Source organism: Stenella coeruleoalba (assembly GCF_951394435.1).
Source record: "Stenella coeruleoalba genome assembly, chromosome: 8".
NCBI classification, from domain to species: Eukaryota; Metazoa; Chordata; class Mammalia; order Artiodactyla; family Delphinidae; genus Stenella; species Stenella coeruleoalba.
Genome location: NC_137154.1, coordinates 51,039,244 through 51,326,190, shown reverse-complemented (window position 1 = coordinate 51,326,190; position 286,947 = coordinate 51,039,244). Strand labels below are relative to the sequence as shown.

At 44.3% G+C, this 286,947-nt stretch overlaps 4 protein-coding genes across 12 annotated transcripts in view; 1 reads left to right on the top strand and 3 right to left on the bottom strand.

The window, feature by feature from the left end:
* Nucleotides 1-1,568: 1,568 nt before the first annotated feature.
* PLEKHB1 (pleckstrin homology domain containing B1) lies at nt 1,569-15,766 on the bottom strand. Of its 2 annotated transcripts, none has more exons than XM_079928741.1 (7): nt 14,323-14,398; nt 12,790-12,942; nt 12,075-12,177; nt 10,921-10,960; nt 8,174-8,278; nt 4,147-4,243; nt 1,569-3,544 (listed from the first exon to the last, which is right to left on the bottom strand). In XM_079928741.1, exons 1-7 carry the CDS (start codon nt 14,357-14,359, stop codon nt 3,408-3,410), a joined length of 672 nt encoding a protein of 223 aa, XP_079784867.1. In that variant the 5' UTR covers nt 14,360-14,398; the 3' UTR covers nt 1,569-3,407. The 2 variants fall into 2 exon arrangements, with proteins under 2 accessions (XP_079784867.1, XP_079784866.1); XM_079928740.1 differs by lacking the exon at nt 8,174-8,278 and adding an exon at nt 15,614-15,766 and having other exon boundaries at nt 1,577-3,544.
* Nucleotides 15,767-46,542: 30,776 nt separating this feature from the next.
* FAM168A (family with sequence similarity 168 member A) lies at nt 46,543-242,009 on the top strand. Of its 5 annotated transcripts, XM_079928534.1 has the most exons (10): nt 133,976-134,584; nt 135,354-135,458; nt 197,479-197,566; nt 221,844-221,924; nt 226,206-226,232; nt 231,361-231,486; nt 238,025-238,167; nt 239,008-239,182; nt 240,494-240,624; nt 241,349-242,009. In XM_079928534.1, exons 3-9 carry the CDS (start codon nt 197,497-197,499, stop codon nt 240,604-240,606), a joined length of 735 nt encoding a protein of 244 aa, XP_079784660.1. In that variant the 5' UTR covers nt 133,976-134,584; nt 135,354-135,458; nt 197,479-197,496; the 3' UTR covers nt 240,607-240,624; nt 241,349-242,009. The 5 variants fall into 5 exon arrangements, with proteins under 5 accessions (XP_079784658.1, XP_079784662.1, XP_079784660.1 ...); XM_079928532.1 differs by lacking the exons at nt 133,976-134,584; nt 135,354-135,458 and adding an exon at nt 46,543-47,204; XM_079928533.1 differs by having other exon boundaries at nt 133,976-135,458.
* An 8,983-nt stretch (nt 242,010-250,992) lies between these two features.
* Nucleotides 250,993-270,356, bottom strand: RELT (RELT TNF receptor). Of its 3 annotated transcripts, XM_079929200.1 has the most exons (11): nt 270,220-270,356; nt 258,333-258,484; nt 257,029-257,103; nt 256,755-256,921; nt 256,466-256,545; nt 255,495-255,752; nt 254,138-254,218; nt 253,782-253,863; nt 253,351-253,605; nt 252,721-252,919; nt 251,219-252,410 (listed from the first exon to the last, which is right to left on the bottom strand). In XM_079929200.1, exons 2-11 carry the CDS (start codon nt 258,375-258,377, stop codon nt 252,363-252,365), a joined length of 1,290 nt encoding a protein of 429 aa, XP_079785326.1. In that variant the 5' UTR covers nt 258,378-258,484; nt 270,220-270,356; the 3' UTR covers nt 251,219-252,362. The 3 variants fall into 3 exon arrangements, 2 of the variants coding, with proteins under 2 accessions (XP_079785326.1, XP_079785325.1); XR_013829433.1 differs by lacking the exons at nt 258,333-258,484; nt 270,220-270,356 and adding an exon at nt 250,993-251,182 and having other exon boundaries at nt 252,154-252,410; nt 257,029-257,548; XM_079929199.1 differs by lacking the exons at nt 258,333-258,484; nt 270,220-270,356 and having other exon boundaries at nt 257,029-257,548.
* Nucleotides 270,357-276,160: 5,804 nt separating this feature from the next.
* ARHGEF17 (Rho guanine nucleotide exchange factor 17) overlaps nt 276,161-286,947 on the bottom strand; it is a 56,351-nt gene continuing 45,564 nt past the window's right edge. For both annotated transcript variants that reach the window (XM_079928091.1, XM_079928092.1), the window contains 15 exons: nt 286,694-286,744; nt 286,336-286,445; nt 286,145-286,230; nt 284,383-284,501; nt 283,806-284,019; nt 283,195-283,268; nt 282,439-282,638; nt 281,962-282,260; nt 281,215-281,464; nt 280,837-280,923; nt 280,447-280,514; nt 280,053-280,201; nt 279,014-279,188; nt 278,632-278,901; nt 276,161-277,933 (listed from right to left, as the gene is read on the bottom strand). In XM_079928091.1, coding sequence (XP_079784217.1) covers nt 277,737-277,933; nt 278,632-278,901; nt 279,014-279,188; nt 280,053-280,201; nt 280,447-280,514; nt 280,837-280,923; nt 281,215-281,464; nt 281,962-282,260; nt 282,439-282,638; nt 283,195-283,268; nt 283,806-284,019; nt 284,383-284,501; nt 286,145-286,230; nt 286,336-286,445; nt 286,694-286,744 — 2,349 coding nt within the window. In that variant the 3' untranslated portion in view covers nt 276,161-277,736. The remainder of the gene's footprint in view (nt 277,934-278,631; nt 278,902-279,013; nt 279,189-280,052; nt 280,202-280,446; nt 280,515-280,836; nt 280,924-281,214; nt 281,465-281,961; nt 282,261-282,438; nt 282,639-283,194; nt 283,269-283,805; nt 284,020-284,382; nt 284,502-286,144; nt 286,231-286,335; nt 286,446-286,693; nt 286,745-286,947) is intronic.

Genomic DNA, 286,947 nt, shown 5'->3' with positions numbered 1-286,947 from the left:
GGAGTCTTACACACTGGACCGCTAGGAAAGTCCCTCCTTTACTGGCTTTTTTAGCTTAACCTCTTTATATTTTCATTGGTTGCTCTAGGAATTCTAATGTGCATCTTTGACTTATCAGCATATACTTAATATTGTACACTTCACATAAGGAAAAGGAAACTTGTCATAGTTTAACTCTGTTTTCCCACTTCCCCCCACTCCCCTTGTCCTCTCAGCAATTTTTTGATTCACTCATAATTTTGCGTATACTTAATGGATAATTAATTCTCACTGAATAGTATTCCATCTTGTGAATGGAATATATCAATGGATCCACCTAGTCTAGAGTTTGAGCTTTTGCTTTTATTACATTCTTGTACCTATTATTTTTGGGGTGAACATATGTACCCATTTTTGTTGAGGGTACCTAGGAGTAGAATTGATGGGTTAAGAGGTATGCATATGTGTGAGTTAACTGATCAGTTTCCAAAGCAGTTGTACCAGTTTACCCTTAAACAAGATTTCTAATTGTTTCACATCAGTACTTAATGTTATCTACTTTATCTTTAGCCATTTAGTTGGGTGTGTAGTGATATCACATTTTAATTAAAAACTTTTAAAAACCACTGTGCTGACCAGACAAAACAATATGTGGGCCAGATGTGGTCCATAGGCCACCTCCAGATTAAACTGTGTTGTCTGTGAGAATTAATGTTTGTCTTAATATGTGTGTGAATAATTTAATAATTGTCTAGTGAACAGCTGGAAGATAAAAAATTCATGCTGCAACCATCAGTGGAGAGATCTTGAAGCAAACTGCACCTGGAGCATCGATTTGCATCTTTCTTGCCCTGTTTGGTGGGGTGAGTGGAAATAACCATGGTATCATCAGGACCATGATAAATGTAGCCCTAAGACCATAGATGCCCAGAGAAAAGAGCCCTTAACCCAGCTGTGGGAGGTTCTCTATAAACTGGTCCATCCACTACCACTCCTCACCATGCAACTTGCTGTGACATGAGACTGTTTCCTGAACTTCACAGTGCTCTCAAGACCAAAATGTTTTTAGGCCTTTGTTCATGCCATTTCTTCCATCTGTTCTTTCTCCTTTCTCTGTTTGACAGACTCCTACTCATCCTTCAAGGCTCACCCTAAATTTTCACTTCCTGTCCCAAAGCTTTCCTCAGCCCCCTTGGCACAGTTGGATACCTCTTCCTCAGAGCTCCCACTGTACCATGTTCCTATCGAACTTCACTGAATCATTGCTTTTTGTTTATGTATCCCTCTAAGTTGGTGTCTGGGAATGTGGCTGAGGTGGATACCTGATATTTTTGCCACCCAGCTCTCACCTAGTCATCCTACTTCTGGGAACAGTGCCCTTAATTTCTTTTGGGACACTACCCCAACCCTGCTCTAAGCTCTGTTATTTTAGACCATCTTTTCCAGATCACAGTAGATTCAGAGATGGCCACAAGACCCAATTCAGGCTAATGTGCAACAGTTTGAATAAAAGTTCATGCCAGGACTTTTATTCATACTGTTGGAGGAAGAGAGGCTCTCTTGGCTAGACTTGAACCAAGGAGGGCATTAGTCTAGAGCTGCGGAATATCACTGCAACCTCTGAGCCAGCCCAGTGGCTGTAAAGATGGAAACAAAGCAAAGTCTAAGTGATAATATTTGAGTCCCTGGACCAAGCAGTTTCTGGACTTCTCAGGTATGTGGCCCAATATTTTCCCTTCTTGGGATTAAATCAGTTTGAGCATGGGGGTTCCTGTTACTTGCAGCCTCAAAAGGCCTGAAGTAAGATGGTTGTTTCCTTCCCTGGCCACCTTTGTCTCTATGAGTCTAACTCATTGATTCAACTCTAGAAGGATGGGAACCTACTGGGAAAGACCTCATCCAACACCACAGGGCTCTCAGAAAGCAGGCAGGGCATAACCTGGATCATCCATCAGCTCAGATGACAGAGATTCTGATGCAGCCTCTCCTCTCAAGCCCTCAGGAACAGCCAACTTCAACCTGCCAGCTTATGGGTGGGGAAAGCAAGATACAGAAATGTTAAGTGACTTGCCCTAAATTGCTCAGCTAACATGCTGCCACCAATTCTACCTGACCTCAGAATCCACACTTTTCTCACTATACCAGAGAAGGCGCTAGTAGGTGCTGAGTCATAGAGGTGTTCCAGGGAAACAGGGCCCCCCTGGGGGAACAAACAAAGCCAGAGTCAGGGCTAGAGCCAACCACACCTTTATTAGTCTCTGCAATAGGGCAACTGGAGCCCCTATCTACAAGGGAACTTTAGCAGGCTACTCTGGCTACTGGGCAGGGATGTTAGCATTTCTACTAGTGATTGGGACAGGATGGGGGAGGAGACTAGAAGGGGACCAAATGGGGAGACTGCGGGGCCACCTGCAGGGAGGCACATGTGGGGCCTTCAGGACTGAGACAAAGGTGGACCAGGTCCCAGAGGTGAGCACTGCCATCTCCCCAAGAGTGAAGGAAGAGATAAAGCCTGAGATGCTGATAGCTACAGCTATGGATAGGGGGCCAAGCTTTTGGGGAACAGAAATGCATTTCTTGATGGAGGCACCAACCTAGGGCGAGTCACAAAGAGAGCTCACCTGCCCCCCAGGAAGAGGACCCCAGGTTCAGCTCAGTTGCTGCCCCAGGCACCTTGACATGGAAAACAGGTGCTTTCCGAACACTGAAGGAACAAAGGATCCAGAAATCTGGTAGCTGGGAAGGATGAGGCTAAACTCAGGGAGTGTTTTGGGTTTGGGAATTAAAACAGGCAATATATTCATTATGGTGCAATCATGAAACTTCACTCCAAAAAGCTCACACCTCCCCCTTAGCCAGCAACCTCCTTAGCCTGAAGGGCCATCATGATCTGACCCCTGCCCACACCCCAGCCCAAATGAACTCCCATTCAATTCTTTGGATGTGCCGTTATGTTCACGGCTCTGCACTCTTGCCAACAACTTTACTCCTAGCCTACCTTCCTCACTTTTTGCCATCATACTGTCAAAAGACTGATAACTCCACCTTGTAAAGTGTTTGTTTACTCCAGTCTGCCGCACCAAGCTTGGAGCTGCCAGGGGAAAGAACCTGATTCCTGTGTCTCCAGTGCCTGGGCAACTTGAAGACCCATGAGTTGCATTTTCTGTGTCCTGGCGTGTTTGGGGGAAACATATGTGTCTATAACGGATTTCTGGGGTGTCTAGCAGTAGATAAAAGAAATTTGAGCTATGTTTGTGCCTGGGATGATAGCTTCTGATGTGCAGGGTGAGGGTGGGGAGTGGGAGGAACGATCCGAGCCCAGAAGGGGCTAATGGAAACTAAGGGGCCAAGTGGGACAGGGTTTGGATGGTGGAGGGTGGGACCAAGCAGGAAAGGGGTCTTTCTGGTCTACGCGCAGGGTCCAGGGCTCAGAACCAGCAGGGCGACCACACGAGCGAGCCGAGTGCTGCACCTGTGGCGGCTCCCGCAAGCATGCTCATGGCCAGGGGGGCGCCCGCGCTGTAGCAAGGATCCTCCCGGACCACTACGTGCGTCACGCCGGGGCCTGCGGAGAGAGAGCCCGTGAGGACCAGGGACTTAAGAGGAGGGAGCAAAGAGATCATCCGCCTCCTTCTGCTAGACTCCAGCCCAAACCAAGATAAGGCGCTGAGCCCACTCTCCTGCTCCCCAGTTGGAGAAACTGAGGGCTTGATGCGGGAAGGACGCGCGCTCTGTTCCCACGGCTTCTATGCCCTGGATCTGCTACGGACGTTCTGGGACCGTGGGGCTAGGATGGACTGGCGAGGAAACCCCGGGGTCTCTAAGAAACTCCAGACTGCACCTGATGATGGATGGGCCTTCCTAACCGCCAGACCCTGGAGTGAGAGGAGGTAGCCTTTCCCGAATTAGCCACCAGGGGTCGCTACCAGCTCAAGAATGGGTATTGCTGAGCAGCCAGCGAATAGGGGCCGGCCTAGAGAAGAGGTCAGCTCTGGAGTGGGGAGGGGCTCTGGTTCAAGAACCGTTCTGAGTCATGGGATGGGGAGGGGGCCTTGCGGAGGGTCCCACCTGGGAAAATCCATGGTCACTAAAAGGGTGGGGCCTGGCCCCTACTGATAGACCAGGGGCGGGAATTGAGGCAGGGGGAGGGGTGGGCCGGAGACTCACCATAGGTCGGTCCATAGTAGCTGCGGACATATGTGGCGTCGTGACCGTTGGGGGGCACCACCCCATAGTAGTTCTGGTATGGGCTGTAGATGCGCACCTGGGGAGCCCTGCCTGGTCAGCTGCCGGAGAGCTGGGCCCGGCTTTTGTCCCCTCCCCCCCACACCTGGTTCAGGCCCTTCTGGGCCCACAGAGCCACCACACCAAGTTTACAAATGGGTCCCCAGATACCAGCAAGCTCCTGAAGAAAGACCCTACCTCCCCACAAGGCCCTTGTCCTCTAATACTTCAGCCCCTCCATCCAGCTCCCAGCGATGCCATTTTCCTGCCCTGGCTTCCTACCTAGCACTCCCCTGATCAAAACTTCTCCATGGCTCCCTACTTCCTTTGATAGATAGTCTAATATTTGGTAGCAGCTCTCCAGTGATGACACTTGGAGAAACCCCATGGACTTCTCTACTCTCCTGGTTATGGAGAGGGGGGCCTGGGCTTTGGCCAGGAAATAAAAGGGGGTTGTGGAGGAAGGAAGGGAAAGGAAAGGTAGAGGTGGGAAGTAACTAAAGTATTATTAAGCATCCACCATGTTCCAGGTCCGAAGGGAGATGCTGACATGTGTTATTTCCTCTCATCCTTACAGCAGGCATTATTCACTCTACCACACAGCTGGGGATGGAGGCTCAGAGAAGAATGGTCAGTGTTCTCTCTGGGAGGGAGGAATAGACTGTCCGCCCTCTCCCCTCCCCCATTAGATTTTTACCAACCCCTCAAAGCCTAATTCAAAAGTCACCCACTCCAGGAAGCCCTTCTGGCCTCAGAAAGAATCCTTTCTTCCTGAGTTCTCTGTGGACTATGCTTGGGCCTCTTGTTCCTAGCCTTCCTCCTGGCCTTTCCTGCCTGCACCCTGAATGTGAGCTGCCTATTGGCAAGGGCTTTGATTCATTTGTGTTGCCAGCAGGGCCTAGGGAATAGCAAGGACTAATAAATATATGCTGAATTAAATGGAAGCTCTTAATCCAAGACCCTCATTTTATCCATGGGGAACAGACTTGGAACAGACTTCTTAGCCCCCTTGCACCTTATATCTCTAACTGAGCTTAACACCTAAATGGTCCAGGTGGTCCCTTAAAAGTCCAGGTGTCCAAACTTAAACCATCTCAAAGTAATTTCATCATCCTTCGATCCCCCCAAACCTGCTCTTCTGTGAATGCTTTCCTCTAAACACCAGCACCATGCACTCAAACCAAGACATCAGGTTGGCACCGCTGTCTTCACACACATCTTCCACATCATATTAGCCACCAGATCTCATGATTTTATCTTCTGAATATGCTCTTCTGTCCATCCTCTTGCCCAGTGCCAAGAGAATAAGCCATTGGTTTATTGGAAATTGTGGGCAACCTTGAAAACACTTTTCAGAGGAGTGGTTGGAGGAAGAAGCCAGACTATGGAGGACTGAAGAATGGTTGAGAGAGGAGGGATGGAATCAGCATGTCATGACATCTCTTTTAAGAAGTCTGGCTGTAAAGGGGAGTCCTCCAACCACACCTGTGATTTCAAGTATCCATGCCATTTCCCTTTGAAAGGGATTCCTTTCTCATCTTTTTAAATTCAACTACCTAACCTGTCTTTTAGACTCAACTCACATATCACTCTCCCTGAACCTCAGGTTCTGTTAGGGTCCCATCTGGGCACCCACGGCCCTTAGACTTCCATCATCACAGCACCAACCACACTCTATGGTGTCATTGTTGTATCCCTGTGAGGTGTCTCCTCCATCAGACTTGAAGAAAACACCTCCTGCCCCCAACAAGGGCAGGGACTGGGTCTAATCAGGCCTGACTGGAACATGGTAGGTGCCTAATGTATTGAATTTATCTCAAGTGAGTCAAATACAGGGTCAGACTGGAACTAAGGTCACCCAACTCTAAGTCCAGTTTCAAGTTAGGTACAATGACCAGACCCAGAGCAATGCAAGAGGCTCAGACAAACAATGCTCAGTCTCAAGTGACTTCCCTTACTGTGCTCCTTCCCCAAGGGTGATCCAATAGGGCTTTCTGGTAGGGGTGACCAAGATCTGAGCTCTAAGCCTGGAGGGGCTAGACAGATCTAAGCACTCAGAGCCCCAGTTTTACTGGTAGGGAAGTTGAGGTCCAGAGCCTACATCTGCCCTGCACTGTAAGCCGGTGGGCCTGTCCAGGCCCTGGAGAAAGTAGAGAGCACCATCTCATGTCTCTGTGGGGCACCTGTTTCTACCCTCCAGGCCTAAGAAGCCCAGAGGCAAGCTCATGTGGGTCACCTGGCAACGGGGCAGGGGATTCCCCAGAGACCTCACAGAATCTAAGGGTTTGATCCAGATCCTCTCCCTCTCCAGGCCCAGCCCCTTTTGTAGGTGGGGACAGGGTCAATCAGGAGGTCACATGCAAATGGACCCCTCACCTCAGAAAAGCTCAAGTTTATAGCTTTTAAATTCAATTTTTAGGCATCCCCACTTTAAACAAACTTTTATCCTAGTTTGGGTATGGGGGATGCCTCAATGCTGGGCTGGGAATCCCAGCCCTGCGACTGATGAATTAAGTGACCCCGGTCATGTTATGTAACCTCTCAGAGCTTTAGTTTTCTCATCTGTAAATGAGGACAGTCTTTCCTACACTGCCCACTCCCAGGGCACAGTGAGAATCCAGCAGAACCATGTCTATGCATCTAGGTGGTCCTAGCACTTCTGAGCTCAGTGGTTCTGCACATCAGAATCATCAGGAGAAATTTTTTAAACCATAGATTTCCAAGGCCCCACCCAGAACTACAAAATTAGAGCATCCAGAAGTAGGATCTGAACATCTGAATTGTTCTTAAGTCCATAAGCGATTCTAATGCACAGCCACATTGAGCACCACTGTGCTAGCTGACCACAGGTACTCTAACCCAAGCCCCCTACTGTGCCCACCCCAGGTCAGGCTGAGTGCTGGAGACAGAGAGGGGATTCATCCCCAAATCCTGCTTTCCAGAAACACTGGGGAGAGGGGTGTGTGGCAGGGAGACAGACACGGACTAAATTATAATGCGCAGTAGTGAGGCCATAACAAGAGGTTTTTTTACTCCTTCCTTCCTCTCTTTATTCATTCACTCATTTGCCCATTCAGTGACTACTGCTTGAGGCCTACTTGTACCCCACCCTCATGCACCAGGAATAGGAGGGTCAAAATAGACTGTCCCCGGGCTTCCCTGGTGGCACAGTGGTTGAGAGTCCGCCTGCCAATGCAGGGGACACGGGTTCGTGCCCCAGTCCGGGAAGATCCCACATGCCGGGGAGCGGCTGGGCCCGTGAGCCATGGCTGCTGAGCCTGTGCGTCCGGAGCCTGTGCTCCGCAATGGGAGACGCCACAACAGTGAGAGGCCCGCGTACCGCAAAAAAAAAAAAAAAAAAAAAAAGACTGTTCCCATCACTGAGCACTCATTGTGCACCAGCTGTATACCCAGCACTGTGCCAGGTTCCACAGGGGCAGAGCTGACCTAACCTGATCCTTGCCTTGAAGGAAGTTCCAGGTCTCCTGGGAGAATAGAGACAAAAATATAGGAACTAGAAATCAGGCAGAATGAAGACAGGACTAAGCACTAACGCAGTGGGTTGTGGGAGGGAGCAACAATGTGTGGAGGTCTGGGAAGTCCTCCCTGAGGAGGTGGCAGCCTTTGAGGTGCATCTTAGAGGATAAGCATCATTTTGTCAGGAAATTAAGGGTCTTTGCAGCAGATAGAGCAGCACATGCAAAGGCTGGAGAGACAGAAAAGGTTGGGCATAGCTGGGAGCAGGGGGTTGAGCAGAGCAGTTGGAGCACAGGGGATGAGGGGGATGAGGTGGGCAAGTCTGGCCCAGGCCAGATTCCGAAGGCCTTGAAAGCAGAGCTGTGGTTGGTGTCCTATGAATGATGGGGAGCCATGGAATGTTTGTGAGCAGGGAAGGGATGTGACTGGGCCCACTGCTGGAGGCACATCCTGGTGCCAGAATGGAGGCCGGGAGGGCTGAGCCAGCACTTACCCAGATCCGCCTCTCAACATTACAGGGGCTCCACGAGCAGGTCACACACCTGACCTTGGGGCAAACCCGGCGGCTCCTGGGAGGGACGGTGGCTCCAGCTGGGGCCTGCTTAAGCCACAGAAACCCAAGAAGGGGAGGGAGGCGGGTGTCAGAGGCCCTCTACATCTGGAGAGACTCAGAGCTCTTCACAGGCCCTAGCAGAGCCCTCTGCCAGCTGGGCAAGGGAAGGGGGTATCCTCTTCTTCCCCAGCCCATGGTAATGGTGGGAAGCTCAGAAGGGGTGGTGATTTTGCTGAAGTTACACAGAGAAGACGGATCAGTAGTGTCTCTCCAGAATAGCCCACCTTCGCCTGTTTCAGGCTGCTGAGGCCCCCAGTCTCCAGGGAGGACAGTACAGCTCTGATCTGCCTGCCCACCCACCTGCACCCAGCACTGGCCCCACAGCCTTGCCCCTGACTGTGCCCCCGGCCCTGTGTCAGGGGCTCCTCCTGGAGCCTCCACCCAGAGTGGGGTATAAACCTGCAGGATATGGAGGGACAAAGCACAGGTCACTACAGGACAGACAGACACAGGCATGAACACTAAGAGATGGGCAGACACTAGTACAAAGACACAGAGGTACAAACACACCCAGTTCGAGCAAGCCTAGGGACCAGAGGGATGCGCGCGTGTGTGTGCACGTGTGTGCGTGTGTGCATATGTGTGTGTAGAGCGGGGGGAGGTGGAGTGGAGGGTCAGAGTAGAGAGATTTAGGAAGCAGAGCAGCAGGAAGGTGGATAGGCAGAGAAGACACAAGGCAGCTTCATAGAGTCACAGAGTACAGAACGGTCAGCCCTCACCTCCTTCCTCCTGCCCCTCTTGGGTGGGACTGGTCTGCCCTGCGTAAGTGGGTTTGGAGCTCAGAGCCAGGTCCCTCCACCCTGATGACCACTGCCCCAGCCTCCACCCAGAAGCCTGAGTCTGCTCCAAAGCCTGACCACAGCCCCCCTGCTTAATGCCCTTTATTGCTCCCCACAACCCTCAGGATAAAGTTCAGTTCCTTCCCCCGGACTTCAAGGCCGTTTGTGACATGGCTCCTCAGAGGTCATGTCTCCTATTTCTTTCCCTCCACACCTTACCCTCCAGCCAGGCCAGACTCCTGGCCTTTAGACACACATGTGTGCATATACACACTTGCACGTACCACTTCCCCACCTCTGCTCATGTAGCTCCTACTGCAGTTAGTGCCCTTCCCTCAGAGTCTCACTGACCTAGGTTCCAGTGCAGGCTCTTCCACTGACTTAAGACGACGAGACTTCAGACGAGTCAATTCCCCTCTGAACCTCAGCTCCCCAGCTATAAAATGGGACTAAAAATACCAACCCCTACCCCTTCTTATTGAAGAATAATGATACAACCAATGCCGGGTGGTCAAGCACAACGCCTGGCCCTCAGCAGGTGAACGCCTGAGGGAGTTTCTAAATGCATCCCAGTCTTCCCTGCTACTTCCCAGCGGACTTTTTTTTTCTAGATGAGAAGGAGCTCCACCGTGCCACAGGTAGAAGGAGCAAGCACAGAATCTGGGGTCAGGCAGATGGGGGTTGAGGCCAAGCTTGGCCACCCGAGCTCCTCAAAACCACGCCTTTGGGCAGCTCCTCAAAACCATACCTCCATCAATCACTAAGTTCTGTTGATTCTACCTCTTAAGTGTGTCTTATCCTCATCAGCTTGTCTCTGCCAGCAAGGCCTTAGTCCAGACCCACAGGCAGTCACCTGCACACTGTCCCAGCCTTCTAACAGGTCTCCGGGCATCCACTCTTACCCTCTACAATCCAGTCCCTACCTACCAGCCAGACTATCTTTTTAAAACTACAAGTCTGGTCTGATCTGCTCATGCCGTTCCTCTGCTTAAAAACTTTCAGTGACTTCCCAGTATTCTTAGCGGAAACCACTATCCTTAACAGAGCTTTTAATGCCTGGCTTTGCTAACCCTCCTTCCCCCACGGCTCTCTCTCTCCCTGAGATCCAGCCACCTCAGCCTTCCTTCTGTTCTTCAACTTGCCAGCATCATAACCCCTCTCAGGGCCTTTGCACCTGCAGTTCCCTCTGCCTGGAAAGCTCTTCCCTTCACCCCACCCCAGCCCTTTCACCCAGTTGATTTCTGTTATCCTTCAGGTCTCATCTTAAGCCTTGTCTGGACTCCCACCTGGATCAGGCCATCAAGGTGGATGCACATTGAATGCACTGCAATGGAATCACTAACTCTGTAATTTGTGACTTCACGTCTAGCTCCCCATTAGGCTGAGTCCAGGAAGGCAGGGCCCACATCTCCTTAGCTACCCTCTGATCCCTGGTCCTTGGCACAGTGCCTGGCACACAGTAGGAATTCAGTAAATATTTGTTGTGTGGATGAATAAAACTCAATCTTATCATCTGCAGAGAGAGAACAATAATCCCAACCTCACAGGACGGTTGAGGGGAGTAGCTGGTACTGTAACTATATCACACCTGACACATAATACTTGCTGGACAAAAGATAGTTCCTTTCCCCCTGCTCACATGCCACCCCCTTCAACAAGCCTTCTTGGAGGCCTCTCTCTCCCTCTTCCAAGCACCAGTTGGATGTCTTCTGTCCTTTTCCACTCGGGACTCAGTCACTCACATATATGGAAATTGAGAACTTCTGGCTGGCAGAGACCGAATCTGAGTCACCCATGATTCCATGGCAGGTAGGGGTGGGGAGGAGACAGGGAGGGAAGGGGGCTCACCGGGGTGGAGTTCGCCTCCAGCAGTGCCGTCTTCCATGCTCTGCAATGCAAACCCACCAGACCATGAGGAGAGAGTTCAGGAGAAAGGAGATTGGGCCCCACATTTTAGACTTTCCTCCCCAACCCAGCCTCTAGCCCTAGTCTCTTGTGAAGGGGGAGATCCTCTTGACTCCCTTGGGTAGACAAAGGTGACCCCCTCTGCTGCTCCAGTCACATAGACAAGCCCTCAGTTGAGCTGCAGCCTCCTAATGCATTCTTAGTCCATCGTCTCTTTCCCTCTAGAAATTCCGGTTTCCCCATCTGGACAAAAGACAGCTGGGCTTGGGTGGTCCCTTAGGAGTTCAGATTCTGACATGCCTAGGCTGGTTCTCTGGCTGCAACCCACCTCCACATCCCAAACCTACAAACTCAGTTCCCCAATGCTCTGACCCCAGAGCCCCGGGAACACCCAGTGGACACCGGACAATTGAGCCTTTGTTGGTTGCCATGGCACCTGGCTGGGGCGGACAAGGCGGCTCTGTGCTTTGTCTACCCCGAGCTCAGCCTCCCCTGCTCCCACACATCCCATCTCTTTCACTCTCCTGTAGCACAAAGGCCAACTGACCCTCCGCCAGAGAGTGGGAAGGGCAAGAATGTGAGTGAGGAAGACACGCCCCGTCTCTCAGTGTGGATCTGCATCTCACATGGGGGGCCCCCCCGCGGGCTGCCTCTGTTAGGCAGGTTAGGGTCTATCCCTCAGATCAGAGTACCCCCTGCCCCAGGCCATCTTCTAGGAAGGGAGTGAGAAGGAGGGCCTCTGAGGATGCCATGGGGTTGTCTGTTCCTTTGTATCACCCCCAAGCGAGGGCTCACCTCAGAGGCTGCTAGATGCCCAACTCTGAGTGACCAGGGACCACACACCTGAGGTAGGTATGCACACCCCTCCCCCAACAATCCTGAATTCATCCCTAACCATATCAGTTTCCTGGATACCATACCCATCACCATGAGCCTTTCAAATCCACTCTGCCCAGACTCCACTGAGACTACCATGCTTTGTAGTAGTCCCCTTTGTCCCCTTTTCCTACCTTTAGGGAACTAGAGGCCCAATGAGGAGGAGGCGTCTGGTCATATTCCCCAAGATCCCACCCCATCCTCTCCTGGGAACCACTCACATGGCATCATCCTGGGTCTCTGCACACAGGTACAGGCGGCCACCCTCTCGTAGGTTCACGATCAGCAGGCCATCTCGGCTTCTGCCCTCTGGGGGCTGCACATCTAAAGGCAGACACACATATATGGGGTTTCCACAGGGCACAGGCCCCAGGTTTCCGCAGTAAACCAGAAACAAGAATAGGAATTGACTTCTCTGAGTCCTTTTTATTGGCCACTGCCAACATCATCTGATCCCACACACTTTCCTTGGGATTCTGCTCAACTCTTTAGACCCTTCCACCTTTCCACATTGCCTGCTTCTCTAGTTAGGTATATCTATCTCCCAGTTTCCCTGTATAATTATGGCCTGAGCCTTGATCAAGGAGATTTGCTGTGTGACTTTGGGCCAGTCACTTAATTTCTCTGAGCCTCCTTATTTCATTTCATCTTTTTCCATTCCTAGCACGGGAGAGGGCAAGAACTGTGTCTGACTCACCTCTGTGAACCCAGCATAGGGCCCAGGTCCAGCACAGAGTAGGAACTCAATAAAGAACTGATTTCTTAATTCACACCCACATGAATTGGGGGTGATAGAGGCCCAGAAGCAATGTCTATGGAAGGCCTCTGAAAGCCGCAAAGAGCCTTCCACCTGAGAAGAGCAGGTGTTCTCAGGCAGACACAGTGTGGGGGCCGTGGCCATAGTCACAGTGCCAGAGAGAAAGGGGCTCTGCTTACCGTGGCACTCTTGGCCTATCTTTATGTCTCGGACGTTGAAGCGGATGGGCACGCGATCCTCCTCATCCTGTGCAGTCTCATCTTGGTAGTAGCCCAGGGTTCCATCCAGCCACAGGGCAAACCAATTCCGCTTCCAGCGGCGGAGGATGGAGCCTGTGCGATATTCCAGACCCACCAGGCAGGCTGATCACAGAGCCTGCTGGGGGGCAGGAGCCCTGGGTGGGTTCCCAGAGTCCCCTTACCCCCGGCCCCCAGTGTTATAACCACCCCGTCCTTGCCCGTCTACTCCCTGAAATGATGGCAGGGCCTCTGTCTTGCTCACCCATTGCCTCCCACTGGGCCTAACACATAGTCAGGGCTCCATAAATGTGCTGAATTGTAAATGAATGATCAGATTCTTTCCTTGGGGGAAGCTGGAAATCTTTTTTTTTTTTTTTAAGTGTCACAAGACATGGAGCACCTCCACAAATTTAAATTCATGTCCAACTGAACATTTGTTTCTATATGTACAGTTTGTCAGAGAAAAAGTGTTAAGTTGTTTTTGTATGAATGCAGAATATGATTTATGCAAGAATTAACAAAACAACTAGTCATCAAGTGCTTGCCTTAAGGAAACCCTTAGTTTCCATTGCATCCATTCTGCTGAGGGGTGTACAATTATTGCTTATAATTGTGAGCATACTTGAAAAAAAAGGCCAAGCCCCAGGTGACAGTCATTTGTGTAGTGTCTGCCTCTTCCACCAAATGGGGAGCAGAGGGATTGGCCATAGCTCACCTCACCTGTCCCGGCACCCAGCAGGACCTGGACTCAGTGTTTGCTGAACTGAATGAAGTGAGTACGGGTCATAGGGTGTGGGGAGCTCCTGGCCCGGGACAGCTCTGATTCAGATCATGACTCTGGTCAGAGGTGGGTCTGAGCCCTAGCTTTAGACATTCTGTGACTGGAAAACTTTACAGAAAAGGGTAAAGACATAAGAGATCTTCCTAGAGCTTTACAAATTCCAAAGCACAGAGGCATTTTTCATTTTGTTCTGCACCTTGTTCTGTGGCCAGCCCTGGGTATGCATGCTGTGGACACACAGAGAATTAAACCCAGTCCCTGCAGTTGAGGTGCTCACAGTCTGGAGCCAGTATGAGGTGGGGGAGTGGTGAGGCCCACAGGTAAAGACGGTTATATATTTATCAGGGCTATAACAGGGGCATGTATGAGGCACTGGGAACGAAGAAGGGGGCCACGAACCCAGCTTGGTGCTACAGCAGGGGCTGGGGTGGTGAGGAGAGAAAAGGCAGAGAAGGCTCCTCACAGAAGGGGACATCTGAGCTGGGTTTTGAAGAATAAGTAGTTTACCAAGCAGTCAGGAATGTGAAGGACATTCCGGGCAGAGACAAGAGTATGGACAAAGGAGGGGAGGATAAAAAGGGCATGATTTCTTGGGAGAAGGGTTCACTGTGCAGGTCCAACAGGCCACTTTCCTCATCCCTGCCCCTGGACAAGGTGCAGGACAGATGAGGGCTTGGCCCAGGGTCACTCACTCTGTCTCCACAGCCAGCCGCCCCTCACCAGGGCCATTTCCTCAAAAGGACTTTCCAGGGCAGAGTCAGGCGGAACCTGTCAGAGGAGCCAAAGGACACACGGGCCTCATCAGCTGCTCCACAGCAGCTCCTCAGAGAAAAGCCCCCACCCCTGTCGTCCCTGGGGGAGCCACCGAGGAAACGTTTAAAGGAGTGTGAGTAAACAAAGAGGGCAAGCCTGTCTGTCTCCTTCCCATTCTCTGCTCCAGGCACATAATCGGAGCACTGTGCTTGTAGGGTCAGCAGGGCAGCCACCCACTGCGCTGGGGTGGGGCTGGGGGTCAGAAGCCTGGATTCCAATCTCAGCCCCATAACCTTGACCAAGTCCCTTCTCCCTGGCCTCCACTTCCAGATCTGTAAAAGCATGTCCATCGGGCAGGTAGAGACTGAAGTGACGAACTCGTAAAATGTTAGAAACCCTGGAATTTTGAAACGCTGGCAGCAGAGAATATTAGAATCATGGCAATGAATGAGGGACTTTCATGATAAGAGAAGCCTCCCTCACATTTGAACCCCACCAGAGCCATTTACAAAGTGCATAAAATAATAGTTCAACAGCAACTATGATTGATCGAGCACTATGTGCCAGGTATACTTCTCAAGTGCTTTCATCTAGTATCTCGTTGAAGCCCCACAATAATCCTTGTTATTCCCAGGAAACTGGGGCCTGGAGAGGTCCAGGCACTTTCGCAGATTTGCTTGGTTATTAAGCAGTGGAGCCAGGATTCACACCCAGCAGTCCTGGCTTCTAACCATTATTCTGGTAGGAGCTTTTAAAACTCCTGATACACAGGTCATACCCAGTAATAATTAAATCAGAATATCTGGGGGCAGGAGGTAAGCACTGATAGTCTTCCAAGATACCCAGGTGATTCAGTGTACAGCAAAGTTTGGGCCCCACTGCAACTCTATTGAGTACTTTACTAGATGGGTAGGATCTTTCCTCCTATTTTACAGATGGACAAACTAAGCTATAGCATGTGACTTGTCCATGTGTGTGACGGAGCTTGGATTGGAATCCAGGTGCCCTCTGTTCTTGAGCGCGGCTTACTTTTGAGCTGGTGCCTTCGCCCCTCCCCCCACTAGCTCACACCTGTTGCTGCGCAGCAAGGGCTGGCTGGAACACCTGGGTTGGAAGGCCCGGGCTTGTCCCTGCTTCTCTTGCTGCTCCCTCCCATCTTCAGGCTCAGACACAGGTCAGATAAGACGGCCAGGTGCAAACTCCCTCTCCAACCCCCCTTGATGCACCCACCTGTCTACACCTGTTGCGACGCTGCTGCCAAAACGGCCGCTACTTGGTGCTGCGGCCTCCCAACCCGCTGCGCCTGCGCTTTGTGCGCCCCAGAGCGCCCGGGGCTGTTCACTCCCCAGGCTGCGCCCGGGGTCTAGCTGCCTCGGGGCCCCGCCCTCCGGTCCCGCCCCGCCACCGGGGAGGGGGCGGGGCGTGTAGAGATGTGCGACAGGAGGCCTTCTGGGACTTGTAGTCTGCAGGCCTAGATATGGGTAATCAATATACAGCCTCTCGTGGGTGGTAGCCCTGTGCCCAACCGGAGCACAGGTGACAGGCCGCACCTGCGATTTTATTTTGCTATTAAGTCATTATTTTGTTCATTCATTTATCATGAAATACTTTTTTCCCAAGAATCTTGACCTCTAATTTTCTAGAAAAATGTAAATTACGAGGAGAAACCAGGCTCCTAGCTTTGCCATGTTTTCTTGATACTTAGTTTGTGCCTGGCACCGGGCGTTAGTGGAGGGCATAAAAAAGCATCCGACAAGGCCCTTCCTCCTCTTTTCCCAGCTTCCCGTCTGGTGGAGGAGACAACATAAACACACAATTAAAGCACAGGGTATGGTTTGACAATGGGAAAGAAGACTGACTTTGACCAAGAGGTTCAGGAAGGCTTCCCAGAGGAGGCTGAAAGAGGTCTTGAAGGATGAGTATGAGTGTCCAGTATTTCAGCGTGTTTGGAAGGTAGAGTGCAGGGGTGGGAGTGGGGGGGGCATGGGGATCAGCAGGTGATGAAGCTGCAGGGGTTGCAAGGATATAACATGAAAGTCTTGGATGACAGGCTCAGGAGCTTGGGCATTATGACATAGTGACTGGAGCTTGGGCTTGCGGGTTTCAAGGTGAGGAGTTAGATGATTCAATTTATGGGTTGGAAAGGTATTTCTAGGACAGTCAAAAATGGATTGAAAGGGGCCCAACTAGAGAAAGAAGACTGTTTCTCTATCTACCACCACAGTCTGTTCCTCCAGGATCATTTCCTTGAATAGCTCAGCCCTACAAACCCCCACCTAGGAGCAGACCCAGGATGTCATTCAGAGGATAGAGCTTGTCAGGGCCTGAAAGATCCCTTGAGAATGGAACCCACCCTGCCCTGGGCCCTTTCTCCTGTCCCAGAGATCTCTTTCTTACCGGAGTTGCAGGGCTCATGGTTCCAGGGCGGCCAGAGCAGCATGTCTCAGAAGGCTCCTGCAGGGGGCCATTTCCCTAAGCGCCTTGGAGATAAGGGGATCAGGAAGGTGCTACCAAGTGGAAACCGGAAGGGGGTGTCAAAGAGAGGGGGCACATAGATCCTAGAGAAAGTCGTCCTTTCTCTCCAGTTCCAGGCCCACCTAGTGATCCCCTATTTGACCTTCAGTTCACTGGATAACAAGTCATCTGTGATTCTGAGGTGGTCTTGGACTAGCATGCACAGATTCCCGGTAGGGGGCGAAGCCAGCCCTCCTCCCTCGGTTGGGGGCGGGGCTCAATCCTCCTCCAGCCGGGCTTGACCTGCCATCACCCCAGTCCTGGATGCACAGCTTGGCTCTTTAAGCTTCCCTGTCTTGCTCCTGGTTTTCTGTAATCCTGACCTCAGGCTAACCCGGTACCTCGGACCTCCATGCAGTGCGTGCCTTGCTGGGGGATCCGCCAGGGCTGATCCTGTCTGCCTCTGAGCTCATCCCCTCCATGCAGCCCCAGGAATCAGTTCTCCTAAACCACGCTGTCTTCCATCCTTGTGTCTGTCTGGAATGTCCCACCCCTACCTTCTCCAGACTACAGTTGTCGCTGCTACTGCAGAAAGATGGAAAGGAGGGAGGGTAGGGTGGAGCTGGCCTCAGGGAATCTGGGTGCTGCCCCTCTTCCCTGCTCTCCCTGCTCCCCTTGGTGGCTCCTTCAAAGAGGGATGGGTCAGGGGAACAGTGCAGAGAGCTCCCAGATGACATTCTCTGGATTTAGTAACAGATGGAAAGAGAAGATTTTCCAGCATCAGTGTGGAATTCAGGGAAAGGTCTCCCCACTCCCCAACCAAAGATGGGGGCGCTATGACGAGAAAAAAGGGAAAGGGGAAAGGATGCTTGGCAAACTAAAACCACAGATGCCACTACAGAATCTAAACGCAGCATGACCTGACATAAATCTCTGAAATGTTGGTCAATGACCCTCTTTGAGAAGCTGATAAATGTTGTAGACGCTGCCCAGGAAAAAATACACACACATCACATTTTGCATATAATTCCTGGGGCTTCATAGACCCCTGAAGCTATGATGATTACTACTGAGATTGTTTTTAATCTTCGCAGCTGTGCAGATGGGTGGGAAGAGTGTGGATTGACAAGTGAGAAGTGCTGAGAGCATAGTAGGAAACAGCTTCAGCAGTACTGGCTTTGAGAGGCTGTTTAATTAACTACAATGTATTGAGACCAACAAGCCAACAAGTTAACTTTTACATTTCTGTTGTAACTGTAGTACATAGAGCCATTAGCAGAGAGAAGAGTATTTTGCTATTTCAAATGTCTCTGGTGGATGAACAGCTCATGGATAATATATTGGTTAGAGAATAGTGGACTGGCTTATCAAATTAAAATTTACTGCTTACATTTTCTAGAGAGTATAATATAATGAGAATAACTTATATTATCTCCATTTATCAAAAAATTCTGAAATTTATATCAAAATGCAACTGGAGCAAAACCTCTTATGTAAAAGTTTAAAAATAATTTTAGTGAGATATAATTTACATACTACGAAATTCACTCTTTTAAAGTATACAATTCACTGTTCTGATATATTCACAAAGTTGTGCAACCATCACCACTATCTAGTTTCAGATCATTTTCATCACCCCAAAAAGAAACTGGTATGGCCAGGCCACTCAAGATGGCTGTTCTCTTACTCTGTGAATCCCCTGCAGGACCGGTGCCTGCTTCACCTAAACCCTACGCAAATGACTGACCTTCCTACATACTTGCCCCAGGCCCCAGCTGGTAATTGTTCTTATCAAAGAGGCAGTGATACTGGTTTCCCTGGTAACTAATGAGCCCACCTGACACCAATTCCCCTATAACTGGTAATCTTCCCTTACCTTGGGAATGAAGACTGCCACCATATCCTGCCCGCCATCTGCCGTGCATAGTGGGGTGTCACTCCAGGACCTTGCTTCGGACGTGTAAGCCCCCCCATCCATTAAACCATCGATGTCTCTGTTGATGACTTCGGGCTCTCTGTTCAGTCTTGAAGCTGGGCAAGCACAGGCCTTGTAGGCCTGTGGGGCGCAGCCCAACAAAACTCTGTATCCTGGGACTTACCTGGCAGTGCAGTGGTTAAGACTCTGCGCTTCCACTGCAGGGGGTGCGGGTTCGATCCCTGGTTGGGGAAATAAGATCTCACATGCCATGTAGCCCAGCAAAAAAACACAACAAAACAAAACTATATCCTCTAGCAGTCACTCTCAATCCCCTTTCTCCCCAGCCCCTGCCGACCACTACTTTGTATGAATTTGCCTATTCTGAACATTTCATATGTAACCTTTCATGATTTGCTTCTTTCACTTAATGTTTTCTAGTTTCATCCATGTTGTAGCAGGTATCAGTACAGCTGACCCTCTGTATCTGCAGGGAATTGGTTCCAGGACTCCCCAAAACACACACACCAAAATCCTTGGGTGCTCAAGTCCCTTATATAAAATGGCATAATATTTGCATATAACCTACACACATCCACATCCTATACTTTATTTTATTTTTTTTAATTTATTTCATTTTATTATTATTATTTTTTGGCTGTGTTGGGTCTTTGTTGCTCCGCGCGGGCTTTCTCTACCTGCGGTGCGGGGGCTACTCTTCGTTGAGGTGAGCGAGCTTCTCATTGTGGTGACTTCTCTTCTTGTGGAGCACGGGCTCTAGATGCGTGGGCTTCATTAGTTGCAGCACGGGGGCTCGCTAGTTGTGGCTCACGGGCTCTAGAGCGCAGGCTCAGTAGTTGTGGCGCACGGGCTTAGTTGCTCTGTGGCATGTGGGATCTTCCCAGACCAGGGCTTGAACCCGTGTCCCCTGCATTGGCAGGCGGATTCTTAACCACTGTGCCACCAGGGAAGCCCCACACATCCTATACTTTAAAATATCTCTAGATTACTTATAATACCTAAAACAATATAAATGCTGTGTAAATAGTTGCAAATACAATGTGTTTTTACAACTACGTAAATTTGCCTTCCCTAGGCAAATTCAAATTTTGCTTTTTGGCACTTACTGGAATTTTTTTTTTTTTTTTGGCGGTACCCGGGCCTCTCACTGTTGTGGCCTCTCCCGTTGCGGAGCACAGGCTCCGGATGCGCAGGCTTAGTGGCCATGGCTCACGGGCCCAGCCACTCTGCAGCCGGTGGGATCTTCCCAGACTGGGGCACGAACCCGTATCCGCTGCATTGGCAGGCGGACTCTCAACCACTGCGCCACCAGGGAAGCCCTGGAATTTTTTAAAATATATTTTTGATCTGTAGTTGATTGAATTCACAGGTGCAGAACCTGCTGGTATGGAGGGTTGACTGTACTTCATTTCTTTTTATTGATGAATAACATTCTATACCATGTTTTATTTATCCATTCATTAGTTAATAGACATTTTCGGTTTCTACCTTTTAGCTATTATCAACAATACTGCTATGAATATTTGTGTACAAGTATTTGGGTGGACATATGTTTTTATTCCTCTTGGGTATGATATTGCTGCATCATATGGTAACTGTTTCACATTTTGAGGAACTGTCAAACTATTTTCCAAAGTGGCTGCACCATTTTACAATCCCACCAGCAACCCATGAGCATTCCAGTTTTTCTCATCCTCATCAACCCTTGTTATTGTCTCTCTTTTTGATTACAGCCATCCTAGCAGGTGAAAAGTATTGTCTTGTGGTTTTGATTTGCATTTCCCTAGTGATCAGTGATGTTGAGCATCTTTTCATTTGTTTATTACCATTTGCATATTTTCTTTGGAGAAATGTTTCTTCTCCATTTTTCAGTTGGATTGTTCTTTATTGTTGTAAAAAATTTTTTTAACTTAAAAAATGTAGAAAATTTTCATATAACTTTGAAGAAAAAAATGAAATGGTCTTGCAGTGTTTCAGAGGTTTGAGTAGAAAGAAGGGTTACTTTCAGGCTCAAAGAACCTGGAAGGTAAAGTACTTCCATTTCATGGACAGGAATGTCCAGAGAAAAACCCAGCCCATGAGGGAAGATAAGAAGGACAGCAATCTCTTAGTGGAAAGCCATCCCTGAGGGCTTCATCCAGGCTTGTGGCTTGGGAGGCAGTTAGCTTTGTTTTATGTCTAGGCTATAATACCCATTATTCAATCAAAATGCTAATCTAGGCGTTACTGTGAAGGTATTTTGTAGATGTGGTTAATCTCTACAATCAGTTGACTTTAAGTAAAGGAGATTATCCTTGATGATCACCCAATTAGTCAAAGGGCCTTAAGAGCAAAATGGAGATTTCCCTGAGGAAGAAAACTATATAGTCTGTGGACTATAGTCTCAGCCCCTGACTGAGAGTTTCCAGTCTGCTGGCCTGCACTACAGGTTTCAGGTTTGCCAGCCCTCACAACTGCATAAGCCAATTCCTTGAGATAAATCTCTTTATATATGTATGTATAGCCTACTGGTTCTGTTTCTCTAGAGATCCCTGACTAATACAGGGAGGAAGATGTCTTCTTGTCAGGAACTTCCTGTTTGAATGTATTGGAAACACCAGATTTGGGAATGGAGGAAGAAAGCCTGGCAGCCAAGGAGAGGGTCTGAGGGGAAGGGTGTTGAGACCCTCCTATCTCAGAAGAAACAGCACCCCATGCCCAGAGATGAGGGCTTGCAAACGCTCCCTGGAAAATTCTCCATCTGGATCATCAGATGCATGAGGAACCACTTCTAGAAGCTCACTGTTTCCACTGTTGTTTGTCTCATATCTGCAATGTTTTGTCTTGAGATGAAGAGGTTTCTTTCAGCCTCCTGTGCTCTTGTCCAGTGATCAGGACCTTTTGGTTCCAGGGAGATAATTTGGTTTTGAGAACAAATGATGCTTTCCAGCTTTTCGTAAAGGTCTTTGATTTGCTCTCTGAAGGTCTTCAGCTCTTAATTTGCATGCTCATCTTGTCATTTGCTTCAGAACTTTCCTCTTCTTGTTCCCAGTAATGATCTTCCTGCACAGATAATTTCTCAAGAGACTCCATTTCTTTCTCTTGACAATGGTCAGTCACTTCATTTCCTCTTCCCTGAAGACTTTGATATGCACTTTTTCAAAAGTCAAGATTTGCTCAGCCTGAATACTTCTAAGATGATTAGTCATGTCGGCTTTTTTGTTTCTTTCTTTAGCAATGTTGATGTAGAATTGATTTCTCCCTCCATCTTGGATGTTTAAATGCACACTCGACTTTTCAACATCAGTCAGTTTCCTCCCGGCTCCTCTGGTCTGGTCATAAATACTGTCTCCACTTCCCAAGTCCAAGTCATTATCTGTGTTCTCTTCTCCAAGGGGAGCTGTCAGGTCTTTCATCTTTAGCCAACATTCCTCCAGAGACTTGACCTAACTCTTCACACATGCCCTGGAATTCTGTATGAAGGTCCTGAGTCTTTCTTTTGTTGCCCACATAGCATCAAGTTTGCTTTTTCCACTTGTATTTTTGATGGATTTGGTTTCTGCTTCCAGAGACAGGATCTTTCTCATGTTATAAGAGATTGGCTTATCTTGATATGAATATTGAAGTTTTTCTTTTCCTAGCTGGTTTGCTATTAAGCATAAGATGGACTAAATCCCGTGGTTAGGCATTTCCAGGGTGTCAGGCACTTCTTTCATTGCAGTGTGAAACTGACAAGGCCTTTTAGTTTATTACAGCTATTGCTGAATTGTTAATAGTGTGTTCCTTGACTCTTTGTACAAAAAAATTCTGCCTAAAACCAAGAGAACTGTTAACACATATACTGTCATGGCACATGGAACCAACTCCCATTGATGCCCAGGAGAGTGAGACGTGGTCTCACATTGTCAGGTACTCCTGCATAGAACTCTGCAGCGGCTCCCAAGTTTGCCAACAGTGCAGCTCCGTGTCAGGACAAAGCCCCTCCACAATATCTAGGCTACACAGAGCCCCCTCTGCTGTTACCAAGTCCCTCTGGGAGTGGAGAACACTGAGCAAGTTTCTGCCCAGAACCAAGCCTGCATCTGGCAACTGGGCAGACTGTGAATGAGAGGGTCAAGGCGGGACAGGAAGAATACAACAGCCCTGTGTCAGATACCCTGATACCCTCAACCTTGTCCAGGGCTCCTTCTTTTCTCTACTTAAACCTCTCCTTCTGTGGCCCTGGAGGCCTCATCCTATTCCCTCTGCCCAGAAAATGCTGCCCAGCTGTGGGCAAGGCCCATCCTGTGGTTACTTGGCCTCACCACTGTCTCTGTGTCCCCTGTGCCCAAGGCAGAGCTTGGCACAGAATAGGTGCTCAGTGCTCCATGAATATTCTTGGAGAGAATGAATGAATGAGTGAACAGATGAAGGAGGGACAAAGCCATCATTTGCCATCCCTGCAGATTCACACGTAACACTAGCTCTGTTGCCTCAGGAGATGGTTCCCTTAGGAGAGCTTAAAACTCCTTTCCAATCCAGTGTAAGATGGTGGAGAGAAAGGGGCAGTGGGAACTCTGCCCTGGACTCCTCATTCCTGGGCCACTCCCACCCTGCCATCATGTGTAAATTGGGACAACAATGTTGTGAGGAGTAACATAAGTTGTGAGGAGTAACACAAGAGTAGACATAGAGCCTGGCAGGTAATGGGTTCAAAAGAGTTTAGTAAAATTCCGTCATCCAAGGCATTAGCAACTCCTTCCATTAATCAAGTATTCTGTTATTCCACCCAGGTTTAGCAAGAGCATTGAGATAAGAGAACAAAATAGCAGTTATAAACTTAAGAAAAAAAGAGATAAAACTCTTTTTACTGTTAACAGTATATGCCTGGTAAACATTAAGAGACTCTAGTAAAAACTGCTAGAATTAATAAAAGAATTGGGCAAGGTGACTATATAAAATAAACAAAAAGTGCAAATACTTTTTTTTTTTTGAGAAAACTTCGTATCGAGGTATAAAAAGCAACTGTAGACTGTTATCTCCTCTCTCCTTCCATTCCCTCCTCTGGAACCTGGCGTCCCCAGGCCTGGTTGGATCCGCAGCTCGCCAATGCTGAACATATTTCTGGGGGCAGAGCGGTGGGTAGGGAGAACTATTTTATCTGGCTTTTGTAGTTGTTCTCAGCAGAAGCACTCACTGCCAAAAGCTGCTCTATCGCACTTGGAAGCAAAAGTGTCAATCTGTTTTTTTAGCTCTTAGAATGAATACTTACAATGAAAATTGGAGGGAAAAGTACATTTGTAGCAACCAAAACTATGGAATACTTCAGAAAACACTTAACAAGAGAAGTATAGAACCTATAAAGAGAAACCACCAAATCTTATTAAAGGTATAAAACTAGACTTGAATGAGTGAAAAGACATGCTGCATTTTTTTTTTTTTTTGCGGTACGCGGGCCTCTCACTGTTGTGGCCTCTCCTGTTGCGGAGCACAGGCTCCAGACGTGCAGGCTGAGTGGCCATGGCTCACGGGCCCAGCTGCTCTGCGGCACGTGGGATCTTCCTGGACCGGGGCACAAACCTGTGTCCCCTGAATCGGCAGGTGGACTCTCAACTACTGCGCCACCAGGGAAGCCCTATGCTGCGTTCTTGAATGGAAAGATATAAATTCATAGAAGTGTTAATTCTCCAAAATTACTATATACATTCAATTAATTCCAGTTAGAATACTAACAAATTTACTTCATCTTTTTTTTTTAGGAATTGACAAAAGAAAGTATGAAGAATAAAAGCAGAGGAGATATTGCCTAAACTTGACCTCTGTTCACTGGTGTCGAGTAGAAACAAGGAGACAGAGTTTTGGGTGAAGTAGAAAAGAATAGATTTATTGCTTTGCCAGGCAAAGGGGGCCACAGTGGGCTAATGCCCTCAAAATTGTGTGTCCCACCCTGGAGGGGGTAGTGACGAGTCTTATAGTGTTCAAGGAGCAGTGCATGGGCAGCTCATGGGCATTCTTCTGATTGGTTGGTGGTGAGGTAATTGGGAGTCAACATCATCAACCTTCTGGTTCTAACCTGCCTGGGAGTCTACGAGCTTGTGGGCAGCATACAGATATCTTCCACCTGGTGGGGGTTTCAGTATCTGCAAAACAGCTCAAAGGACATGGCTCAGAATATTATCTGTAGCCCTTGAGGAAGAACTAAATGTCCTTGACTTTGTTTAATGGCTAAACTATTATTATTTTGTCCTGCTTGACTGCTTTCCTTTCTTTCTGCATCTTCTCATTTCTCTGATTAAATTTATTCTTCTTTTTTTTTTTTTTTTTCCCAGTACTTGGGCCTCTCACTGTTGTGGCCTCTCCCGTTGCGGAGCACAGGCTCCTGACGCGCAGGCTCAGCGGCCATGGCTCACGGCCCCAGCTGCTCCGCGGCATGTGGGATCTTCCCGGACTGGGGCATGAACCCGTGTCCCCTGCATTGGCAGGCGGACTCTCAACCACTGCGCCACCAGGGAAGCCCTATTAACTTTTCTTGAAACATAACATACCTACAGAAAAGTACACAAATCATAATGGTGCAGCTTGATGAAGTTTCACAAAGTAAACATGCCTGTGTAACTAGCACCCAGATCAAGAAACAACACCAGCCTCCTTCACGCCCCCTCCTAGCTGCTGACCACAAGGAATATATTTATATTTACACATATATGTATTTGTAGTTATTTTTATTTACATATATTGTATTTATTAACAGAAAAGTAGTTTGTTTTCCTCCCCACTAAATGCATTTAAACACGTATTTAAAGAAAGTCATTTTAAAGGCACATCAAGTTATTTGCCTTCACCAGGGCACCCACAAATCTCCATCTGGCTCTTCTGCTGCAGCGGGGTAAAAGCATCTTGAGGTGTTCCTGGTTGTAGCCAAACCGCTGCAGTTGGGAAGGTGTGCTACTGCCCCCTTGGGGCCATACTTGGTTTCTGCATCCAAGCTGGGCACCCAGATCAGTGTAGGACTTTACGATGCTTTAGCCAAGGTGAAGAATTAGATAAACTGGGCTCCATTCTGGACTGGCATTTTATTTATTATTATTATTATGTTTTGGCTGCACCATACAGCTTGCAGGATCTTAGTTCCCTGACCAGGGATTGAAACTGGGCCCCACCAGTGAAAGTGCCGAGTCCTAACCACTGGAGCATCAGGGATTGCATTTTAGAGCAACCCTTCTAGTCGACAGTCCCCCGCTTGAGTAGCACCTGTAAAGGTACTCCAGGGGCTAGTAGATGATTGCCACCAGCAGTGGTGATTGTCCTTCATGGGGAGAAGATGGGTTAAGATGGGGAGTAGGGAAGGGCAGCTGAAGGTTCCTCCTGAAAGAGCAGCCAGCTTCGACTAGAGACTGGCTTTGACATTCTCAGAACATGGTATTTGGGAGGACCCTGCGTGGGCCCAAATGGCTGAAGCCCTGAAGCCCCACTTCTCTGGAGCTTCTCCCTGACTCAGGTCCTGTGGGAGAGGTGTGGGAAGCTTCAGTAAAAACCGGGGGGCATGGCCACGGAAGCCCTGGACTTCACAGGCTAGGACCCACCAGTGTGAGCAGGCACAGAGAGGAAGATAGGGGCGAACACACAGTGCGATGGAAAGCAGTGGAGGGTTTTCGACAAAGAAATGACATCACGAGGGCTTCCCTGGTGGCACAGTGGTTGAGAATATGCCTGCTAATGCAGGGGACATGGGTTTGAGCCCTGGTCTGGGAAGATCCCACATGCTGCGGAGCAACTAGGCCCATGAGCCACAACTACTGAGCCTGTGCATCTGGAGCCTGTGCTCCGCAACAAGAGAGGCCGCGATAGTGAGAGGCCCGTGCACCGGCGATGAAGAGTGGCCCCCGCGTGCCACAACTAGAGAAAGCCCTCGCACAGAAACGAAGACCCAACACAGCCCAAAATAAATAAATAAACAAATGTGGGTTTTAAAAAAAAACACAAAACCACTTCTCTAATAATAAAAAAAAGAGAAATGACATCACGTGATTTATGTTTTTAAAAGCTCACTCTTTTTTTATTCTTTTTAAAATATTTATTTATTTGGTTGCGCCAGGTCTTAGTTGCGGCTCACAGGATCTTCATTGCCACACGTGGGCTCTTTGTTGCAGCATGTGGGATCTAGGATCGAACCTGGGCCCCCTGCTTTGGGAGTGCAGCGTCTTAACTACTGGACCACCAGGGAAGTCCCTAAAAGCTCACACTTGGGAGGTGAAAGGAACTGGTGATTTCTTGAGGTGAGACCTGGTAGACGAAGGGCCACGGAAAGTGGATCCGCTGGGGGGGTCTCTATGAATAGATAGTGCTGCTGGAGGCCTTGTCTCCTGCCTCTCACAGCTGGGGCTTTACCCTGCAGCTTGAGGAGCGGGTCTGGTTGAGAGGACAGAGCTAGTTGCAATCAGTTGATGTTGACAGTGGTCAGTTCTAGTTTATGGCTACTTTACTGTCCCTATCTTACAGTTTCCTCTTTGCCTGTCATGCAAACAAGTTATGGGACACACACCACTAGCCCTACTCAGCAGGGCAGTTATAAAAGAGGGTAAAATAGGGGAAGCTAACAAGCAGAGAAGTCAGGCACAGGCAATCCTTGGAATTCTCATTACCCACTGCACTGTGGCCCAGTAGAAAGGGACTGTTCCAGCAATGCTGAAATGGAGAAGGAACATATTTTGCTGACATGAATGATTTTTACTTGTTTTTTGACTTTTTTTTTTTTTTTTGGCCACACCCCGCGGCTTGTGGGATCTTAGTTCCCCGACCAGGGGTTGAATCCGCACCCTCAGCAGTGAAAGTACAGAGTCCTAACCACTGGACCACCAGGGAACCCCAGGAATGATTTTTAAAAAGTAACTTAAATAGAGTGGATATGGGGAAGAGAACAGCTATGTGTCTATGTCACATTGGAAGCTCCCCTGTCGAGGAAGTAAACTTGTTAGAAAGGGGGCGCTCCTAGAACCCAACAGCTGACACCACTGGGCTCATAGAGACATGCTGAGCTGACTGTCTGGGGGGTGAAATGAGCCTCCATTTAAGGCCATCCAGATATATCTCTTTGTAGACTTAAAAAGATATTTCGTATCAATTACGATGTTTTTGGCTGTAATTAATTCTTCCCAACAGAAAGTGACTAAAGCCATAGAAGTTTTATAATCTTGTTTCACAGGAAGTCAGCTGCACAGCCCCTGGTTTGACTCAGTGGCTCAATCTGTCACTCAGGACCTTGCTGTCTCTCCCCTCAGCCACCCTCCCTGGCAACATCTTCCTTCAGGGTTGTAAGACGGCTGCTGCAGATGCAAATATCACAGCATTACACAACAACCTACAAAATCCCCCCACCCCACCCTGCCCTTGTCTCTCTCTCTTTACTCTTCTTTTTTATCAGGAAGTGAAATCTTTCTTAAAATTCTGCTTCCAACCTCCCACCAGGAGACCTCCCCTTTCATCTCACTGGTCAGAAGAGGGGCACACAGACTCCACTAAACCAACTGCAGGGGACAGAGGCTGGTTTGGACAAGTCATGATTCATCCTATCAATGGGGAGAAAGAGAGAAAGCCTGTTGGGAAGTGACTGCCTGTGTCGGCCATTATGTTTTTTGTTCTCGTCTCTCATTACAAAAGTCGTATATAATCATTGCAGAAAATTTGGGAAATCCAGAGAAGGATAAGAAGAAAATCTCCTAATATTCTACCACCCAAATCCAACCACTGCCTTATCCATTTTGCACTGGTTTTATCCTTCTCTGCACTCCACTCCTCCCAGCTGCCTCCATCCTCATTTTGCACCAGCCCAGAAATCTGCCCGCCCACTCTCAGGCACACAAAATGTTGTTGGAAGCCATGGCCCTGAACTTGTTGCTCACTTTTTTTTTTTTTTAACTTAAAAAAAAAAACCGAGGGCTTCCCTGGTGGCACAGTGGTTGAGAGTCCGCCTGCCGATGCAGGGGACATGGGTTCGTGCCCCGGTCCAGGGAGATCCCACATGCCGCGGAGCGGCTGGGCCCGTGAGCCATGGCTGCTAAGCCTGCACGTCTGGAGCCTGTGCTCCGCAACGGGAGAGGCCACAACAGTGAGAGGCCCACGTATTGCAAAAAAAAAACAACAAAAGAAACCCCCAGGTTATGTATAATGGATGTGTATGGTTTAAAGAATAATGATGTAATGAACACTTGTGAACCCACCACTTGGCTTGAAAACTAAAGCATCACTAATACCTTAAAGTTCTGATCATCCCCTCCTCTCCCTTCCTGAATTTACCTATATTGGTCGACTATTGCCACAAAATGCCAAGTATTGCCTCAAAATTCAATGAGCATTTGTCTCACTCTCATGGTCCACAGGTTAACTGCTTTGCACTAATCTAGGCTGGGTGGTTCTGCTTCAGGTTGTGGGTCAGCTGGATTTGGATCCAGTCTGCTCTACGTGGCTCATCTTACTTGGATCAGAGTCTACCTGGGGCCTATACTTCTTTCGGCAGCTCACTGAAGCATGAGAGCCATGTCCAACGGCACAAGCACAAGGCACTGCTCATGTTTATATCTACTAACAGCCCACTGGCCAAAGCAAGTCACATGGCTAAGCCCAACCTCAGTGGGGCGGGGAAGTGCAGTCCTTCACAGCAGAGGGAGGTACAGTGAACATTTGCTAAACCATAATCCAGACTGTCACAAGCATGCCTTTTGTTTTTTTCAAGGCTTTACCAAATAGGGATGTATCTCTAAATTATATTATTTATAATACAATATATATAATATTACAAAATACATAATACATTTATATCAGTTGTTTTCTTCTGGTTTTGAACTTTGTACAAGTGGATTCAGGGTGGATATGTTTTTTCTGAGCTACTTTTCTCCTGCTTCCTCCTAACTTGCTCTCTCCCTGTTTTATCTGTGAGGATGTTGGTTATGAACACAGACACCATTCCCAGCTCACTTAAAGGAAGGGAATTTATTGGAAGGGTGTTAGGTAGTTCATAGAATTGATGGGAAAGCTGGAGAACCAGGCTCAGGAAGCAGACAGGATGCAGATCAGGTAGTGGCCTGAGGCTGGAGATGGAGGAGGAATTCCTTGTAAAGGGGTGCAAGGAAACTTTGGGCAGTGATGGAAATATTTTGTATCTTGATTATGGCAATGGTTACACAGGATATATGCATTTGTCAAAGTTCATCAAACTACATGTTTTATTTTAATTTATTTTTTTAAATATATTTATTTTTGCCTGTGTTGGGTCTTTGTTGCTGAGTGCAGGCTTTCGTGGCGAGCGGGGACTGCTCTTCGTTGCGGTGCATGGGCTTCTTATTGCGGTGGCTTCTCTTGTTGTGGAGCATGGGCTCTAGGCGCGTGGGCTTCAGTAGTTGCAGCACGTGGGCTCAGTAGTTGTGGCTCGCAGGCTCTAGAGCGCAGGCTCAGTAGTTGTGGTGCACGGGCTTAGCCACTCTGCAGCATGTGGGATCTTCCCGGACGAGGGCTCGAACCCATGTCCTCTGCATTGGCAGGCAGATTCTTAACCACTGCACCACCAGGGAAGCCCAAACTATGTCTTTTAAATGGGTGTAGTTTATTGTATGTGAATTAGACATTAAGTTGATATTTTAAAAAAAAGGACCTGCTTAATTTAATAATCATTTAAAAAAGTCTGTAGTGGCTAGGGTTTGAGAAAGCAACTGTGGGGTTCTCCCCAGACCAGTGTTATATGATTTGGGGTGATATTTCTGTCTCCATACCTGGTTCTGTAGGCCTCTTGTTGATTCTGTGAGATCCCTGATAGCATTTTTTGTTTTTTGAATATAACAGGTTTATTGAGATATGTCTCAATAAACAATTCAGGCCTTTTCAGTATATTCACAGAGTTGTTCAGCCACCACCACAATCAATTTTAGAACTGTCACCACCCCAAAAAGAAAGCCTGGATTCTTTAGCAGTCCCTCATCATTTCCCTCTAGTCCCCTGTATTAGTTTGCTAAGGCTGCCATAACAAAGTACCATAAACTGGGTGGCTTAAAGCACCAGAAATTTATTCTCTTGCAGTTCTGGAGGCTAGGAGTCCAAAATCAAGGTACTGGCAGCACCACGTGCTCTCTGCAGGCTCTAGGTGAGCGTCTGTTTCATGCTTTTCTCATAGTTTCTCATGTTGTCGGCAATCCTTGGTGTTCCTTGGCTTGTAGGTGCATGGCTCCAACTGCTGCCTCCACTGTCACATGACATTCTCCCTGTGTCTTGTGTTTTCACATGGCATTCTTTCTCTGTGTGTCTCTTTGTGTGTCTATTCTCTTCTTATAAAGACATCAGTCATAATAGATTAAGAACCCACCCTACTCTAGTGTGACCTTATCTTAATTTACATCTTAATTACATCTGCAAAGACCCTGTTTCCAAATAAGGTCACATTCACAGGTACAGTAAGTCCCCTACATACATAGTTCCGTTCGAGAGTGCATTCCTAAGTCCAATATGTTCATAAGTCCGACAAAGTTAGACTAGGTACCCAGCTAACACAATCGGCTATATAGTACTGTACTGTAATAGGTTTATAATACTTTCCACACAAATAATACATAAAAAACAAACAAACACAAAAAGTAAAACATTTTTAATCTTACAGTACAGTACCTTGAAAAGTACAGTAGTACAGTACACAGCTGGCATACAGGGGCACGTTTGCATCTTTGAAAGTTCGCAACTTGAAGGTTCATAGGTAGGGGACTTCCTGTACTAGGGGTTAAAACTTTAACATATCTCTGTGGGGGACAATTCAACTACAACCTCTCATTCCTAGGCAACCACTAATCCACTGTCTGTATTTATGGATTTACTTACTCTGGACATTTCATATTGATCTTGGGTGGCCTCAACCTGCAGTGGCTTGAAGCAGGATCTGAGTTCCCTGACAAGAGACTGAAGCCAGGCCAGGGCAGAGCAAGTGCTGAATCCTAACCACTAGACCACAAGGGCCAGTGGCTAGTGACAAGGCCCTGGCTTGTCTGCTTTGGAGAAATGAATTTCAACAAAGAGATGGAAAGTAGTGAAACAAGTAAAGTGTTTATTAGAAGGAAAAAAAGGTACATGTGGATAGACACACATGGATGGGCTCAGAGAGAGAGAATCACATCTTTGTGGTAGTTTAAATCATTTATATGGGGCAGTTCTTCTGGGTTTCCTCTGGCCAATCATCTTACTTTGCGTGGCTCTGAGTCCACATTTGGTTTAACTCAGGGTCCTCCCCTGTGCATGTGCACATCTCTTAGCCAAGATGGATTTCAGTGCAGAGACCTATGGGAAGGTTGATACCACCTATTATGGGGTTGTGCCCCCTCCCTTTTTGACCCCTAAGGAGGCTTTCTGAACATGTGTAGTCAAGGAGGTCTCCTTGACCTCAAGAATGAGAAATACATGGTCTCTTTATCTCTTATCTGAGCAGGACTCAGCTCCTCCTTGCTCCTGCCATTATCTTTATCTTGGAGTATCTGTCCACAGGGGACAGATTCCAGCTGCTCAGCCTGGGGCCCATCTATCTTCTGCCTCAATATAGGTGTTATTATACAATGTATAGTCTTTTGTGACTAGTTTCTCTCACATAGCATAATATTTTCAAGGTACATCCATGTTGTGGCATGTTGGATCACTACTCCATTACTTTTTATTCCAAATAACATTCCACTGTATGGATAGATCACATTTTGTTTATTCATTCATTAATTGATGGACATTTGGGTTGTTTCTACTCTTTGGCTATTATGAATAGCACTCTCTGAATATTCATGTACATATTTTTGCGTGGACATATGTTTTAATTTCTCTTGGGTATATACCTAGGAGTGAAATTGTTGGGTCATATGGTAACTATGTTTAATCTACGAAGACCTGCCTGATTGTTTTCCAAAGCAGCTACACCATTTTCATTCCTACCAACAATGTATGGGGTTTCCAATTTCTTCACATCCTTGCCAACACTTGTTGTTATCTGTCTTTTTACTTATTAGCCATTCTAGTGAGTTTAATGAATATCTCATTGTGGTTTTGACTTGCATTTCTCTAATGACTAATGATGTTGAGCATCTTTTCATGTGCTTATTCCCATATTTTTAGATAAATCTCCTCTCTTAAGGGCCAGAAATTTTTGTCGTGTTTTTGTTGCTTACAATTGTGAATCCCAGAAATGTTCCTGAAGCTCTCCTTGAGAGGTGTCTGTCTTCTGAGTTGGTTGTGGGCCTAAAAAAGGGGTTCTCTAAGGGTCTTTTGAGTCCTCACTAAGGTCCCTGAAGATCCCATGGGTACAGAAGTTTCATTCCATGGAGACACTCCAAATTCACCAAGGCCTTCAGGGATGAGAAGCTGTTTCCTAACTCATTCAATCATTCAGTAAACACTCACTGACACTCCCTACCTGTCCCTTGTCTGGCTCTGTGCCTGGGGTTCCGCCTTCAAGGAGATCATCATCTGCTACAGAAGGCAGATGTGGACATAGCTGGTCACTGCTCAGAGTGACCAGTGCTACTGCAGAGGAAAACGCAGGGGCTCTCTGTCCCTGGGAACAGGAGGCTTCTTAGAGATGGAGACAGCTGAGGTAAGACCTAGAGGATGAATGGGAGATAGCCAGGTGACAGGGCAGGGAGTGTGGTGGTGATCAAGGAAGGACTCAGTCAGAGGGACAGCTTTGTATTAGTGGTGATATACGTTCAACTGCTGTAACAGTGATCCTAAGGGACATAAACAGATCATCTTTAACAGTTCAAGGTAAGCAGTCCAAGTAGGAGTGTAAGTTACCTATTTCTTCATAAGAAATTACCCCAAAACTTAGTGGCTTAAAACAGTAGAGATTTGTTGTCTCATGTATTTTCTGTGGTCAAGAATTTGGAAGTGGCTTAACTAGGTGATTCTGGCTCAAGGTTCTCATGAGGTTGCAGTCAAGACATCAGACAGGGCTGTAGCATCTGAAGCTTAACAAGAAGCTTGGGTGTTGGTGGGAGGTCTCAGTTCCTCATAATGTGTATCTGCTCTCATGATACAGCAGCTGGCTTCTGCCAGAGCAAGTGATCCAAGAAAAAGTGAGACAGAAGCCACAAAGCTTTTTTTTTAGTCTCAGAAGTCATACTCTGCAGGGATGTGAATACCTGGAGGTAAGGATTATTGGAGGCCGTCTTGGAGGCTGGTTTATGTAATCTGCCTTCTTAACTCCAGTGATTTATTTATTTATTTATTTGTTTATTTTTGGCCATACCATGCAGTTTGTGGGCTCTTAGGTCCCCAGCCAGGGATTGAACCCGGGCCCTCGGCAGTGAAAGCGCAGAGTCCTAACCACTGGACCGCCTGGGAATTCCCCTTAACCCCAGTGATTTATAGCTCTCCTACATGTAACACACTCTCACCCTCCTCCAGCTCCCTCAAAAGACTCATCCCATTACAGCGTCAACGTGGAATCCAGAATTTTGTTATTTTAGTCCAGTTCAGCTGCAAATGAGGCTCCTTGGGAGTAATTCCTTAAGTATTCTTATCAAGTACGGTTCTGCTTTATTCGAACACTAGCAAGAGAGAGACAAGTTATCTGCTCTCTACCCACCCAACATACAATGATGGGACAGGCCTAGGACAACTGCTATGGACTCTCCTACTCGAAAAGGGAGGAAATAGGAGGCACAAAGGAGCCACTGCTCCATAGCAATTCTGAAATCAAGCAAGGCACATTGATTCTGAAATCAAGAAGTTCCATGATTCAGACCCAACCTGAGAATACACTGTGGGTCTCTGAGTCATCTTTTTTTTTTTTTTCCCATGAACGTTAGCCTGTTTTTGTAGCTAAGTAGTTTTTTCAGCCAATTTCTTATTTGTACAAGTTTAGGAGTCTAAAGCCTTCTTTTCATCTTATATCATCTCTGTCTCTTTCAAATGTAGGCATTTGAATTTGTGACACATGGTATAGACAAAGGTCTTATATGAAAAAATAAAATCTGCATTCAGGAAACTAGGAGTTCAGCGTGGCCCAAACATTTGGTGTTCCCTGGGTTTCTTTCTGCTAGAATGTCTAAATATACTCACAATTATTGTCTAGTTATACATCAGCCCTCACACCCAACTGTGAGAGCCTCTAGGACAGGGCCTCTTTCTCAAAAAGAAATTACAAATCCATAAATATGGTAGATTTTCACACAACTCTCTCAGCAACTGTTAGAATATGCAAATTGAAAAATCAATAAGGATAAACAAGATTTGAATAAGATGTTTAAAAATTTTGACCTAATTGACATATATAGAGAACACTGGATCCAATAACTATAGAATACAAATTCCTTTCAAGTATATATGGAATATTTATTGATATGCTAGGCCATTACATAAGTTTAACCAAATTTCAAAGAACTGAAATCATGTAGAGTATGCTCCATGATCAGTGTTGGATTACGGTAGTAATAAATTTTTTTTTTAATTAAAAAAAAAGGAAAAGAAAAATGTTGGGAAATTGAACAGTATACTACCAAATAATCTATAGGTCAGCAAATAAACCACAATAGAAATTACAAAATATTTAAAAACTTGTGGAATGCAGCCAAAGCAGTACTTAAAGTGAAATTTATGTTTTAAATGTATGTAGTGGAAAGAAAAAAAATTGCTGAAAATTAATTATCTATATATCTACCTCAAATAGGTAGGAAAAGCACCCAGAAATTAAATCCAAATAAAGTAGGAAGAAAATAATAAAGATGAGGGAAGAGTTAATAAAATAGAAAACATGAAAGAGAGCATCAAAAGAACCAAATGTTAATTCTCTGATAAGACTCCTAAAACTGATACATTTCTGGCAAGACTGATGAATGAAAAATAGAGGATACCCAACTATCACTTTAGAAATGAAAAGAGTGTGTCATCATTACCAATTCTACATTCATCAAAAAGATAACAAGAGGGGAATTCCCTAGTGGTCCAGTGGTTAGTACTCAGCGCTTTCATTGCCGAGTGCCCGGGTTCAATCCCTGGTCGGAGAAGTAAGATCCCACAAGCCGTGCAGCGAAGGTATTATGAATAACTATATCCCAACAAACTTGAAAATTCAGATGAAATGGACAAATTCCTAGAAAAACAAAGCCTATTAAAATTGACACAAGAAGAAATAGGAGGGCTTCCCTGGTGGCGCAGTGGTTGAGAGTCTGCCTGCTAATGCAGGGCACACGGGTTCGAGCCCTGGTCTGGGAGGATCCAACATGCCGCGGAGCATCTAGGCCCGTGAGCCACAACTACTGAGCCTGCGCGTCTGGAGCCTGTGCTCCACAACAAGAGAGTCCGCGATAGTGAGAGGCCCGCGCACCGCAATGAAGAGTGGCCCCCGCTTGCCACAACTAGAGAAAGCCCTCACACAGAAACGAAGACCCAATACAGCAAAAATAAAATTAATTAATTAATAAACTCCTACCCCCAACATCTTCTTTAAAAAAAAAAAAAAAGAAATAGGAAAACTGAGCAGTCCTGTTTCTAATAAAGAAATTGAATTAAAAAAAAAATCTTCCCACAAAGAAAACTCCAGGTCCAGATATTTCCAGAGAATAGAAAAAGTGGAAGTACTTTTTGACATATTTTATGTGATCAGCATTACCTAGGTACAAAAACCTAACAAGAACATTGTGAGGAAGGAAAATTACAGGTCAAACAGAGATGCAAAAATTCTAAACAAAATATCAGCAAAACTAAACCAAGATCTATAAATAAGACAATATGGGACTTCCCTGGTGGCACAGTGGTTAAGAATCTGCCTGCCAATGCAGAGAACACGGATTTAGTCCCTGGTCTGGGAAGATCCCACATGCGAGGAGCAACTAAGCCCAAGAGCCACAACTACTGAGCCCGCATGCCACAACTACTGAAGCCCGCTAGCCTAGAGCCTGTGCTCCGCAATGAGAAGCCCCTGCTTGCCTCAACTAGAGAAAGCCCGAGTGAAGCAAAGAAGACCCAATGCAGCCAAAAATAAATAAATAAATAAATTTATATATTTTAAAAAAGATAATATTACACAACGAAATTTTGTTTATTCCAGGAATACAAAGTTGGTTTGACATTTGAAAATTAATATAGTTCACCCCATTAACAGAATAAAGTTTTAAAAAATCGCAGATCATCTCAAGAGATGTAGAAAAATAACATTTGATAAAAGTCACTGCCCATTTATGGTAAAATCCTTTTCAAACTACGCATGGAAGGGAACTTCCTTTATCTGATAAAGAGTAGGCACAAACAACCTACAGCAAACATCATGCTTTTTGGGAATATATAAAAATCTTTCCCCCTGAGATGGGGATGAGAACAGAGTGCCCACTATCACAATTTCTATGCAACATTGTAGTAGAGGTTCTCCCAATAAAATAAAAAGAAAACTTAAAAGATTAGGGGCAATAAAAGGTAAAACTGTCATCATTTGAGGGCTTGGTCTGATTCTTCTGCCAGGGCCTGGCACAGAGTAGGTGTTTGGTGAATAACTGCTGCGTGGACAGATGGAGCAATAGATGGACCATGAGAATGTTAAGTAATGGGCCCCAAGGCAGGGGCCTTCACTATGGACACTGGCCACTACACAATCAGTAGAAAAAAAAAAACAACAGTGAAATCCCATACAGTGAGAATTTTTATTGATGAAAAGTTGTTGGAAGAATCACAGAAATCTTGATAAAATGCAGACCAGCCAAGTCCTGTCTCCATTTCTATTTTCTCTCTAGGAGCTTCAGCAGAGAGGTCAGGAATTTGGCCCACTGTTTTGACCCTAAGGATGTTTTTGTCTTGTGTTTATAAATGCAGATTTTTAGATGGAATTATATCATATTGATTACTTTTGTGTGAGATAATATTCCCCAGAACAAATGCCATTAGGTCAGTTCAATACTTCTGATTTTTCTACACAGCCTATTAAATCTATTTCCAACCTATCCATATTCACTTAAACTGAGCTACAATTATCTTCATCTGAAAAACAGTTTTTTATATAAATTTTATAATGATGATATGAGTTAGTCAATTAAAAAGATCCATATCACAGTTTAATAATTATAGCTTCTGCCATCGTAAGGTATCTTCTGTGGTCATTATTTCTATGTTTTATCAGGTCTACTTTTCCTGGGACAAATTTGCCAATCTACATTTTGTCAAGAAGATTTATTTGATTTTTCCATCAAGTTTTAGTCAATACGTAATTTCTCTGTGTGCAATTTACTACAGTCAGTGTTATTTTTTTTCTCTTGATTACGTAGTAGGGTACAAATCTTACTCCACAAACTTAGGGGAGTAAGAAATGACATTATTTTATTCAATTTAAATCAGATTAAGTCCTGGTCATTATTTGGGTTCCTTCCCTTCCAAAGATCTGGGGTGTTAGGCAAGAAAAATATTTGAGGCGTCTCCTTCCCATGCTTAGTGGATACCAATAGACTTCTGTCTACCATGCCACCTCCAGAGAACAGGCCACACACATGTCCAAGCCCCAGACCTTCCTGGTTCTAGGAATCTCCTCTCTTTCACTGCCTTCAAAGGCACTGGCCTTCTTTCCTCCACCCCTTAACACCCCCCGCCCCCAGCATAATCATTTCATGGCCTTTCCAGAAAACAGCCTCCCAGACTGTCTTGGGTGAGAAACAGACAAATTTCTCTTCCCCTTAATTTATCTATTTAAGGATTGGAGTATTTCAAGGAAAGTTTAGGAGAAAGCAAAATGCCTAGAAGAAAATATGAGAGCTGGAAAGGATCGAGTTGGTCTGGGAGCACAGATTTCTCATTCTCTTTGAAATCAGTCTTGATGGACAAAGGAGGTCATCCACAATATATAAAGACTTTCTAAAATTAGAGAAAAAAAGAACCGCCTCCCCCTTAAGACCACAATGAGAGCAGACTGGTGGGTACACAGGTGGTTGCTATTCTGTCCTCAGACCTTTTCCATCTCTTGGACTTCATTAATGTAGCAGGCCCTACATATCTGGGCCAAGCCCCAGCCTTTGAGGGGTATCCTGGTTTCCAGGCTTTTCCCTCCTGGAGGTTGTCCTGTCTCCATCCTGCTCTCTCTGCACTGTTTTGTTTAGCTAAAGTGTATTCTCTGAGAAGTGCTAAGATTGCTCCATCCTGAGACAACTTCTCCTTGCCTGAACTTGCCACTCTGCTCCATGCATCCGGTCATCCACAAGTGCCTTTTGTGAATCTTTCTGGAGCTTTCCTCCTTCATAAAGAACAAAAAAAATACAGTTGTACGCAAACAAAACAGAAGGCAAAATACTTGTCTCTGTACAGAGCTTAAGGGTTAAAGAGAAATTTACATTAGACTCTCAGAACAGCCTTGTGAGGTGTATGTGAGTAAACTTTCCCAAGGGACCTCAATCCAGAATGGAATTTGATGACTAGAGTGCCAGTGACCCCTGTCTTGCCCCCTTCCCATTCCCATCCTTGCGCAGCCATTGCAGGAGTGTCTGTGCAGGGCAGCCTATTTCTCTGGCAATGCAAGGAGCTTGCTTTGCTGGTGATCTTTGATGGAATAGGTTAGCAAGGCCAAGTCAGAAGCTGGAAGGAGGCCTGCTGAAGCTCCAGGTACAAGAGCCCTGACTGCCTTGGGGCCCAGGTGACTGCACAGCACAGAGCTGGGGAGAGGACCCATCTCTCCTCTTCTGAATGGAATCTGGTGCTCTCCTGAACCTGAGGCTGAGCTAAGGGGATGTCAGCACAGGGTACAGGGGAGCTGGGCCAGGGTTGAAGGAGCATGGGATTTACACAGGGAATTTTTTGTTTCCCTAGACCTTGAAGTTCATGAAATCTTGTTTGTTTTGGCTCACAACTCAGAACCCAGAATCCAATATGGTATCTGGCAAATGGTAGATATTCAGGAAAAGCTTGATGAATGAATAAATGCATGGACATTATACCTGTGGGAGTGGGGGTTGGAGGGGCTTTGTAGGGGCACAAAGTCCTGTGCAATGTGACTTAGTTTATATTCATTCACTTGACAAATATTACTAAGTGATTAATACAGGCCTGGCACTGTTACTGTGTTGGGGATACAGTAGTAAACAAAATAGACAAACATCCTGGCCCTCATGAAACTTATAGTGTCTTGAAAAGAATCTGCAGGTGGCAACACTATCCTTATACTTGACCTCTTGGCCTGGGTTAGGTGTTCCCTCTGGGCTCCCACAGTCCCTCACTTTCTTCCACCATGACACTGATCACATTGGGATATAACTGTCTGTCAGCAGATTCCCCTAGACTGTGAGCTCCTTGGGGACAAGGCCATGTTCAATTAACCCTGGGGCCCTAGCACCAGCAAAGGATCTGAGGTCAGTACCTTAAGCTGAATGAATGATGAATAAATATCGAACATGGTCCATCTTCTTCCACAGGGGTCCACAGACCCCAGCTGGAGGAACCTCAGCTCTTCTGGGAATAGAAGCCCTTTGTTCTTACCCTTTTTATGGAAGGCTTACCCACCTTCTAGTTGAAATGAAAATTGGTGGCTCCCTCCCTCCCCCTTCCCCATCATCCATACATAACTCAGAAAAAAAAAAGGAAAAAGGAACAAGGAAGGAAAAGGAAGGAAGGAACAAGGGGAAAGAAAAAAGAAAGGAAGAAAGAATTAAAGGACGGAAGGAAGAAAGAAGGAAGAGAGGGAGGAAGGATCTCTCCTGCTCTCTGGACAAAGCAAAGTTATGAAACTCCTAGGGGTCAGGCACTGAGTTTTCCGTGAATTAACTCATTTCACCCTATAGGGAGATAATTTTAGCCACATCTTACAAGTGAGGACTTGGAGGTCCCGTAAGGAGAAATGATTTTCCCAATGTCATAGCCTCTAAGTGACTGAGCTGGGTTATGAACCCAGGTCTGGCCTCCTCATATCTGTACATTTTGTATGACACCAGAGTTCTTCACACTGATTTGAAGTATGAGCCATCCCAGGAGGCAGGGAAAGAACTAAGAGTGCAAGAAGGATTAAGAACAGAAAAGGCACAGATTCAAAGACAATGGATGTTAACACCAGTTTTCCATAGCTGCTGTTAGAGATGACAGATTAAGTGAAACTGAGAAACATTTCCCAAAATAGGTTCCTCTGAATCTATTTGGGGGACTTAAGATATTTGCTAATTACTTGATTATGTGGGTTTCCAGTTTAATTGGTGTATTAGTTTCCTCCCTGCTGTCTTAGCAAATTGCTACAAACTGGGTGGCTTAAAACAACAGAAATTTAGGGCTTCCCTGGTGGCGCAGTGGTTGAGCGTCCGCCTGCCAATGCAGGGACCAAGGGTTCGTGCCCCGGTCTGGGAAGATCCCACATGCCGGGGAGCGGGTGGGCACGTGAGCCATGGCCGCTGAGCCTGCGCGTCCGGAGCCTGTGCCCCGCAACGGGAGAGGCCACAACAGTGAGAGGCCCGCGTACTGCAAAAAAAAACAACAGAAATTTATTCTCTTACAGTTGTGGAGGCCAGAAGTCTGAAATCAAGGTGTTGGCAGCGCTGGTTCCATCTGGAGGCTCTGAAGGAGAATCCCTCCATGCCTTTCTCCTAGCCTCTGGTGGCTGCCAGCAAGCCTCGGTGTGCCTTGCTTGGGGCCACATGCCTAATCTCTGCCTCTGTCCTCACATAGCCTTCCCCTTGGTGTTTCTGTGTTTCGGATCTCTCCTTTCTCTTATAAAGACATCATGCATTGGGTTTAGGGTCCACCTAAATCCAGAACTGATTTCATCCTGCCTTCTTTACTGCCAAGACCTTCCTACCAAATGAGGCCACATTCACAAGTCTGCAGGTATGGGGGTTAGGACTTGGACATATCTTTTTTGGGAGATGCAATTCACGACTCAACGCACTATAATTGGTATGCTTTTTGGGGGGTTAAGTTTATCAACATGAGCAGCTTTATGTAAAAGATTCTCCTAAGTGTAAACTTTCCTCCAAATTCTCTTCTAACCTTTATCACTAACAACCCTCACCTTGGTCAGCTCTTCATAGCTTGTAAAGCATCTGGTGCCTTAATTAACTATTTTATCTACCCTGGGAGTTCTGCAAGGTCAGCCATTTTCCAGATAGGGAAATAGGTGCAGGAGGGGAGGGAATGTGAGGACACCCAATCCTGGCTGAAGCGGCATTTGAACCCAGGATGTCAAGGCTCTTTCTTCACTGCTGCTGCTGCGCTGGAGCTTTGGTAGCTGTAATCAGTTTTTGCCGATTCATTTGTAATTTACTTGTGCCCTAAATTTTATTTAATGTGCTCTTTTCCATTGTCAGTAATTTTTTTCAGCTTTATCGAGATATTTCCCTTGTCATTTTAATTGATTATCTATAGCGTCTATATACATCATGTTAATTGATTGATTCATTCATTAATTCAACCACCATTTACAGAAGCCTTACCCTGTGAGAAGCTTCAGGCTGAACTGAGCTCTATGCCACAGAGATGAATGGGACCACCTTGGTCCTTGTCCTTGAGGGCAGTAAATTGACAATGAACATCCAGTGTGAGCTGGCTGTGGGAGCTGAGTGGCTCCTAACCTAACTGGGGGGTCAGAAGAGGCTTCCTGATGTCTGAATTAGGTCTTAAAGGATAGGCAGGATGCAATGTTATTCCTTTACTATTGGCTATTAGAATTAAATATTAGGGTGGGCATTTGACATTCATCTACTGAATGTCAGGAGTGTGCTATTAGTTTTCTAGCACTCTTCCAAGCTGGCATAACAGGTTTATATATCAGCCTTCATCACAAATGGCAGAAACATCCATTTGCCCAATGTTGGGTCATTTACAAAACATTTTCACACTCCTGGTCTCATTTGCTGTCACAAAAAGCTCTTTGAGAATGCTTTGTTTATACCCACATATTCCTCTTGCTTTGTATCCTAGTCAAACTCAAAAATTTTAATTTTCCAACAAGATAAAGTGCAGGGACTTCCCAGGCGGTCCAGGGGTTAAGACTGTACTCCCAATGCAAGGGGCACAGATTTGATCCCTAGTTGGGGAACTAAGATCCCAAATGCCATGTGGCTCAGCCAGAAAACAAACAACAGGATGAAGTGCAAAAGTTTTAAAATTAAATCAGATAATTTTGGAAATTATAATCATTCAAATTGCACTGAGAATTAAACCGGGGCCTGGTTTCTGTTCCTAACATGGCCAATATCTCCTTCTCTGGGTCTTAATTTCCTCTACTATAAAATGGCCATGTGAAGGAAATTTAGGCTGTAGGATTAAATGAGATAATGGATCTTAGACCCCAGCACAGCCCCTGGCTCATTAAAGATTGGTTCTCCTAACATGGTCTCTAACATCCATTTTCCTGCAATTCTGAGGCATTCTTAAAGTAATACTCCAGCCCACACTTGTGTGCCAAGGCTCCTTCCTAAAGAGGTGCTTTGAGAGAGAGAGCTCAAAGCCGGCTCATTAACATAGCTGGGACAAAACCATTTCACAGTCTGAGTCAATCAGATAGTAACAGGCAAAGGATAATGTTTGACACTGTCATTTTGTCCCTGAGTTTGTTTTTGTTGGGTTGCAGAAAAAAAATTGGACGGGTAGAAATAACACAAAATAAAAATGACAATGGCTAAAACTACACGTGGTAAAAATTTCTTATGGATGGAAAAGCAAACTGAATGATCCCATCTTTGTTGGTAACATTGAACATTGCAAAGTTGACCCCTGGGAAAATTCCACTTGGTAGAAATAATCAACACAAAATAAAACTGCCAATGGCTCAAATTGCTTCCAAGAAAAGGTGGACTTTGTGGAAATAATGACTAGAAATTTCATGACAGCTGAAGCAATAATCAGTAAAAATCGATAAAGATAAAAGATAACAGATGAATCAAATCTTATAAAACTGATAGAGAAAAGGATATATCTTATGAAATTCCAATTTAGAAAAAAGTCTAGGAAAGTCAGAAATTGTTTAACTGTGCTATATAGAAAATTTATCAAGAAATTAAATTGGCTTAATAGAGCAAATTCCTTAAATACTTTAATAAATTCATTAATAATAATATAATTCTGAGTAAAAAGTTTACATGCCAAGGATTAGATGCAGGGATTTGGAGAGAGAGTTCTCAAATTAGATGAAGGGTTGGATTGTAAGTGGCAATTTACAGTCTTCAAAGCACTTTCATACCCACTGTTTTATTGGACTCTCCTAATAACGTTATGAGGTGACACGCCAGGAATCATCTTTTCATTTTACAGATGTAAACATGAGGTTCAGAAAAAAAAAAATTAAGGGACTTACTAAAGGTCACCCAGCATGCTCACGGCAAGGTCTAATTTAGGATCTGATTACCAGATTCCTAGTCTGGTAAGCTTCCTCATACCTATTCCCGTAGCTCAGATACGCTTTCCTCGCTGGACAGATCCGTCCCTTTTAATTTTGATTGCCCATCTCCCACTGTCTGCCAGTTGGAGAAGTGGAGAAGAGGAGAAGGAATGAAGTGGGTTTAGAAGATGGGATGGTCAGTGCAACACTCAGAGAGGGGAAGGGACTTAGCCCACACTTCATAGGCACATTTCTTATTATTCTCAGAGAAGGGAGCAGAGGATATAGGAATTTTGGGGGGGAGGGGACCTGGAATTTTAAGGCTGGGAGAATAGGATGAAAAATGAGGTAGTTTGAAAAAGACAGTGCCTGACGTATTTGGGGAAAATGAGTCATAAGGCATAGGAGTGTAATTAGATTTAGGTGGGGTGAGGCTGCTGAAGAGATTGCAGCAGGACTATGGACTAAATTAACCTTTGATTCAGGCAACCTGGGCTTTCTCTGATAGGCCTGTGCTTCTCCAGCGGGCTGGCTAGCGGAGCTCGAATGTTCTGGTGTTTTCTTGCAGAACGGTGAGGAATAATTACACAAAATCTAAAATACTGTAATTGAATACTGGATTTATGTTAAGTCACAGATCATCTGATACTATATTCCATATTCTAGAAGAGCTGGACACAGAAGGAAACAATTTTTTTTTTTTTTCACGTGCCATGTGGGATTTTAGTTCCCCCACCAGGGATGGAACCCGTGCCTTGTGCAGTGGAAGTGCGGCGTCTTAACCACTGGACCTCCAGGGAAGTCCCAGAAGGAAACAATTTTTAAGTGTAAGACTTATTTCTTCAGTCTATAGACAATGCTTTGTTTAAATATTGCTTTGTAGGCCCTTTACAATAACTTTATTTCTCTCTCTTCATTCCTCTTCCCCACAGTGATCTCTGGCTCACAGATTAGAAACCATCGCTAGAAGAATTCAGACACAAGGAAAATCAGTATGCCTAAAATATATGTTCTAGGGAAGGTAGGACTTTGGCTTTAGTTTCAAGAATGAGTAGGAGAAAAGGAGGAAATTGGTGTGGAAAGACCAGAAGAAGGAAAAATTTGAGAAGAGACAATGAAAATTGAGAAAATCCTCCCTACTAACTTAATGTTCTTTTGTGAATTGTAAGTGACCACCATTATTTGTTTTACTTATTTTTATTTATTTATTTATTTATTTATTTGCGGTACGCGGGCCTCTCACCGTCGCAGCCCCTCCCGCTGCGGAGCACAGGCTCCGGACGCGCTGGCTCAGCGGCCATGGCTCACGGGCCCAGCCGCTCCGCGGCATGTGGGATCTTCCCGGACAAGGGCACGAACCTGTGTCCCCTGCATCGGCAGGCGGACTCGCAACCACTGCGCCACCAGGGAAGCCCTACTTATTTATTTTTAAAATATTTGGCTGCACTGGGTCTTAGCTGTGGCATGTGGGATCTTTGTTGCTGAGCGCAGGACTTTTAGTTGCAGCATGCAGGATCTTTTAGTTTCACCATGCGGGCTCTAGTTCCCTGACCAGAGATTGAACCCAGGCACCCTGCATTGGGAGCTTGGAGTCTTGGCCACTGGACCACCCGGGAAGTCCCCACCATTATTTGTTTTAATTAGTGGAAATGTTGAGCTCCCAGAAAAACCAGACAGACCTCGTTTTGGAGCACCACTGAGGGCAATAGAAAGCCATGAAAAGCTTTTAGGTAGCAAAGACAGGTTGTTGTTGGATTTGAAAATTATATTTTTTGAAAATAGTTTTATAGCTTAAAAAGTTATGTGCTCTTTTTAAACAATTCAGGCAATATGAAAATGAAAATTACTTGAAATCTGACACTCTTTACTCCAAGATAATCACAGATGTTATTCTGGGGAACCTCTTTCCTGAAATCTTTCTATGCTTATAGAACATTGTCTCAAGCTTCATATAAATTAGATCATTCTAAACTTGCTATTCTCTTATCATTTTTTTTCTCTCGAGAATAAATTGTGAATAGCTTTTGATGTCAAGAAAAAGATCCATATCATTATTTTAAACAGCTGCTTAGTAATGCATTGTTTGTATATATAATTTAACCAGCTCCTGTTGAAGGACATTTACGTTTACCTCACTGTAATCAACAATCTCAGATAACAACCCTATCCATTCTTTTCCAAATTGTTTGATTATCTTTCTAAGGTAAATTCTTAAAAGTAGCGGAGCTGGGTCAAGAAGTACGCTCTTTTTATATTTGGGTTCAAGCTGCCAAATCGTCTACAGTTTTGCAGGGAGAGCAGAAGGAGGCTGCTGCATTAGCTCTTGTGCGAGACAGTGGCAACGGGTATTGCGAAGAAAGTACAGACTTCCAAGTGATCTAGCCAATGTAGGCCTGTTCTCGGTGGGTTGACATATTTCCTTCCTTTTTTCCTCTCTTTCACTTCTTTTTCTTAACATGGAGGAAGAACTGAGAACTGCATCTCCCAGCATTTCGCAAGGACCACACTCCCTGGGAACTGTAGTACCGGGTCTGAGAAGGGTCCGGAAGGAGGGCGAGAGTCTGTGGGCATGCTGGGAAATGTAGTCCAGCGGGAGGTGGTGGTGGGGCTCCGTGTGGTGAGGTGTGCGCGCGCGTAAAGAAGGCGGAGACGCCGCTAAAAGCGTCCCTTGGGGGATGGGGCCGCTGTGGTGCCTAACTTGCCTCCTTTGTGGTCTTTGAGTCTACAAAAGCCACCCGCGGATGGTTGGCTTTATTCCACTGTCCGAGACCAAGGAGGGACTAGTCCCTCCGCATCGGGCGCGCGCCGGGAGGCGCCGGCTGCGCGCGGACCGGAGTGGGTCATGCCGGGAGTTGTGGTCCCGGCGGGCTGAGGCTGTGGGACGTGTCGCGGCGCTGCGCTGGCTCCTCCTTCCCAGCCCTTCTCAGCGGTCCCCCGCCCCTTCCCTCAGCCTCCTCCTCCCTAGCCCGCAGCCCAGCGTCCCCTCCCCCCACCCGTCGGGCTCCTCGGCGGCTACTGCAGAGGATTCAGAGCCGAGTCGCTGAGAAGGAGGAGGCTCCCAGTCCCTGCGCGCCATCCGCCACCTTACTGGACACGGGCGAGGGAGCGAGAGCGTCGCCTCTGTAGCCTTCAGAGAAGACAAGGGCATCGCCGCTTCAGCTGCCGCCGCCGCCGTTTTCGCCTGCAGCAGCTCGCCGGTGAGGAGATCACCCCCCCACCCTACCCCGGTCCGCTCTCCCTGAGCCTGGGCCGGTGGTACTGGGGAGAATGAGAGTGGGGACTGCGGAGCCCCTTCGCGGGTTGGGGGAAGGGGGTTGAGGTCGCGATGGAACGGCGGGCTGGCTGGGGAGACTTGTCCAGGCGCGGGCTGGGGGTGGGGTGAGGGTGGGACACAAGCAGGTTGGGGGGGAGAGACAAGGGAAGGGGACTTTTAATGGGAACGATCTGGGGCAGGAGCGTGGGGTTGTAGGGTTGGGGTGGAATTTGGATGGTTTTGGGCGAAATGGATGTTGAGACTGGAGTGGGATGGCTTTTAATGGGGGAGGGGACTGACTGAGGGTGGTGGATTTGGGGTTGGCCTGGAGCAATTGACAGCTTGGGATCTGGGCCGGGTTGCGGGGTAAGGGGTTGATTGTAATAGAGAGTGCGACTGCAGAGTTGGATAGGACCCTGGGGGGTGACTAATTCAGGAGGGTGGAATTTGGGGTGGACCTAGGGCAGGCTGATAGAGGTGGTAGGAGCCGGGGGTGAGGAGGGGCTTGGCATGGGCTGAGACCTGAGCTTGAAGTGGGCGCTTGCCATCTGGGGGTGGTGGAATTTGTTGAGATTTTATGGAATAGCGTGGGTTAGGAGAGCAGAGGAGGTAGAATTCGGGGTTTTCCTGGGGAGTGCTTATGGAGGTTGGAATAGGAGCTGGTGGGGGGTGGGACTTTGAATGAGGGGAGTGTGAGGGTGAGCTGGCAGGAGGGGGTAAAGTAGAAGTTAGGCCCAAAATGGGCGAACAAGGATTGGAATTGGGCGGGGAGGGGAAGGGGGGGAGCACAGTGGGATGGGATTTAGAGTGATCTTAGAACCACTGGTGGCTTCCTGGGTACAGGGTGAAGGCAGAGGGCACAGAAGATGCTTCTGGGCTGGACTTACTGAAAGAATAGTGGCAGGTGGTGAGCAAGGTTGGGGGATGGTATCTTGAAGAAAATGTCCCTTGGCCAAGGTGGCAGAGGGAGTTTTGGAGCAAGAATGTCTGAGATGAACTGGTAGGACTGGAGAGGTGGTTGCTGATAGTGAGGTAGCAGATGTGGCTAATTAAGGAGTGGGAAACCTGGGGTTGTTCATATGGAGGGGGCAGGGAGGATGGAGAGGGGCAGTGAGCAGTGCTGGGAAGAGGTGGATTGGATGATTCTGAAGAAGGATTGAGATGGCCTCCAAGAGACACAAGAGGGTTGGGGGTTGGACTTAAATGGACAGCTTTGGAGGCTGTGGTTGGGGAGAGAGAAGGTACATAAAAGACTTTTCTAGAGGACTTCTTAAGCTGTTAGTTTTTGTTTGTTTCACTTGTATTAGTATCATATTTGGAAGTAAACCAACACAAAGGGTAAAGTTGAGAGGGGCTTCAGTTAAGGTAGAATTGAGGAGGGGAAAGTATCTTCTTTCTTTTTTTTTGAGGAGGGAAAAGTATCTTCTATTATTCATGTATTATAAAAAGAAAGTTGGGGGAGAAAACCCCACTCCAGTAACTAAAGATGAAGAAGATGAAACTGGAATGTGATAGATGTCTTTCTATTTGACGTCTCTGCCTTCTCCTTTCCTCTCTCCTCCAGGTGCATTTAAAAATTAGTCCTGGAATTTGGTATTAAATAGATTTGATGAGCTTGAGGTGGTTAAGGGAGCATTGCTTGCTTGAGAACTGATGAATGAGACTGAAAAATACAAGGCTGAATTTATTTCCCAGTCAGGCAACGTGCATGTATTCAGAAAGAGCTTAGGCCTTTTTTTTCGCCTCCTCTTAAAATTGATTGCTTGAAGACTCCATTTATTGGTGTCCTGGTTTGCAAGGCAATTAGGCCCATCATTGTATTGCAGGCTAATAATCCAGAGATGAATCTTGGTACCACCGTTTTATGTAAACAGAGAGAAGACAGAAAATATGGAAATGTCATAAATATTCATTGGTGAGATAGTTTGGTATTTTCATTTGATTCTCTTTTGACATTACCTGATAAGATTTAAAATAATTGGACTATATTTCTGTAGATTGAATTTTCTTCTAAAGGAATTCAGGTGGTTAGAATTCTGTCAGATGTAGATAAAAACATAAAGAATCATTTTTATTTTATTTTATTTAGGAGATGTAAGCGTATTCCATTAACTACAAAAACAATACTTCCATCTATTCATCAGAAATTTTATTTAAAGCTTAATGATATGCTCATTCTCATGGCAGAAGAGTGATGCTGGAAAGTAGAGAAGGGTGTTAATGGAGGAAACATCTTTAGGAAAATAGTTTTCTGGACTTAATTGCATTAACTGTGATATGTTAAACCTGAAATGGCTGTTGATTAGAGCTTAGATTGGGGAAAAATGGGGAGGGATGTAAGGCACCAACGGGATCAAAATAATTCTTTTTTTGTTCAAGCTTCAGGGTTCAGCTTGTAAACAAACCATTTTCCTTGGCCTTCACAATTGAACACATGAAAATACCCAATATTAAGAATCTTTTTTTCTTTTTCGGTACGCGGGCCTCTTACTGTTGTGGCCTCTCCCGTTACGGAGCACAGGCTCTGGACACGCAAGCCCAGCGGCCATGGCTCACGGGCCCAGCCGCTCCGCGGCATGTGGGATCTTCCCGGACCGGGGCACGAACCCGTGTCCCCTGCATCGGCAGGCGGACTCTCAACCACTGCGCCACCAGGGAAGTCCCAAGAATCTTTTTTTTTTTATTGTAGCTCCAAAATGGGCAGAATGATTGAAGGTTGGACTTATCCTTGGAATTGAAAGTGTTTTGTTATGAGGAAGCTTTCCGTATTGCAATAAAAATCAGGTTTGAGCAGTTACCCATAATTTGATGAGAGAGTAATCTAACCAATGCAAGCATTTCTCCTCATAACTTTACTCTGGGGTCCAGACGTTGCTTTTGTGGATCTGCAGGCTTGATCTAGAGGTGGGATATTTATATGAAAGCCCTAGCTTTTGAGAGCTCAAAATGGAAAGTAATCGCTTGGGAGAATTGTCTTGGTGGATTTTCTTTTTCCCCCTCACAGCTGTGTTCACCTGTGCAGTAGAAATGTATATAAAGTGTTTTAGTAACTTCACCTCATTTGATTCTTCCAGTATTCTGGTGAGAAGGGGAGAGCAGTGGAGGTATTGGTAGACAGGTACCTTGGTAGAATGAATAGCTTGTTAATTTAGAGGTTGAGAGTCCTGAGTTCAAATCCCTTTTCTACCACTTGATAACCTAGTGATTTTAGTAGTCATTAAAAACCTTTCATACTTAGTGGTAATGGTTGCATAACATTGTGAATGTACTTACTTCCACTAAATTGTACAATTAAATACAGTTAAAACTGTTAAAAAGTGAACAAAAAACAGTTGTCAAGGAACTTTCAGTGTCATGGGAGAGATAGATGATTTAAATGTCGTGAGAAAAGTGAGGCAAAACTAACGTAGTGGTCAAGAGTGTGGGTTCTGAAGTTTGTCCACCATTTACTACTACCTATGTGACCTTGGGCACAGTGGTCTCATCTGTAAAATGGGCATAAGAGAACTAATCTCATAGGGTTGTTTTGAGGATTAAACAAAAGAATCCATGGTAAGCATTTAATACAATGTGTTACATTGTACACATTAAAAATATTAGATGTTATTATTATTAGATAGAAGAGACTAGAATGTGAATAGCCTTGTGTGTCCTACCGTTGAGTTCTTAGTATTATGATCTATTATTTAGTAAGGAGGTATTACTTTGTATTATTATCTCACAGTTTATCTGCATATTAGTATGTTGGTACTATAGTCTAGGAACTTAAAAAAATATATATTTATTTATTTGGTTCCGCCGGGTCTTTGTTGCAGCTCGCAACTAAGCCCATGAGCCTTTATTGAGGCATGCGAACTCTTAGTTTTGGCATGCATGTGGGATCTAGTTCCCTGACCAGGGACCAACCCAGGCCCCCTGCATTGGGAACGCAGAGTCTTAACCACTGTGCCACCAGGGAAGTCCCTAGTCTAGGAACTTTAAACAGTAAAGTACTAAACATATATTAGTTGTTAGTTTCCTCATCTATCAAATAAGAAGAAAAACTGCTGAGAGGTAAAATGACTTGCTTAAGATTACGCAGTGAGTGGAAGAGTTTGGGTTACAGCCCTGAAATTCTGATTCTTCAACCCTGTTTATATCTTCTTTTTAAATTGTGAGATAAACCATATGTATAAAAGTGCATATAGTATAAATCTTTAATTTAAAGAATGATAGCAAATTGAAGACCTATGTTTTTGCTACCCAGTTTAACAAAAAGGAGATTTTTAGTACCTTTAAAGCTTCTTGTGATTCCCTGCCTGATTGAATCTCTGTCCTTCTCCCTCAGAAGTAACCACTTTCCTGAATTTTGTGTGAATCATTCCCTTGCTTTTAAAAATAGTTTTACCAAACAAGTATGTATCCTAAACAATATATTTTGTACCTTTATAACTTTATATAAATAGAATCATAGTGTTAAGTATTTTTCTGTGACTTGCTTTTTTCTTATTTATTATCCTTATTTTTTAATTTTAAAAGAGCTTTATTTCTTCCACCATTAATTAAAATAACATGCTCATAGCAGAAATTGAAAATTACAGAAAAAGTAAAAGAAGCAGTATTATTGTCTATAGTCCCATTACTCAGCAGCACTTCTTATTTGTATGTATATTATATATACACATATAAAAATATATTCTTTATTATATGTCTGTAAGTATGCGTGTACATACATATATGGGTAGTCTAGATGGCAAGAGGAAGCCAGTTTGCATTTATGGATGATCAGATTATCCAGATGTGTATCAATCATACTTGGAAGTAGGAATGGGAGAGGGTAGTAGCAGCCTTTGTGAGCTGTGAAAGAACAGCATCTTAAGAGTTTTTTCTTATTGGCGGATTTTTTATTTACTAGATACTGATTCTTTTAATACCAGCTTAGAGCTTCATGTCATGTTTTGGCAAGTCACGTAACTCTTCTGATCAGAATTTCTGTGCCTGTTTCTTTTTGCAGAAAGGCAGCCTGGTACATTGGTCCTCACCTGATTGTACAGGAGGGTCTGTCCTCTGATGTACAGAGTGGACCATGAATAGGAAGTCGTTAGTTATGCATATCAGAAGCTTAGCAACCTAAACCCCAAGAATTTTTTGTCTAAGAGATGTGAAATCCAAATGCATTAATAATCTGTTAGAGTTTCAGTTTACTCTCCTGTAAAGTGGGGCTCAAATGAGGTAATAAATGTGAAAATACTCTTTAAACTGTAAAGCACTATATAAATGTTAGTTGGGTTTTTTTTTTTTCCCCCTCTCTAGTTTACAAAAATGAAATCAGGGCACCCCACACAGAGGTGAAAAGCTTGTCATATTTGGTTTATTGCCTTTCCAAAGGGTTCTTCTCCCAGTGGAGGAGGAATACGTGAAGATCAGTTCACAGTTTCTCCCTTAAAACTTGAAGATTGTTGGATATAGTGGGACAGAGAGGGTGCTAGAGGACTTTCTCCTAGTGAATTTATGGGACCTGGTTCTACATTAACTGTGCTGGCTTGCTCAAAATGAAACAATTGATGCTTTTTGAAGTGGAGAATGCAGTATACAACGTTTGCTCTTCACTATCCTGACAAATACAGTCATTTCCCTCTTAGTTTTCTACCTGTAACTTATTACAAGGTAGAGTAGTACAGTGAGATGGATTATTTATGCATATGTAAAAGAGAGATAATATTCAGTTATTGGGTTGTTAATGGATTATATGAGATAAGAAGGGCAAAGAACCCAGAACACTGAATGGCACATAAGTAGTTGATGCTTAATATGGTAAATACTACTGTTGTTATTTTTATTTTACTTATGAATTGTTTACAGCTAACTTTTCCTCCAGGCTATTATTTTATTATTCAGTGTTTTCCTGCTGCTATATCTCCCCTTACTCATTTTACATTTGGGATATAAATTTATTTTAAAATTATCATAAGTAAAGCAAAACAAAGAATGTAAATCCTCAACGCATTCCAAGACCAAGGAGCTAGTAGTCGGTGTGTGACAGATATGTTTAAGACATCTGTTCAACAAGTATCTATTGAGTGGTTATTAGATGACAGTCAGGGAGTGCTGGGAGTATGGGATACAAAAATTAAAATTCCCTACTCTTAAGGAGCTTATAGTTAATCTAGTGTGGAGTCAGACATGTCACACATAACTGTAGCATAATGGAATAATTGCTATGGTGGGGACCTGGGCAAGGGCCATGGGGAGGATGGAGGTTGACATGGCCTGACCTGCCTGAGAGAGCAAGGAAGAGAGAGATGCTTGGGGGAGTTAATGCTTGAGCTGAGACCTGAAGGATATGTGGATGTACTGGGGAAGTAGAGGTTACGAATGTTTCATGACGTCAACAGCACAATCTTCCTTGATTTTTCCCTCCCAGTGTTCTTGTAGGCCTTACTTTGTACCTCTTTTTAAGGGCTTTCTAGCATATATGCCTACTGTAAAACCAAATAAACCAGGGCTTAACCACTGATGGCGCAGTGGTTAAGAATCCACCTGCCAATGCAGGGGACACGGGTTCGAGTCCTGGTCTGGGAAGATCCCACATGTTGCGGAGCAGCTAAGCCTGTGCGCCACAACTACTGAGCCTGCGCTCTAGAGCCCGCGAGCCACAACTACTGAGCTGTGTGCCACAACTACTGAAGCCCGCACGCCTAGAGCCCGTGCTCTGCAACAAAGAGAAGCCACTGCGATGAGAAGCCCGTGCACCACAACAAAGAGTAGTCCCCTGTTCGCCTCAACTAGAGAAAGCCCACGCATAGCAACAAAGACCCAAAACAGCCAAAAATAAATAAAATAAATGAATTAAAAAGAAAAAAATAAGGGGAGAGATTCTCCCCTCCCTTTTAAAAAAAGACATGCTGTACTATTATGCCCTTATTCTTTCCATATGTTGTGCCTTCCACCTGGAAAGCCCTCCGCCTACTGAGTTCCTTAATCTTTACTTTGTCCATTAGATGAGCTGTACTAGTGAATGTATTTCATGGTTGTTCTTTCCAGTCTGTTGTTTAGCAGGAAGAGATTTTTGAAGCTTTTGAAACTACCTGATATTTAAGAAGAGATCTTTATTGTTTCTGCTTTCTCAGTAAATGTTGATATTCCTTAGTGTTGGCTCTTTGACTCACTGGACTTTTTAAGTTTCTTTCTTTGAGTAGTGTTGCCCACTCTATTGGCTTTAACTGCTGCTGTGTGGTGATGACTCTCAAAATCCCTATCTCCAGCTCAGACCTCTTTCCTGAGCTCTAGACTTGTATATCTCACTGTCTACTGGCAACCTGCATACATCCATTTTGATGGTCCTTAAATTCAGTAGGTCCAGAACAACTCATTTTCCCCATCTCCTTCTTCTGGCCTCTCCCCTTTTGTATCTCCCTCAAAAGCTAAAGTCATCTCTTCCTGTAGTTTTGTCCTAACTTAAAGGCACTGCTGTTCATCCAGTCATTCAAGATATGAATCTGTGCTATTAGTCTTTTCTTCTCCCTTATCTCTATAGCCAAAAATAAATCCTTCTAAATATTTCTGAAACTCATCTCCCCTTTCCTACGGTTATCCCCTTAGTTCAGGCCCTAATCTTACCTGGACAAGGGCAGTAGCCTCCTAAGTAGTTTGTATATCACCCATGTAGTAAACCTGTCTTCCACCCAGCAGCCGGAACATCTACCCAGTGGTGTATATGTCCACATCACTCCCTTGCTTAAATCCCTTCATTGGCTATACAGTCTTAAGCTCCTTAGCATGACATATTAGGCCTTCTATGACCTGTCGTTATGTACTCCTTCTGCCTGATCTCCCATCACTGGTAATACTGAGTAGCATGTAGTTTCTACAGATATTTTACAGTTTCACACCTTTGCTCATGCTGTTTCTCCTTTTATTCATCCCTCTGGGTTAAGCGCATCTCCCCTAAGGAACCTTACGGAATCCTTAAGGTTGTCATAAGTGCCCCCATTTTGTTCACAGGGAGTATCCAGTGTGTGCCTCTGTCATAATATTGATATTGCCCTGTTTTAGGAAAATTGACTGTTTCTGTCTGCTCCTTCACTTAACTGTAAGTTTCTTGGGGGCAGGGGCTGTGTTCTAGTCATCTTATACAGTCCTAGGTCCTGGAGGGTGCCTTGCAGGTAGTGAATGATTAATTTTTGAAGTGAACATAGTAAGGAGAGATGACAAAGTATGTCATGTTCTAACAAGGAGTAAGGTGATAGGTGTTTTTCCAGATGTAGGTTTTTATTTATTTAGAATGGAATTTAGAATTTAATTGAATTGATAAAGGCTTTGATGATGATGGTGTATAGCACAAGGCTCAAAAGTAGAAGACAGCAAGATGGTGTGCTCAGGGATTGGCAAATGCTTTCTGTAGAAAAATATTTTAGGCTTTGTGGGTCACATACAGTCTCTATTATTTTTTTTTGCTTCTCTTTCCCCTCCCCATCTTCTCCCTTCCCCCCCTCCTATGTTTTATTCTTAGCTCACAAGCCATACAGAAACAGGCCATGGGTGTGCCATAGCTTGACAATCCCTGGTACGTTATCAGAAATCAGACTTAAAGTTGTAGACTCCCCACCCCCAACCCCGCCACCGCGAGGCTTGCGGGGTTCCCCGAACCGAGCCCCCTGCAGTGGAAGCACGGCATCTTAACCATTGAACTGCCAGGGCAGTCCCTTAAAGTTGTAGCCTAGTGAAGAGCAAAGAGACTAAAGCAAGTTCATTTTTCTTGTTTTATTTATTATGAAATTAATTCCTTAGGAAATTATGCATATCTTTAGTACTGAAAATAATTGTACAGAATCTTTTTTGTCAAACTACTGTTTATCTAAAAGTTTATTTTGTTAAATAGGCCATTGATTTTTTTTAAAAAAATTTATTTATTTATTTATTTGCTTGTGCTGGGTCTTAGTTGCAGCAGGCAGGCTCCTCAGTTGTGGCTCGTTGAGTCCTCTGTTGTGGCATGCGTGTGGGATCTAGTTCCTTGACTAGGGATCGAACCCGGGTCCCCTGCATTGGGAGCGTGGAGTCTTAACCACTGCACCACCAGGGAAGTCCCTAGGCCATCGATTTCTGTATAAAGATGCTATGAAAACATCTTGGTTTATAAAGCTCCAATACAGCTCCCCCACCTTCTTCCTTTTAGGCAGGTGTCTGGGTACTTTCAGAATATGCCTATTTTTATGATATTATAGATTGTGCTTTCTCTTAGATACAGACATTTTGAAGGAACCCTGGGCTGATATATTTTTCACAGTAAGCTTCAATCCCTGGCTGACTAGAGATTATAATCTCAATTTGGCTTCTGATCATGTCCTTCAGGCTTGATAGTTTCTGCTGATGCTCATATTTTCTAGCTTCTGTTTTATAGCCTTATATACATATCCTAGTTCTCTTTTCTTTTTTTTTTTTTAAGTATTGTGTTTTTGTTTTAGTTTTTTTTGGCTGCACCACGAGGTTTGTGGGATCTCAGCTCCCTGACCAGGGATTGAACCCAGACCATGGGAGTGAAAGCCCGGAATCCTAACCACTAGGCCACGAGGGAACTCCCTATCTTAGTTTTCTAATGTGTTGTCCTCTCTCTTTTATTTTGAGTTGGTAGCAGAAATCCCTGTCTGTAAATATAGTTACACTATTTATACTTCTGCAAATATAATTATACTGTTTTATTTGATCTACAGTGTATAGGTTGGTCATGTAGCATTATTTTCATTTTAAGGATGAAGAAATCAAGAGTCAAGAGGGTAATTTATTTTTGGCCTTAGGAGTAGTAGGAGATGAAGGTGGAAAGACAGAAAGGACTTAATATTTGAATATCTGTGGTAGGCAATATGCTGGCTGCTTTCTTTCCCTTATATAATTTAATCCTCACATTTACCCTGTTTAGAGTATTGTGCCCATTTTACAGAAGAGGAAGCTGAAGCAACTGAGGCCTATAGGGATTAAGTAGCTTGCTTGCATTTGGTTACATAGTAAAAGAAGAGAAGCTTGTATTAAAAACCTGATCTGCCTTGCTCCAAAGTCCTTGTTCTTTTTACTGTGTTGTATATAAAAGTTCCCTGGTTTTAAATTCTTAGATCAGTATTTTTCAACCTACTTAGGTGAGCAGTAGCTTGGCTACACATTAGAATCACCTGAAAATCTGTCTTAAAAAAAAAAATGCCCTACTTCTACCCTGACCAGTGTTAACAAAATTTCTTCACGTGAGCCTAAAGCAGGTGTGTGTATGGGTGTATTTTTTTTTTAGAAAATATAGATTAAAAAGAAATTGTATTGAGGTATATATACAAGAAAAAGTGCACAAAAAGTGTAACCAGCACTCAGATCAAGAAAGGGAACGTTGGGAATTCCCTGGCAGTCCAGTGGTTGGGACTCGATGCTTTCACTGCTGTGGCCCGGATTCAGTCCCTGGTTGGGTAACGAATATGCTGACTTCCAATACCATAGATTATTTTTGCCTACTTATGAACTTTTATAAGGTATGACTGACTTTTGCACTCAGCTTTGTTTGTGAGGTTCATTTATGTTCTTGTATGTAGCAATAGTTTATCCTTCTCATTGCTATATAGCAATAGTTCTCAAAAATTTTGGTGTCTTCACTCTTCCTATTAAAGACCCCAAAGAGCTTTTGTTTGTGGGTTGTGTGTACCAGTATTTACTGTGTTAAAAATTAAAACTGTGCATTTAAAAATAATAAACTTATTAAATGTTAGCATATTTTAATGAAAATAACTATATTCCACAAAATAGAAGAATATTTAAAATTTTTCCAAATCTCTTCACTGTCTGACTGGATACATATCTGCTTCTACATTCAGTCTGCTGCAACTGGTTGTTTTGTTGGTGGTATATTAAAAAAATCCAGTCCCACATATATGTGGCTAGAAAAGGGAGGAATTTTTTTTTTAAATAAATAAATCTATTTATCTATTTATTTATTTATTTATGGCTGTGTTGGGTCTTCGTTACTGTGCGCAGGCTTTCTCTAGTTGCGGCGAGCAGAGGTTACTCTTTGTTGCTCTTCTCATTGCGGTGGCTTCTCTGCTGCAGAGCACCGGCTCTAGGCACGCAGGCTTTAGTATTTGTGGCACGAGGGCTCTAGAGCGCAGGCTCAGTAGTTGTGGCACACGAGCTTAGTTGCTCCGCAGCATGTGGGATCTTCCCGGATCAGGGCTCGAACCCGTGTCCCTTACATTGGCAGGCGGATTCTTAACCACTGTGCCACCAGGGAAGCCCTGACAGGCGGATTCTTAACCACTTCGCCACCAGGAAAGTCCCAGGAGGAATGTTTTAATTGACTTCTTTTTTTTTGGCTGCACCGAGAGGCTTGTGGGATCCTAGTTCCCCTACCAGGGATTGAACCCAGGTCCCCGGCAGTGGAAGCGCAGAGTCCTAACCACTGGGCTGCCAGGGAATTCCCTTGATTGACTTTTTAGATAACTATGGATATTCTTTTTTTATATACTACACCAAAACTTGTCAGTTGGTAGTTTCTTTAGAGGTCCATTATTTTGTGGAATCTGAAACCATATCAGTGAGCCTTTCATACTCTGTTACACTAAAGTCCATTGGTCTGTTTTGTACATTGAATGGATTTTCTACTCATGCATAATTTTGTGTCATCATGCTTTGGTCATTTTGAAAACATTGGTTCATTGAGTTACGCAGATCTTCTAAAATGTTGACATATTTTATTATACCGTATCAAAAAGTCACATTTGTTAATATCTCTACCCATTTCATCAGACAAGTCTTCTCTAGTTTTTGCTTGAAAGCCCAAATTCTATCATTGGCAACAAATACTGACAGTTGTTTTCCTTGAAGTGACAGTCTCACATTGTTCATTTTTGAAAGAATGTCTGCCAAACATCCAAGTCTGAATAATCAGTTTGTCTGGCAGTTGTTCTTTCAAGTAAAAATGGTGTTTCATGAAAAAAAGCAGGTAGTTCAGCTTGCAACTTAATTGCACAAGTGCCTAAGTGCTTTTCCTTGAGATAACTCTTGTACTTTGCTATGCAGAAAGATGTGTAGTTAAGGACTGAGACTTTTGTGGCTTCAGCAAGACCTCAGAATAGTTCTTTTTTTTTTTTTCTGGCATGGCTATGTAGAATTCAATGACACTATTACAGTTTGATGTCACTGCCTTAATTCAATACAATATGATATAGTTTTATTTATTAGTATAATTATGTTTCCAGGCTTTACTGATTGCTTATTGAAGGAATAGGTGGATTTGTTAAACCTTTACTAAAAATACTGCTTTGAAAGCTAGCATGAATGCAGTTGGTCTTTCACTTAGTAGAACTTTAGAGTTGAGCAGTTTTACAGCTTTGTCAGGATGTTAGAAAATCATTGGGCTTGGGACTTCCCTGGCGGTCCAGTGGTTAAGACTTCGCCTTCCAGTGCAGGGTGTGCGGTTTCGATTCTTGGTTGGGGAACTAAGATCCCACATGCCTTGTGGCCGAAAAACCAAAACATAAAACAGAAGCAGTGTTGTAACAAATTCAATAAAGACTTTAAAAATGGTCCACATCAAAAAAAAAAAAGAAAAACATTGGGTTTGATGCTTATTCTTTATCACTTGTGCACGTGTGTGTGCACGCGCGCGCGTGTGTGTGTTTTAATATTTATTTATTTATTTTGGCTGTGCTGGGTCTTAGTTGCAGCATGTGGGATCCTTTGTTATGGCGTGAGGAATCTTTAGTTGCGGCATGCATGCAGGATCTAGTGCCCCTACCAGGGATCGAATCCGGGCCCCCTGCCTTGGGAGCGTGGAGTCTTACCCACTGGACCACCAGGGAAGTCCCACCACTTGTGTGGAAAGAAAGGCATGAAGTAGTCTTTAGAGAACTGTGCATAGCTATGTATAAAAGTGATTCTGTGTCTTCCTACCCTTAACCTGGAGCATTTGCCGCAGAAAAAGAAAAAGATGCAGATGAAGCCACAGCCAAGTGATCTTGTTGTGTAATGACTTTGGTTTTTCACTATGATTGGGCAGAGGGGGATGGAGGAGGTTGGCTAAATAAGTCATAATAATGAGCATTGTTTTACCTTTCAGCCAACACCCCTATACAGCCTGGATCCTTAGTTATGGGGGGAGGAGAATTAACATTCATTGTGTGCCTGCATTGTGCTAGGCCCTTTATGTGTGGTAACTTATTTATACTCACAATTAGACTGTAGGGTGGCCATAATTATTTTATTTTACACATGAGAAAGCTTAGGCTCAGAGATGTAGTGCCTACTCAGGCCCATCAGCCAGTAAGTGACTAGGGTGGGATTTATTCTCAGACTTTGCTACCTCCATAGCCTATGAATGGTCTTTGCTATATTCTGTGCTATCTTCCAAGGACAGTGTGTCACTGATTATTTCTGTATCCTTGATACCTGGAACCTAGTAGGGTTTAGTACTTTTTTTTTTTTTTTTGCGGTACGCGGGCCTCTCACTGTTGTGGTCTCTCCCGTTGCAGAGCACAGGCTCCGGACGCGCAGGCTCAGTGGCCATGGCTCACGGGCCCAGCTGCTCTGCGGCATGTGGGATCTTCCCGGACTGGGGCACAAACCCGTGTCCCCTGCATCGGCAGGCGGACTCTCAACCACTGCGCCACCAGGGAAGCCTGGTTTAGTACATTTTTGTTGAATAATTGAGTTGGTGCTAAATGAGTGAACCAGTTTTTACAGAGTAGGATACAACCTAACACCCCTGGGCTACTGTGTAGATTGGTGCATGGTAGGGTCTGGTCACCATTTGTTGTTGTGGGGAAAGGGTCAATCTTCTTAATGATAGACTCTTTGAAACTATTTAAATAATTTGGATATTTAGGAATTGAAGAGATCTAATAGGATGAATTTTCCTTAGATTGTCAATAATCTCTTCAGAAATAGGTAATATATCTATGCTGCCCTTGTTTTCCCCCATACTAGCTGTGAGACGTTGGGCAAGTTACTTTACTTTACTGTACCTCATTTTTTTAATCTTTAAAAAGGGAAGGACAGCAATAATAGTACATAATTCCTAGGTAGTTGTGAGGATTGAATGAGATAATTCATATAAAGAACTTAGCACAGTGCTTGGCATATATTACTATCAATGAATGGGAGCTGTTATTCATATTATCCTTCTAGAATGAAGCATGGATTTAATGTGACTTTTAGCATGTGAAGAAGGAACAGTATTTTGGCTTTTAAAGCATTTTTATTAGAGAAATAAAGCACTGAATTTATTGGGGTTTTCTTTTTTTTGAATTTGTTTTCTGAGTGTACTTTACTTGGTCTTCCTGGCAGGGAAGGTCTATAATTTTGGCTGTTTGCCTGGGTTTGTTGGTGAACCAATGCAGGTATAGTATGGCTTTTGGCTCTCCATCAACTTTTTAAACTTTTTAGTCTAGTTGAAACAGTTTGAATTGTTCTGGAGAGTTCACTGATGTTGATAGTTCTTTCTAGATGAAAAATGTCAGTGAATGTGAGAAATGCCCCTTTCTAAATTTTTTTTCTAACTATACCACTCATTACTGAGGGGATCAAATATTTCTCCATAGTACTCTGCCCCAGAACCAAAGGAGGAGGGTGTTTGAATTTTTCTGCATTTATTTTTGTTGGTGGTAATTTTATCCATACTTTTTAGGTTTATGGCTTTGACAGAACTTTTTTTTTTTTTTTGAAGTATAGTTGACAGTACATTTTGATCAGGCTGTGGAGTTACGGAGGAGAAAACCAACTATCCATTCTAAATGAGCATATCTGAAAGCCTGCCTGCCCTTCAGTCAAGTGTCAGTGTAGGTACACTGTCTCCTAGATGGGGTTCCCTAGTATGTTTTTTTTTTCTTTTTTCGGTACGTGGGCCTCTCACTGTTGTGGCCTCTCCCGTTGCTGAGCACAGGCTCCAGACGTGCAGGCTCAGCAGCCATGGCTCACGGGCCCAGCCGCTCCGCGGCATGTGGGATCCCCCCAGACCGGGGCACGAACCCGTGTCCCCTGCATCGGCAGGTGGGCTCTCAACCACTGCGCCACCAGGGAAGCCCCCCTAGTATGGTTTTTAGTAAGAGAGTTAGCTCAGTGTTCTCTCCCTAACTCTCTCCAGTGTCATTCATTGTTCGCCTCTCCTCCCAGCTTACATGTTTTACCTTTAGTACTAATGATGTGTATATTGTTTGGTGTTTGCAGTTCTCCAGACTTGCCAAGCTTCTTGCTTTAATGTCTTTGCACATGCTCCTCTCTGGGCCTGGACATCTCCTTTTAACTTTTAACTTGTCTAACTCCTACTCAGCCTTTAAGACTCAGCCTAGGAGTTAACCTTTTCCAGAAAGCTTTCCTTGACTTTTCCGGGTTGGGATCGGGTGCCCTGTCTCTGGGTTGCCCTATCTCTGGGTTGTAATTATCCATTTATTATTTATTGGTCTCCTCTACTTGCAGTGAGCAGGGATTGCATCTAATCATCCTTTTATTCTCAAGAGCTCATTTTTGGACCTTACACGGAATAGGCACCAGTAAGGTCTTGTTGAGTGAATCCATAGTTTCAGCCTGGTCTGTTAGCAGTGTAACTTACCAACCATGTTGTTCTAGGCTGAGTTTTAGTAGAATGACTTTTCTTTTGTGGCCATTGCACCTTCCCCTGCCTCCCCTTGTGTTGTGTCCACTATACTTCAGCTCACACTCATCCTCTATTCTTTGCCCATAGCTGGGTCAGTGGAATGGTATACACACTAGACATGTATATCTTCATAAAGAACTTGATTTGTGACAGATCCTGGAATCTCACTTGGAATGAATGAAGTCACATTGGTAAATGGAGAAGTTGGGACCTTATGATTGCTTTTCTAACTCTTAGCTCTTTTCTCCGCTTCCAAGTTTCCTCTTTATTAATTTTTTTGTCAATTTTAACTTTTAGGTAACATAAAATGAATGCTACAAAACCAAACCACGAGTACTCTGCTTATGCATTTGATTTTTTTGAGCCTAAGTATAGGATTTGACCTCTCTGTTATGGTGGTGGGATGACTGAGACTTCAAGAAATGTAGGGTTTTTAAGGCTTATTAAGCCCTTCATAGTTCCAGACACGTGATTTAAATTATGGCTTCCAAAAAAAATTTTATTGATTAGAGTCTTAGTAGCAGGCAAAAATAATCATTTATGCTTGCATTCATTTAGTTAACATGGATATCAGGTTCTTTGCTAGGTAGGTTCTGATGATACACAGAGGTGAGTGAGATGTGGTCTCTGTCTCCAAGGAACTCCCAGGTGCAAGGGAGATGCTATAAATAAATACATTACAGTTCAGTGTTTGGTACATGCTGTAGAATAAGTAGCAGAGAGGGAGGTGTTAATGACTTTTTCAGGGAAGAGTTCTTGGAGGAATAGACACCTGAGCTTATTTCTGAAAGAACATTAGGTCTTGTGTGTGGAAGATTCTGGATATATGGTCATAAAATCTGGATTTGAACCCCAGCTCTGCCACTTACTAGCTGTCTGACTTGGGGCAAGTTGTGTAAGCACTCTGAATCTCAGTTTTTTTCCCCTGTAAAGTGAGGATGACCATGTCTGTATCTGCTTTTGAAAGTTGTGAGGATTTAATATACGTGAAAGAATTTCATAAATGTGCTAAACAAATATTATATCCTATTTGTTTTTCTTTTTTAATAAATTTATTTATTTATTTTTTGGCTGCGTTGGGTCTTCATTGCCGCGCGTGGGCTTTCTCTAGTTGTGGCGAGCGGGGGATACTCTTCGTTGTGGTGCTTGGGTTTCTCATTGCGGTGGCTTCTCTTTGTTGCAGAGCACGGGCTCTAGGTGCATGGGTTTCAGTAGTTGTGGCACAGAGGCTCCGTAGTTGTGGCTTGCAGGCTCTAGAGTGCAGGCTCAGTAGTTGTGGCATACAGGCTTAGTTGCTCCACTGCATGTAGGATCTTCCCAGAACAGGGCTCGAACCCGTGTCCCCTGCATTGGCAGGTGGATTCTTAACCACTGAGCCACCAGGGAAGTCCCTATATCCTGGTTTTTGTGTTTTATTTATTCATTGATAATAGTATTTTGACAGATTGGAGCATAAGTTTTCTTACTCAAACCAGAAATGAGAAAAAGAAAAGGATTGGGTATGTTAGTATATAGATGTCGTTTATAAAGCATTAACACTGTATAAACATCACGATTTAGAGCAAAGAGTTTCTAAGTCCAGAATCCATGAAACTTTGGTTCTGTGCTTCTATGGAAGATACTGCTTAAGATGCTTAAGGAGTGGTCTCTGAAAAAGTACTGAGTGTGGTTCTGAGTGACTTGGATGGCAATAAGCCAGACTGGAAAGAGCTCCATTTCTTGTCAGGAGACTTATATCTGTGCCACTATTAAAGGTTATTTAACATTTCAGAATTGCATTTTCCCCATCAATAAAACAGAGAAAAATAATAGTAATTTGCAGACTGAGAATTAGGGATAAAATGGGTAAAGTGCATACTATTAGCCATAATCAGTTAAAAGTTTAATTTGTAGAATATTAAAACAAATTTTCTCCTCTTTCAATACAAGAGACTTCTTTTAGAGAAACTTGCTTAAAGAATAGAGGGGACTTTCTATCATTTGTACTATACTAAGACATAGTATTTTACTTCTTCAAGTTCATTCCTCAAAAATTTTGCAAGGTGAGTTTAAATCCCAGCTCTTGCACTCATTGGCTGTATGACCTCAAAGTTACTTAATCTTTCTGTAACTTATTTTATGCATCTATGAGATGGGGATATAGTGGTATTTACAATGTATAGTTGTTGGGAGGATTAAATGAGATAATTACATAAAGTGCTTAGATTGGTGTTTGGCACATGGTACGATTTCAGTAAATGGTAGCATTGTTATTATCACTTTCATTTTATAAATGAGGAACTGGATACAGATTTAGCAACCTGAATAGATTCGCTTGAAACCTGGGATTCAATCCAGGTTTGTGCAATGCCATTAGTCTTTATCCTTTTACCAGGCTGCATTTTGTAATTAACATTTTATTTGTTTGGATACTATTCTGAAGTGCTGTAGAGTGTGTTTGGAAATAATCTATTACTCTTAGGTATTTAAAACTTCCTTTCTGTGATGTTTTACTAATAGTTTATATAAACTCAGAACTAAATTGGTTAGGGAAAGAACTCTTTGGCCTGGTTTTCCTGTGATTAGACACAATTTAAGGGCAGATATTCTGGGGTCATGGTCAGTGATTAGTAAAAAGAACAATGTGTTTTTTCCTTCCTGAACAGGTTTATTGAGGTAAAACTGACAAACAGTAAATGACACAAATTTAATGTAGTTTGCTAAATTTTAGCATGTGTATACATCTGTGAAACCATCACTGCAATTCAAATAGTGAATATATCTATCACCTCCCAAAAGTTTCCTGGTACCCCTATGCAATCCCTTCTTCCTGCTCTCTCTGATCCCTCATCCAAGCAAACATTGGTCTGCCTTCTATAACTTTTTACTTCTATTATTATTATAGATTAAACAATGGTTTTGAAGTCAGAGCAATCAGGACTGAGATCCCCAGTCTGCCACTGTGTTAGTTGGGTGACTTTGGAGAAGTCATTTTATCTCTCAGCCTAGTTTACTCACATGTAAAATAGGGATTCTATCACCGGCCCAGAGGACGATGAGGAAGAGAGGAACAGTGTGTAGAAAGAGCCTAGCGTGGCGCCTGACTCATAGCTGGCCTTCAGTCCCTGGAAGTCGCCGGCCCAGAGTACATTTAGGAGTCAGAGCTCCAAAATGCTTTTCTATCACCTAGACCTTGTGTTCCCTCTTAGTGAATGAGCTTTCTTGAAATAGGAAAGTTTAGATTAGGCAGCTTAAGGACCTAAAGGGCTTTCTGGTACTCCTTCCTTCCCTCCTCCATGCCCAATGTTCCACGTGCTATTAATTATGAACAGATGTTCTTCATAAATAAGTAAAGAACTCCACCACAGATTTTTGAGTTCTTTATGCCTATGTTTAAGTCTGGCATTGTGATAAAGCTGCATGAGCAATGAGGTTGTCAAAGTTCTGGGTTTTAGTTTCCATGCTGCCTTGGGCAAATTGTAAAATCTTTCTGAGCCTCAGTTTTCTCAGATATAAGGCTGGGACTCGGCTTCCCTGGTGGCACAGTGGTTAAGAATCCGCCTGCCAGTGCAGGGGACACGGGTTTGAGCCCTGGTCCGGGAAGATCCCACATGCCACGGAGCAGCTAAGCCCGTGCACCACAACTACTGAGCCTGCGCTCTAGAGCCCGTGCTCTGCAACAAGAGAAGCTACCGCAATGAGAAGCCTGCGCACCACAACAAAGGGTAGCCCCTGCTCGCCCCAACTAGAGAAAGCCCGCGTGCAGCAGCAAAGACCTAACACAGACAAAAAATAAATAAATAAATAAAAGTAAAGCTGGGGCGGATCATACCACACAAATTTGTTGGGAGGATTAAAGGAGAATTTTGAAAATGAATTGTATGATGATGTCATAGTTCATCTGCATTGTCCCGTGATTGCCTTGCAGTGTTAGAACTCTGTGAAAGGTTCAGGTAGCATTTAAATTTGTTATCCTAGAGGTTTGTTTGTTTGTTTTTAAAAGTATATTTTATTAGGTTTTACTAATAGGTAGCACAAAAAAGCAAAAACCAAAGGTTAAAAGTGCTTAGAATTTAAAGTCAAAGAAATGTTAATTCAAATTTTAGTTTAGTAGCTGTGTGACCTTGGGCAAGTTATTTTCTCTGAGCCTTAAATTCTCACTGTCAATAAGGGATATCTGGTCTTCCTCTGAGGGTTCTTGTGAGGGTTAGAAATAATGTGTGTACAGTGGTTGGCAAATAGCAGATAGCCAGTGATGCTAGTTTCTTTCCTTCCATTTCCAAAATCGGTAGATTTGTGGAGTTCAGTGAACTATTACTGAAGGGATTACTTTTGTGTTCCCTATTCCATGATACAGTTTGGCCCAGGATAGCCATTAGGTGGTGTCTCAGATTTCCCATTTAAGTCTGAAAATGCAGCTCGAGGTTTATGATGCCAGCAGTTATTGTAAAGGGATTTTCTTTTTCCTAATGGAGGAACTGATGCCATGTTTTTGTACTTTGTGATTAATTCTCATTGCTGTAGCTGGAGGTACTTTGTATTGTGGGAGCCAGGGAAACCGGTATCCATTTTCCTTGTCTCTTCTGTCTGTGTTTATTTGGGTTGGAGAATTGTCTAAAGGCTTCTTAGTGAATAAAGTAGATTTGCTAAGTTCAGATTCTTCCTTCCTGGGTGAGCCCAGGAACGACCTAGTGGGGGGAAAAACAAATAGGAGAACGTGGGGGTGATTGGTGAGTTCTGCTTGTAAAGTTGTCAGCAACTTTGAGTTTGGGGGCAGCGGAGAAGAGTTGTTCCTCCGTTCCCCTCTTCCCCTCCAGAGCGTTTACAGCCCAACACAAAGGGAGCTTTAAGACGGAGGTCTGCATTGTAATTTCCTAGAAATTGCAGCTTCTGGTAACCGCTCATTCAGTTTGCACCTCTTTGCTGCCGTAGATGAAACAATGGGGACAATAAAGCCATTTATCTGATAGCTGTAGCCTCAATGGCATGTTTGTTTTAATAATGGTATAATTTGCAGGGCTCATAAATTGTGATTTTATTCTCATGGAAATACTGCCCGGTGGTATTTGGATTCTCAGGTCTCCTGTTGTGGATAATTTCACTAACATTCTGGCTGACAATTCTCTTTATTCCACACTTCATTTTAGATTGTTCAGGCTGGTTGGGTAATTAGACCAGTGCAGAGCCAATTTTCTTTAGTTTGGGGCTGGCAGGTGGTTACTAGGTAACTAGAGGATCTTCTGAACAGGCAAGAAATTCTGCTTAGGGATTCAAGGCATAAAAGCCGAGTTTGTTTTTGATTGTCATATGGATTTTTTTTTTTTTTTTTTGTGGTACGCGGGCCTCTCACTGTTGTGGCCTCTCCCATTGCGGAGCACAGGCTCTGGATGCGCAGGCTCGCGGCCATGGCTCACGGGCCCAGCTGCTCCGCGGCATGTGGGATCTTCCCGGACCGGGGCACGAACCCGTGTCCCCTGCATTGGCAGGCGGACTCTCAACCACTGCGCCACCAGGGAAGCCCCTGGAATTTTTTTTTTAAGGGTTTGTCTATCCAATGCCAAAATACCTGAAAGAAAAAGAAAATTTTTTTTTCAATCATCTGAATATTTACTTTCCATGGTACCAAACATCCCATTCTATTTGGAAAATCATATAGTTGAGTTTTTAATTTTCATCTACATGTTTTTTTCTGGGAGTATTCACAGAGGGCAAAGGATGAAACTAGCTACCATGTGCTAGACATTGTCCTAGGTGAGGCACACATTATCTCTAAATCTTAATTAGAACCCTGAGAGGTAGGTATTGTTTCTTCCATTTTACATATGCAGAAACCTAAATTCAGAGAATTTAAGTAACCAAATTAAGGTATCTCAGTTAATAAGTGGTGGGCAGTTTACGGACTCAAACCTCATGTTAGGTTTTCAATTATAGCATAAGATATTCTGAAGGTACGTTAAAGTTTCTCTTCAGCTCTTAGATATTTACAGTGATTGGCTCAGTAATATATTGTACATGAATTAGTACCTGTCATCAGATGTATATCTGATTGTTCTTCCTGTCATCTAATTTTTTTAAATCTAATTTTTATTTTATATTGGAGTATAGTTGATTTACAATGTTGTGTTAGTTTCAGGTGCAGCAAAGTAATTCAGTTGTATATACACATACATCCATTCTTTTTCAGATTCTTTTCCCATATAGGTTATTACAGAATATTGAGTAAAGTTCTCTGTGCTATACAGTAGGTCCTTGTTGGTTATCTATTTTATATATAGTAGTGTTATATGTGTCATCTAATCTTATATTATTATAGCAGTTAAGGTTCATGGAGTATTTTGATTATCTTACCAAAATTAAAGGCCTTCCAGACATACTCTGTTTTAGGAATTCTTTAAAAGTTTGGCACTATATCATGTGCCAAAACATGATAGAGTCGCTGGAAATAACCTCAGACTTGTAGTTTGGGAACTGGGTTTTAAAATCTGGGCACTGCCACTTATTGGATGGTTTTGGATAAACCTTGTAACCCTCATTGGCTAACCATTACTCCTTGCATAAGCCTCATTTTGCTCATCTGATAAGAATAGGGATATGATACCAGGGATTTTAGGGTTAGTGCCTAGTATATGCCTGTAACATAGTAGGGGCTCAATAAGTGCTGGCTTCCTTCCTTCTTGACTTACTCTATTACTGAACTATTGGGATAATTCGATGCTTCTTTCATCATGGCCACAGGATTTATTAAAAGATGGCCAACTTCTAGTGCTATTTTGTTACATTTCATGTTGATGCTGTTAAACTGATAAGTGTTCATTTTTCTCTAGGAACTTGCTGCCCAAACTAGGTAATTTGTTTAAGGGACATTTAGACATCTGGTTCATTGTTTATACTCTCTTAGTCAGGAGAGTGAGTGCATATATGGAAAGGGCATTGGATTTGTGATTATACAAACTTGGTTAAAGTTCTAGCTTTGCTTCTTACTAGCTGAATTGCTTGGGACAACTGACTTTCTCTAGCTGAGACTTGGAGGAGGAATAATAATAACTGACCTGTTTTGTTGTGAGGATCAAATGAGAATGGATGTGAAGATGCCTTTTAAATTGAAAAATGCTAGGTGAGATAGTAATCATTACGTGACTTTCATAGTTAGACCAGGTGGGGCTTAGTGAGAATCCACTCTGTTTTAAGAGAGAAATTTTAAATTTGACTTGAACTGTGTAAAGGAAACATTTTGATGAGTTTTATGTTAGCTCTTGGGGGCAGCTGAAGAGAACAGGCCAGAATGAGGTCCTGTGTAGAGAAAGTATTGAGTGACTATAATTGGATGGTAGAGGTGAGAATGGGGTGGGGTGGGAGTACAGCTGTGAGGCAGGCCAGGGGAACTTAGAGAATAGTTAAGACATGAAGTTTGGATCTTGGTCTAGTCTTGATCCATAGAGCAAAAAGAGGGAGGCTCCTTGATTAGAAAATCTTAGAACACTGAGCAGTGTGTGGAGAACTGGTTGAAAGAGTAGGGATGGTTGAAAGAGTAGGGATGGTTGAAAGAGTAGGGATGAGAGAAGCTAACAGTTTTAGCTTCTCTCATGAGGACTCTCAAGTTGAAATCCCAGTTTTAAGTCTTCTAGGAATACGTACAGAAGTAAAATAGATTTTGTTTCATTCCCAGCCCCTCCTACCCCACAACAGCTGTGTGTCCATCTGGGGGGGGGGGACGTTCCAAGTAAAGCTTGTGCTTATTGTGCATGATCACTTGGTGGCTCTCAGGTGGGCACATCGGCATATTTTCATTTAAAGAGGTGCAGGTGGCTGGCAAGTGGGGGATCTGCTTTTACAGACTAGAAAGCTTAATTTTATGCAATCATATTCAGGTTATCTCTTCCCTGAAAATTGGTTCTGTTTACAGCATTTCAGTAATGCAGATGGTATTTTTCCTAAGTGGAACATCAACCAAAAAAAATTTTTTTTTAAATAAATTTATTTTATTTTATTTTTTAATTTTGGCTGCGTTGAGTCTTCGTTGCTGCACATGGGCTTTCTCTAGTTGCAGAGAGCGGGGGCTCTTTGTTGCATTGCACAGGCTTCTCATTATGGTGGCTTCTCTTGTTGCGGAGCACTGGCTCTAGGCTCATGGGCTTCAGTAGTTGTGGCGCACGGGCTTAGTTGCTCCGCAGCATGTGGGATCTTCCCAGACCAGGGCAGGGCTCAAACCTGTGTCCCCTGCATTGGCAGGCGGATTCTCAACCACTGCGCCACCAGGGAAGCCCAACCAAAATTTTTAATGTGTTTAATTATTGATGTGTCTGAATGGTGCAGTGTATTGGTTAAGATAAAGACTTTTTCATATGAAGAAAGCCTTCTGGCTCTGAAGTTTGGTACTACACCAGTTTTTTCATTTTTCTCTCAGGAGGATGTTGTTTTTTTCTTTACTACGAGTGCCTGCATTATGCTTTCTGCATCATTGCCTTCTCTTTTGAGTATTGAGGTAGAATAGTTGTTGTATAGGATAGTTTCAAAGTCTCCATTTTATTTGATTATCAGAACACATTTAGGCTTCTGTTTTCTCCCTCCTTTGTCTATTAGTTTGAAGGTGTTGCAGTGATTAGGTAGGAGATGGATTTCTATAGGCTCCACTCAGAATCAGTCTGAGTTATTTTATATTAACTTCTTATATAGTAATGTCAACTGATATTTGCATAATTTTTTTAGCTAGGTATTTTGTTATTAAAATTTTTTCTTCTGACCTGTTTCTTGCACTAAATTGGTAGCTCTTTTGGGGCAGGACCATGTATTTCTTCATCTTTGTATTCACTGTATTCAGCACAGATCTAATAATGATGATGCTAGCTGCACTGTGCTATATGTCTGACATTGTTCCAAAGGAAATATTTGTTTCAATCCTCATTATCCCCATTTTATAGAAGAAAAAACTGAGACTTGGAGAGAGGAAGTAACTTGCTCAGTCTCACATATAATGAAGGGATGCAGCTGTGATTAGAACCCAAGTAATCTGGGACTTCCCTGGCGGTCCGGTGGTTGAGACTCCAAGCTTCCCACTGCAGGGGGCACGGGTTCGATCCCTGGTCAGGGATCTAGGATCCCACATGCCGCGAGGCATGGGGCACCCCCCCCAAAAAAAAAGAACCCAAGCAGTCTGACTTCAGAGCCTATGTACTTAACCTCTACCCTATAATTTTTCAGAAACTGCTTGTAAGCATATATAGGTATATATAAAATGTATCTTATTTGCACCTTAAAACTCTGTGAAGCAGATATGCTGTATCCACTTTATAGATGAGGAAAAGTGAAGTAAATTAATTATACAAAGTTATGCATTTGTTGAGTGGCAGAATTTGGAGTCCAACTCCCTGGTTTCCTGACTCCAACTCCCATATTTTTTCCCCTCTATCATTACTATAGCCATTGGTTAGAGCTATACATCTATTTTAGGAATAATCTTTTTAGGTATGGAAATAAATTTCTTTATCTAGACTATCTGGAGATAAGAGGCAGGTTTAAAGAATCTTTCTGTACTCCCTTCTTTTTCAAATCCAAGGGGCAAAATTCCCCAGTAGATAGACTATGAAAGCTCCTTGAGAGTAGATAGGACAGCTGTGTGAGAGAGAGAGAGAGAGAGAGAGAGAGAGAGAGAGAGAGAGAGAGAGAGAGAGAGTGTGTGTGTGTGTGTGTGTGTGTGTGTGTGAGAGAGAGAGAGAGAAAGAGAGAGAGAGAGATTGGAGGGGGGGAGAGAGAGTGAGTGAGAGAGAGAGAGGATCTCTATTTTCCTAGTACCTGACATGGAGTATGTTTTCTGTAAAGAAAGGTTGCTGACAGACTGCATGATTGAAAGAGTTCATGCTAAGTCTAGTACTATTAAAGAGTGATGATGCTAAAATTGCTTGATTACTTTTATATCCTTTGCTTTCTCCTGATTGCTTCATTCTTGGTCACTGATTATGTTTGAAAATTACAGTAACACTAATTATAATGGCATTTAATATATATTTGAGCCAATATATGGTCACTGTCTATAACAGAGGCTTCATATGAGAGAGGGATTGCAGTTATGCATTTGTAATACTTGAAGAAGCAATTTTTCTATGTCTAGGGGAACTTAATTGTACTGAACTCTTTCTGATTGCCTTGTCAGATTTTCTTTTTGTATGTCTATGAAGAAGATATGACAGTGGCAAATTAGTTTTCCAGTTTTTTTTGCTTAAATATGCATTTTAAATAAATTGAAGTAATGCTCTATTATGACTTCCTTTTTTTACATTGAAATATTAACATTAAAATAATAGAAGGCTAACTCAGTAGTATATCATTAGAATATTTATGAACTTTGGAACTTCATAGAGCTGGGTGAGATCATCATCTGCTCCACCCTCACACTGTCCTACATTTCAAATGAGGACTGGAAGCCCAGGAAAATCAGTTAATTTGTCCAAGTTAATTTGTCCAAGTTTGAAAACGGATAACCTGGGACTAGAACCTAAGTTTCTCTGTTTTTTCCACGCCTTTTCTCCTTTGAAAACTATTTTCTTACTTTGGCGATTTTGAAGCCAAATATTGCCTTTAAGTTGACATCATACGGCCGAAATCACAAGCTCAAGAGTTTTGGCTCATCTGTCCTGTAAATAAATAAATAGATAAATATAGATAGATTGTGTGGCTTTTGATAGGAACATCCTAATAGCAACAAACATCAAGGAGCAAGTTCCATTAACAGCCTTCTTCCAGGTCTTTGAGAAGAAGCTGGTTTTGTTTCATTTAGCTTCTAGGCAATATCACATTCAAATATGGTCATGACATAGCGTAGCTACTTGATTTTCTGGGTACGTTGCCCTGAATTATTTTTTGCGTATGATTATAGTGCAACACGTTTGAGAATTCCTAAGCCCCTCTTATTTTAGTCTGACATGGTTGTTATGTTCATGTAAATTACCCCTTACCTAGGAATGTCATAATTGATTCCTTTGTTCCAGATTGTAGATTTGAGTGTCAGGTAGTATTCTACATATTACTTTATCTTTTAAGAGTTAGTTATTTTATTGTGGGAACTGTATGAGATCAAAAAATTTGAATTTTCAATCTTGATTACTTGGCTACAGTCCTGGTCCTACTCTGTCACTTGGCATACATCAATCCAGCTGTTTTCTCATTTTATGTCTGTGAGTGCACATGTGCATACATCATGAATGTTCCCCTCAAATCTTAAAGGTATTACCAATATATGGTAGGGCCCTGAGATTTGTCTTGCATAGTTCCTTGCAGGTTTTACAAGTTTAGAGGGTATATAATTAGAGTACAGGGTAGCTGCTGAAACAGATACTCAAAAAGTCAGTGGCTCAAACAGAGACATTTATCTCTTACAGCGGGGTTGCATGTGCCTCAGTTAAATCTTGGCAGAGAGTGCGGGTAAGGTAGTGTCTATACTAAGAGGAAGAAAGGGAAAATGGATACTCTTAGCAGCTTCTTCCACAGAGTCATAGGTAGAGCCCTTAATGTAGCATAGGTAGAGCTCATAATGTAGCCCTTCCCACATCCATTATTCTCTTCAGTACTCACCACAGCCTTTGAGGTAAGGGTATTATAACCATTTTGCTAACTAGGAAACTGATTTTGAGGTATTAAGTGACTGATTTAAAGTCACATGGTTGGCTCAAAACCTGAAACCATTATCTTCTTCCCCAAACCTTCTTCTCTAGTGTTTCTTGTCTTAACTAATGCCACCACCATTCTCTCAGTCACTCAAGCTGGAAATTTGGGATTTCCTTATCTTCCCATACTCCTGCAGTCACTAAGTTATATGGATATTATTATTAGTTTAAGTTTATTTTATTTATTTATTTTTGGCTGCATTGGGTCTTCATTGCTGTGCCCGGGCTTTCTCTAGTCTCTGCGAGTGGCAGCTACTCTTCGTTGCGGTTTGCAGGCTTCTCATTTGGTGGCTTCTCTTGTTGCGGAGCAGAGGCTCTAGGCGCAGACTTCAGTAGTTGTGGCTCGCGGGCTCTAGAGCGCAGGCTTAGGAGTTGTGGCGCATGGGCTTAGTTGCTCTGCGGCATGTAGGATCTTCCTGGACCAGGGCTCGAACCCGTGTCCCCTGCATTGGCAGGCGGATTCTTAACCACTGTGCCACCAGGGAAGCCCTAAACTGTGTGGATATTGTAACCTTAATATTTCCCAAATCTATGCCTTTCTCTCCTCCCCATAGCTGTTGCCTCAGCTCAGACTCTCAGTATCTCTTGTCCAGACAGTAGCTTCCATTCTTCCCTTTGCTGCCAGGGTCACCTCCAGTGACCCCCCCACCCCGACCCTTCTCAGCCTGACCTTGCCAAACTACTTGCAATCCCTGGGATTTACCATATGCTGTTATACTGTCAAACCATTACTCATGTTGTTACTTCTGTTCAAGTGGTCCTTCTCTTCTTACCCTGGCAACACACAGCCTTATTGTATTTTAAAAAATCTAGCACCAATATCACTTCCTGTATAAAGCTGTTGCTTTCTTTTCCAGGTAGAATTGACTGTTTTTCTTCATGTTTCTCCTGTGTTGATGCCTGTCATAGAACCTGTAATACTTTGTTGTATTCATTTATGTGTCTTCCTTGAACCACCAACACTTACTAATTGCTTGAATGAATGGAGTATATGACAGGTACTTAAATCCAAATTCTGTGTTTTTCTTATCATAATGACTCATCTTATGTGAGTGTGTACATATTTCTCGGGAATTGCTTCCCAGCACCGAATCTGGAGTTCTGACCTTCTGGGAGCGCTTTTCTTTGGCAGTCAGGAGCAAACTCTGCTTGAACAGGGCTATTTCAACAAATAGGTGCCATTGTGGTATCATCATTGCCCTGTCACATGTTTAGAGTTCACATAAACAGTTTAATTTGTAAGAGTCCATCTCTCCGAAAGGACTTTAGAATAATCAAGCTTGTGGGAAAATTATTTTTCCATTTTTGGGTTTTGTTTATTTGGCTTTTAATGCAGGTGCTGCTAATACGATTGTCCGTGACCTGCAAAATAAATGTTGGATGTTTGGACTTAATTTTTATTGATTAAATCAAGGGACAAAAGAGGTTTGCTATACATTTTGGAGGAAAAGTAGACAAGTTAGAAAAAAATGCATCCCCTTAAATGTGGTTTTATTCTTCAGGTTATTTACAAAGTAAATGAAAATGAAAAATAAATAACTTCAATTTACTATAGGCACAATTTAGGGAAACGTAACATCTTAGCCATGAGTGTAACTTCAACTTAGTCATTATCATTTCTGATCACTGAAGCTTACTTATTGTGGATTGAAACCATCTGTTTTGGTGTTAATCCTTTAAAACTCAATTGGTGGATGTTAACATGATAAAGGGTAATAAAGCTTGAAAGATGGTAGTCATTTGGTCTGGTTTACTTTTCAACTAATTGCATGCAAACTTAAGTGTCTTTGGGAAAAAGGAAAGGGAGGAATTAATGCTGTAATCAACTATTTTGATCTCAGCTTGAGCCCTGCACACCTGTCACTGGCTTGTGGAAGTTTTCCTCTGTAATTAAAGCTCCTCTCCCATATTATTACTTAATTGGATGCCACTAGAGCCTGGTGAAACAGTGGAATCCTCTTAATTGCATACCAGCTCTTAAAACAAATCACCAACGTTTAATGTGGTATTGTTTTTATAAGCCTTTCCTGGAAACAGTTTTGATCTTCCAAGTCCAGAAAGAAATGTAGTCCCTGTATTTTGAAGCATTGAGGATTCTGGTCTTTATAGAAGTCATATACTACTTTGAAACATCTTTCCACAAAGAGTTAAAAAACAGTAATGTTGGGCTTCCCTGGTGGCGCAGTGGTTGAGAGTCCGCCTGCCGATGCAGGGGACACGGGTTCGTGCCCCGGTCCGGGAAGATCCCACATGCCGCGGAGTGGCTGGGCCCGTGAGCCATGGCCGCTGAGCCTGCGCGTCCGGAGCCTGTGCTCCGCAACGGGAGAGGCCACAACAGTGAGAGGCCCGCGTACCACCAAAAACAAAACAAAACAAAACAAAACAAAAAAAACAGTAATGTTTACACGATGGTTTACAATTTGATCATGTGCTTTCCCTTGCTCTGTGTTGTTTTTTTCCTATAACAGCTTCATGAAGAAAGAATATACTCATGTTTCCCATTTTACGGGTGAGGAGACTGAAGGTCAGAAAAGTGACTTGCCTGGTGTTACATAATTAGTAACTGGTGGGGACTGATGTAGACCCCAAATCCTACCTCCTTTTTGGTACCTCATGCTGTCTCAATGAGCATAAAGTGCATGTGTGGAAATGTCATTTTTGTGGGTTTTAATTTTAATTCTGTTTTGTCATATGATAATGTGGTCTCAGCTTAGTGTGTTTGGTTCTTTTCTCTTTGAACTTTCAACCCTTATACATGTAGTGGAAAGAGGCAGTGTGGTAGTAGGTAAAGAAGCTAAAATGCTGGGAAATGATGGATTGTTTAGTTCCATGTTTGGACCATGACTGTATCTAGCGGAAACATCTTTCTGTAGGGTTGGCATGGTCTTTGCAGTCCTGCTGCTTATGTGGACAAGGCCTTTGCAGTATATTTAAGTGCTGAGCAGTTTTGACAGCTAATTTAAGTGAGCTTCTGTGGCAGTCACCTCCGTTGATGCCCCAGTACCGATCTTCCTCTCCTACCATTAGGACCTAGTAGTGGAAGGAGCTCTTGACAGGGAATCAGGAAACCTTTGTTCTACTGTTGTAGCTGAGTGATTTGCTACCTGACCTGGAGTAAGTTTGGTGAGTACCACCTCTATGAAGACTTCCCTGAGTCCCCTGGTGGCCTTAATGCCTTTTGTTTCTGGATCCTGTGACACTTAGCCGCTGTAGCACTTATTGCTTTGTACTGCAGTTATGTTTCTTTCTTTTCCATTGGAACCATAACTCTAACCCTTTTTTCTACCAGACATTTGCACTTATGAATCATTGCCCTAAATTCTAAATTCCTTGAGAGCGCAGTCACAGGGTTCCTTGTGGTGGACGTTTGTAATTTGCTTCTTTAGCTTGATAATGGCCTCAGATGTTGGTTTTAGCAACCCGACCTCCCCATTATTTTGTGGTTTGGGTAGGAACTTCTTAGCCCTGGTATACCTGAACTAGGCCCAAGCTAACCAGCACATCACATTCCTCTAGCCACAGTGATTGATTTAGGGGTAAAAATATGTTCTAAGCCTCTAAACTGGATGTTCAAGACTTTTGTGGGAGCTACTATAGAAAACCCTCTCTCAATCCTGCTGGACTAGAAGGGTGCTAGCTTCTAGAAGGACTAGAAGGTGCTAAGCTGTTTGGCCACCATAAGAGGGGACTCTGGCTCATGATAGAACCAACATTGAGGAAGCAAGGCTAAAGAGATGGAGATGATGACTTGAGCTCTGAATTAGAGACTCTTACCTAGGCTTCCCTAATCCTGGGCTTCATTTAATTAAGCCAGTAATTAGACCTTTTGCTTAAACTAGTTTTGATTAAGTTTTCTGTCATTTACAATGGAAAGAGTTTTAACTGATCTATTTCTCTTCTGCACCTAGCATAGTTCATGGCCTAGAATTTGTTACATGCGTAAATGATCTCTATGAACATGAACAGGAATTTTTTCTCTCTGTTTTTTTTTTTTAAATGTTGAGCCTTCTTTTTTAATTAATTAATTTAATTTTATTTTATTTTTTATTTTTGGCTGTGTTGGGTCTTCGTTTCTATGCGAGGGCTTTCTCCAGTTGTGGCAAGCGGGGTCCACCCTTCATCGCGGTGCGCAGGCCTCTCACTGTCGTGGCCTCTCTTGTTGCGGAGCACAGGCTCCAGACGCGCAGACTCAGTAGTTGTGGTTCATGGGCCCAGTTGCCCCGCGGCATGTGGGATCCTCCCAGACCAGGGCTTGAACCTGTGTCCCCTGCATTGGTAGGCAGATTCTCAACCGCTGCGCCACCAGGGAAGCCCTCTCTGTTTTTTTTTTATAAAATGAGAATAATAATTTCTGCCTGTGTGATTCAAAGAGTTTTTGTGAATTTCTAGTCTCCTTCAGCACTTAGTCTATGCCAAACAATTTACCATTTAATTATATAATTATATATAATGGTTAACTTGTTTTCTCTCAACTAGATTGTTGAGAGACCCTCTAAAAGTGGGACTGCAGCTATACCTATTGTTTCACTCTAGTGCTCAGCACAATGTTGGGAGAATAGTGGGCATTCATGAATGCTTATTAATGATGGCAATAACAGCTATAATTTATTGTATACTTTCTTTGAAAAAATATTTATTTGATTGTGCTGGGTCTTAGTTGCGGCAGGCAGGCTCCTTAGTTGTGGCTCTCTCGCTTCTTAGTTGCAGCACATGGGCTCCTTAGTTGTGGCATGTGAACTCTTAGTTGCAGCATACATGTGGGATCTAGTTCCCTGACCAGGGATGGAACCCGGGCCCCCCACATTGGGAGCACGGAGTCTTAACCACTGCGCCACCAAGGAAGTCCCTGCACACTTTCTTTAGGCCAGACATTATGTAGAGATTCTACGTAAATTACCTTTAAAAGTTACTTAGCTAATAGCACTACCTGTTAGGTAGCTATTAGATAAGTAGTGTTGTCTTAAAAAGTTAGGTCATATAGTTAACAAGTGAGAAAGCTGAAATTGTTGGTTGAGTTATGATGGGAAATAAATGTGACTGAGCCTTCCAGAGCATATACTAGAAATGTTTGAGGGGTCTGGCTTAGGTGAACGATAGAGGTGAACATCAAGTAAATACCTGACAGGCCTGGAATTGCTTCAGAAGCCACCGTCGAGTCTCTTCTTGGCATAATTTCATTGATTTCCCCAATTTTATCAGTACTAAATAATGAAAGATATAGAGAGTAGAGGCTTTGGCAGTTCCGGTTGTGAGTGTAGTGTATCGTATGGTGGTGATGCCCCATTGAATAGCCCAGTAAATGCCCGCTTCCTGGGTCCTTCATGAATTAATGCCTTAGCAAATGGGCTTGACTGGTGCCCAGAGAATATTTTGCTCAGGTTCTGGCAGAACTACCTTGCTAGTAGGTAACCTTTAGTTTTTTTTGGTTTTGTTTTTTAAAAATATTTATCTATTTGGCTGCATCGGGTCTTAATTGCGAAACCTTTAGTGTTTTTTTATTATTTATTTATTTAATTTGGTTGTACCAGCTCTTAGTTGTGACAGGAGGGCTCCTTAGTTGTGGCATGTGAACTCTTAGTTGCGGCATGCGTGTGGGATCTAGTTCCCTGACCAGGGATTGAACCCGGGCCCCCTGCATTGGGAGCGTGGAGTCTTATCCACTGCACCACCAGGGAAGTCCTGAAACCTTTAGTTGTTTTTTGTTCTTTTTAAAATTTATTTATTATTTTATTATTTATTTTTGGCCACATTGGGTCTTCGTTGCTGCTTGTGGTCTTTCTCTAGTTGCGGCGAGTAGGGGCTACTCTTCGTTGCAGTGCTCAGGCTTTTCATTGCAGCGGCTTCTCTTGTTGCGGAGCATGGGCTCTAGGCGCGTGGCCTTCAGTAGTTGTGGCACACAGGCTCAGTAGTTGTGGTCCACGAGCTCAGTAGTTGTGGCTCATGGGCTCTAGAGCACAGGCTCAGTAGTTGTGGCACATGGGCTTAGTTGCTCTGTGGCATGTGGGATCTTCCCGCACCGGGACTTGAACCCATGTCCCCCGCATTGGCAGGTGGATTCCTTTTTTTTAAAATAAACTTATTTATTTATTTATTTTTGGCTGCATTGAGTCTTAATTGCTGTGTGCAGGCTTTTCACTATTTGCGTTGAGCGGGGGCTACTCTTTGTTGCAGTGTGCAGGCTTCTCATTGTGGTGGCTTCTCTTGTTGTGGAGCATGGGCTCTAGGAGTGCAGGCTTCAGTAGTTGTGGCATGTGGACTCAGTAGTTGTGGCTCACAGGCTCTAGAGCGCAGGCTCAGTAGTTGTGGTGCCCGGGCTTAGTTGCTCCATGGCATGTGGGATCTTCCCGGACCAGGGCTCAAACCCCAGTCCCCTGCATTGGCAGGCGGATTCTTAACCACTGCACCACCAGGGAAGCCCAGTAAATGTTTGTTTAATTGTATTACTTAAAAAAACAACAACAAAAAAAACCTTTTTATTTTGAAATAAATGTAGACTAGCAGGAAGTTACAGAACTAGACATAGAGTCCTGTGTAACCTTCCAACTTTCCCCAGTGGTGACATCTTATATAATGAAGAGAATGTCAAAACCAGGTAATTGGGCTTCCCTGGTGGCGCAGTGGTTAAGAGTCCGCCTGCCGATGCTGGGGACACGGGTTCGTGCCCTGGTCTGGGAGGATCCCGCATGCCGCGGAGCGGCTGGGCCCGTGAGCCATGGCTGCTGAGCCTGCGCGTCCAGAGCCTGTGCTCTGCAGCGGGAGAGGCCACAACAGTGAGAGGCCTGCGTACTGCAAAAAAACCCAAACAAACCGGTAATTGACATTGATACAGTATATTTACTAGACTGCAGACCTCATTCATTCATTTTACCATTTTTTAAAAAATGCATCGCTTTGTGTGTTTGTGTGTGTGTGTATAGGTCTATCTCATGTATAGACTTGTGTAACAGCTGCCGCAGTCAAGATACAGAGCTGTTCTATCACCACAAAGGAACTCCTCGTACTGCCCCCTTTATATTTGCACATAAACCTTCTTCTCTCCCCTAGCCTATTCCTATTGCCGTCCTCTGGCAATCACTAATGTGTTCTTCATCTGTAAACTAGTTTTGTAATTTTGAGAATGATATATAAATGGAATCATATAGTGTATAACCTTATGAGATTGACATCACTAATCATAATGCCCTTGAGAGTTATCCAGATTGTTGTGTGTATCATATCATATTGTCCTTTTTTGCTGAATAGAATTCCATTGTATGGATGTACCGGCATTTATTTAACCATTCACCTGTTGAAGGACATTTGGGTTGTTTCCAGGCTTTTGCTATTACAAATAAAGCTGCTATGAACATTTGTATACAGACTTTTGTGTTTTTATTTCTCTGGGATAAATGCCGAAGAGTGCGATTGCTGGGTTGCATAGTAAGTGCATGTTTTGTTTTATAAGAAACTGCCAAACTGTTCTCTAGGGTGGCTGTACAATTTTACATTCCCACCAGTAGTGTATGAGAAACCCAGTTTCTCTGCATCCTTGCCAGCATTTAGTATTATCATTGTGTTTTATTTCAGCTATTTTAATAGATATGTAGTGCTTCTTTCAGTTTTTCTTTGATTAAAGATATATTTGTCTTTAGCATATGGTGGGTTGATAGCTTTTCAGATTTGTTGTTTGTACCCATTGCACTTAATTTTTTTTTTTTTAATGTACTTTACTTTTTTTTTTGGCCACGTGTTGCGGCTTGCGGCATCCAGGGATTGAACCCAGGCCCCCTGCAGTGGAAGCTTGGAGTCCTAACCACTGGACAGCCAGGGAATTCCCAATGTACTTTACATTTTTTGAAAAATGTAGGCCTACAAGGCTCTTTAAAACTTTTTCCAGTATTTTAGTTTTCTCTTTGACTCTACCTGTATCCTGGATCCCAGCAACAGGAGTATTAGCAAAAGTGCCTTCACTGGGCTTTCCTGAGTGAGACTAATTCTATGGATACAGCCATCTGGACTTATTTAATGTTAGTGTAGTGCAATTGAGAATTTTGTTTATATTCTCATTTGTGGCAGCTCCCTAGAGATCTTGTTTTCTTTCCTGATGAGAATCAAGAAATGCCTTCTGTCTGTTGCTATAATTTGGGCCATGGGAAGAAAAGGCAATAACTCAGTTTTGGGGATGTGTTTGTAAGGGAGTGTTCTCTTATTGACTGACTGAAGTGAAATTCACATAACATGAAATTAACCAATTTAAAGTGAACAATCCAGTGGCATATAGTACATTCATAATGTTGACAACTATATCTGTCTAGTTCCAAAACATTTTCATCACCTCAAACAGAAATCCTGTACCCATTAAGTAGTCATTCCCCATCCTTCCCTTCCCCCAGCCGCTGGCAGCCACCAGTCCAATTCTGTCTCAGTGGATTTACCTGTTTTGTATATTTCATGTAAATGAAATCATACCATATGTGGCCTTTTGTGTCTGGCTTCTTTCACTTAAGATAGTGTTTTTGAGGTTCATCCACACTGTAGCATGTATCAGTGCTTCATTCCTTTTTATAGTCGAATAATGTTACATTGAATGGATATGTCACAATTTGTTTATCCATTCTCCTGCTGATGGACATTTAGGTTGGTTTTACCTTTTGATTATTGTGAGTAGTACTGCTGTGAACATGTGGGTACATGTATTGTTTGAGAACCTATTTTCAGTTCTTTGGGGTCTATATCTAGGAGTAGAATTTCTGGGTCATACAATAATTGCTTAAGTTGTTGAGCTGCCAAACTGTTTTTTGTAACAGTTGCACCATTTAACATTCCCACCAGCAATGTATGAGGGTTCAGATTTTTCCGCATCCTTGCCAACACTTGTTATATTCTCCTTTTTTTTTTATGACCATTTTAGTGGATGTGACGTGGTATCTCATGGTTTTAATTTGTATTTTCTTATTAGGTTTTTTTTCTTTTTTCTTTTTTTTTTTTTTTTTGGCCGGGCTATGCAGCATGCGGGATCTTAGTTCCCCAACCAGGGATCGAATCTGTGCCCCATACAGTGGAAGCATGGAGTCTTAACCACTGGACTGCCAGGGAAGTCCTGCATTTTCTTTCTTTTTTTTTTTTTTTTTGCGGTACGCGGGCCTCTCACTGTTGTGGCCTCTCCCGTTGCGGAGCACAGGCTCCAGACGCACAGGCTCAGCGGCCATGGCTCACGGGCCCAGCTGCTCCGCGGCATGTGGGATCCTCCCGGACCGGGGCACGAACCCATGTCCCCTGCATTGGCAGGCGGACTCTCAACCACTGCACCACCAGGGAAGCCCCCCTGCATTTTCTTATTGACTAATGATGTTAAGCATCTTTTCATGTGCTTGTTGGCCATTTATATATCTTTAGAGAAATAACTATTCAAGTTCTTAATCCATTTTTAAATTGGGTTGTTTGCATTTTGATTGTTGAATTGTAAACATTCTTTATGTATTCTGGATACCAGATCTTTGTCAGATATGTGATTTCCAAATATTTTCTCCCATTCTGTAGGTTGTCATTTCACTTTCTTGATCATGTCCTTTTTTGCACAAAAGTTTTAAAATTTAATGAAGTCTAGTTTATCCATTTCTTTTGTTGCTTATGCTTTTGGTGTCATATCTAAGATCCATTGCCAAATCTAGGGTCATGAAGATTTACCCCTGTGTTTTCTTCTAGGACTTTTATGGTTTTGGCTCTTATATTAGGTCACTGATCTATTTTGAATTAATTTTTATATATGGTATGAGGTAAGGGTCTAGCTTTATTTATTTGCATGTAAATATGCAGTTGTCCTGGCACCATTTGTTGAAGACACTAGTCTTTCCCCATTGATTGATCTTGACACACTTGCCAAAAATCAGGTGGCCATAGATGTATGGGTTTACTTCTGGACTCAGTTCTATTCCATCGATCTATATGTTTCGCCTTACACCAGTACCATGCTGTTTTGCTTACTGTAGTTTTATAGTCAATTTTGAAATTGAGACTTAGAGTTCTCCAACTTTCTTCTTCCTTTTCAAGATTGTTTTGGCTATTTGGAGCTCCTTGTAATTCCTTATGAATTTGAGCATTGGCTCTTCCATTTCTACAAAAAAAGGCTGTTGAAATTTTGTTTTTAATTTTTTTTTTTAATAATTAAAAAGAAAGTTTTTGGCCACGCTGCACAGCATGTGGGATCTTAGTTCCCTGACCAGGGATAGAACCCACATCCCCTGCATTGGAAGTGTGGAGTCTTAACCACTGGATTGCCAGGGAAGTCCCCAGGCTTTTGGAATTTTGATAGATTGTATTGAATTTGTAAATCTCTTTGGGTAATATTGACATCTTAAGTGTTAAGTCTTCCAGTCCGTGAACATGGGATGTCTTTTCAGTAATAATTCAATTTTAAGGTCTTCACTTTTCCAGTCTCCCCTGTGAATCACGTTTTGAAAGAAGAATCCACCTTCTTTAATAAAGTGGAAAATCCACTTTTTGGAGTCTTGGGGATTTACAGACATTCATGAAGCATCAAGTTCATCCCCCTTCTTAGTTTTTAGTTAAAACTGCCTAATCTAATAATCTTAGTGGTTCACTATCCTCAGTGACATATACTGGAAATACCTTGAATTTTGTAATCAGATAGATCTGGGCTCCAATCTTGGCTCAGATTGTATAACATTGTGCAGTACAGATACTGTGCTGAGCAAAAATAGATATAGTTCCCATAAACTTATGGAGCTTACAGTCTCGTGGATGAGACATTGATCAAATGATCATACACACACAATGTATAAAATTATAACTGAGTTAAGTACTACCAGTTAGTGCTTCGTGTTGCTCTGGGTAAATATCATATGGGAATCTGACCTAGTCTGGAAGTTCTGTGAAGGCTTCTCTAAGGAAGTGATATTGGATGTGAAGTCTGAAGGATGAATTGGAGTTTTTTAGGCAAAGGCAAGGTGGGGATGGTGAGTAGAGTCTTCTAGGTAAAGGGAACAGCATATATAAAGCCTCTGTGACAGAAAAGAGCTTGGTATATTTGAGAAAATGTAATAAGGATTGCTTATCTACAAAGTATAGAGCTAGAGGAGGGACATAAATAAAAAACAGAGGGGACCTGATGTTTTTCTTTGTTTTTTCGTGTTTGTTTGGTTTTTGGTTTTGGCTGCGCCACTCAGCATGCAGGATCTTAGTTCCCTGACCAGGGATTGAACCCATGCCCCTGCAGTAGAAGTGCAGCCTCTTAACCACTGGACTGCCAGGGAAGTCCCTGATGTTTTTCTTTATACTAAGAATAAGTGGAAGCCATTAAAGGGTTTTTTTTTTTTAAAGTTATTATAAAATATTTGCTATATTCCATGTGCTGTACAATACATCCTTGTAGCTTATTTATTTTATACATACTAGTTTGTACCTCTTAATCCCCTACTCTTATCTTACCCTTCCCCGTTTCTGTCTCCCCACTGGTAACCACTAGTTTGTTCTCTATATCTGTGAGTCTGTTTCTGTTTTGTTATATTCATTTGTTTGTTTTATTTTTTAGATCCCACATATAAGCGATAACATTCAGTATTTGTCTTTCTCTGTCTGACTTATTTCACTAAGCATAATGCCTTTCACGTCCATCCATGTTGCTGCAAATGGCAAAATTCTTTTTTATGGCTGAGTAGTATTCCATTGTATATATATATATCACATCTTCTTTATCCATTCCTCTGTTGATGGACACTTAGGTTGCTTCCATATTTTGGCAGTTGTAAATAATGCTGCTGTGAACGTTGGAGTGCAGGAATCTTATCAAATTAGTGTTTTTGTTTTTTTCAGATATATACCGAGGAGTGGAATTGCTGGATCACATGGTACTTCTATTTTTAGTTTTTGGAGGAACCTCCATACTGTTTTACACAGTGGCTGCACCAATTTACATTCCCACGAACAGTGTACAAGCGTTCCCCTTTCTCCACATCCTTGCCAATGTTTGTTGTTTGTGGTCTTTTTATGATAGCTATTCTGATAGATGTGAGGTGATATCTCACTGTGGTTTTGATTGCATTTCTCTAATGATTAGTGATGTTGAGCATCTTTTCATGTCTATTCAGTTCTTTTGCCCATTTTTAAGTCAGGTGTTTTTTCTGATATTGAATTGTATCAGCTGTTTATGTATTTTGGATATTAACCCCTTATTGTTTATATCATTTGCAAATATTTTCTCCCATTCAGTAAGTTGTCTTTTCATTTTGTTGATGGTTCCCTTTGCTGTGCAAAAGCTTTTAAGTTAATTAGGTCACATTAAGGTTTTTTTGCTTTTGTTTCCTTTGCCTTAGTAGGCAGATCCAAAAAAAAATTTCTCCAATTTATGTGAAAGAGTGTTCTGCCTATGTTTTCTTCTAGGAGTCTTCTGGCCTTACATTTAGGTCTTTAATCCATTTTGAGTTTATTTTTGTAAACACATAGTGTGAAAAAATGTTCTAATTTTATTCTTTTACATGTAACTGTCAATTTTCCCAGCACCACTTATTGAAGAGACTGTCTTTCCCCCATTGTATATTCTTGCCTCCTTTGTCATAGATTAGTTGACCATGGTGTGTTGGTTTATTTCTGGGTTCTCTCTTCTGTTCCTTTGAGCTATGTGTCTTTTTTTGTACCAGTACTGTACTGTTTTGATGACTGTAGCTTTATAGTATAGTCTGAAGCTAGGGAGTGTGATACTTCCACCTCTCTTCTTCTTTCTCAAGATTGCTTTGGCTATTCGGGATTTTATGTTTCCATATGAATTTTAGAATTATTTTTTCTAGTTCTGTGAATAATGCCATTGGTATTTTGATAGGGATTTCATTGAATCTGTAGAGTGCCTTGGATAGTATGGTCATTTTAACAATATTAATTCTTCCAATCCATGAACACAGTTTCTTTCTTTGTGTTGTCTTCAGTTTCTTTCATCTGTGTCTTATAGTTTTCCGAGTACAGGTCTTTTATCTCCTTAGTGAGATTTATTTATAAGTATTTTATTCTTTTTGATGTGAAGGTAAATGGGATTGTTTCTTTAATTTCTCTTTCTGATAATTCATTGTTGTATATTAGTTTTGTATCCTGCAACTTTACCAGATTTGTTGATGCACTCTAGTAGTTTTTTGGTGCTGTCTTTAGGATATTTTCTATGTATAGTATCATGTCTTCTGCAGACAGTGACAGTTTTACTCCTTCCTTTCCAATTTGGATTCCTTTTATTATTTTTCTTCTCTGATGGCTGTGTCTAGGGCTTCACATTAAAGGGTTTTATGCAAGGGAGAATTGCAAGATCTGAATTTGGAAAACAGCACTATGACTGAGATGTAGAGAAAAGATTATAGAGGAGTATCAGTCAGTGCAGGGATGCTCTTGCACAGATATGGTCCATGTAAGAGATCAGATGGTAGGTTGGATGAGGAGGATGGTAGGCAGAGACGAGGAGAAATGTAAGAGATGTATTTAGTAGGTTGAATTGCTAGAACTGTGTGATGGATTATATATTGGGGATAAAGGAGAAGGAAGTGATAAGGATGGCTCCCAGTGCCTGGCTTAATCACTAGGAGGTAGATGGTAGTACCTTTCACTGAAATGAGGACACTGGAAAGGGACTGGCTTGGGAATGGAGTATTATGAATTCAGTTTTGGACATGTTGAATTTGAGGTGACTTTAAGACATCCAAGGGATGATGTTGAGTAGGCAGTTAGATAAATGTGCCTGGAACTTAGAGAAAGGTAAGGGCCAGAGGAAAATTGATTGTATGTTTGGCAGTTAGATGGTAAGTAAAATCATGGACGTGGATTAGATTGTCTAGGGAGAGAGAATAGAGTGAGAAAAGAATAGAGAATAGTATAGTCTTTAACATTTAACCACTGGGCAGAAGAGAATAACCTTGGAAAGCAGGCAGAGAAGGGGCAGATAGAGAGGTAGGAGGAAAATTAGGAGAATGTAATGTTCAGAAGCCAAGGGTTTCAATTAGGAGGAAATGAACAACAGTGCTAAATGATGCTGAGAGATCAAATAAAAATAAGCACTGTTCATTGGATTTATCAGTGTGAAGGTCATTCATAACTTTAGTGAAATATGGTGAAGTGATTAATGGGGGATTGTTTAGCTGATAACCTGTTTCATTGAAAAATAGAGTGTTAACCTAGAAGGAAGGTCATCTAGTTTAGTGAATTAAAAAAAAATTTTTTTTTTGAGCGCTGGAACCCTTTTTCTACCAATTATTATGAGGCTCAATACAAAGAGATCGAATGAGAGCTATTGTAGTTTAAGTGGGATTTAAAACACTACTCCTTTGTATCCCCCTTCTATTTACTTCTGGTCCTGGATACCTTTTCATAACCCTTAATTCTCTGAAGACCAGTTTGAAAACACTTATCTAGGTGGTCTCTTATTGCTAAAGGGGAAACTGAGGGTTGGGGAGAGGTAGTCCCTTAGCAAAGCCTACACAGCAGGATTTAAGTTTAGAACTAGTATTAGTATAGTACTTTTACTAAAACTAAAGACTCTAGATCCTCTTCTAGAGCACGCTGCACAGACTCTGGACTCTAGTGGAATGTCTGTTCTCTTCTCCCCAGGCCAGCAGTTCTGACCTCTTGAGTCTTCAGGGTCCTTGTGACATGAAGAAAGCGTACTAAGAGGGGTCTGGAGGCAGCCTGCTTCCCTCATTGTTTCATATTTGTGTCCTTGAGGTGATGGGCACTGTGGTGGTTGTGTGTTTGCCAACTTTCATTACAACTCAAAGAATTAATTTGTCAAGTGGTCATGGTAATCCCTTGCCTCTTGCCAGTGAATGACTTAGGAACGAGTATGTGCCCAAAGTCTGGCCAGGGAGACATGACAGGAATGCTACTAGAAACTTTTGAGAAAGGTTCTTGGCTTAAAAAAAAACAAACAGAAAAAGATACCCGAAAAGGTGGCCTTTTTTTCTGGTGGATATTTTCTGCTACTTAATTTTTTAGAATAAACTGAGTCAGTTTGGTCAAATGGAGATTTTTTTTTTTAAGTGAATTAAAAAAAATTTTATTTATTTTGGTTGCGCCGGATCTTAGTTGCAGCTCATGGGCTCCTTAGTTGTGGCTCGCCGGCTCCTTAGTTGCAGCTTGTGGGCTCCTTAGTTGTGGCATGCAAACTGTTAGTCGCGACATGCATGTGGGATCTAGTTCCCTGATGAGGGATGGAACCCATGTCCCCTGCATTGGAAGGCAGATTCTTAACCATTGTGCCACCAGGGAAGTCCTGGTCAAATGGAGATATTAATACTTATCTCTCAGAGTTGCTGTAGGAGTAAATTATTTAATGCATTTGGAAATCTCTGAGAACTCTTTGTTCATTGGATAGTATTGTAGATCACCCAGTAGAGCTAGGTAGAGGAATGGGCCACAGGATTGGAATGTTTTTAAAGTATATGGAGGAATAAAAGATCTTATTTAAATTACCCTTGAACTTGGTGGTGCTGGGAGTGGGAGAGGATGAGGTAAACCGGCCAGAAGGAGACTGGAGCTGGTAATGATTTCTAGGGGTGGTCTGGGGGAGGAAAGGGAGTGAGGGTTATTAATCAGTGAAGCATTGTTAAGCAGTAGCAATATCTTGGGCAGTGCCAGTGGAGTGTTTTTGTGCTCCTGGAGGAAACATTGTAAACAAATATCTGAAGTGTCTTTGTCCTGCTTGGTCAATTTGGGGTCTGAAAGACCTGTGGTGAGCCACTCCTCTTTTCTCCTATAGTGGCTCAGTGTTGAGAGCATCCGCATCTCTGGCCACTGGGATTACCTAGAAAAGTACTTGGTAATGACTCAATCTAGGTACTCCTAGCTGGTAACTTCTAGCAGAGCTGGAGGGGAGGACAGGTCAGGGGCCTAGGCCCCGGTTCTAACACAGGAGAGGTACCTGCTTGGGAAGAAGGTAGCATTTCTGTTGTTGTTGTTTGGTTTTTTTTTTTTTTTTTTGAGACAACAGTTGATCACTCCTCAAGGGTTTTGGAATCAGATTGACCTAGATTCACATTGCATCTTTACCATTTATATCATCCTAGATAAGTCAGTATGAAAACAAAATTGTAACATTTACCTTTCAGGGTTACTGTTATGATTAGAGATAATGTTTATAAAGCTCCAACCATAGGACCCCATGCATATTAGCTGTTCAAGTAAATGATAGTTGTTTTGCTGTTACTAACAATTAACAAGGTTAAGTCAATGAGACCACTTTCATAACACATCTCTCAGATTACCCATGGATTTGCTTGTTTGTGGCCCTTTGGGGGTTCTATGCTTAGTATTTGTTTTAATTAGGACTCAGTTGCATGTAAAATTACTAAACTGGATGTGGATGGAAATGGCAATTGAAGGGAGGGATGGGGGAGACATTGCTGTTTTCCTTTGGCTCCAAGCTCCTAAGGGTTGGCCTTAGTCTTCAGAGTTTTACTTCTTTATCCTTTTTTCCATTTCTTTTATTTTCCCCATTTTTTATCCTTAAGTAACTCTGTTTTGCATTTTGTAATTTTTGAAAAATTGTGGTGAAATATTTATGTACACATGTTAAAATTTACCGTTTTAACCATTTTAAAGTGTACAATTCAGTGACATTTAAGTACTTTCACATTGTTATGCAACCATCCTACCATCTATCTCCAGAACATTTTTCCTGTTGCACAATTGAAACTCATTAAACAGTAACTCCCCATTTTCCTCTCCTTCCAGCCCTCAGCAACAACTATTCTACTTTCTGTCACTGTGGAATCATACAGTTTTGTCATTTTATGAGTGGCTTTCACTTAGCATAATGTCTTCAAGGTTCATCCATGTTGTAGCATGTGTCAGAATTTCCTTCCTTTTTAGGGCTGAATAATATTCCATTATATGTATATACCATTAAAAAAATCTATTCATCTGTTAGTGAACACTTAAATTGCCACTACCTTTTGACTATTGTGAATTTCCCATTGCTTACTTGCTTATTTATCTATCTATCTATCTATTTATTTATTTTCGGCTGCATGGGTCTTTGTTGCTGTGCATGGGCTTTCTCTAGTTGCGGCGAGTGGGGACTCCTCTTCAGTGTGGTGTGTGGGCTTCTCATTGCAGTGGCTTCTCTTGTTGTGGAGCATGGGCTCTAGGAGTGCAGGGTTCAGTAGTTGTGGACTGTGGGCTCAGTAGTTGTGGCACACGGGCTTAGTTGCTCCGTAGCATGTGGGATCTTCCTAGACCAGGGATTGAACCCGTGTGCCCTGCATTGGCAGGCGGATTCTTAACCACTGCGTCACCAGGGAAGTCCCCTCATTGCTTTTTTTTTTTTTGCGTTACGAGGGCCTCTCACTGCTGTGGCCTCTCCCATTGCGGAGCACAGGCTCTGGACGCGCAGGCTCAGCGGCCATGGCTCACGGGCCCAGCCGCTTCGCGGCATGTGGGATCCTCCTGTACCGGGGCACGAACCCACGTCCCATGCATCGGCAGGCGGACTCTCAACCATTGTGCCACGAGGGAAGCCCCCTCATTGCTTTTTAATATAACAGCAAGTCCCCCTCTCTCTTTTTCTTTTTCTTCACAAATATTTATAGAGCACCTTTTTCATGTTCACTGATTTTAGTATTGGAGACATGGCAGTGAACAAGACAAAGTGTTTGGAGCTTACATTCTGCTGATGAGAATGGGTCCCCCTTTGGAAGTGTTGTGGGGGCTGGTGCTCTGATTTGCAGAGTTTGTGTCAGGCCAGAGTTTGTATCAGTAGTGTGCTACCATCTTGAATGTTGCTGCCCTTAGACCCATTTTTCCTTTGTGTCTCAACTTTGACACCTTCTCTCAGAGGCCTTATATGAGCCCCCAGGCTGAATTGTTTGCTCCTACTCTGTGCTAACCACCTTTCACTTATCTTTACCATAATGCTACCTAACTGTCTCTTCTGCTGGAGTTATCTCCTACTGGACTGGCACCCTTGTTGATTGGTTCATGTGCAGCTGCTTGCCTATAGTACATCAGGTCCTTTGGGACAGGCCCCTGATGACTTCTGCAACCATGTCTTTCACCACTGCCCGCCTTGCACTTTGTACTCTAGCAACACTGAAATGAATATAATTTCCCCAGATAAATTGTTAAATTGTTTCTATTCTCTAGACTGTGCCTTTTTCCTAGAATGCCCTTCTCCCCTTCTCCAGGTTCATGCCTTTTTCCTTTAAATAAGTCGTCTTTCAGAAAGTTTTTGTGGACCCTCTCTAGACTATTTTGCCACATTCTTGTTGCTGGCTTCTGTCATGGTCTTTAAAACACTGTATGGTAATTGACTGGTTTCATGCCATCAAGGAACTCACAGATTTTAGCACTAGGTATTAGCTGGATTTCTGCCATCTTCTTCCAGTCATCAAGCTTCAGTCCTCACCTCACTCATTGAACTTGACTTTGCTGTTGACAGACATTCTGCAAATGAAAGTGACCTCCTGGGAATCTGATTGGATTTCCTTCTTATTGCTCTCCCATTGTGTTTCACCCTTGTAGTTTTGTCAGTTCTCACTAGGATTAACGTAATCCTTCTGTATAGAAATAATATGCCTTTTATATTCTTCTCACCTGGCAGAGAGTCCAAAGATCTTGATCAATCCTGATGGTATTTAATATTCTGACTTTTCTTCTGTAAATCTCCTCCACCCTGTGGTTTTTTGAGAAATGCCTATTATGGAAAATTGGAAAACTTGGCAGCATCTCCCTATAGCCTATTCTTCCTACGTCCTACCATGCAGAAATAAACTTTAAAAGTTTTCAGCATTTAAAAAAGTTTTTTTCCTATTTTATATAAAGATCATTATATATACTGTTTGTGGAGTGCTTTTTAATTTAATATTAGGTTATAAGCATTTTTCAGTGTCAAATTTTTTTGTTCACTATCTATGACTATGCATTGCATGATGTGATTTATTTACTCATAACCTTATTGTTGGACATGTAAGTTACTTTCCATTTTTGGATATTATAATACTGGGATAAGCATCTTTGTAAATTTTGGTCTGTATTTTTTGTTAGCTTTATTCAGATAAAAATTTAGGAATACAGTAATTGGGATAAAGGTATACTATTTTTAAGGCTCTTGCTATACACTGTCAAGTTGTTCTCCTAGTTCATTGCAGGGACTCAATAAATATAATATTTGTTAAAGGAAAGAATAAATACTCCCCCAAAAGACTGTACCTAGTCATGCTTTCAACAGGAGGGAATGAGTACCTGTAATCCTCATACTGCCTTTCATATTTGACCCTATAAGCACCCTCTGTCCTTATTTGTTCATAGTTAGGGCTTTATTCTCTTGTTAGTTTCAGATTTAGTTGCTTTGTCTATTTTCAGGTCACGTAAAATCAGGTCTTTGCTCCTTCTCTCTCAAAGAAGAGAGACTTTCTCCTTATTTGGTCATGTTCCTTCTTCACCCTTCCATCATTCGTTGGTAGTATCTTCTGACTCAGCGGTCTCTTCCTGTAACCACAGAGTATGGAAAAACTTGACCAGTCTCATAGGTAATGTTTAAAATATGGAAAGAGAGTAAGCCCTAGTAGAAGAAAATCTAGTACTAGTTTCTGAGAGACCAAAGGGGATTCTTGTTTCTGTCCTAGCTGAGTGATCTTAATCTTTATTCACTCTGGGACTGTTTCTTATCTGTGAGACAGACCTACAAGAATACTTTCCCTATTTACCACATAGGCTTGGTTGGATTAATCAGTTCTTGGTGTGATTAATCAATTCAAAATACATTCTTTTTTTATTTTTTTAAAGGAATGTATCAGTGTTGATTTTTATTTCTACACTTATTTACTGGACAGAAGAAAATCATCTCTCTTGATTTTATACAAGTTAACGTCTCATTTTTTTTTTTTCACAATACATTCTTATTGAATGGCTGCTGTGTGAAGATTGTATGATAAATTCAGGGAGGTGTTCCTCTTGTCACAGAACTATGATATCTTCAGTTCATTCATTCAACCAGTCATCCATTATTTATTCAGCTGGTCAGCAGATGTTTATTGAGGTTTTATGCTAAATATTAATGGGGAGGAAGACAGCAGATAAGTTGTAATTCAGTGTTGGTAGTAACAACAACAGCAACTAACAGTTAATGATTGCCTACTATGTGCCGGGCAGTATTCTAAGCCCTTTACCTGTATTAATTCATTTAATTGTCACAATAAACTTTTAGGTACATGCATAATTACTGTTCTATACAAATTACAGTAAGGTACAAAGGAGAATGTAAAAATAGTTAACCATTTACTGAATGCCCACATGAGCCAAATATTCTTTGGATAGTTTATGTACATTTTCTTTCATCCTCACCACAACTCTGTAGGTTTAGGTATTATCATTTTACACCTGAGAAAGTAGAGTCTCAGGAAGATTAAGAAATGTGTTAATTTCATACAGTGTGTAAGAGGTAGAGTTGGAATTGAACCCACTTTTAGTCCAGTTCCAAAGCCTTGGTTCTTAAGACTTTATTGGTTCAAGGCAGGAGGGTAGGTAAAGCTCTCTAGACTAAGGAGTTATGGGATCAAAGATATCAGAGTCCTTTGCCTTTTAAGAGAATTGGAGGTAAACTGAAAGCTACTTTCTTAAAATTGTGAGATTGTGCTTTCCATTTCCCCATATATCCCCACATTTCCAGGACAGGCTAAGTAATCCTCTCATACCAGTGTGAGCATGTAGGTAGTTTTTTTTTTTTTTTTTTGCGGTACGCGGGCCTCTCACTGTTGTGGCCTCTCCCGTTGCGGAGCACAGCCTCCGGATGCGCAGGCTCAGCGGCCATGGCTCACGGGCCCAGCCGGTCTGCGGCATGTGGGATCTTCCCAGAGCGGGGCATGAACCTGTGTCCCCTGCATCAGCAGGCGGACTCTCAACCACTGCGCCACCAGGGAAGCCCATGTAGGTAGTTTTTAAGTACAGTACTTGTGGCTCTTGCTGTTTGTTGATGGCACATGGCAGTTCTGAATGCTTTAGCCAAGTGCCTAATAACTGAAAATGTTATATTCATTCAGGACAGCTGCACCATGTAACCAGATGGGATTTTAAATTGACATGTTCATATTTTTAAAGCTAATTAAAAAATGTCAATTTGCAACCTGATGTTGCCATGTTAGAATTAATTTTTTTTCTCCAATAAATAGGCAGTGTTTCGTTAAACTCCTGTTAAATTGTTCACACTGGTTGCACACTGCACAGATGTGCTCAGCTGGCTGAAGTGGTTTTCCAAGATTGTGTGTGGTGAAAAAGAGAAAGATGTATAGTTTTAGTCTGAAGTCCAGAATGGCTATTGAATAAAAAGAGTGAGTATAATTTTTTAGAGTTTATGTAACTGACTTTAATAGTTGCTTTTGTAGTTGTGCTATATAATTGAATCATGGTGTTACAGCTTTGGGTGGCATAGACTAATGGAGAGAGACCCATTTAAAATGGTTGTGTTTAAAACTATTTGCATCAGATGGGCCCTGTCTCATCACTTTTTTTTTTTTTTTTCTATTTTTGAAAAAAAAATTGTGGTAAAATATACTGTCTCTTCACTTTTTGCAGCAACTTCCTGACTGGTCTCCCTGCTTCTGTCTCACCTCCCCCAAATCATCCTCCATACTGCTGCTCTGTGAGTTTTAATGTAGCTTTCACTCCTCTTTCCTGCTTTAAAACTTTCGGAGGTTTCCCATAGCTTTGAGGATAAAATTCAAACTCCTGAGTTTAGCTTGCAGATCTTTTTCATGATTCGGCCTCTGCTTGCCTCATTAGCCTCAAATTGTCTTTCTCATGTTGTTCCAGCCAACCTGAACTACTTGACATTTACTGTCAAGTCAAATTCCTATACCTTCATCAATGACGTTGTCTCTATTTGTGACACCCTCTCGCCCTTTCTTTATCTCCCAACCTTTTAATTTCCTTTCAAAATGCAGCTTGGGTTCATTTCTAAGCAGCCTCCCTTGTGGTTCCCCCACCCTTTGCCACATCACACCACTGGATTCTGAGCCTGTCCTTTGTTTTCTTCATAGTTTCTGGTATTTCCCCTTATCATAGAGCACTTCGCGCTTTGTATTATTCCAATTTAAATTTCTATCTGCCTAAACTAGAACTTATTTATTTCTCTTTCTTTAACCCCTAGCCCTTATAGATGTTCAGAAAATGTGCCAAATGACTATTTTTTCATATAAAGAGCATACTTTATATTTTTTATATAGAGAGGATATATTAATTTGTGTGCCCAAAAGTGTGATAAATTTTGAACAGTGTCTCTCTGTTTTTATTTCTGCCGAGTTGTAAGATTGTTCCAGTATTTGAAAGAAATTCCTTTTAGAATCAACTGCAGTTTAATTACATGCCAAACTTGAAACAAGAAATAAGCTTCTTCTTTATCAAGTCTTACATTAAATAGTGGAGCCTTGGTTTGGGGAGAGGGACTGAACAAAGGCTTTCTCATTACCTCTAGCTATCGTGGTTCCTACCTCTTTCCACAAGTTGGGATGATGGTGGGTAATTATACTGATTCTAGCCTATAAAGAACATTGAACTTATGGAGCAGAGACTCTGGTGGGCTGTGATAATACGAAAGGTGGGACAAGCTCTCTGTTACCCAGTGTCATTCCTAAGAGACATTTACTGGGAGTTTAGTAAGTGCTAGGTGCTGCGATAGAGAAATGAATTAGGCATAGCTCCTGCCAAACTGCCCGCTAGACTGTGTTCCTCAGAAAACATACACAATCTAGACACAGCCCTGTCCAATTGAACTTTCTGCAGTGATGGAAATATTCTATATCTGGGTTATCCAGTGTGGTAGTCACCAGCCATATGTGGCTGTTGAGTGCTTGAAATATAGCTAGTGAGGCTGAGGAACTGAATTTTAAATTTTATTTAGTTTTAGTTAACATAAATTTGAATTTAAGAAGGTATGTGTGGCTAATGTATGGGAAAGCAAACATCCAGAAGGGCAAATTGGTAGGTAGACAGACATGTAAGTAAGGAAGTATAATTAAGTGTATGTAATAGGTGCTATGATAGAAATATATCTAGGGTTCAGTCAGATAATATCTGGGATAAAGTGGAACCCAAAGGAAGAAGTAGATTAGTCAATTCTGGCAGTGGGGAGAGGGATTTAAGAAAAGTTTCATACCTTTGTGAGTCTTAAAAGATGAATGGGTATACCTGATTGTCACATGCTAGCTTAAACAGTTACCACTGTCTTAGAGCATTCAGAGGTTACTGGTTTTCCAAGAATCAAGACATAGTAAAACATAGTTACTCTTGAAACGTCGCTGTACACAGTGTAATCTTATCTTTGATTCAAAAAGAAATTTGGAGATAGGAACTTGTAAAAGTTTGGAGATAGATCATTATTTTTTTTGATCATTATTATTAGAGCACTTATTGTATAAAATTGATGAGAAAGCTGGTAAATTGGTAATCCCTTTATTATATAATAATATAATAACTTATATTAGTTGGCACTTGCACTTTAAAATGGAAAAAAATGTTCAATTTTTGCATGAACAAACAGCATTTACTAGAGATAGGCTAGTTTTCTAGCCACTGGCAATAGAGTAACACAGGTATGTTCTTGCTATTATGAGAGTTACTGGTTGGAGGAGCACACCATACATACCCTTGTATTTTTTTTAATTAATTAATTTTTTTTTGGCTGTGTAGGATCTTAGCTGCGGCACATGGATCTTCATTGAGGCACGTGGGATCTTTTGTTGTGGTGCACAGGCATCTCTCTAGTTGTGGCGTGTGGGTTTTCTCTCTCTAGTTGTGACACACGGGCTCCAGGGCACATGAGCTCTGTAGTTGTGGTGCGTGGGTTCCAGAGTGTAGTTTGCGGCATGTGGGCTCTGTATTTGAGGCACACGAGCTCAGTAGTTGTGGCGCGCGGGCTTAATTGCCCTATGGCATGTGGGATCTTAGTTCCCTGACCAGGGATTGAACCCGCGTCCCCTGCATTGTAAGGTGGATTCTTTACCACTGGACCACCAGGGAAATCCCCATACCCTTGTATTGATCTATGTGTGGATATATGCCCTCTATGTAAAGATAACAACATGGTATTGTTGAATATGGGATGAGAGCTATGGATAGTACTGCCTTAAGTCAGGAAAGGAGATGAACACTATGGTCTGGGTCAATTATAACAGATTTTGTATAAATGGATGGGACCTGAGTTGTTTCATGAAAGGTGAATTGAACTTAGGTAAACCAAATTTTGGTGGTGATGAGTCTCATGGGAACTGCAGCAACAAATGTGCTGAAGCAGGTTTTCAGGGCATACTTAAGGGGCAGAGGGCTTCATGTTTGGCAGGTGCTCAGAGTTCTTGAAAAGGTGTATCTGGAAAGAAAGGCAAGAGCCAGTTTACAGAAGGACCTTACATGCCAATTAAGGTGTATAGAGTTTATTCTGAAGGTAGTGGGGAGCTGCTGATAGGTTTTATTAGGGATTTGCTGTCATTTTTTTTTCCAGAAGCAGTTGTGGGTTATCTAGAACTCTTGGGGAGATGGCCTGCAGATGCACCATACTTTTGTGTGTGTGGGTATTTATGAGGAATTATGGATTGCATCATGGTGCTTATAGGAACCCTCCTTGTGTAGTACTAGTACACTGAAAAAGATGGATAAGCTCTTTTAATCTGACTTTATTCATTTATGCAATTATTTATATATTCAAATATGAGTGCTTCTCTGTGCCAGGTTCTGTGCCTGGGGATCTAGATGTAAGTTATAATTTCTGCCCTTAAGGAGCTCATAATCACGTTTTCGTCTGGCGTGAGTTTTTGTTTGATAAATCAGAGGCACCTGACCCATCCTGAGGACTAAGGATGAGGGCCCCAGTGGGTGGTGCTGACCATCCATTTTAGATATTCCTTAGTTCCCACCACATGGCGGTGACTCCTTTTCCTCCCCAGTAGATGCTTATTTCTCCTCTCACTTTGCCAGCCAGAGAATTCTTGCTTCCCCTGCAGCCTGCTGCCTGGCTAGAACACTGTGGCTTTTTCTATTTCTGTCACTTTATGTTAATTAAGCTAATTGTGGCTTAAAAAAATTTTCCACCTGCGTATGTGTCTGTTTGTCTAAGGGAGAATAGAGGAGAGGAAGTAGTCTCTATGCAAGTTTCTGAGCAAAAAGAGCTCTGCTGCAAGCATCCCAGCTGCTAGGTGAGCCAGAAGTGCTCCCAAGATATCCCAGGATTATGAACGTCCTTGTGAGGACCAAGACAAAACCAGTTATTAAGATAGCTAAGAAAAACAAAGTGTAAACTTTAAAAAATTGCCATTTGTTTGGAATAAGCCAACAAACCACACATTTCAAGCGTGAAGGAAAAAAGGAATAAAGCTAACATTTATTGAGGAGCAGCCCCTGATCTAAGTGCTTTGCATATAATTCCTACATCAACTCTTCTTAAACAATTTTATTGATTTATTGATTGATTGGCTGCGTTAGGTCTTTGTTGCAATGCGCGGACTTCTCATTGTGGTGGTTTCTCATTGCGGAGCATGGGCTCTAGAGTGCGCAGGCTTCAGTAGATGCGGCGCATGGGCTCAGTAGTTGTGGCTCGTGGGCTCTAGAGTGCAGGCTCGGTAGTTGTGGCTCATGGGCTTAGTTGCTCCGCGGCATGTGGGATCTTCCCAGACCAGGGCTTGAACCCGTGTCCCCTGCATTGGCAGGCGGATTCTTAACCACTGTGCCACCAGGGAAGCCCCCCTACATCAACTCTTGACGATGGGCGATATTTCTTGCTGATGAGGAAATTAAAGTTTAGAGAGGTGAAATAGAAGGTCAGAGTTTGAATCCTGGCTCCTTTACTTCTTTCCCTTTGCTTTTTAGCTGTGAGATCTTTGCAAGTTACTTAACTGCCTGATTCTCATTTTACTTGGTGGTTAAAAAATAAATAAATAAATAAAAGGAAGGGTGGCAGCCAATAATACTTAAGTCAAAGGATTCTTTTTTAGGATTAAATGAAAAACCTCCTGTGAAAAAATCTAATTCAGAAACATAGTAGGTGCTCAGTTAAGTTTGGTTGAATGTGAACTTTTTGACACTTTGTTTAATCAGTGATTCCTTTTAAGGAACAGATTAAAATTCCTAGAAGGACTAAGATGTTTTTACAAAGAAACATGGAGAATTAAATGCAGTCTAGGGTTAAATAAATACAGCTAACAGGTATATTTATTATTTGGTGTATTATGTTTATTTGATAGAAGCAACAGGAGAGAAAGGAATTTATGTGCTGAGGAGGCTTCACTGACCTTCCTTGAATAATAAGGTCTGATTATGCAGAAAGTTAGAAAGTTAGTTCCACGTACCCTCTCTTCCATCATCAAGCTCCTCCTTAGGTCCCCGTTCATGCTGTTGGCACTTTAGTTTGGCTTATTGTGGTGCTTTTTTTTTTTCTTTTTTAAAGTTTCTGCTTTTCAGATAAATAAGCACTGACACATAAGTCATAAACTATGAGGTATGAGGGAATAAAGAACTTAAGTAGAAACGAGGGATATTTGCTTAGTGTTGGGCATGGAGTTAAGTTATAGCATCCATTTGTGGGATGGGGATACAGAGTGTGATGTTTGTTCTGCAGAGCCTTGGGCTAAAGGGGACAGTCCTTTGCCCAGAGCAAATATGAAAACTACTCAAAACTACAAAGTGCCACAAGTAGGATGGTGGCACTTTGAATCTGACAGTATTGGAGGGCAGTATTGAAATTGGGATGCTGGAGTCTCGGGCAGAGGGGGTCTTAGTAGATTGTGTGTGTGTGTGTTTCCTGCCTGTGATGATCTAGAACTGTCATTATTTTGCTTTTTCTTTTATGGGCTGCATTGGGGCATGGTTCCGAAGGGAGTGACTGTGGAGCCAGCTACATTTAATTATGTACTTTTTTTACAAGAATGCTCTTGATGTTTCCACAATGCTTTTAATCTGCTATATTGGTTGTATAGTATGTCTGCTTCTAACGTGGTTCTGTTCAGTTGAAATCTTAGGTCGTCAGGACTAGCCTGAGTAGTTATCTTTGTCAACTTCTATCTGCAATCTTTAATATAGTATTTTACGCTGTGGTATAGTGGTTAAGGGCCTGGGCTATAGAGTCAGACTGCCTGAGTTTGAATTCAGTCTGAGTTAACTAGCTATGTGATCTTGAGCAAGTGGGTTGGCCTTACTAGGCTCAGCCTTCTCATTTGTGAAAGAGAGGTCTAATAGTTGGGGTTATGGTCAGGGTTAAGTGAAATAATGTGCTCGCTCATAGTAAACACTCATAAACATTAGCTATTATTATAATTTTACTTGAAGTAACATTACCACATATGCCTAGCTTATTTATTTATTCATAAATAAATAAATTGTGGTTCATAAAATTTACCGTTTTTTAAACTATACAGTTCAGTGATATTAAGCACATTAATATTCTTGTGCAACCTTCCCACCATCCATCTCCAGAACGCTCTTCATCTTGCAAAAGTAAAACTCTACACCCATTGAACAACCACCCCCCATTGTCCCCTCCCCCAACTCCTGGCAACCACCATTCTACTTCCTGTCCCTGTGATTTTGACTACTCGAAGTACCTCATATAACTGGAAGCATACAGTATTTTTCTTTTGTGACTGGCTTATTTCACTTAGCATAATGTCCTCAAGGTTCATCCATGTTGTAGCATATGACAGAATTTCCTTCCTTTTTAAGGCTGAATAATTGTATATATCCACCAGATTTTGCTTATCCCTTCACTGTTAATGGATACTTAGGTTGCTTACACATTTTAGCTATTGTGAATAATGCTGCTATGAACACAGGTGTACAAACATCTCTTTGAGACCCTGCTTTTAGTTTTTTTGAGTATATACCCAGAAATGAAACTGCTAGATCATATGGTTATTCTTTGTTTAATTTTTTGAGGAAACGTTATAGTGTTTTCCACAGCAGCAATACCATTTTACATTTCCACCAATGGTGCACAAGGATTCCAATTTCTCCACATCCTCACCAACATTTGTTATTTTCTTTTTTTTTTTTTGGTAATAGCCATCCTAATGAGTGTGAGGTGGTATCTCATTGTGGTTTTGATTTGTGTTTCTTTAATGATTAGTGATATTGAGCATCATTTCAGTGCTTATTGAGCATTTATATATCTTCTTTGGAGAAATGTCTGTTCAGGTCCTTTGCCCATTTTTGAATCAGGTTTTTGTTGTTGTTATTGTGAGTTTTAGGAGTTATCTATATATTCTGGATACTAATCCTTTATCAATATATGATTTGCAAATATTTTCTTCCATTCTATGGGTTGCCTTTTTACTCTGTTGATAATGTCTTTTGATGCACAACAGTTTACTTTTTAATATGTATGCAGGTTTTCTTAAATTTTACTTTTATTTTTTATAAATTTATTTATTTTTGGCTGTGTAGGGTCTTTGTTGCTGCGTGCGGGCTTTCTCTAGTTGCGGCGAGTGGGGGCTACTCTTCGTTGTGCTGCGTGTGCTTCTCATTGCAGTGGCTTCTCTTGTTGCAGAGCATGGGCTATAGGTGTGCGGACTTCAGTAATTGTGGCAGCCGGGCTCAGTAGTTGTGGCTCACAGGCTCTAGAGCGCAGGCTCAGTAGTTGATGGCGCACGGGCTTAGTTGTTCCGCGGCACGTGGGATCTTCCCGGACCAGGGTTTGAACCCTGTCCCCTGCATTGGCAGGCAGATTCTTAACCCCTGCGCCACCAGGGAAGCCCCTTAAATTTTACTTTTAAGTTAACAGTAGAGTTGACCTTTCTGTGTCAGAATTTAATAACGCTTAGATTTGTGTAATCACTACCACAGTCAAGGTACAGAATAGTTCCATCACCCCAAAAAACTTCCTTTTCACAGCCTAGCTTTTTAATAAGTGCTTTTGGTGGTATCATTAAGATGTCTTGTTTCAGGAATTACCAAGGTCAGTTACAAACCCGTCTGAAGTGTGTATGGTTCTTGATTGGTTTACTGGGGAATGCTGTGAACTTTTTTTGTCTTTCTCTCTTTCTTTTTTTCCCCCACATAGGTGACCTTGGGAATCAGATCCAGCCAACTCTATTTTCATGTAGCATAGCACTGCTGACCCAGTAGTTAAACGCAGGGATATTGGATTTTGTGTTAGACGGTTTTGATCATCATTCTGTTAATCTGTGATTATAAATCTGTGTTCTTATGACCTCTTAGTTCTTAGTACTTACTTTTATGAGTAAGTGCTACAGCTAGGTCTTAATTATGCTTACTAGCAAGAAGTTGGGGATGAGCGGTGAGAAAGAGCCCTAGATTTGGAGATAGTGAATGCAGGACCAACTCCTGGCTCTGATAATTTACTATAGGTCTGAAATCATTTATTTATTTGGCTGCACCATGCGGCATGAGGGATCTTAGTTCCCCGACCAGGGATTGAACCTGTGCCCCCTGCATTGGGAGCGTGGAGTCTTCACCACTGGACCATCAGGGAAGTCCCTAAATCATTTAACTTTTATGAGCTATGGATTTCTTACCTGCAAAATGGACGAGTTGATAACTCCTGTCTCACAGCCTTTTTGGTTGTATTGAGTAAAATAAAGTGAGAGTTATCTAGCCTTCAATAAATGTTAACTTTTCTTTTTCCTTAAAAATTTTTTTTTATTTACTGTTTTACAAAAACTATTTTAATTTTTAGAAATTCCATATATTTGGCAACAACAGCCAAGGCCAGTCTCATCTGTGCTTGGCTTTTATAAGCTCTTATTTTATCTCCTAATGCCAAGGACTTGTTCAAAGTCTGTCTGAAGATGAGCTCTGGTGAGCAATTTGATAGCTGCTGCTGTGAGATGAAAATCCTACCCTGAATAAATGTTAATTTGAATGGGAATGGTAAGAATGTTGATAAATGGAACCTGAAATAAACACCAGATTATATTTTTAAAGTTTTTTTTACTTTATTGAGCTATAATCCATGTACCATACAATTTGCCCATTTAAAGTGTACAGTTCAGTGCTTTTTTATTCACAGAATTGTGCAGCCATTGTCACAGTCAATTTTAGATCATTTTCATTACCCGCAAAAGAAACATGTACCCTTTAGCAGCCACCCATACTTCTCCCATCTCCACCAGCCCTAGGCAACCAGTAATCTATCTTCTTTTTTTAAAAAATAAATCTTTCTTCCTTCCTTCCTTCCTTCCTTCCTTCCTTCCTTCCTTCCTTCCTTCCTTCCGTCTTTGTTGCTGCGCGCAGGCTCTCTCTAGTTGCGGCGAGTGCGGGCTGTTCTTCATTGTGGTGTGTGGGCTTCTCATTGTGGTGGCTTCTCTTGTGGAGCACGGGCTCTGGGCACACGGGCTTCAGCAGTTGTGTCACGTGGGCTCAGTAGTTGTGGCTTGCGGGATTTAGAGCGCAGGCTCAGTAGATGTGGCGCACGGGCCGAGTTGCTCTGCGGCATGTGGGATCTTCCTGGACCAGGGTTCAAACCTGTGTCCCCTGCGTTGGCAGGGGGATTCTTAACCACTGTGCCACCAGGGAAGTCCACTAATCTATCTTCTACAGTAGGTTTACCTATTCTGGATATTTCATATAAAAGTTATCATATAGTAGTTGGCTTTTTATGACCAGACTTCTTTCATTTAGTATAATGTTTTCAAGGTTCATCCATGTTGTAGCATGTATCAATACTTCATTCCTTTTTACTGCAAAATATTCCATTGTATGGATATACCACATTTATTTATCTATTCATCAGTTGATAGACATTTGGGTAGTTTCTGCTTTTTAGCTATTATGAATAATGCTGCTGTGAACATTTGTATATGAAGTTTTTGTGTGGATATTTGTTACATGTTTTCATTTCCCTTAGGTAGAATAAATGAATTCTAGGAGTGAAATTGCTGGATCACAGGGTAATTTTATGTTTAACCCTTTGAGGAACTTCAGACTGTTTTGTGAAGTGGCTGCACCATTTTATTCCCCCCAGCAGTGTATGAGAGTTCCGGTTTCTCCACATCCTCTCCACCACTTGTCTTTTTTATTTTGGTCATCCTAGTGAATGTGAATTGAATTGTATTTCACTGTGATTTGGTTTGTATTTCCTTGATGGCTAATGATGCTGAGTATCTTTTCATGTGTTTATTATCCATCTTATTACTATTTTTATGTATCTCTCTATGTTTTACTACCTAGCTAGGTAATATCCTTCTTTAATAAAATGGTGCTCTGTACCTAAAGGTGCTTATTAATACTTACTGATTTGTTAGCTGATTATAAGAGGATCCCAGAAGAAGAAAAATATGGCTTCATTTTACCATTCTCTCCTTTTTAAATTACTTCTACATTATCACTAGTTGAATTGAAAGTTCTCAGAGAGGATATCCAGAATGGAGAGATTTCTATTTGAAAATAATATTTAGTCTGTTTAGGGGAAGACTAGATTGAGGACATAAGATATTAATTACAAAATAACTAATGGCTAAATTGATTGCTGGTATGGATTATAGAGCACATACAATCTTGGCACTGGGGATATAGCAGTGAATAAATTAAAGTCCCTGATTTCAATGGCACTCTAGTGGGCAGAGATATGAAAAATTAGGCAATGTATGGGGAAAGGGAGTTATTGAAAAGGAGTCTGTTTTACTTTTATTATTTTATTTTATTTTTGGCTGTGCCGCACAGCTTGCAGGATCTTAGTTCCCCAACCAGGATTGAACCTGGGCCTCTGGCAATAAGAGTGCCAAGTCCTAACCACTGAACTGCCGGGAATTCCCAGGAGGGGTCTCTTTTAGGTATAATTGGTTGACCTAGGCCTTTTTGGTGAGGTGAAATTTGAGAAGAGATGTTATGAAATAAAGGAACACGTCATATTAATAGTTTGAGGGAAGAATGCTTTAGGCAGAGAGAACTGTAAGCATTAAATCCCTGAGGTGGGGTTGTGCTCAGTTTATCAATGAACAACAAGGAGGGAAAGAATGTTCCTGCTGTTCACATTAAGGAGTCCAATGCTTGCATATTCTTGGTCTTTGCTTTTGGCCACTTCAGAGTGGTTCCCAAACAACATGAATGTTGGTGTTAAAATTTAATTTTACTGCAGTGTGGCTGAAGTGTAATGAGCAAAGAGGACGGTGGTCGTGGGTAAGATCAGATAGGTAGAGTGGATCCAGATTACATGGTGTCTTGTAGCCCATGGTAATAGCCTTTATTTTATTCTGGTTGAGATGAGAAACCATTGCAGGATTTCGAGCAGAGTAGAGTGACATGCTCTAATTGAATTTAAAAGGATCATTTTGGCTTCTGAGGAGAGAGGGATAGGGGATGGGTAGGGCAAGGGCAGAAGCAGGGGAATCAGATAGGAAGCTGTAACAAGAGTTAGGGAATGAGATAAAGGAAGCTTGAGACAGTGTGGTAGCAGTAGAGGTGGTAAGAAATTGTTGGAATCAGGATATGTTTTGAAAGTAGAGCTGACAGAATTTGCTGATAGATTGAGGATTATGAGATTAAGAAAATAGTCAATGGAAGGTTTTTGACTTGAGTGACTATAAGATTGGAGTTGCTGTTTTCAGAGATGGGAAAGACTGGCAGGTGCAGGTTTGTAGAGGGGGGTCAAGTGTTTGATTTTAGACATATTACATTTCAGATGGCTGTAAGACAACCAAAAGGAGATGTTGGGTAGGCAGTTGGATATACAAGTCTGGAATTCAGAGAAGTCCAGGTCAGAAATGGAAATCATTAGTATATGTAAAGTCATGGAGTAGATGTGATCACCCAAGAAATGTGTATAGATAGAGCAGAGAAGAGATCTGACGTTTGAGCTCTGGACACACTGACCTAGGTGGTGGTGGGGCGGGGGTAGGGTTGAGAAGATCAAAGGATCAGCCAGTGAAGTACAAGAAGAATCAAGAGAAAGTGGAGTACCAGAGGTCTACTAGTTTGGGGGGTAATGGTAGGTGTCCCAGCTTGGTTGCCTGGAGACCTAGAGTCTAATTATTTTTCGGTTCTAAATAACTGTGGGACATTGGACAGTTCACTTACCTTTTTGGGCCTTAGAGTGATCTCTGAAGTGAAAGCCTTGACTAGATTGTCTCTAAACTTTTTCTCATTGTCATAATTTCTCATCATATCTTTATATAACACATTATAGTTTGCATAAAACATTTTCATATGTTTATTGGATTTAATCATCGTAATAGATCTATGGGCCTTATTTTTTTATACCCACTTTACAGATAAAATTAAACAAGTTTAGAGACTTGTCCAAAGTCACACAGTCATAGTCAGTTAGAAACTTGAACCCACATCTGCCTGATTGCAAAGCCAGTGCTCCTTATGCTATGTAACAAGTACTTTTTTTTTTTTTTTTTTTTTTTGCGGTATGCGGGCCTCTCACTGTTGTGGCCTCTCCCGTTGCGGAGCACAGGCTCCAGATGCGCAGGCCCAGCGGCCATGGCTCACAGGCCCAGCCGCTCTGCGCCATGTGGGATCTTCCCGGACCGGGGCACGAACCCGTGTCCCCTGCATCAGCAGGCGGACTCTCAACCACTGCGCCACCAGCGAAGCCCTATAACAAGTACTTTTTTACACTAATATTCTAGAGCTCTGTGATTTTGATCACAGAATTCATTCATTGATTCACTGAATATTTGTTGAGCACCTGCAATGTACTAGTCACTGTTCTAAGCACAGGGGATACAGTTGTGACCAAGAAAAAGTCCTTGTCCTCAAAAATCTTTCATTCTAGGGGCTTTCCTGGTGGCGCAGTGGTTGAGAGTCCGCCTGCCGATGCAGGGGACACGGGTTCGTGCCCCGGTCCGGGAAGATCCCACATGCCGCGGAGTGGCTAGGCCCGTGAGCCATGGCCGCTGAGCCTGCACGTACGGAGCCTGTGCTCCGCAACGGGAGAGGCCACAACAGTGAGAGGCCTGCGTACCGCAAAAAAAAAACTTTCATTCTAGTGGGAGAGACTGACAGTAAACAAACAAATAAACTAATAAATAATACAATTTTAGTGTCATAATAAAAAAATAAAGCAAAGTAAGGGAACAGTATATGTTGGGGTGGATGATCAAGAAAAGCTTCTCTGAAGAGATGGCGTTTGAGCAGAGCCCTGAATGATCTAGAGTAGAAAACGTTGAGAAGATGTGAAGGTAGAGGAAATAGCAAGCAGAAAGGTCCAGAGGGAGGAATCTGCTAGCTGTGTTTGAGGAACCGCAAGAAGGCCATTATTGGTTGGACAGGAGGTTGACAAACAATGCATAGAGCTTTGGAATCATTTAGCCCTGGGGGGTCATTTCTGACTCCTGTCACTTAATTTGCTGTGTGACTGGGCAGAGTACCTGACTTTTCTGAGTTTTAATTTCCTTATATACAAAATGGAGATAAAAGAAAGGCTGTCTTGAGAATTAAAAGACAATATATGTACAACACCTAGAATGTTGCCTGGCACATTACTTTATTAAATATATGTTAACTGCACATCTACTATTATCAGCTATGTCATTAGACACTCATTCCACTATCATCTGGTAAATTCAGTTCGTTTTTCTCTGTTTTTTCAAGTTATTTTACTCTGTTTTTTCAAGTTGTTCTAGTCAGCAGATCTTAAAGTTCTATTCTTGTGCCTGGGCTCTGCTAGGCATTCTCCCTGAACTCACCTTTGTATTGAAAAATCAAGGAAGAAAGTGTTGGACTGAAAAGAAAATGATTTAGAAGTTGATGAGTAGGTACAAAAGTAAGGGCTTGGGATTCTGGTAATTGCAGCCTCTGATATATTCATTTATTATGGAAAGAAACTACCTGTGCATTTCTGTCATCTTTCCTCATCACTGAATGCTAGCTCTACTCCGGCACTTCCCAGCCAGGCTTCCTGCTGACCCAAACCTGCTTGCCTTAGGAAAATCAGATAGGAGCCAAGTCCTCCATCCTTATAAGACCATCTGTTTTCAGAGCCACAGCTGCTATCCTTACAATTGCAACCCAACACAACTGGAATGATTTATTCATCTCCAGGTAACATTTGTGCACCAGCCTTCCAGCAAACTATAGTATCAGCTTTACACTTAATGAAGCATCCAGCACAGGTGGGGAGCTGTACCGTAAAGGATGCTTCTGGCTTATGAATGGCTGATGGACAGGTAGAGGTAAGCTGTTAATCCTGAACGTGTGGCCAGGGAGAGTAGAGTAAATACTGGGCAATAAGGGAGCATTTCTTGTCCAGTAAAGAGTCTCGATTGTATACAATATTCCTGGAATTTCAAGATAATATAACTCATCTTTAAGTTAAATGTTGTACCGCTGTTGAGTTAGGTGAGAAAATTAAAATCCAGAAAGGGGAAGAAAGAGACTTCATTTAAGCTGCATACCAGTTTGGCACAGTTAAGTCTAGAACTCAGGTATTCCATTTCCCAGCCCACAGTTTACCTCCACATGTTTCATTGTGCAGTGAAAAACTTTAAAGCAAATATGAGATGGCATTATTGTTTTTTTGCTCACTTTATAACTTTCTGATACTGTGAACAAATCACAACTTTTGTCCCTTAATAACTAAATGACCGAGTTGCTAATTTTTTTGAACCTCTCTTCTTATATATAAAATGAGGATAATTAACACTTGTTCTGAATTATTTTATGGATTAAGCAAGGTAAAGTATACAAAAGCTGTTTAGGTTATTTTTATTAATCAGCAGATACTAAACAAATGCTAATTTGTCTTTTTCAGTTCACTTGAGCAGACACTGGTTAAACGTCTACTTTGTGCCAGCTCAGTTTCTAGACTCTTTACTTACATTATCTTTTTCTTTTTTTTTTAAAATAAATTTATTTATTTATTTATGTTTGGCTGCGTGGGGTCTTTGCTGAGCGCAGGCTTTCTCTAGCTGCGGCAAGCGGGGGCTACTCTTCGTTGCAGTGCACGCACGGGCTTCTCATTGCTGTGGCTTCTCTTGTTGCGGAGAACAGGCTGTAGGCGTGTGGGCTTCAGTAGGCGTGCGGGCTTCAGTAGTTGTGGCACGGGGCTCAGTAGCTGTGGCTTGAGGGCTCTAGAGTACAGTTGTGGCGCATGGGCCTAGTTGCTGTGTGGCATGTGTGATCCTCCTGGACCAGGGCTTGAACCCTTGTCCCCTGCCTTGGCAGGCAGATTCTTAACCACTGCTCCACCAGGGAAGTCCCACATTATGTAACCTTTAGGTTCCTTTCTTTCTCCCCTTATTATATTTAGGATCTAATTGATACAATAGTACTCTTTTTCCATAACAAAATACTTCTATAGTGAAATCTCCGTAACTGAGCACAGTTGTTGCAAACAAGTGATTCTTGCTTTAGAAAAATCTATAGTGTTAGTATGAACCTGTGATGATATCTGTGGACCAGTGCAGGTAGAGCTAGTCTATGAGCCTTGGCTTCTGCCCTTCCTACAAGGTGCTTTGGGGACCCTGTGTTTAGAGGGCAAGTCATAACTATGACAGCACTCTTTGTCACCTCAGAGAAAGTTTCTGCTTCGGAATGCTTGGTTTTAGTGAATTGCTTCCTTTTCCACCTTAGGTTTTAGGCTCTTTGACAAGCCATCTTCTTCTCAAATCCAATTTCCCTTTACCACCAAGGGCTTGTAGACAGTAGTTCAGATGGAGAACAAAAGCTTTCTCCAGTTCCTGGTGGTTCTGTAAGAGTGGGAAGGCCTCAGGGAGAGGTTGCATCTGCTTAATGGAATTCATTTGTGATGTGTGCCTGACTAGGCTGTATTTTACCAGGCACTCTGCTGGGGCTGGCTGAGGAGACGAGATTTAGAAATGGAGATCTGTCAACACGAGTTTTGGCTATTTCTGTACTTGCCAGTATCAGCTAGGGCTCCAAAGAGCTTGTTGGAATCGATGTTGCTGCTGCTGCTTATTTTCTTTTTCCTTTTCCTTTTCCTCTTCTCGTCTTTTCTTCTTTCTTTTCTGTCTTTTTGCTACCGGTGTCTATTGTCCAAGTTTTCCATTTGCGCCTGGTTCTTCTGTTTGGTTGTTTTTCTAGGTTGTTGATCTGTTCAGTGAGTGGCTCAGTATAATGCAATTCAACGACTAAGTGGAGATTTAGTAATGACTAAAGTAAGGTACAGGGAAACCTAGTGTGAGGTGTAGTAGAAAAGCATTGGTAAACCCATAGACATGTGGCTTCAAATCTCAGCTTTGCCTTATACCTGCTCTGTGATCTTGGGTAAATCATTTGTTCTCTTTGAGACATAGTTTCTTCATCTCTAAAAATGGGAATATAAGTATCTGCTTTGTTCAAAGTTGTGGTGAGGATTAAATGAGAGATTAAATGAGAGAAATGAGGAAAGAATCAAGCATTAAGTTAGTGCTTGTTAAATATTCCTTTCCATCTTTCCTCCCATCTCCTTGAGGGAGTGTACATGGGAAAATCAGACATGTATACAAATGAGTGTGTATGAGTGTGTGTGTGTTCTCATGTATCTATGTGTTAGTTTAATATAGCTCTGAGAAATGGCAGAAAATTGCCCTAGTCATTGGGAATTGGGAGGTGAGGGCTTGGGAATTGGGAGGTGAGGGCTTGGGGTTGATGCATATCTTCCTTAAAACCAGGCTGAGAGACATACTCTGATACAAGGTAACGTAACACAATCTTTGTGCCTTTAAAGAAGACCTTAGGGGAGAAAAAGAAAGAACCTGGTGGTGGAGGCCTTGGGATGCTATATTCCTCAGGGGGATCATTAGAGTGTCTCTGGTAGCTACTGGTCTCTTAGAGGTAGAATAATCTGCTTCACAGTAAGCTGAGCGTTTGTAAGCATGAGAGTTGCCTTTTAGGAACAGTTAGTACATAGCTTGGAAGGTTGTAGCCACTAACCTTCCCTTTCCCACCCCCAAAATCTGTTATATCATCATCAGAATGATCTTTTCCTAGATTCAAATCTAATCATCTTAATTTGCTGTTAAAACTCTTCATTGGCTCCAAGCTGCCTTCAGGTTAGAGTCTAAATTCCCTGTATAACATACAAGGTCTTCCTTGATCTGATTTCTGCTCATCTCCTACTGCTCTTGCCTGTGCTCTAGTGACACTGCATTATTTGCAGCTTCTTAACCTCTCCATCTTCATGTATGTTGTGGCCCATGATAGTCTTTCTGCTGTGCTGTACTCTTTCCTGTTCCTCTGTTTTACTTGACAATCTCTACTCTTTCTTTAAAACTCTTCTCAACTACTGTGTTTTCTGTGAAGTCTTCCCTGACTTCTGAAGGTGAGGTGCCATGGGATGAGAGACTTCCCTTCTCTAGGTTCATCTAGAATTTTGTACATACAGATGTCTAACTACATGTAGCATCAGTGATTAGTAGGCACAGTGATGTCTCTTAATGCTTTCATGACCCATTGGTTTCTTTATTTTAGTGCCTTCATTGGGACACTCAGTCCATCCTTATGTAGATCTATACACAACAGATATCTTTAGAATTAGAAAAATAAATGCAGATACAATATAGCTCCTTGCCAGACTTAGCAAACTCTATTTTACTATATGCCTCTTATCCCTGATGCAGTGAATAGCCATCAGTAAAATGAACCATTAAGTTTGGAGGAGCTATTTATTATCAGGTTGATGGCATAAGTCCATCTGATCTGATTTTTTTTTTTTTTTTTGGCCATGCTGCACGGCTTGCAGGATCTTAGTTCCCTGACCAGGGATCAAACCCGGGCCCCCTGCAGTAGAAGTGCAGAGTCCTAACCACTGGACCGCCAGGGAATTCCCTGATCTGATTTTTTTTTAAAATAGACTATTGTATATTTTATTTTATTTTTCTTGATTGCTCCACCTTTTTATTTTATTTTTATTTTTTTAACATCTTTATTGGAGTATAATTGCTGTACAATGGTGTGTTAGTTTCTGCTTTATAACAAAGTGAATGAGCTGTACATATACATATATCCCCATATCTCCTCCCTCTTGCATCTCCCTCCCACCCTCCCTATCCCACCTCTCTAGGTGGTCACAAAGCCCCGAGCTGATCTCCCTGTGCTATGTGGCTGCTTCCCACTAGCTATCGATTTTACATTTGGTAGTATATATAAGTCCATGCCACTCTCTCACTTCATCCCAGCTTACCCTTCTCCCTCCCTGTGTCCTCAAGTCCATTCTTTATGTCTGCATCTTTGTTCCTGTCCTGCCCCTAGGTTCTTCAGAACCTTTTTTTTTTTTTTTAAGATTCCGTATATATGTGTTAGCATACGGTATTTATTTTTCTCTTTCTGACTTACTTCACTCTGTATGACAGTCTCTAGGTCCATCTACCTCACTACAAATAACTCAATTTCATTTCTTTTTATGGCTGAGTAATATTCCATTGTATATATGTGCCACTTCTTCTTTATGCATTCATCTGTCGATGGACACTTAGGTTGCTTCCATGTCCTGGCTATTGTAAATAGACCTGCAGTGAACATTGTGGTACATGACTCTTTTTGAATTATGGTTTTCTCAGGGTATATGCCTAGTAGTGGGATTGCTGGGTCATATGGTAGTTCTATTTTTAGTTTTTTAAGGAACCTCCGTACTATTCTCCATAGTGGCTGTATCAATTTACATTCCTGCCAACAATGCAAGAGGGTTCCCTTTTCTCCATACCCTCTCCAGCATTTATTGTTTGTAGATTTTTTGATGATGGCCATTCTGACTGGTGTGAGGTGTTACCTCATTGTAGTTTTGATTTGCATTTCTCTAATGATTGATGATGTTGAACATTCTTTCATGTGTTTGTTGGCAATCTGTATATCTTCTTTGGAGAAATGTCTATTTAGGTCTTCTGCCCATTTTTGGACTGGGTTGTTTGTTTTTTTGATATTGAGCTGTATGAACTGCTTGTAAATTTTGGAGATTAATCCTTTGTCAGTTGCTTCATTTGCAAATATTTTCTCCCATTTGTGGGTTGTCTTTTCATCTTGTTTATGGTTTCCTTTGCTGTGCAAAAGCTTTTAAGTTTCATTAGGTCCCATTTGTTTATTTTTGCTTTTGTTTCCATTTCTCTAGGAGTTGGGTCAAAAAGGATCTTGCTGTGATTTATGTCATAGAGTGTTCTGCCTATGTTTTCCTCTAAGAGTTTTATAGTGTCTGGCCTTACATTTAGGTCTTTAATCCATTTTGAGTTTATTTTTGTGTATGGTGTTAGGGAGTGTTCTGATTTTGTTCTTTTACATGTATGTCCAGTTTTCCCAGCATGACTTATTGAAGAGGCTATCTTTTCTCCATTGTATATTATTGCTTCCGTTATCAAAAATAAGGTGACCATATGTGCGTGGGTTTATCTCTGGGCTTTCTCTCCTGTTCCATTCCTGATCTGATTTTTTAATCATTGGTAAACTTTGGCCAAGATAAGCATAATTGTTATGCTTTCTTTCAAATAACTTTTTACTTGCATCCTCAAATTTCTTCTGATATAAATAGGATCTGAATTCTGCTTTTCATGCTGGAGTTTTCCCCAGATGTCTGGTAATCCTTGATTGTTTGTATTTTAAAATGGGATACTAAAAAGCTGATTGGAAATTTTAAATACTTGGGTGGAGCTTACTGATTATGGACCTCAACTATAATGGTGATCTGCCTGGGCTATTTGTGGGGCAACTGCAATGTCAGTATCTTTAGATCTTTTTACTAGGGCTGGTCAGATTCTCTTGAAGGATCTTCTAGTCTCCTTCCTAGAGGTTATAGGCCTGGCTGCCAGTGGTCTGGAAGCTGGGGGGTGGGGGGCGCTGCAGGGGAAGGCTGTAGGGAGGCCCTCAATATTCAGTTTGCTTAACACTATTATTTTCAGTATAGTAACGCTGCCTTCAACTGTGGTGCTCCCACAGTATGAGTTTATTAGATACGTTTTTTTTTTTTTTTTTTTTTTTTTTTGCGGTACGTGGCCTCTCACTGTTGTGGCCTCTCCCGTTGCGGAGCACAGGCTCCGGACGCACAGGCTCAGCGGCCATGGCTCACGGGCCCAGCTGCTCTGCGGCATGTGGGATCTTCCCGGACCGGGGCACGAACCTGTGTCCCCTGCATCAGCAGGCAGACTCTCAACCACTGCGCCACCAGGGAAGCCCTATTAGATATGTTTTTAAAGGAAGAGTGAGGCCCCAGGGACTCTACTGGTAGTCAAGTGTGAAGAATTAGAGGCAGTTATTTTGGTTTTGAAGATGCTTTTTTTTTACTTACTTCCTAGTTCTCTGTGTGTTCCAGAAAGACAAGGTAATTCCTAAGATGAGAATTCAGTGCAATAAGGAATAGTCCTCATTTGATCCTTATGGTAGCCCAGTGGGACAGGTAATATTTTTCCTATTTCCCCCCCAGGGAAATTGAAGCTCACTGAGATTAAATGACTTGTCCAAGGTCACTTGGCAAAATAAAGAGTGGCAGAGCTGGGACTCATTCTCTTCCTTTGACTCCAAATCCTGCTCTCCGATTGCAGTGCATGATACTTCCTCCCTCAATATGAATGGGCTGCCAAAAGAGAAAATATGCCAGCCACATGGGTATTAGCAGTAGTTTGAACTGTTAGTAAACAGCCAAGTCCTCTTCCCTGGGAAGATTTCAGCTGATTAGAGTTCTCAGTCTATTTTTCCAATTTATGTAAAGGAGAAGGATAAAGAACTGTTGTGTTCGGACTTGCAACAAACTTTAATTCCTTTAGTGGAAGCACTAAAGATACACAGTTGCATTGCCAGTTTGGCACAAGGAAATACTTAAGCTCTCAAGTAGAAAGAACTGAGTTTCTAGTACAGCTTAAATGTTCTGGACTCCAGGAGGGATTCGTCATGAATCTGGGAACGTTAAGGCTCTAAGATACATTCATTCTTGGGCTTGAAGGTTGAGTTTGTCTACACAATTCAGTAGAATAATTCTGTATACCTTTTTGAGCTCCTGCTTACTAGGAACAATAATAGACACTGGGAAATATCTTGCTTAGGAATCTCATGGTCCAGTTGGGAAGGGACACACAAACAAATAATTACATTATTTGTAAGAAATTAAGTGTAAGAAAGTACTATAATTGAGAGATATACAACAAGTGCTGAATAGGGAATGATTCATTCTGCCCAGATCAAGGGTACAGGGAATGACTGGAGAAAACTTTACAGTGAAGATGATGATTGATTTGTGCTTTACAAGAAGGGTCAGATCTTTAGATAGATAGGAAATGAAGGGCATTGTAGGCAGAGGGAACAGTATGTGCAAAATCCCAGAAAGAAGAAAGAGCTTGTTGTTTTGAGGGAAGCAGTGGGCAGCTTGATTCAGCTAGAACTAGAGAGTAAGGTAAACCAGGCCTCTTCTCTGGTCTAGGGCTCCAGGGTCCCTTCCTATCATGCTGTGCCAGCATCTGCTCACCATAGGCATATCCTTCCTAATATGCAAGTGTTCTCCGAAGCAGCCTGCATCTCCTCTCTATTCTTGCTTGCCTTTCTTCAGAGCTAATTTAGTATAATTACCTCTCTTCTCCAAACCTTTGTTGCCCTTTGAAAGCCAATGCAATTCCCTCCTAAGTTAATAACGACAAGTGTTCATCCATAATTTGTTTCTGTGTCGCTTCCTATTCTAGAAGGATTTTCCATTAGTGATATTTCTGATTATGCCCAGGGTGGAGGTTTATTGTTTGGTTACTTGCATTTCTTGAGCCTTTGTTATAGATTTATTTTCAAGTTAACCTTCTGTTCAGCTCAGGAATCCTTCAGCTTAGAGAGTAAAGTGTGGTAAAATGAGACCACCTAGGAAGCATCTCTTACTAGCCTCGAAGAGCTAGTAATTTCTTTTTGTCTTGGTGTTTGTCACCCCTCCCTAGAACTTTCTCTTTTTTTAGTGTCTGTCTTCTCATCTAGATAGTGGACCATCTGAGAGCAGGGATTTATTATAGTTCATCTCTTGTGTTTTCAACAGCCAACATAGAGCCTGGACACAGAAGAAGTGTTTGATACATGTTTATTATTTATTGAGAGGATATAGGAGTTCTAGTTTCAGTTCTACAAGTGTGTGACGTTGAGCAGATTACTTTCAATCTTTGAAACTGCAGTTTTCTTATCTGTAAAATACAGAGACTGGACTCTGTGGGCAGTATCATAGCATTTATCCTACTTATAGCAGTCAGGGTCCGGTTGAAGTGATAGAAGTCACACGATTAATTTGAAACAGGTAAAATTTAATATAAAGAATTGTTAACTAGGTAAAAAGTAGTTAACTACTAAGAGAGATAAAAAGAGAACTCTGAGGTATAATAGAGGTGGTGACTGCAGAAAATGACTACCATCCCTAAGGCTGAGGGAAAAGCAAACAAGGAAGGAACTTACAAGCTTAAGAAAAGAGAGCTCCACAAGGCCAAGATTCTGAGGAGAGTGCATGGAATACACTCATAGGAATGTGCTGCTTATTGCTGTGGTGAAGAAACTGCCTAGAGGGCGCTCGTTTCAGAACCTGGAGAGCCCCTGTCTTCAAATTTACCATGTTCCCCTGTATGCTGATCTGCTTGCTGCCTTATAGAAAAACCAAACACTGGAAAAAAGTCCTTTCTTTCTCCCTTAGCCTTGTAGTCTCCTTCCAGTACCTTCTATTGGCATAACCTGATGTGAACCAGCTGGGGAAGGAGAAATGTAGTCTGCAGAATCCAGTCAGAGTAGGGCGATGAAGAATTGGTTTGGAGCTGTAAGGCAAAAATTAACAATTTCTATATTGTAATAATCTGTTTCGATATTTGTCTTCCTCATTGCATCATGAGCTCGGTAGTGGCTGGAGCGTTGTCATATTTGTCTCTGCATTGACTCAGAATGGGCCTGGCACCTCAGAGTTGCTCAGTAAATACTGTTTGAATGAAGGAAAGTCTCTGTAAGATAGGGAAAATTAGGTGTTTCTCTAGGTTGGCTTAAGTCTTATTATCTTGAAAGGGATTGGGACTAGGCATCCTCCTCAGCAGTTAAAACCGTATTGAATGCTATTGTCTTGGGCCTATCGTGTGCATAGTTGCATTAGATGCTAGAGTAAGGACAGGGAGAACATCCTGCAGTTAATATTCGTATATTCTATGAAATTAAACATATTCCCTTTTCTAAAGGGTAACAATCTGAAATCTAAGTTAGGTACTTTGTAACCAAGGGTATTCCTCAGAAGGCCAAGGAGACTAAGAGAGTCATGTGCAATTTAGTCCATTGCATCCCTACAGCCCATTGTATTATGCCCATTTTACAGATACAGGGCTTTCCCTGGTGGTCTGGTGGTTAAGACTCTGCGCTTCCACTGTAGGGGGTGCAGGTTCGATCCCTGGTCTGGGAACTAAGATCCCATGTGCCGTGAGGCCAAAAAAAAAAAAAAAAAAATCCTCATATACAGAGAGAGAAACTGATGCTGGGCTTCCCTGGTGGCGCAGTGGTTAAGAATCTGCCTGCCAATGCAAGGGACATGGGTTCAAGCCCTGACCCAGGAAGATCCCACATGCCGTGGAGCAACTAAGCCCATGCATCACAACTACTGAGCTTTAGCTCTAGAGCTCGCAAGCCACAACTCCTGAGCCCACGTGCCACAACTACTGAAACCTGCATGCCTTGAGCCCATGCTCCGCAACAAGAGAAGCCACGACAATGAGAAGCCCACGCAACACTATGAAGAGTAGCCCCCGCTCACCACAACTAGAGAAAGCCTGCGCACAGCAACGAAGACCCAACACAGCCAAAAATAAATAAATTAATTAATTAAAAAAATAAAAGAAACTGATGCTGAGGGATTTGACCAAAGTTATACAGCTGGTAAGTGGCAAAGCTAGTCCAGGCTTGACTGTTTTAAAATTTGAACAGGGTGGTATTCTCTCTCTTTTCCCCAGCTTATGAGGGCAAGCACAGAGTTTTTCTTAGCTGATGGCAATAGAAACCTGTGGAACTGATTTCTGTTTCTGGCTGTTTGGGGCTGAGCAAGTAACAACAGAATGAAATAGCAGCACTTGCAAGGCTGCAATCATAGTGTTTGCTAGTAATTGGCCTTTTGAATAAGCCAGTTTGAGCCTGTGCTTCAGACACCTGATTTGTGAAGCAGTTGCTATCTGGCAACAGGGTATTCTTCTTCTTCCCCTTTTTATTTATTTTTTTTAATCCCACACTAGCAGCTCACAAAAGAGTTCTGATGCATTCCTTGCAACATTAAGCTTCTTTTCTCTTGCTCTTCCAGGTTTCTTCCCTTTTCTGGGGCCTGAAACTAGATAGACTGCTTAATTATTATTAGGAAGCAAAATTTATGAGGCTGGTAGTGTTTCTTGCTTCTGGGCCAGCACACACAAAGCCTTTAAGTAAGTTATTTAGGGTTGAGTGTCAGTTGTTCCTTTCTCAGGTCATCAGCCAGGCAGAGTTGGGGACCCTGATGCCTGTCTCATTGCTTCAAGGGTCAGAATATTGCAGATGGCCTGGGAGAGATACTCTTACAGGAAAAGCTTTCCATTAAAAGCACTGGAAGAGGCTGGTGATGTCAGGATTTGCTAATCAAATTATTCATCTGGTTATTTTGTGATTATCCATTGGGATGCCCACTGCGATTGGCTAATGTGGGAGTATGATTTCATCATGACAGTGAAAAGCCCTTGGACCAATGTCATCTATCCTTGGTTTCTTTTGTACTACCATTGACTAGGGAATCTTAGGATAGTCACCTTCCCCTTTGACTTTCCTGGGAGTAAATGCTGCTGCTTTACTGCTTTTCAGAAATGATAACATTTATATTTTGGAAGGAGCTGAAGAAGGAGTCTATACATGTCATTTATTTTTAACTGCATACTCATTGGAGTTGAAGTCTTACTTTCATTTTGTGGTTTAGTATCAAACAAGAAAGGGGATGTAGTAGAACCAGTATGGGCTTTAATAGCAGAACCACCTGGCAAAACCCTATTTTGCTACTTAATAACTTAATAGTTATTTATACTGTCTGAGCCTCAGTTTCCTTATCATTAAAATGAGAATAGTAATACATAATAACAACAATAATAGTGATCCACAATTTTGGGTGAGTGAATTTCTGTGAACCTCAATTTATTTATCTGTAAAATGGAGGCAGTAATTCCTCAGTAATAGGTTTGGTTTGAGAAAGAAACTGGCTAACCTAAATGGAAGTGTCTAGTGGAGTGACTGGCACATAGTATTTGTGAAAGCTAAGTGCTAAATAAATGGCTATGACTGTTCTTAGGAGATCTGAAGGAAAAGATTCCTGAGGGTAGCATAGTTCCTGTGGGATGGGTCAGGGCTTAATAAATATTCGTTGATTAATTCTTTCAGTAGGGAGCTCTTGTCATTTCCTTTAAGGACAGTTTTACTTGATCTGCTGGTGTTCTTTCTCCTACCATCATTTCTCCAGACAGAGCTATGGAGTTGTTTCCCCTGAGAGTTTCCTTCCTAAGCTATAGTCTTGATTTTGTTGTTCCAAGTTGCTCTCTGTAGAGAAAGTCGGGTACAAAGTCTGAGTTGTGGTTCAAAACCTAGTAGGTGTATTTCTGGGTCAGTGTTTTGTATATAAGATCAAGGCGGGTTTGTCAGAGGTCTTTAAGGAGATGTGATCATGATGTTATTTTGCTGTTTCTTTGGTATATACCAAGAAGGAGGGCTGGGCAGTAAAAAAATGTTTTATGGACCAGTAAACTAGATATCTCCGTAAAGCTGGCCCGTGATCTACTTAACCTCTTCAGGCAAGAGACTCTGGCGAGTGTAAATTCCAACTGTTTTAGTACAGGGTTTCATTTCTCTTTTTGTCACAGAATTATAGAATCCTTAGAGATCTTCAGAAGCTGAAACACAGAGATAAGAGGGCTTAAGTCATGTGGTAAAAACAGAACCTATATTTCTTCCTTTTAACTCTCTTCCTGTAGTTTTTTGGAAAATTAGCGGTTTATTTTATAGAATGTCTAACCAACAATAAGCAGTTTATTTTTGAGAATACTCTGATTTTCCTTCTTACGAATGCTACAGGATTGTATTGAGCTGTGAAGTTTACAAGGTTCTTTCATGGCTAGTGTTGCCCTTCTCTTCGCACCTTTGTTCCATAAGCAAGTCAAATACTCTTAATGATTTGAGTTTTTCTTCTTTTTTTTTTTAAAAAAAAACTGATGAGAAAATTGAGGCCCAGAGAGGGGAGATGACTTGTTCAGAGTCACATAGTGAGTGAATGGTAGCGTTAGTATTAGCAAGAAGGCCATTTTATTTTTAGGTTTTTGATTATCCCTGGGAATATTGTCACACCTTGTCATCACTGGATATTATTACTCTCTAAAATTTTTGCATTTCTGTTGAGAGAAAAATACCTTATTGTTTTAATTTTCATCTCCCTAGTGAAGTTAAATATTTTTTCATGTTTATTGGCCATTTGTAGTTGTTCTGTGAATTTTATGTCATTTATTGCACATTTTCTGCTGGTTTCTTTTCTTTTTTTTTTTACATCTTTATTGGAGTATAACTGCTTTACAATGGTATGTTAGTTTCTGCTTTTTAACAAAGAGAATCAGTTCTGCATATACATATATTCCCATATCTCTTCCCTCTTGAGTCTCCCTCCCTCCCACCCTCCCTATCCCACCCCTCTAGGTGGTCACAAAGCACCGAGCTGATCTCCCTGTGCTATGTGGCTGCTTCCCACTAGCCAACTATTTTACATTTGGTAGTGTATATATGTTCATGCCACTCTCCCACTTTGTCCCAGCTTACCCTTCCCCCTCCCCATATCCTCAAGTCCATTCTCTAGTAGGTCGGCATCTTTATTCCCGTCTTGCCCCTAGGTTCTTCATGACCATTTTTTTGTTTTTTTAGATTCCATATATATGTGTTAGCGTATGGTATTTGTTTTTCTCTTTCTGACTTACTTCACTCTGTGTGACAGACTTTAGGTCCATCCACCTCACTACAAATAACTCAATTTCGTTTCTTTTTATGGCTGAGTAATATTCCATTGTATATATGTGCCACTTCTTTATCCATTCATCTGTCGATGGACACTTAGGTTGCTTCCATGTCCTGGCTATTGTAAATAGAGCTACAATGAACACTGTGGTACATGACTCTTTTTGAATTATGGTTTTCTCAGGGTATATACCCAGTAGTGGGATTGCTGGGTCATATGGTAGTTCTATTTTTAGTTTTTTAAGGAACCTCCATACTGTTCTCCATAGTGGCTGTATCAACTTATATTCCCACCAACAATGCAAGAGGGTTCCCTTTTCTCCACACCCTCTCCAGCATTTATTGTTTGTAGAGTTTTTTGGGGGTTTTTTTGCGGTACGCGGGCCTCTCATTGTTGTGGCCTCTCCTGTTGTGGAGCACAGGCTCCGGACACGCAGGCTCAGTGGCCATGGCTCACGGGCCTAGCTGCTCCGCGGCATGTGGGATCTTCCCGGACTGGGGCATGAACCCGTGTCCCCTGCGTTGGCAGGCGGACTCTCAACCACTGTGCCACTGGGGAAGCTCTGTTTGTAGAGTTTTTGATGAAGGCCATTCTGACTGGTGTGAGAATGATATCTCATTATAGTTTTTGTGTTTTTTTGCGGTACGCGGGCCTCTCACTGTTGTGGCCTCTCCCGTTGCGGAGCACAGGTTCCGGATGCGCAGGCTCAGCGGCCATGGCTCACGGGCACAGCCGCTCCGCGGCATGTGGGATCTTCCTGGACCGGGTCACGAACCCATGTCCCCTGCATCGGCAGGTGGACTCTCTACCACTGTGCCACCAGGGAAGCCCCTCATTGTAGTTTTGATTTACATTTCTCTAATGATTAATGATGTTGAGCATTCTTTCATGTGTTTGTTGGCAGTCTGTATATCTTCTTTGGAGAAATGTCTATTTAGGTCTTCTGCCCATTTTTGGATTGCGTTGTTTGTTTTTTTATATTGATCTGCATGAGCTGCTTGTAAATTTTGGAGATTAATCCTTTGTCAGTTGCTTCATTTGCAAATATTTTCTCCCATTCTGTGGGTAGTCTTTTCATCTTGTTTATGGTTTCCTTTGCTGTGCAAAAGCTTTTAAGTTTCATTAGGTCCCATTTGTTTATTTTTGTTTCCATTTCTCTAGGAGTTGGGTCAAAAAGGATCTTGCTGTGACTTATGTCATAGAGTGTTCTGCCTATGTTTTCCTCTAAGAGTTTGATAGTGTCTGGCTTTATATTTAGGTCTTTAATCCATTTTGAGTTTATTTTTGTGTATGGTGTTAGGGAGTGTTCTAATTTCATTCTTTTACATGTAGCTGTCCAGTTTTCCCAGCACGACTTATTGAAGAGTCTGTCTTTTCTCCAATATATATTCTTGCCTCCTTTATCAAAGGTAAGGTGACCATATGTGCGTGGGTTTATCTCTGGGCTTTCTATCCTGTTCCATTGATCTGTACTTCTGTTTTTGTGCCAGTACCATACTGTCTTGATTACTGTAGCTTTGTAGTATAGTCTGAAGTCAGGGAGCCTGATTCCTCCAGCTCCGTTTTTCTTTCTCAAGATTGCTTTGGCTATTTGGGGTCTTTTGTGCTTCCATACAAATTGTGAAATTTTTTGTTCTAGTTCTGTGAAAAATGCCAGTGGTAGTTTGACAGGGATTGCACTGAATCTGTAGATTGCTTTGGGTAGTATAGTCATTTTCACAATGTTGATTCTTCCAATCCAAGACCCTGGTATATCTCTTCATCTGTTTGTATCATATTTAACTTCTTTCATCAGTGTCTTATAATCTTCTGTATACAGGTCTTTTGTCTCCTTAGGTAGGTTTATTCCTAGATATTTTATTCTTTTTGTTGCAATGGTAAATGGGAGTGTTTTCTTTCTGATTAATTTTATTTAGTTTTGGCTGCGTTGGGTCTTTGTTGCTGCATGCGGGCTTTCTCTAGTTGTGGTGAGCGGGGGCCACTCTTCTTTGTGGTGTGCGGACTTTCATTGTGGTGGCTTCTCTTGTTGTGGAGCATGGGCTTTAGGTGCACAGGATTCAGTAGTTGTGGCACATGGGCTTAGTTGCTCCGCGGTATGTGGGATCTTCCCAGACCAGTGCTTGAACCCTTGTCCCTTGCATTGACAGGCGGATTCTTAACCACTGCGTGACAAGGGAAGTCCTGGGAGTGTTTTCTTAATTTCACTTTCAGATTTTTCATCATTAGTGTATAGGAATGCAAGAGATTTCGGTGCATTAATTTTGTATCCTGCTACTTTACCAAATGCATTGATTAGCTCTAGTAGTTTTGTGGTAGCATCTTTAGGATTTTCTATGTATACTATCATGTCATCTGCAAACAGTGACAGCTTTACTTCTTCCTCTTCCAATTTGGATTCCTTTTTATTTCTTTTTCATCTCTGATTGCAATGGCTAAAACCTCCAAAACTATGTTGAATAACAGTGGTGAGAGTGGGCAACCTTGTCTTGTTCCTGATTATAGTGGAAATGGTTTCAGTTTTTCACCATTGAGGACGATGTTGGCTGTGGGTTTGTCTTGTATGGCCTTTATTATGTTGAGGTAAGTTCCCTCTATGCCTACTTTCTGGAGGGTTTTTATCATAAATGGGTGTTGAATTTTGTTGAAAGCCTTCTGTGCATTTATTGAGATGATCATATAGTTTTTATTGTTCAATTTGCCAGTATGGTGTATCACATTGATTGATTTGCATATACTGAAGAATCCTTGCATTCCTGGGATAAACCCCACTAGATCATGGTGTATGATCCTTTTAATTTGCTGTTGGAATCTGTTTACTAGTATGTTGTTGAGGACTTTTGCATCTGTGTTCGTCAGTGATACTGGCCTGTAGTTTTCTTTTTTTGTGACATCTTTGTCTGGTTTCGGTATCAGGGTGATGGTGACCTTGTAGAATGAGTTTGGGAATGTTCCTCCCTCTGCTATATTTTGGAAGAGTTTGAGAAGGATAGGTGTTAGCTCTTCTCTAACTGTTTTTTTGTTTTTTTTGTTTTTTTTGCGGTTCGTGGGCCTCTCACTGTTGTGGCCTCTCCCGTTGCGGAGCACAGGCTCCGGATGCGCAGGCTCAGCGGCCATGGCTCACGGGCCCAGCCACTCCACGGCATGTGGGATCTTCCTGGACCAGGGCACGAACCCGCATCCCCTGCATCGGCAGGTGGACTCCCAACCACTGCGCCACCAGGGAAACCCTTCTCTAACTGTTTGATGGAATTCGTCTGTGAAGCCATTTGGTCCTGGGCTGTTGTTTGTTGGAAGATTTTTAATCACAGTTTCAATTTCAGTGCTTGTGATTGGTCTGTTCATATTTTCTGTTTCTTCCTAGTTCAGTTTCAGACAGTTGTGCATTTCTAAGAATTTGTCCATTTCTTCCAGGTTGTCTATTTTATTGGCATATAGTTGCTTGTAGTAATTTCTCATGGTCCTTTGCATTTCTGCAGTGTCAGTTGTTACTTCTCCTTTTTCATTTCTAATTCTATTGATTTGAGTCTTCTCCCTTTTTTTCTTGATGAGTCTGGCTAATGGTTTATCATTTTTGTTTATCTTCTCAAAGAACCAGCTTTTGGTTTTATTGATCTTTGCTATTGTTTCCTTCATTTCTTTTTCATTTATTTCTGATCTGATCTTTATGATTTCTTTCCTTCTGCTAACTTTGGGGGATTTTTGTTCTTCTTTCTCTAATTACTTTAGGTGTAAGGTTAGGTTGCTTATTTGAGATGTTTTTTGTTTCTTAAGGTAGGATTGTATTGCTATAAACTTCCCTCTTAGAACTGCTTTTGCTGCATCCCGTAGGTTTTGGGTTGTTGTGTTTCATTGTCATTTGTTTCTAGGTATTTTTTGATTTCCTCTTTGATTTCTTCAGTGATCTCTTGGTTATTAAATTGTGTATTGTTTAGCCTCCATGTATTTGTATTTTTTACAGTTTTTCCTGTAATTGATATCTAGTCTTATAGCATTGAGGTCAGAAAAGATACTTGATACGATTTTAATTTTCTTAAATTTACCAAGGCTTGATTTGTGACCCAAGATATGATCTATCCTGGAGAATGTTCCATGAGCACTTGAGAAGAAGTGTATTCTGTTGTCTTTGGATGGAATGTCCTATAAATATCAATTAAGTCCATCTGTTCTAATGTGTCATTTAAAGCTTGTGTTTCCTTAATTATTTTCATTTTGGATGATCTGTCCATTTATGAAAGTGGGGTGTTAAAGTCCCCAACTATGACTGTGTTACTGTCGATTTCCCCTTTTATGGCTGTTAGTATTTGCCTTATGTATTGAGGTGCTCCTATGTTGGGTGCATAAATATTTACAATTGTTATATCTTCTTTTTGGATTGATCCCTTGATCATTATGTAGTGTCCTTCTTTGTCTCTTGTAATAGTGTTTATTTTAAAGTCTATTTTGTCTTATATGAGAATTTCTAGTCCAGCTTTCTTTTGATTTCCATTTGCATGGGATATCTTTTTCCATCCCCTCACTTTCAGTCTGAATGTGTCCCTAGGTCTGAAGTGGGTCTCTTGTAGACAGCATATATATGAGTTTTGTTTTTGTGTCCATTCAGCCAGTCTGTGTCTTTTGGTTAGAGCATTTAATCCATTTACATTTAAGGTAATTATTGATATGTATGTTCCTTTTACCATTTTCTTAATTGTTTTGGGTTTGTTTTTGTAGGTCTTTTCCTTCTCTTGTGTTTCTTGCCTGGAGAAGTTCCTTTAGCATTTGTTGTAAAGCTGGTTTCGTGGTGCTGAAGTCTTAGCTTTTGCTTGTCTGTAAAAAGTACTTTAAATATGTCCTGCCAGTCCCTTCTGGGTTGCAGAGTTTCTGCTGAAAGATCAGCTGTTAACCTTGCGGGGATTCCCTTGTGTGTAATTTGTTGTTTTTCCCTTGCTGCTTTTAATATGTTTTCTTTGTATTTAATTTTTGACAGTTTGATTAATATGTGTCTTGGCGTGTTTCTCCTTGGATTTATCCTGTATGGGACTCTCTGTGCTTCCTGGACTTGATTTACTATTTCCTTTCCCATATTAGGGAAGTTTTCAACTATAATCTCTTCAAATATTTTCTCAGTCCCTTTCTTTTTCTCTTCTTCTGGGACCCCTATAATTCGAATGTTGGTGCATTTAATGTTGTCCCAGAGGTCTCTGAGACTGTCCTCAATTCTTTTCAATCTTTTTTCTTTCTTCTGCTCTGCAGTACTTATTTCCACTATTTTATCTTCCAGGTCTCTTATCTGTTCTTCTGCCTCAGTTTTTCTGCTATTGATCCCTTCTAGAGAATTTTTAATTTCATTTATTGTGTTGTTCTTCACTGTTTGTTTGCTCTTTAGTTCTTCTAGGTTCTTGTTAAACGTTTCTTGTGTTTTCTGCGTTTTATTTCCAAGATTTTGGGTCATCTTTACTATCATTATTCTGAATTCTTTTTCAGGTAGACTGCCTATTTCCCCTTCATTTGTTAGGTCTGGTGGGTTTTTACCTTGCTCCTTCATCTGCTGTGTGTTTCTCTGTCTTCTCATTTTGCTTAACTTACTGTGTTTGAGGTCTCCTTTTCACAGGCTGCAGGTTCATAGTTCCCATTGTTTTTGGTGTCTGCCCCCAGTGGCTAAGGTTGGTTCAGTGGATTGTGTAGGCTTCCTGGTGGAGGGGACTAGTGCCTGTGTTTTGGTGGATGAGGCTGGATCTTGTCCTTTTGGTGGGCAGGTCCACGTCTGGTGGTGTGTTTTGGGGTGTCTGTGGCCTTATTTTGATTTTAGGCAGCATCTCTGCTAATGGGTGGGGTTGTGTTCTTGTCTTGCTAGTTGTTTGGCATAGGGTGTCCAGCCCTGTAGCTTTCTGGTCATTGAGTGGAGCTGGGTCTTGGCGTTGAGATGGAGATCTCTGGGAGATTTTCGCCGTTTGATATTACGTGGAGCTGGGAGGTCTCTTGTGGACCAGTGTCCTGAACTTGGCTCTCCCACCTTAGAGGCACAGCCCTAACCGCTGGCTGGAGCACCAAGAGCCTGTCATTCACATGGGTCAGAATAAAAGGGAGAAAAGAAAGAAAGAAAGAAAGAGAGAGAGAGAGAGAGAAAGAAAAGAAAGAAAGAAAGAAGATAAAATAAAATAGTTATTAGAATAAGAAGTAAAAAATAATTTAAAAAATTTTTTTAAGTAATTAAAAAAAGAAAGAAGAGAGCAACCAAACCAGAAGACAAATCCACCAATGATAATGAGTACTAAAAACTATCCAAAAAAAAAATCAAACAAAAAAAAAACGGACAGACAAAACCCAGGACAAATTGTAAAAGCAAAGCTATACACACAAAATCACACACAGAAGCATACAAATACACACTCACAAAAAGAGAAAAAGGAAAAAATATATATCGTTGCTCCCAAAGTCCACCTCCTCAATTTGGGATGATTCGTTGTCTATTCAGGTATTCCACAGGTGCAGGGTACGTCAAGTTGATTGTGGAGATTTAATCTGCTGCTCCTGAGGCTGCTGGGAGAGATTTCCCTTTCTCTTCTTTGTTCGAATAGCTCCTGGAGTTCAGCTTTGGATTTGGCCCCGCCTCTGCCTGTAGGTCATCTGAGGACATCTGTTCTTTGCTCAGACAGGACGTGGTTAAAGGAGCAGCTGCTTCGGGGGCTCTGGCTCACTCAGGCCGGGGGGAGGGAGGGGTACGGAGTGCAGGGCGAGCCTGTGGCGGCAGAGCCTAGCGTGACATTGCAATAGCCTGAGGTGCGCCGTGTGTTCTCCCGGGGATGTTGTCCCTGGATCACGGGACCCTGGCAGTGGCGGGATGCACGGTTCTCAGGAGGGGAGGTGTGGATAGTGACCTGTGCTTGCACGCAGGCTTCTTGGTGGCTGCAGCAGCAGCAGCCTTAGTGTCTCATGCCTGTCTCTGGGGTCCGCGCTGATAGCCGCGGCTCGCGCCCGTCTCAGGAGCTCCTTTAAGCAGTGCTCTTAATCCCCTCTCCTCGCGCACCAGGAAACAAAGAGGCAAGAAAAAGTCTCTTGCCTCTTTGGTAGCTCCAGACTTTTTCCCGGACTTCCTCCCGGCTAGCTGTGGTGCACTAGCCCCCTTCAGGCTGTGTTCACGCAGCCAACCCCAGTCCTCTCCCTGGGATCAGACCGAAGCCCGAGCCTCAGCTCCCAGCCCCCACCTGTCCCGGCGTGTGAGCAGACAAGCCTCTCGGGCTGGTGAGTGCTGGTCAGCACCGATCCTCTGTGCGGGAATCTCTCTGCCCGAGAAGGGCCTTTCTAGAGTGTGGAGACGTTTCCTCCTTCACAGCTCCCTCCCACTGTTGCAGGTCCTGTCCCTATTCTTTTGTCTCTGTTTTTTCTTTTGCCCTACCCAGGTACATGGGGAGTTTCTTGCCTTTTGGGAGGTCTGAGGTCTTCTGCCAGCGTTCAGTAGGTGTTCTGTAGGAGTTGTTTAACATGTAGATGTATTTCTTATGTATTTGTGGGGAGGAAGGTGTTCTCCACGTCTTACTCTTCCACCATCTTGAAGCTCCCTCTCTGCTAGGTTCTTTGTCTCGTCAATTTTGCAGGGTGGGGGGGCTCTTTGTATATTAAGGGTATTCACCTTTTGATATATATGCTGTAAATATTTTTCATGTTTTATTTATGAAGCTTGGTGCTTCCCTAGAGCACCCAAAGAGAAGAATTCTTTATATTGGAATAGCTATTAAAAGAAAAATAGCATACCAAAATAAAAACAAACAAAAAAGATTAAAAAAAGAAAAACATAGAATACTACTGCTACCACTATTACTGAACTTTTACTTTATAAGTTTCCCAAAAACTTTCATATTCTGTATTTTGTCCTTTCAATAACTTCATGAGGGGGCTTATGATTAAAATAAATTGGATTGAACATGTATGTCTTACTTTATCTCCTTTTACAAACTCCGTTGAAATGGCATAAAACTAGTATTAACTCACAAAGACTAAGAGAATAGACAAGATGGGAAAGGCACAGATGATGAATGATTTAGTGGATCAGGGAAAGCAGAAAGCTAAAGCTACAGAGGGGATGTGAATCTGTATAAAGGCATTTTGTCATACAAAACTCTAGAAAGCCCTAGGTATTGGAGGTTCTTCGCATCTTGAATATTAGGATGAGAGGTGGAGCTGAAAACAGGAGTTTCCGAGGTATATAAGGAACAATTAAACCGTCACATCTTTTCTCTATTTCAGCAGAACATTGGAGGTTTATCCTCTAGAGAAATAAAATCAGAGAGGCCGTGGCTTTGGGAATACCAAATTTAGCTGAGAGTAAAAGAGAGGTGCCATTCTAAAAACAGGGATTAAGTGAAGGGCTCCATCTAGTTCTTATCTCCCAGAAATAGGTAGTCAGGTTTATTTTCCTCAGGTGGGAGATTAGAGGATTCCTTGCTGAGAAACTGACTCACAGACATCTGGGAACCTCCCCAGTAAAAAACCGGCTTGACATTTTCTCTTGTTACATTGAAGCCTAGAAGTTAACATGCCCTGCTGCTCATACAATGTTTCTCTGTGTGCCTTACTCTTAAATATGAAAGAAAAGGCAAAGATCACCTGATGTTTGAGAGAAACCTCTAACATGAATAACAAATGAAAACAGATATAAAGACCCCCATCCCTCCAAAAGAGAGCATTGGGTAGAGATAGAGCACAAGAGACAATGTAGGAGCAAAAGAAAATTTGAAGAAAACTCAGATCAGAGAAGATAATGCCTCAGTGAAACAAGAATAGGGTTCTGTTAAAAAAAAGGAATAGTCAGAGAACAAAAAAGAAGTTTTTGACACTTAAAGAATATATCAGAGTAAAGAATTTAAAACAAAGAAGTAGAAAATAAATAAGAGGATCAGTTTTAAGATTTATTTAAATATAAAAGTTATTTAAATTTAAGAGAATTGATATAATTATTTTTGATGATTTTATTCCCTCCAATTCCTGTAGTTTTTCTCCTTTAGATCTTTGGATCTCCTAATAGTCAGATGTGGGGTCATAGAGTGACAGAAATCATCAAAGAAATAATATAGCAGTTTCCCAGAACTTAAGTACACATATGTTTATATTGAAAAAAACCCATCAAGCACTCAGTACAATGAATTTTAAAAAAGAAACACATCATTATGAAATTTCAGAACACTGAGTAGAGTGAGAATATCATAAAAGCTGCCAGAGAGAATTAACAAGTCGCATACAAAGGTATTGGACTTCTCAAAAGCAATATTGGAAGCTAGAAGAAAGTGGAGGAATTGCCTTACATTCTGAGAAGAAATCATTTCCAACCTAGCATTCTATACCCAGTCAAAACTAACAATCAAATATGAAAGTAGGGGGAAAAAAGACATTTTCAGACATCTCAAAAAGATTTATTTCCCATGTATGCTATCTCAGGCAACTTGGTAGTTTGATATACCATAATGAGATAGGAAAGAAATAGGAAGGCATGGACCCAGGAATCAAGGGAATCTAACATAGAAAAGTGAGTATAAGTCCCAGAATGATGATTAAGGGGTATTCCAGGACCACAGCTATGCAGGAGACCTACGGACTAGAGAGAGTTATCAGATTTGAACGAGAGGTTGGAGATTCCAAGAGAGATGCTTTAAAGCAGCGGTCCCCAACCTTTTTGGCACCAGGGACTAGTTTCCTGGAAGACAGTTTTTCCACACATGGGGTGGGGGTGGAGGGAGAGGATGGTTCAGTTGGTAATGCAAGCAATGGGGAGCGGCAGATGAAGCTTCCCTCGCTCGCTGCTTACCTCCTGCTGTGCGGTCCAGGGCCTGGGGGTTGGGGACCCCACTTTAAAGAAAATACAAAACGACATCAGTAAATTATCTGACATGTTTGACCATATTACAAAGAACCTTAAAGTTATTTTGGAGAATTTGGAGATGAATTGGGGAAAAGGACATTAAAACTAAGCAAATTAAAAACGAGACAACTATTAATTCTAGGAAAGACCAGAATTCTAGTTGTCCAAGGAAGACAATGTAGTCATAATACACTATGTGGTTTAGCTGTGAAAATCATTGTATAGATCCTGAGTATTCTTGAGAAAAACAAGAAAGTGTTGGAATACTGTTCCTCCAGCTAACAAAACATTAAAAAGCTTTGGTAATCACGCCTTGGTGTATTCCCAAGAGAAATGAAAGCAGATAGCCACATAAAGGCTTTTGTATAAATTTTCATAAAAACAATATTTATAATAGCTAAAATTTGAAATCAACCTGTTGTAGGTTGAATTATATTCCCTCTAAATAAATATGTTGTGATTCCCCCTGAAAATAATATAGACCTTGATATTAATGTTTTATTTAATTTTTATTGGGGTATAGTTGATTTATGAATATTAATTTTGAAAACATTTTATTTTGAAATAATTATAGATTGACAGGAAGTTGCAAAGATAAACAGAGAGACCCTATATATCTTTTACCCAATTTCCTCCAATGGTTAGATCTTGTGTAACTGTAGTACAGTATCAAAACCATGAAAATGACATTAGTGCAATGTGTATATGGTTCTGTGCCATTTAATCACATGTGTAGATTTGTGTAACCACCACTGCAATCATGATACAGAATATTCCATTACTATAAAGATTTTCCTCACTCTACCCCTTTATATTCACAGCACAACACCCCCTACCCCCATCCCTAACTCCTGGAAACCACTAGTTATTTAACATTTGTATAATTTTGTTATTTCAAGATAAATATATAAATGGAATCATACAGTATGTGACCTTTTTTTCACTCAGCATAATGCACTTGAGACCCATACAAGTGGTTGTATATCAATAGTTCATTCTTTTTGATTGCTGAGTAGTATTCCATGGAATGGGCATATCCTAAATATTAATTTAACTAAAAATTGTGATGTGACTGTGTTGGTGGAAGGAGAAGTGTGTGTACATGTGTATATATGGGTGGTCATGGGGGTGATGATCATGATATGAAAGAGCAGACCTTCAAAACAGAAAGATGATAAATAATGACTAAAATTGACCCCAAAATTGCAATATAAGCATGTTTTTTTGAAATAAAGAGATAAATACTAAGAGAAAGAGCTAAAAGTTGAAAGTGATTGCCTTTGAGAAGCAGAAATTCAGAGTGAGGTAGGGGACTGCTGCTTTTTGTTATACATCTGAAGTCAACTATTACCATACTTAAAAATAAGGCCCAGAGACTTAGGGGCCCAAAGTTTTAGAATGAATAACTAGAGAAGCTGAGCCTACAGCTCAGGCTCTCTGACTCTCACCAGGGACCTTTCTGCCTCTCCCTGCCTTGGAATGTTTGCTGATGTTTATATGAGTGAAAACTTGTGCTCCCAACAGAGCTCTTTCAATATTTTTTATATTGGTTGTTACAGCCTCTGCATTTGGGACACTGCAAAGTACCTGACATAGCAAACAAGAGTCCTAATGACTCAGTTCCTAAGTAGCTGATGCTGGGGTAATAAATTACCATAAAACTGCTTTTGAAGTGCCAACTTGACAGCCATGTCCGTTTTCATTTCTTTTGATGAACTAGGGATGGCTCTTTTATAGGAATTGTACGGACCCATTTTTCGGTTTGTTTTGTTTATTGTTTGAAGATCTGTTGCTGGCCCCTGACAAAATACCCCTGTCATGAGAGAGGGAAGTCACAGCCTAGGCTTAGGAGTCAGAGAACTTGAATGCAATCTACTGCTCCACTACTCTCTTTGCATTTTTTGGTGGGGGGTGTGTGTGTGTGGAGGGGGGGTGTTTGTTTCTCCTTTAGCAAGGTTGGATTCCTTCCTTTCTAAGCTACAATTTCAGCTTCCTTGAGAATTCCCTCCTTGACATCTTTGTTTAACTCTAGTGTTCCCAGATTTCCTGTACCCCTGATAGTTCTTTGGGTCACTTCTGCAAATGATTTATTGCTCATCCATCATGCGTGAGAATTTTATTTTCAGTGAGGAACCCCATTGTCTAGTGCTGGAGAATCATTCTTGGCTCTTCGCTCGCATGTGCCAACTATAAGATTCAAGCCCAGAGGGAAGGCTTCAGAATGAGCCAGCGCCCTAGTGGTTTACTTCAAATATTAGGTTATCCCCTTCCCAACTGTTGTTACCATTATAGCATTCTTGTCCACAGGCATTAGCCGCAAGCTCCCTTGGTTTTCTTTGCTTACTGATGAGGCTGCTCTGTGGTTGTTTTATCCAGCTGAAGACTAATTTCCTAATTGTGAAGATGAAAATAAGAGCTGTTATTCACCACCAGAGCAAAATGTCATGACCAGGTATGAGCACAACTGAGAACAGAGCTTCATTTTTATCACCTGCCACCCCTGGGCTCAGTGGAGAGGAAGAGGGGGGCCCTTAGCCTGGTCAAGTGCTCTTGACCAGAAGGTGGGTAGGGGTAGGTGTGTCTCAGCTCTCTTATCCCAAAGAGCGATCCCTTTGGAGGGTTCCACAGGTGTTGCAATAACAGTACAGACAAGAGTATAGAGTGCTGTTATTCAGACTGCCCTGGAGAGTGGGCCAAAGGGTTCCTTTTATGGCTCTTACTTGAGAGGCACAATAAACATTCATAGGCTAGGTTGCACATGCAGAAAAAAGCCATCAGTCCTTTCAAATTATAACTCTAAAATCAATCTCATTATTAAAATAATAGCACATATATTTCCTGAAACTACTGTTCTATAATAAAATTTTATCTCATTTATAACTTGGTACTTGCTGGTTTTAACTAATGTTAGAGATAGGCTCCTAGACCAAAGGACCTTGCCATAAAGTAGCGTTTGCTGGGAGGTCCCAGGCCCCTGAATTGGTTTTCTGGGAACAATTGCCAGTAATATTTTTTCAGCTGATGATTTCAGTTGTCTTTGGGTGCAGGGATAGATGTTTGATAGTAGTGTCAAATAATGTGTAAACCCATCTTTTATTTTTCTCCTGTGAGCTTGACACGTGATAAGAGGACAAAGGCTTTGGGTGGAGTAAGCCTTTGGGCAGGTTATTAGGGAGCTGCTTTGATGTTCTGAATTCTATAAAGGAGCTGTTTCTTTTTAGACAGGGCATCCTTTGGTGACAGGCTTGATCATCCTCCCCATTAGAGGATTGTGGTTTCAGTGAAACATTTTGAGATGACTGCTGAAGAAAACTAGGTCAAATCAGGTATGATTTATGAAATGTACCATTAAGGAGGCAATGAGAAAGTCAATTTTGTCTTTCTGTGCCCTGAAATTCTAAAGAGGTTAATTACAGGAAGTCCTTCAAACCATATGGTCCTTTGTCTTGGAAACATTCCCATTTTTGAATAATGTGCTTGTTATGTGACTACAGCTAGTCTTACAATATCAGTATCAGCACTTACTACTTGAGTTCTTTTGTTTTACATCTGAACTTATATAAACCTGGCTTTAAAATAATATTTACATTAGAATTTTGAGAGGTGAATCTACTGATATGCTACACTCACTGATCTATGATTAACCCAACAGTGTTGTTTCAAAAATTTCTTCTCAGGTCCTTTTGCTACTCTCCACCTTGTTCACTCTGTTCTGCCCATATTCATTGTCTCTTAGTTCCTCTGAAAGCATGTCGAGTTCTTTTCTGCTTCAGTGCCTTTGCCCATGCTGTTCCTTTCCCTGAAATGTTTCCCTGCTCCTCCCTCCAACATGACTAACTACTCATCTGTTATGGCTTATTTAAATGTCACCACCTTGGAGTGTTCTTTCTTGACTTGTCATTCTTGAGAAAATCTCTGTTTCCTTCTTTATGAGCACCTCTTACATGTTATAATTATAGGATATATTAGATTTTCCCACTTGCTCTTCATCTTTTTCCTCCTCTAGAGTGTAAACTCTGTGAGGACAGGGACAGTGGCTGAGTGGTTCACTATTGCATTCTCAGTGCTTAAGACAATGTCTAGGGCCTGACACATAGTAGGAATTTGTAACAAATGTTTGTTGAAAGCTTGAATGAATGAAGGAGCCCTTTCTTTTGGGGGAGCATCCAAAAGAGCCAGGCAAAAACTGAATGGCCTATAGTTGACTATATTTATGGCTCATTTTTGACTTAGCTTTGAAAGTCACACAGCATTACTTCCTCTGCATCCTATTGATCGGGCTAGTCCAGCTCAGATTCACTGGGAGGAGAGTTAGGCTCTACCTCTTCATGGGATTGTGGCAATCTTTGGAAAATACAGTCTGTCACAAGAGATTATTCCAAGCTGGGTACTGGATATCACCTCTAAGAAATGATGTAGCTCTATTCTAGGCATTTATACTACTCTGATATCCCTAGATAGACACTCCTGGAGTATAGAGAGGCAGAGGTTCAGATCATGATTCTGTCACTTACTAGTGATAGAGAAAGAAAAACGTATCAAAAAATTTAAGTGGTTCCTTCATTCATTCAGGCTTTCAATAAATGTATTTTGAGTACTGTGTGCCAAGACTCGGGCATTGTGTTAGACACTGAGAATGCAGTAGTGAGCCAGGCAGCCTTTACTACTATCCTCAAAGCACATAGTCAATAAATGGAATCACTGGGACTCCCCCCTCTTTCTGCTAAACTCCACTGCCTCTTTTTTAAAAAAGACTCTATTAAAATAAATAAATAAATAATAAAAGACTCCATTTTCTTAGAGCAGTTTTAGGTTTACAACAAAATTGAGAGGGAGGTACAGAGATTTCCCATATACCTCTTCCCCCCACATGTGCATAGTCTCCCCCTTTATTTAGTTATTATAAATATTGATATTTATCAATATTACTCATCAGAATGATATATTTTTTACCAAGGATTAGCTTACATTGACACATCAAGATTACCTAAAGTTCGTAGTTTACCTAAGGGTTCACTCGTGTTATACATCCTATGGATTTGGACAAATATTTAATGACATATATACATCATTATAATATCATACAGAATATTTCACTGCCCTGAAAATCTTCTGTCTATTCATCCTACTCTCCCCTCCCCACCCCCACCAACCACTGATCTTTTTATTGTCTCCATAGTTTTTTTAAACTTTTTAAATTGAAGTATAGTTAATTTACAACGTTGTGTTAGTTTCAAGTGTATAGCAGAGTGATTCAGTTTTACATATATATTTTTTTTTCAGATTCTTTTCCATTATAGGTTATTATAAGATATTGAGTATAGTTCCCTGTGCTATACAGTAGGTCCTTGTTTTTTGCCTATTTTATATATAGCAGTGTGTATATGTTAATCCTAACCTCCTAATTTATCTTCCTTCCTGCCCGCCCCCACTATCCCCTTTGGTAACCATAAATTTGTTTTCTATCTCTGTGAGTCTATTTCTGTTTTGTAAATAAGTTCATTTATATCATTTTTAAAGATTCCATCTCCATAGTTTTTGCCTTTTCCAGAGTGTCATATAGTTGGAATCATACAGTATGTAGCCTTTTAAGATTATATATTTAGTAATATACATTTAAGTTTTCTCCATGTATTTTCATGGCTTGATAGCTTATTTCTTTTTAGAACTGAATAATATTCCATTGGGTGTACTACAGTTTATTTATCCTTTCACCTGCTGAAGGACATCTTGGTTGCTTCAAAGTTTTCACAATTATGAATAAAGCTATTATAAATATCTTTGTGCTGGTTTTTGTGTGGACATGAATAACAAGGAGTGTGATTGCTGGTTCATGTGGTAAGAATACGTTTAGTTTTGTAAGAAACTGACAGACTCTTCCAGAGTGATTGTACCATTTTGCATTCCCACCAGCAATGTACGAGTGTTCCTGTTGCTCCACATCCTCACCAGCATTTGGTGTTGTCAGTATTCCAGATTTTGGTCATTCTGATAGATGTGTAGTGGCATCTTCTGTTGTTTTAATTTGCATCTCCCTGATGACATGTGATGTGGAGCATCTTTTTATATGCTGTTTTCCATCTGTATATCTTCTTTAGTCACATGTCTGTTAAGGTCTTTGGTCTTGATTGCTGTAAGTCTTCAAGTTGGTAGCATCAGTCCTCCAACTTTGTTCTTTTCCTTCAATATTGTGTTGGCTATTCTGGGTCTTTTTCCTCTCCATATAAGCTTTAGAATTAGCTTGTCAATCTCCATAAAATAATTTGTTGGGATTTTTATTGGGATTGCATTGAATCCATAGATCAAGTTGGGAACAACTGCCATCTTAACAATATTGAGTCTTTCTATCCCTAAACATGGAATATCTTTCCATTTTATTTAGTTCTTCTTTTATTTCATTCATCAGAGTTTTGTACTTTTCCTTATATAGATCTTATAATATTTCGTTAGATTTATACCTAAGTATTTAATTTTCTTTGATGCTATTGTAAATGGTATTGTGTTTTTAATTTCACATTAACCTGTTCATTGTTAATATATAGAAAAGCAATTGACTTTTGTAATTAACCTTTTAGCCTGCAACCTTGCTATAATCGCTTATTAATTCTAGGAGTTTTTTGTCAATTCTTTTGAATTTTCTATGTGGATGATTATTTCATTTGTGAACAAATACAGTTTTACGTCTTCCTTCCCAACCTGTGTACCTTTCATTTCCTTTTCTTGCCTTACTGCATTAGCAAAGACTTCCAGTATGGTGTTGAAAGGAGTGGTAAGAGGGGACCTCCTTGCTTTGTATGGGATCTTAGTGGGAAAAGTTTGAGTTTCTCACCATTAAGTATGATGCTAGCTGTAGGTTTCTTGTAGTCATTATCAAGTTAAGAAAGTTCTCCTCTTTCTAGTGTACTGAGAATTTTTATCATGAGTGCATGTTAGATTTTGTCAAATGCTTTTTCCTGCATCTATTAATATGATTATGTGATTTTTCTTTTTTTTTAGTCTATTAATGTGATGGATTACATTAATTGATTTTGAATGTTGAACCAGCCTTGCATAGCTGGGATAAATTCCGCTTGGTCACGGTATATAATTCTTTATATATTTTTTTAGATTCAATATGCTAATATTTTGTTGAGGATTTTTGCATCTATGCTCATGAAAGATATTGGCCAATAGTTTTCTTTTCTTGTAATGTCTTTGTCTGGTTTTCGTATTAGGGTAATGCTGGACTCATAGAATGAGTTAGGAAATATTCCCTCTGCTTCTGTACTCTGAAAGAAATTGTAGAGAATTGGTATAATTTCTTCCTTAAATATTTGGTAGAATTTACCTGTGAACACACCTGGGCCTGGTGCTTTCTCTTTTAGAAGATTATTAATTATTGATTCAATTTCTTTAATAGATACTGGTCTATTCAGATTGTTTCTTTTTGTGTGTTTTGGCAGATAGTCTTTCAGTGAATTGGTCTATATCATGTAGAGTTGTTCATAATATTCCTTCATTATCCTTTTAATTTCCAAGGGGTCCGTAGTGATGTCCCTTTTTCATTTCTGATATAAGTTATTTGTGTCTTCTCTCTTTTTTTCTTAGCCTAGTTAGAGGCTTACTGATTTTATTGATCTTTTGGTTTTGTTGATTTTTCTCTATTGATTTTCTGTTTTCAGTTTTAGTGATTTCTACTCTAATTCTTATTGTTTTTTTTCTTCTGCTTATTTTAGATTTAATTTGCTCTTCTTTTTCTAGTTTCCTAAGGCCCACTGCCTTTTTCATAGGCATTTACTATCAAGTTGCGACCCATGCTGAAAGGAATGGTTCCAAATCTTCTGCTTGTGTAATTGACCCCAACTTGAATGGCTTATGCTTCCCATCTTATGTTGAAAAAGTACAGTATCTGCCTTCATGTTAAAAAAAAACACCCAGGGTCATATCGGGTATTTCAAAAAGTGATTGGTATCCCTGAGTCAAGACCAAGGTTTGCAGTATAAAAGACACTTAATGAGATGTTTTCCCCTGATCTCCTTGAGGGACAGAAATATTTATTTTTACATTTAGGAGTGTACTTTCAGAGAACTAATGGCAACAAGTTCAGAGCTCTTGTTATTATAGGCTCATTTTCTAGAGTTCTGTAATGTTCCCTCAAAGTGCTAGAGTTCCTAATGCTTTTGAGGAGTTTTCTAAGATTCTGATTCTTAGAACTCAGCCAAAATGCCATCTTTCATGATGCCTTTCCTGTGAGAAGTGATTTCTTCAGCCTCATTTCTCATTTATTAATATTCTGTGGCATTTTTACTTTTTAACTTTAGCTATGTGTGCCCAGTTTTTATCATTTCTCCTACTTATAGTCCTCTTGAGGGCAAGACAGTTGTTCTGGATATTTTTGTATTAATCAGCACATGTTCATTGAGCCCCTGTATTAGTTCATGGGCTTTTATAATTCATATATCATGAATGGTTATAGTTTTTCATACCTTCACTAGAATTCTTTTGTTATTTAAATAGATTGAGAGTGGCACTTTTCCTTTTCCTTCTTTTATTTATTAGATAGTTGTTTGGTTTGTAAGAAGTAACATAACTGTTGAAGTGTTACCCCTTCCTGGAATAAATATCTTATAGAAGACACTATAATTGGCCAGAGGAAGCTCTTTTGAGGCAGAGTTTTTTGAGTTTTTGTCTCTTTGAGGCAGAGAATTACGGTACCTTTCCTTCACGCCTGGAGGTAGTGATGAGGAAGCTGCTGACAGGGAAGTACTTTTTCATTCTGTTACTTTAAAAGGACACTTGTCTTTTCCTACTGATCCTTAGATAGGTGTAGATTAAGCTCTGGGGGCTTGTATTAATTTTTCTTTAATAAGAATCTTTACCGGATTCTCATGAAGATCAAATGTAGCAGTGTATAGGAGGTTATTTGGACATATAAAGTACCATACAGACAGGAGTATGGTTTTTTACCCCCCTCGAAAATTAATAACTGCTCTTTCTGAACTAGTTAAAGCACAGTTCTTCTCCCAAACAGTATGTTTTTTCTTGCTTTTGTCAGCATAGACTCCTATTAGAATTTCTCAGTCAACCATCAGGTTCAATGTCACATTTTTGATGGTTCAATGTGGCAATTTTTCCCCCAAAGGCAATTGCGTTATGACACCTGTTTTTGTATATTTCACTTAATTATCATAACAACTCTGAGAGGATGGTGTTAACTACCTCCATTTAAAGTTGAGTAAGTCAAGGACCAGTGAGTTTAAATAACTTAGCCAAAATAGTAAGAGGTAGAGTATAGATCTGAATTCATATATTCTGGGTTTGTTTCTTGTTAACATTTATATTAGTCAGGGCATGCAGAATTATGCTGTGGTATCAAATTGGCCACAAGATTTCAGTGGCTTAACATGACAAAGATTTGTTGAATTCTTGCTCATATGAATTCCACTGCAGGCCAGGTGACTCTGGAGGGCAGTTGTCCTCCAGGAAGTGATGACTAGCGCATTTATGTTGCTTTTGTCTTATGATGCCACCATCTCAACATAAGACTTCCAATATGTCTTTGCAGAATGGAGAGAAAGGGAGGCAGGGAGGGAGGGAGGACGTGCATGTCAGAGCTGTAGGGTCATATACCAGATTTTGAATACTTCTTCCTGAAAGTGAGACATGTCACCTTCATTCACAGATCATTAGTGCTAACTAACTGCAAGAGGTCTGGGAACTGTGGGGGCCGGCCAGACCACTTCACCCAGTTGTTTCCCAAGGGAAATTATTTTTACATAGAACATGTTTCCTTCTAGCTTGCAAGTTAGGGGTAGTTTAACATGTCTGAGCCTCATTTTATACTGTGAATGCCGCAAGGTCAGGACTTAAATTAATAAATTCGATAATTTTTAAGTTCAATTCAGTTAAACATTATTGAGCAGTTTCAGGCCTTGTTTTCTTGCCAAAATCTATAGCCTATATCTATCTGTCTATCTATATTATAGGTAAGTAATAGTAACTAGATAACTAGATTTTAAGTTCCTTGAGGACACTATAGAATAACGGTTAAAAGCACTGATTTTGAGAATTAGAATTCTGGGTCTGTCACTTCCTAACTCTCTGATCCTCGGCAAGTTGTTTGTTTGTTTTGGCCGCATTGCATGGCTTGTGGGATTTTAGTTCCTTAACCAGGGGTTGAACCCGGGCCCTTGGCAGTGAAAGCGTGGAGCCCTAACCACCAGACCGCCAGGGAATTCCCGTGTTTTTTTTGGTTTGTTTTGTTTTTAAACAGCTTTATTAAGATATAATATACCATAAAATCTACTCTTTTTTTAAAAAATAAGTTTATTTTATTTTATAAATTTATTTATTTATTTAATTTTTGGCTGCATTGTGTCTCTGTTGCTGTGCGTGGGCTTTCTCTAGTTGTGGCGAGCAGGGGCTACTCTTCGTTGCTGTGCGTGGGCTTTTTCTAGTGGTGAGCAGCGGCTACTCTTCGTTGCTGCGCGCGGGCTTTCTCTAGTTGTGGCGAGCAGGGGCTACTCTTTGTTGCAGTGCGCGGCCTTCTCATTGCGGTGGTTTCTCGTTGCAGAGCATGGGCTTTAGGCACACAGGCTTCAGTAGTTGTGGTGTGCGGTCTCTAGAGCACAGGCTCAGTATTGTGGCACACAGGCTTAGTTGCTCTACGGCATATGGGATCTTCCCGGACCAGGGCTCGAACCCGTGTCCCCTGCATTGGCAGGCGGATTCTTAACCACTGCCCCACCAGGGAAGTCCCATCAGCACATGTTTTAAAAAAATTCAACCAGTGGAGCCCTGCTGTTCTATTCCTCCCTTTACCTGCTCTGGCAAGAAAAAAAACAAAAACAAAACACAAAAAAACTAAGGCCCAAGAAGGCCCAAGATGTGGCCTCAGCTCTGGGCAGGATGGGCTATGTTTCATTTGGCTTTGTCCTTTGTCTCTCCTGCCAGGCTCCTGACTGGTCCCTCTCCTTCTCTGGTCAGCGAGGCTTCTTTGTATGGGCAGGGACTTTGGGACCTCAGTGGAGTGTTTCTGCAGAGCTTCCTGTGAGAAGTGTTCTGTGATTAGCGGTGACCTCCTAGCAGCAGATGCATTCATCATTTGGCTTCAACTTTCCCATCCCCCATTTGAAGTTCCATTGGATCTGCCCGTCACAGAGCAGCTTCCATTGAATTCAGCAGCCTGTTTCTGGTTACATTAGGCATTATCTGTATTGCACTTTTGGCTCACCTCATGAATGATCTAGTACTATGGTTATTTTCCACAGAATATCAAAGTTGGCAGGGCCCTTAAAAATCCCTGACCTAGGGAATTCCCTGGTGGTCCAGTGGCTAGGACTCAGTGCATTCAATGCCAGGGGCCCAAGTTTAATCCCTGGTTGGGGAACTAAGATCCTGCAAACTGCATGGTGCGCGCCCCCCCCCCCCCAAAAAAATCCCTGACCTAACCCTTGCTCATTTCACAGAGGAAGAAAACTGAGACCTAATAAAGGGAAGGTATTTATCCAATCGCACAGTTTCTGTGATAGAGGTAAGACCAGGACGGTGATACCTTGACTCTAGCCAATTTTCCCTTTACCAGGCTCTGCTACCTCCTTCTCGCCAACTTACATAACATCATAAGCTCTTAGAGGGCAGAGATCATTCCTTATGTACCTTTATATCCCTCAGAGAGCCTAAGTTATTGGGTGTGCCTAATAACCTCTGAGATTTATTATCTAATTTTACATATGGTGAATATGTTGCCTAGTCGAAGAAGCTAGGTAGTTGTGGGTGGGGATCTTGGCTAGGAATTAATGGAGCTGGGGTTCCAACTCACATATTCCAAGTCCAGGTTGTCCAGTTTTCTTTCTAGTAAATTATAACTGGGTTTGTGTGATTTTGACAGTGGAAGGACAGTCCAGCCAAGCTCCAGAGACAGTAAGTGTTCATTTCATTTGGAGAGAAGCATTTAAACTGATGTGGCCAGGGCACAGGTTGAATTAAGTGGAGGGAGATGGAGGGATGGCAATGAGAAATGAGGTGAAAAAGATTCAGAGCCAAAGAGGACAGATCCCTTTAATGTGGGCTTTTCAGAGGAAGCCTCCTGGAGTTGGGAGCCTTGAGCTGGGCCTGAAGGATGGTTAGGATTTGAATTTACAGGGATGGTGCAAGGTTTGAGAGCATACATTTCGATTCCTCTGTAAACAAAGTTAAAAAGCCAAGCACTGGTCTAATTTGCATAGAGCATTGTTGACAAGTGAAGGATGCTGGAGAGTAGAAGTTGGGGCTAGGTTTTTAAAAGCCTAGAATTTTAGGTGTGAGGATTTTACTTTTATTTCCATTAATATCACTGTATGTGCTTACTCGTTCTTCAAAGATGAGTTGTGGGAACACTGGATGGCAGCTGAGTAATGAACTCTCTGCCTTTTTACTCTGTACAGATCAGGACTTTGTTTTAGGCATTTCTCTTTGATGAACTTACCATATGTAGCTCTGGCTATTCTCGAGCGGCCTCAGGGGTCCATGACATGTCATAATTTACCACTTTCCTGAGGTGAGCATTTGAAAAGTATTTGATGAGGCAGTGGTGGATGAGAGTGATTTACTTAGCTAAGGAATGGCTCCCGCTTACAGTTAATGGCATTTCTAAATTCGCAGATGCTTAAGCCACCTCTGGGGATTTGTTCACAAATGATAAGGTTTTTAATATATTCCCTTCCTACATACTTTATACTCAAGTCCACAATTGGCCTAGTCCTGGGTTCTGATCTCAGCTCTACTCGTTGTCTGTGTGACCACTGATAAGCCTCTTTCCCTTAGTTCTTATATCCATAATAACAATGATGCTGTGCTGGATAATCTCTAAAGGCTCTTCTGGTTCTGATATTTTAGGACTCTGTATATGGGATGCAGATCAGCCTTTTCTTTGGCATTCTTCATGTACACAGATCATAATGCATTAAAACGTATTTGTATCACAGTGACTACACACATATTGGCTTATTCATCACATGCTTATGAAACAGTTCCCATTGGTGATCATGCTACACTGACTTTTTGGGTATTTTTATTGTGTCCTCTCCTTTTTATGTCCTCTGCTGCCTTCATGTTCTGGCTGTACCTTCTGTCATCCCTCAGAGCAGGCCAGACCCAGACACCACTGTGTTCTAATAGTATCAGAAAAGCAAACAACAGAGAAACACAACCAGCTGCTTCAATTTAAACTGGCCTTCCTGGCAGCTACAGATTATCAATTCCTGCACAAGCAGCCTACAGGGCTAGAAGGAGGAGATGACAGTTTTGTCCCAACTTGGTGGTAAAACCACAAGCCTTACCTTTCATGTTAGTTGCAATTACATTTGCAATTTACATAGCTTGCATTTCCACTCTTGCTTACTGCAGTATTAAAGATGTTTGAAAGGAGGCCAGAAATGCAAAAGAGGGAACTAGCTATAAGGAACTATATTTAGAAAAATGTTTAAGACAACTGTCTTTGGACATGTTTTTTCCTCATTTTTATTAATTTCCTGCATAGTTTTGAATACGAGTAATAGTAATAAGTATTCCAAACATTTCATGGCACTTTAAACTTCAGAACCTTTTTTCTCCTTATCTAACACATCTTTATAAACAACCGGGAGATGATGCATACACACTATAGTTACTATAATATGAGTATAAGTAACTATAGTTACTTTTTATTGAGTGCTTATTATGTGCCTGACACTGTGCTGAGTGCTTAACATGTATTATTTAATTTAACTTTTATATCAGCTGTAAAAGTGGTATTATCACCATTGAAACAGATGAAGACACTAGGAACCAAAGGGGTTAAGTAAGGTGCCCAAATTCACACAGTTAATATGTGATGGAGTTAAGATTTGAATCCAGCCAACGGTGCCTGGCTTCACAGCTGCTGGTTCTGTTAACTTCTGAGTTTTACAGACTCTCTGTGAAGTGTGGCGTTGTATCTTGCTCACTAGAGAGGTTATAACTTGCTAATAATCGTGGCATGTATATGGTAGGTATAGGACCTGAATTTTGATCACTTGATTTAAATCTATGCCCCTGGTTTTTATTTGTTTTCATTTTTAACTGTCTTATTTTTATATCTTAGATGAACTACTTAACATCCTTTTGGATTAGTCTTGGTATGGATTATAAATAAATTATAAAAAGGTCTTACTTGGGATGCAAAGAAAAATAAGATGTTTTCAAGGAACTAATAGTTGGTTGTAAGAAAAAGAAATGCACAAAAATAAATAAGTAAATAAATATTTTTTAAAAATATATATGTATACATACACACACACAATGGAATATTACTCAGCCATTAAAAAGAATTAAGTAATGCCATTTGCAGCAACAAGGATGGACCTAGAGATTGTCATACTGAGTGAAGTAAGTCAGACAGAGAAAGAGAAATACAAATGATACAAATGAACCTATTTACAAAACAGACTCACAGACTTAGAGAAAGAACTTATGGTTACAGAGTTGTGGGAGAAGGATGGGGGGAGGGATAGTCAGGGAGTTTGGGATTGATATGTACACACTGCTATATTTAAAATGGATAACCAACAAGGACCTACTATATAGCACAGGGAACTCTGCTCAGTGTTACATGGCAGCCTGGATGGGAGGGGCGTTTGGGGGAGAATGGATACATGTATATGTATGGCTGAGTTCCTTTGCTGTGCACCTGAAACTATCACAGTTGTTAATCGGCTATACTCTAATGTAAAATAAAAATTTTTATTTTTTTTTAAGAAGATGTTGGGGGTAGGAGTTTATTAATTTATTTATTTTTGCTGTGTTGCGTCTTCGTTTCTGTGCGAGGGCTTTGTCTAGTTTTGCCAAGCGGGGGCCACTCTTCATCGCCGGTGCATGGGCCTCTCACTATGGCGGCCTCTCTTGTTGCGGAGCACAGGCTCCAGACGCGCAGGCTCAGTAGTTGTGGCTCACGGGCCTAGTTGCTCCGTGGCATGTGGGATCCTCCCAGACCAGGGCTCGAACCTGTGTGCCCTGCATTAGCAGGCAGATTCTCAACCACTGCACCACCAGGGAAGCCCTAAAATAAAAAAATTTTTTAAATGAAGTTGTAGGAGTAGAGGATATAGCAGGGAGCTTGGCATATAGTAATAATAATAACTAATTAAAGTGACTTTTTTAGTTCTAGCTATATGGATTGTTGTATTTAGTACTCAAGGAATCCTATTAGGTGGGTACTATTTTTGTACCCATTTTATGTATGAGGAAATTAAATTATGTATAAGGAAATTAAATTATGTATGAGGAAGTTAAATCTCAGAAATGAACTCTGCCGGGCCCATAAAAAAAAATAAAAAAAATTTTTTTTAAGAAAAAAAATAAAGAAAAATTAAAAGAGAAAAAGAAACAAAAAAAACATTAAAAAAGAAAGAAAAAGACAGGTACAGAATTAGAGGTGCTCCCACTATATATTAAGTGGGGAAAAAACCCTAACTGAGTAGTTTGGACTATGAGTGATTTAAAGAAGGGAAATACAAGTGTGAGCTGTGATTTAATAGGGAGAGGATTTTTTTGGGGGGGAGGGGGTTAAGTATAGTATATAATAATAAAAGACCCAAAACTCTCTTAAGTGTGATTAGGGAAAAAAAAAAAATTGGAGCCACATTTTGTTTTTAGTAGGAACACAACTCTGAAATGTTTCTGTGAATAGGAAAGGCAATATATGTGAAACTTTCATGAATTCATCATTTAGTATATTTGTGTTTTCAGTGCCTAGCTTACACAAATGTTTATCGAATGAATGAATTTTGGGTTTGACTCTGAAGGTGCGGGGGTGCTGTGCCATTATTGTAATACAATGTGCTATAAAGGGTTGAAGATGGAACCTTTAAAGAATACCTAGTCTAGCTTCTACTTCTAACTGATGAGAGAAGTGGGACCCAGGAAGTGGAAGTGACTTTTCTAACAAGTTGTAAAGGAGGACTAGAATCCATTGCTCCTGGCAGCACTAATGGTTTTCTGGAGTAGATTGCCAGTATTTTCACAGAGGTTTCATGAACACAGATAAAATGTATAGAGTAAATATTGTTGAAAGTATTTTGATTCGCTGACTTCTTTACAGATAAAGTGAGGATATAGCGATTTGTTCTTTTCTTCTTATTTCTGTAGATCTTGTGTACCAAGTTTAGATTAGAAAGTTTCAGTAGGTTGAACCTAACTTGATCATAGTTCTCTGGCAGTGCAAATATAGCAGAACTTTTCCCCTCAAAGGCCTGGTTGGAAGCAGTGGCCTTTATTTCTGATGTATAATTTACCTCTCCTTCCTGGTGTTTGAGTCTTGTTGGTCTTGATAAATGCCTGTTTTCTATGCACAGCATTCAGTTAACGTGGGGTCCTGGTGTGGATCTGCTTAGGAAGTGGTGGGTGAGAGTGGGCAGTTAAAGGCAGCCTGGGTCTTTAACTCCTTTGGTTAATCCATTAATCCAGAGAATTTGTCTAATCATAGTGAATCTGTAAATCTCAGTGCCAGAATGGGAAACTGATGTGAAAAGGATTCATTGGTCTTGTTTCACTGCAGAAAGGAATGGAGGTCAAACAGGGTTCAGAAGTGGAGAAGAAATTGGAGTCAGTAGTCCCAGATTTGACTCTAAGCTCAGTCATTTATAAGCTATGTGACCTTGGACAGGTTCCTTAGTCTGAACTTCAGGTCTCCCATCAAAATGGTGTTAGTAATATCAAGTACCACAGAGAGGATTCAGTTCTTCCCCAGATATCTGTGTGGCTTGCTCCTTTACTACTCTTTTCGGACCTTTTCTCAAGTATCACCTTCTCAGTGAAGGTTTCTCTAACTATCCTCTTAAAAATTGCAGTCCCTGTCCTGGCACTCCCTGTTCCCTTACCCTGCTTTATTTTTCTGCCATATCACTAAATGGCCATATTTTTTGTTACTATTTGTTGATTGTCTTTGCTCCCACTAATAACAATAACAAAATACAGCAATAATAGAACAACTAGTTCTTATATTTGGGGCACTGTTTAACTAATTTAATCCTTATAGAAACCCTATTAGGCAGTACTGTTTTTTTTTTATATATCTTTATTGGAGTATAATTGCTTTACCATGGTGTGTTAGTTTCTGCTTTATAACAAAGTGACTCAGTTATACATATACATATATTCCCATATCTCTTCCCTCTTACGTCTCCCTCCCTCCCACCCTCCCTATCCCACCCCTCTAGGTGGTCACAAAGCACCGAGCTGATCTCGCTGTGCTATGCGGCTGCTTCCCACTAGCTATCTGTTTTACGTTTGGTAGTGTATATGTCCATGCCACTCTCTCACTTTGTCCCAGCTTACCCTTCCCCCTCCCCATATCCTCAAGTCCATTCTCTAGTAGGTCGGTGTCTTTATTCCTGTCTTACCCCTAGGTTCTTCATGACATTTTTTTTTTCTTAGATTCCATATATATGTGTTAGCATACGGTATTTGTCTTTCTGTTTCTGACTTACTTCACTCTGTATGACAGACTCTAGGTCCATCCACCTCACTACAAATAACTCAATTTTGTTTCTTTCTTTCTTTTTTTTTTTTAAGATGTTGGGGGTAGGAGTTTATTAATTAATTTATTTTTGCTGTGTTGGGTCTTCGTTTCTGTGCGAGGGGTTTCTCTAGTTGTGGCAAGCGGGGGGCACTCTTCATCGCGGTGAGCGGGCCTCTCACTATCATGGCCTCTCTTGTTGTGGAGCACAGGCTCCAGACGCGCAGGCTCGGTAGTTGTGGCTCACGGGCCCAGCCACTCCGCGGCATGTGAGATCTTCCCGGACCGGGGCACGAACCCGCATCCCCTACATCGGCAGGCAGACTCTCAACCACTGCGCCACCAGGGAAGCCCTCGTTTCTTTTTATGGCTGAGTAATATTCAGTTGTATATATGTGCCACATCTTCTTTATCCATTCATCCGATGATGGACACTTAGGTTGCTTCCATCTCCTGGCTATTGTAAATAGAGCTGCAGTGAACATTTTGGTACATGACTCTTTTTGAATTATGGTTTTCACAGGGTATATGCCCAGTAGTGGGATTGCTGGGTCATATGGTAGTTCTATTTGTAGTTTTTTAAGGAACATACATACTGTTCTCCATAGTGGCTGTACCAATCACATTCCCACCAGCAGTGCAAGAGTGTTCCCTTTTCTCCACACCCTCTCCAGCATTTATTGTTTCTAGATTTTTTGATGATGGCCATTCTGACCGGTGTGAGATGATATCTCATTAGTTTTGATTTGCATTTCTCTAATGATTAATGATGTTGAGCATTCTTTCATGTGTTTGCTGGCAATCTGTACATCTTCTTTGGAGAAATGTCTATTTAGGTCTTCTGCCCATTTTTGGATTGGGTTATTTGTTTTTTTGTTATTGAGCTGCATGAGCTGCTTGTAAATTTTGGAGTTTAATCCTCTGTCAGTTGCTTCATTTGCAAATATTTTCTCCCATTCTGAGGGTTGTCTTTTGGTCTTGTATATGGTTTCCTTTGCTGTGCAAAAGCTTTTAAGTTTCATTAGGTCCCATTTGTTTATTTTTGTTTTTATTTCCATTTCTCTAGGAGTTGGGTCAAAAAGGATCTTGCTGTGATTTATGTCATAGAGTGTTCTGCCTATGTTTTCCTCTAAGAGTTTTATAGTGTCTGTCCTTACATTTAGGTCTTTAATCCATTTGGAGCTTATTTTTGTGTATGGTGTTAGGGAGTGTTCTAATCTCATACTTTTACATGTACCTGTACAGTTTTCCCAGCGCCACTTATTGAAGAGGCTGTCCTTTCTCCACTGTACATTCCTGCCTCCTTTATCAAAGATAAGATGGCCATATGTGCGTGGGTTTATCTCTGGGCATTCTGTCCTGTTCCATTGATCTATCTTTCTGTTTTTGTGCCAGTACCATACTGTCTTGATGACTGTAGCTTTGTAGTATAGTCTGAAGTCAGGGCGCCTGATTCCTCCAGCTCCGTTTTTTGTCCTCAATATTGCTTTGGCTATTTGGGGTCTTTTGTGTTTCCATACAAATTGTGAAATTTTTTGTTCTAGTTCTGTGAAAAATGCCAGTGGTAGTTTGATAGGGATTGCATTGAATCTGTAGATTATTTTGGGTAGTAGAGTCATTTTCACAATGTTGATTCTTCCAATCTAAGAACATGTTATATCTCTCCATCTGTTTGTATCATCTTTAATTTCTTCCATTAGTATCTTATAATTTTCTGCATACAGGTCTTTTGTCTCCTTAGGTAGGTTTATTCCTAGATATTTTATTCTTTTTGTTGCAGTGGTAAATGGCAGTGTTTTCTTAATTTCACTTTCAGATTTTTCATCATTAGTGTATAGGAATGCCAGAGATTTCTGTGCATCAATTTTGTATCCTGCTACTTTACCAAATTCATTGATTAGCTCTAGTAGTTTTCTGGTAGCATCTTTAGGATTCTCTATGTATAGTAGCATGTCATCTGCAAACAGTGACAGCTTTACTTCTTCTTTTCCGATTTGGATTCCTTTTATTTCCTTTTCTTCCCTGATTGCTGTGGCTAAAACTTCCAAAACTATGTTGAGTAAGAGTGGTGAGAGTGGGCAACCTTGTCTCGTTCCTGATCTTAGTGGAATTGGTTTCAGTTTTTCACCATTGAGGATGATGTTGGCTGTGGGTTTGTCATATATGGACTGTATTATGTTGAGGAAAGTTCCCTCTATGCCTACTTTCTGCAGGGTTTTTATCATAAATGGGTGTTGAATTTTGTCGAAAGCCTTCTCTGCATCTATTGAGATGATCATATGGTTTTTCTCCTTCAATTTGTTAATATGGTGTATCACGTTGATTGATTTGCATATATTGAAGAATCCTTGCATTCCTGGAATAAACCCCACTTGATTATGGTGTATGATCCTTTTAATGTGCTGTTGGATTCTGTTTGCTAGTATTTTGTTGAGGATTTTTGCATCTATGTTCATCAGTGATACGGGCCTGTAGTTTTCTTTCTTTGTGACATCCTTGTCTGGTTTTGGTATCAGGGTGATGGTGGCCTCGTAGAATGAGTTTGGCAGTGTTCCTCCCTCTGCTATATTTTGGAAGAGTTTGAAAAGGATAGGTGTTAGCTCTTCTCTAAATGTTTGATAGAATTCGCCTGTGAAGCCATCTGGTCCTGGGCTTTTGTTTGTTGGAAGATTTTTAATCACAGTTTCAATTTCAGTGCTTGTGATTGGTCTGTTCATATTTTCTATTTCTTCCTGATTCAGTCTTGGCAGGTTGTGCATTTCTAAGAATTTGTCCATTTCTTCCAGGTTGTCCATTTTATTGGCATAGAGTTTCTTGTAGTAATCTCTCATGATCTTTTGTATTTCTGCAGTGTCAGTTGTTACTTCCCCTTTTTCATTTCTAATTCTATTGATTTGAGTCTTCTCCCTTTTTTTCTTGATGAGTCTGGCTAATGGTTTATCTCTTTTGTTTATCTTCTCAAAGAACCAGCTTTTAGGTTTATTGATCTTTGCTATCGTTTCCTTCATTTCTTTTCCATTTATTTCTGATCTGATCTTTATGATTTCTTTCCTTCTGCTAACTTTGGGGTTTTTTTGTTCTTCTTTCTCTGATTGCTTTAGGTGCAAGTTTAGGTTGTTTATTCGAGATAGTTCCTGTTTCTTAAGGTAGGATTGTATTGCTATAAACTTCCCTCCAAGAACTGCTTTTGCTGCATCCCATAGGTTTTGGGTCATCATGTCTCCATGGTCATTTGTTTCTAGGTATTTTTTGATTTCCTCTTTGATTTCTTCAGTGATCACTTCATTATTAAGTAGTGTATTGTTAGCCTCCATGTTTTTGTATTTTTTACACATCTTTTCCCTTAATTGACACCTAGTCTCATAGTGTTGTGGTCGGAAAAGATACTTGATACAATTTCAGTTTTCTTAAATTTACCAAGGCTTGATTTGTGACCCATGATATGATCTATCCTGGAGAATGTTCCATGAGCACTTGAGAAAAATGTGTATTCTGTTGTTTTTGGATGGAATGTCCTATAAATATCAATTAAGTCCATCTTGTTTAATGTATCATTTAAAGCTTGTGTTTCCTGATTTATTTTCATTTTGGATGATCTGTCCATTGGTGAAAGTGGGGTGTTAAAGTCCCCTACTATGAATGTGTTACTGTCAATTTCCCCTTTTATGGCTGTTAGTATTTGCCTTATGTATTGAGGTGCTCCTATGTTGGGTAAATAAATATTGACAATTGTTATATCTTCTTCTTGGATCGATCCCATGATAATTATGTAGTGTCCTTCTTTGTCTATTGTAATAGTCTTTATTTTAAAGTCTATTTTGTCTGATATGAGAATTGCTACTCCAGCTTTCTTTTAGTTTCCATTTGCATGGAATATCTTTTTCCATCCCCTCACTTTCAGTCTGTATATGTCCCTAGGTCTGAAGTAGGTCTCTTGTAGAGAGCATATATATGGGTCTTGTTTTTGTATCCATTCAGCCAATCTGTGTCTTTCAGTTGGAGCATTTAATCCATTTACATTTAAAGTAATTATTGATATGTATGTTCCTATTCCCATTTTCTTAATTGTTTTGGGTTTGTTATTGTAGGTCTTTTCCTTCTCTTGTGTTTCTTGCCTAGAGAAGTTCCTTTAGCATTTGTTGTAAAGCTGGTTTGGTGGTGCTAAACTCTCTCAGCTTTTGCTTGTCTGTAAAGGTTTTAATTTCTCCATCAAATCTGAATGAGATCCTTGCTGGGTAGAGTAATCTTGGTTGTAGGTTTTTCTCCTTCATCACTTTAAATATGTCCTGCCAGTCCCTTCTGGCTTGCAGAGTTTCTGCTGAAAGATCAGCTGTTAACCTTATGGGGATTCCCTTGTGTGTCATTTGTTGTTTTTCCCTTGCTGCTTTTAATATGTTTTCTTTGTATTTAATTTTTGACAGTTTGATTAATATGTGTCTTGGCATGTTTCTCCTTGGATTTATCCTGTATGGGACTCTCTGTGCTTCCTGGACTTGATTAACTATTTCCTTTCCCATATTAGGGAAGTTTTCAACTATAATCTCTTCAAATATTTTCTCAGTCCCTTTCTTTTCTCTCCTTCTTCTGGAACCCCTATAATTTTAATGTTGGTGCATTTAATGTTGTCCCAGAGGTCTCTGAGACTGTTCTCAGTTCTTTTCATTCTGTTTTCTTTATTCTGCTGTGCAGTAGTTATTTCCACTATTTTATCTTCCAGGTCACTTATCCATTCTTCTGCCTCAGTTATTCTGCTATTGATCCCTTCTAGAGTTTTTTGGGTTTTTTTTTTGTGGTATGCGGGCCTCTCTCTGTTGTGGCCTCTCCCATTGCAGAGCACAGGCTCTGGACACACAGGCTCAGTGGCCATGGCTCATGGGTTCAGCTGCTCTGCGTCATGTGGGATCCTCCCGGACCGGGGCACGAACCCGTGTCCCCTACATCGGCAGGCGGACTCTCAACCACTGCACCACCAGGGAAGCCCCTTCTAGAGTATTTTTAATTTCATTTATTGTGTTGTTCATCGTTGCTTGTTAACTCTTTAGTTCTTCTAGGTCCTTGTTAAATGTTTCTTGCATTGTCTCTATTCTATTTCCAAGATTTTGGATCATCTTTTCTATCATTATTGTGAATTCTTTTTCAGATAGACTGCGTATTTCCTCTTCATTTGTTACGTTGGTGGGTTTTTATCTTGCTCCTTCATCTGCTGTGTGTTTTTCTGTCTTCTAATTTTGCTTATCTTACTGTGTTTGGGGTCTCCTTTTAGCAGGCTGCAGGTTCGTAGTTCCCGTTGTTTTTGGTGTCTGTCCCCAGTGGCTAAAGTTGGTTCAGTGTGTTATGTAGGCTTCCTGGTGGAGGGGACTAGTGCCTGTGTTCTGGTGGATGAGGCTGGATCTTGTCTTTCTGGTGGGCAGGTCCACGTCTGGTGGTGTGTTTTGGGGTATCTGTGGCCTTATTATGATTTTAGGCAGCCTCTCTGCTAATGGGTGGGGTTGTGTTCCTGTCTTCCTAGTTGTTTGGCATAGGGTGTCCAGCACTGAAGCTTGCTGGTCGTTGAGTGAAGCTGGATGTTGGTGTTGAGATGGAGATCTCTGGGAGATTTTCACCGTTTGATATTACGTGGAGCTGGGTGGTCTCTTGTGGACCAGTGTCCTGAAGTTGGCTCTCCCACCTCAGAGGCACAGCACTGACTCCTGGTTGCAGCACCAAGAGCCTTTCATCCACACAGCTGCTAGTGTTCGAGGGTCTTCTGCAGAGGTAGGGGGCAGCTGTGGCTCACTGTGGGGACAAGGACACTGGCAGCAGAAGTTATGGGAAGTACTCCATGGCATAAGCCCTCCCGGAGTCTGCCATTAGCCCCACCAAAGATCCTGTCAGTACTATTATTATCCCCTTTGATAGATTGAAAAACTGAGGCATGGAGAAGTTAAGTAATTTTCAGAGAGAACATAGGTAGTTAACAGTGGAGCCAGACTCTGAACCTAAGCTCTCTGGCTCCAAAGTCCTTGCTTTGATCACTATCCTATACTGCCTCATTAGAACATAAGCTTCTTTTTCTTTTCTATTTTTAATAAATTTATTTATTTATTTATCTATTTATTTATTTATGGCTGTGTTGGGTCTTTGTTGCTGTGCGCAGGCTTTCTCTAGTTGCAGTGAGCGGGGGCTTCTCTTTGTTGCGGTGTGCGGACCTCTCATTGTTGTGGCTTCTGTTGTTGCTGAGCACGGGCTCTAGGCATGCAGGCTTCAGTAGTTGTGGCACGTGGGCTCAGTAGTTGTGGCTTGCGGGGTCTAGAGCTCAGGCTCAGTAGTTGTGGCACCTGGGCTCAGTAGTTGTGGCATGTGGGCTCAGTAGTTGTGGCTTGCCCGCTCTAGAGCTCAGGCTCAGTAGGTGTGGCACATGGGCTCAGTAATTGTGGCACACGGGCTTAGTTGCTTCGCAGCATGTGGAATCTTCAGGGCTGGAACCTGTGTCCCCTTCATTGGCAGGCGGATTCTTAACCACTGAGCCACCAGGGAAGTCCGAGAGCAGGGATGTTTGTCTTTTGGTTTACTGTTGTTTCCCCAGGACCTAGAATAGTACCTGGCACATAGTAAGCAATGAATATTTGTTGAATGAATGAATGTGTAGTGATAATATGTGAGGGAAAAAATGTTAAATGGCATTGTTTTTACCTTGACCCCTCTTAATCTTCTGGGGTCCTAACTATTGCTTTAGTCCTGTTCTGTTCAATACAGTAGCCAGTAGCCACATTTCAGGTGCTCAGTAGCCACATGTGGCTAATAGCTTCTATATTGAACAGCACAGATGTAGAACGTTTCTATCACTGTAGAAAGTTCTCTTTGGATCAGGCAGAGGGCAGGTAAAGTGAGGCCTGAGGAGGAGCAAGTGGTGAGAATGGAGAGATAGAGAGGGATGGGCTCATGGAGGGCTTTGGATGCTAACAAAGTTTGGACTTTATTTTGAAGCCCATGGTTCCTGAATTTGGCCACATAGTAGAAAAACCTGGGGAAGCTTGTCTAAAATTCTGACTCCCAGGTGGTCTTTTTTTTTTTATTTGGCTGCATTGGGTCTTAGTTGTGACATGTGGGATCTTTTGTTGCAGCGTGCAGGCTCTCTAGTTGTGGCATGCAGGCTCTAGAGTGTGCAGGCTCAGTAGTTCTGGTGTGTGGGCTTAGTTGCCCCGCAGTATGTGGGATCTTGGTTCCCTGACCAGGGATCGAACCAGCATCCCCTGCATTGGAAGGCAGATTCTTAACCACTGGATCACGAGGGAAGTCCCCATCCTAACCATTTTTAAGTGTGCAGTACAGTAGTATTAACTATATGCACTTTGTTGTTCAGCAGATCTCTAGTACTTTCCTCTGGCAAAACTGAAACTGTACCCATTAAATAATTCCGCATCCCCCAACAGCCCCTGGCAACCACCATTTTTTTCTGTTTCTCAGGGTTTGTCTGCTTTAGATACCTCTTATAAGTGTAGTCATGTAGTATTTGTCTTTTTGTGACTGGTTTATTTCACCTATCATACACTTATTCACAGTGTAGCATATGACAGGATTTTCTTCTTTGTTAAGGCTTAATAATATTATTTTGTATATATACACCACATTTTCTTTATCCATTCATCTGTCAGTGGACATTTAATTTTCTTCCACCTCTTGGATATTGTGAATAATCCTGCAGTGAACATGGGTGTGCACGTATCTCTTCAAGATCCTATTTTCAATTCTTTTGGATCTAGACCCAGAAGTGGGATTGCTGGATCATATACTAATTATATTTTTACTTTTTTGGAGGAACCTCCATACTGTTTTCCATAGTGGCTGCACCATTTTACATTCCCACAGATAGTCCACAAGGTTCCAATTTTTCTGCATCCTTGCTAACACTTGTTATTTTCTGGGGTTTTCTTTTTGTTTTCTTTTTTTAATAGTGGCTATCCTCACAGATTTGAGATGGTATTTGATTTGCATTTCCCTGATGATTAGTGATGTTGAACATCTTTTCATATGTGTGTTGGCCATTCGCATGTCTTCTCTGGAGAAATGTCTGTTCATATTCTTTGCCCATTTTAAATCAAGTTATTTGTAAAACTCTGTTGTAAATAAGAACCCCAGGTGATTCTGATGGAGGGTGGTGGTGAGTGGGCCAGCAGCTGTGTTGGAGAGTGAGGAGGCTTGGATCACTCAAGCTGCATTATTCTTGACTAGGTTATTCTTGGCATCACATGTGGTCTCCAGTTTGATTTTTTGTGTGTGATGTCTATACCATTAAGGTTCAAATTAGACAGGTGCTTCCCTGGGGAGTCTTTACCATGTCATGAAATTACCCTCTCTTCCATTTTCTGAGCTTTTAGCCTCTTCTAATACAATCTCTTTCCTTTTCATCAAGAGTGCTTTCTTAGTGTTGGTGCTTTGGGGCAGGAATCTAACTCTCCTTTGTTCCCATCCCCCCCCCCCTTTTTTTTTTCAGTTTTTCTTCAGCTTCATCACAGTAAAACTCTTCCTGATCCTGTGCCCAGGCCTGTAGCCCAGAGCATCCTGGGGTCTTTGCATCTAACAAGGGTGGTTCTGCCAGGTTTTTCTGAGCCTTTTTGTCCTGAGACAAAAGATTTGGCCTCATATTTAGAGTCTCAACTGTTTGGAATGCAGAAGCTCCTGATCAGTCTTAGACCTCCCATTGCAAGGGCCCAGTAGGCTTTGAACTAACCAGTAAGCAGAGGAGATCTCTTGTGCTTTGGGTAGAAAAGTGGCCTCATTGCCACTCTTCTGGCTGGGAGTCTGGAGGCCTGAGGTCCAGTCCTGGATCTGTTACCGACTTGCTCTGTGACTGAGCAAGTTACTGGGTCTCTGTTTTCTCTGTTGCAAAATGAAAGGCTTGAATTAAATGATCTTTGAGATCCTGCCAAGCTCTAACTTCTCTGGTTCATTTCAGTTACTTAATAGTGTCCTTGGCTCTGTATTAGCCAGTGAGGAACTCCATAGGTTAACAAGATAGCCTCTGCTTTCACAGAGCTCATAGCCCAGGAGAGAAGTAGTCATGTAAACAACCTGGTCTGACTTGAAGCAAGTCTAGAATGGGGCTATCACCAAGTGTGTTTGGAACAGAGTGATTAGTTCCAGTTGGAAGAATATGTGAAGCTTTATGTAGGTTGGAGTGTTTGAGCCTTTGGTCCTGTCTTCATCTCTTCTGTTGTTCTTTCTTCTCCCATCTCATGTGAATAGCCAAGCCCATTCCCTTCCTAAACTGTCACAGTTTTCATGGTAAATCATGTTCCTCCTTAAAAAACAAAAACTAACAAAAAACCTAAAACAAAACAAAACAAAAAACCTAAAAACTAAAGACACAGAGTCACAGAAATCCTCTCCTCCTTTCTCCAAACTCCTGCAATAGTTTATAGGTTACCTGTAAAATTCCTTTAACTATTATTGTCTTGCCTTTCTTTTCTTATTTGGAACTCTGAGTTCAAGCTGCTTCTCTCATTTTGTCTGCTACCAGGGGTTTCAGCTCTGAGTAATTGGGTCTCATTTTTGCTACTAGATTGTGAGCTCCATAAGGGCAAACAGTATATCTTAATCTCTCATCATCTATGCCTCTTCCAAGTGATTTACATAGTAGAGTGTCATTAAATGTGGGTTTGTTTATTTTAAACCAAGTCTCTTCGCTCTGATATGGATGTCATATTTGCATATTTATTCAGCATGTGCTTTTTATGTTGTTAAGTGATTAATTTATAACATGTAACAGTCTTTTTGTCACTCTTGATCCTTCTTTCTTGCTTTAACCATCTTCTTGGCTCTAAGAAGTATAGTGAACATCATGACATGTTGGAAGGAACACTGGGCTTGGAGTGTGAAGAGTCAGGGTAAAATCTGGGCAAGTTGCTTTTCTTCTTTGAGGCTTTTCTCATCTGTAAAGTAGATCTCAGCCCTGATTCCCCATTGAGTTGTTGGATGGCCACAGAAATGCTTTGGAAAGTCAAAAATCAATCTTTTTATTTCTTTGGCTTTTTGGGCATTTTTAATTTAACAGACATTCACAAAGTACATATTATGTGCTAAGTCCTGTGCTAGAGGGGCAGAAGGAAGAATCAGCTATGGCCTTTGCCCTCCAAGGACTTTACACACTAATTGGACAGGTAGGTATGAACACAAAGGAATCAAGGGAGTGAACAAAGAGGAAAATAATTGGGGAAATGCTTGAATGTGGGACTTGCCAGCTTATGGGGTTCAGTTTGGGCACTTGGCTTGCCTTGTGAAGATCCCATCTATAATATCTTTTCTCAGAGTATAGCTGAAGTTGGAGAGAGGGTCAGTGTTCAATCAGTTAGTTTTATATAACAATAACAGTGTGGCACAGGAAAAAGAACAGGGAACTTGAGTTTAAATCTCTCGTCTGTTACCTAGAGGATATGCATCCTTGAGTGTGTCATGTAATGTTGCTGAAAGCTCAGCTTCATCATGAGTAAAACTGGAGAATAAATGCCTCAAATTTAACAGACATTTATAGGAGTCTACTCTGCTAGCTGGATTCTGAAGTTGCAAGAGTGAAAGGATAGTCTCCCAGGAACTCTGTGGGAAGAATTGTGCCATTTAGAGTGTGAAACAGAAACCACGTGAGAGCATCCTTTGACTATAAATGCTATATAAACATGAAGACTTCCACCACGGATGGCTGTTCATAGGGCTGCTTCCCACTGGAATGGTGTTACCATAAGTAATGTCCCATCATATCTCCTTTCTGTTTGTGATCCTCTCTCTCAGCCTAGCTCTGTGTGTGTGTGTGTGTGTGTGTGTGTGTGTGTGTGTGTGTTTTCTTTATGATCAGCTGGCCTCTGAAAGCTCTGGATTATTATAAGGACTAAATATAATAATATCCCAGTGAGGTCAACTGGGATTATCATCTGATACACAGTAGGCAGTGACTAATGGGAGCTTTCATTATCCATGATCTGTGTGTCATCCAAGTCACAGAACAAGGGCAGCCTCTCAAATTACTGCCATGTTCTGGGTTTTGATCTAGGTACTGAGGGTACAACAGTGAACAAAATAGTTGAAAATCCCTACCATCATGGGACTTATAATTTTGAGGAAGACACATAATTAACAAAATAAAAAGTAAAATATTAAGTATGGTGGATAAGTGGGAAAGAAGAAAAATAAAACAAGGAAGGGAGAACCACGGGGTGATGGGGGGTGGTGAAGATTTAACTTTTAAATAGGGAGCCAGGGAAGGCCTCACTTGAGAAGGTGACTTTTGATTAAGACTTGAAGAAGGTGAGAGAATGTACTAGAGGAGGAACATTCCAGGCAGAGGGAACAGCAAGTGCAAAGGCTCTGAAGCCAGACCTGGTATGTTTCAAGGAATGGCAGAAGACAAGGATGGCTGAAGTGAAGTGGTCAGAGGGGAGATCAATAGAAGAGGGCAGAAGATTGTGATGGGAGCACATCTTTTTGGGTCTTCTAGATTCTAGTAACGAATTGGCTTTTCTGTTGAGTGAGATGGGAAGTCACTGAGGATTTTGGTCAGAAGAGTGACTTTTCCATACGTTTTCGTAGAATCATTCTGACTGCTGTGTTGAGAATAGAAGAAGTGGTAAATGCAAAAGCAGGAGACTAGTTAGGAAGCAATTGCATTAATCCTGGTAAGAGATGATGGTGGCTTAGGTTAAGATGGTGGAATTGGGGGTAATGACAATTGATTTTAAAGATAGAACTGAAAAAGATTTGTTGATGGACTAGTTGTGAGGTATAAGAAAAAGAGAAGTCAAGACTGACACCAAAATTTTGACCTGTGCAATTGAAAGGATGGAGTTGTCATTGGCTGAACTGGGAGAAGACAGGAGAAACAGATTTCAGGGGAGGGGATGAGTGAATATAAAAATATGGTGGTATTTAGATCATGAGATTAGATGAGGTGACCTTGGGAGTGCATAACGATAGAAAAGAGACTCAAGATTTGAGCCTAGGTCACCATAAAGTTTAGAAATTGAGAATAAGCTGTCAGAATAATGGGGGGAAAACAAAACACTCCCCTCTCCCCAAACTCAGTATAGTGTCTGGAAACCAAATGAAAGAAGTATCTAGGGCTTCCCTGGTGGCACAGTGGTTGAGAGTCCGCCTGCCGATGCAGGGAACGCGGGTTCGTGCCCCGGTCCGGGAGGATCCTACATGCCACGGAGTGGCTGGGCCCGTGAGCCATGGCTGCTGAGCCTGCACGTCCGGAGCCTGTGCTCCACGACGGGAGAGGCCACAGCGGTGAGAGGCCCGCGTACCGCAAAAAAAAAAAAAAAAAAGTATCTAAAAGAAGGAGAGAGTGGTCAACTGGGTGACATGCTGCTGTGACATATCCAGGAAAATGAGAGCTGAAAATAGGTCACTAATTGTAGCATGGTGGAAAGGTCATTGGTGACTTTGATAAGAACAGTTGTGGTGGTATAGTGGGAATGAAAGTCTGGTTGGAGTGAGTTCAGAAGAATGGGAGGAAAGATGAGAGAAAGCAAATATATATATATATATCTTTCTAGAAGCTTTGATGTGAAGGGAAGGAGAGAAATGGATTGGTAGCTGGTGTGTTGGATGGAATAAAGAAAGTTTTTATTTGTTTATCTTATTTAGTTTTTAGACAAGACAAGTAGCAGTATGTTAATAGGAATAATTCTGAAGAAAAGGAAAATCCTGATGACGTGGGAGAAAGAGGGGGGGAAATGCCTCTCGTTTGATGAAGGGGTATAATCTAGTGTATCAGTGGAGGGTTGGACATGGACTGTTATCCATAGTAATAGGAGAGAAGTTAGTTAATGTGCTCAGATGCAGTTTGATAGGTAAAAGGAAGGGGTCTTGTGAAACTGCTCTTCTGGATGATTGATTTTATGTAGACAAATAAGCTAAATCACTGGGTGAAAGTGAGATTAGGAGCAGAGAAAGCATGAAATTGTCTAGGAAAGTAAATTGTCTTCGCAAATATAGAATGACTGTCAGGTTGCATTTAGAGTCCACATGAAAATAGTGCATGAATTTAAAGTTTAACTATAGTGAGTATAGTTGTATATGTTTTCCTCCTCCCAAGACCTGTGCCAGTATAAGCAGAGAGTAGATGGTGAATTGGATTTAACCAGCGTTGTTGTTTTAATCAAACTAGTGTTAATATAAGTGATAGAAGGCCAAGGGAGTGATTTTAAAAATCGATTGAGGGACTTCCCTGGTGGCGCAGTGGTTAAGAATCTGCCTGCCAATGCAGGGGACATGGGTTCGAGCCCTGGTCCGGGAAGATCCCACATGCAGCGGAGCAACTAAGCCCGTGCGCCACAACTACTGAGCCTGCGCTCTAGAGCCCGCGACCCACAACTACTGAAGCCCACGTGCTGCAACTACTGAAGCCCGTGCACCTAGAGCCTGTGCTGTGCAACAAGAGAAGCCACTGCAATGAGAAACCCGTGCACCACAATGAAGAGTAACCCCTGCTCGCCACAACTAGAGAAAGCCCACTTGCAGCAACGAAGACCCAATGCAGCCAAAAATAAATAAATAAATTTATATTTTAAAAAAAATCGACTGAGGAATTTAAACCTGCCAGGGTTAGGAGTAAGGAAGCTGATGGATAGGTAGGTAGGATCAATAGATTAAATGTCCTGATAGGCTAAAGGATTATTAGAGGTGGGGTACTACAGTGAGAAAACTGGAAAAATAAGAGATAGTGGTTGGAGAATGAAATCTTTGGGATTATGATTATAGAAGATTGGTAGTTATTGGTAACGACAAAGTCAAGAGTATAACCAGAGGAATGGGAGGCTGAAATAGAGTGGAAGTCAAGATCAACAGAGGAGAGGCAGTCAAGTAACTGGGAGGGCAGTATGTTGTAACCATTATTTATATAGTTATTAAAACTACCAAGAATTATGGCAAGAATGGTGTTGGAGTGGATTTCTGGGAGCCACAATCTTTAAGCATTAAAAGGGAGTGACTGGGCTTCCCTGGTGGCGCAGTGGTTGAGAGTCCGCCTGCCGATGCAGGGGACACGGGTTCGTGCCCCGGTCCGGGAAGATCCCACATGCCGTGGAGCGGCTGGGCCCGTGAGCCATGGCTGCTGAGCCTGCGCGTCCGGAGCCTGTGCTCCGCAACGGGAGAGGCCACAACAGTGAGAGGCCCGCGTACCGCAAAAAAAAAAAAAAAAAAAAAAAAAGGGAGTGACTTGGGGGTGGTAAATGGCTGCAAGGAAGAGTGATGTTGAATCTGATAATGTCAGATTCAAAACTGGTTGTTTGCATACAGGAGGGTCTGGAAAGAACAACGAGGTTCAAGGCCCACTGGTAGATAGGGAGTGAGAGAAAACCACCCTTTGAGAGGGGTGCAGAGGAAATATTATAAGGGACTGCCAGATTTTACTTAGAGCAGGAAGATGAAGGGGGCATTCACAGAAGAGGTTGAAGATACATACAGAAATTTAACTAACCTTGAGGTCCAGAGGTTACAGTGGAAAAAAAATGTCAGGAGTTGAAGAGGGGAGAGAGATGAGAATCAGAATGTGTAATGTATAGAGGCACATAGGATTAAAGTCTGGGAAATGAGGGATGACCTGGGTGTCCTGGGGGCAGGGGCAGGGGGCAGGTGGGGTGCGGAACAAATGACACTCCCAACAGAGAAGGAGGAGGTCTTTTCTAATTGCTTGTAGTAAGATTATCCACATTGGTCTTCCAGTGCCATTTGGAAAGATATGATTTGCTGGTTAAAAAATAATCCATGTGGATAATATAAATCAGTGTGGATAATAGAAATTTGTTTGAAAATGTTAAAAACGTGCTACTTTGGAATAGGAAACATTTATAGATGTATTATGAAAACCAGACAGATACATACTTGTCCTCCTCCAAGAAAATGTTTGGTAATATCAAAGCAGATCAGTATCTTGTTCTAAACATTAATCTTCTTTATTCAAACATTGATACCATATTGTCTTTTTATTGAGGGTTATTTTGCTTCCTAATGAACACGTTGGAATTTATTTTCAGAGTAGCAGTTTACTCCATCTGAATGATCTGTAGTTGGAAATAGATGTGCAAGATTGCAAATCAATTTGGTAATCTCAGTAGAACCAGAAGGAAAAAAATCCTACAGTGAGCTTTTGATTTTATCTTGAAAAGCTAAGTAAATGGTGGTCAGCTTTATAGTTTGTGATCAACTTTATCTGAAATTGAAAGTCTAGAATTTTTGTTTGTTTGTTTTTTGCTGTGCCATGTCTTGCAGAATCTTAGTTCCCCAACCAGGGATTGAACCTGGGCCCTGGCAGTGAAAGCACTGAGTCCTAACCACTGGGCCACCAGGGAGTTCCCTGGAATGTTTTAAGAACTAATGTTTTCATGCTACAATATGGATAAACCTTGAAAACATTATGCTAACTGAAATGGAAAGTAGCATTGATGGTTGCTAGGGAGAGGAGAGAATGAGGAGTTAGTGTTTAATGGGTACAGAGTTTCAGATGGGAAGGATGGAAATGTTCTGGAAATAGATGGTGGTGATTTGCACACCAGTGTAAAGGTACTTAATGCCACAAAATTGTATACTTAAAAATGGTTAAAATGGTAAATTTTATGGTATATATTTACCACCACAAACCAAAAAAAACTTCCAGTGTTTTAAGTGTCCAATGCCTACAAGACTGCTTGTCAAATTTTGGTCAACTGTACTTGCATCATATTACAAATAATGAACCCCTTTGTCTTCAACACCTTATGTTAGTGTAGTACTCTACAGTTTAGGAACTGTCTTCTTACCTGCTTTCCCTTTGGATCTTCAGAACAGCCACAAGAAGTACATAGATAGGAATAGATAAGGGATTCTAAGAGATTTGTAGGTCAGGGACAGAGATAAGTGTCTAGACCAATATGGTCTGTCTAGTTCCAGAACCTCCCTATCCATAAATGCGGGGGCTGAAAACTTAAAATGGGAGCTTTTCAAGAGTAGAGCCTTGGCATCTTTGAAGCAATATAGTTCCTCCAGCAAAGGCTTCCTTTATTAGAGCTCAGAGGCAGTTGAGCTCTACACTGCTGACTTGCACATGGGGCCTGGTTTATCTCCAGACCTTCAGCAAAGCATCTGGGCAAAGGAGAATGATCATATCACATCATCACATCAAAGTTTGATTGACTAAATACTATATACCCAACTTTTTTTTTCCCTAGAGGAAATTAGTTTTTAAAATATGCATAATGTAGTAGGATCAAAAGTAAATAAAGAGTTTCACAGTGAAGGAGGAAATAAGGAAAACAGAGTAAGTGAATCCAGAAGTTCTAGTTTATTGCTAAGGTTTGGTTCAACCCTGAGCTTCCTAGTGGCCAGAGCAAGGCCTGGTCCAAGGTTCACAGGATCCAGCATTTATTCATTTATTCTTTCAACTGATAGTTTATTCCTTTTAAGTGTTTGAATAGTCAGAAGACACACACACTGATCTCTGGGTGTAATATCTGAAGAAAATAGAGCTCATCTTAAACAATAGACGACATTAGTGGTTGCCACAATAAACTTGATGGTAGAGTCTATGTCTGGTTTATTTCTGTTTAGCCTATACCTGGCACCAGTAATTGGCTTAGACTGAATACTTACTATGGATCTACTGAATGAATAAGAAATGGTTGCTTTTTAAGGATCTGATGTAAAACTTGGACAAAGAAATGACTTCATAACAGTCATTTTGATGTTCAGCAAATACTGAATACCTTTGGTGTATACTTGGTCCTGTAGGAGATAAAGACATGAATAAATTATGGCTTTATCCTCAAGGGGTATTTTTAAGAAACCAAGGATACAAAGTGTAGTGTGTGATGATATAAAATGCTTTGGGAGGACAATGAGAGCTCAGAGGAGAGTTCTTTGTAGGCCAACTGTCCAGTTTTCCCATTGGTAGGTTGGGAATAATAAATAGTACTTCATAAGGTAGATGTGAACATTAAAGGAGGTAACATAATGTAAATATCTAAGAAAAATTCCTCTCCTAGCTAAACATTTCATAAATGTTAGCTAATATAATATTCAGGGAAGACATCCTGGAGAAGGAGTGCATGGAGTTAGGTTCTCTAGACCTCCATGCTCATCTCTACCGCAGCACATGGGTGTCCTTGTTTGACTCTTTACCTGTTTCCCTTCTTTGCTAGCACCAAGGTCCTTAAGGACATATTCCATAACTTATTCATCTTCATATCCCTAATGCTGGTACTGGGCCTGGTATAAAATAAAGACCTAGTGAGATTTATTGACTGAAAGAAGGAAGCAAACAAGCATATTGGGAACCAAGCAGGCTTGCTTCTCTAGTGACTGAGAAAGTTCTAAAGATATGCTTTAAGGGAGCCCTACTCGGCTCTGAATTACATCTGACAGCATATTCTCCTGTGCTGTTATTCTTCTTCCATGTTTCTTCATTCCTTACTGCTTTTATACGCTTACTGGACTACTACTTTTTTTTTTCAGCCGCGCAATGCGACTTGTGGGATCTTAGTTCCCTGACCAGGGATTGAACCCGGGCTATGGCAGTGAAAGCGCCGAGTCCTAACCATTGGATAGCCAGAGAATTCCCTGGACCACTTTGGCTAACCTCTAAGCAAATGAACATAATGGTTGGTGGGTAGTTAGTTCGCAACAGTCATAGTCTCTCAGATCAGTATTTCCAGATACCCAGCTGTTCATTGGACATCTCTGTCTCTGCTTGTTCAAAAATGAACACTATCTTTCAGTGCTTACCCTAGAAACCCCTTACTTTCCCCTCATCAAGCCCTGCATATAGAGAGTTTCTAAATCCTGTGAGTTCTGACTCCAAAATATTTCCTATATTCTTTCCTTCTTTTCTGTTTCGCCTTGTTTTTAGTTAAGACCTTCTGTTTCTCTTCTGCCAGTCCATCCTCCATCTTCTCATGAAATATTGTTCTAAAACACAGATATGTTTATGGCACTTTGTTACTTTAATCCTTCATGGCTCCCTGTTCATCTTCATAGCAATTCTCTGGATTAAATGGTAGTGTTTCCATATTATAGATGAGGAGATAATTGCCTTCCTGTAGCAGACAGCCTCAAGGTGACTAGTACCCCTCTTACTCTTTTGAGGCTTTCTAATTACCCTTCTAAAGCCATAGACCTGGGAAGAGGATAGTCCACAGTCCTGGGTGTCACTATGGACATTGTGGGTCCCAGGCCATTGAAATCACATGTGATGGATGAGGATGTTTCCCCAGATGAAATAATGATAAAGCCACCATTTGTTGTGTTTACATGTCCTCTGGCAAAACAAACATTGTCTCATTTAATCCTCTCAACAATCCTAGGATGTAGTTATCCCTGGTATTTCCACTATACAGAAGAGGAAACTGAAATTAAGTAAGCTCTCCAAGGCCTCACAGCTTGTGGTGACTTAAAAACCTATGTTCTTGGGCTTCCCTAGTGGTGCAGTGGTTAAGAATCCACCTGCCAATGGAGGGGACACAGGTTCAAGCCCTGGTCCGGGAAGATCCCACATGCCGCAGAACAACTAAGCCCGCGTGCCACAACTACTGAAGCCCATGTGCCTAGAGCCTGTGCTCTGCAACAAGAGAAGCCACTGCAGTGTGAAGCCTGTGCACTACAATGAAGAGTAGCCCCCACTAGCCGCAACTAGAGAAAGCCCGCGTGCAGCAACGAAGACCGAACGAAGCCAAAAATAAATATAAATAAAAACCTATGTTCTTAACCATTCATTATATGAAATTGCTAGGCAGCAGTTTGCACATGTTACTTCCCCAGGAAAGGTGATGACTTTGGGTGCTATAAACTTACTGTTGAGAATTCCCAATATAGTGGGCTTCATGGGTTTGCTTCAGAGAACTAACATATTTTGGTTACACTTTGACTGAATGGGTTCTTCAAACAAATACCTGCATTTCTTTATATTCCCTTAGTATCCTATGTCTCATGACAGATGGATCTAAAATGCCAAGAAAGGGACTTCACTGGTGGTCCAGTGGTTAAGACTCCGCGCTCCCAATGCAGGGGGCCCAGATTCGATCCCTGGTCAGGGAACTAGATCCCACACACCTCAACTAAGATGCATTGCAGCCAAATAAATAAATAAATATTTAAAAAATGAAATGCCAAGAAAGACACAGGGCCAGCAAAAGGGCAGAGGGGCATTCCTGGAACTGTATTGACATACAGCTTATTTGTTCATTTCTCTTTCCACTTAATTGTTTGATCATCTGTCCACCCAGAGGATGGTAGCAAGGTGATACAGTGGAAAGCCTCCAGTCTAAGGGCAGGAGACCTGGGTTTTGTTCAGGGCACTGTCCACAACCCTGACTTGCCATGTATTTCTAGGGTAGTCCTTTCCCTTCTCTGTGCCTCAGTTTTCGCTTCTAAATAAAAATAAATAAAGCTATTGGGTGTCATGACCATAGTCCTCTTCCAACTAGCTCTCTGCAACTAGAAGGTGATGGAGATAATATGGCACTCGTACTTTTCAAAAGGAGCACCATTATTTTTATACTGTGTCACAGGCCTATATAAAATATGGTTTATATCTTTGCATTGCAAATCTAGCCTCTTGTGTGAAACCATTAAAGAGGGACTCTCAGGATTGCTGATTCATAGTCTCTAGAAATGCCTGATCACTCACTGTTTCTTGTAGTTTGGGATGTTATAGCAAGTGTGGCTGCAGCAACCCATTTCCAGCAAATTATAACTTTGCTTTAGAGTTGTGTGATAATTTACAGTCATTGTATTATGTGGTTGTGAAACTGTGTTTATTCAGCAAATATTTTCAAAGCACATACTTTGTGCCTGACTTTGTTCTAGGTGTCAGGGATCCCTGCTGTCATGTGCTTTACAAGCAGGAGTGTGATACAATTACATTACAGTTGACTCTTTTTAATTAATTAATTAATCAATTAATTAATCTTTGGCTGCCTTAGGTCTTCATTGCTGCCCGCGGACTTTTTCTAGTTGCGGCGAGCAGGGGCTGCTCTTCATTGAGGTGTGCAGGCTTCTCATTGCAGTGGCTTCTCTTGTTGCAGAGCACGGGCTCTAGGCGTGTGGGCTTCGGTTGTTGTGGCTCGCGGGCTCCAGAGCACAGGCTCAGTAGTTGTGGTGCACAGGCCTAGTTGCCCTGCAGCCTGTGGGATCTTCCCGAACCAGGGCTCGAACCTGTGTCCCCTGCATTGGCAGGCGGATTCTTAACCTTGGCGCCACCGGGGAAGTCCCTACAGTTGATTCTTGAACAACACAGATTGAGCTGCGTGGTTCCACTTACACATGGAATTTTTGCAATAAATACGTACTACAGTACTACACAGTCCATGGGAGGTTGAATCCACAGATGCTGAACCATGGATACGGAGGGCTGACTATAAAAGTTATACTTGGATTTTCGACTGCATGGTTGGATTGCACCCCTAATCCCTGCATTGTTTGAGAGTCAACTGTGTAATGTGGTAAATACTACAGAAGCTTCTCAATGAAAGTAGCATTTAATTGAGCCCTGAAAAGAAGAGTAGGAATTGTCCAGACTACAAGATAGGGAGACTGAGGAGGAAACCCCTGTGATTCAGAAGGGTGGTATTTCAGACAGGGAGAATATAGCATGTGTAAAGACTCAGAGGCAAGAGAGTATAGTATGTTCAGGGGAACTCAGAGAAGATCAAATCTGCTGGATTCTAAAGTGTGAAGGCAAGAAAATGTTATTTTGAAATTACAGCCGTTTTCGGTATCATGCCTGGATTGTGAAACAGCATGATGTCATGGAAGGGCACAGGACTTGGAACCTAAAGACCTAGGTTATAGTCCCTGGCTTTCAACTAACCACCTCTGGAATCTTGAACTAAATCATTTAACTTTTCGGATTCTGTTTCTTTATCTGTGAAGTGGTAATTGTTAACTCTTGCACCATCTTTATAAGCTATAAAAGTGCTGCACTATGAAAGCTTTCCTTGACCCTTCTGCCAAACAAAATGACTTCTCTCTGTTTTAAGCACTTTATTTTAAAATATAACACTTTTATGGTAGTCATTCTTTTACAAAACTGTTTCCCCACTAAAAGATTAATTATTTTAAGGACAGAGAAATGACACATAGTAAATCCCAAGTACTTGTGAGGTTTAATGAATAATTGGATTCTATATTAAGGGAGATTTGTTTGCCCTTAAACACAAAATTTGTTTGCCCTTAAACACAAAGCAAAACAAAACAAAAACCTTGAGAAGAAATTTTGTATTATTTGCAAGCATTTGACTTTAAAGACAATTTTGTTGTGTTTTTGACTAGGAAAAAGCCATTTTCTTAAAGCTGTTTCAATGGGCTGAACGCTTTAGTCGTTAGAGTGTGACATTTTGCAGATAAGCATTTCATTAACAGGTAGGCACAAGAGGTGGTATTGAGCCTTCAGATGGAAAGATCTGTTAACTGTGGGAGCCTTTTTGATATTGAGATCCTCTTGGCAGATTCCTAGAAATCAGAGTTCTCCTCCATTTCATCTTTAAATTGAAATATTTTCTGAGACGAAATGATATATACAGAACTGCAAAACGCAGAAATATAATGTGCAGTCTGATTACATTTGGCAGACAGTATGAAGAAGTAGATAGCTGCTATAAGAACCGGGCTTCCTTCAGCTGCATAGCACAGGGAGATCAGCAAGGTGCTTTGCGACCACCTAGAGGGGTGGGATAGGGAGGGTAGGAGGGAGGCTCAAGAGGGAGGGGATATGGGGACATATGTATGCATATGGCTGATTCGCTTTGTTGTGCAACAGAAAATAACAGTATTGTGAAGCAATTATACTCCAATAAAGATCTATTAAAAAAAACAACTGGGCTTCCTTGTGTGTAGGATTAAGGGGAAAAAATGCCGAAACTGTGTTTTCTTAAATTTGGTAAGAAGTTAATGTGATATTAAGCTATTGAATTCCAATAAAGCTTTCTTTTAACTTACTCATTAGTTACTTCATTGATCTAGTCAAAAATATTTACTGAACACCCTGCTTTATACCAGGCCCTTTACTAGAAATTCAGTAGTGAATAAAACAGATATGGTCCCTTGACCTTATGTTGCTTAAAATGTAGCAGGAAGAAAAGAATTGGGCAAGCAAGTTACAGCTGCAACAAGTATTTATAACAGACAAGTTCAGAGAGCTCTGGGATCATAAAATGGCCTGTAGCCATGCCCAATCTGGCTTTCTGAGATCCTTTTGTTTTTTTTAGCTGTGCTGCACGGCTTGCTGGATCTTAGTTCCCTGACCAGGGATTGAACTTGCACCCTTGGCAGTGAAAGTGCAGAGTTCTAACCACTGGACCGCCAGGGAATTCTCTGAGATCCTTCATAAGAGTTGAGAGGACACAATTGAGAAATGGGGACAGGATGATAATATTCCTGCCATGTTTTCCCTCAGATTCTGTGTCCTAGCCTTTCAGAACTATTCAGTATTCTCTGAATGTGCCTTGCTCTCTCATGGTATAATTTCATGAATGGCTTTTCCTTCCCCTTCTCCCTGTAGAATTCCTATTATCCTTCAAAACATAGATCAAATGACACATTCTTTTGAAATCTTATATATCTCTCTCCCCAATTAAATAGGATTAGGTTCAGCTACATATAACAAATCTAAAATAACAGTGGTTTAAAAACACAGGGTTTTATTTTCTCATGTAAAAGAGTACAGAGGTAGTCCAGGGCTGAAATGATCAAGGATCCAGGCTCCTTCTGCCGTCCTTGGTTTGAGACTTCCATTCTCAAGGTCGCTTCACGGAAAAGGCTGATGAGCTCCAGTCATTATGTCCTAATTCTAGATAGCAGGAACGAGTAAGGGGAGAAGGAAGGGCACCTCCCCCAGCTAACACTGTTCCCTTTAAGCAGGCTTTAAGCATAAGTTCTATACTATATTTCAGTTATATCTCATTGAGCAGAACTAACCACATAGCCGCACTTAACTACGAGAGTGGGAAATAGAATCCTTTAACTGAGCATATTGCCATCTAGTGGCAGTTAGGGCATTTCTCCCCCCCCCACCCCGCTTAAATTAGTTGCTCTTTCTTTAAATTCTGGCACTCAGTATAATAACAGTACAATTTTGCTATTAATTCTCAGTCCATGTCTGTCTCCCTCATATAAACACCCCAGGGACAGAAATTATGTCCTGTTATATCTGACCTAGTAACACTTTGCTCAGAGCTTGGCACAAGAGGTTTCAGTTCATGTGTATAAAATGAGGGTATTGAATTAAATAACTTAATTCCTTTCAGCTTATTTTTAAAAATCTGTATTTTTTCTTTGCTGATTCAAAAATTACCAATTTGTATTATTTTAAATAGCTTTATTAAGGTATAACTTACATATGATAAAACTCAACCATTTTAAGTGTACAATTCAGTGCTTTTTAGTGAATTTACAGAGTTGTGCAACTATCACCAAAATCCAGTTTTAGACATTTTTAGTTACCCCAAAGAGATCTCTTGCTCTCATGTGATGTCAATCCCCATTCCCTCTCCAGGTCCCAGGTAACCAAATATCTATCTGCTCCTTTTTTTTTTGCGTTTATTTATTTAATTTATTTAGTTTTTATACAGTAGGTTCTTATTAGTTATCTGTTTTATACATATTAGTGTATACATGTCAATCCCAATCTCCCAATTCATCCCCCCACACACTTTCCCCCCTTGGTGTCCATAACGTTTGTTCTCTACATCTGTGTTTCTATTTCTGCCTTGCAAACTGGTTCATCTGTACTATTTTTCTAGATTCCATATATATGCGTTAATATACAATATTTGTTTTTCTCTTTCTGACTTACTTCACTCTGTATGAAAGTCTCTAGGTCCATCTACGTCTCTACAAATGACCCAATTTTGTTCCTTTTTATGGCTGAGTAGTATTTCATTGTATGTATGTACCACAGCTTCTTTGTCCATTCCTCTGTCGATGGGCATTTAGGTTGCTTCCATGACCTGACTATTGTACGAATAGTGCTGCAATGAACATGCATCACTTTTTGAATTATGGTTTTCTCTGGGTATATGCCCAGTAGTAGATTGCTGGATCATATGGTAATTCTATTTTTAGTCTTTTAAGGAACCTCCATACTGTTCTCCATAGTGGCTGTATCAGTTTACATTGCCACCAACAGTGCAAGAGGGTTCCCTTTTCTCCACACCCTCTCCAGCATTTGTTGTTTGTAGATTTTCTGATGATGCCCATTCTAACCGGTGTGAGGTGAATGAACTACCTCATTGTACTTTTGATTTGCATTTCTCTAATGATTAGTGATGTTGAGCAGCTTTTCATGTGCTTCCTGGCCATCTGTATGTCTTCTTTGGAGAGATGTCTATTTAGGTCTTCTGCCCATTTTTTGATTGGGTTGTTTATTTTTCTAATATTGAGCTGCATGAGTTGTTCATATATTTTGGAGATTAATCTTTTGTCCATTGATTCATTTGAAAATATTTTCTCCCATTCTGAGGGTTATCTTTTCGTTTTGCTTATAGTTTCCTTTGCTGTGCAACAGCTTTTAAGTTCGATTAGGCCCCATTTGTTTATTTTTCTTTTTATTTCCATTACTCTAGGAGGTGGGTCAAAAAGGATCTTGCTGTGATTTATGTCAAAGAGTATTCTTCCTATGTTTTCATCTAAGAGTTTTGTAGTGTCCAGTCTTTCATTTAGGTCTTTAATCCATTTTAAGTTTATTTTTGTATATAGTGTTAGGGAGTGTTATAATTCCATTCTTTTACATGTAGCTGTCCAGTTTTCCCAGCATCACTAATTGAAGAGACTGTCTTTTCTCCATTGTATATCCTTGCCTCCCTTGTCATAGATTAGTTGACCATAGGTGCATGGGTTTATCTCTGGGCTTTCTGTCCTGTTCTATTGATCTATATTTCTGTTTCTGTGCCAGTACCATATTGTCTTGATTACTGTAGCTTTGTAGTATGATCTGAAGTCAGGGAGTCTGATCCTCCAGCTCCATTTTTTTCCCTCAAGACTGCTTTGTCTATTTGGGGTCTTGTGTCTCCATACAAAATTTTTTTTTTTTTTAAAGATTATTTATTTATTTATCTTTGGCTGTGCTGGGTCCTCGTTTCTGTGCGAGGGCCCTCTCCAGCTGCGACGAGCGGGGGCCACTCTTCATCGCGGTGTGCAGGCCTCTCACCGTCACGGCCTCTCTCGTTGCAGAGCACAGGCCCCAGATGCGCAGGCTCAGCAGTTGTGGCTCACGAGCCCAGCTGCTCCGTGGCATGTGAGATCCTCCCAGACCAGGGCTCGAACCTGTGTCCCCTGCATTGGCAGGCAGACTCTCAACCACTGTGCCACCAGGGAAGCCCCATCCATACAAATTTTAAGATTTTTTGTTCTAGTTCTGTAAAAAATGCCACTGATAATTTGATAGGGATTGTATTGAATCTGTAGATTGCTTTGGGTTGTATAGTCATTTTCACAATGTTGATTCTTCCAATCCAAGAACATGGTCTATCTCTCCATCTGTTTGTATCATCTTTGATTTCTTTCAACAGTGTCTTATAGTTTTCTGAGTACAGGTCTTTTACCTCCTTAGGTAGGTTTATTCCTAGGTATTTTATTATTTTTGTTGCAGTGGTAAATGGGAGTGTTTTCTTAATTTCTCTTTCTGATCTTTCATTGTTAGTGTACAGGAATACAAGAGATTTCTGTGCATTAATTTTGTATGCTGCAGCTTTACCAAATTCGTTGATTAGCTCTAGTAGTTTTCTGGCGGCATCTTTAGGATTTTCTATGTATAGTAGCATGTCACCTGCAAACAGTGACAGCTTTACTTCTTCTTTTCCAGTTTGTATTCCTTTTATTTCTTTTTTTTTTCTCTGATTGCCGTGGCTAGGACTTCCAAAACTATGTTGAATAATAGTGGTGAGAGTGGACATTCTTGTCTTGTTCTTGATCTTAGAGGAAATGCTTTCAGTTTTTCCCCATTGAGAATGATGTTTGCTGTGGGTTTGTCATATATGGCCTTTATTATGTTGTGGTAGGTTCCTTCTGTGCCCACTTTCTGGAGAGTTTTTACCATAAATAGGTGTTGAATTTTGTCAAAAGCTTTCTTTGCATCTATTGAGATGATCATATGGTTTTTATTCTTCAGTTTGTTAATATGGTGTATCACATTGATTTGCGTATATTGAAGAATCCTTGCATCCCTGGGATAAATCCCAGTTGTTCATGGTGTATGATCCTTTTAATGTGTTGTTGGATTCTGTTTGCTAGTTATTTTGTTGAGGATTTTTGCATCTGTATTCATCAGTGATTTTGGTCTGTAATTTTCTTTTTTTGTAGTATCTCTGTCTGGTTTTGGTATCAGGGTGATGGTGGCCTCGTATAGTAAGTTTGGGAGTGTTCCTTCCTCTGCAATTTTTTGGAAGAGTTTGGGAAGGGTGAGTGTTAGCTCTTCTCTAAATGTTTAATAGAATTCACCTGTGAAGCCATCTGGTCCGGGACTTTTGTTTGTTGGAAGATTTTTAATCACAGTTTCAATTTCATTACTTGTGATTGGTCTGTTCATATTTTCTATTTCTTCCTGTTTCGGTCTTGGAAGATTATACCTTTCTAAGAATTTGTCTGTTTCTTCCAGGTTGTACATTTTATTGGCATAGAGTTGCTCGTAGTAGCCTTTTAGGATGCTTTGTATTTCTGTGGTGTCCATTGTAACTTCTCCTTTTTCATTTCTAATTTTATTGATTTAAGCCCTCTCCCTCTTTTTTTTTTTTTTTTTGTGGTACGTGGGCCTCTCACTGTTGTGGCCTCTCCCGTTGTGGAGCACAGGCTCCGGACGTGCAGGCTCAGTGGCCATGGCTCACGGGCCCAGCTGCTCCGTGGCATGTGGGATCTTCCCGGACCGGCGCATGAACCCGTGTCCCCTGCACCAGCAGGTGGACTCTCAACCACTGTGCCACCAGGGAAGCCCTCCCTCTTTTTCTTGATGAGTCTGGCTAAAGGTTTATCAATTTTGTTGATCTTCTCAAAGAACCAGCTTTTAGTTTTATTGATCTTTGCTATTGTTTTCTTTATTTCTATTTCATTTATTTCTGCTCTGATCTTTATGATTTCTTTCCTTCTACTAACTTTGAGTTTTGTTTGTTCTTTCTCTAGTTCCTTTAGGTGTAAGGTTAGATTGTTTATTTGAGATTTTTCTTGTTTCTTGAGGTAGGATTGTATTGCTATAAACTTCCCTCTTAGAACTGCTTTTGCTGTATTCCATAGGTTTTGGATCGTTGTGTTTTCATTGTCCTTTGTCTCTAGGCATTTTTTGATTTCCTCTTTGATTTCTTCAGTGATCTCTTGGTTATTTAGTAACATATTGTTTAGCCTCCATGTGTTTTTTTCCTTGTAGTTGACTTCTAATCTCATAGCGTTGTGGTCGGAAAACATTCCTGATATCAGTTTTCTTCAGTTTCCTGAGGCTTGATTTGTGACCCAAGATGTGATCTATCCTGGAGAATGTTCCATGCTCACCTGAGAAGAAAGTGTAATCTGCTGTTTTTGGATGGAATGTCCTATAAATATCAATTAAATCTATCTGGTCTGTTGCGGCATTTAAAGCTTGTGTTTCCTTATTAGTTTTCTGTCTGTATGATCTGTCCATTGGTGTTAGTGAGGTGTTAAAGTCCCCCACTATTATTGTGTTACTGTCAATTTCCTCTTTATAGCTGTTAGCAGTTTCCTTATGTATTGAAGTGCTTCTATGTTGGGTGCATATATATTTATAATTGTTATATGTTCTTCTTGGATTGATCCCTTGATCATTATGTAGTGTCTTTCCTTGTCTCTTGTAACATTCTTTATTTTAAAGTTTATTTTATCTGATATGAGTATTGCTACTCCACCTTTCTTTCGATTTCCATTTGCGTGGAATATCTTTTTTCATCCCCTCACTTTCAGTCTGTATGTGTCCCTAGGTCTGAAGTAGGTCTCTTGTAGACAGCATATATATTTGTCTTGTTTTTTGTATCCATTCAGCAAGCTTGTATCTTTTGGTTGGAGCATTTAATCCATTCACGTTTCAGGTAATTATCGATATGTATGTTCCTATGACCATTTTCTTAATTGTTTTGGGTTTGTTTTTGTAGGTCGTTTTCTTCTCTTGTGTTTCCCACTTAGAGAAATTCCTTTAGCATTTGTTGTATAGCTGGTTTGGTGGTGCTGAATTCTCTTAGCTTTTGCTTGTCTGTAAAGCTTTTGATTTCTCCATCGAATCTGAATGAGATCCTTGCTGGGTAGAGTAACCTTGGTTGTAGTTTCTTCCCTTTCATCACTTTAAATATATTGTGCCACTCCCTTCTGGCTTGTAGAGTTTCTGCTGAAAAATCAGCTGTTAACCTTATGGGAGTTCCCTTGTAGGTTATTTGTCATTTTTCCCTTGCTGCTTTCAATAATTTTTCTTTGTCTTTAATTTTTGCCAATTTGATTACTATGTGTCTCGGTGTGTTTCTCCTTGGGTTTATCCTGCCTGGGACTCTCTGCGCTTCCTGGACTTGGGTGCCCATTTCCTTTCCCATGTTAGGGAAGTTTTCGACTATAATCTCTTCAGATATTTTCTTGGGTTCTTCCTCTCTCTGTTCTCCTTCTGGGACCCCTATAATGCAAATGTTGGTGTATTTAATGTTGTCCCAGAGGTCTCTTAGGCTGTCTTCGTTTCTTTTCATTCTTTTTTCTTTATTCTTTTCTGTGGCAGTGAATTCCACCATTCTGTTTTCCAGGTCACTTATCCATTCTTCTGCCTCAGTTATTCTGCTATTGATTCCTTCTAGTGTATTTTTCTTTTCAGTTATTGTATTGTTCATCTCTGTTTGTTTGTTCTCTAATTCTTCTAGGTCTTTGTTAAACATTTGTTGTATCTTCTTGATCTTTGCCTCCATTCTTTTTCCGAGGTCCTGGATCATCTCACTATCATTATTCTAAATTCTTTTTCTGCATGATTGCCCATCTCCACTTCATTTAGTTGTTTTTCTGGGGTTTTGTCTTGTTCTGTCATGTGGTACGTAGTCCTCTGCCTTTTCATTTTGCTGTCTGTGAATGTGGTTTTCATTCCAGAGGCTGCAGGATTGTAGTTCTTCTTGCTTCTTATCTATCTGCTTCTATAGATTTGCCCTTTCTGAACATTTTGTATAAATGGAATCACACCATGTGTTGTCTTTTGCTCTGGCTTCTTAAACTTAGCCCAGTATTTTCAAGGTTAATTCATGCTGTGATATGTATCAGTGGTTTGTTCCTTTTTATTGTTGATATCATTGATATTTTTATTAAATTTTAAAAATTGTTTTCTTAGTGGTTGCTTTGGGGATTAAATATATATCTTCATTTTTTACAAATTACATATTGATTATAATCTACTTCATATACAATCTACTTCAAATATAAACTAACTTAATTTCAATAAAATTTAGAAACTTTGTTCAGGTGTAGCTCCATTTTCCCTGTCTTTTACTTTGCGCCCTTGTATTTCTGTAAATTAAATCTTTATATGTTCATATACCCAACAATATAGTTTTAAAGTTATTGTATAGAACTGTCTTTTAAGTGTATTAAGAGAAAAATATTTATACTATCTTTATATTTACCTATGTAATCGCCTTTACTGGTGCTCTTTATCTTTTCACGTGGATTTGAATTGCTCTGTAGTGCCATTTCCTTTCATCCAGAAGGCTTTAGTATATCTTTAGGGTTTTTGAAAGGCAGGTTGCTAGCAGTGAATCATCTCAGTTGTTATCTATTTGGGAATGTCTTTATGCCTTTAATTTTGGATTTAAAAAAAATTTATTTATTTATTTAAATTTTTGGCTGCGTTGGGTCTTTATTGCTGCCCACGGTCTTTCTCTAGTTGAGGAGAGCGGCGGCTACTCTTCGTTGTGGTGCGTGGGCTTCTCATTGCAGTGGCTTCTCTTGTTGCAGAGCATAGGCTCTAGGCACGCAGGCTTCAGTAGTTGTGGCATGTGGGCTCAGTAGTTGTGACTTGTGGGCTCTAGAGCACAGGCTCAATAGTTGTGGCTCACGGGCTTAGTTGCTCCTTGGCATGTGGGATCTTCCCATACCAGGGCTTGAACCCGTGTCCCCTGCACTGGCAGGCAGATTCTTAACCACTATGCCACCAGGGAAGTCCCTTACGTTTAATTTTGAATGATAGTTTTACTGGGATCAGAAATCATGGTTGGTACTTTTTTTTCTTTCTTTCAGCACATTTATTATTCCACTGCTGCTGGCCTCCATTGTTTGTAATGAGAATTGAGCTGTTAATCTTATTGTTGATCCCTTTTATCTGATAAGCTTTTTCTCTTGCCACTTTTTCTCTTTGGCTTTCAACAGTTAATGATGTGTACAGGTGTGGCTCTTTTTGTGTTTAGCCCACTTGGAGTTCACTGTCTGTCTTGGGTGTAGTTTAATGTTTGTTTGTTTGTTTTTAAAATCAAATTTGGGAAGCTTTTGATGATTATATCTTCAGATATTTTTCTACTCCTTTCTTTCTTCTTGCTAGAACTCCCATTACTTGTAATGTTGGTTTGCTCCAGAGTTTCCCACAGGTCTCTGACTTCATTTTTCATTTTTTCTTTTTGTTTTTTAGATTGCATTATCTCTGTTGATCTCTCTTTGAGTTCGATGATTCTTTGTTCTGCCAGCTCAGATTTGTTTTTGAGTCCTCTTGAATGTTTCATTTCAGAATACAACTTCCAGGGACTTCCCTGGTGGTCCAGCGTTTAAGACTCTGCACTTCCACTACCGGGGGTATGGGTTCGATCCCTAGTCGGGGAACTAAGTTCCAACATGCCGTGCAGCATGGCCAAAAGTGAAAAAACAAAACAAAACAAACAATTTCCATTTGGTTCTTTTTATAATTTCTATTTATTGTCATTCTCTATTTGATGAGTAATTATCATTATACTTTCATTTAATTCTTTAAATATGGCTTCCTTTAGTTCTTTAAAGTACTTATAATAGCTGCTTTGAAATATTTATCTGCTGATTCCAACATCTGGGCCCCCATAGAGGCAATATCTATACGTAGTCTCCTGTTTCTTTCCCCCCTGGTAAGTGGGTCACACTTCCCTCTTTCTTTGCATGTTTTATGATTTTTTTTGTTGAAAAACTATGTTTTAGATAATATAGCAACTCTTGATTCAGATTCTTCCACCACTAGCAGATGGGAGGGTTGTTGCTGGGTTTTTTTTGTGTTTTTTTTTTTTCTTTTTGGTTTATTCAGTGACTTGTTCAGACAGTTCTGTATCTGTCTCCTTTGTAGTGTGTAACTGCTGATGTCTCTCTCTCTTTTTAACCATACATATTTATTTAATTATTTATTTAACATGCAAGTAGTTTATTCTGGTCATATTTTTTAAATTATTGTTTTAATTTTTATACTTGGCTTCTTAAAGGTCACCCCTGGGTCAGTATAGATTAGTGATCAACAATGACTGGCTTCAATCCTAGGCCAAGAAATCTTCTACCCTTTGTTGATGGATTTGTTTGTTGAAATGCATTCAAATGCATTTGTTTGTTGGAATGCATTCAAAGTCCAGGCAATTTGCAGTTCTGCTCCAACCTTTACTTTCAGTGTGTTCAAGACCTTACATTCACATAGGATCAGTAGATAGCTAGGGCCTCTCCAGTTTCTCCTTAGCAGGTATGAAACCTTATAGGTCACCAGGGATCCCATAGTGGGTCTTATGTTTTGTTCCCCAGCACTCCCTTTAAAATTTGTGGCTTATCTGCAGGCCTGTTGCCTGCCCTAACTAGCATTATGACCTTAGGCCAGCTGTAGTAGTAGCCTTCCTGGATAACTTACTATTGTTCCCCAGATTGTCCCTCTATTGTTTTTGACAATGACCCTGGGCAATATCCAGAGCAAATTTTCTACACTCAGCTTCAAATTAAATCAGCCCACTCTGGCAAGAGCCATCCTCTTGTCCTGGCCTGATGGAATTACCCCCAGGGAGCTGGGGGTTGTGGAGTAGGAGCAGCTTCAGGCTAAAATGCCACAGATTCTCACTGTTCTTAATATGGTTCAGTAATTCTTCTTGAATAAACATTTCTCAACTTGATGTCTGCCTTTGGTTAATTTTCAGAGGCCTGAAATGGTTGTTTTTGACAATCTTGTTCAGTTTTATTGTTGCTTTTAGGGAAGAGTTTGCTAAGCAGTTTAGGTATTCCAGAAGTTCCACCTCCTTGTATTACTTATGGCATCTTTATTTAACTTTTAAAATTCCCTAGCTAGACCATAACCTCCTTTGGGCAGACACTATATCTTTTCCCTACAGTGTCCATCCTAATATGCATTAAAACTTTAAGCTTTAATTTCTTTATCTGTCTGATGAAATTAATAATCCTTGTGTTGCTTACTTCAAAGGATCAAGTGAAATAATGGCTAAAATCTCATTGTAAACTACAGATCTTCCTCAACTTACAATGGGGTTACATCCCAATAAACCCATTGTGGATTGAAAATGCATTTAATACACCTAACCTACCAAACATCATGGTTTAGCCTAGCCTACTTTAAATATGCTCAGAACACAGCAGCCTACAGTTGGGCAAAATCGTCTAACACAAAGTCTATTTTGTAATGTTGAATATCTCATGTAATTTATTGAATACTATATTTTAAGTGAAAAACAGGATGGTTATATTTTTACAGAATGGTTGCAAGTGTAAATCGGTTCTTTACCCTCGATCACATGGCTGACTTGGAGCTGCAGCTCACTGCTGCTGCTGCTGCCCAGCATCACAAGAGAGTTTTGTGCTACATACCACTAGCTCAGGAAAAGAACAAAATTCAGAATTCAAAGTATGTTCCTACTGAATACGTATTGCTTTGATACCATTGTAAAGTTGAAAAATCTTAAGCGAACCATCCTAATTTGGGGACCATCTGTATAAGCTTTGTAAATGGTAAAGTTCTTTAAAAAGTTTTAAGGCGTTTGTAAACTACAACACTGCAACCTGTTGTGCATGTGGTACTTCCAAGTGTTCATCCTTCAACCCTGTAACCTTTTTCTTGTCATTTTGTGCTCATAGATTTTGCTGTTGATTTGAAAGAAATATTTCAGGTGGTTTTGAGGACAGCAGCAGGCTATTTGCAAAACGGTCTGGGAATGAATGCCAGCTCCACTAGGAGGGAGGTCTTTAGCACCTCTGTCTGTTTTCCTCAGTCGTCATGCCACCACCTGGCTCACCATTGCTTGTTCTGCCCAAGATGAGCTATCGGTAGAGACTTCTCTGAATATTGGAAGTAAATGCTGTAGAGATGTGAAGCCAAGTAGTTGACTGAGATATGCCAAGAAGTGCCAAGCACCTTGAAACTTTTTCCAGAGTTGTTTTTTGGAGTAGCATGAAGGATGGTTCGTTATTTATTCAACTATGCATTTAGTGCCCATTATATGCTGGTAATATTCTGAGTATTGGGGATACGAGACAAAATAAACAGAATCCTTGTTCTCATGGAACTTATAACTCTAATTGGGGAAAGAATAAACAAATACGCAAGAAAATATATCAGTTAGTGATTGGTGTCAATAGGAAAAGTAAAGCAGGAATTGGGGACAGAGAATAACAGTAGGAGTTATTTTTAGATAGGTTGGTTAAAGAAGTAATTTCTGGCAAGGTGAAATTTGTGCAGAGACCTGAAGGAAGTAAGGGAGTATGCCATTTGAATATCTGGGGGAAGGGCATTTTAGGTGTGGGAAAGCGCAAGTGCAAAGACCCTGAGGCATAAGCATACATGTGTGTTCAGGGAACAAGGAGGTCATTGTGAGTGGAGTGGAGAAAGCAAGGGATAGTGGGAGGAGTTGCAACTAGAGAGGTGGGCATGTGAGACCAGATCATATAAGGTCCTGTAGACCTTTATAAGAACTTTGGATTTTATTCTGAATAAGATGGGAAGCTATTGCAGAGTTGTGTTTGCTGACACAAGTAATGTAGACTTACTGTGGTTCAACCCCAGGGAACAGGGGAAATTCCATACTTGGCTCTGGAGAGGGAGCTAGACAGGACTTGCACAGCAGGCACTTATCTTACTTGACTTACTTAAGAAGTAAAATCAGGGCTTCCGTGGTGGCGCAGTGGTTGAGAGTCCGCCTGCCGATGCAGGGGACACAGGTTCGTGCCCCGGCCCGGGAAGATCCCACATGCCGCCGAGTGGCTGAGCCTGTGCTCCGCAATGGGAGAGGCCACAACAGTGAGAGGCCCGCGTACAGCACAAAAAAAAAAAAAAAAAAAAAAAGAAGTAAAATCAGGTTGGATCGGGAGCATATCGCAGCTAAGATCCTAGACAGCTGGCAGTAATAGAAGTCAGGCAGACAGTGCTTTTATTCTCTCATAACTGCCTGTGTGTGTCCAGCAGCGACCCAGTAGGTAGATTTGAACTGCCTCCATGGTGGGATCTATCAGGGTCCAAAAAGAGCACAAAGGGCCCCGAGTTAAAGGAGGGTTAGGGAGGGGCCTGCTATTCCAGAGGAGAAACCAGTGCTGGGTTGGGAGACTAGGGAGACTGGGAAACTCAAACTCATCTAGCACAGTGGAATTAGCTTGGACATTGGAATCAGAAGACCTGGTTATTCTCTCAATTCTTAGTTATGAGACTTTGGGCAAGTTGCTTCATTTCTCTGGACTTAAGTTTATCCACCTATAGTACAGTGAAAATAATACCTATTTTGCAAGATCATTGTGATCTTATAAGACTTATAGGGACTAATAAGGTAAGTCGGTAGCACAGTACTCGTCACCTGGTAGATCTTCAATAAATAGTAGCTGCTGGTAGTAGAGGTAATATTTATAATAGTAGTAATGGTTGTTTACCTTTACAGAATGCTCATTGTATACCAACCATTGTTTTAAGCAGACTTCTTAGGCATCTCAAATTTAAGTCCAAATCCAAATTTCTGTCCTTCACACCAAAACATGCTCCTTTCATAGTTCTCATCCCAGTAAATGGCATTTTTATTATTCCAGTTTCTCAAGTTAACTTTGGAGTCATCCTTGATGCCTTTCTTCCTCTCATACTCTATAGTCAATCTGTTAGTAATTCCCATCAGCTTGATCTTCAGATTATACCCAAAATATGACTACTTCCCACCACCACCACTGCTACCACCCTATTTCAAGCCACCATTACCTTTCATGTGGATCATTTTAATAGCATCCTAACTCATCTCCCCGATTCTCCTCTATGCCTTCCTGCTTTCTGATCTCAGCTCAACAGCCAAAGTAATGTTCTTAAAATGAAGTCAAATCAAGTCACTCTTCTGCTTGAAACACTCCTAATCTCATTTAGAATAAAAAACAACGTCCTTATACTGGCCTACAAGGCTGTACATGATTTGGCCTTAATCACCTGTCTGATCTCACTGCCTACTCTTTTCTCTTTCATTCACTGTGTGTGCTCCAGCTAAACTGGCCTTCATGCTATTTCTCAGACATGGTTCCACTTCAGGGCATTTGCCTTTGCTGTTTTCTCTACTTGGACAGTTTCCCCTCAAGAGACCTGCATGGCTTGCTCCTTCAGCTTTTTCAGGTCTCTGCTTAGATGTCACTCAATAACATTTTCTCTAACTATCTTATTTAAAATTGTACCTCCTCCCCTTGGTACTCCCTATCCACCTTCAGAGGATTTCCTAGCATTTACTGCCATCTGATATACAGTATATTTTACTTTTTAAAAAAATTTTGTGTCTTCCTCCCCCCTCCCAACTGGAATGTAAGCAGGAATTTTTATTAGTCTCGTTCACTGCTGTATCTCAATTCCTCTATCAAGCTTATGTAAGACAAATGGCATTTGACATAGAAAGTCTCAGGCAGTGTCTTCAAACTGGGCATCAAAATATGCTTGGAAACACAAATACATAGATTCCTGAGCCCCATGCCAGATAGAGCATAGAGGATCTTCTATACCATGTGAAGGAGTAGGGATTTTATTCCCAAGGCTTTTGAGGGGAGTAATACCCTTATCCAACCTATGCTTCAATAAAGAATACCAGGGATTAATTAGAGTTGGTTAGAATGGGGGAAAAGAGTCCTGTTAGGACTGTTTAATATTTCAGACAATAGATATTGAAATTTGAACTAGAGAGCAGTAGCAATGAGAAAAGTAAGTTTATGAGGACTTGGTGATTGATTGGGTGTGAAAGAGTGGGAGGAATTTAGGATGACTTTCAGGGTTTCTGGCTTAAAGTGCCAGGTGGATAGATTGTCAATAACTGTGAGACGGCCAATACTGGATGGAAGAATGGGCTTGGGGAAGAATGTTGAGTTTAGTTTTGAATGTTGTGAGTTTGAATTGCTTATGGAGTTATCAGGAAGAAACGTTCAGGAAGTAGGTATGTGTGAAAGTAGATGTAGGTGAGTACTGCATTATAATAATTATTTTAAGAGAGATGTGAATTTCATATATCATGAACTAATCTAGACAACTACAAATCTATTTTCTGTCTCTGTAGATTTGCCTATTCTGGACATTTCAGAAAAATGGAATCACAGAATATGTGGCCTTTTGTGATGGGTTTTTTTCACTTCATATGCTTTCAAGGTTCATCCATGTTGTAGTATGTATCAATACTTCATTCCTTTTTATTTCCAAATATTCCATTGTATGGATATACCACATTTCATTTATCCATTCATAAGTTGAACATTGGATTGTTTCCACATTTTGACTATTATGGATAATGCTGCTATGAACATTTGTGTTCATACATTTTCATTTCTTTTGGTATATATCTAGAAGCGGCATTGCTGGGTCATGTGGTAACTCTGTGTTTAACTATTTGAGGAACTGTCAGATGTTTTCCCAAAGTGGCCATATCGTTTTACATTCCCACCAGCATTGTATAAGGGTCTAGATTTCTCCACATCCTTGCCAACACATTTTATTATCTTTTTGATTATAGCCATCCTAGTGTATGTGAAGTGGTATCTTGTGGTTTCGATTTGCATCTTTTCATGTGCTTATTGGCCATGTATATAACTTCTTTGAAGAAATGTATGTTGAGATTCTTTTCCAATTTTTTAAATTGGGTTATTGGCCTTTTTATTATTGAGCTAAGAGTTCCTTATATATTTTAAATACAAATCCCTTATGTAAATGATCTGCAAAAATCTGTCATTCTGTGGGTTGTCTTTCACTTTCTCAATGGTGTCCTTTAGTACACGAAAGCTTTTAGTTTTCCTTGCCTTTTTTTTTAAAATACATTTATCTATTTATGTATTTATTTTTGGCTGCGTTGGGTCTTCGTTGCTGCACGCAGGCTTTATCTAGTTGCAGAGAACAGGGGCTACTCTTCGTTGCGGTGCATTTCTCTTGTTGCGGAGCATGGGCTCTAGGTGCGTGGCTTCAGCAGTTGTGGCTCTTGGGCTCAGTAGTTGGGGCTTACAGGCTCTAGAGTGCAGAATCAGTAGTTGTCGCGCACAGGCTTAGTTGCTCAACGGCATGTGGGATCTTCCCGGACCAGGGCTCGAACCCATATTCCCTGCATTGGCAGGTGGATTCTTAACCACTGCGCCACCAGGGAAGTCCCAAAAGTTTTTAGTTTTTTTTTTTTTAACATCTTTATTGGGGTATAATTGCTTTACAATGCTGTGTTAGTTTCTGCTTTATAACAAAGTGAATCAGTTATACATACACATATGTTCCCATATCTCTTCCCTCTTGCGTCTCCCTCCCTCCCACCCTCCCTATCCCACCCCTCCAGGCGGTCACAAAGCACCGAGCTGATCTCCCTGTGCTATGCGGCTGCTTCCCACTAGCTATCTGTTTTGCATTTGGTAGTGTATATATGTCCATGCCTCTCTCTCGCTTTGTCACAGCTACCCTTCCCCCTCCCCATATCCTCAAGTCCGTTCTCTAGTAGGTCTGTGTCTTTATTCCTGTCTTACCCCTAGGTTCTTCATGACATTTTTTTTTTCTTAAATACCATATATATGTGTTAGCATACGGTATTTGTCTTTCTCTTTCTGATTTACTTCACTCTGTATGACAGACTCAAGGTCTGTCCATCTCATTACAAACAGCTCAATTTCGTTTCTTTTTATGGCTGAGTAATATTCCATTGTATGTATGTGCCACATCTTCTTTATCCATTCATCCGATGATGGACACTTAGGTTGTTTCCATCTCCGGGCTATTGTAAATAGAGCTGCAATGAACATTTTGGTACATGACTCTTTTTGAATTATGGTTTTCACAGGGTATATGCCCAGTAGTGGGATTGCTGGGTCATATGGTAGTTCTTTTTGTAGTTTTTTAAGGACATCCATACTGTTCTCCATAGTGGCTGTACCAATTCGCATTCCCACCAGCAGTGCAAGAGTGTTCCCTTTTCTCCACACCCTCTCCAGCATTTATTTTTCTAGATTTTCTAGATTTTTTGATGATGGCCATTCTGACTGGTGTGAGATGATATCTCATTGTAGTTTTGATTTGCCTTTCTCTAATGATTAATGATGTTGAGCATTCTTTCATGTGTTCATTGGCAGTCTGTATATCTTCTTTGGATAAATGTCTATTTAGGTCTTCTGCCCATTATTGGATTGGGTTGTTTGTTTTTTTGTTATTGAGCTGCATGAGCTGCTTGTAAATTTTGGAAATTAATCCTTTGTCGGTTGCTTCATTTGCAAATATTTTCTCCCATTCTGAGGGTTGTCTTTTGGTCTTGTTTATGGTTTCCTTTGCTGTGCAAAAGCTTTGAAGTTTCATTAGGTCCCATTTGTTTATTTTTGTTTTTATTTCCATTCCTCTAGGAGGTGGGTCAAAAAGGATCTTGTTGTGATTTATGTCATAGAGTGTTCTGCCTATGTCTTCCTCTAAGAGTTTGATAGTTTCTGGCCTTACATTTAGGTCTTTAATCCATTTTGAGTTTATTTTTGTGTATGGTGTTAGGGAGTGATCTAATCTCATACTTTTACATGTACCTGTCCAGTTTTCCCAGCACCACTTATTGAAGAGGCTGTCCTTTCTCCACTGTACATTCCTGCCTCCTTTATCAAAGATAAGGTGGCCATATGTGCGTGGGTTTATCTCTGGGCTTTCTATCCTGTTCCATTGATCTATCTTTCTGTTTTTGTGCCAGTACCATACTGTCTTGATTATTGTAGCTTTGTAGTATAGTCTGAAGTCAGGGAGCCTGATTCCTCCAGCTCCGTTTTTTGTTCTCAAGATTGCTTTGGCTATTTGGGGTCTTTTGTGTTTCCATACAAATTGTGAAATTTTTTGTTCTAGTTCTGTGAAAAATGCCAGTGGTAGTTTGATAGGGATTGCATTGAATCTGTAGATTGCTTTGGGTAGTAGAGTCGTTTTCACAATGTTGATTCTTCCAATCCAAGAACATGGTATATCTCTCCATCTATTTGTATCATCTTTAATTTCTTTCATCAGTGTCTTATAATTTTCTGCATACAGGTCTTTTGTCTCCTTAGGTAGGTTTATTCCTAGATATTTTATTCTTTTTGTTGCAATGGTAAATAGCAGTGTTTTCTTGATTTCACTTTCAGATTTTTCATCATTAGTGTATAGGAATGCCAGAGATTTCTGTGCATTAATTTTGTATCCTGCTACTTTACCAAATTCATTGATTAGCTCTAGTAGTTTTCTGGTAGCATCTTTAGGATTCTCTATGTATAGTAGCATGTCATCTGCAAACAGTGACAGCTTTACTTCTTCTTTTCCGATTTGGATTCCTTTTATTTCCTTTTCTTCTCTGATTGCTGTGGCTAAAACTTCCAAAACTATGTTGAATAAGAGTGGTGAGAGTGGGCAACCTTGTCTTGTTCCTGATCTTAGTGGAAATGCTTTCAGTTTTTCACCATTGAGGATGATGTTGGCTGTGGGTTTGTCATATATGGCCTTTTTTATGTTTAGGAAAGTTCCCTCTGTGCCTACATGTTGCAGGGTTTTTTTCATAAATGGGTGTTGAATTTTGTCGAAAGCTTTCTCTGCATCTATTGAGATGATCATATGGTTTTTCTCCTTCAATTTGTTAATATGGTTTATCACATTGATTGATTTGCGTATATTGAAGAATACTTGCATTCCTGGAATAAACCCCACTTGATTATGGTGTATGATCCTTTTAATGTGCTGTTGGATTCTGTTTGCTAGTATTTTGTTGAGAATTTTTGCATCTATGTTCATCAGTGATATGGGCCTGTAGTTTTCTTTCTTTGTGACATCCTTGTCTGGTTTTGGTATCAAGGTGATGGTGGCCTCATAGAATGAATTTGGGAGTGTTCCTCCCTCTGCTATATTTTGGAAGAGTTTGAGAAGGATAGGTGTTACCTCTTCTCTAAATGTTTGATAGAATTCGCCTGTGAAGCCATCTGGTCCTGGACTTTTGTTTGTTGGAAGATTTTTAATCACAGTTTCAATTTCAGTGCTTGTGATTGGTCTGTTCATATTTTCTATTTTTCCTGATTCAGTCTTGGCAGGTTGTGCATTTCTAAGAATTTGTCCATTTCTTCCAGGTTGTCCATTTTATTGGCATAGAGTTTCTTGTAGTAATCTCTCATGATCTTTTGTATTTCTGCAGTGTCAGTTGTTACTTCCCCTTTTTCATTTCTAATTCTATTGATTTGAGTCTTCTCCCTTTTTTTCTTGATGAGTCTGGCTAATGGTTTATGAATTTTGTTTATCTTCTCAAAGAAGCAGCTTTTAGTTTTATTGATCTTTGCTATCGTTTCCTTCATTTCTTTTTCATTTATTTCTGATCTGATTTTTATGATTTTTTTCCTTCTGCTAACTTTGGGTTTTTTTTATTCTTCATTCTCTAATTGATTTAGGTGCAAGGTTAGGTTGTTTATTCGAGATGTTTCCTGTTACTTAAGGTGGGCTTGTATTGCTATAAACTTCCCTCTTAGAACTGCTTTTGCTGCATCCCATAGGTTTTGGGTTGTCGTGTCTCCATTGTCATTTGTTTCTAGGTATTTTTTGATTTCCTCTTTGATTTCTTCAGTGATCACTTCGTTGTTAAGTAGTGTATTGTTTCGCCTCTATGTGTTTGTATTTTTTACACATCTTTTCCCTTAATTGATATCTAGTCTCATAGTGTTGTGGTCAGAAAAGATACTTGATACAATTTCAATTTTCTTAAATTTACCAAGGCTTGATTTGTGACCCATGATATGATCTATCCTGGAGAATGTTCCATGAGCACTTGAGAAAAATGTGTATTCTGTTGTTTTTGGATGGAGTGTCCTATAAATATCAATTAAGTCCATCTTGTTTAATGTATCATTTAAAGCCTGTGTTTCCTTATTTATTTTCATTTTGGATGATCTGTCCATTGGTGAAAGTGGCGTGTTAAAGTCCCCTACTATGAATGTGTTACTGTCAATTTCCCCTTTTATGGCTGTTAGTATTTGCCTTATGTATTGAGGTGCTCCTATGTTGGGTGCATAAATATTTACAATTGTTATATCTTCTTCTTGGATCGATCCCTTGATCATTATGTAGTGTCCTTCTTTGTCTCTTGTAATAGTGTTTATTTTAAAGTCTATTTTGTCTGATATGAGAATTTCTAGTCCAGCTTTCTTTTGATTTCCATTTGCATGGAATATCTTTTTCCATCCCCTTACTTTCAGTCTGTATGTGTCTCTAGGTCTGAAGTGGGTCTCTTGTAGAGAGCATATATATGGGTCTTGTTTTTGTATCCATTCAGCCAATCTGTGTCTTTTGGTGGGAGCATTTAGTCCATTTACATTTAAGGTAGTTATCGATATGTATGTTCCTGTTCCCATTTTCTTAATTGTTTTGGGTTTGTTATTGTAGGTCTTTTCCTTCTCTTGTGTTTCTTGCCTAGAGAAGTTCCTTTAGCAGTTGCTGTAAAGCTGATTTGGTGGTGCTGAACTCTCTCAGCTTTTGCTTGTCTGTAAAGGTTTTAATTTCTCCATCAAATCTGAATGAGATCCTTGCTGGGTAGAGTAATCTTGGTTGCACGTTTTTCTCCTTCATCACTTTAAATATGTCCTGCCAGTCCCTTCTGGCTTGCAGAGTTTCTGCTGAAAGATCAGCTGTTAACCTTACGGGGATTCCCTTGTGTGTTATTTGTTGTTTTTCCCTTGCTGCTTTTAATATCTTTTCCTTGTATTTAATTTTTGACAGTTTGATTAATATGTATCTTGGTGTATTTCTCCTTGGATTTATCCTGTATGGGACTCTCTGTGCTTCCTGGACTTGATTAACTATTTCCTTTCCCATATTAGGGAAGTTTTCAACTATAATCTCTTCAAATATTTTCTCAGTCCCTTTCTTTTTCTTCTTCTTCTTCTGGAACCCCTATAATTTGAATGTTGGTGCGTTTAATGTTGTCCCAGAGGTCTCTGAGACTGTTCTCAGTTCTTTTTATTCTTTTCTCTTTATTCTGCTTTCCAGTAGTTATTTCTATTTTATCTTCCAGGTCACTTATCCGTTCTTCTGCCTCAGTTATTCTGCTATTGATCCCATCTAGAGTATTGTTCATTTCATTTATTGTGTTGTTTATCGTTGTTTGTTTCATCTTTAGTTCTTCTAGGTCCTTGTTTAATGTTTCTTGCATTTTGTCTATTCTATTTCCAAGATTTTGGATCATCTTTACTATCATTATTCTGAATTCTTTTTCAGGTAGACTGCCTATTTCCTCTTCATTTGTTAGGTCTGGTGGGTTTTTATCTTGCTCCTTCATCTGCTGTGTGTTTTCCTGTCTTCCCATTTTGCTTATCTTACTGTGTTTGGGGTCTCCTTTTTGCAGGCTACAGGTTTGCAGTTCCCGTTGTTTTTGGTGTCTGTCCCCAGTGTCTAAGGTTTGTTTAGTGGGTTGTGTAGGCTTCCTGGTGGAGGGGACTAGTGCCTGTGTTCTGGTGGATGAGGCTGGATCTTGTCTTTCTGGTGGGTAGGTCCACGTCTGGTGGTGTGTTTTGGGGTGTCTGTGGACTTGTTATGATTTTAGGCAGCCTCTCTGCTAATGGGTGGGGGGTTGTGTTCCTGTTTTGCTGGTTGTTTGGCATAGGATGTCCAGCACTGTAGCTTGCTGGTCGTTGAGTGAAGCTGGGTGCTGGTGTTGAGATGGAGATCTCTGGGAGATTTTCGCCGTTTGATATTATGTTGAGCTGGGAGGTCTCTTGTTGACCAGTGTCCTGAAGTTGGCTTTCCCACCTCAGAGGCACAGCACTGACTCCTGGCTGTAGCACCAAGAGCCTTTCATACACACAGCTCAGAATAAAAGGGAGAAAAAGTAGAGAGAAAGAATTAGTAGAAGTAGGAAGAAAGGAAGGAAGGAAGGAAGAAGAAAAGAAGGAAAGAAGGAAAGAAAGAAAAGAAAGGAAAGAAAGACGGGAGGGAGGGATGGTGGGAGGAAGGAAGGAAGGAAGGAGGGAAGGAAGGAAAAAAGAAAGAAAGAAGATAAAGTAAAATAAAATAAAATATAATAAAGTTATTAAATTAAAAAATAATTATTAAGAAAAAATAATGGACGGATAGAACCTTAGGACAAATGGTGGAAGCAAAGCTATACAGACAAAATCTCATACAGAAGCATACACATACACACTAACAAAAAGAGGAAAAGGGGAAAAAAATCATAAATCTTGCTCTCAAAGTCCACCTCCTCAATTTGGAATGATTTGTTGTCTAAAGGAGGGAGGGAGGGAGGGAGGGAGTGATGGAAGGAAGGAAGGAAGGAAGGAAGATAAAGTAAAATATAAAGTTATTAAAATAAAAAATAATTATTAAGAAAAAAATTTAAAAAAGAATAAATAAAAACCACCGAACAGATAGAACCCTAGGACAAATGGTGGAAGCAAAGCTATACAGACAAAATCTCACACAGAAGTATACACATACACACTCACAAAAAGAGGAAAAGGGGAAAAAAATCATAAATCTTGTTCTCAAAGCCCACCTCCTCAATTTGGGATGATTCGTTGTCTATTCATGTATTCCACAGATGCAGGTACATCAAGTTGATTGTGGAGCTTTAATCCGCTGCTTCTGAGGATGCTGGGAGAGATTTCTCTTTCTCTTCTTTGTTCTCACAGCTCCCAGGGGCTCAGCTTTGGATTTGGCCCCGCCTCTGCGTGTAGGTCGCTGGAGGGCGTCTGTTTTTCCGCTCAGACAGGACGGGGTTAAAGGAGCCGCTGATTCGGGGGCTCTGGCTCACTCACGCCCGGGGGGGGAGGGAGGGGCACAGAGTGCCGGACGAGCCTGCGGCGGCAGAGGCCAGCATAACGTTGCATCAGGGTGAGGCGCGCCGTACGTTCTCCCGGGGAAGTTGTCCCTGGATCCCGGGAGCCTGGCAGTGGCGGGCTGCACAGGCTCCCCGGAAGGGGGGTGTGGAGAGTGACCTGTGCTCGCACACAGGCTTCTTGGTGGCGGCAGCAGCAGCCTTAGCGTCTCATGCCCGTCTCTGGGGTCCGCGCTTTTACCTGCGGCTCGCGCCCGTCTCTGGAGCTCCTTTAAGCAGTGCTCTTAATCCCTTTTCCTCACGCACCAGGAAACAAAGAGGGAAGAAAAAGTCTCTTGTCTCTTCGGCAGCTCCAGACTTTTCCCCGGACTCCCTCCCGGCTGGCCGTGCCGCATTAGCCCCCTGCAGGCTGTGTTCACGCCGCCAACCCCAGTCCTCTCCCTGCCCGAAGCCCGAGCCTCAGCTCGCAGCCCCGCCCGCCCCAGCGGGTGAGCAGACAAGCCTCTCGGGCTGGTGAGTGCCGGTCGGCACCGATTCTCTGTGTGGGAATCTCTCCGCTTTTCCCTCAGCACCCCTGTTGGTGCGCTCTCCCCCGCTCCGCCACCCGCAGTCTCCGCCCGCGAAGGGGCTTCCTAGTGTGTGGATACCTTTCCTCCTTCACGGCTCCCTCCCACTGGTGCAGGTCCCATCCCTATTATTTTGTCTCTGTTTTTTCTTTTTTTCTTTTGCCCTACCCAGGTACGTGGGGAGTTTCTTGCCTTTTGGAAGGTCTGAGGTCTTCTGCCAGTGTTCAGTAGGTGTTCTGTAGGAGTTGTGCCACGTGTAGATGTATTTCTGGTGTATCTGTGGGGAGGAAGGTGATCTCCGCGTCTTACTCTTTCGCGTTATTCCGCTTGTCCCGTCCGCACCGTGCAGTCCACGTCGCATTGGCAACGTCAGCCGGCTGCTCCGTCTAAACCCCGTCTGGCTTCCCCGAGGCCTTGGTGGAAGGTGTGACGACCCCAGCAGGTCTGTCCTAGGCCAAGAGGTGGAGGCGGCCTTCCCCTCACCCCGCCGCTCTCTGCTGGGCTCCGCAGAGCCGCGTGTACCTGGGGCAGCACGCCCTCCCCCGCGGTCGCCAGTTTTTTGTTTTGATGAATCCATTTAATCTATTTTTTTCCTTTCGTTGTTTGTGCTATTGGTATCATAATTACCATTGCCAAATCCGAGGTCACAAAGGTTTAGGCTATCTTTTCTTCTTTCTTCTAAGAGTTTTATGTTTTTAGCTCTCTCATTTAGGTCTTTGATCCATTTGGGGTGCTAATCTTGACCTTGTCCCTTACTTTGTGACCTCAGACTGTTCATTTGCCTTTTTTCAGCCTCACTTTTTTCATCTGTTAAAATAAAAGTTGATATGTGAGTGCACAAAACAGCAACAGAAAACAGATCAGTGGTTGCCACAGCTGGGAGTTGTGAGCAGGGTATTGACCACAAAGATGAGAGAACTTTTGGGGGTGATGAAAATACTTTGTATCTTAATTGTGGTGATGTTTGTACAACTATATACATTTTTCAGGGCTCATAGAACTGTATACCTAAAAGGAGTAAATTTTACTGTATGTATATTATACCTCAGTAAACCTAGCTTTTAAAAAAAAAACACAAAAGCCTTACAACAACTCTACAAAGTATGTGTTATTCTTTTCCATTTTGAGGCTAGAGGAAACTGATACTTAGGAAAGTTAATGGACTTGCCTATGGTCCCACATTTTGTATGTGGCAGTTCTAGGATTTTAACCTAAATCTGCCTGATTGTAGAGCTTGTGATCGTCCTACTCATTTTTAGCCTGTCCCTGACAGTGTGTGGATTCTATTGTAAAAGGCTAACCTTCTCGTGAAAGCCAGGAACCCTGTCTGCCTGTGAGCCACTCACCAGAAGTAGCTGTCTTATTCTTATTCCAAATTCTGAACCCCTGGCAGATCTCATTTCTGCCAGTCATTAATTGAGATTGGAATCCATGCTGTTGTGGAGTGCTACTCAGACATGGTCTCCTGAGACTGTGGCCCTCATTTTGGAGCAGCAGGAGATCAGTTTCAAAACTGATGAGTTTCTTTGGTTATGAAAAGCAATTTCTAACTTTGTCCAATCAGCAGCACAGAGTACCTTCTCTGTAGGAGAGTGCTCCGATGTTTACAGGGCCCGTTGTGCTGCTTAGCACAGTCTTCCTTACTCTGGCTTATTTAGCAGAGAACCAGTCGGGTGGAAGAGAGATCCAAGGCAATCACCGTCATCATTTACATCTGCATGCCACTTTATAGTTTGCAGTGTGTTTTAACATCTGTGAACTCTCTTAATTTTCTTAGCACCTTGCCAGGAGAGTGCTTATATTTAGAGAGAGTGTATTCTTGGATAACTCTGGCTGTGTGTCTTTTCCTTAAATTGTGCTGGAATGTGTATATCTCCTGTAACTTTTATCCTCGAATTGTTCTAGTTTCAGTTTGTCAACTGGTGGTAGTTTAATCTAGCCTCTTGCCCTGGGGTGATTTGGCAGCACTGTGCATTGGGTACATTTCAAGTTCTATCCTCTGAATTTGACCAAAATCATTTCCTTTTTTGCCTGTTTGACTGCCCCACCTTCGTCTCTTTCGGAACCCATCTTTCCTCCACCTCTCATTCCAGAACCCTGGACAGAGTAATTAATCTCAGAGCAATCGTCATCAAGCCAGCTGTTGACTTTAACAACCTGTCTTCAATGTTTGACTTGTTTCCTATCCTGAGGTGCTATGGGAGAAGTTAATGACCTAAAAAATTGCCCATCTATCATGTGAGCCTAGTTAGGAGGGAATTGTTTGATTTTTTATGACATGTAAATAATATGTTTGGAGACATTTTCAAACATGTTTTGGCCTGTGTGTCAGAGCTGGTTCCCTAAACAAGGTGGGACAAATTGGCTGGGTAATAGAGCTTAATGACAGATTTTCCATTAATCAGAATGGAGAATGTGCTTTATTAAGATAATTAACAGATCACTTGTGCAGGTGATACTTATTGCACAGAAATTTCCAAGTTTCTTTCCCTTGAATAAGCTTTGAAAGAGATCTTGGCTATGTTTCCTTGTTTGCATTAAAATGATCAATGGCAGTAAATTCCCGTTTTTTTCCAAAACTGCTAGTAACTAGTATCCTGTCCTCTGTAAGTGCAAAAGATGGGTGACACACTTGCTGCTCTTCCAGCAGTCTGTGTGTTTATCACCAGGTACTCGGGCTCCCCTGGTGAGGAGTAGAATTGCATCCTTTCCCAGCTCCTAGACTAGCATCCTTAGAATTAGAAAGGGCCTCAGAGAGCCTAAAGTAATTGATTTTACATCAGGACACTGAAGCCCAGAGAGGGGATGGGACTTGGCCAGTGCCACACAGTACACTCATGGTAGAGGCATCTGTGGGATAGTGGGACTAGTACTGAACTGAGAATCAAAAGGCCGGGGTTGACATTAGGCAAATTGTGTCACCTCTCTGCCTCTCAGTATCTTCATGTGTACAATGGGAAAAGTGTCTAGCATAGGGCCAAATACAAACAAATGGCTTTTTTGTAGTCCTCTTTCTACTGTACCGTGTTGCTTCTCTATGAGTGTAACCTGAAGATTATAGATCAGAAGTTGATGTCAGGGAGAATGAGCAATCATTAATCAATGCTGTTTTTTTGTTTGTTTGTTTGTGTCTCTGTAGGTTTCTCAGTTGTCCACAATGAACCCTGTTTATAGCCCCGTGCAGCCTGGGGCTCCTTATGGCAACCCTAAGAACATGGCCTACACAGGTGAGTGGTGTGGGAATGGCTCTCATTTTGAGAAGTGGTGGTTAAGGATATTATCTCATAACATTTTGAATGACTTTTGGTATATTGTGCCTCCAAAAGCCCTAGTAAAGCTTGGGAACTTGTAGAAGGGAGACATGTCTGGGGTCTAGTGCAGATGGAAATGACGTTCTTAAGACCATGGTCTATTGAATTGCCAACTAGGAGAAAGGAAGAGAGGTAACATTTATTACTGAGTACCTACCATGGGCCTAGCCCTGCGCTGGGTACTTTTGCATATCATGTTTAACTTTAATCTTAGAAGTAGTTGTACAGGGTGTGGTTTATTATCACCATTGCACAGATGAGAAACTACAGTTTCAGTAAGAGGCCACAAACAAAAATAGATATTTGAACCCAGGTCTGCTGATTCTGAAGCCTGATCTTTTTCCTGACTGCATACCATGCTGTTTCCTACTGCACTGCCTTTGTGTATGTTGTCCCTCTGTCTAGAATGCCATTGTCCCCTGACAACTTCACCTTATCCTTTAAGATCTCGGCTCTGAGCTCAGACAGCACTTTTCCAGGGAGAATTCTCTCCCTTACTTGGCCTTGGGCAAGCTTTTTTTTTTTTTAATTAATTTATTTATTGATTGATTTTGGGCTGCGTTGGGTCTTTGTTGCTGCGTGCGGGCTTTCTCTAGGTGCGGTGAGCGGGGGCTACTCTTTGTTGCAGTGTGCAGGCTTCTTATTCGGTGGCTTTCTCTTGTTGCGGAGCACAGGCTCTAGGCACGCGGGCTTCACTAGTTGTGGCTTGCGGGCTCTAGAGCACAGGCTCAGTAGTTGTGGCACACGGACTTAGTTGCTATGGGGCATGTGGGATCTTCCCGGACCAGGGCTCAATCCTGTGTCACCTGCATTGACAGGCGGATTCTTAAAGCTCTTTCAGATAATAGCTAGATGACTTTGGACAAGTTGCTTAGCCTCCCTGAATTTAAATTTATTTTATAAATTGAGATCATATTATCTATTTCACAGGATAGTTATGAGAATTAAATGAGATAATTAGTACTCCATAGGGAGAGAGGGAAGATTGTCTTTGTTTCTACTAATCAGTGAAGATCAGTATCAGCCTGGAACTATGGGGTTTTTTGGCGGAGTTGGGTCTTCGTTTCTACGCTCAGGCTTTCTCTAGTTGCAGCGAGCAGGAACTACTCTTCGTTGTGGTGCATGGGCTTCTCATTGCGGTGGCTTATCTTGTTGTGGAGCATGGGCTCTAGGTGCGCGGCTTTCAGTAGTTGCAGCATGTGGGCTCAGTAGTGGTGGCTCGCGGGCTTAGTTGCTCTGCTGCATGTGGGATCTTCCCAGACCAGGGATCGAACCTGCGTCCCCTGCATTGGCAGGCGCATTTTTAACCACTGTGCCACCAGGAAAGTCCCTGGAACTATGTTTTCAGTTAATTTTTCTGCTGGGATTCTAAGACTATACAGATAGTATAAACTCCACATAAGTAGAATACATTCAAATTTTACACAGGCCAAGGTTTCAAATACTTCAGGAAACTTTCTTTTTTACCCTTAGCTTCCTGTTGTCTCTGTACTTTTCAGACAAATTTTTTTTCTTTTAAACTGACTTATGACTTATCTAAATTCTCAGCTTTATGCAGGGGAATTTGAGTTCCAGCTCTTGGCTTCTCCAAGGCCTAGAGCCTCATCTCCCATCCCCTCCATAGCTATGAAAAGCAAGCCCTTTGATTGCCCAGACCGAAAAACCTTCCCAGAGCATCCCAATATCAGTTCACTGTGAGAGTTCCTGATTTTTCATTTCATTTTTTGACCCTGGAGATTTTTTTCTTTCCTAAAATCTCAAGTCTGCCTGTGTTTGTTATATAACAAACTGTTTGTTATACTTTTTATCCAGCTTTTCTAAGTGTTACGGAGTAGGCAGATTTTCAGGTTATCTTTTCCTCCACATTGCAAGAAATAAAGATCCAAGTGAGATAATCTGTAAGCAAATGCCAAATACAATGCTTTAGAGTAAACATTTGTTATTATTGTTAGTAACAATAATGGTTATGTTAAAGAGTGTTAGTTACCATTTGGCAAGCACATACTAGGTACTTTATATATATTAATTATAATCTTATTAATCATAAGCCCCATAGTACTCTTCTTTTAGCTAAGTAACTGGTAGTTTAATTCAGGTTGTATTACTTGGCCAGTATATGTAGCTTCTGAAGGAGGAGGAGAGATTTGAACTCGGATCTTTATGATATCAAAGTGATATGCTTTCTGTTACAGCAAGCTGATTTGTCTTAAAATATGTGCTTCTTTCACTGCTTCCAGTGATAAGCTAGGGGAGAGGGTTTTCTTTTCAGTTTCTAGGACTAGGGAGCCTCACCTTTGAGGAGCTAGGAGCCTGCTCCTGGCCAGCAGTTTGGGGTAGACTGGGAAGGGGACAGTAGAAGTGGAGGGTCAAGTCCATTGTGCTGTCATCTGCTTCAGGGGTAATGGGGTGGTGGACACAGGGAATAGAGAAGTTGGGAAAATTCCTGATTTTAAATTCTCTCTGAAATGTAAGAGGGAAATAAAATACAGCTTTGCAGTTATAATTCTGACACTAATTCCAATGTGCGGGTTCTTTCCGCACACCAAGCTGTTCTCTGACACCAGCTGGGTGTCCTACAGTTCAACTCAATTCTGACACTGTCTACCTGGAGATAACGTCATTTCAGAGGTTGAGAGCTCAGCCCCGCAAAACTGCCCTCATTTCGGATGCCAATCACAAGTCCAGGTTGTGACCTGTGCTTCTGACTGATTGGCTATAAATCAGAGGTTCCCATAACCCCCCTCCTTGGGTTCAATTAATTTGCCAGAGCAGCTCATAGAACTTAGGAAACCAGTTTACTCACTAGATTATTGGTTTATTATAAAAGGATGTAGCTCAAGAACAGGCAGATGGACGAGATGCATAGGGCAATGTATGCAGAAAGGAATGTGGATCCTCTAGAGCAGGGGTCTCCAACCCCCGGGCCATGGACAACTACAGGTCCAGGCCTGTTAGGAACCGGGCCTCACAGCAGGAGGTGAGTTGCAGGCCAGCGAGCAAAAGCTTCGTCTGTCACTCCCCATAGCTTGCATTACCGCCTGAACCATCCCCCACATTGCTCTCATTACCGCCTGAACACCCCACCCCCCTCCGTCCGTGGAAAAATTGTCTTCCATGAAACTTGTCCCTCATGCCGAAAAGGTTGGGGACCGCTGCTCTAGAGGGTGCCAGCACTCTCCCAGCACCTCCACATGTTCACCAACCTAGAAGCTCTCGTCCTTTTTGGTTTTTATGTTGCCTTCAGTACATAGGTATGATTGGCCATTGCTGATTGATTCAACTTGTAGCCCCTCTCCTCTCCCCAGAGGTCAAGAGGAGGGGTGGGACTGAAAGTTTCAAATCTTCAATAACATGCTTGGTCTCCTTGGCAACTAGCCCCCATCCTTAGGTGCTTTCCAAAAGTTACCTTATTAACATAAACTCGGGTGTGGTTGAAAGGGGTTTGTCATGAATATCAAGACACCCTTTGGGAATTCCCTGGCAGTCTAGTGGTTAGGACTCTGCACTTCCAATGCAGGGGCAGGGGTTTGATCCCTGGTCAGGCCATAGGATCCTGCATACCATGCAGCGTGGACAAAACAACAACAACAACAAAAAGACATCCTATTGCTCTTACCACTTAGGAAATTTCAAGGGTTTTTAGGACCCCTGTGCCAGGAACAGAGATGAAGACCAAATATATACTTATTATGTCACAATATCACAGCAATACAATGTATTCCAGTGAACAGTTGTCTTCTAGCCAATTGACAGCATTCTCTCTCTCTCCTTTTAAAAGCTCTTTTACTGAGCACTTATTGTTTGCCAAAAATTGAGCTCAGTGTTTTAAGACTATTTATTATTTATTTATTTATTTATTTTTTGTGGTATGCGGGCCTCTCACTGCTGTGGCCTCTCCTGTTGCGGAGCACAGGCTCCGGACGCGCAGGCTCAGCGGCCATGGCTCATGGGCCTAGCTGCTCCGCGGCATGTGGGATCTTCCCGGACTGGGGCACAAACCCTTGTCCCCTGCATCGGCAGGCAGACTCTCAACCACTGCGCCACCAGGGAAGCCCCAGACTATTTATTTTTATACCTGCAGTAATCCTATGAAGTGGTTATAACTAGCTCCTTGAACACCTTGGAAAAGTGAGTTTAGAGAATATAATCTGTTCATATACTTTCAAATAACTGAATGTGTAGATAGAGCTGTAGAATGAATGTTTACGTCCCCCCAGATTCATATGTTGAAGCTCTAACCCGCAATGTCATAGTATTTGGAGATGGGGCCTTTGGGAGATAATTAGGTTTAGATGAGGTCATGAGGATGGGGCCTTCATAGTGGGATTAGTATGCTTATAAGAAGAGGAGGAGACACCAAGTTTTCTCTCTGCCGTGGGAGGACACAGCAAGAAGGCTGCCATCAGCAAACCAGGAAGAGAGAGCCCTCACTATAACTCAACCAGGCTGGCACCCTGATCACATACTTCCAGCCTCCAGAATTGTGAGAAAGAAATTTCTGTTGTTTAAGCCACCCAGTCTATGGTATTTTGTTGTGGCAGCTCCAGCTGACAATAAAGATAGTACAGTGAACACTTGAATATGCTTCACATAGATTCACCATGACAATGGGCTTTTTACAGACTGGACGTTTCTTTTTCTGAAAGGCCTCAGAAATGTTTCTCTGCTAGAAGTTTGAAATGAAGTCAAGACCAAAACATTCTCTATTTTTCTTTTCTTTCTTTTTCTCTTCTTTTCTTAAAATATTCTAATAGTGAGAGTGTCCAAGGATCACCAGAGGTCTGGTATATGTGCTGAAGAGAGGACAGGTTTTGGAACCTATCAGATCTGGAGTAGAATCTAGGCTCTGCCACTAATTAGCTGCGTGAGCTTGAGTGAGTTATTTAACCTTTCTGAATCTCAGTTTCCTCAACTGTGAAATGGGATAATGATCTATACAGATGGTTGGTTCATGGGTCCGTGTTTATAAAGCCTCTGACACCAGACTTATAGTTGACACTCAGTTAATGGTTATCACAATGCACAGCAATGAGTATACCTCTGTAGGGGAAAGAATATGGGATATGGAGTTAGTGACTTAGATTATAGACCTGATTCTGCCACTTAAAAACTATGTGACATCACATAAATTATTAAACTTTCTGGGCCTCAGTGTATCCTTTGCAAAAAGAAAAAGAACTAGGAATGCCTTCTTTACAAGACAGCTGAGAGTAATAAATGTAACAGGGCCAACCATTGACTTGTGAAGTTTCAAAAACCCAATTAGAAAAGAATTCTGAAATGTGAGAACAGATGGACTCCCTTATACTAACCCATCATTTTATAAGTGAGAAGATAGAGGAGTGTTTGAGGAAAGTGTTGGAGCTAGGTCTTGTACCTAGGTCTTCCCACAAAGTAACAACCAAGGTTTTATCCTTGAAAACCTTGCTTGTCAACATCCTGTCCTGGCCACTTCCCAATCTTCTGCTGGCCCAGACCAGCTCACATGCTCTCCCCACTCTTGTTCTGAACCCTAAATGCATTTCCTAGCTTCAGCATGCAGCAAACATGTTAAATACTTCATATACCTCCCACAAAAGACATGACCTTCAAGGTTGCAAAGCTAGGAAATTGATCTGTTCATATACTTCACTAGCGTTTTTCATCAGTTCGTTTTCCCCTAGAATGCTTTCTTTACTTAAAAAAATAAAGTCAATTTAAGAAGCAGATCTGGGGGCTTCCCTGGTGGCACAGTGGTTAAGAATCCACCTGCCAATGCAGGGGACACAGTTTTCATCCCTGACCCGGGAAGACGCCATGTGCTGTGGATCAGCTAAGCCCATGCACCACAACTACAGAGCCTGCGAGCCACAACTGCCGAGCCTGCGCACCACAACTACTGAAGCCCATGTGCTCTAGGGCCCACATGCCACAACTACTGAGCCTGTGTGCCGCAACTACTGAAGCCTGTGCACCACAACAAGAGAAGCCACCGCAATGAGAAGCCCACGCACCACAACAAAGAGTAGCCCCCACTTGCCATAACTAGAGAAAGCCCTTGTGCAGCAACGAAGACCCAATGCAGCCAAAAATAAATTTAAATAAAAAAAGTTTAAAAAAAGCAGATTTGTATTTGACACGGCAGTTTATCAGCTAGAGGACCTCAATAATTAAGCTGACAGCCTGCAAATACAATGAATAATCTGATATACCAGTAAAGTTTAAAAAAAAAAAAAAATCTTTCTCTGCAGTGACCCAGGCCCTGTACCTTTCACCCTTCTCTGTTAAGGATCACCTGGTGGAGGTTTTAAGACTAACTGACATTTGTACTTTGTTCTTTGCAAAGAACTTTTGTGGGTTTTTCCCCTATATATTTCTTATAACAAGTCTGGGGAGATAGCCCTTATTTTCCAAATAAAATGACTGGGGATGAGCTTTCCCAAGGTCATGCTACTACTGAGCCCGTGTGCCACAACTGCTGAAGCCCACGTGCCTAGAGCCTGTGCTCCCCAACAAGAGAAGCCACCACAATGAGAAGCCTGCGAACCACAACGAAGAGTAGCCCCCACTCACTGCAACTAGAGAAAGCTCATGCGCAGCAACGAAGACCCAATGCAGCCAAAAAAAAAAAAAAAAAAACTACTAAATAGTCAAGTTTTCCCTTTTAAAATAAATAAATAAGTAAATAAATAAATACCTTTATGTTTCTCAGATTACATCTTTCTTCCCCATCCTTCCCACCCTTTATCATTCAGGCCATTCTTACTCTTTCTTGGATTATCTACACTGCCCCCTAACTGGTCTTTCTGACTCCTATCACATACCTTCTCCCCAATGCATTCTTTACAAATCAACTAAAATCATTTTTCTAACTTGAAAATTTGACCACATCACTCAAGTGCTTAAAAGCCTTTAATGATTCTTCACTGTCCTTTGGATAAAGTCAAAACTTCTTAGCTTGCAATAGGAGATTTTTATGACCTGACCATTCAGATCTCTCCAGCCCATCTTCTGCTCATCTTATCTATCTATATTCTCAGTCCAGATGGTGGCTGTCATTATGTTTTAGAGCTATAATTTCATTAGAGGTCATCAAATACAATCTTATTCTCAGATGAAGAATCTGAGGTCTTATAAGTGCCTAAGGAAAGAACTTATTACAGTTCACAGTGAATTCAGTATCTGATTTACTAGTACCCAGCTTGCCCCTGGCATACCATGAATATTGTCTAAATATTTTTTGGGTAAATAGATGGATGGACAAATATCAAAATTGGAAGTAGAAACCAAAACTTTGGCAGCCAATCTAGTTCTCTTTCTACTTACTTTATGCTGCTTCTTTATTTCCAAGAATGAATATGTATATATAAACACCTGATATGTAGTTAGGCTCTCATTAGGTACTAAAACATTAGTAGCCATTGTTTTATTAGTCATCATTATATCCCCAGAGCCTAGCACAAAGATGGGTACAGAGTAGATTCTCAGTAAATTTCAAAGGGAGAAGTGAAGGAGAAGAGAAAGGAAGGAAGGAAAGGAGAGAGGGAGGGAGGGAGAGAGAAGAGGAGGGGAGGGGACGGGGTCACATCAGAGAATTATGAGATGGGGTTGAGGGAAAGACTCCTTTGATCTGGCTGCCCTTTCTAATGAGTAGCTCTCTGTCATGGCAGGAAGAGTCTGGGACAGGTTGCCAGTGTGGGAGAGATTGTTCTTGCTTTGTAGGTGAATGAACTGAGGCTCAGAGAATTTAATTTGGATGATCTGTTGTGACTGGTCAACCCTTTGGATGGACCAGATGGAACAGGGTGATTTTTCTCCTTATGAGTTATGAAGAGACAGCAGAGATCCTCAGAGAAAACAAAAGGGATCTTCTCCCCTTGCCTACTTGGTTTATAGCAAATTTTCTTTTTTAGAACAATGATAGTTGAAGTCTAACAATTCCTTCGAGCTTCTTAGAAAGGAAGAGGTATCCTCAAACCTCCTACATTACCTATGTAGTCAGCTTTGGACTGGCTTACTTTGGGTCTCAGCTTCTTTGCTAACAAAGCCAGATTTGACTTCTAAAAACAAAATTAACTTTCAGTTATAAGATAAATAAGTACTAGGAATGTAATGTACAACATGATAAATATAATTAACACTGCTGTATTTTATATATGAAATTTACTAAGAGCAAATCCTGCGTCCTCATCACAAATAAAAAATATATTTTTCTATTTAGTTTTATATCTACATGAGATTATGGATGTTCACTAAACTTATCGTGATAACCATTTCATGATGTATGTAAGTCAAATCATTATGCTGTACACCTTAAACTTATTATTATAAGTTATTATAAGTCAATTGTAATAAGTCAGTTATATAAGTCAATAACTTATTATTATAAGTCAATTATATCTCAATAAAACTGGAAGAAAAAAATTGGACTCACCTTTACCAAATTTTCTCTGAAGCTTTAGAAAACAAGGGTCCGCAGAACCCCATGTAATAATAGATAAGAAGTAAAATACTTTACAACTTTACCATTTGTAATTTCATTGAATCCTTATAACAGTTGTATGAGGTAGAAATTTTTATTAAAAAATTGATTTTACAGATGAAGAAAGACTAAGAAAAGTCAATAAGTGTGTACAAGTTTTTACTGCTTGTAAGTGGCAAAGCTAAGACTAGAGCTTAGGTTTACTGGAATCTAAATCCAATTCCAGTGTACTTCCCACTCCACCAGGCTGTCAGGCAAGGCCTCTCTGGGTTTTAAAGGGAACACAAGTAGTGTGTCTGCCTCTGATACATTATATGTGGTGTCGGTACAAAAAGCAAATGGATTAAATCTTGTCTGGGCAAGAATCATGCACATTAAACTGATTTGCTCTTTGCTTGTGGCTGATTTACTTGCCTGGATCACAAAATTATTTCCCACTTTGGTAGGAAAGAAAGCAGTATTTTCCCCCAAAGAAAGAAGTGTTGGCCTTGAGTTATTATTCCTCTGCTCCTTTTGGCTTCCTGTTCTCTGAAGAAGTTGTTCATTAATTTCATGTCTTTCTAGACTGTGAGCTCTTTAAGTATAAAAGTCAAGAACCTCCTGTGCCTGGAAGAGAGCAGGCAGTTAGTTACTCATTAAATATTCATTGAATTAAGTTATTATCATTATGTTTATATTAATTATAAATTACTATTGCTGTAGGTAATTATTTTATAGTAATAACTACCATTAATGTTAAGAAAGCTAGGGTGGCTATGCTATTATCAGACAGAACAGACTTTAAAACAACAACAAAAAATGTTACTAGAGTTAAAGAGGGACATTTTATAATAATAATAAAAGAGTCAATCATTCATGAAGGTATAACAATTATAAACATATATACACCTAACAATAGAATCCCAAAATATGTGAAACAAACTATACCTAACAGATATCTGTAGGACACGCCAACAACAGAATTTAGTTGTCTGCAGTACACATGAAACATTCTCCAGGATAGTCAGTATGCTGGGCCATAAAACAACTCTCAGTACATTTAGAGGATTGAACTCATACAGAGTATGTTCTCCAGTCACAATGGAATGAAGTTATAAATTAGTAATAAAAAGAAATTTGAGAAATTTACAATTTAGTGAAAAATAACACACTCCTGAATAATCAATGGGTCAAAGAAGAAATCACAAGGGAAATTAGAAAATACTTGGAGATGAGTAAAACACACCATACCAAAATTTATGGGATGTAGCTAAAGTATACTTAGAAGGAAATTTATAGCTATAAATGCCAACATTAAAAATGAAGAAAAGGGGCTTCCCTGGTGGTGCAGTGGTTGAGAGTCCGCCTGCTGATGCAGGGGACGCGGGTTTGTGCCCCAGTCCGGGAGGATCCCACATGCCGTGGAGCGGCTGGGCCCGTGAGTCATGGCCATTGAGCCTGCGCGTCCGGAGCCTGTGCTCCACAGTGGGAGAGGCCACAACAGTGAGAGGCCCACATACCGCAAAAAAAAAAAGAAGAGTGATCTGAACTCAGTAACCTAACCTTCCACCTTAACACACTGGGGGGAATAAAAGAGTAAACTAAACCTAAAGCAAGTAAAGGGAAGGGAATAATAAAGATTAGAGTAGAAATCAATGAAATTAAAAAACAGAAGAACAATAGAGAAAATCAATAAATCAAAAGTTGGTTCTTTGAAAAGAGCAACAAAATTAACAAACTTTTATCTAGACTGATTAAGAATAAAAGAGAGAAGACTTAAATTAGTAAAATCAGGAATGATACAGGGGGCATTATTACTGATTTTACAGAAATAAAAAGGATTATAAGGGCATATTATGAACAATTATATGCCAACAAATCAGATATCTAGGAGGAATGGAAGAACTACAGATGGTACCTGACTTATGATGATTCAACTTAGGATTTTTCAACTTTGCAATGGTGTGAAAGTAGAAAATCTGAACAGACCTATAACATAATTAGTAAAAAAACAAACAAACTTTCTACAAAGAAAAGCCCAGGACAAACATCTTCATTGGTGAGTTCTAACAAATATTTAAATAAGAATTAACATTCACCTTCCACAGACTCTTCCAAATAATAGAGGAGGGGGGAATACTCTCGGCAAGTATTGTCCTGATACCAAAATCAGACAAAGACATCATAAGAAAACTATAGACTAATATCCCACTTGAATATAAATGCAAAAGGCCTCAACAAAATAGTAGCAAAACGAGCAATAACGTATAGAAAGGGTTATATTACACACTATGACCAAGTGGGATTTATCCCGGGGGGAAGATCCATTCAACATAGGAAAATCAATCAGTGCAACACACCATATTAAAACATTAAAGGACAGAACTCACATAATCATCTCAATAGATACAGAAAAAGCTTTTGACAAACTCTAATACCCTTTCATGATTTAAAGAAACAAAGAAATGAACAAAAACTCCAACAAACTAGGAATAGAAGGAACTTCCTCAACCTGATACAGGACATTTATGAAAAACCCATGGCTGTCATCGTACTTAATAGAAAAAGACTGAATGCTTTTCCCATAACATTGTGAACAGGCAAGGATTTCAGGTCTCACCACTTCTGTTGAACATTGTGCTGGAGGTTCTAACCAGGGCAGTTGGGCAAGAAAATGAAATAAAAGTCATCCAGATTGGAATGGAAGAAGTAAACTAGCTGTCTTTGCAGATGACACGATCTTGCATAGAGAAAATTCTGAGGAATCCATGCAGAAACTATTAGAACTAGTAAATGAGTTCAGCAAGGTTGCAGGATATAAGATCAATATATAAAAATCATATTTCTGTACAGTTGTAATAAATAATCCAAAAATGAAATTATGAAAACAATTCTGTTTACAATAGCATCAAAACAAAAAAAATAGGAATCAATTTAACAAAAGAAGCATAAAACATAAACTCTGAAAACTACAAAACATTCTTGAAAGAAATTAATGATCTAAATAATTAGAAAAATATCCCATGTTCATGGATTGAAAGATTTAATATTTTTAAGATGGTAATACTCCCCAAATTGATCTACAGATTCAACACAGTCCCTATCAGAATCCCAGCTGACTTGTTTGCATATTTTGACAAGCTGTTCCTAAACTTCACATGGAAATTCAAAGGACCCATATTAGCCAAAACAATCTTGAACAGGAACAGATTCAGAGGACCCACACTTCCCAATTTCCCAGAACTTATTAGAAAGCTACAGGTAATCAAGACTGTGTTTTTGGCATAGGGGTAGACATATGGATCACTGGAATAGTATTGAGTGTCCAGAAATAAACCCTCGTATTTACAGTCAGTGATTTTCAACAAGGGTACCAAAAACAATTCAGTGGGGGAAAGAACAGTCTTTTCAACATATGGTGCTGGGACAACTAGATATCTACATGTGAAAGAATGAAATAGGACCCCTCTTTCACATCATATACAAAAATTAGCTCAGAATGGTTCAAAGACCTAAATATAAGAGCTAGAACTATAAAACTCTTATAAGAAAACTTGGAGGTAAATCTTTGTGACCTTAGATTTGGCAAGGGTTTCTTACATATGATACCAGTAGCACAAGAAGCCAAAGAAAAAATAGGTAAATTGGACTTAATCAAAATTTAGAACTTTTGTACTTCAAAGGACACCATCAGTAAAACAAAAAGACAACCCACATATTTGGGATAAAATATTTGCAAATCATCTGACAGATAAGGGACTTGTACCGATGTTTATATGTCAAGAACTCTTACAAGTCGATAATAAAGACAACCCAATTAAGAAATTTGCAAAGAATCTGAATAGATAGTTCTCCAAAGAAGATATAAAGATGGCTAATAAACACATGAGAAGGTGTTCAACATAATTAGTCATCAGGGAAATGCAAATCAAAACCACAGTAAGGTTCTATTTAACACCCTTAGAATGGCTATAATTAAAAAGGCAGATAATAACAAGTGTTGGCAAGGATATGGAGAAATTAAAACTCTTATATACTGATGCTAGGAGTGTAAAAATGGTATAGCCACTTTGGAAAAGAGTCTGGCTATTCCTCAAATGGTTTCCTGTCTCTATGACCTTGCTTATACAGTTTTTATTTGGGAATGCCAGTTCTTTTATCTTTGCCTGTCAGAATCCTGCCTATTCCACAAGGCCCAGCTCCAATTCCAGTTCCCCAAGCTTATATACTTAGAAACAGATTCTGCTAGGTTGTATGTCTTTATTTGGTATTACAAAATTGCCTTTCAGAATGCTTTTATTAATTCCCATTGTTTCAAATCCTTCCTAACACTTGATATTGTCAGACTTCAAAATATTTGTCAGTCTGATAGGTGTGAAATGATATTGTATTCCATCTACTTGCATTTTGCTGATTACTAGTGTCGTTGAACATCTTTTTCTTTTCTCCTCCATCTCTCGACTCATTTGAGTGATTTCTTCCATGAATTGCATGATTAGATTCTCTTGCCTTATTTTCATTTTCTTACTGATTAATATGAGTTCTTTATTCTGGATACTAGTTCTTTTTAAATGTGTGATAAATATCTTTTCTTACTCTGTGCTTGCTATTTTTTTTTTTTTTTTTTCGGTATGTGGGCCTCTCACTGTTGTGGCCTCTCCCGTTGTGGAGCACAGGCTCCAGATGCGCAGGCTCAGCAGCCATGGCTCACAGGCCCAGCCACTCCGCGGCATGTGGGATCTTCCCAGACCGGGGCACGAACTCGTGTCCCCTGCATCGGTAGGCCGACTCTCAACCACTGCGCCACCAGGGAAGCCCTCTGTGCTTGCTTTTTCACTCTGTTTATAGCATCTTGTCATACAGATTTAAATTTTGATAAGTTAAATTTATCAACCTTTTGGTCTCATCTAAGAAATATTGATACTTTCTAATCCCAAGGTCAAACTGATATTCTCCTTTTTTTTTTTTTCTAATAGTTTTAAAGTTTTTGTTTCTTTGTTTAATTTAGGTCTTTGGTCTTTCTGGAATTGGAGAAGTGAGAGGGGGGGATCTAATTATTTTTTCTTCACATGAAAAACCAAGTATCCCAATATATTTTATTGAATCTGAGCAAGATTCTTTCCTTTACCAAATCTTGTTAAACAGAATAATGAAATGAAAGAGTGAATTGATCTGGGAGGAAAAGGGATTCATGGACCAAATCATCAGTTTGCAAGATTTCATCTTGCTTTTTTATCTCTTTTAAAAGATAAATGCAGGGAGGGCAGGAATCATTCACGAACAGTCTGTAAAGTGCTGAGCACCTCCCATCTGTCTTATAGATGGTGGCGGGGCGGGGGGAGCAGCAGCATACTCCTGGAGTGGTGGTTGAGACAGAATAGGCCATCTGCTTTCCATTAAGATTTCTCCCATACTGGCAGATAGGGAACTTCGGTGATATTTTTAGATTTGTAAAAGAATGTTTCCCGTGAGGAATAGGAACACACTTACCTATGTGCTTACTTAGTAGCAATTTTATTACTAGCTTGAACCTAGCCTATTTTCTTATCTTTTTTTGTTGTGATATTGTTTTTACACTGAAGACATACCAAGCTAGGCCTGCTCTGGTTTCAGCAGCCTTTCTCTTCTAGGGCCCAGCCAAGGTGAATGACCCGCAGGTTGGTGGCCTTTCACCTGATGGATGAGTTCTCCCTGAAGATGCAACAACGTAACTCAGAGCACAGTTGATTACAGGATAGTGCCCCCTTTCTTGTTACCTCACGGGGGAGTTGCCTTGCCCCAACTAAGAACAATGCCTCACTTACACCCTTATATTTCCCTGGGGCTCACTAGTGGGAGGCCGGGTGGGTGGGCCTTGAATCCAGTGTACAGGCTTCCTCAGATTCAGGTCTGATGGGCTGCTCCAGAGCCAGCACTGCAGAACTGCTGCCTGCCTCCCTGACCTACATTCCCACCAGTATAGCACTCTTAGCAGCCAGGCCTCCCAACTAGTAAGAGGAATTCAGATTTAGGCTTTTTATCTGGAGCGAACACATTCAAGGGTCCATTTAATTTATTTTCTTTCCTTCTGCCTATTTAAAGAAAAGGGGGAAAAAAGCCCACAAACCCTGCAGTTAGAATGTTTCCTATCTTTACTTTTAGCCTTTCAGCTCAGTGCAATAAAAATGATTTTGCTGTCAGGATGAAGTTTCGTGAGCTCTGTCTCCTAAACATCTTTGTAATTCCACTCTCTTTATCCCATTGTTAATGTTTTAGCTTTGCCTTTGGGCTGTTGCACCAACTTCCCATCTGGTCCCTCTTTCTCTGATCTCACCCACTCTGAACCCCTTTCTACATTGCTACTGTAGTTGTTTTTATAAAACACAAATTTGAAACTCTCCAATTTAAAATCCTCCAATGGATTCTTAAATTCCATGTCTTAGCCTGACATTCAGATCTCTTCACAATCTGTCCCCAGTGTTGTTTTTTTTTTGCGGTACGTGGGCCTCTCACTGTTGTGGCCTCTCCCGTTGCGGAGCACAGGCTTCAGACGCACAGGCTCAGCGGCCATGGCTCACGGGCCCAGCCGCTCCGCGGCATGTGAGATCTTCCCGGACTGGGGCACGAACCCGTGTCCCCTGCATCGGCAGGCGGACTCTCAACCACTGCACCACCAGGGAAGCCCCCCCAGCGTATTTTTTAAACATTCATTTCCTGCCACTCTTCCCCACTCACTGTAACCTCCAACCACACTGAACTATTTGCCATTTGCCTGATATGGGATACATTTTCATGCCTTCATGCATGAAACGAATATATATTTCTTTGTCCGCACCCTCACACACCTCTGACAAACTCCTCTTATTCATTGTTCAAGGCCAGCTAAAATCTTTCTTCATCTGAAAAGCTATTCCCAACTGTCCCAGACCTGTTCTTCACTCCTTCCTCAGCATTTCTAGAATACCCCAACATTCTCTGATTATATATCATATATATTGCCTATAGATTAATATAAATAATCTATGTTACTTCCCTGTTAAGACTGTAAGCTCTATGTAGAGAACCTAGCACCATGCTTGGCACGGTAAGCATCTGCTAGGTGCTAACTATGCTGATGGATAATGATGAAGAAATCTGGATTAAGTCACTTTAGGCCTTCATTGACCACTTATTACCAGTCTTGTTGTGTCAATTCAGTTCTTTTTTTTTTTAAATCAAGGGAAAAAAAGTAGAGTGAGCGAGGCAGGAAGAAAATGGAATTATTTTAAGGGAAGATGATTTGTAAATTGAAGTCTGACCAAAGGTGGACAATCAGGATGGGGAAGAGTTGAAGGAATTGAGTCTGGATTTGAGCAAGAGAAAATTCAGGAAGAATAACAGATATCTTCATATCTGTGGACAGTTGTGCTGGAGCAGAGGAAACAGACATGTTCTGTGAAGGTGGAAGTAGGACCAGTAGTTTAGAAGCTGTTCAGGGTTAGAGTCCTTACAAGGTTGATTTTTAGCACAGAGTAAAGAATTTCTTAACCTCCAGAGCTCTCCAACAGGAGCTTTGACTGCCTCAAGAGATTCTGAACACACCATCATTAGAAGGTGTCCTGGCAGAGGCCATGTGGCCAGCCATGTGGGCCACTATAGAAGATATTACAGTGCTGAGTGTCAAATTAGACTCAATCATCTCTAATACCTCTTTTAACTGTGTAATTCAGTGCCTGTGTGATGCTTTTCAGTAACGTGAGCATGACCTATATTAGGATACTGAGTGGGAACAGAATAGCTTTTTTTTTTTTTAAATAACTGCACCATCTTTGACCAAATCGATTCTCCTGAGTAATTTCCTGTTTTCTCAGGTTTTGAATCTGAAGTAAAAGAATGTTGGCAAAGAAAACGGCAGCCAAATCCAGAGGTTTATGCAAAGTAGACTCATGTTTTGAGGGAGGTTGTTAGAATGGACTTTGTCTCATTCAACAGGCCCAGTTCTGTCTCCACTCTCTTTTTAGTAGTTGTGTAAGATAAGTCTAAGCTTCAATATCCTCATCTATAAAATGGGACTAATAATGTATTTCATAGAGTTAGGGTAAAAATTAAGTCAGATAAAGAAGTGCCTGGCACAGTGCTCAGAACGTGTTACAGATTCAAAACTGTATCCTTCCTCTTGCCCTCTTCTTTTTTATTTTGAGAGAATTAAAGATTTTTGTTTTGCTTGTATGGTTTTTTTGGTCGCCCCTAGGGTTGGGGGACAGTTTTCTTCATTTTAATTGTGAGCTTCAGAGCTAAAGCTCTGTCTTCATTGCATAAGTGTTCCCCCTGCTCACAAAGGAGTAATCCTCTTTGTCTTCCTGACCCAAGGAGTTAGTCTTCCACTACCTTTTTGATACTCTGCTATTTTTACTTCCTAAAGATCAAGTCGTTTCAGAAATAGTTTCTGATTTCTCTTGAAAGTAATTTCTAATTTCCATATTAATCAAGAAAATAGCTTTACATTTCTTCAGTCCTAATCCTAGTAACAACAAGTAAAAGGGATTAGATTGTATTAACATCTGTAAAGCAGTTAAAATGTACGCATCAGAATCCTAGGAAACCTGATCACTACTGTAGCCTTTGAGGTACAGAGGAGAAAAGCTCACTTGTGTCCATTTATTCTCTTCACTCTTGACCTCCAAAGAATATAAATACAGGAGGGGCACACTTGTTCCCAAGGAGCAAGTCATAGTTATTTGGTAGGTGTGGAAAAGGCCAGTTTCCACCACTGATTTACTGAATAATCTCAGCCAAAATATCACTTTACCTCTTTGAGCCTTGATTTCCTTATCTACAAAATGGGGAAAGTAACATTAGTGTTGTTTTGAGGCTTGAATGACTTAGCATGTATGAAAATATCTTTTGTCTGAGTGGTGGGTGAAATATCCATGGTATATCATTTGAATTCCATGTCTTTACCCCAATGCACTTTAACAGATTCAGGCAGTCTTGGGGAACTGGGACTTGGAGTGCGCTCCACTCGCTTTGGTGGGGCAGAACCTATCCAGAGTCTTGGGAGTGTGCTGAGAGGAGACTTCAGCAGGTAATAGCCAGTCTAGCAAGTGTTACTATGACCTGAAACTTACATTCTAGTAGTGGGAGATAGGCAGTCTCCCATAAATACGTAAACATATAGTATATCAGGTTGTTAACTGCTGTGAAGGAAAACAAAGCATGATAAGGAGCACAGAGAGTAATGAAAGTTGAAGGTAGTATTTTAGAATGTAAGGTGACCTTTGAACAGAGTTCCAGAAGGGAAGAAAGGGTCAGGGTAAAGGCTCTGAGATGGGAAAGTGCTTGACACATTTGAAGAACAGCAAGGAGGCCATTGTGGCTGGAGTAGATTAGCATGTGGGCAAGGAGAGGTTAGAGAGGTAGCTGGTGGGTCATTGAAAGGATTTCACCATAATTGTCTTGGGAAGCTACTGTGGGGCTTAAAGAGAGGAGTGTCATGATCTGATTTAATGTTTTAATGGATCTCTTCTGGCTGCTGTGGTAAAGAGACTGCATAGGATCAAAGGTAGAAGCAGGGAGACCCCTTAAGAAGCTATTGCAATAATCTAGGTGAGAAGTAACAATGACTTGGACTAGGATAGAAAGTATGTAGGCAGTGAGATGTGGTCAGATTTTAAATATATTCTAAAGGTGGAACTGAAAGGATTTGCTGATGGATTAGATGTGGATAGGAGAAGAAGAGTATAGAGTCAAGGATGACTCTAAGATTTTTGGCCTGAGGAGCTAGAAGAATGAGTTGTCATTTACTGGTGTGGAGAAAAAGCTTAGAGAAGAGATTTGGAAGGGGTTGGGAAGATAAAAGTAAATATTTAATTTTTGAATGTCATAAGTTTAAAATAATAATAGCTAACTTTTTGAAGTCTTAACTGTTTGCCTGGCTCCTAGTACTTTGAGGTCTTACTAATTTAATACTTATAGCAACCTATTAAGTAAATAATATTATTATTCCCACTTTACAAATGAGAAAACTAAAGCACAGAGAGGTTAAGTAAGTGGCCCAAGGTCACACAAATAATTAGTGGTGTTGCTGGAATTCAAACCTAAGCTTAGATCTAGCTCCAGAGACCATACTCTTAGCCACTCTACCCATATAGCCTTGATGTCTAGCAAACATCCAAGTGGAGATGTTAAGTAGGTAGTTAGATACTGTGAGTCTGGAGTTCAGGACAGCAGTCCAGTCTAGCAATATGAAACTTGGGCATAGGTAGTGGACAGATGAAACTGAAAAGGTAAGTTAGGGTCAGTGACTGTAAAGGGAGGTATGGTCACAAGAAGACAAAATGATGAGATCAAGACCTAAAAGGCAACCTACCCTTTTAGGTGTGGTTAACCCATCAGTCCTGCTTCATAGAGCCAAGGAAGGTACAAGGCAAGCCACTTATGGATGTCCCCAAAATGCTACCCTTCATCCTTCTGCCTGGAATGTTCTTCCTCCCCTTTTTTTGTCCACATCAAGGGACACCTAGTGCCCAGTATAATCCCTGGCAGACAATAGGTACTAAATAAATGTTGGTTGATAAAGGCCCCTTTTCTGCTCACTTTACATCCTTGTCATGGCACTTTTCGGGCTGCATTCTAACTGTCCACTCATCTGTTTTTCTCTCTCATTACTTGGTGACACTCTCAAAGCCAGGGACCCTCTTGGATTTGTTTCTTTTGTTTTTAAACCTTTCATAGCTCCAGAATACAATGCCCTGGGTAATCTCTTTATTGAGTACCTATTCTCTACAGTTATCTATGCTAGGCACTAGAGATGCCAGCATCATCAACAGAGGCAGCAGGATGAGTAATATCAGTTGGGGACAAGGAAACAAAATAAACAAAACAAACCCAGAAAAGTTGTAGGAAGGAAGCCCAGCTTTCATATGATGCCCTTTTTGGACAGGGGAAGTTGATGGTTGGGAAGGGATACTCTCTACTGGCCACACAGACTATTTATTCATCACCACCCTGTGTTTGAGAAGCTTGGATGCTTGCTGTCCAGGCTGAGGGGAAGAGGAGGTGGTGGTACGCTCAGGGAGTAGAAAATAGGAACTGATCAAGAGCTGTTGTGTACAGGCAAATGAGACATAGCTATGCCTTCAAGAAGCTTACAGATGGGTTAAAGGGGGGAGGACAGGAAATGTAAACAAACTGTCGAAGTACACTGTTATAAGTTCTGTCATTGGGGACACAAGTGTCTTCAAATTTGTTCTGTCCTACAGGGTAGAAGGTACAGATAGAGTTTGGTGAAGTATGAGAAGTCCCTTTCAGACAATCAGAGCAGTTTCACAGTGGAGGGGGCTGCCGAGTCTCAGGAAAGGACAGAGTTTATTATGGTCAGTAGAGGCATAAGAGCGGGGATGAATGATGCGTGAGTGTGTTGCAGGGTAGCCCTAGCCTCAAATGGCCTTGAAGGTGCTTCTAACCTCTGTAATCCCTTCCTTTTTCTCAGCCTAAGGATGTCACCTAGAAAATCAAGAGGGCTTTTTCTAATGCTGCCATTCTTTGATACCTGCCAAATTCAAGTGAATGAAAAATAATTCTACTTAGAAACACTGAAGGAAGATCCTGTAATTGCCCCTAAAGTAAAAGACATCTGAAATGACATAATAGGGGTATGATTACCCTTGGCTGTACAATCTCTCACATGAAGCTGAATACAGATTTCAACCATGAGACCAGGTCGCTTCGCTTCCCAAATTAAACCCTTGACTTTCTCCTTGAGAAGTGGCAGACCTCCATATTGCTAATTAAGTGACAAGTTGGCTGCCTTGGTTCTGAAATCAGAAAATGATTGGGAGTAAAGAGAGATGAATTTTCTTTGGAATTGGAAAGGATTTAGGGAAAGGTATATTAACAAAGATACATTATTAAAGCTCAATATTTATAAATCCCAAAGAAGCTTTTAGGGATTTGGGGATTTAATCTTTGACTTTTAAAATCAGCTTTCCATTGTCGGTCAAAATACCAATGAGCATTTAAAAACTGCAGGGAGCAATGAGACAGGCACTTACACACTGCTAGTGTGAGTACAAATTGATAGTCTTTCTAGAAAGCAGTGTGGCAAAGTATGTGAAGATTCTTAGCATGTCACTTCTCATCATTTCTGCTGCTACTTCCCTGATCTGAGCCCCATCATCTATTGCAAGGAGTTTGCAGTAGCCTCCTAACTGGTCTCTCTGCTTCTCTACTCTCCCCCCATTATAGTCTGTTTTCCACACAGCAATCAGAGTGACTCTTTTCAAACATAAGTCAGACCATGTTATTATTCTGCTCAAGACCCCATCATGGCTTCTCATTTCACTCAGAGTAAAAGTTGAAGTCCTTACAGTAGCCTGAAGGCCCTACACGAACTGACCAGCCTTCTGTCTCTCTGACTCCTCTACAACTACTTTCCCCCTCGCTTGTTCCACTTCAGCTACACTGGCCTCTTTGCTATTCCTCAGACATATCCCATATCATATACTCCCAACTTAGGGCCTTTGAACTGACTCTTTCCTTCCTGTGAAATGCTCTTCCTTCAGCCATCTTGCTTGGTTAACTCTATTTCCTTCAAGTCTGTGTGGAAACCTTACTTTCTCAGTGTGTCTTATACTGGTTACCCTATTTAATAGTGCAGTCCCAACACCGTGGCACATCTGATGCCCTTTACCCTGCCCTTTTTCTCTTTTCCATAGCACTTAAGACTGTTTTTTTAATATTTACTATTTATCCACTGCCTTCTCCAACCCTCTTAAAATATAAGCTCCACAAGGGCAGGGATCACAGTGTCTGGCACAGAGTAGATACTGAAATATTTGTTGAATGAATGGGCTTTAAAAATAGCACTATCTTTTGACCTAGAAAGCTCACTTCTAGAACTCATTCCTGAAAAAATAATCAGAAATGCAGCCAAAGATTTATTTGGGTTGTTCTCATACCTTTATTTATAATAATGAAAATTTGAAAACAACCTAAACCTATAAAAACAGAGTTATGGTTAAATAATTTGCTATATCTACATAATGGAATATTATCAAGATATTAAAAAGTGTTTTGAAGAGAATTACGTGGGAAAATGCTTATAATGTTAAAGTGAAAAAATAGAATTTAAAACAACATTTACCCTTATCTCACACCATATACAAAAATGAATTAATGATGGGAATTCCCTGGCAGTCCAGTGGCTAGGACTCCATGCTTTCACTGCCGAGGGCCCGGGTTCAGTCCCTGGTCAGGGAACTAAGATCCCCACAAGCCATGCAGCACAGCCAAAAAAAAAGGATCAATGATATAAATATAAGGGTCAAAGCCTTAAAACTCTTAGAAGAAAATATAGGGTAAATCTTCATGACCTTGGATTTAGCAAGTGTATTCTTAGATATGACACCAAAAACATGAGCAACAAAGGAAAAATAGATAAATTGGATTTCATCAAAATTAAATCTGATAAAGTTTTTTTGTTTTCTTAGTTTTTAATGGAGTATAGTTGATTTACAATGTTATTAGTTTCTGCTGAACAGCAAAGTGAATCAGTTATACATATGCATATATCCACTCATTTTTAGATTCTTCTTCCATATAGTTCATTACAGAGAACTGACCTATGCTATACAGTAGGTCCTTATTAGTTATCTATTTTATATATAGTAGTGTTGTATATGTCAATCCCAATCTCCCAATTTATCCCCCTCACCCCACTTTCCCCCCCAGTAACCATAAGTTTGTTTTCTACATCTGTGACTCTATTTCTGTTTTGTAAATAAGTTCATTTGTACCACTTTTTTTTTAGATTCCACATATAAGCAATATCATATATTTGTCTTTCTCTGTCTGGCTTACTTCACTCAGTATGACAAATCTGATAAAGGTTTAATATCCAGAATACATTAAAAAGTCCTACAACTCAACAACAAAACAACCCGACTTTTTAAATTGGCACATGTTTTGAATAGACATTTCTCCAAACAAATGTACAAATGACCAGTAAGCACATGAAAAGATGTTCAGCATCATTAATCATTAGGGAAATGCACATCAAAACCACAAAGAGATACCAATTCACACCTGCTAGGATGGCTGTAATTTAAAAAAAATAGAAAATAACAAGTGTTGGTGAGGATGTGTAAAAATTGGAACCCTCGTGCATTGCTGGTGGGAGTGTAAAATGGTATAGCCACTGTGAAAAACAGTTTGGTGGTTCCTCAAAAAGCTAAAGATAAAATTACCATATAACCCAGCAATTCTGCTCCTCAGTATATACCCCCAAAAATTGAAAACAGGGACTCAAACTGATACTTGTATATCAGTGTTCACAGCAGCATTATTCACAATATCCAAAAGGTGGAAACAACCCAAGTGTCCATCAACAGGTGAATGGATAAACAAAATGTGGTATATATATACAGTGGAATATTACTCAGCCATAAAAAGGAATGAAGTTCTGATACATGCTAAAACATGAATGAACTCTGAAAAAATTATGCTAAGAAGCCAGGCACAAAAGGATAAATAGTGTTTGATTCCATGTGTTAGAATACATAAAGTATCTAGAATAGGCAAATTCATAGAGACAGAAAGTAGATTAGAAGTTAATCATGAAGAACCTAGGGGCAGGACAGGAATAAAGATGCAGACCTACTAGAGAATGGACTTGAGGATACGGGGAGGGGGAAGGGTAGGCTGGGACAAAATGAGAGTGGCATGGACATATATACACTACCAAATGCAAAACAGATAGCTAGTGGGAAGCAGCCGCATAGCACAGGGAGATCAGCTCAGTGCTTTGTGACCACCTAGAGGGGTGGGATAGGGAGGGTGGGAGGGAGGGAGACGCAAAAGGGAAGAGATATGGGAATATATGTATATGTATAACTGATTCACTTTGTTATAAAGCAGAAACTAACATACCATTGTAAAGCAATTATACTCCAATAAACATTAAAAAAAAAGAAGTTAAGATGGGTTATGGGAAGAGGGAATGGAGTGTTATTGCTTAATGGGTACAGAGTTCTGTTTGGGGTGGTTAAAAACTTTTAGAAATACATAGTGGGGATGGTTGCACAACATTGTGAATGTAATTAGTGCCACTGAATTGTACACTTAAATGGTTAAAATCACAAATTTTATATATATTTTGTCACAATTAAAAAACGTTTTTTTAATCCTTATATATAATATGCAGTGGTGGACTGGATCAGGCTTGTGTGGGCTCTCTAGACCCAATTGTGAGCTTCTCAGCTACTTACACTTATTCAGTGATGTTGGTAGCTTGAAATTGGCCATGGTTGGGAGTGCTTACACCATGGAACTTAGCAAATGCTACAAATAGGGCTCCGCCCCAATCCCCTTGAGCCAGTTGTTAAATATTTACTAGCTCACCACTGAATATATGTGTATAAAAATGCATGGAAAACTGTCTGGAGACATAGATGCCAAACTGCTATTATCTCTGGGGAGGAGAGTAGTATTATGGCAGGAATATGAAAGTAAACTTACACTTTCTACCATATATACTTCCATAGTGTTTCAGGGTTTTTTACAGTGAGCATATAGACATATATCTCTTGTACTGCTTTGAAAAAACAGACAGAAAAATGTGTATATGTTGGGACTGTGGTATTGGTGATTTTTCTTGAGAGGCTAAAAGCAGTCACATATACTACCTGAAATGGCCCATGAAGAGGCTGAAGGCCAAGCTTGGGACTTGGATTCCATTTCCTCAGAAATCTGCTTTCTTCTTGCCCAACTAAATGACACTTTTTTGTCTCTTCATAGGTTACCCTACAGCCTATCCAGCTGCAGCCCCTGCCTACAATCCCAGCCTGTACCCCACCAATAGCCCCAGTTATGCTCCAGGTAAGGAAAAAGTAAAGCCAACAGTGGTGAGTGGGGTGGGAGGTGAGGCTCTATTTGGGGAAAAAAAGCCCGAAACACTTGCTGGCCTTTCCATGTCCTTAATTGCTCTGGGCTCAGCCTGTCCACGCTTGATTGTTCAGGGAGTCCCCTCTGGGAACTGGGGCAGTTCAGCCTCCGGGAACAGAATTTCTTCCATTCTCCTTGGGACTTAAAGTTGGCCCATCTCTCTTCTGCTGGAATATCTGAGATGTGTATCCTCCTCACAGAACCTTTTCTGCTCTCCCAGTATCCACACCCAGTTTTTGCTCGGTTTCCCCTGAGGCTGCCGTTGACACACACACACACACACACACACACACACACACACACACACACACACACACACCCTCACCCTCGGTTTCCCCTGAGGCTGCCGTTGACACACACACACGCACACACACACACATATCCTCAGTTTCCCCTGAGGCTGCCGTTGACACATACACGCACACACACACACACACACACACACACACACACACACACACCCTCACCCTTGGTTTCCCCTGAGGCTGCCGTTGACACACACACACGCACACACACACACATATCCTCAGTTTCCCCTGAGGCTGCCGTTGACACATACACGCACACACACACACACCCTCGGTTTCCCCTGAGGCTGCCGTTGACACATACACACACACACACACCACCCACCCACCCACCCCTTCCTGGACGTGGATTTGGAAGAGAGTGAGAGACTTGCCACATTTTCAAGCTGCAGCGAGGAACTTGTTTTTCAAAAATAATAAAGGCCCAACACTCCTTGGATAGAGGTTGAAATAGATTTGAAAGTATAGAAGTTTGTTTCAGTTTGGGAGCAATGCAGAGGTTTTACCACCATCTTGACCCCCACGCTCAAAAAAACAAGCCACTCTCAGCTGGTGCTTTAATACTCAAGGAGCAGGAGAAAGAATGTGGGCTCTGCAGTTAGTAAGTCCTGGGTTTGAATCCTGATTACTCAACTCACTAGTTGTGAGTCCTTAGACAAGTTACCTCACCTCTCTGAGAAATGTGCTACACCTACCTCATGGTCGTAGATGGTTTTATGTAAGTTCCTCTTCATTTACTCAACAAGTATTTATTTGCTGAATGTCCTCCCCACTAGAATAGAAAAAAGGAAGGATGCTGTCTTTGCCTGAAGTAGCTTACAGTCCATTTGGAAGCTGACGTGTGAACAGATTCGTGGCTGTACAGTGTGGTGAATATTGTAAAAGGAATATGTACAAGAGGAGAGGAAGTGGAGGAGGGAACAACCTCTGCCTGGGGTTGAGGGTGTAAGGGGAGGCTTCACAGAGGACCTAGCAGTGGAGACTTGAGGGAGAAGTAAGAGGCATTCTTTTTTGTTTGTTTGATTGTTTTTTTGTTGTTGCTGTTAAGAGGCATTCTTTTAAACATACAGAGGAAGAGTTGGGCATTCTAGGCAGAGTAGAGCCTGGGCAAAGACATGGAGGTGTGAGGAGTGACACTGAAGAACCTTGAAGTAGTGAGAATGGTTGAAGCATAGGCTCTAGGGTGGCGGTGTAACAGATGAATCTGGACTACAGATGTGCAAGGGCCAGATTTGGAAAGGCCTGGAATGTCATGATAATACCCTCATTTTCTTGTTTAGTAATTATTTTTTTTTAATACCATTTGTTTTATTTGGCAATTGTGACTTTTTAAAATAATTTATTTATATCTTATTTATTTTGGGCTGCTTTGGGTCTTCATTGCTGCGCAGGCTTTCTCTAGTTGTGGCGAGCGGGGGCTACTCTTTGTTGCCGTGCACGTGCTTCTCATTGCGGTGGCTTCTCTAGTTGTGGAGCACGGGCTCTAGGTGCGCAGGCTACAGTAGTTGTGGCGCGTGGGCTCAGTAGTTGTGGCTTGCGGGCTCTAGAGCGCAGGCTCAGTAGTTGTGGTGCATGGGCTTAGTTGCTCCACGGCATGTGGGATCTTCCTGGACCAGGTATCAAACCTGTGTCCCCTGCATCAGCAGGTGGATTCTTAACCACTTCGCCAACAGGGAAGTCCCTGCATGCATTCTTTTTTTCATTTTTTAATTTATTTATTTATTTACTTATTTGTTTATTTTTGGCTACATTGGGTCTTTTTTTTAAATTTATTTTTATTTTTGGCTGTGTTGGGTCTTCGTTGCTGCGCGCGGGCTTTCTCTAGTTGCAGTGAGCGGGGGCTACTCTTCATTGCAGTGTGCGGGCTTCCCATTGAGGTGGCTTCCCTTGTTGCAGAGCATGGGCTCTAGGCGCGCGGGCTTCAGTAGTTGTGTCTCATGGCCTCTAGAGCACAGACAGGCTCAGTAGTTGTGGCTCACGGGCTTAGTTGATCCACGGCATGTGGGATCTTCCCGGACCAGGGCTTGAACCTGTGTCCCCTTCATTGGCAGACGGATTCTTAACCACTGCGTCACCAGGGAAGCCCCCCACATGCATTCTTAACCACAACATTATAGTTGCAGTCGGCTAGAGAGAAATTGAGGTGTTAGACTAGAGCAGTCAGATTAGAGAGGAAAGGGAGAGCAGACAGGAAGAGCCTGAGATTGTGGGGACGTGGGGAAGGGAGAGATTGGAAAGCTCCTGGCATGTGTAAAGTACTGATTAAGTTTTAATTTTAAAGCACACAAAATATCAACCCACGTCTAACTTGATTTTCCCCAATTTTACTTTTGAAAAGTCAACGTATTTCTAAGCTGTGACTAAACCAACCCAGACCATTTTCTCACACAGTCCACTAGACGGGGTGGTATTAGCACATTGTGTCAGAAAGCCCCAAACTGGGAGTTGGAAGACTGGAGTTATAGCACTAACTCTGCTACTGATTTTGGTGTGACTTTGGGCAGATCCTTTTCCCTTTGGAGTTACACATACACACAGCTGGTCCGTGTCATATGTTGGGAGGCTGGCCTCTGCTTCTACCAGGTCTCCTGACTGCAGTGGAGGAGCTGACTCAAGGTCAGAGAGGACAGTGTACGTACTCTCAGCTTCCTTCCAGAGCTGGCTGTTTGTGATGCTGAGAGATGCCTGCGGGATAGAAGCCTGCAAAGGAGCCAGGCTCTCAGGTTTAAATTCCTCTCAGCTTTTTCAAGAAGACCAAGAAGTTGCTTCAGAAAGAGCTATTTTTAGCAGCTCTAAATACCCAAAGATGTCCTCTATCCAGGATGCAGGGAAATATTTCACTCCTTCATTGGTTCTGAAAGCAATGTGGGTACTTGAAGCTTTCTTCCAAGCTCTTAGTGACTTCAGGGATCTTACTTAAGAACTGTTTGGCCCTGCAGAAGGCAGAGCCAATAGAGACTTGTTTTCAAAATCTGGAGACCAAAAGATGGGTCATATTAATGGTAATCTGACTTGAAAATGAAGGGAAAGGATAAACAGGATAACTAATATAGGTAAAAATGAAATACCTCCTCACAAAAAAATCTGTTTATCCGTCATTGTCATCTGTTGTCTCACTTGATTCCATAGCAGCATTGTAAAGTACAGTTACTCCCATTTTGCATATGATGAACCTGGGGAAGGGGAGGGAAAAGGAATTTGAGTTTTCTGAACACCTGCCATGTTCCAGACACCATGCAAGTCTTGTCACAAATCTTAATTTTTTTTCCGTAATCTTGTGAGTTAGAGCTTCTTGCCTTCAGTTTTGCTCAGAGAGGTTAAATAACGTGTCCAAAGTTGCACAGCTAAAAAGCAGTGGAGCTCAGATTCAAAGCCAAGCTGTCTGCCCACAGTCTGTGCCCCTTGTACAGCACCACGCTCTCCCAGAGGTCTCAGGGAATTAAGTGCCTCTGCATTGGTCCTGGCCCTCTAGGACTTTAAACAGAGCTCTTCAGAGGCCAAAGATGATTGGTTTTGTCCCTGAACCTTTACCTCCTCTAGCACATAAAGCCTCTGTCATGTGTGAAGTCCCTTTGCAATGCTTGGGAGACTTGAAATTTATTCTTAGCATGGACAAGCAAAGAGCAGGAACTTGGACTTACATACTTCCAGGCAGCTTCTGGGTCAGCTGCCTGGAGGATGTCATGGCATCCAAGGACATACCCTTCCTCAATGAATGGGCTTTCCTGGATGGCAAGTCTGTCACCCTCTCCAGGGTAGAGGTACTTTACACCCTCTGCGTTCACTGTTTCTTGCGTAGCCTGGGGGAAACTGCTTTTTTAAGACAAAGTTTGTTTTTGTAACTGCAATATGTACTACTTTGCACAGATTCTTAGTGGTAATTTCAACTAACATTTCTATCCAACAGAGTTTCAGTTCCTGCATTCAGCTTATGGTAGGAGAGCTATTTTTCCTCATCTGTATTATGGCCTATGAATGTGTTATCTCGTAACAAAAGTAGATCCCCTCTCCTTCCCTCCCCAAATCCCATCCCCTAGGCTTGGGCTCCCCCAGGTGGCTCAGCAGCAGTTCCTGAAGCATGCAGGAACATGTCTGATGGTGCAAAATCATGGGTTGGAGACACACACGAACCGTCCCCTAGGGCAGCAGTGAAGGATCATGGCACTAAAAGGCGTCTCTCCCCTTCCTCACCTCTGGGGTCCCATCTGACCTAGGTCGGAAACCTTTACCCTCACATGGCTGCTGAATTCAAACAAACAAGTGAACAAAAATTCCTGGGTCTCTATGGCTCCTCTGTTGGCTTTATGGCAGCCCCTGCGGAGGAGTACCTGGATTATGCCTGTAAGAATGCAAAACACCAGTCTGCCCCACGATCAGACTTTCCATCTCCATTGGCAGTCTCACATGTTTGAAGACCTGGTTAACTTTAGATACAATCTATTCCCTTAGCCCAGATCTTGAGCTCTGGCTCATTTGGGGGGCATTTTCCTGGATGGTGAGAGGTGAGGGTCAAGTGTGCTAATAAGCCAGGGACCAGAGCTGGATTCTCTGGGCAGTGTGGACTCCAGGCCCAAGGCACCACGGGAACTTCTGGGCACCTGTGAGGGTCCCAGCAGTGTAACTTGACTAGGTCCTTTTTTGTCATAGACAGGAAGGGACCATAGGAGGGACTTGCTGCTTTCACCACCCTCACCTGGGCTGCTCAGGACAATGTTTTCGTAAAGTCTCTGCACACTTTCTCGACTTTTAACCTTGAATTATTTGGATGTTGAAAATTGAATTTGTGTGTGGCACATCTTTTAGGAGATGAGCTGTGAAAATCTCTTCTTGCTGCTGCTGTGGGCTGCGTGATCTTGGGCAATTTGCTAATGTCTCCAGGCCATAGATAAAATGTTTTATTCCAGATGATCTCTGAGGTCCCTTTAAATGCTAACAGGTTGCCCTCTTATAATCTTATTCTTTCAGTTTTTCTAGTCACAGACCCGTTTCTCTTATTGTTTATGAGGAGTCGTGTTTGTTTGCCTCAGGATATATGAACTTGAACAGAAGACTCCATATGAAGTGAGAGAAGCTCTCCTGCCTCCTCACCTCTCCTGTTATAGCATCTGAAATAGAAATACTAAAGTGTGTGTATGGAACTCTTCTCTTCACAAAATGTTCTGTCCCAGACCCTAAGCTGGCCCTTTGAAGATACAAAGTTCAGTAAGACAGGGTTCCTGTTTTCAAGGAGCTCAAAGTTTAGCGGGGGAGATGGACAAACTAGCAAGTACAGGGGCTTCTAAGAATCACAGGAACTGGGATAGTGAACCAAGTGGGATACATGAGGGGGCTGTGATCAAGAAGTGGGGAAAAGAAAGGACTTCATAGTAGAGGTGAGTCTTCAGCTCCTGGTTGATGGATTAATAAACGTCTACCAGGTGGTATTTGGGGAAGGACATGCCAGGAAGAGTGAGCAGTGTGAGCAAAAATACAGAGAAGTGATGCTTCTTGGCATAGCCTGGGAAGGGTGAACAGTTTGTGTGGCTGTCATGTAGGGTTTGAGAGTGAGAACAGTGAGTCTAGGGAGATCATAGGACTAGATCACGAGGGGCCTTGAGTGCCACTCAAGGAGTTAGGTAATGGAGAACCATGGAATGTTTTTAAGAAAGAAGTTTTTGTGATTAGGTTTAGGTCTTAGAAATATCACTCTGACTGCAGCTTGGAGATTGGAATTGGCAGGTTTAAAAACAAACAGAACAGTGAGGAAGCAGTTGCAATAATTCAGGTAAGAGGTGATGAGAGCTTCCATTGGAGCTGTCCACACCTGTGGGGATGGAAGAGTAGACAGACACCAGAATTAGAAACTGTAAGACTGGCTGACATTTGATCCTTGATCCTCACAATCAATACCATGAAGCAATCAAGGAGTGGTTATTATTGCCATTTTATGAGACAACAGACCTGAAGTTTAGAAAGGTATAGTGACTTGCCCAAGGTCCCACAGCTAATAAGTGGCACAGCCCAGGCTAGAACTCAGATTTCCTGACTTACTACATTGTTCAGGATGATGGTCCCTTGCTGCCTCTCCTCCTTGTAAGTGTGCTTAACAGATTGTTCAAGTGTCAGAGGGCGTGAGGGCCCCATGTCCAGGGATGTGAACAACCCAGCACTTGGACGTGGGCCGCATGCTGTGACTGGGCCGTGGCCCTTCACTGCCATGGGTTCTCGCTCTCTCTTTTTTTAAATTGAGGAATAGTACATATATAGTACTACATAAAGTGCAAAAGTACGTAGTCTCAAACGTACACCTCAATAATATTTGACGTATATACACTTGTATTTATTCAAAATATAGACCATTTCTAGGAGTTGGTACCTTTCATGGCACCCAAGAACAGGCATACCTGTCAGAGCAGCGTCCTCTATTACCACGCCTCTAAAAGCTTCAGTTGGATTGTCTTCATCCCACAGCTGAGCTCTGAATCACTACCAGCAGCAGAATGGGTTTCTTTAGAATTGTATGTGGACGTATAGCTAACTAATGAGGAAGTCAAGTCGACAGCTGTTATTTGTTGTTTTTTGTTTTCAGCCTTCATATTTATCCAGTTATTTAAATTATTATGTATTCATATATACAGAAAAATATAGAAGATATTAGTATTTGTTTTCTTTATAATGAAACCAGAAGAAAATACCCACTTCTTCAGGAACATGTATAGGTTAGCTCACTTGTTCAGTTGGGAAACACATAATCAAAGGCACAGTCACACTTGCTTCTTTCCTGGTTAATCTGGAACATTGTTTTACTGTGTGTAATGCTGTCTTGTTCACTCTCTGGTTGGCGTGTGGCTGTGTTGCATCCCCAGCTAGACCATAAATACCTGGTGTGCGGTGACCATGACCCACGTGTGTTCCTGTCCACCGTGGCGCTCCCCTCAGTGCTGAGTGCAGTGTAGGCCTCAGTCACTCTTTGGTTAATTTTGATTTACTTACTTTAATTGTCACACAGTCCTTTAGGCTAATGTCAGACTTTTGGCTCATGATTAAAATTATGGTAAAGATGCACCACTTGGGTTAAAAACTGGACCAGAACAGGTCCTCCAAATTCTCAGCAGCCAAATTTAGGCCTCCTGCTCCCTGGTGGATTCCTGTGGGGTCTTGAGGGCCTGGGCTTGCTCTATCTGACTTCTCAGAGCTACATGTTTCACTTTTTAGGGAGTTGTTTTAGGTGGCCAGGGCTTTCCAGCCACGTGAAGTGGCAGATTCTAAATCTGGAGCTATCTTAATAAGATTTTTCAACACTAATTGGGTCCTTTATTAATTCCCACCACTCCACCCATCCCTGCCCCCCAGGAAAAGAAACCCATGATAATTGTTTAAATTGACTGCCCTCCTCCTGTGTTGTCTGCAGAGTCATGTTGTAATGTCCAGCAAAGGCCCTGGACTCTGCATGGGAATTCTGCTGGATCTCCATTTTCTTCTACCAGAATTCTCCTTTTAGTGTCACTTCCCTGCCCATGATTTCCTTCTCATTTCTCAGCATCCGCTGTATGTATCGCGGGCCATTGATGCAAGCGCAGTCAGCCCAGAACAGCTGTACTTCTATCCTTGGTTCAGCAAAAACAGTAGTCTTTGACCTCTTCCTCTGACCCCAGTATTTCCATGACTGAAGGAACCAGAGGCATTTCCTGTTACCTGGACAGGCAGAGGAGTTTATGGAGATCTGTCTGGAGGTGGATTATCCTTGTCCTGATGGAATGAGAGGGTATAGGCAAACTTGCTTCTCATACCACCCTGTCTTACCTAGCCCCTTGTTAAAATGTTTCACGTATATCCAACTGTTGCCAATACTAATATACTTTAAAACACCCCATATCCATGTCTCCCAAGACCTCATCTGAGTGGAAAAGATACTGTTAAAATCATTCTTCAGCCACAAGTAGAAATTTGGGTCAAGAATATTTCTCCTCGGGAATTCCCTGGCGGTCCTGTGGTTAGGACTCCCCGCTTTCACTGCCAAGGGCCCGTGTTCAATCCCTGGTCGGGGAACTTGGATCCCAAAAGCCGCGCAGTGTGGCCAAAAAAAAAAAAAATTTTTTTTCCCCTCTATTGTTTGAAAATATATCAAGAGAGATACGTAAAATGTTAGGCAATCCCTCCCCCCACTCCCTTTGAAACCCTATTTCCTCTCTCCTTCCCTACAGGACACATGAAGGTAAGTTTTTTGAGTCACTCCCCACTTCTATTCCATAGGAAACATCATCCTTCAAATTTCTCAAGCTGAGCTTTGAGTCAGCCTGGGAAGTCTCTGCAGATTTCTTTCAAACTGAGCCTCATCTCTATTTCACACCTACCCCAAGTTTGACATTTGCTTTCTTAGTGGCCCAAAAGATCATCTCTAATTCATGAGGCGATATCTCAGGTGGAGCACCAGTAGCACCTCAGCAGGAGACATAAAAGGTGCAAGAGGTTTGTCTGGCCCTGGCTAGGTCTACAGGAGAAGAGGTTTGCAGGTAGTGTCCCGCTGGACAGCCTTGCCTTGTAAGCCACCAAAGCTCAGTCCCTTTAGAGGAGATGGCAGTCCAGCAAGGTTCATGTCATGTGGTTATTAGTATTTTGGGGTCGCTCTTTGAAAACAATTTGTTAAATACACCTCCAGATGAGATTTCAGGCATATAAAGGGGTACTCAGTTGATCTGGCCCAGTACATAGTCAAAGGCTCCGAGTTGCTACACGTTAACGACCAGGTGGCTAAGGAGTATCCCAGAGTCTTAGGCTAGAATGTCAGGCAGTAGAAGGCAGTATTCATAAGCATTTTCATGGGTTTGGTAGTGGGTAGAAAATCCTGACTCCCCTACTTAGTATAAGCTTAGGTCTCCTCAGTTTCAAATCGTTCAGAAGGTCACTTCAGCACTCCTCCCAACCACTCACCCATCTCAGAAAGCTGAACCATCCTGTGTGTCTGAACAGGGCCCCTTGGGTTATATGTTTCCGTCCAGCTCAAGATCCTTGCTTTTGTGTCTGTGATTGGTGGTGCCCACTTCCTATTTCTGCCTAATGCCATTCTTGTGTCTTCCCTTAAGCAACTCTGCTGATGAAACAGGCCTGGCCACAGAACTCGTCTTCCTGTGGCACTGAAGGCACCTTCCACCTCCCAGTGGACACCGGGACCGAGAACCGAACTTACCAAGCATCCTCTGCGGCTTTCAGTAAATACAGCCTGTCTCCTCCTTTCCTTGTTCCCCTTGGTTGGGACTGATTTGGCTCTTAGGAAGAAAGGAAAGGGAACTTTTAAAACTGACATTTATAGGACACTGTTTTAAGAGGTTCTCTCTCCTACCCACCAAAAAATTGGCCCTCCTCATATAGAAACGGTCATCCTCTTTGATCACACACCCTGCTTTGAGGAGACACAAAGCAGTGAGGGAGAGAGAAGGAAGTACTCACCTGGCCAATGAGTTTGATGAGGGAAGGACTGTTACTGCATTTCAAGGGAAGGACAGAGGGCACTTTAAAGTCTTGTGGACTTTTGGACAGAGGGGGTTCCTCCAACTAGCACAGGGTTTTCAACCTCAGCACTGTGGACATGGGGAGCAGATAATTCTTGGCTGGGGGGGGCTGTCCTGTGCATATCCCCAGGGGCAAAATTGCCCCCTGCTTGAGAAACACTGCCCTCGTGGAGGCTACACTGTGAGAGCAAGGTATGTGCAGGAAGTCCTCGTGAAGGTCGGAAACCATCTGGCCTGTCAGATTGGTCACTTCACTTGAGGCTCAGTAGAGTGACTGATGGTTTCACCTTCACATCTGATTTTTAACACAAAATGGCTCCACTGGGTAAAATGAGGACGAGTGTTTAGAAATGACTGAGTGGCATTTTGACTCTGTATGAGGAAAAGCTTCGTGCCTTGTTGCAGTTGTCCGAAAGAGGAGTGGCTGGCTTTGGATGTGGTGAGTGCCAGTCTCTTAAGTTGTGCCAGCAAGGGCTGCACAGGCCCTCGGAGGGATGTTGCAGACTAGGCCCGATGGTCTGGGGTTCAGTGAAGTGTTAACCTATTAAGTGAGTAAATTAGAAGAATACATTGTATTTTAAATTTTTCTTTAAAATGTTATTTTCTCCTTAGCTATCATTGCCCCTTCAGGTCAACATCAACTTACGTTTATACAACATAACTCTCACCTTTTGCAGAATATGTTTTCATGATCACCCTCTCATTTAATCTACACTATAGTTCTATTTGGGTGGATTTTTATTCCAGTTTGAAAGCTGAGGCTCAGAAAGGTAATATGCCCAATGCCATCCAACTGGTAAGCAGCACGACTAGAAAAGTGTATCACCCAAGTTAAGTTTCTATTACTGACTTTTTTCCTTGAGATTAGTTTTACTCTTATGTAAGAGAGGGATGATAGCAGTAGGGAATTTTTCCAGGTACCTATGATATTATATATGTAAATGGGCATATACATGCATATTCTGTCTTATATCTGCACATATGGAGGTAGATGCATATAGACACACCTGCTGTAGTGTAGCAGAAAGAAGCCTGGAGTGGAAGACCAAAAGAGTTGGATTCTAGACTTGGTTCTGTGTAACCTTGGATAATTCATGTCTGTGCTTTGGACCTTGCTTTTTCCAAATGTAACATGAGTGGGTTGGACTAGGTCATCTTTAAGGTTCTCTCTAGCTATTAGGCTCCTGATTCTATCACCTTGGTGCTGTATACCCAATATCTTCCACTCTTTCAGGGGCCTCCTCTCTAGCTGCCCAGACCAGTAGTTGGCCAACTAGCCTTTGTTCACACATCTCCAGGTATGGAGTATTCATTCCCTCCAGAAGCAACCCTTTCCACAATGAGAAAGTCTGAGTATTAGAAGGCCTTGCCTTCCACTATGTTGACATCTTCCTAAAGTTCCACTGAAAAGTCCAGTAGCTATATCCCACTGTCCTCTCACAGGCTATCACAGTCCCTAGAAAGGGCCAAGATGTGCTCTCTTTCTTATAATCCGTAAATAGAGGTGGGATTGACTGGTCCTCCTATGTCCCACCAGAGTTCCTCCCAGCACACAGATTTTGTGGCTTCTAATACCACAGAAAGCTCAGGGCACTTTGACAAATTCAATGTAATTTCACTAACACTTGCTAAGCCTGTTTGTAGTTAGGTCTCCCTTCTACTTATTCAGCACTCTCTTGTTCAGCTGCCAACAAGGAGACTGGGGGGTCAAGGCAAGAATCATACATAGAGCTTTGTCCAGACATATAAATCTGATAGTCAATAAACTGATCAGTCTAAAAGGCATCCTTCATGTGAGGATCAATGTGTTTGAAGGTGGTAGGGGCTCTACAACTGAAAAAGATTTATGACAGTGCAGAAGGATTGAAGAGAGGGCTGAAAAAGTTTTATCTTGCTAATGTATACACTCTCTTTATTACCCTATTTGATGGAGTCTAAAATTATGGTTAGCAACCTGAGAGAAAGAACAGGGTACCATAAACAAAGCCTCTTTCATAAGTCAGGGCTGGGACTGCTAGTGATCAGATTCCTTTTTCCTCTCACACAATGTTGCCTTTAATGAAATGAAGACACAAAGGCCAATATACCAAATGTCCAAGATTGGACTACAGAGACGTATAATTTCAGAAACGAGCTCTGCCCAGGGCATGGTAAGCCCTGAACTCTGGGCCCAGCCCCGCACTGATTTGCTGTGCAGTTTTGGGAAAGTTGGTGCTCCCCTGGGCTCTAGGTTCTTCACCTGAATTGCAGAGGATTGAATTCCAGTCTCTAATGTCCTTAAGGTATAGCATTCCAAAGTCCTAATTCTGTAACCTTCAGACGGAGGTAGAACTCTTTTCAGGAGACCCAGGCCCTGAGTGAGTGAGTTGAATCTAAGTTCATTTGAGCAAAATCAGTGAGTTTCTGTTTTGACTTGGTTTTGTTTCATTTTTGTTTGCATCAAATCCAACGGCTTTTTTTTTTTTTAAACTTAGGTGCATAAGGTAATAAACCCTGAATTTTGTGATACCCAAGGTAGCCCAGGCTACAGCCCCAGGGGAATTTCCAGTGATCCTCAGGGGTATGGACAGGACCATCAGTCAGTTGTGGAATGTCCTCTGCAATGATTTTCTAATAGAAGTCCCATTGAAATGCTCAGAACGTAGAATATCAGCACTAGAAAGGTCCTCTGATATTATCTAGTCCAGTGAAGGTATTCCTTGAGAGAAGAATTGACGTGAATCGCTGACAGAGCCCAGGACTGGGACCACTGTAGTCAGAGGAGGGAACATTGAGTCCTGGGTCCTCGTGAGCCTTTGCTCATTTGCTCGCGTCTCATCTGTGAAACGTTTGCATTGGTCTTGATGATCTCTAAGGTCTTTTCTAGCTCTGCAGTTCTGCTTCTCCCTTCTCAACCTGTCTGGACAAATAGGCAAGGCCTTCTTCTCCAGCATCATCTTTTCGGCCACCCAGTGTGTTTTGGCTACTGATTTGTATTTTGAGTTTGTGTGTGTCTCATTTCATAACATGAAGAAAGGATACATTTGTAGACAAGGTTATTCTTGGATGTGGAAACCAAATTCTACTGCAGTCTCTTGGAACCTTTTGATTTTCCTCAGAGGGATAATCTCAACACTTTGTAAGATGGTTGTCCTTGTGACAGAGAGGGTTAGTGCAGGCTTCCTCAGAGGATAAAACTTCAGCACACATTCTCTGGCAGCATAAAGGAAAGTCACCAGCACTGTTGGCCTGTTATCTTTAAAGAATCTTAAAATCATGGCATTTTAAACCATCAAATTTTAGAATCTTAGAATCCTGGAGTCCGTGTTCCAAGCTGGATCACACCATAAAAGTCATACTAGTTTAACCTCCTATGTACTGTCATCTTTCAGACCAGTCTCTGCTTGTATACCCCCTAGAACAGGAAGCTTACTATCTCTCTATACAGTGAAAGAGAAAAGAATAATAGCTAATCTTTATGAACTGCTTTTAATGTGTCAGGCATTCTTTTAAGGGCTTTGCACTTATTAGTTAATGTATTCATCACAGTAGCCCTATGAAGTAAGTGCTATTATTATCCCCATTTTATAGATGAGGAGACAGATGTATTCTACAGCTGTTAAGTAGGAGGGCTGGGGTTTGGACCCAGGCAGTCAGTCTGGCTCCAGACTACTTATAATCACAACCCTGTGCTGTGTAGCTTTCAGAGACAGGCATCTTAGGATTCAGGGGTGTCCTGCCCTCCTGCATGGAAGAGAGGTGCTCTCCACTCTGGCAGGACTCCCCATAACCTGTTTTATTCCTTTAAATCAGAAGTTAGCAGGCTTTTCCTGTAAAGGCCAGATAATAAATATCTTAGGCTTTTGGGGCCTTACGATGTCTGCCATTAACTACCATTCTACCAGTAAAGCAGCCATAGTCAGTATGTGAATGAATGGGCATGGCTGTGTTACAGTAAAATTTGATTTACCAAAACAAGCTACAGTCACACACAAAATTGTAGTTTGCATGTTTTAAATGTGAATAGGATGAATAAAAGATCCTGTGGTAAAACAAATTTGGAAACAGTCTCCTGCATATCCCTATCTTGGAGATTCACAGTTCATCCTATCATTTTAAAACTTCTCAGTGTCATGGAATAAAACCTATTTTCTCTCTTATTTTATATTTCTCCTCCTCCTCCCCCTCTTCCCCCTTCCCTCCCACCTTCTCCTTGTCCTTTTTTTTTGGCGGGGGCGGGTGGCAAAATAACACTTAGGATCCCTTGTATACTCTTGGGACACACCCATCTTGAGAATCCCCTTTGTTTTACAGACAAGTAAACTGTGTCTCCAAGGTGAGTACACCTCAAATAGTTCCTTCTAGATGTCTGCAAACCTAGACTCCCTGTCTTCCCCACAGTATCTGTTTCTCCTCCTGTGACCACATTTCATGATTAGCTGCACAATCTAGAAACTTGGAGGAACCTGCTCTAGACTTTTTCCTCAACTGACTCGTACCTCCACTTCCAGTTAGTTTCTAGTTCTTATCAGTGCTACCTTCTCATTAATGTATTTTTCCAGCCCCATTGCTACTTATTTCCCAAGCATATTTGACCACAAAATCAGTTTCTCCAGTTTCTCATGGAACAAACTATGGGTCTGCAGGTGGAAAGATAAATGACATGATTCCAGGGGAGAGGGCAGGACAGCTTTTCGGTGGTGCCTTGGGTGGTGACTAAATAACAGCTCTCATACCCTTCTGAGTAGCTCATCAGGGGCAGGGGGTCACCATGCCAAAGCTGTGGTGTGACTTGAGAGAGATTTGTGACTGTGTGGCAGCTTGCTTTAACTTGGTAGAAGTTAGGGTAGAAGAGACCCAGGGTCTTCAGAAAAATGGGATTTTAGTTCAGGAAGAAATCTTCATTCTTAGCCTTCTAATTTTACAAAATAGGAAACTAAGGCCCAGAGACTTGCCAGTAGTCACAGCAGATTGGAGGAAATCCTGGCCTGAAGCCTGGACCTCTTCTCTTCCAGTAAATCACTCTTTTCACTCTGGCCCCAGTCCCTTCTTGTAAAAACAGCCCCATGTTACTGAAAGGGTCCTTGGTGAGCATCTTGTAGGAGAAAGACCTGAGGCCAAGAGAGGTTCAGTGATGTGTCAGCCAGACCAAGCCAGGACGGGGACAGGGAAGAAGCCCCAGCAGCACCCCATTGGACATCCAAAGCCAGGATCCCTTGGCACTGTCCCTTCAACTCAGAAAGAAGGTGGTGTTCCTAAAAAGACTTGCTCTTTCTGAACCCCAGGATCCCCTAGTACAGAGTAAGAGAGTGGGGGCTACTTGATGATCACTTGGGTTCCAAAGAATCATTCCATTTTGTGATTCTCTAAGAACACAGTCTTGTTCCTGAGTGATTCATGTTTCAGGTTTTTCCTGCGAACTTAGGATCTGACTCTCTTTTCCAGAAAATTCAAAGGCAGCACAATTTGTTTGAATGGCTGATTGTGAGCTTCCTGAGGCCTGACTCTCAGCCCCTACCCAGCTTCAGTCCACCCTGCTGACCCCACATGGCCTGGGTTCCAGGTCGATGTGAACCTTTTTGATCCTTGACTTCAGTCTTTCAGACAGTGGTGGCCCTCCCCCAAACCCCAGGAGGGGAGGAAAGGCCAGCTGTGTAGAGCAAAGTTTTTCAGCATCCCAGAAGATGAGGGTCTCTGAATGGGGTTTTCAGTGGGGTTTCCACCTTAAAACTTGGCAGGGAAGAAGGGGAATATGGTGGAGGGCAGTCCAAAAAGGGAGAGAGATAAAAGGAGAAAAAGAGAGAATACAGGAGAAAGCAAGACAGAAGCAGCAGCAGAGGATGCCCTGAGGTGCTGAGTACGGAGACAGAAAAGCAAGAAGAGAGAGTGCGGTATAGAGCGAGCTGGTTGAGGGTCTCCCGTCCATGCACACCTGCCTGTCTCATGGCACATGGCTCAGAGTCCCAGACTGTTTGAGCTGCAAGGGTCCCTTAAGAGATCATCTGGTCCCAGCCTCTTATTTTATAGATCAGAGCCCTGAGACAGAGAAATAAAAGATGCCACACATGCAGCCACTGAGGGAGCTGCCTCTGGGGCCCGGGCTCTCTGGGTGGAGCCCTGTTCTCTGTCTGTTCTCATCTGTGTTTCCAGCCTGGATTCAGCCCATGTTTGTCTGGGGAGTCGTTGACTGGGACCTGCTGCCTTCCAGCGATGCTGTTCTGCCAACTAATTGAAAGTCTCTCTTATTGCCTTGGTACAGGATATACTGCGGGGACACCATACAAGGTCCCACCGACCCAGAGTAATACTGCTCCGCCCCCCTACTCCCCATCACCCAACCCCTATCAGACGGCCATGTATCCCATCAGAAGTGCCTACCCCCAGCAGAATCTGTATGCCCAGGTAGGTACATGTAGAAGCCCGGGACCACTTCTTCTGCAGGTAAAGGAGCCACCAGCCTGGGTAGGGTGGAGGGGGGTGAAGAAGAGAGTTCGTGGCTCTGATGAGCTGTCGCGGTTGTGTCATTAAAACAATAACCTTGCAGTCTACACACTCCCCCAGTCTACCTCAGTCCACAGTCTGAGGCTCTTGTTATTATTTAGCAAAAACATTTGAGAAGCTCTGGATTAAGATGATCCAGGACGCCCTGTCTACTCTGCCCAAAGGTCAGCAGACCTGTGGGGCTGTGACAGCACAAAGCAGTCATGTGATCCAGGCAGTGGGATGTCACCTCAGACCATTGTCTCCATCCTCAACCTTTTTTGCCTCCAGGGAAATAGATAGTAAGAGACATTTGGGGAAGTGCTCTGCATTTATGACATTTTTCCAGTATGTAGAATGGCAGCAGTCACACCAGTATGATACTCCCACCAGTACTCCCTCATGTGTGCACATGCACAGTGCTCTGACGTTCACCAGCCTCGTCCACAGCCCTCTTCACTCACTGATCGTGGTCCCTACCTTTGTATTTTAAGCAGTCTAAGAAGCAGCACATTGCAATAAGATAAACATAGTAGATCATCATAGCAGCCCTAGGAGCGAGGCAGGACAGGGTTCAAGCCTTATTTTTCAGACCAGAAGCTGAGCCCAGCACTGAACTGTCCACAGCCACGTAGAAGACAGAAGCAGAGCCCCAGACCTTGTGTCCCTGGGCCAGAGCTTCTCTGACCCCATCCCTTAGGGTTTGGGACAGGCTCCCCTCCTCTCCAGAAGCCTGTGTGACCTCAGCCTTTTTTCCCCCAGGGAGCCTACTACACACAGCCGGTGTATGCTGCCCAGCCCCATGTCATCCACCACACCACGGTCGTCCAGCCCAACAGCATTCCCTCTGCCATCTACCCGGCGCCTGTCGCTGCTCCCAGGACCAATGGTGTGGCCATGGGCATGGTGGCCGGCACCACCATGGCGATGTCAGCAGGTAAGGGCAACATCTGTGTTGGTGTCCATCCCCTTCCTCCAGGAACTCATGACAGTGGAGAACACAGTCATGGAATCGATTGTAGCAAAGCATGAAGAATTCTATGCCTGGGGGTTCTAGGAACACAGAGGAGGACCCTCTAACTCTGTCCACAGGGATGGGGAAGATTTCACCAAGGAGGACTTATTGAGCTAGGCCTTGAAGGGTGAACAGAGGCTAACCAGAGAGACGAAAAAGGGAAGGGCAGTCCAGGGGTAAAAAACATGGGTAAAGCACGTTCACAGAATGGAAATGGTCTAAATCACTTAGGAAATAGGGGCATGGAGTTGGAAGGGTGGCTGGAATAGTTGTCAGAGATAAAGTGGTGGAGAGTCTTGAATACCTTCAGGTAATGGGGAGATAGAAAGGGGTTTAAGCAGAGGAGAGATGGAGTTTGGTTTAATCATTCTCTCTGGCTGCAAGGTGGAGGCAGGCTTAGCCAGGGGGAAGCTCTGGTTTAGAGGAGACATGATGATGCTAGGACTCTGGTAGCAGCAGGGTTCCAGAAAGGAGGGCATAGGGCAATGTTATTTAGCAGGCAGGAGCTTAAGGACCTGTCCAATAATTAATTGTGAGGCTTAGGAGAAGCAGGAGTCCAAGAAGACCCCTTCTCCATTTCTGGCTTACTCCAGAAACCCTGCCCTTTGGGAACCTTGAAAATGGGGGCAGGGAGAGATGCCAGAGGAAGAGCAGGTTTAGGGAAGTCTTTGGATGAACTGGCATTAAAAAGAAAGGCATGAGAAGAAAGGAGGGCTCTGAATAACCTTTAGAGACCCAACTTTCAAAGAATCAGCTAGGTCACCTTCTGGGGGAAGAGAGTATGAGGGGTTGAGTGGACAGGAGGTGGGAGTTGGGATTTTATTCTGCCCCCTAATATAGGCGTTGTTGAGGCCTCTCACTCCCCAGATCAGGTCAGCAAGCTATTGAATGTCTGCTGGGTGCCAGCCTTGTTGGTTGGGTCCTGGGGACCAAATACTGATAGATCAGACCAGAACCCTACCCGTAGGAACAACTAGGTTAGTGGGGACACAACGATGTGAACCAGCGATCACCACTCAGTGTGATGTTGGTACAGTGAGGGGAGCATACAAAGAAGGGTGAAAGGAGGCCACTGAAGATGAGTGAGTGACTGTCCTGGAGCATGAGGAATGCTTCCCCTGGCAAGATGCGGAAGGATGGGCAGCAGCTGTGTGAAAGGCTGTGGCTTCATCCTCTTCATCCCAGCGCTCTGGGACGGCCTCATCAGGTTTACTCTTCTCTCTGGATGCTCAGGTACCCTGCTGACTGCACCCCAGCACACCGCGATTGGGGCACACCCTGTCTCCATGCCAGCATACAGGGCCCAAGGGACCCCTGCGTACAGCTATGTGCCCCCGCACTGGTAAAGCCTGCATCCCATCCAAGTGAGTGGGGCCCAGGGTGGGAGAGGTAGGAGGGTGACAAAACAGAATTGTTTCAAAGCCCCTGTCTTGGTCTGAAGCGCAGGTGTCGGCAAGGGGCAGGTGACAGTTACCAGTTACTTTCCTGCTCCAGGTTCAGTAATATCACTCTTAATAATAGCTGTAACTTTATATATATTCTAGATACTTAACGTATGCTCTCTCATGATCATCACAGTAGCTCTGTGAAATAAGGATCATTAGCTCTATTTTACAGATAAATACATAGTTCAACATCACTTAACCAGTAAAAGCTGGGACTTGAACTCCAATCCTCTAGTATTAAATTCTGTGCTCTTTACCATACCGTCTTCAGGCGTCTTCTACCTGTGGGCCCCATTCTTCCAATGAACTTTTACCTCAGTCAGATGTTGGCTCTGACTGGGGCCAGGCAGAAACCCTGGGCCATCCCCACCACCAGATTCCTTGCTGCCCTCTGCAGCTGCTGAGGCAGTGCCAGTGAACTGCAGGGCTCCAGGGATTCGAAAATCCTCTGCCCTACTTCCTCATCTCCCCCGCCCTCCTCCTCCAGGAGCTCTTGGCACTGGACGGGAAACAGGCAGCTCCACTGGGAAGGCACAGAGGGCTCCATTTAGGGATCCCAGCATGAGGGGAGGGGGTCCAGTAGCTTCCTGAAGTGGCCTCAGGGATATCACTGTCACTAACGGCCTTCCCCTTCCTCCCCCAGATCTGGAGTCACACATTGTATGCAACTACTCAAGTCTTACACAGGTGCTGGAGCAGCTCCCTAGCAGCACCACCTCTATTTGCAAGAAGAGACAACGGAAGTGCAAGGGTCACTTTATGCATCTTTAACGGTTTTGGTTTTTATTTTCGGTTTTTGTAAAAGCTGCTTTTTCTAATCTCCTGCCTCTCCCCACTGTCCCCCTTTTAGCCACTGCCCTTCCAGCTCTAGCCCTCCTCCTACCTGACCAGGCACATCCTCTCTGCTCTTCTTTTCTTCCCCAAGAATCCAGTCCCGGGAGCCTAGTCTAGCAGCAGTCAGAGAGTGGGGTCTGTTGCAGTGGTTCAGCTGAAGGCGCAATTTCCTTTGAAGAGCATGAGAAATGTGATCCTCAGGTCCAGGGTAGGAACTCAGAGCTGTTGAGCAGGCCACATCTCTGGGGGATTGTTTCTTTTTTGATTTTCCTCAAGCAGGATTAGTTTAAGACATTACCATGTCCTGACACAAATGAAATCTCTTCTGAGAACCATCGCAACAGACCAAGAACAAAACCACCTGATTAGGTAGGAGTGTTCATAGCAGCTTAATAATACCCCAGATCAGAACCTGGGAAAACCAGATTCTTTCTTTGGGAGAACTTGGGGGAGGGTGGGGGGAGGGAGGGCACTATGGAAAGGAAGAGGGAAGAGGGTCGAGAGGCGCTTGCCTGCTGGCTTTGGTTGGTAAGGTCTCTGGCCAAATTGTCTGGGCCTGGACCCTCTAACTTGCACAGTGATGTTAACTGACTTGGCACTTCCTCAGAAGGTGATTTTGACCTCAGACCTACCAAGCAGCTGCAGGGTGGTGGGATCCCAGCCTCCCAAAGCCTTGGAAGGCCAGGTGCCCTGTGTAATCCAGACCTTGGCCCCTGGGCCCTCATGGATCCACTCTGATGAGGAGCTTGCTCCTGATTAGAGTGGAAACCTATGGCATTTCTCTCCCTTCCCTTTGCCCTTCCCACTGCCAGGGCTCACCTGTCTGTCCATGGCGCTGGCAGACAGGCCAAGTTCTTGGTTACCTTGTGCCATTCATGGCCACAGTGAAGGAACCACATTCCAGGCGGGTGCTGGCAGCTCTGAAGGTCAGGATAGTGAAGGAAAAGCAATAGCAATAAACACTTCATAGACTCATGGAACTGAAGGGACCTTAGCAACCATCTCATCCATTCCCCTGTTTGACAGATGAGGAAGCTGAGGCCCAGAGAAGCGGAAAGGACTTCCCTAGACCTTGCAGTAAATCAGCATTAAATGCAGCCTTCCTGCCTGGGGCATGTTGGCCATGAAAATTTACCTAGGGATGGATTGGCTTGGTTTTGTAAAAATGAAGTCAGCAGTGCCCACACCTGGTGAGCTCGGGAACAGTCTCTGGGCTTTTGTTTCTGCTCTTTCCCTCCCTGGATTCCAAAGGCGGGGATTGAAGACTGGGCAGAGGTGACATGGGGGCAGATGGCAGGAACAGAAATTGCAAATGAAGAAATAGCATTTGGAAATTCTGTGAAGACATCTGGAACTCTCATCCTATACCTGACTCCAGCCCTAGGGATGGCTGAAAAGGAGTCCATGCTTTTAAGACAGTAGCCTCTCATCCTAAGAGGAGAGGAGGAGGAGACGCAGGCTCTCCTGGGAGAAGAGGGACGCACTGGTCTCAGCCAGGAGCCCGGTAGTCTAGCACTGTCCCCCTGCTCCCAGCACTTGGCTGGGCCAGCAGCCCCTTTGGGGATGCGGGGAGAGGAACATTTTACTGTACAGAATGGAATCATTGATAACATTTATAACTTTTAAATAACTCTCTTCATTTTAAATTCATGCATACTTGGACATAATCCCTACCCCTACCTGCCGTGTCTCCCTAAAGGAGGAGAAAATCAGGAAGCCCTTGGGCCAGAAGGACCTCAGAGGCTATCTGGCTGTTCCCAGGAGGGCAAAGCCCAGCAGCATCCTCAACCCAGAGCCAGGAGTTGAGGGCCCACCTTCTTGGCTTTCCAGGGAAATGCAGCACTGGTAAGGAGAAGCCCAGCTGTCCGAAATTAAATGGTCTGTTCTGGGGTGCTGAAGAGGTTTCATTTTAAAACAATAGGAAGTTTTCCAGTGTTAATCCATTTTTTGCAAATACCTCCTCCTACTCTCTGGTTTTCTAAGGGTGGGTGAAGGTTGTTTTAGATTATGTCATACATGTTTAGAAAATGCCAAAATAATAATAATGATTATAATAATAATAGGAAACCTTTGCATTTGTCAGGTGCCTCATAGACTTCAGAGCACTTCACAGCCTTTAATTTACTGGCCCTGAGAGCAAGGGTCAGAGTTATTACACCCATTTGACAAATGAGAAAACTGGTTCTAAAAGGAAAGGGAACTTGCCCAAAGTGAGCAGAATGCTGGTATCCTGACAAGCTTCCCTGAACCCTGCTGCCTCCAGATGGGCTAGGGTAGGACCACAGAGAGAAGGAAAAAGGGAGGAGATCTAGGAATGACCTTTTTACTTTTGTTCATTCTATACCAGTAAGTAAAAACTAACATCTAGTACCTCGCAGTTCACAAAGCAGTTTCATATCCATCATCTGGTTTAACCCTGTGAAATAGATTATTCTCTCATTTGATCCATGAGGAAACGGAGACTTGGAAAAGCAAAGTGACTTGCTCATAAGTGGCAGAGCCATTTGAATCCCAGCCTGCTGCCTCTGTCCCTGCAGTCTGAATCCACACACGGCTCATGGACAGAAACATCAATGCTCAGTACCCTCTCTTAGCCCTAGTATGTAATTCAAGATCAAAGACAGGCCCCAAGGCAAAAACAAGGTGTGAAAATGCTGTGGTCTGGAAGAGCCCAGGCCCAGTGCCCCTTTTTCAGCCTGAGCCACTGGAGTCCCAGTTCAGCTGGCCTCACCCTTTTGCTTTGACAGAGATCCACAAGCCTGGCCAAGCTTGGGGAGTCATTGCAGAGGGACTGAGCCCAGGAGAACAGGGGCAGTAGTGTGCCTGTGGTAGGATGAGAGCACACCTGGTAGGATCACAGGCGTCTGTTGGGAGGTACCATGGGTGTTATCCAAAGATACTGGATGGCCCAGTGGTCAAGCTGGACAGAGGTCAGAGCTGGAAGGGCCCTGCCATTGTAGGAAGGCCAGCAAGCCAGAAAGGACAAGGGGTGTGCCCACATACATAGCAAGCTACAGCGTGGCACCAGCAAAGCCCTCTCTCCACCCCGCTCCACTGCCTCTCCCTAGTACCACAGGCTTGGTGGCCAGGGTCAGGGGTACAGGTGGTTCCAGTCACCAGCCAACCCTCTTGGCTTCTGCCACTTCTACCTGGCTCCTCCTCATTAGGCTGGGGTCTAGGAAGCTGGAGTCTGGAGTGCCCCCAAGTGGTTAAGAGCCTGGAATTTATTTTTCTGCCACGTTTTGGAAAAATGTATTTAATTTCTTCCCCATGAGACAGGGCAGTTGCTGCTGTTCCTCTTTCTCTCCTGGCAGTGACCCAAAAGTACGTATCCCATTCCTATATCTTGAAAAAGGACACTCGCACCTGTCCAGAGTTTTCTGTCTGTGTACAAAGTACTTCAACATTGATTGCCAAAAATCCCCATTTTGTAGATGGAAAAACTAAGTCTCAGAAGGCTTAAGAGACTTGCCAAAGGTCACACAGCTCATAAGAGAAAGAGCCAAGATTTGAACTGTTTAAATCCTCTGCTTTCTGCTGGCACCTGCTGGGTCTGGGTGGCAGGCATGCAGAAGGGATGGGCTACCTATCTGCCCCCAAACAGAGGAAGACCCCACGGAAACCTGGGGAGCTCAATCCTGCCAACTGAGCAGATTTTTATGAGGAGCCCTGGGAACCCAGAGGCATATCCAGATGGTAGCACCCAGAGGATGAGAATTTGCAAGAAAAGGCTTAACTTGAGCAAAACATTTTGGGGTCATGAGGTTTAGGACTGAAGACATGTTCAAGGGCAGCCCCAGGCACCTGTCCGTTGAAAGACCCATGTCCCTGGGAAGCCTGTGTACCCTTACTTTCTGACCCTGGAGAGCCTGCCCACTGTCCAGACCTGGCGAGCTGGCACTTCCAGGGGACCTGGTGTAGCCCTGAATGGCCAAAAGCACATCTGACTCAAGTCTCTGGGCCTGTTTTTCCCCTGGGTGAGGACCAGGATCTAGAGAGACACTGTGCAGTCCTATCTCCTTATCCCAACTCTGACCCTTGGGCACCCAAAGTGTGAGGTATCCCACTCCCAGAGATCTGGGAGTGCTTCTTCGGAGAGGCTGGCTTTGTTCTGGGTAGGCTTCAGAAATGAATCACATGGAGCATAAAAGTAGTGCAGATCCTCTGATCACCAAGTTCTGGTGTCCTCACTGTACAGACAGGACTCTGGCTGAGTCAGGCCTGGAGCCCTGCATATCAGATCCTCAACTCTGCTCTGTGGCCAGAGAGGGAGGGCCTAGATGGCATGGGTCTTGGAGCGCTCTTGGCCCCAGCACTGTGGTTGAAGCAGTCATTTAGATGTCACCATGGCATTTTCTCCTCAATTGCTGTTGAGTGAAAGTATGTGGAAGCTCTGCTTTTCCATGCTGTATTCCACATCACTATAGGATATGTGGTCCCCAGCTGCTTGCCAAGCTTGGGAATCCGGAGGGGGCAGGTTGGGCAGCGGAGGGGGCAGGTGAGGAGGCTCCATAGTCGTGTCCAGCCCCAGGGGAATCCAGGCCAGACCTACCTCCAAAAGCAGGATCACAGCAGAGGAGACCCAGCCAGGCTAACATCTAATTCCACACCTGAGCCTCTGAGAGCTCAGCCTACTATGGGTGTGCCAGGCTGGTGGCAGGATTTGTCCTTTACCTGTCCATGTTCCCTTCTCCTAGACAACTTGTTTCTGAAATTAGGCATTACGTGGTTCTAGGGCCCGGCCTTTAAAATTCCTGACAGGCCAGTTTCAACATTCCATAACCAACCTTGCCTGAGCCAGACTTGGGTCTCACTCCCTCACTTTCTCCAATGGGTATTTTCTATCTTGCATGCTGTTGAGTCCAGCCCAGTGGCTAGGTGATTGGGGTTGGTTGTCACAGAGCCAGACAGGGAAACTAGAACTCTTGCTTCCCTGTGGCTGCATGCGTAGTCCCTGGGTATTCTTGCTGTGGCAGTGAGGCCCTGTACCCAGTCCAGCTCCTGGTAGAGGGGGTATTTTCCTTTCTGAGGAGAACAGATATAACAGCCTTGCTGATAAGTACCAGCCCATAGGACTCAAATGGGTGAAGTCATCTTTGGGCCTGACCCCAGCAAGACCAGCATCTCCAGGCTCCAGCCTTCCTCCTCATGCCTGAGAGTCAGGGAAAGAGTGGGACTGCCCAAAGACCACCTTCTTGGGTCAGCCAGATTATCTGGATCTGTGGTGGGACTCCAGCTCTTCCTTACCCAAGGGGATGTAAGGCCAGGCCTCTAGCAATGTGGAGTTGTCTGTAGTGACCCTTAAAGGCCCAAGGGCCTGTTCCCATCTCCTGACTAAAAGGTATCTTCATCCCTGTTCATGTCACACGACAGAGAAAACTTGTTCTCGTGACATGTACCATCCCTGTGAGAGAGCGTTGTATATGATTTTGTATTTTTTAATTCATTTTAACCTACAGGTTGGAATCTAATTTTTAAATTTTATTGGAACTCACATTTTAAAAAGAAAAACATTTAAAATAATAATAATAAACCTTTGACCAGTGTCTTCCAAGTAGTTTGATCAAAGAACTTATAGGTGTTTTCAAAACACAGCCTGGAGTGTAAAGATTGGAAAGCCCCATGGCCTCGCTTGTGTGTATGAAGTGTAAATCTGGTTTTGTTTTGTTGTTTTGGATTCTTTTGGGTTTTTGTTTCGTTTTGTTTTGAAGATCAGATAGTGATCACTCTGAAAGATTGAAGCCAAGAATTTGTAACTATGATATTTACTGTAAGCTGTAGAACATTCAATAACTATTAAAAAAATTTCCAAAAAAAGTCTGGGGTGACCAGACTGGTGGTTCTTGGGGGAGGGGGACACAGACACCTCCTGGGCCAGTGAGAGTCCCCTGGGTTTCTTCCCAAGTTGATCCTAAACTTGTTTTCACCAGTCAGGTAACACCTACGCTGCATCTCCGGGGAGGCCCTGGGACTCACAGTTGGGCCTGGGAAGTGGCCGTCGGCACCTGGACTAAGGTGTGTGATACCGAGTGCCCACCATGTGGCCAGCACTGTGCTTTATGCTTCGCAACTCATAATCCTCACAGCAGGATGGGAGGTGAGCCCTGTTGTTAGCCCTGTCCTTGGTAGTGGGCAGCTAAGGAGGGTTAAGTAAGTACCTCGGCCAAGGTTACAGAGCTAGTGAGGGGCGGAGTTGGAACTTACATTTGGTCTGGCTCCAAAGCCCAGGCACCAAGCCCCAAGCCCCACATTCTCCTGCCCACCCTGGAGGAGGCAATGCCTGTACTCACTCCAAGGGTAAATTGGTCAGGTGGGAAACCAAGGGAAGGGCTTAGTGTGGTCTGTAGTCCCAGAAGGACAGTTGAAGGCAGTCATATGGTCTCCATCCAAATGGTCATCAAGTGCTGTCAGTTTTATTTACATCCTAAACATCTCTCTCTTGTCCAGGCCTGGGCTCCTCTCCCTGGTTATCACAGCCACCATCCCATCCTAGGGCCTGGCCCCTGCAGTCCACGCTCTCCCAGCCTCCAGGTATTCAGCTTCCTCAAATGGAGAGAATACTTGAGGCCCAAAGAGGCTAAGTGACCTGGCTGTAACTAACACTCAGGACTCTTGACTCTCGAGCCCTTTGCACCAAACCGTACCCTGGGCCTCCATAATGCCTTCCCCAGTTTCCTCTCCTGTCCTCACCTGACAGGAAACTTATTCTCCCTCCCTTGTGATGGCAGAAAGCGCTGTCGGGTGTGGTAGGGGAGGGCCTTGCTGGGCTCTCTTCCCCTGCACAGGAAGGGGATTTTTCCCAAGGACTCAGCTCCAGGTCAGTGGCAGGGCTGGGGGCCAGGAGCAGGTGGAAGGCAGAGACCGGGGCCCCAGCACCCACCATTCTGGCCCATGGAGGAGGGGTTATGGAGTGAGAGAGGGCAGTCTCAGAACTGTCCTCAGTGGTTGGCCCAGGGCCCCACCGTGTCCTCCAGCTCCCAGCCCTGCCAACAGCCTGGGCCTACCTTGCTCAAGAGCAGGATTTAGAGCCAAGAAAGCTTCCACGTGAGGGTGGGGGCCCTAAAAGCCAAGGGTATCAGACACACCCCTACCTGATCCCTCAGCAACTCATCCCACTCTTTTGGGAGCTGGCCTCAGTATCCTCCAGGGACAAGAGACTGGGGCCAGGGCTAGTCTTTCTCTTACCTTCCAGCAAGCAGGAAATTGGGGTGGTGGGAGTGGTCTAGAGGGGAGCAGTGCTTATTACCCCAGGGCCCAGCACTGAGATGGGGTATGCGTTACCTAACCCGGGAAGCCCAGACCCAGCTTCAGCCTCCACCGTCGCTGGCATCTGTATGTGCCTCACCCCAGGCAAGAGGGCATCCAGAGACCAGAGTCCAACTTCCCCCTGGGAAAGGAGGCCAGAGAGTGGGAGGGCTCAGCCTCCCACCCCTTTCCCCCAGGGCACTGTCTCGTCCTCATCTCAATGTGTCACACAAGTCCTCGGTGAAGTGGGGTTGGTTGGCTGAGGGGGCAGCCAAGTTTGAGAAGCCACACCCTGAGGTGCAGCTGAACAGCTGGTGAGTAGGGACACCAGTCGCACCACGGCGGCCCCAGGGAACATTCCCCGGGGTGCACTCGTGATGCCCACTGGTCCCCTACAACAGACAGACACCCTGTTCTAGACTTTGGCAACCTTTGTTGCTCCGGAAAATTCCTCCTGATGTCCAGCCTGTCTCCTTCCCTCCCCTCTCCTAGAGCAGGTGATGCTTTGCCTCCTGGGTCCTCAGAGGTGCCCTCCCTTTCCTGCCCACCTGAGAAGCCCCAGAGAGAGAAGCCTGTGCCCTAAGAGAGGTGAGAGAAAGGGAGAGGTCGAATCTCAAAGCTCAGCCTCCCCTCAGGCGGGGATTTTTCTCTGAAGCTGCTAGGCCGGCCCCTTGTCATGGCTTCTGCCCTATGTGAAGCCTGGGCCTCCCACAGGGTGTCCCTTTCCACACCTCCCCAGGTTCCATGAACCGTCACTTTTTGGTTCTTCAGCCTCTCCTTGGGCCTCGTTCCCATTAGTGTTGAAATATGTCCTTTTCTTCCTTTTTTTTTTTTCTTTTCTTTTTTGGCCACACCACTCAGCACGCGGGGATCCTTAGTTCCTCGACCAGGGATTGAACCCGCTCCCCCTGCAGTGGATGTGCGGAGTCTTAACCACTGGACTGCCAGGGAAGACCCTCTGTCTTTTAAAACCATACCAAACAGCAAAAGAACCTGGAATTAACTAAAAACCCTCTCTCCCCGGAGCCTGAGGGCCTACCAGCTATTACCTGGCACAGTCAGGCTTCTGCAGAAAGCTCAGCCCACTGGGACCTGGCTCTGGTCTCGCCACATCCCTGTGTCGGCTAGCCAGGGGATGCTAGTCCTGACCTTGCAGCAGCGCCTGGCTTTGTGACCCACCCTGCTACCCACACTCTCGTCCTTCCCTGGCTTCCAGGACGCTGCACTCTCCTGCTTGCTTTCCTTCCCACCTTTCTGGGCCTTCCCTGAGCTCTCTCCCTGGAACGTGCTCCCTCCCAGTCCAGTCCTGGTGCAAATGCCCATCTGAGTGCTTCCAGGTATCATCGTAGGCCAGGTCTGTCCCTCGAGCGCCGCGGGCCTGCACGTGCAGGTGCCTCAGGACATCCCGTGGGTCTGCATCACTGCTCCCCACCCAGCTGGCCCTAATCCCCTGAGCCACATCCCAGCACCAAGGCCTAGCAGTTCCGTCCTCTGTCCCAGGAGTCTTTCCATCGCCCCCGCAAACCCCTGCTCCTCCGTCTCTTGTCTGGATGGCTGCAACAGCCTCCTGTGGATCCCTGCTCCCACAGCTCCTGCACCCTCCACAGTGGTCAGGAATGAGCTGGCTAGTCATACTTTTTAGCCTTCCTGAATGCTCTAGAGGCTCCTTGGGCATCCCTGGCATAGGGCCAGTGGCTTCCAAGAGCCCATGTGGCTGCCTTCTGCTGCCACCCCCAGCCCAGCCTTCACACCTGAGTCACTCTGTACTTGAAGCTTCTCCGGCTCCTCCTATTTTCATTGCCGTCCGGCCTTTGTACATGCTGTTCCCCCTCTGTGGAACACAGCTCCCCTTCCCACATTCTCCAGCCCTCAATATGCCTTACTTACCCCATCCATTTGCCAGGCTCCACTTCCTCTAGAGCTGTGCTGTCCAGTACAGGAGCCACTAGCCACATGAGGTTATCAAGCCCTTGAAATATGCTACTTCATATTAAGACGTGCTTTAAGTGTATTTTACATACCACATTTCAAAGCAAAAAAATGGTTAATTCATAATTTTTATACTGATTTCATATTGAAATGAAAGTATTTTAGATATACTGGTGTAAGTAAAATACATTGTTGATATCATTTAAAATAAGTTCACTTGGTTCTTTTTAATTTTTAAAATGTGGCTATTAGAAAAATTTTAATTACATACGTGGCGCACACTCTATTTCCGTTGGACAGCACTGCTTCTAGGGCCTTCAGTGAGAACCAGGTGACCTGAGAGGCCACCTCCGGCCCCACTTCAGCTGCTGCCTGGTGTCCACCTGCCAAACAGCAGGCGCTGCCAGGGGAGGGATGGCCTGTCCCACACACGGAGCCCGACACACAACTATTCACTGAATGGGCAGACCTGAGAAGAGACACAGGGAAAAAGAAGCGCCTCATGACACTACTTTCCCACCTTTTATTATTCAACAAATGGATGGGTGTGGAGACACAAGGGTGGGACAACAGCAAAGTTTCAATAAATAAGAGAAACGGTGACAGCAGTGGGCCCATGCCTGCACAGCCCCACATAAATAATAACGAGGTTGCTGAGCCAGAGTGGAGACGCGGGCTAGGCAGTCACCCGCACTGCCCAGGCCAGGGGACGGACACACCAATACCACAGGGACACAGAAACCACCGAGGCCAGAGGCCTCACCCCTTACCCTCCAAAGCGCCTGAGATCTTGTGGGTGGCTGGGCAGGTTGGGGCTCTGTACCACAGCCCCGCCCAGGTCAAGTCTGTTTTTTCAATTTCAATAAAAACAGCAGGGTCAGGGGCAGGCACGTGCATTATGCCCCTTCTGTAGGCAGAGCCCTGAATGGGCAGCCCCTTGGGAGCCTTGAAGGTGGTGGCCCTGAAGCAGCAAAAAACGGGGCCAGATAAAACTAGTGGGAGGGGTGGCAAGGGGTCAAGTTCTCCATCTACACGACCCAGCCCAGAGCCTGCAAGATGCAGGAAGGCCCTGGGCACCAAGACGCCACTCTCTCCCCGCTTCACAGTCAGAAGAATTGGGACCCAGTAATGGCCAGGGGCTTGCCCAGGATTAGAACCCAGGAACCCGGTTCCTAGCTCATGGCTTTTTGTTGACCCCTCCCTTTGCAGGACCTGTCAGGAAGGAGGGGGAGGTCCCCTCTACAGAGGTAAGGGGTGGCTCATCACTAAGGCATGGGGCCAGGGGTGCCAGGTAGAGGGCCCCTCCCCACCACTGAGGCCTAGCCACCTGGCAGTGCAGAGGACCCTGTGGGCTCCTAGGATCCAGCCAGGGCAGGGCACGGCATCAGGGACATCCTGCAGGGAAGGAAATGGGCGGCAGGGATGGGAGGGGCTCTCAACCTGCTCCTGCACACAGCACCCGCCGGCACGCTGGCCTGCCTCCTCACTGGGGTGGACGCTCCCACCTCCAGGCCTTGGCCTTGGCTTTGGCTGTTCTGTCTGCTGGGCCATTCTGGATCCTCACTGGCTCAGCTGCAGCTCTACCTCCTCCAGGAAGCCTTCAGAGCCTCCCAGGGCAAGGCTGCAGTATCCTCAGACGAGACAGCCCCTCAGATGACCAGGTTGCTCTCACTCAGCCGGACCACATAGCGGTTCTCCTGGGGGACAGGGGTGAGGGGTCAGAGCTGTCAGGGGGCTTCTGGACTCCAAGGAGTATCACAGCAAACAGCTGGCGCAGACCAGCCACAGGCCTCTGCCCAGGTGAGTGGGCAGGTGGACAAGGAGGGCCCCAAACCAGGGCCCAGGAGACCCCAGGAGGTAGTGAAGGGGAAGCGGGGTGACAGGAGGGGCAACATACCAAGTGGTGAGTCCCCAGGAGGCAGTAGCCCTCTGTACCTCCACCCCTGCCCCATCTGCAGTTGGGGTTGGCACAGGTGCCAACAGACACCTTTCCCCTCTGGTCCTTACCTCGGCCTTGTTCTTTGCTGGGGACTTCAGCCATTTAGGGTGGCTTCCACCACTTCCCAGCAGTGTCCGCTGCTCACTGGAGAGGCCACGTCGTGGGGAGTCAGGGAGATCACCCCCTGAGGGCCCGGCCTCCGTGATGGTCTTCACCTCTGAGGCCACCGAACTCATCCGCTGCTCAGGAATTCGGGCCACACGGAACCTGTGGGGAGAGGTAGTGCGATCATCCTCCATTAGAGGAAGGACCCCAGGTGTGGAGGGCGCAGCACCCACCAGGGTCACACAGCAAGTTCATGGGTCAGAGCCTGAGCCCTCCCCACGTCTTCCCACCCACTGACAAGCTCCCAACAGCTCCCGACACTAGGCTGCAGGTGGACAGGCTCTTAGCCTGAGGTGGCGCAGGTGTGATGGGGGCTATGACCCTGCCCTGGGGGCCCAGGGACTCCATGTGAGAGAGCGTAGCTGGGAAGACCTGGCTTTTCCCTGGCCGCCCCCACTGCAAAGAGGCCCACTGAGGCCAGGAAGGGTGAGGCCACCACTGAACCCACTGTTCATGGATCAGGCTAGGGCCCTGCCACCCCCAGAGCTGTCATGTCATGTTGTGGCACCCTGCTGTGTCTATGCCCTCCTCACCTGCCCACAGACAAGATGGTGATCTCGCCCTGGCGTCCTGCCTTGGCCCCGACCTTGGGCACCCTGGCCGGGTTGGGCAGGAGTCTGGGAGTAGGAGTGGTGGCAGCTGCAGCCTCGGGGGACAGCAGCACCTCGGGCCACTTCTGGCTACAACGGGAGCAGCAGGGGCCAGAGAGGGAGGCCAGGCCCTGCACAGTGTGGAGGTGGTGGCGATGCGGGCAGACGTGTGGCATGCTGGGTGGGCCCGGCGGCAGCCTGTGGAAGACACAGGTGGGAGCGGTCACTGGGGCAGGGCAGGCCCAGGAGACCCCAGGAGGTAGGTGAAGGGGAAGCAGGGTGACAGGAGGGGCAACATACCCAAATGGTGAGTCCCCAGGAGGCAGGCTGATTACCTGTGGTTTGGGTCCCTCCTTGCCCACCTGCCCACTTACCTGGGTAGAGGCCTGTGGCTGGTCTGCACCAGCTGTTTGCTGTGATACTCCTTCAGCAGCTCCTCCAGGGCCGCCGCATTCTCTGTGGGCAGCTGTAGTCAGAACCCGGCTCTGGGCCGTGAGGGGCACTCCCCCCAACCTCCTGCCCCAGCACAAATCCCCCTACCTACCCGCCACCCCCTCCCTGGCCCAGGCTGTGTGCCTTTTCCTCCACCTCTCACCAGGCAAGAACAGGCAGAGAGGCGGGAGCACCATGAGCCACAGTGGTCAGAGAGGGGGCACGCTGGCCTGAGGGATACCGGCGGGAGGGGCAGAGCAGAGCTCTGGGAGGGATGGGGTCAGACCTCCCCCCTCACCTTTCTTCTCTGTGATCAGGCGCACCAGGACCCCAATGGTGTCCTCATTGGCGTCATCAGTATGGTAGGCAGGGTTGACCCCTGAGGAAGAACAGAGAACCATGATCCTAGGGAAGGAGGCAGTGGGACACCCTGGGCTCACAGGCTACACCAGGACATGGCAGCAGAGGGCGCCCCTGGCCTGGCTGTATGCGTACCTAAGGGCCTCAGCTCTGATTCTGAGCCCATTATCACCTTCACTACTTACTCAGCATCACTGCTCCCTGCACCCAGCAGCACCAGGGGCTTAGCGGTTTCAGGGCCATCGGAACTCCACCGTCCCTGCAGATGTGTGGGATGAGGGAACCAGCCTCTCCCAGGGCCTGCCCTCTCCTCTCTTTAGCCTCAGGGAGCTTCTCTGCCCATGACCTCCGACATCCCCAGCAAACTCTGCCATCCCAGGCCTATCACCTCCCTGCACACCGCCCTGTCGGTATAACTAACTGAGGACCCGAACCTCAAGAGCATGAGAATGGGCCATGCAATCATTCCTGGGCCAGCAGCAAACAGAACTCCTAGGACTTGCACCCAGGCAGCAGCCAACAGTTAAAGGGAGTCCTAGGCCAGGAAAACAAGTGCAGTTCCAGGCAAAATGGCCTGAGTTGCCACTTTCCTGCCTGCCTAAAGCGCCTGTCCCCCTCCTGACCCCTGCAGACCGCAGTGTCTGAGGTTGAAAAGGGCGCTGGCATGGCAGGCGCCATTCTATCTTGACTTGGCCCCCAATTTCTGTGAGCAGTGTATGTGCATGTGGGATCCCGGCCCTACTAGCCCTCAGGGGACAGCGCAGAGGGGTAAGGGGAAGAAGAAAAGGGACCCAGGGCCCTGGGGTAGGGGCAGGAGGAACATGTCTCTCCCTCTGGGTCCAGGGCTCGTAACTCAAACCACAGCCTGGAGCTGAAACCTGAGCCTCGCATGGTCCCTGTCCAAGACAGCTGCCCTGCCAGCCCTTCAGGCCAGAGGTCGGAGGTCACCCTGAGTACCCAGAAAGCAGTCCAACCCTTGAACCACACACACAACTGCAGTCCCTGAGGAGTCCAGGCCCTTACAGCTGGGTAGGGCCTCACATAGGGAGGGAATCCCACTGAAGCCACTTGACCTCTGCTCTGCCTCTGCTCTGCCCCAGTTGCCACGTCGGGCCGCCTCACCCTTCCTTCTACTTTGCCAGTCTGCAGTGTCTCCTCTGCGGCCCACGTGCGGCACCTCCGGGAAACTCTCCTGATTAGCCCTCTGCAGGCCTCTCCACGTCAGACCCTCCAGACCAAGTAGGTTCTCAGCCGCGCCCTCTGGCCTCCCCACCCAGCCCCAGGCTGGGCCTCACCGCTGCCTCCGCCTCCAGGACCAGGCCCGACCTCCTTGTGGGCCGTGCAGTGGTAGCCCTTCCGCTTGAGCAGGTTACACACCAGGATGCCTAGCAGCCCCATGAGGCAGAAGATGGGCACAATGGCAATAACCGCGTACTGGGCAGCTGTCTCCTCGGGGCTGCCCGCCCGCGTGCTGTTCCCAGGCTGCCGCGTCTCCCCCGCGCCACTCGCCCTTGCTGCCACCTCCATGCCACGTCGGGCCCGTCGCCCCCGCTCTGAGCACCACGGAGGATGGAAGCATGGAGGAAAGACAGAGGCAGAGAGAAACACACTCAGAGAGGCCCAGGGCCCGGGTTACTGTGGGCAGGGGTCGGGGCGGTGGGTGGTATTGGCATGTCCAGAGCACCCACTCTCCACTATGGTGGGGAAGTAAAGGGCAACTCACACCCTCCTTTTTGGCCATCTGACCAGTCAGCCAGCCTGAGCAAGGCCTCCTCAGCCCTCAGGACGGCCAGACCCTGAGGCCCCTGTCCACCCCTCATGGTGGGTCACAGGGGTGAACAAAAGGCAACGGTGCACATGCCTGGGCACAGCAACACCGGATCCTGCCTCCCCACAGCCTGACCCGTGAGTTAGTTGCCTCAGAAGGTGACCAACTCAACAGGTGAGAGGAGGTGCACGTATGTAAGCGTATGTGCTCACACTCAGCTACGTGGGTTATTTCGAGGGGATAAGGACAGGAGACTGGTTGGGATGTGAAACCCAAGCTGTGGCAGCCACCTGCTGGACAGTCTCTGCCACTCAAAGACGGGGTGCGAAGACACAGCCAGTGGACCTGCTAGGCACCCTGTGGCTGCACACCCTCCCCTGGGCTAGGGGAGTGAGGACCCCACTGCCCCAGACGGACACTGCGGGGCCCTTGGGCTCAAGCTCGCCAGACCCCTCCCCACACATACCCCGCCAGTCCTAGCCATCACCTGCCACTCACCGTAACAGCCGCGAGTACCCAGGGGTGTCCAGGAGCACGGCCGACAGGGAACATGGGGGACCTCTGACGGGGCAAACCACCTGCAGGGAGGGAAGATGTTACTGAAGCCCAAAAACTATCCTTAAGAGAGGCTGGACCTTCCTACTGGGCACCCTCACTGGTCCTGACCCACCCCATTTCACAGATGGGAAGACTGTGGCCCACTCAAGAGGTGAGTGAGGCTGGGACCCCAGGATCTCAAGTCCTGGTCACCTGGTCATGAACACCCACACCCCACCCCATGGCTCACCCAGGCTGGCAGTTTCCACATAGTGTGTCTCGAGTTGCCGTGCCCACCTGGGCCTCCAGCCTCCCTTGAGGGCTGCAGCGCGAGTGCGGCTGGCAAGGGCTAGAGCCCCAGGAAGCTGAGAAGGTGCCTGGGGGGCAGGACCTGCATAATGTGCCCCGCCCTGGTTCCTGCAGGAGGGGAAGAGTGAGAACAAAGCCAGGAGCCAGGCCTGAGGTCCCTGCCCCTGGCCCTCAACAGTCTTCCCAGGAGAGGTGGATGGGCAGGGCGAGCTCACCAGGTTGGGCTCCTCGCCGGGTGGGCACGGCCAAGGGGTTGTTGATGTTGCAGTGGCCAGAGGCCAGGGCAGCAGCTGGAAGAAAAGAGGGCAGGACACACTGAGGGAGCGGAAAGCACCGGGACATGGCATCTCTGGGGCCACCTACCCCCCACCCACTTACAGTCACCCCAAGCACAAGGACCACCAATATACAGGGCCACCCCCAGGCTTTGGGGACACTCTCTAACCTCAGTCCCTTGTGCTACAAGTAAAATCTGCCTGTCCCAGACCGGCTGCATTGCCATTGCCTAGGCAAGGGGAGAACCACATCTGCTTCTGGAAAGTGCTGAAACGCCTCAGACAGGGCCAGATCAGGATCTTGAGCCCCTGGGTCTGTGAGTCACGCCCTTATAGCTAACCAGGATGATGAGGAGGAAATTCCTCCGAATTCCTCTCTCAGGTTCCGCCCCCCTTCCTGCTGCCTTGGTCCACACACCACAGCTGAAAATGTCATTAACCAGCCTCCGTTCATCATCCCTGGGGCCGAGACTGCAGATGGTGCCTCGGGGCCTCCGCTGAGTCTCTGGGACCACATCCTCCTCCGTGACCTTCCCACAACACAAGGCCAGCCCGTTCACACCCTGGGACCCACACAGAGCATGACAGGCCCCAAAGGAAGGATCTTCTCCATTCATGTCCTCCCCCTATTCCTCTCGGAGCTCCCTCTCTTCCCTCTCGCAGTTAGTGTGAACTATCTGCCCCGAATCCTGCCCGCAGGGGAGATCCCCCCAGTCCTCCAGTTGGGCCCCAGTTTGGGGCAGGCACAGCGTATAGCCAGCTACCCTGAAGGGCAGAGGGAATGTCACACGGGAGGTGCCAGAGACCTCCTCAGGCCCTAGACGCGGCTCCAGCACGTGCCAAACACTGGGAGGCCGACGGCACCAGGAGCACGTGGGGCAGGAGGCGCTTCCTAGGGTCAGACTGCCTCGATTCTTCAAAAGAGCCATGTAGGGCTTCCCTGGTGGCGCAGTGGTTGAGAGTCTGCCTGCCGATGCAGGGGACATGGGTTCGTGCCCCGGTCCAGGAAGATCCCATATGCCGCGGAGCGGCTGGACCCGTGAGCCATGGCCACTGAGCCTGCACGTCCGGAGCCTGTGCTCCGCAATGGGAGAGGCCACAACAGTGAGAGGCCCGCGTACCGCAAAAAAAAAAAAAAAAAAAAAAAAAAAGCCATGTAACCAGCCCCAGTACCCGCCGCAGCACGGGGTTCCTGAGCGCAGGGCTCAGGACTCACCTTCCCCACGGTCCCATCCCCAACTCACCACCAGGAGGCAGGATAGGGGCCAGTGCGGTGGGCTCAGCTTCATCCTCAAGCCCCAGTGGGTCGCCAGCCTCAGGCAGATGGAGGGGAGGCTCAGACAGGGATGGGACAGGCAGGCAGGCAGGCAGCTGCAGTCCTCCTTCCAGGACGGGGCTGGACGGGAACATGGAGAGGTGTCACCGGGCAGGCAGAATGCTGGGGCGGCTTGGCCTACGCTCACCGGCCCTGCCCTCTGGTCCACTGCAGGCCCTAGCAGAGGTGGGGGCACCCTATCTGGGGCCAGCCTCCCAGGGCAGCTTCCCAGTGGAGGAAGGGCTTCCTGCCTCTTCCATAAACAGCCAGCTGCCCTAGGCCCGGGCAGGGGAGCAGGGGAGGAAGGAAGCCTACAGCCTATAGCCTCAGCCCCGGGAGGTGGGAGGAACGAGAGCGCTGACAGCGACCCCACGCCTGGCCTCCCCGCTTGCATCCCCAGCTCTCAGGCTCCTGCCTCTCAGAACTCCTTGGGGCGCACAAGCATGCCCGCCTCTCCTACTTCTCTGCCTTCACTCTTGCTGTTTCTGCTCCAAGAAAGGCCTTTTCTGTCACATTTCAAAGCCCAGCACAAAGGCCTCTTGTTATGGAAGCCTCTCTAGACTTCCATTTCCCCAAAGCTCCCCCACCCCAACCCCATCACTGTGCTGGTCCTCCCACGGGTCCCACGGTCCCGCCTGGCAGACTTCTCCAGAGATCTGGGATGTGTCTGACTGCATCTCTTGAGCCGCGGGCAGATCTGCAGGGGTGGGGAGTGGCAGCCAGCATTCAAGCCTTCTGTCTTCTCTTGGGCACCTGCTGTGTGCTGGGCACTGCCCTCAGCACGGGAAAAGGTATGAACAAGACAGGCGCTGTCCCTGTCCTCAGGGAACTCACACCCCAGGGGAGACCAACGACCAACAGATAAACAGTGAGCGTCCCCGTGCCAGAGCGAGGGAAGTGCCAAGAAACCAAATAAGGCATGTGAGGGCACAGAGGGTGACAGGCACAGGCCTGAGGCTGAGCCCCCAGGCTCAAGGGTGTGGCCTCCTCTGTAGAAAAGTCTCCAGCAGAGGACGAGGTTGGAAGAGCAGGAAGAAGAATTTGGATTGCACAAAAGGGATAGTGGCAGAATAAGGGAGTTCAATGACCTCTTTCCAGGAGGACTGTCTCCAGGCTCAGGAGGGTGAAGGAGGAGTGTACGTGGAGGGCCTCAGGCACAGGCCACAGGCAGCCTCTGACCCCCAAGGGGCAGCCTCGAGCAGCCAAGCCCAGCATGTTGAGGGGGCCCTGCCTGGAACCCCGGGGCTGTCTGATGCCCAGCCTGGCAGAAGAAGCACTGCCTGCAGTAAACCCCAGGTCACGGAAGAGCCGAGAGCCCCTTGGCCTACAGGCGGCCCGGACTTCCCACCAGGAAAAGGAGCCGGAGGAAACTGATCCGGCTGCGCTGTGGGCCTGGCCTGGCACAGACCTTGGCGGGCCAGGGGTTTGAATTACACCCAGGGGAGGGGCTGGGGCAGTGGTCACACTATCCTCGGGACTCTCCAGGTCACTGGCAGTGGCTCTCGGCCCAAGGCCAGCTCAGGGGAAAACCTGGGACAGAAGGTCCGGCCACAGAGTAGAGTGAAGGCTGCACCCTGGCAGTCAGCACCCAACAGGTGGCATCCTCTGGCCCATCCTCCACCGGTCCCTCCTCCAACATGGTCACAAGTGTCCCCCTGCCCAGGCCCAGTTCCTACTCAAGCCCATCTCTCCATGGCCCCCTCCTTGGTTTTTCATGGGAGCTCACCCACAGACTTGACCACGAGCCCCAAGACCTCAGGCTGGCCCCGTGGCCCTGTCCAGCCCCCAGACCCAGCACCCGTCCATATCCCCAGGGTGGGCCAGAGAGCTGGGGCAGGGGTGGAAAGTAAGAGACCCAACGTCCACCGAGGAGAGACTCCCCCCTAGTCCCACCCCTGGCCGTGACTGGCACCTGCTGGGTGACCTGAGCTCACAGGGAGGGGCTGTGCAGCTGCCCACCTCCAGACAGACGGGGAGCTATGGTCTCAAGACTTCGAGGAGGAAAGTGGGGTCCAAAGGCCCAGACTCAAAGCCAGCGAGGGCCCACTCAGGCACAGACGCTCGCGGCCTAGCGCCCTGACGCCTTCTAATTATGTGCCTTCTAATTACCCCAAACCAGCACTTACTCCAGTCTGGCTGCCCGAGTCTCTGCTTACAGCAGCTCCCCCTGCCCCCACAATCAGCCTGAGCCCCCAGAGGACCTGCCCAGTCAGGCAGCCGCTGGCCTCCACCCAGAACCCCCCTGCACGCACGTGGACCCATGCTGCTCTGACTCCCCTCTGCGCCTTCTCCCCACCCAGCCTCCAGCACCTATGCTCTGAGCCCTGGAGCCCTGACTGAACAGCAAGTTCAGATCTAGCCCCTTGGCTGGGGGAGGGGAGACTGAGAAGGCTCCATCCCCAGCCCTCTGCCTTCCAGAAGGCAGGGCAATCAGTGACCTTCCAAAGCCCTGCACCTCGGGGCACCTCCTGAGGGCTTCCTGGGGGAGGGCTGTCAAAGATGGGCAGTGGTGGTGGCCTTCTCCGGCCTCAGGGCTCCTGGCAGAGGAGAACCACCCTTCAAGGCCCCAGGGGCAGAGAAGGAAGTTAGCTTAGAGGCCACTCCTCCCTGAAATCTCAGCCTGGGGCCTGTTCCCACTGTCACCAGCTCCCTGGGGGACCAGAGCCCCTGCTTCACCTTGCTGGGTCTCAGTTTCCTCATCTGCAAGATGGGGATGTTTATGTCCCAGAGCAAGGCTGTCATGAGGTTTAAATGAGGTAACGAGCCTGATGTAGGTCATGTGACTTCCTCCCTGTCACCCCTTCTTTCTCTCAGCACCTCCCACCAAGGCTTATAACCCTTTGCTTACTTGTTTATTGCTTGCCCCCGCCCCCCTCCACCAGACAGCAGCGAGGGCAGGGATGTCTGTCTCACTCACCACAAAACCCTGCCCCAGTGTCTGGAGCAGGAGGCCTCCAGAAAACAGGTTCACGGGGGCGTGGGGCAGGGGGAGGGGCTCCTCACACTCAGCCCATCCCCACCCTCCAAAAAAATGCCCAAACCATTAGAACCAGAAATTCCCTGGAAGAAAGCCAACTAGCAAAGCTGAGACCAGGGCCCCAAGCGGGAGATGCCAGAGCCCCAGGGAGGCGCAGCCCCAGAGTCCTCAGAGAAAGAGGAAGCTGTGTCACCACCTGGGCCTCCTCAGGCCTCAGCAGCTTCCCCTTTCCCAGAACTGAAGCTCATGGGGTCACCCGGCCCCAGCCTGGGGCCCCATCTCCGCGCATTCCCTCTCCAGCCTCACCCGCCTCCGCGGTGGCCTCCTCCGAGGGTCTCCCACAGCTCCATGCTCACCCCACCCCTCGCCTGCCCCCTGGCCTCCTCCCTGGCCTCCACTTCAGCCCCCCGCAGCTTAGGCGTCTCAACACCCAGATCTGACCCCTGTCCCTCCCTGCAACTCCAGCCACTGAAAGCTGCTTTCTGTCCCCCACACTTGCCTCTCTCACCTGGCACTGGTACCTGCTGTTTCCTCTGCCCAGAAACCCCTCCCATCACCCTACTGACAGCTACCCTTCCTTCAGAGCTCAGCTCAAAGTCACTTCCTCCTGGCCCCCAACCACCACCTCACTTGTGCAGTCCTCGCCCTGGGTGTGACCAGGCTACGCACCCACCCCTTCCCCGCTGACGTGCTGCCCCCGTACCGGGTGCCCAGCACGTGAATAGGTATGTGCTGAACCAGGGGGATCAGAAAAGGCACTCAGGAGAGGGTCCACCTTCTCCCAAGGTCAAGAGGGCCAGGGAGCAGGCTGACGATTAAGAAGCCTAGAGGCTGGGCTCGGGGTGGGGGACTGAACCCGGATCTGAAGCCCTTGCCTGACTTGAGGAGAACCAGCCTTCCTTGCTCTGCTCTTCACTGGCTCGGTGGCTGTGGACCCCACCCCCATTCCCCATCCCTCAGAGGGCTGTTGTAAGGCCGAGAGAACGCACATCAAATGCTCAGCACAGAGCCCGACACAGAGCAGGCCCTCAGTAAGCATTCACCGTGCCTCAGGTTCCCCACGTGTAAATCGTGGAGGGGGTTATGGCACATATTCGATGGGAGGTACGAGGTACAAACAAGATTCTCTTATATTTACGTACAATGCTTGGCGCAGAGCCTGGTACACGGGAGGTGCCCGAAGATACACACTGACAATCTGGGGGATTGGGAGGGTGTAGGAAGGGAGAGGAAAGGTTGGTGGGCAGATCCCAGGTCACACCAAGCTTAGGCCGCAAGCTGAGAAGGCTGCATTTCCCCCAGGGCCTTGAAGGGTTAGCGGGGGAGGGAGAGGTGTGGAACAACTTGCGTCTCAGAGGGCTTGCCGGGCTGCCTGCCAAGTGAGGCAGGGCTGGGGAGATGGAGGTGGGAAGCAGGTAGCCACCTGGAGCAGGGGGTGCGGGGCAGGTATTTCTGCTTCCCAGCCAGTGGCTTGACGGCCTGGGGACCTCCCTGCAGCCTCCAGGGGCTAGGGTTGCCTGGAAACACAGCTGGACACAGGCCTTTCTCGGCAGTGGCTGCACCCTAGGCAGGAAGACAAAGGCCGCCCATCAATAGAGAAATCCAGGTTAGCAAGGAAGCCAGTGGTTCCTTGGCAACTGGGGCTGAAGTAGGGCAGTGCCCACAGTGGGGGGTAGTGAGGACAGCTAGGCATTGCCTCCCTTTCATCCTCTGCCCTCACAGGGAAGGGAACAGACTCCCATCGCCTCGGGCCAGGCCCTCATCCTGGGTTGCCTCCACTCTTCACAGGAGAGGTGAGCGTGCCTGCTTCACCCCTGGGTAACTGAGGTCACCCAGCCAGGGGGAGGTAAAGCAGGGGTGGAGCCCAGGCCTACCTGACAGCTTCCCACCTCACTCTGGCCCCTCCTACCCAGGAGCCTGGCCCAGGGCCTGGCGCAAAACAGATGTTCTGAGCGTTTGCCAACCTGACGGCAGAGACTAGGGAGCTGGCGGCACACAGGAGGCGGCTCACCTGAAAGACTATTACAAAGCGCGCGGGCAGGCGCCAGGGAAGGAGGTACTGCCGCCATGGGGGTCTCTGGGGCCTCTGAGGTTTCCTGCATGCATAGTGCCCTAGTCTACCACAGCTCCAGTAGGAAAAGGCACTGGGACCTGTGAGAAGCAGGAAGCCCAGGAAAGGAGGGGGAAGAGGAAGATCCCAGGGTAGAGCCCAGCTCCCTAGGACTAATGAGGGGCTGGGAGCCCAGAGATGTGCAGAGGCTGCCTCAGGGCCACTCAGTGAGAAGGGCTCCCCCATTCCCACCCCCAGCCCAGCCTCAGGCAGCCAAGATCTCCCAGGTCACAACCCTGGGGTGAGGACTCCAGGCACACCAAGCAGCAGCTGCTCCCTGGCCCCCCACCAGGCCTGGGCTTAGAAGGCTCAGGGGTGTGAGGTGGGGCGGAGGGGGCTAATTGGCCCTTGAGGCTAAGAAAAGGGCTGAGGCAGCCAGACAGGGCCCACTCAGCCCCTCCCAGTCTGGGTGCAGATGCAACCCCTGCCCCCTCCCTGGCCTAAGCCTGGGGCTGGGAGGTGTGGCAGGGGCCCAAACTAGACAGTCGTCTCTGAGGCAGAGCTGGGGGTCCCCAATACCCCTCACTAAGAACGTACTACATGCCCATTCCCTTACCAGGCCTCAAAGACAGGGTTCCAGGCTTCACAAATGAGGAAACTGAGACTCAGAGTACTACCCTGTAACCACTTAGTCTGAAAGGAGACAAGGTTTCCCATGTGGAGTGGGGACAGGCAGCTGGCAGCCCCTGCTCTTGCCACCCCAGACCTGGCATTCCCGCTGCTCCCACACGCCCTGCTCCAGCCCACACCCAAGCACTCAGAACCAGAGCCTTCCTGCAGGGAGGCCGCGCCAGTGCCCAGGACAGGACGGCAAAGCACTAGGAGGGCTGGAGGACACCCCACTGCCCACCAGCTGTCGCCACTGCTACCTTCTCCTCCGAGAAGCCACCTTTGCCTCCTGCCCCGGCCGCGAATCTGTACCGATCACTACTGTGCCAGGGCGCCCAGAGTTGCTCAGCCCCGACCAGGCTGACCTGGGGAGGCTTTGAGAGAGACTGAGGGGAGATCACAGGCCCAGCCTGCCCCGTCCTCTGACTCCTCCTCCAGACTCAAGGTGCTGGGGGAAAGAGATTCCCCTGACCCCAGCAATTCCAGGTCAGGCCCTAACGAATAGAGCCTGAGGGGAAGCCTGGACCCGGAGCAGTCACACCTGGGTTCAAGCTCTAGGTCATCACTTCGGAGCTCTGTGACCTTGGGCAAGTTACTTACCCACCCTGAGCTTCAGGGTCCGCCCCTGCAAACAGGGGTTCTGGTCCCTGTCTCCAGGGATGCTGAGGGGATAAATGGAGCCCACTGTAAGTAATACTGGTCAGGGCCTGGCCTGACCAGGCCTCTCCTGAGCACCAGTCCTCAACAGCCCACAAGGGCCAGAGGAGGAGCCAAGCTCAGAACCAAGCAGCATCCATCGAAGGTCACCCAGTGGCTCAGGAGCAGGCAAGAGTGCTTGGGGAACCCAACATCAGTCCCAGCAGCAGGGGTGGATGAGTCTTGGACTCGCCAGGTGGACCCTGGGTGCCCATTTCCCAGCCCTTACACAGGCCTGTGTCCACCTGCTCCCACGCCAACTGAAGCCACAGTCAGGAAGGCGAGGGGTGCTGAGCAGTCAGGACCCAGCCCTACATCCCCGAACTTGTTTCCGCCTCTGTGATTTGGGACAACTGTGCCTGTCCAGCTGACCTCTTGGCATGGCTGGAGGTTCCATGGTTCATCAGGGAACAGCGACTCTTCTTACAGTCAGGCCTCAGCCCAGGTGCCACCTCCTGCAGGAAGCCTTCCCAGCCTCCCTGTCAGGGTGGACCCGCCCCTCTCCTGGCCCCTTCAGCCATCATTGTTCGAGGTCCCCTTCAGGGAGGGAGGCAAGCAAGTGTACGCAGGAGGCGGGGCACAGCTCCATCCCTGTGCTCACTGCTCCTTCTTACCGTGAGGGTGTACAGGTCCAAGTTAGGCCCCTCCTTCTGGAAGCCCTCCTTCCTTCTCCCTCCAACCACACAGTCAGACCCTGCCTCTAATTGGCTGCAGAGGCCCCTCCATCCCTCTCCTGTGTCAAGTAGCCAGGACATACGCTCATAGCCACATGGGCAGTTTATAGAGCACTCATCTTTCCCAGGGTGGCCTCGGAAAAAGCTCTGGCCTTCCAGGCAAACATACCTGGGTTAGGATCCCAGTGACGCTGGAGTCCTGCAAGTCCCTTCCCGTCTCTGGGCCCTCTTCTCAATGCCTGTACCTGGACGGGGCTGCTGATGACCTGGGCATGAGGCTGCGGATGAGAGCCTCATGGTCCTACCCAGGGCTGAACACACAGCAGGGGTGCAGCATCGGCACCTCAGTCTTCCCTGCCACCCCAACTGGGTGCTAAGGTCTGCCAGAGGTCATGTCCCAATCCTGAGTTGGGGTTGGGCGGGGGGGGGGGGCTGCTGGCTGATCTCAGGCAAAATGCCTCCCCCTCTGGTCCAGCCCTCCTGCCTAACCTGGCAGAAGGGCTGGCCCTATAACGGAGGGAGTGGGCCTGAGCAGCCCTACCACCACTTCCTCCTCCCCCTGCAGGTAGCCAGCCTGGTCCTTCTTTGAAAACTGACACCAGAGTTGTCAGACAACCCTCGCCTCCCACCTGGCGCCTGTGGGAGATGGGGCTGGGGGCTGGGCACGAGCTTGAGTGCCCGACTCCAGCACCAGTGACTGTGTGACTCAGACTAAGACTGGACCCTTCTGCCCTCTGAGTCTGGGCTCCCCACTGAGCAGCTTTGGAAGGAAAGGGATGCCCTGCCAGTGCTGCTGCATGGAGCCCTGCACCCAGGACCTAACACACATTAGGGCCTCAGGGGGGAGCGTCCTCTGCTGGCCCAGAATGAGAGCCTTGCCTGAGGAGTCCAGGGCAAGCACCAAACTGGCCCCTACGCACAGGAGTGGCCTTGAGTTTTCGCCGCTAACCCCCAGCACACACTCGGGAGCACTGGAGACCCCTGGGTACCAACCTCCCTGTGCATCCTAACCCACAGTAGGCCCTCAGCCTACGATGGCTGCCCTTCCTCAGGAAGAGGCCTGGCCAACACAGATATGGCAGCGGGAGAGGAGAGGCTGTTGGCCAGGCCGGCCCCACCCAACTGGGCATGTGGTGCCCATGAGGACCCCACCCCTGTGCCTATTCCCAGAGGTGAGGGGGGACATGTGGCACATGGACCACACAATGAAGAAGGACTAACGTTGGGCTGGGAGGGCTTCCTGGGGGAGGCAGCGGGGCTGGGGCTGTACCCTGAATGGTCAGGAGGGTTCTAGAAAGGGGAGACAGCAAATGCAAAGGCAGAGTACAACCAAGGCATCTGGTAGGGAAGGAAGAGAGTGAAAATGTAAAGTCAAAAGGGTCCTCCTGGAAGGAAAACCTCGATGCTAGGATGAGGAGTCTGGACTATATTTTGCAGGCAAACAGTACAAGTTACCTTAGGGAGGCCACTCTGGCACCGTGTGTGAGAGAACTGGAAACGGAGGCAGAGAGGCCAATACAGGAGTTTGGGCAAGGACAGCAAGGCCCAAGCTGGAACATAAGAGACGCCCTGATTTTGCAAAGGCATGTCTCAGGCCTGCTTCCAGTCCTGGGCCACGTCCAGTCTTCTGGGGGACGTGTGGCAGGACAGAAGGTAGGTTCCCTGTCTGGAGGGTGAGAGCCAGAATATCAGGGTTGTGCGGGGCCTTGGTAAGTCCCAGCACTTCTCAGAACCTCGTCTCTCCCTCTGTAAAATGAGGCTGACCCTATGAGCAGGGGAAGGGGGCTGAAAGCTTCCCCTCCTTGACCAGAAATGGGCACCTGCCTCCAGCAACTGTCACATGAGTCCCAACTGGGGCCACACTGGAAACCCAGCCGGGCCCCACCACCATCCCTGTGGTCCAGGCAGCACAAGTTCCCAAAAAGGTTTGGCTTGGGCAGGGCACAGGGTGGGGCTGGGACCAGAAGAGGGGGTTAACCCTTGGTTAACCCTTCCCCTCTCCCTCCCCTTCCAGGGCCCTGAGCTATTTCCACCTCTTTGCTGGGGATGGAAATAACTCAGGCTCAGCCCCAGGAGACCAAGACAGCTATTCTGATCAGCCCCAAGAAGCACAACTCTAGTCATTCCAGAGAGGACAGAGGGACACCCAGATCCCCAGCTCCAGCTCTCGGCAAAGCAGCAGCAGTGGGCAGAGCTAGCAGGGGCCTCAGGGAAGAATGGGGACACTGAGGCCCTGAGCGGGTAGGCACAAGCTCAAGGTCACTACTAGCCTGTCCCTCAACCCCCGCAGTGTGTGGGTGGACTGGGGAAAGTGCCCCTAGAACAACTCTGAGCAGGGGCACAGGGCCTCTCAGGTATGGTGAAGGTCAAGTGGGACTCTCAATTCTCCTGCCACTCTTGGAGCCTGGGCTATGCTGCTGACTCCCAACATTCTTCAGAGCCACACGGACGCTCCCCAAACCAGTTACAGGCTCTGGAAGGCAGGAGACAGGACTTTCTGGTGACCTCTGGCTAGGAGGTGAGAGTTAGGGGGAGGGAGGAGGAACAGGAAGACCATAAAACCCAGCCACCCCTGATGTTCTAGACACGTGCACACCACACTCAGAACTCACAGTGGCACACCCTGCCGAGGCCATGTTGCCAGCCTGCGTTTGAGAGAAGGAAGCCCAGAGAAGCCATGAGCAGATATTAGGAAGGGGAGTGGCCCTCTCCAAGCATCTTACAGGGCTTCAGGCACAGGAGACCTGCATTCCAGTCCTGGCACTGTCCTGACTCTGTGTGACCTTGGGCAAGTCACTTCGCTTCTCTGAGGTTCTGTTTCCTTCTCTGAAAAACAGTCATCACATCTCAGAGCCACTGTGAGGATTCAACGAGAGCACACCATAAAGCATTCAGCATAGCACCTGGCACTGTCTCCCCAAACTATCTCCCCGACCCAGAATGCAATCAACATTTTCAGAGGATGACAGCAGAGGAGAGAACGTGCAGATCCTTCAGCAGGTGTCTCCTCACCTCTACTGGGCTAGGGAGCCTGATTTCCATTCCACTTTGCACGAACCCAACAGACCCTCTTGTGTGGGTGGGGGCCTCAGGAGGGTCTAGCCTAGATGGTGAAGAGGCCCTGCTCCAGCTCTCCAAAGCAGAGACGACTCATGCCCCCCAGGAACATGCCCCCTCTCCCCCCAAGAAGGGAACTGAAGAAAGGAGATGGGCACCAGAGAAGTCAATGTCTATGGGTTAGAATTTTCGGCGTGATCTGAGGAGCTGTGCTTCCAACCCCGTCACCAGCACCTGGGCGCAGCCCTGGGCCACTCTGTCCCCAGCAGACAGCCTGCTCCCCCCCCCACTGCAGTCTTTCTGCCTGAAGGGAGGTAGGGGAGAACAGAGACAGTTGACAGTTGACCCCAAAACAGTAGAGGATCCCGAAGCGATGATTCACAGTCCATTCACAGCCCAACACCTCAGTGTGCAGACAGGGAAACTGAGGCCCAGCAAGGGTGAGTGGGATCTGAGGGCAAGATTATGCCTGGGCCCAGTGAGAACACAGGTTACCAGGGACAGAGCTTAGCCAGGCCTCTTGGACCTTGCGCGCGTGTGTGTGTGTGTGTGTGTGTGACAGAGACAGAAAGATGGAGCCTGAGGCTACCTCAGAGGCCCTCAGCTGCTGCCAGACCTATCACCCCACCAGATGCCCCTCAGCCTTGGCCCCTCTGCCTCTGCCAGGGCAAGTCACTCAGGGTCCACCCCCCTCACTAAACTGAGCTCCTGAGGGACGCCCTCTTGGGGACAGTCCTGGAGAGACCCTTGTCCCCTCCCTGGCCCCTCTCCCTCCAGCCCCCATCTGCTAGTAGGTGTTTGAGGTCCCTCCTTTTTCCGCCTTTTACTCATGTCCCTGAGGTGCAGACGCGGACACGGGCGGACGCGGACACACACCCACACACACACACACACACAGCACTACTTCACCCCACAGCACACTATGACCCCAGTGCTTCAGGGGCTGGTTCTCATAGTCACTTGGGGTTCCTCCCCCTCTATACCATGTTCACTCACGTTCATGAGGGCCCTGGTGTCCTGGTCACACCCCAGGCCACACACACACTCAGTGACCCCAGTAACCCGGGGTCGCACTCACAGTGGGCTGGGGTCACGGTCACCCGTAGTGACCGGGGTGTCTCTCTCACACAGTCACACGCACACACTCTGCCTGTCACAGACACACAGAGCCCCTCGGTGTCTCCCCCTCGGCCCAACGTCACCGCCCAGTGTCCGGGCCACACGTTCGCCCTGGCTGGGCCGCCTCACGCGCCGTGTCACCCACAGTCACGGGCTGACACCGTTCAGAACCCCCCCTCCGGCCGCCCCGCGCCGCAGCCACACTGAGGAGCCGCCGTCCCGCCCCGCACCCCGTCCTGGTCTCAGTCCAAGTACCCCAGGCCGGGGCGTCTCCGAGGCCCGCCGGCTCCTCAAACTGCAAGTTCCGCCGCCGCCTCCCCATCACGCACGGTCGGGCCAGGAGCCGCGGCCGGAGGACACACAGGTCCCCGGGCAGGGAGCTCAGAGACGGGCGGGGGTCCGTGCGCGGAAGGCGCCGGGACAGGACGCGGGGGCGGGGGGCCGCGGGGCCTGGGCTGCGGCATCCGCCGCGCCGGCGAACTTCCTCAGAGACGCTGGGAGGCAGGGGGCGCCGCTCGGGCCCGCATCCCTCTGGCCCCGGCCTCCGGGCTGGGGCTCCGCGCGTTCTCCTTACCTGGCCGCCCCGCAGCAGCTCCAGCAGCCCAGCTCCCAGGCCGACGCGGTGCCCGAGCCCGGCTCGGCGTGCGCACGGGCGGCCACGCAGCCTGCGCGCCTTTTGAATGAATCGCCGCCCGGTCCGGGAAGGCGCGCAGCCCCGCCCCCGCGCGTCACGGCCGCCGGCCCCGCCTCCCACGTCAGAGCCCAGGTTCGCGACCCCCGCCCCCTGGAGACCGCCACGGGGCTCGCGCTCTGCAGCCCGGCCGTGCTGTTTTGTGTCGCCATCTCTCGCGCTCCCCGGGAACTGCAGGGGGCTGCGCCGGACAAGGCCTCTCGGATCAGCCGCTTCTGGGCTCCAAACCAATAAAGAAGGGGTTGCAAGATGCAAGATAGACTGGAGACTTGGATGCTTTTCTGAGACCTGTCACCATTGCCAGTGCAAACGGGGCCACCGCTGTCCCTCCCTGGGTCTCGTTTTCCTCCTGGAAATTGGCAGTCAGGGACAACGACCTCACTTTGCCTTGTTGAAGAGGCCCAGGTCCACCCCCAGAAACCCCACCTAGTTGTTGAGAAAGGCCTGGTGAAAGTGAATCTATAATGGAGGCCCACTTGGTGGTCTCCTGCCCATTCTTCAGGGCCCAGCCCAAACCTCCTTCCTCCAGGAGACCTTTCCTGTCTCCATTCCCCGCCCCTTCCCTCTTTGCAAGGATAGTTAGTCCCTCCTTCCAGCAGGACAGATGATACACTGCTGTCCCTTCCCTACCACCAGCTGTCCCACCCTGCTGATTCCCACTGCCAGCCATCAGGGTGCCCAGCAGGGGGTGACTAAGGACCCCAGGGCACTATTCATATTGTATTACCAGCTCTGTGAATCGTGCCCCTTGGAGTTGTGCCATATGGTGGGCCAGAACTGGAGGCAGCAGCTCAAGAGCCAGGGTTTCCCCAACTCAGTACCATTCAGGGGATCCCAGGTGGCCCTCCCAGGACAGCAGGGCTGGGAGGAGATGCAGACAGTAGGGAGGGCCTTGTGCTGGAGAGGCAGAGGCCTGGCTGGGATCAAGATAATCACAGCTCATGGCAGAGGTGGAGGAAGGTAAATAAGTTGTTAGGGATACATTGTGAGGGGAGGTGGAGAATTCTAAATAAACTGTCATAGCATCTGAGCCATGGGGTGAGGGAGTGGGAAAGGTAAGGTCTCCAGGGTCCAGGAGATCCCAGGAGGAGAACTGGACACCTGCAGAGGGAGGGGGAAAAGGGAAGAGTTTCCATTTCCTTGGGCCAGGCCCAGGTTGTGAGGGAAGGGCAGAAAGAGCTCCAGGTCCCTGATATTGGGATCATAGCACCAGCCAGGCCCCTTGTATGTCAACGGACACCCCCAGAGCTCGGTCAGGGGTGATCCCACATCCGAGCCCACAGAAGGAGTCCAGAGAAGATCCATGCTGGGAACCTGCTGAGGGGGCTAGAGCAGCCCAGGACGCCCTCTATCCCTGCAAATGTTTTCTTTGTAAGGGGACCTTCTATGCCCCAGTTCCAAGTACGGGAGTTCAAATGGTGGCATTTCACACGCACCCAGTAGGCCAAATGGGGATATGCTTCTTGGTCAAGGAGCACACTGGCTATTAATCAGACATCCTATAGAGGGTCCAGGCCTGTCTCTACTACCAGCTCTCAAATCCTTCCCCAACTCAGTTTCCCCATCTGAAAATTAGGCTGCCAAACTCATTGCCTGGAGGTCATTCCAGTTCTCTGTGGGAGGAGGCGATCTGCCTGACGTGGCCGAGTGGGAAGGGTGAGCAGCCACCAGAGACAGAAGAAATGACCAGGGATGGAGGGGCCAAGGCTGTCCCTCCTGTCCTCTGAACCACAGCAAGCTGCAGCTGGGACCCTGCCCAAGAGTCTGGGAACATTTAGCCGCTACAGTGAGGAGACAGGGAAGGAGTTGTGGAGGCCGCGAGAGAGATTTAGATCGGCTTTTTATGGAGGTTGGAGAACAAAGGACTCTCAGAATCACAGGCTTTTAAAACTCCTGGCATCTCAGATGGATCCACGGAATCTTAGCATTACAAGCCCTGAGCCCAAGGACCTCAGAGACGATCTCGTTGAACCTCTAATAGTGCAGCCAGAAAAGTGAGCCCAGAGAAGGCTCACACCTCATCCTAGGTGGCACAGCACAATAAGCTGGGATGAGCTGTGGTGATCCAGAGGCAGGGACATGGACTCCATGTCCCACTGAGACTCTCCCCGAGGTGGGGTGGGGATCCTGGGCCACAGGATTAGAGGAAGGGGGGTGTTTGCAGGGGATCTGAGCAGATGGCAGCCCCTGGGGTTATGGACCAGAAATGGTGGTACCCTCTGCTGGCTACCCTTAAATTCCAACGTGGACGTCCAAAGCAAGAGGAAATGTCCCAGCTCAGATTTAAATTTCAAAACTCTGCACTTGGCTAACCCCCCAACTGGCCAAGTTCTACCTCAGAAGGTGGGCTGTCCTCCTGCGTTTGTGCCTTAGCTCCAGGGGGAGGGTGGGCTTGGTTTAAGGAAAAACTGGGGTTGGGAGGCCAGGGTGGGGCTCAGCTTGGGGCAGGAGCTGAGCTGGGGCTGCTAGGCCTGAGAGCTGGGTTCTGTCCACCATTTAGGTCCAGACCCTGGCTTGGGTTTGGAATCCCACTGGGGTTGGGCTTTGGTGTCACACAGTTAGGGGTCAAGTCCTAGTTCCGCCATTGTCAGGTTGTATGGCCTTAAACTAGTGACCTCACCTCTCTGAGTGCAAGCTCACCTGCCCAGGGTGTTGTGAGGATCTGCTGAGACTCCATTTGGGGGATACCAGCTTATTCTAGGCTGCTGGGCTCAGAACCCCCATCTGCTCCCTCTGGTCCCCCACCCTCAGTGTTTGCCCTGTGTCTCTCCACAGCCCAGCATCTGGGCTCTGCCCCCATTTCTCCCTGAGGCCTGCACATTGCCCCCTCCCCGTTCAGACCTGCATCCTGCCCCTGACCCAGCCTCTTCACTTGCCTTTGCCAGGCAGGGCTCCTCATTGGCCATAATGGGCCCAAAATAGCACTTCCCCTTGCCGCTTCCTGCAACCTGGCCTGTGGCTTAAGGTCTGTGAGGACAGAAGAGAGACTTGGCGTTTGGCAGGCATGCAAAAGATGTGAAGAGCTCTCAGAGGTCACCTGGGTAAACTTTCTTCCTTTTCTGACCACAGGAAATCTTCCTGCCTGGTTCTCCTGTACACCCACCCCAGCCTCAATGCTGCCTTGCTGTGTGATGTTAGGTAAGTCCCTATCCCTTTCTGTGCCTCATCTTCTTTGTGAGGTAGATGTCTACCTAAACCCTGCTGCTTGTCCCTAGCCCAAGGAAACACCTGGAGAACCCCCTTGGAGAGATGGCTTTTGGCCCTGACTCTCTCTTCTGAAGTCAGGACATCCTTCCCAAGGCTGGTCTGAGGAACATGTGCCAGATACCTCAAGAGTGACTGGATGTGTCTCTAGCTGCTCAGACTCTGTGTCCTGTCCTCCAGCCACCCCATGTGGCTGCCCTTCCTCTCTTCCATGAGGCACAGAGACCTGAGCAGACAGATCACGTGTGAATCCAGGCTCTACTGCTTAGTAGGCAGGTGACCTTGAGGAAGGCTTTTAATCTCTTTGTACCTCAGTTTCCTCACCTGAAAAAGATGATAATAATGGTGTCAACCTCCCAGGACCACTGAGGATTAAACCGGATGATTCATGCTCCTGGCTTGCAGCAAAAAATAAATGGCAGCTGGGGCTATTGTTTTGTGACATTCAAGACCTAGAAGGGGATCCCAACTGAATTCTCTAGATTTAATTAAACAGATACTTATTGAGCACCTGCTGTGTATCAGGCACTGCAGGTGGCCTGGGGATGGAGCAATGAACAAAACATCCCTCCCCCCTCCTGGAGCTCACATTCTGGCTTCCCTGCCTTTTCCTCTTTCCCCTCTGCTCCAGCTGGGCCTACACCTTGGACCCCTCGCTCCAAGCTCCCCCACCCCTCCTTGCCTTGATTCAAGCTGTTCCTTCCCTCTCACATCAAACCCAGCGGGATCTTAGTTCCCCATCAGGGACTGAACCCGGGCCCGCAGCTGTGAAAGCGCAGAGCCCTAACCACTGGACCGCTGGCAAAGTCCCTGGCCGTGCCCTTTAAAGCCGTGGTTCTCCACCTCACTAGCAAAACTAAACCATGGTGTCAGAAGCCAGGGTGGTTGTTACCCTAGAAGGGGAGACTGGGAGGGGGCACGTGGGGAGCTTTTGCATGGTGGAACGTTCTCTTTTTTGGCCGCACCACGCAGCATGTGGGATTTTAGTTCCCTGACCAGGGGTTGCAGAGGCTACCCCTCCTGCAATGGAGGCGCGGAGTCTTAACTGCTCGACTGCCAGGGAAGTCCCAGAAGGTTCTATTTCTTGATCTGGGTGCATTTATGAAAACTTACCTAGCTGCCCACTAATGACTTGAGTACCTTTCTGTACAGACGTTATACTTCAACTGTTTTCCTGAAAAAATTACTGACACCTGGGTCCTACTCTCAGCATTCTCATTTAATTGGTCTGGAATGTGGCCTGGCCCCCTCAGGTGATTAGAATGTACAGCCAAGATTGAGAAGGACTGCTTTAGAGGAGCTAGTTCTTCCAGGCTCTCTCCTGGGCTGGGTGCCTAACAACTGTGCATCCCAGGACCTCCCTGCCCACAGCTGACCTGCTCAGGGCTGTGCACCTCTCTCCCCACAGGCTGCCCAATGCCCTGGGATGTGACCTGCTAAGAACAGTGGGCTGGGCCGGGCCCATTCCTACCAAGGCACTTGAGGAAAAATGATGAGGATTCAGCCTTGGGTAACCAGTGCTGAAAGTGAAGTCTATCCAGAGGCGGAAGAGGGCCTAAGGCAGCAGAAGCTGGGAAGCAGAGAGAACAGCAGCTGGCTGGCGGCGAGGCAGAGACCAGAGACTCAAGGTGGAGAGGCCAGGGGTCTTGAGATGGACCAGCAATAGCCGGGCCACTGTACTGAGAGCTATTTGCTTCCAGTTCATGTCTCCACTAATTAGCTCCCCTTTTATTTCTGGGCAGAATAAATCTCTTCCTTGCAATCCAAAGACCTGTGCACACCAAGCAAGAGTCCCGTGGGGGAAAGGATCGTCAGCCCCGATTTACAGATGAGGAAATGGAGACTCAGAGGGGATATAGTTCATCCAGAGTCCCATGGCTAGTTAGTGGCAAAATTGAGGTTTCTGTTCAGCTTCAAAGCCTGTGCTCCTTCTATGCTTTCATAAATTCCACCACATGAATGTGGCTTTCTACTCTGTATCTGTGTTTTCTGTAATCCCCTCCTCCAGACTGTCCCAGTAGTGATGCTGCAAGGACATGTTTCACGCATGTCCCATGGCATCAGGGGCCTGGCAGACCCGAGATATGTGTATACCAGTGTGCAAAGCATAAGCCTGCACTCCCCTTTAGCAACTGATTTCTCTAAAGTCTTAATCATTTAGGTTGGAAAATGTTGAAACGTGTTCAGGAGAGCTGAGGCACAATTTGTCCTTTTCTAGAAGTCACCCCCTTGCGCCTTGCCAGTGTACCCTGGTGGGAAGGGCTCTCTGCCCCTGCAAAGAATGGCCCCATGTTGTTGGCCTTTACATCCTTGTGTCTGATTTAATGACCAGAAATCAGACAGACTTGGATTCTACCCCTGCTCACCTTGGCCTCTGTCAGATTCCGAGCCTCATGAGGCTTTGGAGAGCACCGATTCCTGGAGTTGCAGACAGGCTCACATTCGCCTCGTTTTTCCCTTACAGCATGTGTCAGCTTCAGATTTCCAAGCCTTATCCAAGACCCACTGACTCAGGAGCTAGGGGGAGCCTGGAAATGTGTATTTAGATATAAGTATAATTTATGTATTATGCTCTGTGCTTACAATGTAACCTGTAAGGGATTCTAACATGCAGCCCTGGTTATAGAGCATCTGACTAGCACAACTCTTGGTTTTCCTGACGAGGAAGCTGCAGCCCAGACAGAGGCAGTGACCTGCCTGGGAAAGCACAGCACATCAGTGGCTGCCCTGCCATCTCAGCGCTCTTCTGGGTCTCTGAGTCCCACTTCTGCCCAAGTGGGTGGCTGTTGGGAGGCCCACGCAGCTAGGGAGCCCTGAGGTTGCTGGCAGGAGGCCTCCACGGCTGCCGATGGGGACCAGTCATTTGGTGTTTCTATTTATTGACTCTTTAAACTTCATCATCCAAGGGAAGTTAATACATGACTGTTTGGTAGCAAGAGAAACATAGTCTAAGACCGCAATGACCCGCCCACCCCAAACAAAAACAGAACCAAACAGAACAAAAACAAACCCCAACTGACACCAGACCTTTGGAGCTGCAGCTGAAGAAGCACGGGGGCTGGGGTCAGACTGGCTCCTGCAGCGGGGGACAGGGAAGAGGCTGCCCTCCATGGTAGCCTTCCCAGCCGAAGAGGCCATGTCCAGCCCCTCAGCTTTGGGCATCCTTCCTGGAAGGGCTGCCCCTGGCAGGAGAGGGTGTGAAGAGAGGGAGTCAGTGGTCAGAGTGAGGGGGCTCCTAGGTCCACCCTCCCAAGGTGACCATATGTGCCAGTGCATGAGACACAGGGGCTGGGGGGCAACTGTGAGGAGAGCGAGGGCCCTTTCCCTGCTCAGGCCAGGAGAGCGCCCTGGCCAAGGCCCAGTCAGTGTTCCCAAATTCAGAAACCACTAAGGCACTGCCAACAAGCAAGGAAATGCCAAGGCCTGGGGAAGCCCCCCCACCCCGGATGGGAGTCACTGCCTCCTGTAGTCATCACCTCGTTCCGGATGACTGAGGGGACTTGGCCCTTTTCTCTGGATACTGGAGGGCAGCCCAGTCAGGACGAGGCTGTGGAACGTGTATGTTAAGAGGCAGCGTTTTAGTGCCCCAACCATGCAGTGTGTGTGTGTGCGTACATAATGAGAGGGGGACTGGTCCCTCCAGGAAGGCTAGTTAGGGTCCCAGGGTGGTTCCTAGGGCAAGAATAGCGTTTTTTTTTTTCTTCTTCTGTCATTTTCTCACATCACTCCCTGCCCCAGGTCATTGCATAAATAAGTGCTTGGGAAGATACACATCTAAAAAGAAACATAAATACTGTACATGGGAAAGGATTCCATCCCCTAGCCCTCCCACTGCCCCCAGAAAACCCTCCAAATATTGCACATGGCCCTCCCCAGCCCTGTGGGGTCCAGGCCCGGCCGTGTCTTTGGTAGAAGCTCCAGGGACAGAGGTCCTGGGCAGCCCACGTGCCCCCCTCCCCACCCCCATCATGACTGGGAGCCCCGGAGCAGCCAGAGAGAGGGCCGGGAAAGGCCCTGGCCCGGCTGGCCTACAGGTGCTCCGTCAGGAATGCTTCCACGAGGATGGGAGGTGGCCCGTGCAGGCAGGGGTGCGGCCCTGGTCAGACACTCCTGGTCGGGGTCTGCCTGTGGGCTTGGAAGAGGCAAGCAGGCTGAGGGCAGGTGGGCGGGCGAGTCCTGGGCCACCATGGACAAGGTCACACCCTCCATAGGAGGAGGTGGTTTGTGCTGTCGTCTCGGCCCACAGTCTCACTGCTGCCGCCGCCCCCACTGCTGAGTCGGAAGTCCTCGTAGCCGTCGCCTCCACTGATAACCAGCATTTTAGGCCTGGCCGAGGCAGGGCCTCGGTGCCGAGGGGAGTCCCGATGCTCCAGTGAGGGCAGCTTCTCGGGGCCTGGGGGGCGGAGGGGAGGATCCATTAGCCTGGAGGTGACTGGGGGTGGCACCATCTCAACCTGGCTCTCTTCATACTCATTTCCCACTTCCAACAGCCCTTTCCCAGTTAGGCAACTTAAGTCTTCTCTGGACCCAGACAACTCCTGACCGAGGCTTCCCTGCTTCCTGATGCCACAGCTACTACCTCTTGGGAGTACGATTTCCTGTCCTGCCAAACAAGACTTTGCTAACTGGGACCTCCTTCATGTACATTTCCTAATATGTTTCACTTTCTAATCCTCAGGGTCCCTTTCCTATCCTATCTGCCACTCTATTTCTATTTCCTGCTCTGCACGTCACTTCCTGACTCTACTTCCTGCCCTATACATCATTTCCAGTCCTGTTTTATTTCCTGTTGTATATATCCCTTCCTGCGCCATATTCTAATTCTTAGCTTGTAGTTCACTCCCTCATTCTCATGACATTGTCTGGACAGAATTTTACACACACACACACACACACACACACACACACACACACACAGAGTATCCTAATAGATTTTATTTTGGGGTTTCTATAGCCTATTTCCTGTAATATATGCCACTTCCAGCTCTGTATGACATTTTTCCTCCCTCTTAACCTTCTTCTGGCAGGACAGTGCGGAGTCCTGAACCCAAAGCCGAGGTCCCTGGGTTAGGGTAGGACGTGTAGACCCACCTGTGTCTGGGGGAGGTGGTGGGGTTGAGCAAAGCAGGTTGAAGCCATCTGGAAGCTGGACTGCGGCCAAGAAGCGGACGTGGCCAGTGTGTCCCTGGCCTAGGCCAGCAGGGCTGAGAGGCGCCCGAGGGCAGCTGACGGTACTGGGTGAGGTGGGCATGGTGAGCACGACGCCGGCACTGGTGCCCACCCACAGCAGCTCTTCACACACCAGCAGTGCTGTGATCCTCAGGCAGGCAGCCTTGTGCTGCCGGATGATGGCGTCTGAGCCTGGGGTGGGAGACAGACCAGTGCTGGGGCCGAGTCCTGGCCCTGGCTCAGCCTCAATACCAGGGACAGCAAGGCTCCAAGGGAAGGGGCAGTGGTAGACTGAGGTCAGTACCTGCCAGCATCCTGTGCACGGGAGGTGTGACATCTACCTCTGCCAGCTGCTCAAAGGTGTCTGGATGGTAGAGACACACATGGGCACTACCTTTCAGTGTCACCCACACGCCCAGGCTGGAGTCCACCATGCAAGCCACGCTGCGGCTGGAATCCTGCCCCACGGAGAATGTATGCTGGGGGGCGGGGGTAGAGAGCAGATGGGTGACTGACAGGCCTGCCTTCGCTGGCCCCTCCCTGCCTTGTGCTTCACCAGTGCCCATCCCTCCCTCCTGACAACTCACACCAAACCTCCCCAGAAAGCCCACCGGACTGACAGCAAAGGCAGCCTTGCTCCTTGGTCTGGATGATTAACCTCTCAAACCTTGGTTTCACTGAAACCTCAGGAATTAAAATGGAAGTGCCTTTTCCCCATGAAATTTGAGTGAGTTAATGATCAGAGAAGTTCAAATCTTGACGAGTTTTAAGAGCAATCAATGGCTTCACCCTGTACAGCTGGGGAACTGAAGTCTAGAAGGGAAAGGAACCTGCCCAAGAACACCAGCAAGTCAGTCACAAACCTGGGCCTGAACCCGGCTCTACACCTCTACACTCCCAGCCCAGCCCACGATGGGGTAAGTGAAAGGGAAATCAAGGGAACTGTAGTTACCCCTGGATACTACCAGGCTGACAATCTCTAATGTATATATAAATCAAATCAGGACTAAAGGCCAGAGTAATGCTAAGGGATACTGACATCAGGAAGGACCTTTGTCCACCCCCCAAAGACGCCAATGCCTGAGTTGAGAAATGGGGTTGGGGGCAGGGAGGAGGAATAAAGAATTCTAAGGTACATGGGGCGCTTGCTGCAGCCCTCATCAGCTAGAAAGGAAATAAGGATTTGAGAAGGACAGGGGCTGGCCCAGATTCATACAGGGGTCAGGGGAAAGCCCTGACCTCTCAGCCGGATGCTCTTTTATGGCCCCGTGGTCCCATCTCCTCTCTCGTGGGCCTGGCTCACCCCAAGCACCAATTCCCCAACCCCACGGCCATCCCGATACCTCCAGCTGCAGCGTGTCAGGACTCAGGACAAGGACTCGGTTCTGGCAGCCACACCACAGCCGCCCACCCACAGACACCATCTTGGTGATGGGGCTCCCCTGAGCACCCAGGGTCACCGATTTGAAGTTCTGGGGGTCCCAGAAATGGCCTGGGGTGGGAGTGGGGTAAAAAGAACAGCAAATTCAGTCTAGTATTGCATTGAGCCTCACCCTCCCCTGAAATAAGGTGCTGATAACCTCATTTATCAATGAGGACACCAAAACCCAGAGAAGACCTGGGAGTTACCCAAAGTCACACCTGTAGACTTGTGGCCCCAAGGCCCCAGCTTGCTCAAGAGGGAAATCCAATACCAGCAAAGGGCTCCAGGGGGGCGGGGGAGGGGTAGGCACTCACCTACTTCTCTTTGGTAGACCACGAGCTCTCCATTGGCCAGAGACACAAACACCTGGTTATTCAGATACCTAGGCAAGGAAAAGGAGTCACCAAGGGTTTCAAGAAGCCAAAGGAGATCACCTGGGTCCAGGGAATTGCAGACGGAACGGCTACGGTTCCTGAGAGACCACCTCCTCCCACCCCCCGTTCTCTAGGTGGTGGGCACCTGAGTCTAAGAAGAGGTAGTGACTTGCACAAGGACACGGTGTGTGAGAGGCACGGTTAGCCTAGGGCAGGCCTCTGGCCACTGAAAGGAGGGGCCAGTAGGGAAGGGGACCCGGGGGTGCAGAAGGAGGTCTGCATGTGTAGCTGAGAAGGGTCTGAACCAGAAGAGCCATCCAGGGGCCTTACAGGATGCAGGTCACAGAGGCCGCGTGCTGGAGCTTCAAGCTGTTCCTGCGATCACGGATGCTGTCAGAGGACTGGTACACGTGGACGCTGTGGGTCAGTGGTGCGCACCTGTGACAAGTGCTCGGGCATACCAATCCCTGCAGTCACCCCTATTTGCCTACTTGCCTCCACCAGGATCTCCTCCTGGCAGGTGCCCGCCCAAGATACCCAAATCCCACGGCCTCCCTGGAGGTTTCAGACCCTCCGGCAGCCCCGGCTGGCAGTGCCCTTGAGGTCTGAACCAAAACCCTCCCACTTCTGCTTCAGGACACCATACAAGTTCTAAAACAGGGACCTCAGGTTCTGGCACCGCGACCCCAGCACCTCCCCTGTCCCTACCAGCCATCCTCAGTGCCCAGCCACACAGAGCTCTGGTAGGCCTCAGGCTCAACACTCAGCAGGTCCTCCAGGCTGCCACGGGTGAAGGAGCCACGGCTGGACCGGCGAAGGGCTCTCCCATCCATTGGGCTGGTGCCGCAGGGACTGCCAGGCCCGAAGGAGCCGGACAGTGGTGGGAAGCCAGGCTCCTGCTCCTCCTCTGAACTGGTAGCCTCTGCTGTGGCCTCCTTGGAGCTCGGGGCCTCCTCGTCTGAGGAAGACAAAGGTCTCCTTCTCCATTCCCCTCTGCCAGGCCCAAGACCTGGTGTCTTTCTAGGCCTTAATCTTCCCTCGATGCACCCTTCTGGGCCATGCCCTGCCTCAGGGCCTCCCACCATTGTTCTCCCCACACCCCCAGACCTCTGCATCAGCTCAGCCCTTGTTACCTTGTGGACTGACAGCTCCGTGCTACAGGCTCCTAGTCCTAGCCTGGCCCCCTCCAAGCCACCACCACGGACAGAGGGACCAAGCACTCCACCCCTTCTACCCCATCCTCCTCAACTGGTCCTCAGGATCCAGCCGGACTATCCCATGCTCTCTGGATCCTTGCTGTCATAGCCGCTGCCCCCAGTGCTCTCTGTGCCAACATCCTGAGGCTTGATTCCATGCCTTCGCCTATGCCCATCCCTACTCACCCATCACTAACAGCTGGGCTGCCCCCTGCTCTGGGCAGTCCACCCTGCCTGACAGCCCCAGCTGGATACTCACTGCCAAAGCTAGACGAGATGGTGGACCGGCTGGCCTGGCTCTGCAGGGTCCCTGAGGGGCTGGGCGAAGACTCATCGTCAGAGTCACTGTCAAAGGGCACCAACTCCGGGCGGGGGTCACCCTCTGGGGGACCTGGTGCCATCTCCAGGCCCGAGCCCGCAATGGAAATGTGCAGGCAGGGCTGGGGCCCCGGCTCGGCCAGCGTCGCCGCTTCCTCGTCTGCCGCCTCGACGTCCAGTTCCGGCCGGGTGGGCTCGGGTGCCGTCTCTGGGGGGTTCCTCAGAGACGCAGTCCGCTCCCTGCGAGACGAAGCGGTGGGGACGAGGACCGCTAGTAGCCAGGTTCTGCCGCACTCGCCGGCACGCCCTCCAGGCCCCGCCCACATTCCCAGGACACGCCCACACCACGTCGGAGCGGCCGCTGTGTGTGTTGGGGGCGGGGACCCCGTCCCCAGGCCCCGGCCGGCCGGCGCCTCACCTGTGGCACCGGCGCTGCAGGCCTGGCACGGCCCCGATGCAGAGGATGCGGGCGGAGCAGACGGCGATGCAGGCCTCCACGTCAGGCTCGGCGCGCAGGCTCAGCAGGCACACCTGGCCCACGTACCCGTCGCTGTTGCACACCCACACCTCGGGCGTGGGCTCTGGGCAGCTGCTCAGGGTCGGGGCTGCGCATGAGAACTGCGGAAAGCGCCAAAGGATAGGGGAAGATGAATGGAGGAACTGCTGCCAACTCCACACTGCTCTCCAGGCCCTCGTGGGTGTGTTTGGATTCTCAACACACCCTCTGCATACACGTGCACACATACAGCACACGTGACACTCTTTACACATCAAATGCACACATCCCTCTGTGATATAGGCATCATATATTCATATATGTGTGTACACATATATCTACTCCAAATATGATCACACATACATGTACGTGTAACAAATGCGAAAAATGGTAACTTTTGTCCATATGTATGCAGACTTATACAAGCACATAAATGAGACACTTTCACATCAATGGTATAGTTCTGTTCACATGCACAGATACATACATGCACAAATGTACCCATATACATGGGACACACATGCACTGTCCATGTGCTTGTGCAGAGAGCTGTACAAAGACATAGGGAGCCACTGCAATGTGCAAGACATGTACATGATGCTGTACACAGAACAAAAACACACGAACACATGCTGGCTTAGACTACATGCCCCCACCTGCCCAGGTGCATACACACACCTGCATGCCACTGCGGGTTTTCATGATGGGAATGGCCTTCAGGAACTCAGGGTCTAGACAGCTTTTGCTGGAGGCTGTAGTGGAGATGGACAGACAGACACTACTTAGCACCCACCTCACCCTGGTCCTGACCTCACCTGTCTCCCTTCCTCTCCTGCCTCTCAGGGTCTCTCCAGGGAGAATGAGGTGGCTGTGGGTTATGTCCTACTTGTCCTTGCCCTCAATTTTCCCATCTGTACAATGAAAGAGGTAGACCCAGAGGTCTCTAAGGATTTTCTATGGACCTCAATCAACAGCTTTCCCTGATCCAGGCCTGCTCAGTGTGTGTGTGGGCGGGGGGGCGCTAGGGGGGAGGTCCCGGCCATCTACTCCCGTGATAGGGCCCCTGCCCTAAGCTGACCTTATCCACAGAATCCCTGCCAAGGAGGACGTCCTGGGGAAGTCCTATATTTCTCTGCAGAAGTCTAAGTCCACCCTCCCACCAGCAGGGACTGGAACATAGGACATAGCAGTCTCGGGATTTCTGGCTCCTGATGTCACAGACAGCTACAAGGTGCTGCCCACTTCCTGGAGGTTCTGGGAGGAGGGCGCTGGCCCGGGCCCTGGCTTACCCAGTTTCCTCTTGGCCTCATCAAAGGCCTGCTCGAAGCCAAGGCGGGCATCAGGGTGAGGGAACTCAAAGATGAAGGAGTCGGTGCCCTCGGGCCTCGTGGTGCACAGCTCCAGCTTGGTAGGAGGGAAGGAAAGCGCATAGCACAGTGCCTGCTTCTCCGACAAGTCCCGGTGCATGGCAGCCGAGAGGTCCCGTAGTGCATCATCTAGGCTCTGCAGGGATGAGGGCCCAGGCTTCAGGGCCTCACTTCTCCCCACAGCCTGATCCTGCCCTGGGGATGGGACTGGGGGTCTGCCTTTTCCCTCAGACAGAAAATGGGACTCTGTTTCCCCCCTGAGACCACGAGGTAGCCTGGATCGCTCCCATAGACATGATGGGCCCTCTCTCCTCCCTCAGCTGCGGATGGAGCTGTGTCTCCATCCTCAGGCCTGGAACACATGACTTCCTTCAGATGGGGTGAGGCTGTATTTTCCCCCTCAGGTAACTGACAGCGCTGTCCTCTCCCTCAGGCAAATGACAAGGCTGTTATTTCTCCTTCAGACTGGGTTAGGGAATCTCAGGCAGAAGGCGCAGACCTGGTGGGGGAAACCGAGGCTCTCAGAGAGCTTGCTCATCTGGCCCAGGGTGGTCAGGTCCTCGTCCAGGCGGCTGATGGCTTTCTGGATGTTCTCTCGATTGGCGGCTTGGGATGCCCCTAGTGGGGACAGAGGAAGGCCATGGGCAGATCCAGACACAGACAAGGTCAGGCTTGGACAGACACTCCTCCCCTCCCCTCCCCTCCCAACTTGCAGTTGGGTGCAGGGAACAGCCTGACTAACTGACAGCTTGTAAACCACAAGACCTCAGGTTAACATTAACCCCAAAGTTAATGGGCAGCTTGGACAGAACCTCCAGGCTCAAGAGCAGGGGACTGGGCCTGATTCACAGCCACCTGGCACAGGGTGTCGGTCCCTTGGAGAACTCCCTGGAAGAGCACAAAGAATAAACAGCAGACGGCTCTGCAGGTTATGCAGTCTCCAGCTGACACTGGAGTGTTGGGTGGTACAGCCTCCCACAGGGGAGTCAGCTGGGCAGGCAGAGCCTCCGGCAGTCAAATTTGCTGACCAGGGACTCAATTCCCCCACACAGGAGGGAGCAATGAGCTGACGACCTAGATCCTCTGGTCCTATCCCGTACCTGACTACTGCCAAGTAGCTGGCCCTACAGGCCTGGCTGGGGGCGAACGCCCTGGACCAGTGGCCCACCAATGGGCTGAGTAGACAGCAGCGGAGTGTACTAGACAAGCCAGGGCTGAGGATATCTCCTGCTCCGTCTGAGGGGAAACTGTTCCCCCAGAACCCTCCCCAACCTGGGCAGCCACGCTTTCTTCCCTATGACCCTGGCCCTCTCTGGCCACAGCTGACTGGACCAGGTGTGGACACCTAACCTAAAGGTAGTCATTTTCTCCACCGGCCTTTTCTCTGGTGAGAAGAGATGAGCTGGACCAATAATCAGCTTGTCTTCCTACATAGAGGCCCGTGTGGGGCAGGCCTGGGTTCACCTAGGGGCTGAGTGAGCCTCTCCCTCACCCCGAGGGCCACCTCAAGTGAGCTCAGGGACAGAGTCTGGGCCTGACCTGCCTGCCGGTCCAGAGGTGCCTTCACCACCATCCCAGAACCACCACCCCACTCAGGAAGGTGAACTGCGCATCCTGGAGCAGCTGGGGCTAACAGCTGAGCGAGAAAGGCCACAATGCAGAAAAGGCCATGATGATCACAGGAGTTCGGAGGAGGCAGAGAAAGCGGACAGCAGTGAGAACCGGCCCAGAGGGGAGTGGGGGAGGAGGGGGGAGGGACAGACACACACAGCCGGAGGAGCCGTTCTTTGAAGCCACTGCCTCAGCTCCCAACAGTCTCAGCCCCAAACAAAAGGCTCATTCCAACCAGCCTTTTGACTGGACTGACTTGAGTGAGTCTGTTCCCCAGGCACAAAACTGGTGGCCCAGAACAGTGCGCCACCATCTACTATGAGGCGCCTAAGTGCGCTTGTGCACGGAATCAAGGCTACAGGTATGTCTGCGCTCCCTGCACCACCGCAGCCTAGTCCACCTGCTAGCCCATGGCAGGCCCCTGCCCAGTCAGAAGGTGATCTGCACGGACAGGCGCTGGTCCGGCTCTGCAGGGCACAAACTGGATCCCGCACGTCAGCCCCCTTGGACAGGATGGGAAAGTGAGGCCAGAAAGCAGAAAAGCAGATAGATGGCCAGCCAACCTGACCACAGCGCAAACCCTCCAGGCAGGTTTCTCAGAGGAAGACCCCCAAAGCCCAGAAGCCCGGGCAGGCCTGAGCCAGCCCCACCTTTGATGATGTCTGCGTCTTCCAGTGGCAGCTTCCACAGCAGCTTGTACTTGCTGGCCGTGTCAATGACGCTGGCTGCCGTGTACCTGTGGGGAGCCGAGGGGGTGCTCTGGCCAGGGCTGGGGAGTGGGCCCACGGAGGGACAACCGCTCCCGCTGCCCGAGCTCCCCAACCGTATCCCGGCCACTCACAGGCTCATGGAGCTGCGCCGCAGGGAGCCTGACTTCCGCTTCAGGGTGGTGCAGATGATGAGGTCCGTGAACAGGAAGAGGGACCGGTCCTTCTTGCCACCGACTGCCTTCTGTGGGGACCGATGCAGGATTCAGGCCCAGAGGACCACCCTCCTGCCCACCGTGCCCAAGGGGACAGCCAGGCCCAGGGAGGGGGAGGGCTCTCCTGCATGCCCAGAGGCAGAGGCAGAGTTGGGACATGACCCAGGGCTCCTGCTGGGGTGGAAGAGCAGGAGGCCGGTGGGCAGAAGCTGTGAGCAGAAGTGTGGAGAAAGCAGGGAGGTAGCGACGGGTGGGCAGATAACGGGACACTTCTTACCACTTCAATGACCATCTCCTGCCTCAGGAACCGCCGCAGAGGGGCCTGGAGCTGTGGGGCAGGAGGGACAAGGGATCTTGAAGGCTCATTATGACTCCCTCCCCTCCCCAGACCCCGGTGACCCCTTGGCCCCGCTCCACGGGCCAGGTCAGTGGAAGCAACATCTTGTCCACCCTCTTGATGCTGTGTTGTCAGGCCACGGGATACGTGGCCAGAAACAGACACGGGAGAGGACACAGATGTAGACAGAGATG

What these genes read in the sequence shown, in the direction of transcription:
- PLEKHB1 (XM_079928741.1), bottom strand. Translation starts at nt 14,359, where the DNA reads ATGGCCCTGGTGAGGGGCGGCTGGCTGTGGAGACAGA. An exon ending in CGGCTGGCTGTGGAGACAGA is followed by an intron (nt 12,943 to 14,322) that starts GTGAGTGACCCT and finishes AATATCGCACAG; the next exon opens with GCTCCATCCTCCGCCGCTGG. An exon ending in GATAGGCCAAGAGTGCCACG is followed by an intron (nt 12,178 to 12,789) that starts GTAAGCAGAGCC and finishes GTCTGCCTTTAG; the next exon opens with ATGTGCAGCCCCCAGAGGGC.
- FAM168A (XM_079928532.1), top strand. Translation starts at nt 197,497, where the DNA reads ATGAACCCTGTTTATAGCCCCGTGCAGCCTGGGGCTCCTTATGGCAAC. An exon ending in TAGCCCCAGTTATGCTCCAG is followed by an intron (nt 221,925 to 226,205) that starts GTAAGGAAAAAG and finishes TCTATCCAACAG; the next exon opens with AGTTTCAGTTCCTGCATTCA. An exon ending in CACCATGGCGATGTCAGCAG is followed by an intron (nt 239,183 to 240,493) that starts GTAAGGGCAACA and finishes CTGGATGCTCAG; the next exon opens with GTACCCTGCTGACTGCACCC.
- RELT (XM_079929199.1), bottom strand. Translation starts at nt 257,160, where the DNA reads ATGCCATGTCCCGGTGCTTTCCGCTCCCTCAGTGTGTCCTGCCCTCTT. An exon ending in ACCATCTTGTCTGTGGGCAG is followed by an intron (nt 252,920 to 253,350) that starts GTGAGGAGGGCA and finishes CTCTCCCCACAG; the next exon opens with GTTCCGTGTGGCCCGAATTC. An exon ending in CAGCAAAGAACAAGGCCGAG is followed by an intron (nt 252,411 to 252,720) that starts GTAAGGACCAGA and finishes CCTGTCCCCCAG; the next exon opens with GAGAACCGCTATGTGGTCCG.